Below are 288358 nucleotides of genomic sequence, written 5' to 3' on the forward strand. Positions count from 1 at the left end.
TTCATTTTATTTTTTATAAATTTATTTATTTTATTTACTTTTTTATTTTTGGCTGTGTTGGGTCTTCGTTGCTGCACAGTCTTTCTCTAGTTGCGGCGAGCGGGGGCTACTCCTCGCTGCGGTGCGCGGGCTCCTCACTGAGGTGGCTTCTCCCGTTGCGGAGCACAGGCTCTAGGCGCGTGGGCTTCAGCAGTTGTGGCCCGTGGGCTCTAGAGCGCAGGCTCAGTAGTTGTGGCACACGGGCTTAGTTGCTTCGTGGCATGTGGGATCTTCCCCGACCAGGGCTCGAACCCATGTCCCCTGCATTGGCAGGCGGATTCCTAACCACTGCACCACCAGGGAAGCCCCAGGATCGTCTTTACAACAGAGTCTGATGATGCTCAGTTGGCTCCACTCCACACCAGAACAGACCCCTCCCCCACTCATTCCTCCACTATCAGGTCAGTATGTGTGTGTGGGAAAAGAGATCTGAGTCCTTTTCAAACTGATCTGAGATGAAGGGGGGAGGGGAAGGGAAGAGGAGAGAAAGAAGGACACCAAATGAAACTCTTTGATCGGAAAAAAATGTCCCCCCAGTGCGCACACACACACACACACACACACACACACACACACACGCATTTGGTTTCTCTCTGTCCAGTCTGTGTCCACAAGCCTTCCTTTCTGAGGCCTTGGAGACAAAGATAAGAGCATTCCTGAGGGTTTCTACTCTTATACATAATAAAAATTGTAAAATCCAATTGAACCCTCACAGCTCCTTCTTAGCCTATAACATTTTGGATGGATCAGGTACTTGGAAAAATGACAGAATTGTAAGAAATGTTTTACCTTTCAGAAAAGCTCTCTGTCGGGGGGAATTGATGGGGTGAGGGGTGGAGAGATGAAGCCAGGGCAGAGCTGCTGAATAGCTGCAGGCCAGACTGCCCCAGAAACCCAGACAAATATAAACAAATATCCAATGCCCCTTGCGATTTTCTTTCAAGTTTTCTCGGCTCTTCACAAATACCACTTCTCCTTTGATCAAAGTTTCTTCTGAAGACCTAGAGAGAAAGATGGAACAGGCTTCCTGCTGCTCTCGCCCCATTTTATCTCATTGAGACCCACTGCTGATTAGGAGAAGGCCACTTGGCCGGGGAGTCCACACTTCTCCGCTCCTGGAATGTGCTTGCTACAGTACTCTCCGCTGTCACGGGAAGAGGGATTGCCTCTCTGGAGTGTGAAGATAAACAGATTTCTCTGTCTGCAACGCTTGTTCCCAACACCACCTACCCACCCCGGCTCTGGAAGGACCCTTCTGGCCATCCCCCTGCTTTAAAAACAACCCCAAATATGACTGCTCTGCAGAGGTCACATGTTCTTGTCATCTCAGGATCGCTAGGGAGGAGGGGGGGTTAGCTCAACTCCGGCTTTTAAGAGGCGGCAATGCCAAGATAAACTCGTTTAAAAATAGGTGGGGGTTTCCCTGGTGGCGCAGTGGTTGAGAATCTGCCTGCCAATGCAGGGGACACGGGTTTGAGCCCTGGTCTGGGAAGATCCCACATGCCGCGGAGCAACTGGGCCCGTGAGCCACAACTACTGAGCCTGCGCGTCTGGAGCCTGTGCTCCGCAACAAGAGAGGCAGCGACAGTGAGAGGCCCGCGCACCGCAATGAAGAGTGGCTCCCGCTTGCCGCAACTAGAGAAAGCCCATGCACGGAAACGAAGACCCAACACAGCCAAAAATAAATAAATTTATAAAAAAAAATAGGTGAACAAATAGAGAAATGGGGAACTGAGGGTTATTAACACGCAGTGGTTCTCTGATTTTACAGTTGCCACCTGAGAACAGCTGATCGAATTTCTTTCCAGGGACTTGTATGGATATTGTCAGTATGTCTCCGGGAACTCCTGTTCCTGTCCTCTTTAAGCTGGCTGTGGGGACTTTCCTGGTGGTGCAGTGGTTAAGAATCCACCTTCCAATGCAGGGGACAGGGGTTCGATCCCTGCTTGGGGAACTAAGATCCCACGTGCTGCGGAGCAACTAAGCCTGCACACTGTGGAGCCCGCGCCTCTGGAGCCCAGGCACCACAACTAGAGAGAAGCCCACATGCCTCAATGAAAGATGCCGCATGCCGCAACTAAGACCCGACGCAGCCCAATAAACAACGAAATAAATATTGCGCTGGCTGTGCACACAGTTCTTCACAGCAGCCACCTCCTCCTCCACCAGAGGATGAATGTGTCTGAAGCCCCAGTGCATCTTGTTTATTTGCTGTCTGTAATTCAGTAGTGGGGGTGGGAGTGGAGAGCGATTACTTCTGGAAGGGATGCAAGTAGTCATGCAACTATACACTTACAATAGTCAGTACACAACCCAACGTGTGAGTATTCCCATCAGTGAGTAATTGGGGGGGGGTGGAGTAGGTAGGGAGCAGTTTGGTCAGCAGAAGCCATTGGATGGGCCTGCTCTCTAAACTCTTCTTCCTTTTCAGGGCAAAAGCAATAGGCCTTGTTGTCAGGACAGTGACAGTGACCTACTGGCATGATTTGCAAGCCTGGATTTAGCTTTTTAACGTGAAGGCCCCACATAAATCAAAGAAATAAACAGTGTCCCCTAATGGATTCACACATGCAACTCTCATGTCGGGTGTAGGAATGAAACTCAGAAAAGCACAGCCCCCGGGCCAGGTAGGAATGTTAAACCATGACCTCTCAGAATAGCCAATAGGGTCAATAATCCCCCAGCAGCAGGTAACAAAAGGCTGCTTGATGAGTTGCAGACAGGGCTCCCCGCCAGAGGCCCCTAATGGTCAGAAGTACGTTCCCTGGTGTCTTTGTGCTTTTGTCCCAGAAAAACCTTTCCAGGCCCTGTGGGTTCCCTTCTGGCGCCAGCTCTCCAGGCAGGTGAGGGAGGGAGGGAGGGAGGGAGGGAGGGAGAGAAGAAGGGCTTTCCTCTCCGGTTGCAGCAGGAAAGCGGCTGCAGGGAGGAAACAGGAGGAGCAGGGGAAGAAGGTGGGTCTGACTCTGTCCTTGGAGCTGGGTCTCTGGGCCATGGGCGAATGGCTGTCCCCGAGGAAGAGGGAGATTTAGTACCCTCAACTCAGCTCCCCAGGGCAGGAAGGATAGTGGGCTTTGGGGGGCCTGGGACCCCTTCTCCTTGGGCTCCTAAGAAAGGAGCAGCTTTCTGTCAGATCTCAGGCAGGAGAGGAGAGTGCCCACCCAGGAGCCAAAGTCGTAGGCGTGAAAGCTCAGTGCTGGCATCCACATGTGTGTCTCCTCTCCTTCCCACCAGGTTTTCCACATCCCGCATCCCACTGGTACCCATCCTTGAATTCACCTCCTTTCTGAGGCACCTATGTGAAGCTGCTCCCTCCCACTTGCCCTTTTCTACTTTAATCTCAACCCCTTGCTATGCTTAGTCGGATTTGTGATCTGTCTGTATACTTGTCTCCTCTAGGCCTGAGGGCCCCTGGGGTTGGGAGGATGTCTGTCTGGCTGGCCTGTGTGCTACGTATTCAGCCAGCGTGAGGGAAGGGAGAAATGAATGGATCACACCCAGGACATCTCTCCAAAGTGCCCCTGCCATTGTTCCAAAATGCTTCCCTCCTTTTCAGCTAACGTTCACAGAGGGTCTTCTAGGCATCTGGTGCCTTAGTGAAGGACACAGGGAATAAACGCTTACAAGTATAATGCTCACCAAGGGCTAGTCTCTCTGCTAAGCACTTTTGATTGACTTGTCTAGACCTCACAACTCTGTGAAACGAGCATCATTATTACAATCCCCATTTTCCAGAGAAGGAAACTGAGTTTATGTGACTTGCCTGAGATCACAGAGCTAGTAGGTGGCAGAGGCAGGACTAGGACCCTGGGAGTCCCTCTGCAGAGCCCACACCCCGGTTATACTGTCAATCACTCTCTAGCAGGCAGTGGGGGCTCCTCCATAAAGGGTGTGTTCAGAGGCCTGAGGGGCTCCAGTGCATGCACTACTAGACCAGCAAGGAAATTTTAGGTAAAAATATACCCATCTGCTTGGAAAGGCTGGTTCCCACCTCTGTTTAGCAGGGTGTCATAGTCAGAATGGCAAATAGCCTGAGTAGCCCCCTTCAGAAGTCCCCTCCCCTCAGACTTTACTATTGAGAGAAAGGCAAAGTTTATGACAATTCGCATTAAGATTTAAAAGGCGAATGGCTTAATATACCCTCTTAACTTCTAGAAAGGAGCTTGTTGACACAAAAGAGCCTCTGAAGAACTTCAGCAGGCTGTGGGATGAGAGACAGCTGCCCGGGGCTATACAGATAGGCATCTGCAGACTCCGGCTGCAGTTACAGGAGAACCAGAGGGCGGGGGTGGGTGACAGAGGGCTTTTCTCCCCAGGCCCTCAGACCATCCTGCAATTTGTCACAAAGGGGACCCAGTCTACAGATGCCCCCTTCCCAGTGGGGCTCCCTAACAGGGTCTGACCTTTTATACTTTCTGCAAAGTATTCACCTTTATTATTCAGTAGCATCCCCATGAACAACCCTATGATTGGATAAATATGAAAAAAGACAGGAGCATCTTCTCTCAGAAAATTGTGCTAACAAATGCATGGCTGTAGGAGCGATCAGGTATTACCCTTGGGGTGAGGGTGGGAGTAGACACTGCAGGCTGGGCAGCATGAGGAAGAACTCTGGGTGGATAGGTGGGCTAGTGTACGGAGGGTCTTAACAGTCAGGGAAGTTTAAATGCTCTGTTGAGCCTTCGAAAAACTTTGGAAGTTTTTGAACTAAGGAATGTATATTCAGTTATTCATTCAATTTAACAAAACTGTAGTCACAGGTATCAGCATGGTGAATAAGCCCATTCCTGCCCTGTGTGATCTCTTAGACTGGTCAAGGAGACAGGCATATAAGCAAATAGCTGCAATCCAGCTGGACCAGTGTGCTAGCAGAGGAATGTCTATTAGCTGCGCAAGCACAGGATGGAGGGCTCACTCTGGGGGAGGGGCTGGGCTGGATCCTCCAGGAAGTCTTCCTGGAGAAAGAGACATCTGATCTAGGCCTTAAGAGATGAAGAGGTGTCCATAGGTAGAGACTGAACTATAAGTGTAGAAGTAGCTGATGGTGGAGGGCCAGGAAAAGGCATTCAAGGCAGAAGGAAAAGCATTAGGTCTAGATGTGGGCAATAGCCCACTAACATTAAGGAAATCCAGTCTGTTGAGGTTATGATATGGGGTATTTTGGGGAGAGAGACTAGAGAAAGATGATGGTGAGAAAGAAAAAGAGGTTAGAAAGGCTATTGGGAGCCTGACGGTGAAGGGCCTTGCTGTCCACATCAGGGTTTGAAGCTAGTCAATGGAAACCAGTGCCCCTCAGGCTGGTAGAACACCTAACAGGTTGAAGGGGTCCTATGGTCTAAATGCTTAAGGAAGCCTTGGGTTAGACAAAGTTAAGTTTTTTTTAAAATCACTTCCTGAATTTTCAGTAAAATATATACCTGAAAATTTGTTGCGGTGCGCGGGCTTCTCATTGCAGTGGCTTCTCTTGCTGTGGAGCACGGGCTCTAGGCACGTGGGCTTCAGTAGTTGTGGCGTATGGGCTTAGTTGCTCTGCGGCATGTGGGATCTTCCCGGACCAGGGCTCGAACCCGTGTCCCCTGCAATGACAGACGGATTCTTAACCACTTCGCCACCAGGGAAGCCTCCAGAGTCTAACATATTCTGAGAGATTTTTTGTTTGTTTTTGTTTTTAGCGTGAAACATAGTGTTTTATCGTATAGGTTAAAAGCATTTGTAAGATTTGATAAATCTTTACTGAGTAGTTTATAAGGTGCTCCAGAGAAAGAGAACCAATAGGATTTGCATGTGTGTATGTGTATGTATGTACAGATAGGTAGGTAGGTAGGTAGGTAGACAGATAATGATAGATAGAGATTGACTGAGATTGAAGGAACTGGGCTGCTAAATCCGAAATTTGCAGAGCTGGTCAGCAGGCTAGAAATTCTGACAGGAGTTGATGTTGAAGTCTTGAGTCTGGAGGCAGAATTCTTTTCCTCTTCAGGGGTACTCAGTCTTTTTTCTTAAGGCCTTAAACTGATTCGATGAGGCCCACCCGTATTATGGAGGGTAATTTGCTTTACTCAGAGTCTACTGGTTTAAACATTAATTTCATCTTAAAAAAGAAAACTTCACAGCCATATCTAGACTGGTGTTTGAGCTAGCAACTGGACACTATAGCCTGGCCACGTTGATATCTAAAACTGACCAGCATAAGTACCCATTAGGCACTAAGCATTGCTCTGGACACTGGGGACACAGCAGTGAACTAAAGAGAGGAGGTCCCTGAGCCCCGTGAAGCTTGTGTTCTTGTAGAAGTCTGAATGTCATTTCCAGGGTGAGTTGGGGGTGGGAGGGGCAGGCAGAGGAGGAGCTGGGGAGGTTGGGGTCTGGGAAGCCAGAGAAGAGACACGTGATAGCATGAAGGTATGAGGTGATGATGTTAAGACTGGAGTGACAGCAGTGTGCCTGCAGTGGAAGGCGCTAATTGGAGGCGGAATGAATAGTAATTAGTATTTGGGGATGGACATCAACTCTTCATTATGCAGAGAAAACTCAGGTCTGGAGAGGTGATATGACAAGTTAAAGATCTTGTGACATATGGTGACATTCTTTTCTTTTTCTATAAATGTATTTATTTATTTATGGCTGCGTTGGGTCTTCGCTGCAGTGCATGGGCTTCTCATTGCTGTGGCTTCTCTCGATGTGAAACACGGGCTGTAGGCGCACGGGCTTCAGTAGTTGTGGCGCACGGGCTCTAGAGCTCAGTAGTTATGGCGCATGGGCTTAGTTGCTCTGCAGCATGAAGGATCTTCCCAGACCAGGGCTCCAACCCATGTCCCCTGCATTGGCACGTGGATTCTTAACCACTGCGTCACCAGGGAAGCCCTGTGGTGACATCCTCGATATGAAGCATATTCAACAGGTTTGCACTGACATCCTGGTGTACCCTGAATCACAGGTATGGACCAAATTTTAATCCGTGTGAATTCTTTTTTATATATGTAACTGAGGATGCCCTATTTGGCTATAATTGAACACAGCCTATTGTGAAAAATCAGATCAATATCTGGTCAAATGATGGAATGTAGAATAAAGTACCCTTAACTTGAAAATGGTGAGATTAAAGGTCAAGTTACCTAGTCATCGGAATGTGTGAGAACTTCGCCTCAGATAAGCCTAGAGTAGACCCCAAACAAATCAGATTATAAATGAGTATAACCATGCGGGTTTGTTTTTCTGATGACACAGCACCATCGCAGAAGCAGGGGGAGTAGAGACTCCAGGGAAGAGTGGAGACAGCCAGCAGCGAAACGCCACCCTCAACGGGCAGTGAGTGTTTCACGTCGGCCAAGAGCAGCCCAGAAAGGTCACCCTTGCTTCCTCCTGAGCGTACCTGTGGCTCTAACTTTATTACAATTAGCGTTTATTCTGATTACATTTTGGAAATATTTCTGTGGGGAGACAGCACCATGACATTTAGACTTTTAAAAAAATACTAGAGACTGGACTGAACTCCTCTTACGCCAGACCTGGCACCTACCAGATCAGAGACACCATGTGTTCCTGGGCCACCAGCCAGCCAGACACAGGTCTTGCTGACCCAGAGCTCTCACTCTTAACCATTTCTACCACAGTGGAAACACCTGGGCTTTAAAGACCCACAGCTCATAGACTGGAATTAATGCTAGGACATACCTATCTCATACTGTGGAAAATTGAATGGAGTCGTCAAAAGAGTTCGGCATAATTCCAACCTCTTCTAGAAACTACCCCTCATCACTGCAATTCAGAGATTCTCCTCCCAGCCCCCTTTTAGTCCTATAACACACAGCTAGCATGTAGTTGCTACTTAATATTATTTCAGTACATGTTTGTTCCTTACATGTTGTTCATTGCATTTTTTCCTGCATTTTAGAATTGCTATTTAACATTTCACATGTATAGCTTGTTGTTCCAATTAGATTGTAAGCTAGGTCTCTGCTCTCAGGGTTATTCTCTATCTTATCCTTCCCACTGTACCCAGGCCAGGGCCAGTTCATAACAGGGCTTTACTCAGTCTAACATGAGTGAAAGGTTTGTTATAAAACTCTCCATGAGCAGGGTCTCTGTAGTCTCTCAAGGTCTCCTTCTCTTCTTTCCACTATTAGTTCTTTCCATTGGCCCATTTGTATAACCCGATGCTAGAGTCTGAGCAAGATGGGAGGATGAGATAAAGTCCAGTTCCTGCCCTCAGAGGGTGTACCCAGAGCAGGTGACACAGGTGTGCTTATAATAAACCCTAACAAAATAGAAAGAGTTCCATTAGAGAAGCACAGATAAAGCTTAGTACCACATGTCAGAGGAGGGGGAGATTGCTTCCAGCTGTTGAGATCGGGGAAGATGGCTTCCGGGATGTTCACTGTCTTATGCCACTCACCCCCGTCAAAGAGAGGTGACCTCGGAAGACTTCAAAGGATACTGCTAACCAAGTAGATAACTAAGAAACTGGAGAGCCTAGCCTTGTCTGTGTTCTTTGGAGTACCTCTGCATTTGCTTTATGCTGCAAAGTGGAATCTGTTTTAAAGACTTAACATGAACTAGGGAGAGCTCAGAGAGAAGAGGATGAAGAGAGAAGCCCCAATTTAGGTAATCATGTCAGAGGTGATTTTGGAAAGAGAAGTTTTAGAAGAGTGGTGAGAGAAGCAGCTGGATTGCAAGGTTACAAGGTGGGAATGTAGAATGAAGAAATGGAGACATTCAGTCATTCATTTAGCAAATATCTGAGTGCCAGCTACATGCCAGGTACTACATTAGACAGTGGGATTCAGGAATATGCAAAACAGTCATGTCTCTACTTTTTGGAACTAGCAGCGTATGAGTCCTCTTTCAAGAAGATTGGGAAGATGTTATATGTCAATTGCACAAAGAGAAGTAGGAGGGTAGCACCACAGAGCAGTGGAGAAAAAGTTTGTTTGGCTTTGTTGTTGTGTTGGTATTAAGATGAAGGAGATCTGCATATGGTCTCAGGCTGAGGGGAGATAGAGATGGACTTTGGAAATGCCAGGGGAGGGGGATAGCTGAGACGGCAAAATCCCAGAGGAGGTACGTATAATATGCTGAACCTAGGCCAGCACTGTGTCAAGCACATCTTGTAAATGATCTCACTGGATCCTTAGGATAACCCTATAAGGCAGCTATTATTGGAGATGAGGAAACAGGTGCAAGGTCACATATCAAGTAGGTACAGAGATGCGAAGCCAGGTCCAACTGCAAAAGCCAGGCTCTCTAGAGAATTACACTGCTTTGAGGGAATGCGGCCAAGACGACTTTCAGTTGAGCCTAAAACTCACTTCAGCTGGTCTACACCACAATGTTTTATAGTCCTCTGGGCCAATGTTTTCTTGAACTTTTTGCAAAGTTTTGAACAGTACAGCCTGGGGGAGGGGATCGTCTTCCCCCACTTCAGGCTACTCTGAGTCCACCTGCAATAAGGTGCTGGTGCATGGGCTTCCCTGGTGGCGCAGTGGTTGAGAGTCCACCTGCCGATGCAGGGGACACGGGTTTGTGCCCCGGTCCGGGAAGATCCCACATGCCGCGAAGCGGCTGGGCCCGTGAGCCATGGCTGCTGAGCCTGCGCGTCCGGAGCCTGTGCTCCGCAACGGGACAGGCCACAACAGTGAGAGTAGGGCCAAAAAAAAAAAAAAAATAATAATAATAATAATGTGCTGGTGCAGATCCAACCCTGATACCAGGGCTGACTGCTCCCTCCTTGTCTCAGGCCCCACAATGAATCATCCTTGGAGCTACTGTTGCTTCCTTTGGCAAACCCCCGGCACCCATTTCCCCAGCCTACTCTAGGTTCCAGCAGTCACTCTCTCCCCACCCAGCCCAGTTCAGGCTCTAACTCAAAACAGTGCTTAGCATATAATATGCACTATAGAAATGATTGACAAATAGCATTTTGCATTTCTATAGCAATCAACTTACATGGAGTATCAAAACGGCACAGGGGTTGATCAGACAAACCTAGATTTCAACTCCCTTCTCAGTACCTAGAAGCAGTGTGACTCAGAACAAATTACTCTTTCTCTCTGAACCTGTTTCCTCATCTAGGAAATGGGATGGCAAAACCTTCTTCCTACACTGTAGTGAGGACTAAATGAGACAACTTATATAATGTGTTAAATGTCTCCCTCACAGTGTGTTTTCTTCTCACCTCAAACGCAATCTAATAGAGCACCACCCCTCACAAGAGCCTGTAGTGTTGGTCCCCTTATCCTTGTTCGACACCCTGGGAAAGTCTCAAAAAAGGAAATAGGACCTAAAGCATCATTCAGTTTGCCAGAAATCTGACTGGGTATTCTTTTCAAAATAGAAAAATCCCTACCTTTTATACACTGTCACATAAGGCATTTGCACACCAGAAGTGTGACTTTAAGCAAGAGAAAGAAACTGCCTTTTGCAAGGGCCCCCATGCTATTGATGACATTTTTAAAAGCTGCTGCAAAATCCTCTAATAGAGTTCATTTGTTGGTGGTGTCATGAGACGCTGATCTTAGAGTAGGAATCATTCATTAGACCAGGAGAAAGCCAAAACCTCAACAGGGAAGTTCTCTTTCCGTAAGCAACAACAGATGAAACCAGAATAATGTTCTCACCCACAAGCCACCTGCTCCACTCTGCAGATGGTACGGGGGGGGCAAGAGCAGAAGGGGATGTTCGGGGATGTAGCAACCCCTGTCTTCCCAGTCCAGTGAAAGACAAGCCCCCGCCAAAGTCTGCATGACACTGGACACTGCAGAACCATCGTTATGACATCCCCTGTCCCATTCCGCCTCTCAAAACCTGAAAGACTTTCAGTCTTTCAGGACATGGGTTTTTTAATGTAAATTTGAAAGACACACACAAAACACTTGGTTGGTTAACAGTGAAGAAAAATGATTTGCTTAACAAGATCTACACCCCCATCCCTGAGACTTGACAATGTGTGATGTGATTTCTCAAGCAACCTACAATAATCAGTTTAGCTCTAATAGAAGAGGATTAATGTCCAAAATATACAAACAGCTCATGCAACTCAATATCAAAAAAACAGACAACCCAATCAAAAACATGGGCAGAAGACCTAAATAGACATTTCTCCAAAGAAGATATACAGATTGCCAACAAACACGTGAAAGGATGCTCAACATCACTAATCATTAGAGAAATGCAAATCAAAACTACAATGAGGTATCACCTCACACCAGTCAGAATGGCCATCATCAAAAAGTCTGCAAACAATAAATGCTGGAGAGGGTGTGGAGAAAAGCGAATCCTCTTGCACTGTTGGTGGGAATGTAAATTGGTACAGCCACTATGGAGAACAGTACGGAGGTTCCTTAAAAAACTAAAAATAGAGTTACTATATGATCCAGCAGTCCCACTGCTGGTCATATATCTAGAGAAAACCATAATTTGAAAAGACACATGCACCCCAATGTTCATTGCAGCACTATTTACAATAGCCAAGACATGGAAGCAACCTAAATGTCCAACAGAAGAATAAAGAAGATGTGGTACATATATACAATGGAATATTACTCAGCCATAAAAAAGAATAAAATAATTCCACTTGCAGCAACATGGATGGACCTAGAGATTATCATACTAAGTGAAGTAAGTCAGAGACAGACAAATATCATGTATCACTTACATGTGCATGCTAAAAAAAAAATGACCCAATGCACTTATTTACAAAACAGAAACTGATTCATAGACTTTGAAAACAAACTTATGGTTACCAAAGGAGTAAGGGGGAGGGAGGGATAAATTAGGAGTATGGAATTAACATATACACACTACTATATATAAAATAGATAATCAACAAGGACCTACTGTATAGCACAGGGAACTCTATTCAATATTCTGTAATAACCTATATGGGAAAAGAATCTGAAAAAGAATGGATATACGTAAAACTGAATCACTTTGCTGTACACTTAAAACTAACACAACATTGTAAATCAACTACATTCCAATGTAAAATAAAAATTAAATTAAATTTAAAAAAAAGAACAGAGAGACACTTGTTCTGCCTACACCACTTCCTTCGCCATAAATGAGGAATCATCGTGTCTTTTTTGAATGACAAAAGAATCTTGCATAGGGTCTGAAAGTAATTTTTTCCTCTTTGAAATGGATGCATCCTAAATGTTCAGCTGAGGCTGGTGCCCCAGAGAAGAAAGTTTTGACAACTTAACATTCACAAGGTCAAAACCAGTCCACATGATAATTTGATTCCAGCCTGCCAACCAAGTACTTGTTTAGTGCTCACAACTGTATGGGAGATAGGGTGAGCTCAAAGCAAAGACCAGATATGTTTATATCTTCTACTTTCTAAAGCTTAAAATTATGTACTTCTTGAGAGAAAAGGCAGAATAATCTTTTTTTAAAATTTTTATTGGAGTATAGTTGCTTTACAATATTGTGTTAGTTTATACTGTACAGCAAAGTGAATCAGCTATACGTATACATATATCCCCTCTTTTTTGGATTTCCTTCCCATTTAGGTCACCACAGAGCATTAAGTAGAGTTCCCTGTGCTATACAGTATGTTCTCATTTGTTATCTATTTTATACATATTATCAATAGTGTATACATGTCAATCCCAATCTCCCAATTCATTCCACCCCCACCTTCCCCCTTTGGTAGCCATACATTTGTTCTCTACGTCTGTGTCTCTACTTCTGCTTTGTAAATGATTGTCTATACCAATTTTTTCAGATTCCACATATATGCATTAATATACAATATTTGTTTTTCACTGACTTACTGTACTCTGTATGACAGTTTCTAGGTCCAACCATGTCTCTACAAATGACCCAATTTCTTTCCTTTTTATGGCTGAGTAATATTCCATTGTATATATGTACCACATCTTCTTTATCCATTCCTCTGTTGATGGACATTTAGGTTGCTTCCATGTCCTGGCTATTGTAAACAGGGCTACAATGAAGAGGATAATCTATTTGAACATTAACTATTTATGGGGACTTCCCTGGTGGTCCAGTGGGTAAGACTCTGTGTTCCCGATGCCAGGGGCCCGGCTTTGATCCCTGGTCGGGGAACTAAATCCTGCATGCTTGCCACAACTGAGAGTCTGCATGCTGTAACTAAAAGATCCCACATGCTGCAATGGTGACGCAGCACAGCCAAAATAAATGAATAAATAAATATTTAACTATTTATGATAATTAATCTTTCTTTTTCTCTCCCCCTCCCCTTCCCCCCTTCTCTTTCCTTCTTTCCTCCCTCTTCTGTTTAACTCTTGAGAAAAGTCAAAGAGTGGAAGAGAGGGAATTTCCATCTTCAATTCACTTAACAAACCCAGGACGGACCTTGGGTAAACTTAAGACTTCGGCCCTATTGGCCTTCAGCTCTTTTCCTGACCTGCTTAGGCTCCACAATGCTGACCCTGCTCACAGGAACCCAAGGTGACTAGGAAACCACATTTTCTGGGCCTCTCCAGCCTAGCCACTGCCGGAGATCGAAGGCTGCAAAGTTGTATCTGCGATCGCCTACATGGCAGTGAGGCAATTGCCAGCATCAGTGGTCATCTGTGCCCCCGGAATAGCATGCAAATGGCTGACTGTGGGTGCAATGCCACAGCACATGCTCCCTGGGATCTGCAGTTTTGACTTTGAGCAAGGGGAAAGGCCACAGTGGGGAAGTTGGCCCTGCCACGTTTCTCTCTTTACCCCTTTTGTAAATACTGAGGACTGGCCATAGGAAGATGATTTTGATTTGCTGGAAGCAAGCGGAAGAGTGGGAGATCCAGTCACACCATCAGCACCGTGGTTTTAAAAGTGAGTGTAGAGGCGGCTGCTAAGCAAGCGCCTTTTCAGGCTCCTTTTTCAAAGCGGAGCGGAGATTACCAACCAAATGGTCAGACTCACCTATGGTGGAAACATGGGTGAGTGGCGCCCCCTCCTGGCAGAGACGCCCTCCAGGCCGAGGCTGGGAAAGCGCAGCAGACATTTTGTTTGGGCACACCAGAAAGTTCAACGCTGGAAGGAATGACAGGGCTTGTTCCGGCCCAACCTGAACTTGTTGTAGAGGAGAGGAAACCCAGGTCTGCAAAAGTGACCTCACAAAATCAGGGGCGGAGCTGAGGCACGAAATGAACCACATCTGTTGAATCCTTAACAAGGGCTAAGCGCTATGCAAAGCACAGGACAGCCCCATAAGAAGTCCGTGAAGACGCTCTCTTCTCTCCCATGTTCCAGGTAAGAAAAGTGAGGGCAAGAAAGACTCGGGATGGCGAATAAGTGACCCAGATCCCTGCTACCTTTCTGATACTTCCCAGCTGCCTTTCAGACACGTGGACATCACAGGCGACAGAGAGTAAGCCCGGGCTCCAGCGTATCTGGAAAAAATGCTGCTACTGAACTATGCATCTGGCCCTTTCACCGGCCCTGAGAGCCTGGATGGAAACAGGCCAGTTCCCTGGAGAGGGAGGGGGTGCTGGGAGCCCTGGAATCTCCAGGAAGCAAGTGGTTCCTGAGAAGTCACTCAGTAAGCAACATTCATCATATACCCTGTTCTGTCCGTTAGCTTTTTCATAAATGTCAGACCAGCTTCTTATTTGGAAAATATGGTTCCTCTGTGGAACACAGTAGACACTCAACAGATACTTGCTAAATGAATTGTTCCAAAAGGGAATTTGGAGACTATCTCCCCATGCAGTGCTGTAACTCTCCTTCTCTCCCCTCAACCAATATTCACTGTTCAACACCCCCGACACACACACATGCATGCACACACACACACCCCGCTCCAATTCCTTATTCAGCTTGAATGTCTCCAGGAAACTCACTATTTTAAGAGGTGGCCAATTTTCAGTAAGTGCTTATCATTAAAATTATTCCTGTTGTTCAGTCCTGTTTGTCATCTAACAGTTGCACTACTGGTCCTAATTCTGACCTCTTGGGCAACACAGGACCTATTCTCTCAAGTTTCCACTGTTCCTCCCTTTCAGGTTAAATAACCTTGGTTTCTTTCATGGTTTCTCAACAAGGCTTCCCTTCTCTGGTCACACTACATCCCTAGAACTCCACCCTGCTTCTGGGCAGATCAGCTGCTGAACAGCAAGGCTTATTTTTCTTGTGTAGGCCCAGGAACAGCCAGGCCCAGAACTCCTACCTCTGCACTCATGTGAGAAAAACCCACCTGTAAAGCCAGCTCTCTGTTGCTTGCAACCAAACGCTTTCCTAATTGATATAAGTACGTGCTTTGTACCTGGCTCTGTGCTGGCTACTGTACTATGCCATCTCCCATCATTGGGAAAATTCACTAACCGTTTCCACCTCAGTGTTCTCATCTGTAAAATGAGGGATCTGGACCCTATTATCTCTGTGGTCCTGTCCTATCAGATATCAGCTCCACTGGCCTCACCACCAATGGTCCTCAGCTCCTACACTGGACTCTAAAAAGAGTGATGGCATTTTTCTTCAGTGATTTACAGTCACAACTGTATTTAATTTGCATTTTAATATTTTCCTTCCTGGAAATATTTTTCATAATTGCTCTTTTGGAGGAGGGAGGGAGGGAGGGAGGGAGGGAGAGAAAATGGTTTTGCAGAATCTGTTCCTGATGAGTTGGAGAATCCTTAATACTCCAAATCCTCTCTCTCCTCCTCCCCCTTTGTCATCCATTCCTCAGGCCAGTGCAGGAACAAGCACCCCCAAACACCAGCCTCCATCACTTGGTGCAGAGAGCATTGGAAGGTGTGTGATGTGGGCTGTTGTCCACTGGCCACCAAGCCCCAGGGGGAAGGAACACACAGAGTGTTTGACGGCTGATGAGCCTAATACAGTGTTGGCTACTAACTACTGCCCGAACTTCTATAGGCCTCTGTGTGTCCATCTGTATGGGGGGGGTGGCGTGCGGTGGTAATGATACCTGTCTAGCCTGCCCTGTGTGGATGCTCTGAGGGGGTTAATGATGAGTTTTTTTTTTTAATGTTCCAACAGTGCACTTTAAAAAAAATTATTTATTTGGTTGTGCTGGGTCTTAGTTGCAGCTCACCAGCTCCTTAGTTGTGGCACATGGGCTCCTTAGTTGTGGCACATGGGCTCCTTAGTTGTGGCATGTGACCTCTTAGTAGCAGCATGCATGTGGTATCTAGTTCCCTGACCAGGGATTGAACCGGCCCCCTGCATTGGGAGCACAGAGTCTTAACCACTGCACCACCAGGGAAGTCCCTAATGACGATTTTTGAATACTGAAGAGGCTGCTTATGTCAGGATCACTTTTAAGATTATGACAGCTACTCTTTCCATATGATGATAATTTTTATGACTAGGATAATTATCATTATTTGTTATGATTCAGAGCTATGAGATGTGGCACGTTGTCTTTACCTAAATATGTCCATGTGTGTCGAACATACCTTTATTTGTACAATGACTACATTTATCAGACTGAAGAATCGAGGGTTTAGAGCGTCTAATTACTCTGGCACAAGAAGTATTTACTCTGTTCCTAAAGGACCTAATCCTGTTCCTAAAAGGGAAAAACACCCCTTTAAAGTAAGTGGCAGTTGCCTGGCTATGGCGATTAGAGACACCAGGATTTGTGACTTTTACTTCTAACTCTCTGAAAACCAAGGGCAGGGTTCACGCTGAAGCTCTAATTTGAGCCCAGCTCCAGGGCTTGTGCTGCCCCTCTGTTGTCAAGTTTCCCTGTGGGCAATGGAGACAGGAACTACTCTAGTGGCCACCACCGCATGGGAATAATCATCACAAGAGAGAAGACACAAAAATATTTTAATTGCCTTGTAACCTCTCGTTAGCTGTGAAACAAGGTGGCCTTTACAGCTGCCCCCCAGACAGACTAAACACGGGGCCAGAACTGTTTTGAATGGAAAGTCCAAGCATTTAAAAGGAGTGTTACTCCGTAATCACCGCTGCTATTTATAGAGCTTGCCCGGCTCCACGGGCTTACGGCCACACAGAGAACATGTCTCGGTGACTGCCCTTACCAGCTGACCTTGCTGGGATTGGGGGTGATGTCCTAGAGGGACCTGCAGTTGGAAGAAGCCTGGGCTCTGTGATGCTGCAGTCACTCACACAAGGTTCCCCAGGAAGTGGACCAGGGCTTGAACCCAGGTCGGAGACTTGTGCTGCACCAAACCTTGCAAGGAGGAAGGTGAGCAGACCAGTTGAGCCCTACCATCTTTCCCCTGTCTCATACACACAACTCTGGGAAGCTGGAATCTCTTCCCTTGGAAAACATTATTTTTAAAAATTTAAAAACTTCAAAATGAGAAGTTCTCTCCTAATGAAGTTGAGCAGCTCTAGAGTTGCCTGGATTTAGCATTTAGGGACTGCACAATGGACAGCTAGTTTCCTGCTCACTCACTTGCTGGTTGACAGGCCTCTCCCGTTCACACAATTTCTTAACCCCTCATTCTTAAACAGGAACAGAAATCCAAGGATCACCAGACAGTTGGTTCAAATTACAACATGAATGAAAGAGCCAAACAAATAGAAAAATTGGCTCCAGAGGAAACAAAGGTAATCCGGGGAACAGAAGAGAACTTGAAAAAAAAATCTGTAAAAAAATATCCTCAGAAGAATGTGAGAAGATACCATGCCTTTAAAGCAAGAACGGGATGCTATTTTAAAAGGAACAAATAAGAAAGAGGTCTTGGAAATTAAAATATGATTGCGGAAAGAGATATTCAGTAGAGATTTTGGAAATAAAGACAAGGAACTCTCCCAGAAAGTAAAATAAACACAACACACAAAGACACAAGGACAATAAGATGGAAAACGCCCCCCCCAACCGCAACAAAAAATCCCACAGAGACACTAAAAATGAGAGAAAAAGACAACCAATCAAGGAGATCCAAATGCTGTCTTAAGTTTCTGAAAGAGCAAACCAAGAACATGGAGAGGAAATTATGAAAGGAAGAATATAAGAGAAATGTCTAAACCTGAATGATGTTACAATGTAAATGAGTGACATTGTAATTAAAATAGTCCACTGAGTGCCTGGTACAATAAACTTAAAAAATAGATTCATACCTAGATATAGCATGAAAGTTCACAATACTGAGAATGAAGAAGATTCTAAGTGCTTCAAGGGAGAATAAAACAGAACATCAACAAAAGAACAAGAATCAGATGACAATATCAACAGTAGATGCAAGAAGACAGTAGAACAAAGATCTTAAAATTCTGAGGGAAAAAGATGATCAACTTTTATATACGCAACAAAGGGTGTATAAAACCATTTGAACCTTTTGAACACGAGGGTAAAGCCAAGGCGTTTGCAGACATGTAAGGACTCAAGAAATTTATTTCATGCAATCTCTTTCTTAGGAATTTACTTTAAGGTATGGGAGTAAACTGAGGTTAAAAATAAGAGCTAGGAAATACTGGAGCCAGTCTAGGAGAGGTGTCAAGGGATTTAAAGAGATTTCTTGAGCGTTTCCAACCTGAGCAGGAAGCCAGAAATCTCCAAAAAGAGGTCTCCAGGGGAAATGGGCACGTAATACTTAAGTTATGAAGAGCTTGGAAATAAGTGGGAATATGCTAAAGACAACTGATGGAACAAAAAAGAAAGCTACTGAGAAATTCCAGGAGAAACAGAAAGCTGCACAAAAAGAACTTCAATTATAATACATACACTGTGTGACTCAGCAATGAGCACTATTTACCTGGTCATAATAATATCATTGTTGCTTACTAATTTTCAGCTGTTGGACTTAACCAACAGGCAGCTCAAGGAAGACTAAACTATGGTTTTAAAACAGAATGTAACCATTAGGAATCTTCAAAATACAAAACTAAAAGTTAGATGAACTGGATTAGGAGAAAGAGAGGAAGCCAGCTGGAGGGAAAAGGAGGGGTGTTGATAGGAAGCCAAGAAGTGTTGTCTCTAGAAGATGGAAGAGAAAAAGGTATTGTTTTTATGTAAAGTTGTAAGTATGGCTGCCCTAGCCTGTCCGGCTGCTATAACAAAACACCACAGAATGAGTGGCTTATATACAGCAGAAATTTATTGCTCACCGTTCTGGAGGCTGGCAGTCTCAGATCAGGGTGCCATCCTGGTCTGGTGAGAGCCCTCTTCCAGGTTCAGAGTTCTCCCTGTATCCTCACTGGGCAGAAAGGGCTAGGGAGCTCTGTTTTCATAAGAGCAAATCCCATTCGTGAGGTCTCTACTCTCTTGACCTAATCACCTCCCAAAGGCCCCACCTACTAATACCATCGCCTTTGGTTAGGATTCCAACATGTGAATTTTGGGGGGACACACATTCAGACCACAGCAATGGGTCAACAGAGAAATTGAAAATTGGAATATAACAGTCCTGGGAGTTTATAACAGTAGGAGATAGAATAAATGAGCGGTATCACCTGTTATAGCAGGAAATAGGTAAAGTGTAAAACTGGTACATCAAGGAATAGAAGCAGAAACGTTGTTTATACGTATGATGGGAAATAACTAAAACTTTTGGGGTAGAACTGAGGATGAACATTTCAAACTACATTATTATCTTTATATTTAGAAATAATTTTAAACTTAAAAGTTGTAGAAAATAGTACAAATATTTCTCATGTACTTTTAATACAGCCTCCCTTAGATGTTACCATTTTACATAACCACGGCACATGATCAAAACCAGCAAGTTAACATTGATATGATACAATTAACTAAAATATAGACCCTATCTGAATTGCACCAGTTTTTCCACTTTTGTCCTTTTTCTGTCCTAGGATCGCATCCAGGACCCCATCATTCATTTATTAGTCATGCACCCTTGGTCTCTGCCAATCTGTGACAGTTCCTCAGTCTTGTCCGGTCTTTCATGACTTTGACTCTTTTAAAGAGTTATTTTGCAGAGTGTTTGGCTGGGGTTTGCCTGATGTTTTCTCATTCGTATTAGATTGAAGCTATGCATTTGGCAAGAAGATCATGAGTGACACTGTGCCCTTCTCACTGCCTCGAATTGGGGGTACCTGATATCAACATGACTTATCCCTGGTGATGTTAACCTTGATCACCTGGTTAAGGTGATGTCTGCAAGGCTTCTCCAAAGTTACTATTTTCCCCTTGGTAACTGCTCTCTCCAGGGAGGTACTTTAAGACTATGCCAACATCCCGTTTCTCTTTAAACTTCAGCATCCATTAGTGTGAGTCTTGCCTGCAACAAGTATTACTGTGATGTTTGCCTAACCATGATGTTTAATTTCTCAGTCTTCCCACATTAATTCACTGGAATTCTTTTGTGAGCAAGAGTTGTCCCCCTCCACCATTGTACTTTACTCAGTTATTTTTATCAGTATAGACTCATGGATATTTATTTTATTCTATGGGTTATAATGCAATACTATCATTTTCTTGCTCAATTTTTTCCACTCTCACTGTTGAGAGCTCCTTCAGGTTGGCTTCTGGGTTCTTCTGAGGTCCCTTTATCAGGTTTTGAGAACTTATTTTCTGTAACTACAAGATGTTCCAGGCTCATCTTGTATTTTCCCTGCCCCAACGCTGGATTCAACTTTTTCTTTAAGGAACCCTGGTTCCTTTTACTGGAGAAGGATGGATCCATCTATCTTTATGTATATATTATAAACCAAGATTCATTAGAATTCCTCCAAATTTAACTCACCACCATAGAGCCTCTTCTAGCCTTCTCCCTTTTTTGGTAACTTCCTTCTCACCTTGAGAAATGTGGCTTTCAATATCTATAATATATTTACTTATTTGTTCAGTTCTGGTATATACCTACAGTCGTTTCAGAATTGCTAACCCATACCACTGTGAGAAACAAGTATAGGAACTGGAGTACAAAATTTGTATATAGTTTGTCTTTAACCTTATATTATCCAACCAAAATATTGTTCTGCAAAGTTCTTTAGGTTATTTCTTTTCTCCCTCACTCCCCTCAATGTAGTTATGTTATTTTCACCTCAGTCAGGTTCATTTCTTACTGCCTGTATGCCACATTGGGTTCGCCCACATCCTGGTTGATTTTAAATGTTTATTTTGGGGTGGTATGTGAAACATGACTACGGTTCTGAGTCAGAGCTTCAAAGAAAGGTCTATTCAGAGAAGTGCACTCTCTTCACATCCCCATGACCCCAGTCCAGTTCTTCCCTTCTTTCATTTCCCACCTACACTCTGTAGGGAACTGTATTTCATGCAAAGTGCCATGAACTGAGTGGCTTAATACGATAGAAAGTTATCTTTTCAGTTCTGGAGGCTCCAAGTCCAAAATGGAGATGTTGGCAGGGCCGAGCTCCCTCTGAATACTTCTTGCTGCTTCTTGGCTTCGGGTGGTTTGCTGGCAGTCTTTGGTGCTCCTTAGCTCATAGATGCATCCCCCTTATCAATGCCTTCATCTTCACATGGTGTTTTCCCTTTGTCTCTCTCTTCACAGGGTCCTCATCTTATAAGGACACCAGTCATACTGGATTAGGGGCTCACCCTGCTCCAGCATGACCTCATCCTAACTAATTACAGCTGCAATGACCCTGTTTCCAAGTAAGATCACATTCTGAGGTGCTGGGGGTTAGGACTTCAACAGACCTCTTCAGGAGTGGAGGGTAATGGTGTGGGGGGGAACCACAATTCAACTCATAATAGTAATCTATCTCTTGGTTTCTGGTTTCTCCTCATATTTTGTATGAAAGAACAAATACATGTATATTTTCCCTATAACTCTTTTTTCTCACGTGTAGGATAACACACTAAGATGCTCTTTTGCATGTTATTTTTTTCACTTAACAATTTTATAGAGATCTTCATTATTTTATAGAGTGCTTAGTATTCCATTTTCTAGATGAGCCATAGCTTATTCAATCAATCTCCTTTGAATGAGCATTTAGATTTGTAATTACCAGCAATGCTGCAATGAGTAACCTTGTGCTTATATATTCTCACATTGTTGGAAGTGTATCTGCAGGATGTATTCCTAAAAGTGGTGTTGCTAGGTCAAACTGCTTTTGTAGTTTTGTTAGGTTATTTCCTAACTCTCTTTGCAGTTTGCATTTCCACCAGCAATGTGTGAGAATGCCTGTTTACCTGATGGATCATCATACTTTTTTTTTTTTAACATCTTTATTGGGGTATAATTGCTTTACAATGGTGTGTTAGTTTCTGCTTTATAACAAAGTGAATCAGTTATACATATACATATGTTCCCATATCTCTTCCCTCTTGCGTCTCCCTCCCTCCCACCCTCCCTATCCCACCCCTCCAGGCGATCATCGTACTTTTTAATTTCCGCCAATATGATGGATGAGAACTGTATCTCAGTGTTGCTTAATTTGTCCCTGAGTGAATTTGAACATTTTTTTCATATGTTTGAAGAATATCTCCCCCCATTTTTCTATTGGACTTTTGGTCATTTGTCCCTTTTACAAACATCCTTATTGAGATAGAATTCATACACCATAAAATTCACGCCTTGCAAGTGTACAATTCACTGGTTTTAGTATATTCACAGACTTCGGTAACCATCAACATGATCTAAGTTTAGAATATTTTTATCACCCCCAAAAGAAACCTGGTATCTACTCTTATTCTTCCCCACTCCCCAGCCCTAGGCATCCACTAACCAACTTTCTGTCCCTCTGGATTTGCCTACTGTAGACATTTCATATAAATGGAATCATATAATGGTCTTTTGTGACTGCCTTCTTTCACTTAGCATAATGTCTTCAAGGTTTATCCATGTTGTATTCCATTGTATGAATATACCACATTTTGTTTATCCATTCATTACATGGTGGCCATTTGGGCTTTCCACTTTTTGGCTTTTGAGAATAGTGCCATTTATTAAAATGTCCATCTTCGCCCTATGATTTGAGATGCCATCTTTAATGTCTAACTTTCCATATGTTTCTTGGTCTATTTCTGGGCATTCTATTTTACTGGTCAATGTGTCTCTTCATGTGGCCCTACTACACTTTTATTACACAGGATTTATAGTATATTTTAATATTTGGTAGGGCTAGTCATCTCTAGTAGTTGTTATTTTTCAAGTGTTTTCCTGGATATTTATGCATTTGTTTTTCCATGTGAACTTCATTATCAACTTGCCTAAACTGCAACTTGGCGGTATTGCATTAGCTTTTTCAATTATTTTAGGGAAAACGACATCTTTATAGTTGTGTCGTCCTATGCAAAAACAGGAAATGTCTTTCCGTTTAAGAATACTTTTGTATCTGTCACGAGTGTTAAATTATATTTTAAAGTCACTTTTCAATTAATTTAGGGGCTGTACTGAGGTTTTAGGAATGCGATAACATGCAAAATAGAGACATGTCACATTCTATGCAGAAAAAAAGACCAGTATCTTAAATGCTAATATGACTCTCAGAGTAAGTGACATAATAAAAGCCTGTAGCCTGATCGACTAACGCCCTTGATGAAATTTTATCAATGTCAGCTGTGGAGGGAAGCTCTGGGCAGCCAGGAAATGCCAGAAATACAGGGTTATTTTCTTTCTTGGATCTTCCTCTCAGGGCTCTGCAGGGAGCCAGATTTTTCCCACCTAAACCATAAAATTTCTTGGGAAAGATAAACAGCATCTCCCTCTTGAAGAGGGGGAGGGGAGCTGATATAACCAATAGTCCATGATCTGAGACAAAAACTTTCCAGAGTGGAGGAGAGAAAGAAAGTGTGTAAGGATTTATAAGCAGGACAGCAAAGCCCTCATAATAGAATAATCAGGCACTGGATTGACTGCAGAGAATTTACACATATCCATCCACCCTTTCTACCCTCACGCACAAACATACCCACAGAGGACAGAGAATGACAGAAGAATTGATCAAGACACAGAACAAAGGTCTGAGAGGGACAGAACAGAGACCCTGGCTCTGCCACTGTAGCCAGTGAATTGTTAGCAAATCCCCTCTGTGAGAGAAGTGTTGTGTTCTAAGCCCAAAGCACCTTGATACATTAGATGTCTAATCAGTGGTAATGTTTTACTATTTAGAAAATTTTGTCCATGGCTGACACTTGTTATTTTGAGAATGCTGTTCACTACAAGTCCCACTTTAAGAACCTGATAAGGTTCTCTGAAAAAAGGCAAAGCTCTCCCTGCCCATTAGGCCCTGACTCAGGGACAGACAGCCTGCATTTGGCTTCTCCACCCCCATCCTATCTGGAGGGAGGAGGGTGCCGGCTGGATGACTGACAAGCCCTACTCAGCCCACCTGATGCTCAGGCCTAGTGAGATTCAGGTGAGCTCATTAGTCCTGGATACAAGGGTCTGAAGTTGTGTGAAGCCTGGGTCAGGGGACCACCCAATGCAGGCGACCTCACTTCACAGATCCAGGTCTGCTCCTAATTTACTCTGTGACCAAAGCAAACCCTTGCTGTGTCTTATCTTTCTGATCTGTCAAGTGAGAACAATGACACGTGCCCTACCTACTTTACCTGCACTGAATAAAAGGAGACAATGAATGTGAAGATGCATTAAAGAGAATTAAAAGTGCTGTCTGAAAGGAAGGGACTCCCTAGAGTGCTTCAGTGAACTCTGTGTTCCAGTACTTTTCAGTGTCCTAATTAGGGAGTGAGGGAACAAACAGATAACTTTCAGACATGTTTGTCATGGATGAAAAAATATATCCATTCACTTAGTGGCCGAGTCACTATTCTAGCCACGGTTTTATGTATGTTAGATCATTTAAAAAGGGGTGAGTAATCTGTGTTCCACAGCTGAAAAGACTTCCAGGCTCCCATAACCTGGCAAACAGACTTCAGAATGAGGCCATCCCCTCATGGCTGGCAGGGGACGCCGAGAACACGGAGGAAGAGGTCGAGTCAAAGGGAAAAAGTTATTGTCACTCTGGAAAAGATTCTGTAGACCCCTGGAGAAGGAGTATCTGTTATATTTAACTAGGAACCAATATAATCAAAGAAAGCCCCACATTTAGGTCTGTCCCCTTTGGTGTGAGCATTGTTCTCTAAGTTCATGCCCATGAATAGTAAGCATCGTTTGAGTAACTCAATACTTGGAAGTTTTCTGCGGCGTAGAGATTCGTGAAATGCTTCTCCCACACAAAAGTCCCGAGCGCGATCTCAGGCAGAGGAAATAATTCAAGCAGTGGCCCTGCTGCGGCTGACGACGCGGCTGCCCACCCGGGGACCCCGCCCGGGCCGCTTCTCCCGGACTCAGATCGATTTCAGGTCAACAGCCCAGAAGGACACGGCCAGACTGTGAATATCGGCCTCTTCGGACCCCAGCCTCCCGTTTCCGGGCTTTTCCACCCCAAGCGAGGTGTCCCTTTTCCTAACCTCTATCCCCACTGAACAGACCTTACCTTAGTCACTTATACTTCTACTACAAACACATTTGGGTTCAGGAAACATTTGTCCTTTGTACTAGAATTCAATCTTTTAAGTATGGAAGTGAAAGGTCTTATGTGCTATTAAAAGAATTTCAGGGGCTTCCCTGGTGGTGCAGTGGTTGAGAGTCCGCCTGCCGATGCAGGGGACACGGGTTCGTGCCCCGGCCCGGGAAGATCCCCCATGCCGCGGAGCGACTAGGCCCGTGAGCCATGGCGGAGCGGCTAGGCCTGTGAGCCATGGCCGCTGAGCCTGCGCTCCCAACGGGAGAGGCCACAACAGTGAGAGGCCCGCGTACCGCAAACAAAACAAAACAAAACAAAACAAACACACATTTGGGCTTCCCTGGTGGTGCAGTGGTTGAGAGTCCGCCTGCCGATGCAGGGGACGCGGGTTCGTGCCCCGGTCCAGCAAGATCCCACATGCCGCGGAGCGACTAGGCCCGAGAGCCATGGCCGCTGGGCCTGCGCGTCCGGAGCCTGTGCTCCGCAACGGGAGAGGCCCCAGCAGTGAGAGGCCCGCGTACCGCAAAACAAACAAACAAACAAAATTTCAGCCATCAGCAAATAGCTGTGGGGAGGCTGGCGGAGGCACATCCAGTTGCCCTTGAATCTCACCCCTCCCGCAAGGGAGGCCAGTCCCGAGAGGGAACTGAGTGTACTCATTTGGGGTGCTTCGAAGTAACTTGCGTCATGGGGCACAAGGGAAGAGGGGAGGGCTTTCTTCCTCCCTCCAGGGCCGCTGTCTTACCTGCTCTCCGTCCTGGAGCCGCCATGGCCTCTGCAGGTCGCCGCTGTAACCACACGGCCGCTCACGGGTCCCTCCTCTCCTCCGGGCTCTCCTTCCTCTCCCCCGACACCTCCCCCACGTCTCGGAGCCCGTGCTCACTGCTGCTCCCTCCTCAGGGCTGCCTGGCCTGTTTCAGGTTCTCTCCCGCCCATGCTTCCCTCGGCGGGATCCCAGGTTGTTCCCATCAGCAATGATACCCGCAGGTGCGGGGGCTCCAGGGAAGAGGACTGGGCGGGGCCTCAGGTGGAAGCGGGCAAAGTGAAATGGGGCCTGGCTCGGGGACAATTGGGAGCCCAGGTCAGCCACAGCAAATCAGGCTCAGGTGCCTGCAACGTGCGCGGAGGTGGGAAGGTCAGCGCCAAGTGGAGAAAACTGTTGGCATTAAGTACAGGTCCTGGAATACCTAATAAAGAGCAAAGAAAAACCCAAAAGCTTGGTTTTGGCTGGAAACACACTACCAATTGTATTGTTTATAAACGTCCCCCAATCACCACTTGTTCTATTAAATACAAAATATAATAAAATTAACTTATCAGAAGTGATGTTTAATAATTTGGCGGCCCATGTAATACGATCGCCTCATGGGCTCACAGCTATTTGCTGGTAACCTCCAAATCTTCACCCACCTTTAGATCCACAGCTGCCTATCAGAAGCCTCCCCTCTGATGTCACCCTGTGGAAAGTTCACAGTCCTTTCTGTTCCGGCGGTGGCAACACCGGCACCCATCCAGGTGCCCCGATCTGGGTGTCGGGGTAGGTGTCAGCCCAGACTCCTGTCTTCGCCCCTATTGCTCCCCCCTGCCCAACAGCTGCACCTCGCTCCATATGACATCTCAACCCTGGCTTCAGACACTACCATTTCTCACCTTCGTCCTTGGAACACTCTCCACATTAGCACCTGCCCCCAGACCTGCTACCCTTAAATAGGCAGAACAAGCTTTCTAAAGTTCATACCAAAGCACGCACTTTTTGGCATGTAACTCTTGAATAGCTTCCCCACTGTTGATCAGATTCCTTAGCATCGAACATAAGTCCTTTCATGATCAAACCCCTACTTTTCCCCCAGCCCAACATAACCTCTGTTATTTCACCGGCTGGGAGTAACTCATAATTATCTCTGGTGGGTCTCTTGTTTTACTTCACTCTTTCTTTTTCACGGGCCACACGCACTGCTGAAAATGAGAGGGCTGGTTCCAGTTCAAAGCCTTTCGCAGGTCTGAGCGCTCAGCCAGAAGTCCTGCATCTGTAGTCTATTAGCTCTCCTGATCGCATTTTGTTATTCTCCTTGCAGCAGAAAAAACAAACAGCTGTGTCTCCCACAGCCTCTGCCTTCCTCCCGACGTCAAAGAGGCTCTCCCCCAGGTGACCCCCTGTGACCCCGCGGAGTTCCTTCCTCTGCGGTGGCCTTACCCTCCCAGTTGTCCAGTCTCATCGCCACCCTCCTGCTTCTGATAAATCACCCCATCCCCCATCCCCCTCGCCCTGTTCTGTGATGATCTTCCAAGGTCCTAGATCCAGCGCTTCACACTGGATGCTGGTTGCCAGCGATTCCCACACGTTTGCTTCTGCCCGCATTATATGACGTTCAACGTGGGACACCTTCAGCATCACTGTCTGGGGCAACCTCAGCTCTAAGGAGGAGGTTGCAGGTGTGATTTGGGGATTTGGCTTATCTCCCCATAATCTGCATTAGATCTCTCCCAAGCCATCCCTAGCAAACAGAATCCGTGTGGAGACAGTGTCTTCACAGTGCAAAGATAGCTCCCCTTGCAACCAGACTGCCAACCTTAAGCTCCTGAAAGTCAAATCTGGGATCACCACAGACCGGCTATCTGCAATGTTGCTTCGTTTTTGACATTGGGCTCTCTTGGAGAAATTTCTTCCAAGGCTCTGGAGTTGCCTGGAGGAAGCAAGCTAATTTTGCACCTTCCCAGGTTAGCCACTCAGAGCTGCTTCTTCATTCCCTTTTGGGGTGTCTAAGCATGACCCAGGCCCATTGATTCCAGTGCTGTCCAATATGTAGCGCCAGCCCCCTGTGGCTATTTGAAATGTGGCCGTTCTGAACTGAGAGGTGCTGGAAGCATAAAATACACACTGCATATTGAAGACTTAGTATCAGATAATGAAAAACATCATTAATAATTTTATATTAATTACATGTTGAAATGTTAATATTTTAGATATACTTCATTAGATACATTATTACTATTAAATTCATTTATCTCTTTTTACTCTTTAAAATGTGCCACTAGAAAGTTTAAAATTACATGTCACCTGCATTATATTTCTATTGGACAATGCTGGACTAGACCTTGGCTCAGTCTTAAATGTCTTAATATACCTTCCAAAGGCTTGCAGTATGTGCTATGTGTTCCTTCTTTCCCACCCCTAGCGATGCTTAAATGAGTAATTAGATGTTTTGACGATAACGCCCAAATTCCTATCCACATTGTCCCCAGATGGCAATGAGGGAAAGTATGTAAATTGACTCATAGGGGCAACCACAGATATTCAGAGTTCTGGTAGTAACTGAGTTAACAGAGCTTTCTTTTTTCCCTTCTCACACTTCTTTTGAAGATGCAGACAAGGATAAAACATTACTGAATTCCTTGTAGCTTAAAACCACACAACGTCAACATTTATCCACAAGCATTGCAACATTACAACACATAGCAATACTGAAAAAGCAAAGCAAAGCTAGCTGGCTACTCCTCCTTCATCATTGAGAATTTGGTCATCCCATTGGAGCTATTTCATTGTCTTCAAGTCTGGAAGTTTATCCCTCGGCTAATGCACAGTGACTGAGTATTAACCATGTCATTGATCTGGATCGTGTTTTCAAGTCTAGCATCCATGAAAATCCTGTTTGTTTAAACAGATTATCCTTAGCTCACTGTGCTCATTACCTCTTACTGACTGGAGAGAATATGCTTGAGTTTCTCATTTATAAAATATATGTTAAACAGAAACAACTCTTAGGAAGGTATGGGGTTTGCCTTTATAGTAATTATTTTTCATAAGAGAACTTCGGTCAGGATCTGAACAATGAATTGAGCATCCTCAACAGCCTACAGTTATGGCTTTAGTCTCTGGTTACCTTCCCAAGGCGAACCCTCTGCTCCAGAGTTGCGTGCTCGCTCAGGGCATCCAGAGGCCCTCCCCGCCCCTCCCCTTCTCTCTGGAGACTGAGAGCCAGCAAATGATCAGCAACTCTGGGCTGTGAATGGCTTTCTTTGCTTTCGGCTCTGTTTTGAGTTGCACTCACATCATTATCCTGAACATAACTTCATGGGAAGGAATACCAATCCTTCAAACAAAAGAGCAGCGATGATCTAGTTCTCTTTTATATAATAAGGAAGCTTCTAAGGATGAGTTGAATCTAATTTCAGGCCAATTCAACCTTGATGCCACTGAGAAAACCACAAACCTGAGTGGTGATTCGTGAATTCACAGCTGCTGAAGATGAATCCACCGGCTGATAGTACCATCAGGCTTTTCATTGGTAAAGAATGGAACCCTGAACCACGAACTATAAAATTAGATACATTTAAGTGTTTTTCAAGCCACATCTCCATAACCCTTTGCCACCCTTTACTTTTAGGTTGTGTGGGAGGTGGAATTTCTACAAATGGTCCAAAAGCTCAAGGCCCAAATGCCTGCAATCCGTGACCCCCACGACGGTGTTATGCCTACAGCACAGTCGACTTCAAAAGGGGAGATGATAGAGGTGGGACTAATCAAGTGAGCCCTGGAAAGTGAGAATTTTCTCCACCTGGTGGCAGAGAGGACGGCAAAAGGAGGCATCAGGGAGGTTCTAAGCATGAAAAGGATTGCACACACCATTGCTGGCTTGAAGATGTAACAGCCAAGTGATGGGAAATGTATGTGGCCTGTAGAAGGTTAGACTGGTCCCCAGATGACAGCCAGCAAGCAAATGGGGACCTCAGAACTCTAGCCACAAGGGACTGGATTCTGTCAACAACTGAAGAATCACTGAAGCAGCTAAGAGTTCGGTTGGTTGACACCTTGGTTTTGGCCTGTGAGGCCCTAAGTAGAGAAGCCAGCTGAGCCCATGTGGATTTCTTTTTTGTTAATTTTTAAATTAATTTTATTCAAGTATAGTTGATTTACAGTGTTCTGTTAATTACTGCTAAACAGCAAAGTGATTCAGTTATACATATATATACACTATTTCATATTCTTTTCCATTATGATTCATCATAGGATACTGAATATAGTTTATACAGTAGGACCTTGTCTTTTATCTATTCTATACATGACAGTTTGCATCTGCTAATCCCAAACTCCCAATCCCTCCCTCCCCCACCTACCCCTTGGCAACCACAAGTCTGTTCTCTATGTCTGTGAGTCTGTTTCTGTTTTGTAGATAAGCCCATTTGTGTCATATTTTAGATTCCATGTGGAGTTAATGACTGACTAAACTGTGAGATGATAAATGGGTGTTGATTTGAGCTGCTAGCTTTGTGGTCATGGGTTATGCAGCAACAGAAAACGAATACACCTTGGTAATTTGCTGATGGGATTCTACAGCTTTCTTTTTTTTTGTTGTGGTTCATAATCCACTGAGTTTATATGCTGTGTGGCCTCAGGTGTATTACTTGTCCTTTTTGAGCCTACAAAACCTGCCTCACTGAGTTTTTATGCAGATTAAATGGGACCCACATAAAGTGTTTACTGCAGACCCTGGTGCTCCGCAGGATCTCAGTCAAGCTCCTTCTCTGCATGTGTATTTTCACAGTTCCCATCATCCCCCTATACACAGAGCTTCCTGCGTATCACTGCACAGGGCCAGGGATGCTGTAGGTGCTCAATACATGTGCACTGGGTCTATACACAAACAATACTCACATTGTATTTATGTGTTGGAGAATGAACATATTAAAAATGTATACAAAGAAGTCCCTGTTTTCAAGCTGCCCAAGTTTGTAGGCGAGAATTATGTACACCAAACACAGCAATATACGATCCCATTCATGCTACTAGGTACCAACTGCCAGGCCACAGCACCCTTCCACTGCTCCAAGAGGAGGAGTGATTCTGCAAGTGGACATAAGCAGGTGCAGAGAAGTTTTCAGTGATTAAGGGCTGGAGGGAGGCATGGTTTGGGTGGAGGGCAGGGTGCCTGAGTGGGGTACGATAGAAGGTGGAACTCGTGCATTAAGCTGGGGACAGACTGCATTTCATGCCAACAGGTTTGGGCTTCTTCCTTCTGGCTCTGGGGAGCTTTCAGAGCGTTTTTGGCAGAGTAACCTGATCAGATTTGTATATGAGAAAGGAAACACTGGTGTGGGATGGAGGGACCGCATAGGATGGATTGCAGATGAAGAGACTGGCAGAACCGAACAGACCGCTAATTTAGCGATATTCTTTAACGCTCAAGAAAAATACACACAAATCTACTGAAGCCCACTATTCACAGTGAGGTCCTGAGATTCTAACACTTAGTATAATATCCTTTATAAAAAGGAGTGTGCCTGCCCTGATGGACAGCAAAGCAAGGACTTCCTGTACGGGGAGGCACGGTGCCGGCTAGCTACCGCCCGAGCTGGTGAGCTCTGGAAGGGTGGAAGCGGGGAAGGCAGGCGTCTGGACCCCATAGATTACAACTAGTCTGGATTTTGGCAGAAACAGGGCTGGAACAGCACCTTCCTAGGGCTGACTGGGGGTGAGGGTGTTGGATTCCCTTCTACCTGGGAAACTTCCAGGAGTTCAGAGGAAGGATGAAAAGATACTTACTTCTGAAGTAACACTTGGAATTCCTCTTCTCATAGAAACAATGTTATAAATAGGTTCCATGTCTGGTCTCTGGAATGAACAACAGCAAGTCTGAAATCCAGTCCATTTGTAACTTTATTATTATATTGCCTTCTGTATATTTTACTAACAACCAGATTTTGGGAACAGGACCTGTTTGTAAAATGGAGATTCTCTGTGGTTAAGAGTTTATAATCATGCTAGGTAACCTGCTATCAATTCAAGGTTGTCTTGAGAATTCCACGCGTTGCTGCAGAGAACTAGATCAGGAGCTATTGGCTAAGGATAATGGCTTGGAAACATTTCTATTTGAAAATGAATCACAGTTTCTGTTTTTACTAGAATAGAACTTTATTTGTGGCATCAAGATTTTAAAAAATGGTTTTATATTTTAAAGTATGCAATAAATTTTGATACATTAATCTTGATATCTTTTTCCCATATGAGAAGATTTTAAAAAACAATGTCAAGTGGCTTATAATCCAAACGAATTGTTTAACTTGATAATTCTCTGGAATAATTTCAGCATTATAAATAAAAAATGAAAAGAAGTAACCATTTAAATTAGGATGAAATGCATTTGTAGCACAATTTTATGCCTGTTAAAATTTGATTACAGAGAAAATAATAGGCTAAAATTATGTGCTTATAACTCTAAAAAAAACCCAACATCCTTGCTTTTCATAAATGACCCTATTTTACTTCCAGCCGTAGAATGCATTTGAGAAACTTTGCTATCTGGGATGAGGGGCTGTGTTGCTTGATACAGGTTCCTTTTGGACCATCAGTGCACGCCTGGGAGATGATGGTCTGTGGCTGGGGGCTGGTGGGAGTGTCTGGTTTCTTTAACACCCTGTTTTAGCTGAGTCACAGAATCATCCACGTGAATGAATCGGACGAAAGGCAAGCTTTGTATTTTCTCAAGCTCTGATATCTGCTGTATTTCACAGAAGCGATATTTAAACAATCATGTGGTAAAATCTTGTTTTAACAAAAATAGTTTTCACATTCAGTTCTACATAATGAGAACATTCCAAAATGCATTGGCCCATAGTAATATTCCTTTGCTCATGTGGAGAAAATGAATTCTGATGGTAAGATCCATGTACAGATAAACATGCATATGTATATCTGTATATATTCAATATCAGAGATGTTCCTACTTCCTTGTCTGTCAGCAGTCATTTTATTTTTAAATGAAGAGATTTTTCTTTGGGAGCGTAGTTCGTGTTCACACCTGATTTGACAAAATCTGATGGTCAGCGCAAAGCACCTTCTGATCGTGTGATACTTTACAAAGCATCTTTCTGGAATTTACAATAATCTTACATGACAATGAGAGTGTGCATCATTATTTTCCTTTGACAGGTGAAGCACCAGGAGCCCGGAGAGGTGAAGTATGCTGCTTCAGTTTAAGCATTTGGTAAGCGATAAAATTAGGGCTACACCTGGTGGTCTCCCCTGAATGCTAGTTAGCAAGGTGAAGATAAGACACAGGGTACATAGATCTGTGAATTACTCTCCCTAAGCTGAGCTGCTGATGTGCTGTTTGGAAAGTGGTTTTGCTTCTGTCACATGGGACATCCCTACCAGGTGCTGAACGGTACCCATTGTGTTAGACCCCAACAAACTTTAACCAAGAGCCAGATGCACTTTTTACAACTCTCAGAGTATGCATATATATATATATATATATATATGTATGTATTTAAGAAGATTAATAACATATATTTACAATTACCCCTAAATCACGAAGATACCATATTGAGAAACAGCTTTATCTTTTTGCAAGAGCATTTTCTATATAATCATTCCAATGTAGGTATAAAATATATAAATACAGTCTTGGCACACTTATCTTTGCAGGGGCACTGGAACACTTTCCCTTTTGCCTTCTTCTGCTCACCCCGACTGACTTTTGATTGTTTGAAAATTCCTTTACACATCTCTAAATTCCTTGAGGATGGGGACTCAGCTAGATTTCTTTGAAGCTGACGACTCTCACCCCAGGGCCTAGACAGAGCTATGCACATCGCAGGCATTCAGTAAACCTTCACTGAATACATGCACAGGATTTTTATGTACTTCAGTTTGGTTCAAGTCGGAGTCTATCTGTAGCATTTTGCCTAAAGAGTTTTGGATTTATAGCAAAACATTTTCATAGTAAACAGGTTTTTAAAAAAGCATAAGAAATGTGGTAATTTAATACAAATTATGCCTTATAACTATTCTTTGGTTATTTTTAACAAATTATTTGGTTTTTTGATTAAAGTGAAATACTAAAAATATAAAAATGCAACTGCAGAGATTAGCTTAATCTGTAAACATAAGAAACCCTGTAAACATATATTTACTACATAATTGTGCAACTGTAAAGAATGACTAGTAAAGGCAAGTATTATACATTTAACTTAGTTCTTCAAGGCTTATTTAGGAATACTGCTTTGTCAAGCTTTAGTTTGAAGAAGGAATTCTTTTAACTAAACTAACACAGTAAAGAGTGATGACTCTACCAATGAGCCATAAGGATATACAGGCAAGAGGGAGGCGTTAATACCTTAACCCTTCGCAAATTTGAATTTGCTTCACGTCTTATGAACCACCTTGCTTACTAAAACCGCATATTAACAAAAGCCAAATGCTTTTTAAAATGAAGAAGTAAGCAGCTTTTTGCAAGTGAATCAGTTGACTAAAAATATAGGTAACATACTTTCTAAGATTTTTCCAAAAATCTGGGCAGTAATGTGCAGTAGGCAGGTCTACAAAATAATAACTAGCTGCAGGCAGCACTGACTATATTGTAGTGTACTCAATATTAAAGTTTTTTCCCCCAATTTCCGTTTCCTTCTCAAAAAGCATCAAACTTTTCACACATGACACTTATCACAAATATTTCACAGTTATAATTTCAGTAGTTTAAGAAACTGCCTGGCAAATACTGTAAAAGAGGTAAATGTCAAGGACAACACTCACGATTTCAGGCACACAGGACTTTTATACTAGAGGGTGAACTCAAGATAGAACAAAACAACTGCGTAAAAGCAACACCTTATATAAGTGAATGAAATAATGGAAAAGTTGTCATACTATTTCTTCTAATTCTTTGACATGATTTTCTCCAATATCTGGGAAGCATCAATGGCCAAGGGTTAGTAGTTCCCTGGAAAATTTTAAGTCAAGATTTTGCTTATAAAAGAGCGGCAGTAAAACACCATAGGTGGTTACTTGTAATCTAATCGACGCCATCAAAACCCTGAGTGTTCTCAATGGCCATCTGAAGTTTATCCCATAATTCTTCAAAGGACTCATACGGTGGCAAGTCCAAGCGATTAAAGCTGAAAGAACAGAGAGGGGCTGGTTATTGCAGACACTGACAAAGCGAGTTCCCAGGGCAAACTGTTCATGGTGCAGCTATGCGCGCTATGTTTCAACCACACGAAAAGACCTTTTCTCCTCAGGGAGAAGGAATGTTTAGGATTGGACTCTAGGTGTGGACTCTCCCCAGGAATTCTTGGTGGTGACCTCTCACCTCCACCCTGATTTCCAAACGTCTGGGCTCCTGTCATTTGAACCTTCAAAATGGAATGTTCTAGTCCTTCTTGGGATGGATCATCATTCATGTGATGGAAGCAAGATATGGTCAACAGTTTACCTTTTTTTTTTGGCTGTACCGTGTGGCATCTGGGATCTTAGTTCCCTGACCAGGGATCGAACCCGTGCCCCCTGCAGTGGAAGCACCGAATCTTAACCACTGGACCGCCAGGGATGTCCCCGGGTCAAAAGTTTAGATGGGTCTCTCCAGTGTTCAGCTGCCTGGTCTTCAGGCCTGCCCAGTAAAGAAACAGCTGTTCCTGGGTTGGTGTGGCTGATTCCCGGCCCTCCTCCTCTCCTCTCGCCCGTCCCCCTCCATATCTGCCACCAACACAGCACAGAGGGAACTAGACCTTCCGTACCCAGACTGTAAGAGGACCTTCTGTCCCTGAGGACTTGTTCTCTAGGGTCAGAGAAACTGCTTACCACGTATGAGCTCTTGGCAGCTTCTCCGGGGTGCCCCACTGCTCAACTGTAAATGACTGTGGTCCGTTTGAGCCTACAAGGAAGAAGAGTGGCTTTGGTTTCAATTTGTCTTACAGGAATTTCTGGGCATTTCACAACTCGCTTTTGCTAATGTAGAACTTAAACACACAGAGAACATCTAGTTGCTTTAAACTCAGAAGAAATAATGTTGTCCTGGGCCTGATGACTTTACTGTCCCGCCATGAAATGAGGTCTCCTCTTCTATCAGTGCATTTGGGACCACAGTATCCCTCTGCCCTGGGGCAGGGGGTGGGGGTTGTGTGTCTGACGGGGCTTTTGCTGTTTCCTAGCCCTGCATTTCCATATACCACCTCTGTCATAGGTACACAGAAAATGTGTGTTTTTGAGTCCCACTGAAAACAGCTTTTTCTGATTATTTTTTCTCCATTGCTTTATTTTTTTTGCAGTGAGATTATATAATGAAAGATGCAAAAATAACCTGAAATTCCACCATTAAATCTGAGTAAACATCCTATCATGAATCTTTTTGTGCATGTGCATCTATATAGGATTTTATGTGCATGGGATCATGTTATACATGCTACATTTTCCTCTTATTATGGACATTCTTAGAAACTTTTTTTTCCCTTGGAGTTTTCGCTTAGCTCTTCCTTCTCCAATTCTCAAATTCCTCCAAGCTCCCAGGTCATCAATGCTGACAACATGATGAGACACCTTCCATACTTCTCTGATGTCTTAGACTCATATCCAAATATGTGTGTGTGAGGATAGTTGTCAGAAGCAGCACTAAAAATACCTAAATATTCCATATTACTCTTTTCTCAAAAAGCATTGCTTTTCACACATCACCCATCACAATTATCCATACAGTTAAAATTTCAGTACTTTTGTCATTGTGTTTTCCATAGCATGGAATCATATTTCCTTTCCTCTTGATTCTCTCACCTAAACAATCCATCTGGAAAACTTCCTGTAAGTCAACCAATATCACTGTAACATACTTTTGCGTGGAAGTTCGCACTTGGCTTCCCGAGGCACCCCTTTCCCCTTCGCGAGTAAAGCCTGGGTACAGAATGTCACCATCCTTTGCCTGACCTCACCAAACAAGCCTTCTGATGGGTCTCCCATCATCTAGCTTTCTCCTGGCTTCAGTCCATCTTCTCCAGGATGACCCAGGATCTTGGTGCTCTGGCCAGGTGTCAGGCCTGAGCCTCTGAGGTGGGAGAGCTGAGTTCAGGACATTGGTCCACAAGAGACCTCCCAGCCCCTTGTAATATCAGTTGGTGAGAGCTCTCCCAGAGATCTCTATCTCAACGCTAAGACCCAACTCCCCTGAACAAGCAGCAAGCTACAGTGCTGGACACCCCATGTCAAACGACTAGCAAGACAGGAACACAACCCCACCCATTACCAGAGAGGCTGCCTAAAATCATAATAAGTTCACAGGCACCCCAAAACACACCACTGGATGTGGTCCTGCCCACCAGAAAGACAAGATCCAGCCTCAACCATCAGAACAAGGCACCAGTCCCCTCCACCAGGAAGCCTACACAACCCACTGAACCAACATACCCACTGATGTCAGACACCAAAAACAACGGGAACTATGAACCTGCAGCCTGTGAACCCCAAACACAGTTAAGCAAAATGAGAAGACAGAGAAATACACAGCAGATGAAGGAGCAAGGTAAAAACCTAACAGACCAAACAAATGAAGAGGAAATAGGCATCTACCCAAAAAAGAATTCAGAGTAATGAAAGTAAATATGATCCAAAATCTTGGGAATAGAATAGAGAAAATATAAGAAACGTTTAACAAGGACCTAGAAGAACTAAAGAGCAAACAAACACTTATGAACAACACAATAAATGAAATGAAATGAAAAATTCTCTAGAAGGAATCAATAGCAGAATAACTGAGGTAGAAGAAAGGATAAGTGACCTGGAAGATAAAATAGTGGAAATAACTACCGCAGAGCAGAATAAAGAAAAAAGAATGAAAAGAATTGAGGACAGTCTCAGAGACCTCTGGGACAACATTAAACGCACCAACATTTGAAATACAGGGGTCACAGAAGAAGAAGAGAAAAAGAAAGGGACTGAGAAAGTATTTGAAGAGATTATAGTTGAGAACATTGCTAATATGGGAAAGGAAATAGTCAAGTCCAGGAAGCGCAGAGAGTCCAATACAAGATAAATCCAACGAGAAACATGCCAAGACACATATTAATCAAACTATTAAAACTTAAACACAAAGAAAACGTATTAAAAGCAGCAAGGGAAAAGCAACAAATAATATACAGGGGAATCCCCATAAGGTTAACAGCTGATCCTTCAGCAGAAACTCTGCAAGCCAGAAGGGTGTGGCAGGACATATTTAAAGTGATGAAAGGGAAAAGCCTACAACCAAGATTACTCTACCCAGCAAGGATCTCATTCAGATTCGATGGAGAAATTAAAACCTTTACAGACAAGCAAAAGCTAAGAGAATTCAGCACTACAACAAATGCTAAAGGAACTTCTCTAGGCAGGAAACACAAGAGAAGGAAAAGACTACAATAACAAACCCAAAACAATTAAGAAAATGGTAATAGGAACATACATATCAATAATTCCCTTAAATGTAAATGGATTAAATGCTCCAACCAAAAGACAAAGACTGGCTGAATGGATACAAAAACAAGACCCGTATACATGCTGCCTACAAAAGACCCACTTCAGACCTATGGACATGTACAGACTGACAGTGAGGGGATGGAAAAAAAGATATTCCATGCAAATGGAAATAAAAAGAAAGCTGAAGTAGCAATTCTCATATCAGACAGAATAGACTTTAAAATAAAGACTATTACAAGAGACAAAGAAGGACACTACATAATGATCAAGGGATCAATCCAAGAAGATAATATAACAATTGTAAATATTTATGCACCCAACATAGGAGCACTTCAATACATAGGGCAAATGCTAACAACCATAAAAGGGGAAATTGACAGTAACACAATAATAGTAGGGGACTTTAACACCCCACTTTCACCAATGGACAGAAGATCCAAAATGAAAATAAATAAGGAAACACAAGCTTCAAATGACACATTAAACAAGATGGACTTAATTGATATTTATAGGACATCCCACCCCAAAACAACAGAATACACTTTCTTCTCAAGCACTCATGGAATATTCTTCAGGATAGATCATATCTTGGGTCACAAATCAAGCCTTGGTAAATTTAAGAAAATTGAAATTGTATCAAGTATCTTTTCCGACCACAACACTATAGGACTAGATATCAATTACAGGAAAAAAATGGTAAAAAATACAAATACATGGAGACTAATCAATACTCTACTAAATAACCAAGAGATCACTGAAGAAATAAAAAAAATCTATAAACAAATGACAATGAAAACACGACAACCCAAAACCTATGGGATGCAGCAAAAGCAGTTCTAAGAGGGAAGTTTAGAGCAATAAAATCCTACCTCAAGAAACAAGAAAAATCTCAAATAAACAACCTAACCTTACACCTAAAGCAGTTAGAGAAAGAAGAACAAAAAAACGCCCAAAGTTAGAAGAAGGAAAGAAATCATAAAGACCAGATCAGAAATAAATGAAAAAGAAATGAAGGAAACAATAGCAAAGATCAATAAAACTAAAAGCTGGTTCTTTGAGAAGATAAACAAAATTGACACAGAATTAGAAATGAAAGAGGAGAAGTAACAACTGACACTGCAGAAATACAAAGGATCATGGGAGATTACAACAAGCAAGTATATGCCAATAAAATGCACAACCTGGAAGAAATTGGCAAATTTTTAGAAAAGCACAACCTTTTGAGACTGAACCAGGAAGAAATAGAAACAGACCAATCACAAGCAATGAAATTGAAACTGTGATTAAAAATTTTCCAACAAACAAAAGCCCAGGACCAGAGGGCTTCACAGGTGAATTCTATCAAACGTTTAGAGAAGAGCTAACACCCATCCTTCTCAAACTCTTACAAAAAATTGCAGAGGAAGGAACACTCCCAAACTCATTCTATGAGCCCACCGTCTCCCTGACACCAAAACCAGACAAAGATACTCAAAAAAAGAAAATTACAGACCAGTATCACTGATGAATATAGATGCAAAAATCCTCAACAAAATACTAGCAAACAGAATCCAACAACACATTAAAAGTTGATACACCATGATCAAGTGGGGTTTATCCCAGGGATGCAAGGACTTTTCCATATATGCAAATCAATCAGTGTGATACATCATAATAACAAATTGAAGGATAAAAACCATATGATCATCTCAATAGATGCAGAGAAAGCTTTTGAAAAATTCAACACCGATTTATGATAAAAACTCTCCAGAAAGTGGGCATAGAGGGAACCTACCTCAACATAATAAAGGCCATATATGACAAACCCACAGCAAACATCATTCTAAATGGTGAAAAACTGAAAGCATTTCCTCTAAGATCAGGAACAAGACAAGGATGTCCACTCTTGCCACTATTATTCGACATAGTTTTGGAAGTCCTAGCCACGGCAATAAGAGGAGAAAAAGAAATAAAAGGAATACAAATTGAAAAAGAAGAAGTGAAACTGTCACTGTTTGCAGATGACATGATACTATACATAGAGAATCCTAAAGATGCCACCAGAAAACTACTAGAGCTAATCAATGAATGTGGTAAAGTTGCAGGATACAAAATTAATGCACAGAAATCTCTTGCATTCCTATACACTAATGATGAAAAATCTGAAAGAGAAATCAAGGAAACACTCCCATTTACCATTGCAACAAAAAGAATAAAATACCTAGGAATAAACCTACCTAAGGAGACAAAAGACCTGTACGCAGAAAACTGTAAGACACTGATGAAAGAAATTAAAGATGATAAAAACAGATGGTGAGATATACCATGTTCTTGGATGGGAAGAGTCAACATTGTGAAAATGACTCTACTATCCAAAGCAATGTACAAATTCAGTGCAATCTCTATCAAACTACCAATGGCATTTTTCAGAGAACTAGAACAAAAAATTTCACAATCTGTATTGAAACACAAAAGACCCAGAATAGCCAAAGCAATCCTGAGAAAGAAAACAGAGCTGGAGGAATTAGGCTCCCTGACTTCAGACTATACTACAAAGCTACAGTAATCAAGACCGTATGGTACTGACACAAAACAGAAATATAGATGAATGGAACAGGATAGAAAGTCCAGAGATAAACCCACACACATATGGTCACCTTATTTTTCATAAAGGAGGCAAGAGTATACAACGGAGAAAAGACAGCCTCTTCAATAAGTGGTGCTGGGAAAACTGGACAGCTACATATAAAAGAATGAAATTAGAACACTCCCTAACATCATACACAATAATGAACTCAAAATGGATTAAAGACCTAAATTTAAGGCCAGACACTATAAAACTCTTAGAGGAAAACATAGGCAGAACACTCTATGACATAAATCACAGCAAGACCCTTTTTGACCCACCTCCTGGGGAAAAGGAAATAAAAACAAAAATAAACAAATGGGACCTAATGAAACTTAAAAGCTTTTGCACAGCAAAGGAAACAAGATGAAAAGACAACCCTCAGAATGGGAGAAAATATTTGCAAATGAAGCAACTGACAAAGAATTAATCTCCAAAATATACAAGCAGCTCATGTAGCTCAATATCAAAAAAACAAACAAGCCAATCCAAAACTGGGCAGAAGACCTAAATAGACATTTCTCCAGAGAAGATATACAGATTGCCAACAAACACATGAAAGGATGCTCAACATCACTAATCATTACAGAAATGCAAATCAAAACTACAATGAGGTATCACCTCACACTGGTCAGAATGGCCATCATCAGAAAGTCTACAAACAATAAATGCTGGAGAGGGTGTGGAAAAAAGGAAACCCCCTTGCACTGTTGGTGGGAATGTAAATTGATACAGCTACTATGGAGAACAGTATGGAAGTTCCTTAAAAAACTAAAAATAGAGCTACCATATGACCCAGCAATCCCAATACTGGGCATTTACCCTGAGAAAACCATAATTCAAAAAGAGTCATGGGCTTCCCTGGTGGCGCAGTGGTTGAGAGTCCGCCTGCCGATGCAGGGGACACGGCTTTGTGCCCCGGTCCGGGAAGATTCCCACATGCCGCGGAGCGGCTGGGACCGTGAGCCATGGCCGCTGAGACTGCACATCCGGAGCCTGGGCTCCGCAATGGGAGGAGCCACAGCAGTGAGGGGCCCGCGTACCGCAAAAACAAACAAACAAACAAAAACAAGAGTCATGTACCACAATGTTCAATGCAGCACTATTTACAATAGCCATGACACGGAAACAACCTAAGTGTCCATCGACAGATGAATGGATAAAGAAGATGTGGCACATATATACAATGGAATATTACTCAGCTATAAAAAGAAACGAAATTGATTTGTAGTGAGGTGGATGGACCTAGAGTCTATCATACAGAGTGAAGTAAGTCAGAAAGAGGAAAACAAATACTGTATGCTAACACATATACATGGAATCTAAAAAAAAAAAAAAAAAAGGTTCTGAAGAACCTAGAGGCAGGACAGGAATAAAACTGCAGACGTAGAGAATGGACTTGAGGACATGGGGAAGGGAAAGGGTAAGCTGGGACGAAGTGAGAGAGTGGCATGGACATATATACACTACCAAATGTAAAATAGATAGGTAGTGGGAAGCAGCCGCACAACACAGGGAGATCAGCTCAGTGCTCTGACCACCTAGAGAGGTGGGATAGGGAGGGTGGGAGGGAGACACAAAAGGGAGGGGATATGGGGATATATGTATACGTATAGCTGATTCACTTTGTGATACAGCAGAAATTAACACACCATTATAAAGGAATTATACTCCAATAAAGATGTTAAAAAAATGTAACATACTTTTTATTGGCTAGATAATACTGCACTGCAATATTAACATTCTGAAGCAACTTCTACTTCTTTTGTAAACCCTTAAGAATTTGAATTTATAGTCTAACACTAATAACTCTGGACCTGTGTGTGGGATATCTCCCCCAAATTCCAAAAAATTCATTATATCAGTTGACGGCTGTAGGCCTGGGCTGCATAAAAGAGGGCACTGGATCTAGAGATGGAAGGGGTGTTTGCCCTGCTTAACTGGATTTGTCTTTCCAATGAGCACACTGGTGAGCAGCAAAGCTCTTGTCTCAGCCTTCCTACTGGGAGTGGTTACTCTAGGTGGAGAAGTGGCAACTGCTTGACAGGTTCTGCAAACAGATATAAATGAAGCTTAACAAGGAAACCAGGTTGACCAAGGAGGGGACAGTAGGGCTCCAATCTTGGCTCTACTTTCTCTGAAAGATTTGTTCTTCTTGGTATCTTTAAAAGCAAGTAAATGTCATTCCAATAAACAGAATATTTAACTTCATTTAGTCCGTTCTTTCCCCCAAATGTACTCTACTACGATACTCTCTGTGTTTTGTTGTACGCTTATTAACACCCTGTGGAACTTTACACGCTGCCTGCCCTAAACCATCACACTACAGGCAATGCTTTTTCTGCAATGGAATGCAGGGTGGGAATCAAATTTAAAATTCAAGAACGGGAAGTAACTTGAGTCACTTCATGTTTGCAGTTTTCTCCTTTGCTATCTGATTAGAAGGTGTACATCTATTTTGACCTACTTCAGTGTATTGAATTATAATCATTTTAAAATCTTAATTTTTAAAATTAAGCTAAATATTTGTATAAATGATAGAAGCCTGAAGACTAGTCAGCCATGAAAAAGACAACTGCCATAAGCTCCATCTTTTAATGATCGATGGAAATCCTTACCATACAGTTCAGCAAATCCATTCATAGGCACACGGGATGTGCCAGTGACAAACTGAAGTAATCGTATTCTTTTTTCTGAGTCCATCATTAAAACAGCCTGCAAAAGATAAAAGCAGCACTTAGGAACATCACTGGGAAAAAACGGTAACAAAACTATCCTGAAAAATATGCTATCAGAAGTTAGTTAGAGCATTAATGATCACTTATGAAATTTGCATGTTTCTTTTAGTTCAAGTTGTGCTTATGGGTGGTTCACAAAGTTCTTGAAACTTCATTTCCAAGGCTACATGGTAACTCTTTAGAATGGGATTATAGCCTAATAAAGTGACAACATTTCCTCTCAGATGTGACTCACGGCTTTTAAAAAATTGTTATTTACTGGTATTATTGAGTAGCATACACATTTCTGTACAAGATGGAAAATCACATTCCAAGGAGCCATGCAGGAGTCCCAGAGAATACACTGCAGGTTAGTACAAGTTCCCTTGAAGAGTCCCAACTTTAGTAAGGAATCAAGTGCTTATCTCAGCTGTCACTGCCACTTACTACATGCTGCACATTTTACGTATCTAAAAATATGCATGGAGGTTGGAACCATATTCCAGAAGGTAAACGTATACAGTACAAAATCAAAGATAATTTTGGCAGGGCTATATATATTTTTTGTCGCATCCCTATGTGATCACTAGTATAGTTAAATATGACTGAATCTACTGAAAAGTAATTTATGAAAATAGAAGCTTTCCATTACCTTCCAAAACCACTGGATGACTTGATGATTTACACTGTAGCCATTTTTGTACTTTGTGTGTTCTCTCCAGTCATTCACATCGACATCTCCCAAGCCACACATCAGAAGCTACGTAATAAGAAATGTCAAACTGTAGACATGAAAAATAATGGCAACAAAAGTCCTGTTTTAAGATATGAACAGTATTTCTTACCTCTAGTTCGTTTTCATCAAAAATTTTGATGAGATCCTGTGGTATCAGTTCAAAAAATCCCTAGTAGAAAGAATATATTTAAAATCCTGGTCAGTGGGGTCAATGGACAATCCCATACTTTGTCTTCTTCCACTATACATTCATGGGCTCTTAACTGACATTTCAGTGTTGGCAAGAAAGGATACATGTCTGTTCTCTCACTGATTCCTCAAAGTGGCTATTTTAAAACTTCCCCACAATTTTTAAGCCTCCTCCTCCTCCATGTCACCCCTTCTTTACAGCAGACAATTTCTACTTGAGAGAGAAAATAGAGGCAATTCTGCAGGATGGAATTCCCTCAACCTTCTGCATCCCCACATACCAACCAGCACCAACATCCACGAGGGCCTCCTCCCCACTGCTGTGGAGAGAGGGACCACTTCCTCTCTGTGCTTCATCTGCTTCCTCAAGGATGTCATCACTAAACCTTTATGAGCTCACTCTTGATGCATCTAAATTTGTTCAAGCCTTATCTACCTTAAAAACAAAACAAGAAAGCAAGCCCCTCTTTCTGCTCTCCACACTCTGGACAGTGTTACTATGCATTTCCAAATCCCCTCGCTCACCCCCATCTATCCCTCAACCACTGCAATCTGACCTCTTCATCAATGCTTCCCTGAAGGTGTCCTGGAGAAACTCAAAGACAGCTCTGCAGCTACATCTACTACATGCTTTTTAGTTCCCTATCTTATTTGACTTCTCTGCACTACGATATTGTTGACACCACCTTTGTTCTTGAAACTCTGCTGTTGTTGATGGTTTTCCTCCTATGTCTGTCTGCCTTTGCTGATTTCCTTTGACGTCTCCGTTTCTCCTGTCCGTTCCTTAAATGTTGGTGTTCCCACATCCCCACGTGTGGCCATCCACTCTCACCGTTCTTACTGTTCTTTTGAATTTTCCATCTTGTCTAGTCCACACCTCCACTACACACATGCAGAGGATCCCCAGATCTCTATCCTTTAAATCACCCTAAGCTGTAGATCTCCCTTCCTGAGAGCCACTCACGTGCCCACACAGCTTTCTTCCCACTGCCCTTACCATTTCTCCCTGGGATTACTGCAGCACTTTCCAACTAGCCTCTGCGGCTCGTCTTGCCCTCTCTAGCTCATTACATACCACTTCCAGAATGATCTGACCAAAATGTATCAATACATTGAATCCTGGTGTTCTATTGTTAATAGCCTTTAATGCCACCTTCTTCCCTCACTGGACTTCAGAGAAAACTCTGAACAAACAGGGCCCCCATCATCTGGTTCTTCCCATCTCTCCAGGCTTAATTTCACCTCTTGCATCCTCTTATCCAGTACAGCAATGGCTTGTATTCTCTCTAACGTGTGCCCAGTCTGTCTTACTGTCACACTTCACAGGTGCTGCTCCCTCTGCTTAGAATTGCATTTCCCCTTCCTTTGTGGCTGGCCGATCCCTCGAGCCCTCCCCTCCCCTGCCTCCACCTCTCTCTGCTCTGGTTTCTACCTCTCTTCTCTGCTCACCTAGTACTGCAGGCTTCCCTCTGTCCATTTCCCCCTTTAGAGTCTCTGCTCCTTGACAGCAGGACCTATGTCTCTTTGCCTCTCGCATAGCACCAGACACAGTCAGTGCTCAATGTTGAATAAATGAAAAAGTATGTGATAAATATTTAACAGAAGACTTTTAGTTAGCTTAGGAAATGAATGCCCTGACAACAGCCTAAATGTCTATCAATTGGCAAGTTTAAATCACTTATGAATTTAGAGTATGAATAAAAGGCAGCCACAAAGAAAGGTCGCTATATATCTTGACAGGTAAAGACCTCCAATAAGTATTTGATAAGCGAAGAAAGTGAGTCACAAACCAACATGTATGATGTGACCCCATTTAGGAAAAGAAACAAATAGTATATTCCACCATCCCTCTAGCACTCTTGTTCCTTTGTTCACCCAAGGTTACTTAAGGTGAGGGAAGTGGGACTGGGAAAGCTGAGGGGGATCCACGTTAAGGAGGACTGTTTATTGCATGGATTTCTTGAATGATTGCATTTTAACTCAACATCTATTCATTTAATATTTTGTCAGTATGAAAATGAATTTAAAATGGTTTTAAAAAGTCATATACTACTTTTTCTCTGACATGATAAGGCCCAATATTTAAAACTTACGGACTGTACTTTGAAGTTATAGAAGAGGAAACAAAATGAGTACCTCTTTAAAAGCAGCCATTTGCTTCTGGATTCGGTTTACAAATCGCCATTGTATTACAAGACTAAAACAAACAAAACATTTCATCGTTTTCACAGGAAACAAGAAAAACTGTTAAGGTACATGTATTCTGGTTAGAAACAAAAAATAAAGACTAGCTAAGCCCAAGGCAAAAACATGAACATGAGTGAGTAATATGACATGGTTACAGAAAGAGAAAAAGAACATTGAGGCTCTGACTCTGGGGTAAGAGAAAAAAGGTACAAAGAGTCTTCCCAGAAAGAAGTATAAAATTATTTCCAATAATTTACTAAATAGAGTAAAATACTTACAACAAAATACTTACTAAATATATTCCTTTTTGTTCTTATTGGTGACGACTATTTCTGACCCGCCGATTTTCAACTCATGTTGATGGGTCTAAAATTAAGCATGATACCTTGATATGTTATTTTAGTGAAAAAAATTAAGTATAAATATGATAGTTATACCAGAAACCTGGTGTTTTAAATTAAATCCATTCAAAAGCTAAGAAAACTTGAAATATTAGTTTTACTAAAATAAATATGGAATGAGTCAAATGTTAAAGAAGCAGAAATTCTTTCTGAGAGACAGCTTTCGTTACTGGAAAATAAATTTAAAAATAGAGTGCAGAAATATGTTGAGTACATGCATTATTTAACATCTAAACTTAAGTTATGACATTTCACTTAAGTTATTAAACTTAAGTTCTAAAGTTCCACAATTTATGTACCATTTTAATTAATCAAAATTTACAAACCTGTCCAAAAAGTTCTTCATCTATGACAAACCTGAGGTCCAGTTCTGTTGGATCGTTTTCAAGAATCCATCTCAGTGAATTGTAATACTCACTATCCTAAATGGGAAAGAGTGCATATTTAAAATTTGTGTATAGAAAGAAGATACCTGAACCTGCAGAGAAAGTATGCTGAGGGTCTGAATAATTGGACAAAAGATGAAAAGGTCAGTTGGACATCTTTTACACACACACACAAGTGTTACAAAGAGATGAATGACCAGTAAGTATAAGTGCATATATCAACAGCTTGGTGCCTGCTTAAAAGTTTCGAAGTCTAACTCTGTTTGGAAGTAGTGGAGGTACAGATTTTATTATCCAGTTGAAGGGTCAGTTTTGACATGAATCCTAACAGCCGTGCATACTCAGGAGCACTCAACACCTGTTTCACGTGGCCTGTGAGACTGTGTTTGAAGTGTTTAAGCAGCTCTGAGGAGGCCGTTATTTATACCTGGCCCAAGCTGAAGAAAAATCTCAAATTAAATACAAAACTTCAGTTAACCAACGCCAGTAACTGTGCAATTTTATGATTTATGAAGAATTATACTGTTCACACAAATAATGTGTCACAAAAATGGGACTTGGTAACACAGACGAGGTCTCGGAATCCATGTGTTCACACACTGTGTGATGCTATTCAGCATAGGTTACGAAGTTATGGTCAAGGATTTAATCCTTGGGTTTCTGTTTCTTTTATTAATTTTTATATTTTATTTATTTTTTTATACAGCAGGTTCTTACTAGTTATCCATTTCATACCTATTAGTGTATATATGTCAATCCCAATCTCCCAATTCATCACACCACCACCCACCCCTCACTTTGCCCCCTTGGTGCCCATATGTTTGTTCTCTACACCTGTGTCTCAATTTCTGCCCTGCAAAAAATGGTTCATCTGTACCACTTTTTCTAGGTTCCATATATATGCGTTAATATACAATATTTGTTTTTCTCTTTCTGCCTTACTTCACTCTGTATGACAGTCTCGAGATCCATCCACATCTCGACAAATTACCCAATTTCGTTCCTTTTTATAGCTGAGTAATATTCCATTGTATATATGTACCACATCTTCTTTATCCATTCATCTGTAGATGGGCATTTAGGTTGCTTCCATGACCTGGCTATTGTAAATAGTGCTGCAATGAACATTGGGGTGCATGTGTCTTTTTTTTTTAAGGGACCCAGGTTGCCACTTCAGGTGGTCAAAATAAGTCATCAACTTCTTGATTCCTTGCATAAGCCTTCTTTGGTGAGCATTTTTTTTTAATCCACTAGGGAATATAAGTATAATACATTTTTTTTAAAATTTAATTTTATTTATTTTTTTATATAGCAGGTTCTTATTAGTTATCCATTTTATACACATCCGTGTATACATGTCAATCCCAATCTCCCAATTCATCCCACCAAGCCGCCCCACCCTCCCCCCCGCCCCGCCACTTTCTCCCCTTGGTGTCCATACGTTTGTTCTCTACATCTGTGTCTCAATTTCTGCCCTGCAAACCGGTTCATCTGTACCATTTTTCTAGGTTCCACATATATGCGTTAATATACGATATTTGTTTTTCTCTTTCTGACTTACTTCACTCTGTATGACAGTCTCTAGATTCATCCATGTCTCTACACATGACCCAATTTTGTTCCTTTTTATGGATGAGTAATATTCCATTGTATATATGTACCACATCTTCTTTATCCATTCATCTGTAGATGGGCATTTAGGTTGCTTCCATGTCCTGGCTATTGTAAATTGTACTGCAATGAACATTGGGGTGCATGTGTCTTTTTGAATTATGGTTTTCTCTGGGTATATGCCCAGCAGTGGGATTGCTGGGTGATATGGTAATTCTATTTTTAGTTTTTTAAGGAACCTCCATACTGTTCTCCATACTGGCGGTATCTATTTACATTCCCACCAACAGTGCAAGAGGGTTCCCTTTTCTCCACACCCTCTCCAGCATTTGTTGTTTGTATCTTTTCTGATGATGCCCATTCTAACTGGTGTGAGATGATACCTCATTGAAGTTTTGATTTGCATTTCTCTAATAATTAGAGAGGTTGAGCAGCTTTTCATGTGCTTCTTGGCCATCTATATGTCTTCTATGGAGAAATGTCTATTTAGGTCTTCTGCCCATTTTTCATTGGGTTGTTTGTTTTTTTAATATAGAGCTGCATGAGCTGTTTATATATTTTGGAGATTAATCCTTTGTCTGTTGATTCATTTGCAAATATTTTCTCCCATACTGAGGGTTGTCTTTTCATCTTGTTTGCAGTTTCCTTTGCTTTGCAAAAGCTTTTAAGTTTCATTAGGTCCCATTTGTTTATTTTTGGTTTTATTTACATTACTCTAGGAGGTGGATCACAAAAGATCTTGCTGTGATTTATGTCAAAGAGCGTTCTTATATGTTTTCCTCTAAGAGTTTAATAGTGTCCAGTCTTACGTTTAGGTCTCGAATCCATTTTGAGTTTATTTTTGTGTATGGTGTTAGGGAGTGTTCTAATTTCATTCTTTTACATGTAGTTGTCCAGTTTTCCCAGCACCACTTATTGAAGAGACTGTCTTTTCTCCATTATATATCTTTTCCTCCTTTGTCATAGATAGGTTGACCATAGTTGCTTGGGTTTATCTCTGGGCTTTCTATCCTGTTCCATTGATCTATATTTCTGTTTTTGTGCCAGTACCATACTGTCTTGATTATTGCAGCTCTGTAGTATAGTCTGAAGTCCGGGAGTCTGATTCCTCCAGCTCCGTTTCTTTCCCTCAACACTGCTTTGGCTATTCGGGGTCTTTTGTATCTCCATACAAATTTTAAGATTTTTTGTTCTAGTTCTGTGAAAAATGCCACTGGCAATTTGATAGGGATTGCATTGAATCTGTAGATTGCTTTGGGTAGTATAGTCATTTTCACAATATTAATTCTTCCAATCCAAAAACATGGTATATCTCTCCATCTGTTTGTATCATCTAATTTCTTTCAACAGTGTCTTATAGTTTTCTGCATACAGGTCTTTTGTCCCCTTAGGTAGGTTTATTCCTAGGTATTTTATTCTTTTTGTTGCAATGGTAAATGGGAGTGTTTCCTTAATTTCTCTTTCAGATTTTTCATCATTAGTGTATAGGAATGCAAGAGATTTCTGTGCATTAATCTTGTATCTTGCAATTTTCCCAAATTCATTGATTACCTCTAGTAGTTTTCTGGTGGCCTCTTTAGGATTCCCTATGTATAGTATCATGTCATCTGCAAACAGTGACAGTTTCACTTCTTCTTTTCCAATTTGTATTCCTTTTATTTCTTTTTCTCCTCTGATTGCCGTGGCTAGGACTTCCAAAACTATGTCGAATAATAGAGGCAAGAGTGGACATCCTTGTCTTGTTTCTGATCTTAGAGGAAATGCTTTCAGTTTTTCACCATTTAGAATGATGTTTGCTGTGGGTTTGTCATATATGGCCTTTATTATGTTGAGGTAGGTTCCCTCTATGCCCACTTTGTGGAGAGTTTTTATCATAAATCAGTGTTGAATTTTGTCAAAAGCTTTTTCCGTATCTATTGAGATGATCATATGGTTTTTATCCTTCAATTTGTTAAAATGGTGTATCACATTGATTGATTTGCATATACTGAAGAAGCCTTGCATCCCTGGGATAAATCCCACTTGATCATGGTGTATCAACTTTTAATGTGTTGTTGGATTCTGTTTGCTAGTATTTTGTTGAGGATTTTTGCATCTATATTCATCAGTGATACTGGTCTGTAATTTTCTTTTTTTGAGTATCTTTGGTTTTGGTATCAGGGTGATGGTGGCCTCATAGAATGGGTTTGGGAGTGTTCCTTCCTCTGCAATTTTTTGGAAGAGTTTGAGAAGGATGGGTGTTAGCTCTTCTCTAAATGTTTGATAGAATTCACCTGTGAAGCCGTCTGGGCCTGAACTTTTTTTGTTGGAAGATTTTAAATCACAGTTTCAATTTTATTACTTGTGATTGGTCTGTTCATATTTTCTATTTCTTCCTGGTTCAGTCTTGGAAGGTTATACCTTTCTAAGAATTTTTCCATTTCTTCCAGGTTGTCCATTTTATTGGCGTAGAGTTGTTTGTAGTAGTCTCTTAGGATGCTTTGTATTTCTGCAGTGTCTGTTGTAACTTCTCCTTTTTCATTTGTTATTTTACTGATTTGAGTCCTCTCCCTCTTTTTCTTGATGAGTCTGGGTAATGGTTTATGTATTTTGTTTATCTTCTCAAAGAACCAGCTTTTAGTTTTATTGATCTTTGCTATTGTTTTCTTTGTTTCTATTTCATTTATTTCTGCTCTGCTCTTTATGATTTGTTTCCTTCTGCAAATTTTGGGGTTTGTTTGTTCTTCTTTCTCTAGTTCCTTTAGGCGTAAGGTTAGATTGTTTATTTGAGATTTTTCTTGTTTCTTGAGGTAGGCTTGTATAGCTATAAACTTCCCTTTTAGAACTGCTTTTGATGCATCCCGTAGGTTTTGGATCGTCGTGTTTTCGTTGTCATTTGTCTCTAGGTATTTTTTGATCTCCTCTTTGATTTCTTCAGTGATCTCTTGGTTATTTAGTAATGCACTGCTTAGGCTCCATGTGTTTGTGTTTTTTACATTTTTTTCCCCTGTAATTGATTTGTAATCTGATAACGTTGTGGTCAGAAAAGATGCTTGATATGATTTCAATTTTTTTGAATTTAGTGAGGCTTGACTTGTGATCCAAGGTGTGATCTATCCTGGAGAATGTTCCATGCACACTTGAGAAGAAAGTGTAATCTGCTGTTTTTGGATGGTATGTCCTATAAATATCAATTAAATCTATCTCGTCTATTGTGTCATTTAAAGCTTGTGTTTCCTTATTAATTTTCTGTTTGGATGATCTGTCCATTGGTGTAAATGAGGTGTTAAAGTCCCCTACTATTATTGTGTTACTGTCAATTTCCTCTTTTATAGCTGTTAGCAGTTGCCTTATGTATTGAGGTGCTCCTGTCTTGGGTGCATATATATTTATAATTGTTATATCTTCTTCTTGGATTGATCCCTTGATCATTATGTAGTGTCCTTCCTTGTCTCTTGTAACATTCTTTGTTTTAAAGTCTACTTTATCTGATATGAGTATTGCTCCTCCAGCTTTCTTTTGATTTCCATTTGCATGGAATACTTTTTTCCATCCCCTCACTTTCAGTCTGAATGTGTCCCTAGGTCTGAAGTGGGTCTCTTGTAGAAGCATATATATGGGTCTTGTTTTTGTATCCATTCAGCGAGCCTATGTCTTTTGGCTGGAGCATTTAATCCATTCCCGTTTAAGGTAATTATCGATATGTATGTTCCTATTACCATTTTCTTAATTGTTACGGGTTTGTTTCTGTAGGTCCTTTTTTGTCTTGTGTTTCCCACTAAGAGAGGTTTCTTTAGCATTTGTTGTAGAACTGGTTTGGTGGTGTTGAATTCTCTTAGCTTTTGCTTGTCTGTAAAGCTTTTGATTTCTCCCTCGAATCTGACTGAGATCCTTGCTAGGGAGAGTAATCTTGGTTGTAGGTTCTTTCCTTTCATCACTTTAAGTGTATCATGCCACTCCCTTCTGGCTTGTAGAGTTTCTGCTGAGAAATCAGCTGTTAACCTTATGGGAGTTCCCTCGTATGTTATTTGTCATTTTTCCCTTGTTGCTTTCAATACTTTCTCTGTGTCTTTAATTTTTGCCAATTTGATTACTATGTGTCTCAGCGTGTTTCTCCTTGGGTTTATCCTGCCTGGGACTCTCTGTGCTTCCTGGACTTGGGTGGCTATTTCCTTTCCCATGTTAGGGAAGTTTTCGACTATAATCTCTTCAAATATTTTCTCAGGTCCTTTCTCTCTCTCTTCTCCTTCTGGGACCCCTGTAATGAGAATGTTGTTGTGTTTAATGTTGTCTCAGATGTCTCTTAGGCTGTCTTCATTTCTTTTCATTCTTTTTTCTTTATTCTGTTCTGCAGCACTGAATTCCAACATTCTGTCTTCCAGGTCACTTATCTGTTCTTCTCCCTCAGTTATTGTGCTATTGATTCCTTCTAGTGCTTTTTTCATTTCAGTTATTGTACGTTCATCTCTGTTTTGTTTGTTCTTTAATTTTTCTAGGTGTTTGTTAAACATTTCTTGCACCTTCTCATTCTTTGCCTCCATTCTTTTTCCGAGGTCCTGGATCATCTTCGCTATCATTATTCTGAATTCTTTTTCTGGAATGTTTCCTATCTCCACTTCATTTAGTTGTTTATCTGGGGTTTTATCTTGTTCCTCTATCTGGTACATAGCCGTCTGCCTTTCATCTTGTCTATCTTTCTGTGAATGTGGTTTTTGTCCACAGGCTGCAGGATTGTAGTTCTTCTTCCTTCTGCTGTCTGCCCTCTGGTGGATGAGGCTATCTAAGAGGCTTGTCCAAGTTTCCTGATGGGAGGGACTGGTGGTGGGTAGAGCTGACTGTTGCTCTGGTGGGCAGAGCTCAGCAGAACTTTAATCTTCTTGTCTGCTGATGGGTGGGGCTGGGTTCCCTCCCTGTTGGTTGTTTGGCCTGAGGCAACCCAGCACTGGAGACTACTGGGCTCTTTGGTGGGGCTAATGGTGGACTCTGGGAGGGCTCACGCCAAGGAGTACTTCCCAGAACTTCTGCTGCCAGTGTCCTTGTCCTCATGGTGAGACACAGCCACCCCCTGCCTCTGCAGGAGACCCTCCAACACTAGCAGGTAGGTCTGGTTCAGTCTCCTATGGGGTCACTGCTCCTTCCCCTGGGTCTCAATGCACAAACTACTTTGTGTGTGCCCTCCAAGAGTGAAGTCTTTGTTTACCCCAGTCCTGTCAAAGTCCTGCAATCAAATCCCACTAGCCTTCAAAGTGTGATCCTCCAGGAATTCCTCTTCTCTTTGCCGGACCCCCAGGGTGGGAAGCCTGACGTGGGGCTCAGAAACTTCACTGCAGTGGGTGGACTTCTGTGGTATAAGTGTTCTCCAGTTTGTGAGTCACCCACCCAGCAGTTATGGGATTTGATTTTATTGTGATTGCACCCCTCCTACCGTCTCATTGTGGTTTCTCCTTTGTCTTTGGATGTGGGGTATCTCTTTTGGTGAGTTCCAGTGTCTTCCTGTCGATGCTTGTTCAGCAGTTAGTTGTGATTCCGGTGCTCTCCTACAAGCCCACCTTTTTATCGGGTTTCTGTTTCTTTGTAGTAGCCTAATCTCAAGGCCTTGCTTTTGGACTGCCATTTTGAAAACATATGCCGTTCATCACAATTCAAATACTGATGCAAGAGATGCATAAAACTGATGTATAACATGTTGAAGTATTTAGAGAGACGTTTACTGATATATGCAACTTTCTTTGAAATGCATCAAAAAACCAGGATGGATTGATGGATGGGGGTGTGGACAAGTGAGTATAGATAAAAAGCCAATTGTGTAATCTGGGTGGTGGATACGCACATAGCCATTGTAAAATACTTTCAATTTCATTATGCGTTAGAAAATTTTCATAATAAAATGTTGGGGAAAAATGTTCATTTGTATTTTGGCACATCTATTGAGTTTTTTCATTATTAAAAGGTAAGCCTGTAAGATATTCATTTGCCTGTTCTATCATACTTTATAAGTGAAAAAGACATACCACCGATTCCATATCATGAAGTGTTATTGGCTTGTGCAGCATCATCTTGTAAAATGGGCGGATGAAAAAGCCTTGCAAAAAATCAAATATATTCAAAATGATTACCAAGTGAAAGAAATCAGATAATTACATTAAAAGAGAAGTTTTAGGCTTAATACTAACCATCCAACAGTTTGCCGTGATAAACTGCCATCCCAGCTACCCGGCCAATAAACTTGAAGTAAGAGAGGTGATCTTCATTACACAATCCAGAGTTGGGATTTATCTGTAGGGTATAATTATCCCTGTAAAGATAACCACATTTGAATGTTCCTTTCTATATTTCATACAAAAATTTTAATATGACTAAATAACTGTAAATCATCTCCCTCTTTTCAGAGTTGTTTACCTCTGTTAGAACCATATTACACCATTGGATTTAATGGTTTTAAAAATAGTCATTTGGATCAAAAGGTGGAAACAATCCAAAATGTTATTGAAAGATAAATGGATAAACAAAATGCGGTAGATACACATAACGGGGTATTATATAGCCTTCAAAAAGAAGGAAATTCTACCACATGCTGCTACATGGATACAACCTTGAAGACATTATGCTAATGAAGTCAGTTACAAAAAGACAAATACTGTATGCTTCTACTTATATGAGGTACTGAGAATAGTCAAATTCAGAGAGACAGAAAGTAGAACGGTTAATGCCAGGGAATGGGGGAGATAGTGTTTAAAGGGTATGGAGTTTCAGTTTGGGATGATGAAAAAGTACTGCAGATGGATGGTGGTGATGGTTACACAACAATGAATGTATTGTACTTAATGCCACTGAACTATGTACTTAAAATGATAAAAATGGTAAATTTTATGTTATGTATATTTCTCCACAATTTTAAAAAGTTATTTCTGAAACAACATTACTTACAGTCTCCATTTTCTGACACACTATGATGTACATTTTCCTTGCATCACATCGCTCTGTTACTTTCAAAACAGTTATTTTCTTTCTGTATACAGTCATTGTAAAGGTACTTACGTAGCAGAATACTCAAACAACCCATAATAAGGGTTAAACATTTCCTTCGAAATCAGAAAGAACCATTCTCTGGCGACTCCTCCATAATCTAGTCCCTTTTCGCCATCAAACTCAATCCACAGTCTAGCCTTGAGGAAGTCTGCTCTCTTGACCCCCATAATTCTCCTGTAAGAGTCCTCAAGGACAGTTGCACGGCGAAGTTTCATTTCAAATTTGTTTGGAATGTCATTCTGAAAACCCAGAGAAGAGAGACTAATGGTTTAAATCAATTCAACAAGACGACACATTTCTCTCATGAACGTTATAAAATTCATTGTATTCTACCCTGTGCCCAAGATCCTTTTTCAGGGAAAACAGGACTAGGTATATTGTCTGTACTTCCTCCACAGTATGAAAGCACTCATGCATTTTCTCTAGTCACTTAATTACATAGACTTCTGATTTTCACATCTGAAGAAGCAGCTACTGATGGTGGTAATAAGGCTCACGTGAAGGCACTTCATGAACAGTTCTTTCCGTCTTAAGATCCAATGAAGAAGACCATTCTGTGACCTGCAGTCAGTCTAGCCACTGCCTGCTACTTGTGTGCCTGTTGGCTCAGGGTTCTTCCCTGCCCTCCACTTTTCCTCCTTGGAGCCTGCCTGCTTCACTCATTAACAGGTGCTAACATTTACAGACTGTGCCCGTACTGTTCCCAGCATTTTAGTGGGTTAACTCACTTACTCCTCATAACAACACTATGAAGAAGCTACTATTATTGTCTTCATTTTATGGGTGAAGAAACTAAAGATACAAGTTAAGAAAGTCTTAGCTCCTGACTCTCTGTTCTTAGTGAATGAGCTCTGTTGCCTCACTCATCTTTTGTCCATACTTTGCTTATATGACAAATGTACGTAACTATGCTTTTAGGCAGACCTTGTAAATTACATAGAAATATATCTGAATATTTTATTCTTGAGTGCTTTGTGTGCAACATTCAAGTGGAAACCATGAAAAGGAAACATACTATAAATATTCTGTCACTTCAAAAAGAGGGTTAGCTCTAAGGGGGAAAAAAATCAATTTCACTCTCATATTTAAGAAAAGTGGAAAGTCCTATAGAAACATAATAATACAAGCAGTTTATATAAGCAATATAAGCATAACATAATCAGTTTCCTCTGCTGCTTATGCAATTTTAAAAAGTGGTAAGATTGGAGAAAAGGAATTTTAGAATTTTAGGCACTAGGCAAACAGTGCAGGTAACTCAGCAAGCATTTACTGAAGGCCCGCTCTGGGCTAGGTCCATGCTAGGTAGGTATCACAGCGGGGGCAGAGATGGGAGGAAAAGGGAATAAAAACATGGCATAAGATGTGGTCACGTTTTCAAGGAGTTTATAATTTGGTGTGTGTGTGAGAAACAAATGTAAATGTTACTAATTCTGAGATTTAAAAAGTAGGAAAATTGTTAAAAATAGAAATAGACGCAAAGTTCTTGTGGGCAAAGAGACTGAGCTATTAATTGCAAGTGAGACAATCAAGGAGGCTTCAAGAGGGGAAGGGAGAGGGCTTCCCTGGTGGCGCAGTGGTTGGGAGTCCGCCTGCTGATGCAGGGGACACGGGTTCGTGCCCCGGTCCGGGAAGATCCCACATGCTGTGGAGTCGCTGGGCCCGTGAGCCATGGCCGCTGAGCCTGTGCTCCGCAACAGGAGAGGCCCGGCGGTGAGAGGCCCGCGTACTGAAAAAAAAAAAAAAAAAGAGGGGAAGGGAGACAGGGACTGAGCAACAGCATGCAGGAGGGGTCTAAGCCATCTGACAGCTGGACGGTACAGAAGGAGGAGGGGAGGGAGAGGAGGGATTAGAATGCAAGACGGTTTAGAAGCAGTGTGAGGCCACAGTGTAGACAGCGCGAAGGCTGACCAGGAAGAGCTGCTGAGCAGGAAGCCACAGGATCGGACTGGTGGGTTCTCAGAGGCTGATGGCGTCGAGTGTAAAGGGTGTTTTTAAGGAGAGACAAGAAACGTGCTGGTCAGTGAAAGACCCCTGAAACAGACCGTGTGAGAGAAGACGAGTGGACCATGTGAGTGAGCAGTGGCAACGAAGAGAGGGCTGAAGGAGAAATTTCCACCTCTGAGCTGCGTGGTGGACCATGCATGGGTTCTAGAGTCAGGGGACACTGTGTTCAAGTCCCGGCTTCACCTCACACATCTTTTCAAAGGCTTAATTTCCTCACCTATAAAACAGGGACGATAATACTGACCCTCAGGGCGCTGTTTCAGGACTTATCAGGATAGCGCATTTCTTGCGCTGACGCGATACCAGGCATGCAGTGATCTCCGTAATGATCAGCCACCCTTATTCCTAACTAATGAGATGTGAAGGATTAGGCAGAAGAAAAGGTTAAAGACAGCTCAAAGCTCTGGAGCACTGATCTAGATATTTTCATCTCCATCTTGCTCTTTTGCTGTGATGTGTCCAGATAGGGATTTTAATTTTTAAATCCTGCTTGGGAAATTTTGTTAAACTGAGGATTCAGATTCTCAGCCTCTTTTCTCAGGCTCTCCAGTCTCTCTTTCTGGAACAGCTTCATGCTTCTTAAGCTTTCTTTCATAATTTTAATCTTTTTATGTATCTTTGTTGCATTCTGGGTAATTTCTTCTCTTAATCACCAATCTGATATGTCAGGTGGCTTAAGAGAATGGACTCTGGCGCTAGACCACTTGGTTTGTTTCTGGCTTTGCCACTAATAACCATGGAACTTGATCACATTGCCTAATTTCTCTGAACCTCAGTTTCCTCAGATTTAAAATGTGATAATAATAGTCCCTTCCTTATAGAGTTATTGTAGAGATTACACGTAGATAAGACACGTAACTTGTTAAGAAAAATGCCTGTTATGTAGTGAAAGCTCAATAAATATTACTGCTTTCATTATGGTTTTTGTGTTCTGTGACCTGCTGCCTCATCAACCATTAGATACTGTAACATGCTTATAAGTGTTCAGACTGGCAAATGGAGAAGCTAGTGCTTCTATTCCACCAATACACTGTCATTAAGAATGAAAATATTTACCAGACAAGTAACTCAAAATAGACTTAAAATCCCAAATAATTTTAAGAGGTAGAAAACAAATTTCGAGTGATTTTAACATAAAATTATTATTGAAAATGAGTTTAAAACATTGATGACATTTTAGGGCTTTATTCAGGCATAAAATATCTGCACTATAAAACTATCATATTTCATTTTTTTGTTAAATTTAGGATGAGAAAATCTGTGGAAGCAGACCCACCATCTTGAATCTGGAAAAGCAGGCTTCTGGCTTGGAAGGCAAGTAAGTGTAACCCAATATAGCCACCTAGTGGCAGTACTCCTAAACTGCAGGGCAAGGGGAAAAGCACGAGCAAATTAGAAAGGCATTAAAAAATGGTCATCACCTTCACAGATATAGAAAACAAATTAGTGGCTACCAGGGGGAGAGGGAAGGGGGGAGGGGCAATACAGACTTGCGGGGGGAAGGGTTATTATAGAGTTACATGAAATCGTGTGTGTGAAACCTTTGAAAACTAAAGCACTATGGAATTTAAAGAATCTTTCAATTTTTAAAAATTACTAAAAAAAAAAAAATAGTCATCACCAACAGAAATGAAATAGATGGGCAGATGAGTTTAGTTCCAAACATAATGAATTTGTGGTGATGGAAAAGAGAGTAGTGAACATTTCTGATAAGCAGAAGGAGACAAGCAATAAGAGGACTGCTCCAACCACAGCTGTACTGTCAAATTATGCAGAGATATATTATATTTGAAGCTGTAAATAACGAATGACTAACACTGGAAAACAATAGTCAAAGCAGAAAAGGAATCCAAAGAGTCCTCCTACACAATTAAGTCCAGGCCTGGGGATAATCTCCTGAGCTATCCTTGCTTAGTTTCTACAAAACCCAAACCCCACAAACCCATGAGGGAACCAGGTTAGAGCTCTTTAAAAGCACACTTCTAATACTATTTTTCTATATTACAAGGTATACTGAAAAATAAAGACATAAAATAACTGTGGTCTCTAATCATATATTACAGGTACTCAAAAAATACACATCCTTTCCCTAAAAGAAACTATTCAAAGTTGTTAATATATAGAATACATTCTCTGTTACTTTTTTAAATGCATTTCTCATGCTTTCAGTCTATATGACAATCATTCCTGAGAACTCGTTATAAGTATCACTAACCTGCTTCTTCAGCTTTCTTCGGAAGAACTCATACTTTCTTTTGTAATCCCTGGAGTAGGGCACTGCCTTGAGTTGAAAATGTTGGAAAAATAAAGAAGGTTTAAGTTGTTTCATTCTGGAACAATTTTACAAACTCCCCTCTGGGTATTTGATGAACATAAGTTAAAGGCATTAAAAGAGAATATTTGAAAAGTTTAATTCAAAGAAAAACCATATATATAATTTAAAAATTTTTAATTTCTCTGTTTAAGATAAAATTGTATTCAGCAATTCCTATGGCTGTAATTTTCATCATGCAATACTCTTGAAATGCAACAGGCCAGAAACAGGAAATGTCTTCCAAGTAGAGAAATATTAGAAATGAACATTTCCATTTCTAAAGAGGCTTTCAAAGTGATTTCTTCATTAAAGGAGTAATTTGAAAAATATACTTTTTGCTTAAACTCTGAGGAGTTGCCTTTTTTATCCATTACTTTAAAAGACTAAACATGGAATCAGAAGAGTAATCTACAAGAACTGTATCTTCAATTTTACTTATTTTTGTGAATTAGGAAACAGTTAAAATCTGAAAAACTGAAGTTGGAAAAAGAAGCTATATAAAAGAGGAAAATGATTTTCCTATCGTTAATCTGACTCAAGAGCAGTGTAAACATCATACATGGTAATAATTGTACTTAAATGTGAGTACGTCTTATATACCGGTATTTACAACGATTTCAACCAAAAAGTTCAAGTCATGACCCTGAGTTGATACGGTGCTCTCTGCTTCCTCACCAGATACGCTCTTGGCTCCTTTGATCTGCTGAGGATTGCCAGCCTTCTTCTTCTTCAGACAAGTACTAGCCTGAGCACGGCAGACCACTGCCTCAGTATTTGACTATCTGGCTCACTGGTTTCACAAGGCTGCCACGCAGAGTAAGGATAATGACTTTATATGCTCTTTTCAAATAACTGAGACCTGGTGTATGGGCGGTGGGGAGAGGGGAGATCTGCAAATGTGCTTTCCTCTCAACACCTTTAGTGCTATGTCCTTGATCAAACACCCTTGAAAAGACAGGTAAGTGGACAACCCCATCAGAGGATCCTGATACAAAGAGACTTACTGGTCCAGTTATGGCTACATTCTGCAACCGAGGATCTTCCCATTGCGTTCTTTTTATATCTGAAGAAAGAGAGAAAAAAAGATGGTCTCCATCCTCATGTACAAAATTCAATACTGCAAAAGATAATGTAATGAAAATAATCACATTGCACATACTGTGATTTATGTAGAAGATTCTTCCATCGGTGTGAGTTCTTTCTTCCCATCCTGGCTATAATGAAGAATATATTTCAGTTATGTTAGGAAACGGTTTTCGATGTATGGGCAGAGAAATAGATTTGGTTATATGGTTGATTTAAGTTGCATATTCCATTCTTAGTAGAAGACATCAACACTTCAACAATAATATTAATTATAGTTGTTAAAGAACTACTGAATTCCAAAATACAAATGTTTGAGATAGCCAAGTTAGATGGGTAGCAGTTCTAGAAACTTACAGGTAAAGGCCCCAGGTCATTGGAGGAATCAAGTGATGTCTTTCCTCTCACATGAGCTGGAATTTTCAGTCTTGGATCTTCCTTTTTTGGTAGAGGAAATAAAGAAAACAATACACACACACAAACTTTAAAATCATGAAAGTCAATCTGTTACTATGTTTTCTAATATCAATGGCTATCACTTTTATTTCTTTTGCTTACTCTATGAAATAATAGGTTCTCATCTAAAATCTATCATTCACAGGCTACAATATTCAGTTCTCAGATCTCAGAGGAGGATCAGTATTAACTCACTACCTCTTTCACAGAAACCATTCGGAGTATTTTGCCCACTCTTTATGGACTGTGTCACTACTTAGGGCTCTTCTCTAAATAAAAACTGGTGTAAGAGTGGGACATAAAACTGGAGCACATGTTATTTCTGAGGCCCTGAACATGCTTTTAGGCACCTAGCTGCTAAGGTGTTAATTTATTAATATTTATGAAAGATAGGAAGGTAAGCGCAAAAAGGTTATTAAAGGCAATTCAAATTGTTGAAAGAAAACAAAATTTAATTTATTGATGTATAATTTTAATATTATTTTCTTAAATCATTTATTGTATAATTTTGGTTTTATTTAGGTATATTGGTGTTTTAAACAAATTTATTAATCAAAATCTCTTCACCTGCAGCTGATTTTCAGTAATTTTTCAATTACTGGTGAACCAACTGCTCAACAACTTTAAGCCTCATCTTAACATAAAAATACCTATTCTACCTAGTCTCATAAGTTTTTTTGGGTACTATGAGATATGGATTCAAAAGTACTTTGGAACTATAAGCCTCATATAAAGGGAAAGGATTATGACTAAATATCTTCCTCAGTATTCATGGCTAGTGAGCTAAAAACTGCCAACATGGTAATTCCCTGGCAGTCCAGTGGTTAGGACTCCACACTTCCACTGCAGGGGGCGTGGGTTCGATCCCTGGCTGGGGAACTAAGATCCCACAAGCTGCACAGTGTGACCAAAAACACACACACACACAAAGACAAACAAACAAAAACCCCCAAAACTGCAAACAGGAAGTAAATGTATCTCCATGACAATCCCGCCAAATATTAAAAATAGGCATAAACATATTGAATAGAAATAATCCTATTAAGAATTCAACCTATCTCTAAATGAGGACTAGGAAATGTAGGGTATATTAATGTATAATTAAAGATTATCAAGAACTACACATGAGAGACTATTATTGTTGTTATAAATTTAAACTGGAGAGCACTGAAGTTACCCAGGTGGTGGTTTTGGTGTTGTGGTCAATGAAGAAAGGCCTCCCGTTTGGTGCATGCCTGACTTCCCAGCCTTTGGGAAGGAATCCTTGCTCCACTTCAGATGGCTGGGTCACCTGCTGTGCTGCGTCACTCGTGGGGGCCTGTGGGTGAGGGCCTGCAGAAGAACCCTGGCTTGATGGTAGCTGACTGGTCTCCACTGTGGCCTAGAACGTTAATTTAATCGTGTTGCAGTGTTTATAGAAAACACACAAATAGCTGTGGTTAAAAAGGTAACTTAACCTGCAAACAGCACACACAATTATAAATAGGCCTAAAGATTGGAGGCTCATTTTTCCAATACAGTGTTTTGTCAAAGTTTGTTTTTAAAATAATTTACAATTTCTCAGCTGATTCTTGAGCAGTAAGAATGCTGGTTAACCGTCAGTCTGTTAGCCCTAGTTGCAAGGGAAGCTGCAGTGCCAAGTGGAGAAGGTTGTCTTTGCTCACCCAGAAGACTCATATAGAGTGGGAATTTCCCATACACACAAAGTGTGTTCAAATGCCGGGAAGACAAAATGAATGACAAACATATACTACAGAAATGCATACCTGAAAGGTAATATATTCATGTGATGAAATATAAGGCAGTAGTTAAAAGAAATACACTGGATTTATATATAAAACAACATGATAGGGTTTTAAAACAATGGTGAGCAAAATAATATTTAGAATTATATAATACATCTTTGTAAAACTTGACACATGGACATAAATAACATTTTGCATTGGTTAGCTCTCTATTAAGTACATAAAATAGGCAGGAAGAATCCCCAACAAGCTCACGATGGTAGTTCCCTCTGGGTAGTGGGGTCAAGTGCTTGGCTAAAAGGAATTTAGTTTTATCTGTAAGACTTTATTTTAAAAAAGAAAATGTCTAGAAACATATATGGTGATTTGTTAATGGCTGTAAATTCAGGGTGTTAAGAAAATCGGTATTTACGATCTTATTCTCTGTACTTTTCAGTTTTAAAAAATTTCTCAATAAGAGACATGGTGATAAGAGAAAATATTTTCCTAAATGCTTGCAAGGAAATATCACAAAAGGCGCTCACTGTTGCCAAGGACAAAGTGTCATCATGACAAAGTTCTTTGATAGATACTAATCATCAAGATTATCTTTTAGCAAAATAATGATCTTAACCATTCAAATTACACAATTACCCAGTGGACCAGATCATTTACTTTGTCCTCCTATTCCCAATTGGACTTGTTTTACATAATAACAAGCAGTGATTCATGTATATTAGAGATCGGCCGGAAATGGCAGACACTTAGCACCAATATCAGAAAATAATTAGAAGCATCCAGCATGTACTACAAAGTGACGTAATAGCTTCCATAGCTTTCAAATTATGTAAGAAAACACATTAATGGATAGATTGCAGGGTACCTGTACAGTGGGCTTTATCCAGGTAGTAGTTCTACAATTATGATCCACGTAATATGATCTTCCTCTTTCATCTTGTTTTTCTTCCCAACCTGGTGGTAATCCAGATGAAGTAGGCAAGAGCTAAGTGAAGAATAACAGAAGAATTAAATATTAATAAGAAAGAATCCTTTTTAAAAGGACCACATCCCTTTTTCACTGCTAGCTCTCTTTATTTTTATTTTTTTTAAGATTTTTTTTTTTGATGTGGACCATTTTTAGAGTCTTTATTGAATTTGTTACAATATTGCTTCTGTTTCATGTTTTGGTATGTTGGCTGTGAGGCATGTGGGATCTTAGCTCCCCGACCAGAGATCGAGCCTGCACCCCTTGCATTGGAAGACATAGCCTTAACCACTGGACCGCCAGGGAAGTCCCCCTGCTAGCTCTCCTTAAAATGAATCATGTTTTAAATCATATTTTAAAGTGTACAGCATTTCACTTAAAAAAAAAACTCCAGGAGGACAGATAATAATGATGAGAACGATAACACTAAAAATCACGAGAGTAATAACAACCACACACTAAGTGCTTTAACACAGATCATGCCATTTAACCTCCACACAAACCTTAATGAGATAATTAAGATTACTGGCCCATTTTACTTAAGGATGAAACTGAAGCTTAGAAAATGGAAGCAATTTCCTACCAGATAACATTGCTAGTATGCAGCTGAGATTTGAACCCAGGTAGTCAAACTACAGATATGACCACCCATAAGTGCCAAGTCAAAAGTTACCCCTGCTTTCTTTCTGTGAGGGCTGGGGACATGCTGATTATTGTAGTGTATTACTAATGAACAAAAGAGGTCTAGTTTTCCAGGTTTACTTAAAATAGTCCAGGTCTGGCCTTCCTTTTGTCTTTTTTTTTTTTTTCATGAGCTTTAATTTTTTTGGCCGTGCGGCAGGTGGGAGTCTTAGCTCCCTAACCAGGGATCAAATCTGCGCCCCCTGCATTGGAAATGCGGAGTCTTAACCACTGGACCGCCAGGGAAGTACCCGTTTTGTCTTAGAGATGAGACTCTTCAAGGTTTCGCCTGGTTCCCTCATGTGTCCTACCTATACAAACTATCACACTAGTCTGTTCACTAGATATACTGTTCCTTAGATGTACGGGGGTTAGATGTACATTGCTGACAGTTACGATGAGCTGTGAGCCTACAAAATAATGGAATTCAAATTCGCCCAACTTTACAAAGGTCCTACAGCTGGTGAGTAGATACATGGGATGTAGTAGACACATCTACACGATGCCATACCATGAGCTACTGAGACATGTAACAACATGGATAAACCTCAGAAACATCACATGAAGTGAAAGAGGCCAGATACGTAAGACGGCATGCTGTATAGTGCCACTTATATGAAATTTCTAGAAAAGGCAAAACTAGCAACAAAAGCAGATGAGTGTTCACCTGGGGCTGAGAGTAGGTATTAGGATTAAGAAAACTTTTTGTGGCGATGGGAGCATCTCAAACTTGACTGTGGTGATATTTGCACAACTGCATAAATTTACTAAACTCATTTATTTGTGTACTTAAAAATGGGTGGATTTTAGGGCATGTAACTTATACCTTAAGAAAGCTGTAAACATGCAGCCAAACAAAAGAGACCTCTAATCAATGTACTGAGAAGAAAAAGGCACGGAAATCGCTTTTCCAGTACATAAAATGGAAATCATCTCTAGATTCTATGGCTCATCTGGTGTACTTAAAATAGTTTCTCGGATGAGTGCCTGTCAGTCAATCAGAAATTCACCAGTTTCAATGCATAGAGGAAATGATGAAGTGAGGCGGGAGAAATACCAGGGATCTCCTTAAGTGGCTCCAGGCGAGTGGAGGTGGACAGACACGGGGCAGTAAGTGAGAGGAAGGCTGGGGAGGGCAGTCTTGCCGTGGCATCCACCCTCTTGCTGATGGTCAGTGGTGACTGGACCAGCTGCACAGGTGGGTACCCCTTCCTTCCTCAGCACAGGGTCCATGTCTCTCTCTTGATGCAGGGCCACCTTTTTAGATAGAAGAGCCACTCCTAGGTCGAGGACTTCTGGGCCTGTGCATTCCTTTGCTGGAACTCCCGTGAAAGCAAAAACAATCCCCACTTTTCAAAATTAATATACAGACTGCCATTCAAAATCACAAATGGTTGGTGGGAAAACAGTGAGGCGGCCAGTCCAAGTGGGGAACTGGAACACTCACAGACCCAGAATGGGGAGAGAATTAGGACATGCAAACAGGCTATTTGGAAGAAAGAGCCCAGACAGAAGGGAAGGTGGCTGGGGCGGGGGTGGGGGGTGGGGTGTCTGTGGGTGGCTAAGAGGGAGGGGAGGCTGAAAGGGCCAGGAACCTGGGTGTTTACATTTGCTTTGAAAAACAAGCGGGGACCATCTGAGGAAGAGACAAACTCAAAGCAATGATGCTTGAGTCAGAAAGAGGATGGAGGCCATGACGTTGTTAGGTCTAAGCTCCAGTCCAGGTCATGGCGGGAGATGCTACTGAGGAGGCAGCGGACGGCTCCTCAGCGGGCTGATGAGGTTCATCCTGGCCGCCAAGCCTGCCGACACCAGGGCACACCTGCCTGAGGGACCGGCCCCTGATGCAGCTTCATGCACGGGGCGGAAACAGTCGCAAGATGCCACGGGCCAGGCACAGAGCAGAGGCCACTGGAGACCACAGTCTCGATCTGTACGCAACACCTCCAGCCCACACAGCGCTTCACCTGCCAAGCCCAGACGCTACCCACCAGCACATGGGGACTTGGCTTTCTCATGATGGGAGAGACAGGTCTCCAGGTTTTGTCTTTAAAGGGCCTACCTATCCCATTTCCCCTCCCTCAACCTCATCCCCCAGAGCCCAGATGCTGTGCTGGATCAAACGTTCATGTTCAGCATTCCAAAAAAAAAAGTTGCTGCGTCTTATATTTTTATTGAGGACTGAGGGGAGAGGCTAAAACTCACCACAGGAAGTGTAGGCTGTTCCTCAAAAGTATAGGCTTGTAAGCTGCCTCTTCTGCTGGAATGATTCTTATAAAAGAAAAAAAAAAGAACGATAATAACCTTAGGTCTCTGCTTTGTCTTTGAATGGCAGATAAGGTAGCAGGGTGGGTATGATGGGGCAGAAGAAAGAACACCCACCCCACCCACTCTCAGCCTCACTCAACACCACGCCACCCCCGCCGATGCCTTCCAACTTCCAGCTCACACTTGTCCCTCGAGTCCTAGACTGTCTCCTGGACACTTTCTCTTGAAGGTCTAACAGAGAATCCTTTATTGTGTCCAAAACTGGATTCAGCTTTTCCCTGTCCACACCCACTCAAACCTGTTCCTTCGCAGGTATTCCTCATCTCAGTGGGCAGCAAGGGAGGCCAGCAGCTGCCCTAGGCAGACATCGGTCAGCCCCCAATTTCTCCCCCTCCTGTCCCTTACAGCCGGGTCAGTTACCAGATCCTATGCATTCTATTTCTTTACTAGCTCTCAAATACATTTCCCTTACACTTTTTTTTAAACTTCAGGTTTTCATCCTTTATCACCTTGGCTATTACTATGGCAACATCCTAACAGATGTGCTTGCTGCAAGTCTTATTTGCTTAAATCTACTCTCCATACCCCGTGCTGCAGCCAGAGAGCGTTCTGCAGCGCAGATTTCCTCACATCATTCTCTCACTCCGGGCCCTTCGATGACTTAAATTCACTAGGATAAAATCTACAGCACAGAGCACAATGGTTAGTGAGCTTCCGGACCCGGCTCTTCCTGCTGGCTGCAGCCCTCCAATCTCACAACCCAGCCTCTGGACATTCCAGATTACTTGTTTCCTGGAACTCGCATAATTTTTCTTTCCCTGTGCTTTTATATGCACGCTGTTGTTGCCATCTGAAATATTTTAGTTCTGTTACTTAATGACATTAAAATTTATAATATATGTATATATTAAGTCAGAGGAGCCTCTGTAGGATTGTTTACAGTAACAAAGAACTGTAAACCATCTAAAGTCCATCAAAGGAGACTGGAGAAATAGCTTAAGGGTTACTTGCACAAGGGAATGATGTTTGATTATTTTGTTGTTGTTGGTTTTAAAAAGAGCACACCTATATTTACTGAAATGGTCCAATGTCTATGATACAGTATGTAAAAAAAGTAAGTTACCAGAAAGTGCACACAAGATGATCTCAGGTTAAAAAAATGATATACAAATATGTCTGTGCATGCATGTTTATGAATATGTAGAAAATGTTTAAAACTATATATGCCAAACCATTAATGGCAATTGAGGGAGCACAGGTTAGAGGTAAAATGGAAGATTCAATTTTTGCTTTATAGACTTCGGTACTGTTTCAATTTTTAACCATGACCATATAATACTTTAAAAATAATAAATTAATTTTTGTTGAATTAATATGCACATGGTATGAAATTCAAAAGGTACAAAAGATATATGCCCTGTTTACCCTGTTCCTCTCTTCAGAGCCGAGCAATGTTACCAAGTTTAGTTTAGTTTTCAAGAAATATATGATACACATATTTATTCTCTGTCATGTAAATAATTTTATAAATGGTAACGTACCAAAAACACTGTTTGGTACCTTGGTGTTTTCCACTGAACGATATCTCTTAGGGATTGTTCCATACAACATATACATTCAAAGATGCTTCATTCTTTTCAATGGCTGCAAGGTATTTCATTGTATGGATGCCACCTTTTACTTTTTTTTTTTTACCATCTTTATCGGAGTATAACTGCTCTACAATGGTGTGTTCGTTTCTGCTGTATAACAAAGTGAATCAGCTATACATATACACATATCCCCATATCTCCTCCCTCTTGAGTCTCCCTCCTACCCTCCCTATCCCACCCCTCTAGGTGGTCATAAAGCACCGAGCTGATCTCCCTGTTTTATAATTAAAAAAATAATAATAACAGGAAGAAAGGGACTAGGACCTTATGGGATTTATCACCAGCAAATCAATATAGCTTATCCTTGAAGTCTTTGACCTTTCCCACTCCTCTGACCAAAAAATAAAATGAAATGAATGGAAGATAGAATAGACGGATGGAAGAAAGGAGGGGAAGGGAGCAGGCAGGCAGACCTGCTCCTGAATATTCACACAGGCATTTACACAGAACTGTCTACATTGAAGCGTCTTAAGGGAGGTGCTAGAACAGAAGTCAGCAAACTTTTTCTGTTAAGGTCCAGAGAGGAAATATTTTTTATGGGCCAAGCGGTCTCTGCTACAACTACTCAACTATGACGATCTAGTGTGAAAGCAGCCACAGGCAATACTTAAAACAGACAGGTGGGCTGTAGGCTGAAGATACTTTAACGCATATAACCTGCATGCGGTCAGCCCTCCATATTTACTAAATGAATGAAAAGCAAGGAATTCCAACTGGAAATGACCACAGCATCCTCAGATGCCTCTTTGTCTTCCACTGAAAGGTCTCCCTTGATAAGGTTAGAGAGCTAGCCACAAGGACCTCATCAGGGCAGTGTATGTTGGAGTATTTGCTTCTGGACCCCACAGACAGCAATTTTTCAAGCAGTTGCTGGAGTGAGAAGGTCATCTATCTTCTTGTTTAGTCAAAGTACATCAGCTCTTATTCACATGTGTGTTGGTGACATGTGTGGTATAACTGAGAAGGAGAAAAGTAACCCTAAACACCCAGGACCCACCCTGGCACTCATCGGCATCATCAAGGCAAAATCAACACTACTCTGTAATCATGCCTAAACACAGCAACATGTGAACACTGTCCAAGCCACAAAATACCAATTATCTCTCTATCCTGGCAGATATAAGTGACTGCTGCTTTTTTGCTAAATATAGCTTTAGTCTCGTGACAGATAAGATTTGAGATACCCAATCACAGAATAATCTCTGTTTCCTGACAGCATCCAATGCAGAGCAAAGTCCTGCTTCCTTAAACCCTCCTCAAAATTGACTAACATTAGCCCAAATCCTTTAAGTCTTTCCTAACATACTGCTACTGAGACACTCGTGGTGTGTTTTCCCCTTGCTGAAATGAGTAATAAACCCAACTTGTTCAATTACAGGTGTGTTCCTGGCAGCCTTTGGCTGGAGGGCACTGATTTATGTAATGGACATTTAGACTCCAATGACCATTTGGATTTTCCATAACTCTGCCTCATACTATTAGTGGGGATATTTGAAAACGGCCGTGCTGTAAAGTACCAAAGTCCCTAACACATTATTATGTGTAACTTAAGACAATTTTTTTCTCATCACAAGAAAAAAAAAAAAACTTGTCAAGTGTTGGATAGTAACTAAAATTATTGTGGTTATAATTCTGCAACATATTTATAAAATCATTATGGTGTACATCTTAAACTAATACAATGTGTTATATCAACTGTATCTCAGTAAAACTGGAGGAAAAAAGATAACATTCAGTCTTTAGACACTGAATGGAATAATATATAATACAAAATCCTGAAGCTCCAACAAAATCTAAGACCATCTTACTGAGCTGGATACTGGCTGGCCAGTGGCTGAATTTCCATAAACAGTGAGTCTGGCATTCAATTCTTCTGCAAGATTAGTCTGGACATCCAAGTTATTTGATGGTGGAGATGAGGGGAAGGCCTGATGGCTGTACATGGTGGCTTCATCTTCTCTTATAACTTCCCAGTTCTAAAATGAACAGAATAAGCTTAAGCCACACATACCTTAATCTACTGCTGTAACATATGTCTATCAACAAGAATGAGAAAATGATTTCTACCTCGGAAGACTCTCGGCTGTAAACACTTTCTGTTTCCTCAGATATCTGCCGCCTGGTGGTGAATGCACGCTGGGCTTGCAGTTGAATGTTACCATTCTCAGCATCTGTTAGGTTGTCCCTGTATTAGAAATGTAAAAGCCATCACCCACGTCTGAAGAGAGTTAATAAGGTGATAGTCAAAAATTCTGTTTTCATTAAAAAAAAAAACCTGTATTAGATCAGAATTTATTGTTCTGGGCCAAAGGTTGCTTCAAAAGGCATAGATTAAGTCCTAGGCACCACGGTACCTGCAAGAGTACCTTATGGAGTTAAAGTTTTTGTGAAAATGTGTAATACCTAATATTTTCATTCATCCCTGTGCCTAGGATAATGTCTCCCATGTATGGGCACTCAAAAAGTATTTGTTGAATGAATGAATACCTGAGAGTTTCATAAATAATTTCATTATATTATGACTTCACCATGTTCTTACAAGAGTAAAATCTAAAGTAGCTCCAGAAAGTTCCTAAAACAGAAGCTTTAAGAGTTACATATACATCTTCATGAATCAGACAGTAACATTTTCCAGAACTGATCTTTAGCCAAGAGTAGATTTCCCATGTAGGAACGCAGAGGGCAGAAGGAAAGACAGTGTAAGGACACTATAATTAAAAACTTGATAGAGTACAGATTAAATGGTATCTATCTGCTTTTGATCATATACAGTAATGGACCGCTTCTGAAAAAGGACAGTAGTAAAGGCGTGTCTGAATCTAGGAAAGGTACGGTTCATCAGACTGAACACCCACTCCCCAGTCATTTCTGAGTTATACTGTTCTAGCTAGTTGTGTTTAATATAGCCAGACCATAAGATCTAGAATTTTATATAGATATTTAGTCACAAAATTATTGTTCATTTATTTAATGACAGATAAGCCCAGGATAGTCAGAAGACCAGTTCTTACTGCACTGTTGCTGGAGAAAACATAGTGGTCCTAAGGGAATGCCTCACACTTTTTTCCTCCTAAATAGTTGATTTTTGCTGGCTGAAAACAACATCAACCACAGTGAAAAAAAATGTGATTCTGCTCAAGTCAGGCTTGCCATAATACTGAGGTATACAACAGGAGGATGTTGCAGAAATTTATCGTGCTTTCAGTCTTGCAATCTGTTCGCCATTCTACAGAGATCAATGCGTCTGTGACACGAAGAACTTGGATCATTAATTTGCTTTGGAAGGATGTGAGAAGGGAAAATATCTATGAAAGTGCTTGGACTATATCAGAAACAAAATACCAAAGCCAAAAATTAGAACATTAAGGGACAAATAAGAAAAATTTTATGTCTGTGTCAAAAAGAAGAAAACTAAAGAAAGACTTCATAAGGTTATAAGGAAGGATAAGTGGAAGGATATTTGATAATAAACATGAATAATGGAAGAATTTATAAATGTTATTTACAAACATACAGTCTGATGATAATAAAAGAAAAATGTCACTGAGGAAACATAAATCAGAATACCTCAAAGGCCATTCTGTCCTTGATTTGGGTACATTGGAAAGTATGTATACATTGACCAGATTGGCAAATGGGTGTTTAACAAAAGACCTTATTATTGAGTCCTTTCAACTTTATAAATAATTTACACTTTAAAAATACCGTACTGTAGAAATGAACATCTCATTATATTTTAGTAACAAACTACAAAAGAATCTCCAAGATTTTCTAAACTAGTCTCAAGAGAAAAACGTTTCTTTTGTGGCTACAATTAAAAACAGAAATAACTGGCAACTTATTAAAATAAAGAAGCAATTAGAAGGGTGGTATTTGTGACCCAAATACTTTTTAATACTATCAAATCATTTTAAAAAAGAAGCATCCATGATAGCATTTTTAAAGCCCTGGGCCATAAAAATCCTAGCATTCTTGCAGTTTTTGGATCCCCACACTATTATGAATCCATTTGAGTCATGACTTCAAAATGAAAACTAGTGGTCCAAAAGTATTCAGATTACAAACATGAAAGTCATCACATACTGAAGGGTTGGTCTTTTCCACTGTGTTCTTCTAGATTCATGGTTTACATAGTAGGTCCTTCCAAGAATATCCTGCCTCTCTTCCCATCCTGGAGGTAGAGGGGAAGGTTCTTGTTGCTGCTGCAAATGGCAAGCAGCATCTGGTTGGTCCAAAACCACCCAGCCAGGCTGAAAAACAGAATGGTAACAATTAAGTGTGTGCTTAATTTTTTTAACCTTATAAATTATGCTAGAGGAAGTTTTAAAAGAGATTTAGCACACCCAGTTCCAGAAACTATGCAAAGACAGAATTAGCACATTGTCAACTTTTAAGACCATAATAGGAATATTTTACGATAATGAAGATTTTTTTTTTTTGCAAAATGATAACATTTAAATTTTGCTTGAAAAACGTTTTTTTTGGAAAAAATTTAAAACATGTCTAATAGGAGAAAAAGGACACAGAAAACTTTCAAATAAACAAACAGCACTGGAAGGCACTAAGAAATTGAAAAGCATAGTTTAACCTTACTCTATTCTCTAAATTATAAACAGGGATAATATCTTATTGGGCATTGTCTCTCCCACAGAGAAAGCACCTTGTTTATGGTGGAAATAAACAACTCTCTGAAACCTGAAAAGAAAAATCACTGGATGAAGGTCAAATATGTAGAGGCATGATAGGGAAGGGCAAATGATTTAGAAATAATTGAGTGATGGAAAAGACATGATGATTCTCTGGTCTGACTTTTCTCTTTCTCCTCCAGACCATGGAAAGGCATTTTGGTCAGGTCATAAAACAGTCAAAGAAAGAAAGTTTTGTTTTGTTTTATTTATATGCTAGGAAGGCACTGGAAATTTCCTCTGAGACTAGCAAGGGGCAAACATACAAAAACCCTTAGCTAGGGTAGTTATAGAGTAAGGAATTATTTGAAAAGGATAGCGAGGGTTAGTGACATGCTTTTATACAAGAAACCTCATAACACAAAAGGCAGTCAGTAAAAGGTTCTGCTAAACATCAATATGGTTAGGAAGCACAAATACACTAGTGATGAAAACTTAAAAATTCTCCTAAAGGGACACAAAAGAAGACCTGAATGAATGAAGAGACATAATGTGATCTTGGCTAGGAAGATTTAATCTCAGAAAGGTGTCAATTCTCCCCAAGTTAATTTATAAAGTTGCCAAGATTCCAATAGAACTACATTATGGATTTTTTTGAAAATAACAAGGCAAGGCAATTTTCAAGTTCAAATAGAAATAAAAACAAGCAAGAATAATCAGCACAGTTCCAAAAAAGGAGAGTGAAGATTAACTTTATCAGATAAAACATACCACAAACCACAATAATGAATAGAATTGGAAAACTCAGAAAGAATCAAATTTATAGGAATTTAGTATACGATAAAGACATTTCAAATTTCTGAGAAGATAGGCAAATTACTTAGAAAAAAAGAAAAAAAATATCTGGGTTTCTACCTCATACCTTATAACCAGAATGTTACAGATTAAGCAATATTTAAAATGTTAAAAAGTAAAACCAAAATGTATTAGAGCAAACCTGGGGATATTAAAAAAATATATTCTAAGAGTGGAGGAGCCATTGAGTATGACATCAAACCTGGAAGGCATAAAAGAGATTGAGTGATTTGATTACAACCCCCCAAATTTGTACATGGCAAAAACTACTAAATCGAAGTTAAAAAAAAAAAGGCAAGCTGGGGAACATATTTGGTACCATAGTGATAGGTAAAAAAATCATTTCCTTAATATATAGAGAGCCTTTTGTTCTAGACATTGGGGATCTAGCACTGGAGGACGGTTGTGTGCCAGTCAGTTGAAGGCTTAGAAGATGGAAGAGAATTCTTCTACGTTGGAAGGTGGGTTCTGAAGAGGAAGGGTCAAGGAGAAGAGCTGGGAAGAAAAGAAATGTTTTCTGGGAGAAAAGGATAGGGGTTTCTGCAGCAAGGTTGGTTTCTTCTGGCTAGCTCCAGTGGGAAGGTTAGAGACTGAGGCAGAAAGGAAGGTGAGGTGTAGGAGAGAGGAAGACAGACAGAATTATTCTGGGAAAAGGAATCTGGATGGGAAGTAAAACAGACTCCTTTTCTTTCTTAGCCTATTTTCTTCTTTATATCTTCTATGGGAACTGATATCTCGTTAATTTCTTTTCCTTCTTTTTATTGCCCAAACTCCATTCTCTCTCCCTTCCTCCTAACCCCTTACTTTTTCTCTCCATCAATGTTTACCTTCCTTCTCTCTCTCCTTTCCTTTCCTTTAAATGATCATGATATAGGATCTATATATCTAAAAATTTGTCTTGCACATATTAAATCACATTTTACTTCTCTGGTCTCAATTTCAAAAGTGTTAGAGTTGAACTTTTATATTTCACTCTCTTGAAAAAAAGACTAATTTAAAAAATATGGTCACTGATTATTTTTCTGCAGATTAATAAAATTTATTAATAAAAGGGTTCTCACTTCTGCTGTGAAGGATTATGAAAATATTCAGAGCTTGGAAAATGGTACCAAAAATATTTCTTTAAAATCTTCTTAAAGACTTCTCTTTTTTTTTTTTTTGCTGTACGCGGGCCTCTCACTGCTGTGGCCTCTCGCGTTGGAGCACAGTCTCCGGACGCGCAGGCTCAGCGGCCATGGCTCACGGGCCCAGCCGCTCCACGGCATGTGGGATCTTCTTGGACCGGGGCACGAACCCGTGTCCCCTGCATCGGCAGGCAGACTCTCAACCACTGTGCCACCAGGGAAGCCCAAAGATTTCTCTCTTAAAGGTCTACTTATTGAATTTATGTTACGCAAATAAACTTGTGAAGGGGGAAAAAAACTAAGTAAGGGCCTATTTTTAAAAAACCCGTTTCAGTTCCAAGAGGAAGTATAGTTACACGTTTGAACATTGTTTAGAAAGAATGAGTTTTCATTTTCTGTCGAGAATGCCTCCCTATTAAACATGTATCAGCTAATATTCTTCACAAAATAATTTTCTAAGTATCAATGTATGTTACTTTATTACTAACCTCAAAGCTAATATGCAACTGCCCACAATTTAACAGAGTCAAAGTCCAGAAAGAAAGCATTTAGAGGTACAACACACATTATATTATACGGTAATTGTGTAAAATACATACAACTAAACCTAAAGTTACAAGGGGTGCAAATATCACACAATTATCTATTATAGCCACACTTTATTGTACTAGGGCATACACTGCCTAAGAGTGAGCCTCTTCTGAAAATTACAATTGTTTTCTTTAAATGGTAGGATTTTATATATTCAGTCACAAACTAAATGTCAAAGACAAGACTTCTCTGGTCATTAGCTACACAGAAGATAAATAAGCACAGATTCATGTGTTTGAATTCCTAGGGCCTTTCATAAATAAACTCCTACATGCTTACATCTACTGAAATTATAAGGTGCATTCTGAGGGAATTCAAACTTTGAGACATGAGACCACAAAATGAAGTGAAGCAGCTCTACCCGCAGAAACTGAACTGTGAATAAGGTACCTGTGATACGTGCGTGTGGGCAAAACTTGGAGCAGGTTACCAAATAATGAAATGCTGTTAAAAATTTTTTAAGTTACTAAATAAAGAATTTTCTTTCTTTACAGCAGACATCCTTCATTTCAAACAGAATTCCATTATTCAGGTTTCCCTGTGCACCAAAATGCCAGGTACAGAAAATTCTACTCAATAAATTTCTAAATTAAAAAAAAAAAGACTGTTATATGACAAATCAGAGAAAAACTAAAATGAAAAACAAGGTAATCAAATAACGGAATTAGACTTAAGAGAGGATACCAAGTTCTCTGATTGCCAGAGTAAGGGCTAACTACAGTCTATGATTTAAAGAAAAATAGTTCTTTCTTTCTGTTATTATGAATTCCCCAACAAAGTAAAGTCTCATTAGTGCATATAAAAAATTCCCAGAAAGCTTTGCTGCAAAAGCACTACTTGTCCTCGAACTTTCTTTCTCAAGACGTTTGGGTGTGTGATGCAGAGCCCAGCACTGGGGAAGGGTCCCTCAGCCTTACAGTTCTGGAGACTTCAGCAGACCTTGATCAAAGAGGCATGACTGTTGAGGAAGCCACACATACAGAACCCTCCAAAGCAGACTGAGGCCAGCACACTGGGCGATTTCAGTCAATGTGGTAGAATAAGGTGCTATCTTTTGATGATAAGGTTCCTTCAGTGGGAACCTCAAGGGGCAAATGTTTTTGTTCCCTTTTCAGATCATGAATTTTTGTGCTGGAAGAAACCTCAGAGGTCGTCTGGTACAACCCTGTCACTCTGTAAAGGAAGAACCTGAGGTCCAGAGAAGGTCACACACTCACATGGTCACTCAACTCACAAGCAGCAGAGCTTGCAACTAAGACTCCAGGCTCCAAATCCCTGTCCAATTCTATTCCAAGTACATACTCTCTGCCTCTTCTTCACGCACCCCAAAGGCAGGTGGTTCTGCCCAAATCCTTGACTGGACTTCCTCTTATCCTGTCATCCGTGAAGATGGTTAAATTCTTCTGGCCCCCCATAAATGTGGCTTTTTATTAGATGACTTACATTCTCTCCCTCTCTCTCTCTTAGTCTCCTCCTTTTCTATGAGCCCTCCTGCCCACTCCCACCCCAAGCATGATAGGAAAAGTAACAGGAATTATATTTCATAGAAGAGTTCCTAATTAGTAGAGCCTCCTCAAATATTCCACATATTTAACTTACAAATACTAAATTGTGTTCTTACTTTAATGGAGGGGGAACACGACATCGTTTTAGAAAACTCTGAAAAACTAGAAACAGTTAATGACTTAGTTACAACAAATGCTTTCATTTATAAATATTACAACCTCTATTCCCTAACCCTTAAGAATGCCATCAGTAATGGCCACTCATTCTACAGAAATATCCTTAGCGGAAAGAAATGTTTAACAAATTCTTGGGTAAAATAAACAAATGTCCAGGGAAGTAATTTTTATTTCACACATTAACTTCATTTGAATAGTTATTTTTTCTTTGGAGTATAGTAAAATAAGAAATTAGATATTTTCTTTTTAGTTTAACCAAATATTTATAAAATCTCACCTCTAATTCCTCAGCCTGTTCTGTGTTATCTTCTTCTGAGCCACTGGTTTTAGGTAAGTAAGTCATTTTTAATCTCAGATAACCTTTAACTCTTGATTTGTGACTGTAGAAAAGAAAATAATAATTCACAAAATTTTAATACTAAGAAGAAAAGCACTCATTTAATAAGAGTTTACTGAACATCTACTAGCTACTAGAGGAGATTCAAAGACAAGTTCCAGTGCAGAAGATATTTAAGAAAAGGAATAGATGGTGGAGAAAAAGGAACATCCATAAATAAATAATTGTTATGAGATAAATAAGGAACTATGGAAGTTTAAGTGAAAGATCAGAGAGAATTTGAAAGAGAAGTTGGCATTTGAGTTGGGGCTAGAAGACTGGGGAGGATTTTGATCTATGGCAGTGAAGGGAAAGGCATATGAGTAGAGAAGAGAGCAAAAACAAGGAAATAGATGGGAAACCTGGGGTACAGTTAAGGAAATGGCAGTAGCTGAGGTTGGCTGAATTACAGGATACATAAAGGGAGTGGAAATGGTCCAGCTGATGAGATCCATGTGAAATAAGAGAACTTTTAGATTTTATTTTGCATAGAATTTTGGGACTAGGGAAAGTCATCCTCAGAGATGTGCTTTAGGGATAATAATCTAACCATGTTGTATAAGATGACAGAAAAGTGGAGAGCAAGGATGGATAACTGCCTGAAACCTAGTGTCTTTGACAGCTGTTTGAATCTGTCATACGTTAATTTACCTCACCTGTTTTCATATTGTATCTTGTCTCACCTCTTTGAATAATGAGTTGTCTAAGTTAAGGGCTGCTGCCCAGTGTAGTAACATTTAAGGATTTTAAAACCTGTCTTTCTTAAGCTTCTAACTGAAGACCTAACTCTGTCTATTGCCCCCACCAAATCTAGCATCCTGTTTACTTAAGAAATCCTTGCTTGTCCTAGCTTTCTGTATAGGTTTTTTGGGTATTTTTTAAAAATAGATTTCAGTTATGTAATATGACAAAAAAGTCCTAATCTTTTATCCTGTCTTCAAGAGATACTCCCCTACCCCACCTCACCGCCAATGTCTCCCTTAAGCTTTTTCCCAGGCCACTAACGTGACTCCTGTCTCCATAGTTAAGGGGGTGTGAACACTCTCACTTGTTATAAAAGATGGATACAGAAAACTTACTCAGATAATATTTTATAGGAGAGTTTCTCCACAATGATAGGTTTTATTACGTTTTTCCAACTAGATAATATGCCTGTGGGTTTGGGCTTAGTGATGCTCAAAAAAATCTAAGAATGTAGTTGGATAAAGCTCTTTCTGCACTTGCAGTAATACCCAGTGCAGACAGAAGATGTGTTTTGAAGATAAAGATACCGGAAAGCATTTGACAAATTGAAAAGCAGGTTACTAGAGCAACCAAATAAGAGAAGAAAGAAATATTTAGTTATTCTTGATAGACAGATGTCACAGTCAGTTCAAAATTAAAGGAAGAAAAGAGACTTATATTGCAAGACTTCTAGAGAAATTAAATATGTGGTTTCTCTTACAGATGGTAAATATGAACACAGTCAGAAAGCACTGTCCCCTTTATTTTAATAATTTATATTACAATGAATACTTAAAAATTTTGATTAAAAATATAAAATATTTTAATCAAAAATTTTACTAAGTTCCCATACTATATTTTTCAATTGCATTTTCTAGTTTTAAAAACAAAACATATAATGTTTTCACAGATTTCCTTCCTCTGCTTTACTCTGCCCTTTCTGACAGTAAAGCCACATACACATCTTCACTAGATTTTACTTGATTCTGTGGTTCAGAAGATCAAAAGGAGTTTTATTTACAGCTTAAACTTAAAAATCTTGACAAAAATAAAGTAATTCAGTTTAGGAAAATGGAATTATGAACAGGCTATTGGGTTGTAAATTATAGTCTTTGCTCATGTTATTTTCTCTAAACATTTGAGTTTTCTGAAATATCTTTTTTTAAATGAAAGTATGCTAAATGTAGTTATATATCCCTGAAAATGGTTTTGTGTGTATCAAGTTGGATTTTTTTTTTGGCTGTGCTATACACCTTGCAGGATCTTACTTCACGGACCAGGGACTGAACCAGGGCCATGGCAGTGAAAGTGCTGAGTCCCAACCACTGGACCACCAGGGAATTCCCTGGATGTTTTTTTTTACATGAATTGATGTTTGTGATTTTTTAAAGTGCAGTATGACAAAATTACATATACTGTAAGATATAAAATACATATAAACGAATGACAAACTTCATTCTCATAGTATGATAAATATAAGGGAGACAAGTCTTTCCCAAAGGGGTATGATCACTTTTTTGTATTTTCAGAATTTTTGCACTGTGCCTATATTACTTTTTAATCAGAAATAGCAAAAAAGCTTTTAAAAACTAATATTTATACGTAGCTTATTTACAAAGGTTGAAACTGAGTTTCCAAAGAGGCTACTGTAAGGTATAAAGAGATTAAAAAAAATTTCATGTTATTATTTTATATTTACTGACCTTCTTGGGTGAAGAACAAAATCCTTAAATGTATATGGTCTCTCCATTCTTGGATTTTCTGTCTAGAATAAAACAGTGGGTTTTTAAGATACATCTGTAACACCAAAAATACATACTTTTCAAGAATATCCATTAACTATGACCTAAGGCATAATCGAAGTTAGAGGTGAGAAAAAAGTAGCTTTAGCTTATTAAACAGTAACAGTTGGTAACTTGACAGCACTTTCACTTTCCTGCACTGTAGGAATTGCACCTGGCATCACAACTCAGTATAAAACTAGCTGAGCAGGTGTGTCGTGAAGACAAAGGGAGGGTAAAAGTGGAAAAACAGTAGAGAATGGTTAGTATGCTTGCGCCCCAAAGAAATATGGAATAGGTACAATGTCAGCAGGCTGGCGTGGTTAGACCATAGAGACAGTTCCAGGAGAACAAAAAAGTAAGCAGCTTGGAAAATAAGACTGGATTAAATTCATTATCAAAAGCTTGCAATGTCTAAAGACTACAGAGAGACAATAAACATCTGAAAAGACTGATAAAGAAGTATTACTTCTCTTTCTTATCAAGCTCAGCAGCCCTTTGTTTTTATTCTCCTTTACTTCTCTGCTGCACTTTGCATTGTTAACTACCCATTCAGTCTTGAAACTCTTAAATTCTCATGACATCATTTTACTTCGTTCTTTTCCGATTTCTCCTGGTCTGTCTTCTCTTTCTCCTTTGACAGACCCACACTGATGAACGTTCAATGTTTTAGCCTTCAATGCTCTCATCCCTCTCGTTTGGACAGCCCATTCTTCTCAGAGATTCTGCGGTTACCTTAACAATGATAGCTCTCAATCCTTCCAGACCCTTTTCCCTACACAACTTATTTTTATATCTCTGTCAGCTGCCCGCTTTAAGCTTTCATTTTTCTTGTTTACTACTGATATGCAATATGGCCAAAAATAAATTTATCATATCTCAAAAAAAAAAGGCTTTCCTCCTATGTTTTCTACTTGAGATACCACCCTTATCTCGCAAGTTCAACTTGTATTATCTTTACTTTTTGCTTAATTTTATTTTTTTCAACTGGAGCTCCATGCTAAAAACCAGATCCAGTAATGTTATGTTATGAAATGTTCCCTGCATCTGTCTGTTTTCTTCTGTTGCTATATGCTTGGTCCAGGTTCAGTTTCATGCCCATATTGTTGTAATTGATCTTAGTTTCTTTTTGTGAGACTAAGCTCTCCCCATTCTAGTTATTCAATAGAATATTTCCAAAGTGATCTTCCTCAAACAATGCTTTCATGATGTCAACCAACTTCAGTGGCTCTCTATTTCTTACTGGGGTTCATGTAAGGGATTTTTTTTTTTTCTTTTTTTTTTGCGGTACGCGGGCCTCTCACTGTTGTGGCCCCTCCCACTGCGGAGCACAGGCCCCGGACGCGCAGGCTCAGCGGCCATGGCTCACGGGTCCAGCCGCTCCACGGCATGTGGGATCTTCCCGGACCAGGGCACGAACTCGCGTCCCCTGCATCGGCAGGCGGACTCAACCACTGCGCCACCAGGGAAGCCCACGTAAGGGAATTTTGAAAATAAAATGGAAAACTGAGATGAGTTTTCAGAAAACAATATGCTCAAGAAATAATAGCTGTATACACTTCACAAATCAAATATTTACATTTACTATATTGTGTATCTGTAAGTATTTATTAAAATAAAAAGAATAAACATAAAAAGTAAAATCATGGACATCTATACTAACCGGTAATGGATAAAGAGGAACATCCACTTGACCTAGGAAATCATCTCTTGTCTACAAAAGAAAGAAGAAGAAATGACATTAGTAATATGCTTGATCTTTTTGGAAAACTTTGATGAGCTATTGTCATCATTCACAAAAATACATCGAATTTTTTTTTGTTTGTTTAACCCTATGAAGTATCAATGAAAAAAATCAATCGAAAATAAAAGGTAATATGCTACAACTTCTGGTAATGGCAGAATGGAGTATATTAGATTGATCCTTCTGAAGATAATAACTATACACTCTGAAAATATATCAAAACAACTATTTGAAAGCACCACAGAGTGACCAAAAGTAAGCAGAAACTGGAAGTCAATCCTTGAAAGAATGAACTGTACTAGGTAGGATTCCTGTTCATATGGCTTTTCACCTGGTAGTACTCCACAGTTCATATGGTGGAATGATTGGAACTCAAAGAGAAATCTGAAATCTTACTCATTTGAGGAGTCCAAAGACTTACTTTGAAGTCAACAGTCTAACTGGAAAGTGAGGGGGACAACCCCTGAAAGGAAGAAGACACAAGAGTCCCTTCAAATCTACGTACAAACTCTATCCAAATTCCTAGCTGATCCCTGAACTGCATGTGTGAAAGACAACAGCTGGAAGGCTGAAAGGACTCAGCGTAGATTTCACAGTTGATGTTCACCTAAGGGGAGCTAGCATTTAGAGTTCAGCTAAGTAAATAACCTGCTAGAACGAAAATCAACACTCTTTAGGGAAAGATAACAAAACTCATTGTATCCATCATGTGCCACACACACTGTCCAATATACATTAAAAATTACTAAACATGCAAAGAAATAGAAAAATGTGACCCAGTAGCAAGAGAAAAGGTAATTAATAGAAACTGACCACAAGATAAGCCAGATCTTGGAATTAGCAGACAGGAAAGTGAAAGTAGCTATTATAAAGATGTTCAAGGACATAAAATGGAAAATAAGGTCATAATAAATGAATGGATGGGGAATCTCAGCAGTGAAATGGAAACTATAAAAGGGAATTAAATGTATATTTTGAAATATATATAGAACTGAAAAATAGAATAACTGAATTAAAGATCAGTGGATCTGCTTAACGTATGATTGAAAATAACTAGAGAAAAGTTCTGTGAACCTGAAGATATATCAAAAGAATTTGTATAATATGAAAAATAAAGAGGACTTGTGGTAAAATATCAAGCAGTATAGTATCTGTGTAAGTGAAGTTCCAGAAAGATAGGAGGGGAAGGAAGAGAAAAAAGAAAGAGAGAGAGAAGAGAGAAAAATATTTAAAGAATAAAATCACCAGCTTCCCCAAATGTTAACATCTTACATAACCATAGCACAATGATCAAAACTAGGTGAAATATTTTTAGAGGAAATATTAACACTTTTATTTATTCATTCTTTCATTCTTAAGCTTTTTTAATTGTTAAAAAAAAAACCCTGTACACGTAACAGACAGTAAATATCTGTCATCCATAATCTTTATCAATTTAAAGTAAGCTTATGAAAACCTTGACCCTGCAATCACAGTTCCCGAAGAGCACCAGAGTTAACAGTTAAGTAACTTCTCTGAGATTTTTTTCCTGCATGCATCCACCCACATAATTAAATTTTTTTAAATTGAGGTATAATTGACATACAACATTACGTTAGTTTCAGATGTACAACATAATGATTCAATATTTGGATATATTGCAAAATAATCACCATAATAAAACTAGTTAACATTGGGTACCTTACATGGTTACAGAATTTTTGTTTCCTGTGATGAGAACTTTTAAGATTTACTCTCTCAGCAACTTTCAAGTATGTTATACAGTATTATTAGCTGTAGTCACCAGGCTGTAATTATGTCCTCATGACTTATTTATTTTAAAACTGTAAGTTTGTATCTTTTGACCCCCTTCACTCATTTACCCCACTCCTCATCCCCTGCCTCTCTGACAACCACCAATCTGTTCTGTATGAGCTTGGTTTTTGTTTGTTTTGTTTTTAGATTCCACATATAAGTGACAGCATACATTATTTGTCTTTCTTTGATTTATTTCACTTAGCATAATGCCCTCAAGGTCCATCCATGTTGTTGCAAATGGCAAGACTTCATTCTTGTTTTTATGGTTAATATTCCATTGTATGTGTGTGTATATATACATATACATCTATTGATGGACACGTAGGTTGTTTCCATAGCTTGGCTATTGTAAATAATGCTGCAATGAACATGAGAGTGCATGTATCTTTTCAAGTTGGTGTTTTTGTTTTCTTTTGATAAATGCCCCAAAGTGGAAATGCTGGATCATATGGTAGCTCTATTTTTAATTTTTTGAGGAACCTCCATACTGTTTTTCATAGTGGCTGCACCAACTTAGATTCCTACCAATAGTGCATAAGGGTTCCTTTTCTCTACATCCTTGCCAGCACTTGTTATTGACTTTTTGAAAATAGCCATTCTGACAGGTGTGATATGATAGCTCATTGTGCTTTTGATTTGCATTTTCCTTATTAGTCATAATGAACATCACTTCATGTGTCTGTTGGCCAACTGTATGTCTTCTTTGGAAAAATGTCTATTTATATCCTCTATCCATTTTTTAACTGGATTGTTTGGTTTTTTTTGCTATTGAGTTGTATAAAAAACCAGGAATAACATTAACTCATCTACGGACCTTACTCAAATTTCACCAACTGTCCTACTAATTTTGGTCCAGGGTTCATTTTAGGATCATACACTGCGTTTAATTGTCATGTCTCCTTAGTTTCTTTGAATCTGGAAAGTACCTCAGTCTCTTTGTCTTTCATAATATTGACATTTTAAAAGCATACTGGCTAATTATAGGATATCCCTCAGTTTGGGTTTGTGTATTATTTCTTCATGGCTGAATTTAGGTTATGCATTTTTTTGCAAGAATACTATAAAAGTGATGTTGGTGCGCTTCTCAATGCATCATATCAGCAGGCAATAAACCCTGAATCTTATACATTATGGACAGTTAAGGACCATTAAATATTTGAGTAAAGACTTTAACATGAGAAACAGAGACCTAATCCAAAAAAACAAACAGCAAGAAGGGAGTCAGATGAATAAGAATCAAGTCAGACTGCAGGAGAAATACTTGAGAAAAACTGTAATTAATATTCTCAGAGATAAGAGATAAACATCTATCAAACAGAATAGGAGGGTATAAAAAAAGCAATTGAAGAACAAGAAAGAACTCTTGGGAATTAAAAATATAACTGAAATTAAAAGTTTAAGATAGAATTAGAAAATAGAGTTAAAGAAATTTCTCAGAAAGTAGAACTAAAAGACAAAAGAAAAGACTGTAGGATTCCCAAAATAAAGAAATTACAGGATAAATTTTAAAAGTCAACATTTAAGCAGTAGGCATTCCAGAAAGAAAAACAAAAAGGGAAGGAATTATCAAAGAAGCATTTTAAGAAACTTCCCTAAACTCAAGAAAATGAATTTTGAGAGTGGAAGGCCTCACTGAGTTTTAGGTAAAATACCTGAAGAAAAGACCCACAGAAAGGCACAATACTGTGACATTTCGAAGCACCAGAGATAAAGAAATTCTAAGAGCTCTGAGAGATAGAAAACAGATCATACCCCAAACTGAAAGACAAGAGAATAATGATTTCAAAATTGTGAGAGAAAAATATATCCTACATAGAATTCTAGATCCAGCCAAAATATCTTTTTCAATAATGAAGGCAGAATAAAGACATTGGTGTTCTTCTAAGGTAATGGAGGATATATTTCACCAAAATGAGGGAGGACAACATGGTAAGGGAAGATGCAGGGGAGTCAAGACAGGAGAGAAGAAAAGAGAATTCCCTAGAATTATGGGGAAGGGAACTGTCAGAATGACAGTAGTGTAAGACCTACAAAACAACCAGTGCATACTGGAGCAGGAGGATGGAGAGTTATAAGAGGGATGTTTCCACAGGAATAGGAATAATCATAGCCAGCTCACAGGGTTTTGTGAGAATTAAATGAGATAATATACATAAAGTATGTTGCATAATACCTAGCAAGCAATAAGTTTTCAATAAATGTTAGCTGTTATATTTGAAATGCTAGATTTTATGATGAAACCCCTGCTCCCTTTTCCCATGGACCAGTCTTTGGACAGGTCAAACAGGTACATACAATAAAAGGAGCATGGCTGCAGACTGAAGCCTAGCAAATTAGCTTAGTTTAGGGCCATATTCCTATTCCAGAACATGAGTTGATGGTAATTTTTTGAAATGGACAAGTTAGCTTTAATTATATCCTCAAGGCTATGCTGTGGCATGTTTATTTCTGTTTTTACGGCAAGTAGATGTTATACTCCATAAATTTGATCTTTAAGAAGATAAATAACAAAGTAAAATACAACAAAATACAGTTAAATCTCAATCAAGATGACAGAGGGATAAATTATTTTGGTTAACTGAATTATCTAACTTAGGTTTAGACTTAACCAGATAAGGAAATAAAACACTTTTGAGGGGTTTAGTCTTACTGAATAGCCTTGCCCTCAGTAAGTGGAATTCAGTGAACATCTATCTGTTTGATGATTCATGATTTTTCAGTGCTTCAAAAACATGGCTGTGGTCCATTATCACTAGAGGAACACAAGTAGAGAACAGGGTTTCTTAACTTGGGCATTATTGGGTAATTTTTTTGTTGTGGGGCTGCCCATGCACTGAAGGATGTCCAGCAGCATCCTGGGCCTCTACCCATTAGATGCCAGCAGGACTCCTACACCAGTTGTAACAACGAAAAATATCTCCTGGCATTGCCAAATTTCCCCTGGGTGGCAACATTGAGAACCACTGCTAAAGAATGTAGAAAACAGAATGTGTCAACCAATGAGTAAAAGACACCCCACTTTGAAAATAACAGCTTTACTCAGATATAATTCACATACTATACAATTCACCCACTTAAAGTGTACAATCAATTTTGGAACATTTTCGACACCCCCAAAAGAAAATCCATATCTATCAGCAGTCACTCCTCATTTCCCCCCTCTTTCCTTAGCCCTAGGCAACCACCAATCTACTTTATATCTCTACTGCTTTACTTACTCTGGACATTTCACATAAATGAAGTCATATAATATGTGGTCCTTTATGACCAGCTTCCTTCACTTATAAGAAACATTTTCAAGGTTCATTCATGTTGTAGCAAGTATCAGTACTTTATTCCTTGTTTTTACTGCTGAATATTATGTTATATGGATATACCATATTATTTATCCATTTATCTGTTGATTGACATTTGGGTTGTTCCCATTTTTTTGACAATTATAAATAAGGCTGCTATAAACATTCGAGTACAAGTTTTTGTACTGACACATGTTCTCATCTCTCTTGGGTATATACTTAGGAGTGGAATTTCTGGGCAATATGGTAACTCTGTGTAATCTTTTAGGGGACTGCAGACTCTCCAAAGCGGCTGCACCATTTTATATTCCCACCAACACTGTAAGAGGGTTTTAGTTTCTCTATATCCTTGTCAACACTTATTATTACCTATCTTTTTTATATAGCCCTCCTAGTGGGTGTGAAGTGATATCTCATTATGCTTTTGTTGGCCTTTCCCTGAGGCAATGATACTGAGCATCTTTTCATGTGTTTATTGTGCTCCTTATTTCTTAAAACCTTTTAACTTACAAATCTTTCCTAGAGATTCAGTCTCTATTACAGAGGCAGTGCCTGGTCACTGTGGGGCAGAAAGAAAACATCTTATCCCATATTCCTTTTTCATTGATTGCACTGTGTGAACAAGAGCATAGAGCAAAAATTCCACATACTGAAACCTCCCTTGTCTCAAGTAATTCTGGTATATAAAAATGTATTTTAGAAAGTTCTTGTTACACACCTTCCTTCTTTAAAAGAAGTGATCTAAAATGAGATTCTTAACGACTACTTTAAATTAAACGATCCCAAAGAACTATATTTATCATATTAGAAGAATGAACAAATTTTCCAACCTAAAAATCTATATGCATGGTCTGAGGTGATGCAGAATACAAAACTGGGAACTACCCTGGAAAGTCTGGGACATATGGTTACTATAAATAGAGGACAATTAGAGGTTCTTTTTTCCATTTACAAAGAAAAAGTAATAGTTTAAAATTCATCCCTAATGAAGGCAAGTCAGTCTGTGATGTTCAATAATGTTTCCCTAGCCAACCGATTATTCCAAACTCAACATCAGGCCTTTCCTTGTAAGAATTAATTTCCTATATTTGAACTGCATACAGCTTCATAAAGCAAATTTGCATTTGGTAAAATATAAGTAATTGAAGAATGCCTGAAAATCTGAGAAAGAATTTAGAACAGAGGTGATTTTAAACACGACCATTTGGGCACAGTTTAGTCATTATATAGTACTTTTTCCAATATTCTAAAGATACGAATTTCTGTTTCTTAAACCAATTTTTAGAATATTAAAAGAGAAAAATCCAAATTGCTGTTTTTGCAAAACTTCAAGTAGAACTATACATGGCTCTAAGTTTAGCAGGACAAGCTGTTACTAACTTTGATAAGGCTGCATAGTGACTGAATGTTCTGCTTCAAAAGAACCCAATGTTGGACTTCCCTGGTGGCTCAGTGGTTAAGAATCTGCCTGCTAATGCAGGGGCACGGGTTCGAGCCCTGGTCCGGGAAGGTCCCACAAACTGCGGAGCATCTAAGCCCGTGCACCACAACTACTGAGCCTGCGCTCTAGAGCCCATGAGACACAACTCCTGAGCCTGCGCGGCACAACTACTGAAACCCGGGAGCCTAGAGCCCGTGCTCCTCAACAAGAGAAGCCACTGCAGTGAGAAGCCCGCGCACCGCAAGAAAGAGTAGCCCCCACTCGCGGCAAGTAAAGAAAGCCCACGGGCAGCAACGAAGACCCAGTGCAGCCAAAAATAAATAAATTTATAAAAAATAAATAAAATAAAAGAACCCAATGTTACAGAAAAATGAGAATTTTAAGAACAGGTATGTTAAAGTGTCATAGCTTTGAAGAATACCTGGCTTTAAAAAAAAGTTTCCACTAAATCTGAGTTACAGATAATTTCCCAGGGTAAATCTACTGTATAGAGCAAAATATTAAAGGAAGAATCACTTCCTCATAACCAGAGCCAAACAACAGAGCCGAAGTTTTCTGCTGTAATATCCAACTTTTCATTTCAATCACACATTCTAATCAGTAAGAATGAACTTTATGCCTGGACATTAAATATAGCATAGTTTCAGTTTTCAGACTTAGCTATCGGCACTTTTCTAATCAAGATGATTTTTCAAGGTAATTTAAAAACAACAGTAACACATACACAGGATACAAAATTAAAAAAGATTCCTAGGCGCCATCTATCTAACTGTATACTCTGTCCTCCCAAGAGACAACAGCTGTTATTTTTTTGTGTTTGGTGTGTCTGAAACCATTCAGAGTTTTCTTTGATACACTCTTATGCATCTTGCCTTTTTTCTTGTCAGTATCTCTAGGACCTTGTCCAATATCGGTCAACAAAGAGATGCTTTACCTATTTGATGGGGATATAGTATATGCCATTGTATGGAATGCTGAAATGTAATTAGTTCAGATATTTAGGTTGTTTCTAATCTTTTGCCCATTACAAGCAATGCCTCAATGAATAAAGTTGCATTTATCATTTTGCGTATATACCCGATAATTTTTATTTTGTATAATAATAAATACTACACTAAACTAATCTGAACTAATCTGAAATGGAAGCAGATCTCAACGACTGACTGTATGTTACAGAAGGAGATAGTGTCCTGAGTAAGCCGAAAACCATATGTAAGTTTTCAAAGATAAGATCAAGATAAAAGATTCAAGATCAAGAAGTTTGCATTGAAATGAATATCTTGCTCAATAACTACTGTCTTCACACAGCTGCTTTCAAATTTCCTATGTGCAAATGTCATGATTCTTCTGTAGAGATCACTAACAGTCTAAAAAAAATTAACTGGGGCAGGCAGTTAAAAAGAAACAATAAATTCATAGCTATAAAAAGTTCAAGCCATGATTGATTATATTATTTAAATTAAGTCAACAGAGCAAGAGATATTTCAGAGATCATAAAAGATAAGAGTTAAAATCTCTGAAGCTGAGACACTAAAAGTGAACTTATCTAAAAACCTCTTTGTATAAATAGGTAGAATTTAAACTCTCATTCTACTATTTATGTTAAGAGGATAAATGTTTTCTCGATTTAAACACATGAAAAGTAAATATTTTGACATAGAGGATATTAACACGTGAAGCTCTGAGAAAAATAAGCAGAACTTTTATGAATGGGCCCATTTATAGTATTTTTTTAAAAACAAGAAACCATATATTTCCTGCTTTCAAAATTTTATAAAAACGATTATTTTTAATGAACATCTTTCCTCTCAAAATCCATACTACATGGATTTATACCACATCCTAAATATTATAATTAAAAAGGATTATGAAAATGACTCTAACTTCAGCTTAACTATTTTCTAACACATGCAAATCTTACTGAGTAAAACTGCTTTTTCCTTAGCTTTTTACAGAGCTTCTACCTTCCTATTTACATACTGACTCACTCTATACTGTGACCTGCTTATTTTACACATTTTTCTGGAAGTTCAAGATTTATTGATTCAATCTTTTTTAGTATGTTGCGGGGAAAATGGTGTGAGCTAAAAAAACAGTATACTCTGATCTATGCTATAAAATCACTGTGCTATGGAGACTGGATGTCTTTGCTTAAAGCAAACACTCACCGCCCCAAACTCGTGATTTGCTCTGCTTGCCAGCCTGTCTGGTAGATTTAAGTATAACACACAAACTGTACTTGTTCTTCGACAATAGCTTCATACTGCTTGAAAATTTCCGTACATGAATTCTGCAGCCTTTAGCAACTCTCACATTTTTAAAGGGATTTTAACCTAATAGATGGGGGTAGGAAGGGAGTCAGGAGAAATCACTGTCTAAATCAGTTTCACTTTGAATTCTCCCCCTCTGAATTTCAGTTTCTTTGGAGGTCTCTATTTTATAATCATCACACACTTGCGAAAGCTGAAGATTGACCTTGACATGTTCCTCTATCTTTACATCCTGTAAAGTGTAGTTTGTAATTTATTGTGAGGATTTTCAAATAGAAAACATTTTAAAAATACGGTACAGAAGAGAAGGAATCTAAAGCAGGAGTAATGGGAATCAGGTTGTGTTATATCAAACATGCATAGGATTTTATTATTTTCAAAATTCAAATTTAATATATCCAACCGACTTTTATAAGGAATTTATATTGTACATCCCTAAACTAGAGGACTATAGAAAGAGAGAAGAAAGTTTTGCATTTATTACAATTTTCCTCCCCCTGCAAAAAAAAGTGAGGGGCTCATCAATTTTTCCCATTGTTTTGAATTTGCATTTCTAAACAAAGGAAAATAATAAGAGGACTAAATATATAAAGTTATAACTAGGAAATACCCACAGCTAGAAAACTGATGAAAGGGATAAAGATCTTTTCAGAGAGAAAATATATTCACTCTTGGTTAAAAATAGACACAGAGATTCACTCTTCTGAGCTCCAATAAATGATGATACTACTTTCTTCTTTCTAGGAATGTCTGCCAAACTACCAGGGAAAGAAAAAAGGGCAAACTTTTGAAAAGACGGAAGCTAATATTCTCTGGAGAACTGTACCTGTAGTCTAAGTGAGAAAGTAGCAGATGGCTGCCAGTGTTGAGAAAGATAGAGTGACTCTAATGCTAAGAAACCAGAGCTGTGTAAATCTCAGATACTTAATTTAAAAACAAGTTAAATGTGAGAAGGTGAACTAACATTATCACTTTAAAATGGATCAATGAAAGCTGTGGCAGTTGACGAAGCAGCTGAGCTGCTTCTGCTCCCAACCTGACCTAGAGTTTCGAAAGCTTCAGGTTGAGTTAGTCCATTCGAGTGGTTTTCAAAACTTCAGCGTGTGTCAGAATCACCTGGAGGGCTTTTTAAAGCCAGATCACTGCCCTTCCCCACCACCCCCAGGTGATACTCAGGCAGCTGATCCAATAGTCACACCTAGAGAACCACATCTCTATTCAGTTCAATTTCTGGAGAAAACCAAGACGAGTAAACAATGATTGATAACAGCTGAAGATGAATGAGCAGGGCATCTAAATTTATCTGTTTTTATCCTATTTCCAAACAGATTTGGTAATTTTAAGATAACACATGATGTAAATAGCACGTAAAGATAACACAGAACAGCAACCCTCTAAAAGAAGCAAAAGGAGTCAGGGGTCTATGTATTTGCATTTCTTTTCTGCTAATATGTACAAATAAAAACATCTTTTCTAATTATGAGAATCCTCTTTCAAAATCTTTGAAGGCTTGCTATTACATAAATATCATTTCCCAAGTGTGTTCTGAGGAATAATGGATCTGCTGGATACTAAAAGAGTTCAAAGGTGGTCACATAATTGGGAAGCATTTGGTTAAACAAACTTCAAAAGTTTATTTCCTGTAGGATTTTAGGAACTTTACTAGTATGCACTGTGACATCCCAAGAAATATAGCATGTGGCATTATACAAATTTATTAGTCAATGGGATGGGTTTTATATGAGGAATCTTACAAACTAGTGAGGAACACGCTGAAAAACATTGGTCCAGGGACTTCCCTGGCGGTCCAGTGGTTAAGACTCTGCACTTCCACTGCAGGGGGCAAGGGTTCAATCCCTGGTGGGGGAAGTTCCACATGCTGTGAGGTGAGCCCCCCCCCCCAAAAAAAGAAAAAAAAATCGGTCCAGAGGAAACAATATAAACTCCTTAGCATGGGATTCTAGGTCCTATACTTTTTTTTTTTAATGAAGATCATTTATTATAAAACCACTGACACTTTCCTTAAAAGGTTGAGCTTGCAATCACTTGAATGTGACAGAATTGAGAACAGTTGCCCCCACATTCATCCTCATCCGCATCTTTCATGTCACAGACAAAACTGGATGGACCCTTAGCCTCCTGACCTCCAGATTAGCACTCCCTCAAGTAACGCCATCCCCGTGCTGAGGTCAGCCACAAGCACTCATCTGGATTAGGAATTCCAGACCGGCCCCAGACTTAGATCCTCTATTTTGTCTTTCCAATCTACCTTGCAGCCTTATCTACTGATGTTAATACAAGACTCTCAATAGAGTTTCATGCCTGTACAGGCTGAACAAATCCAGTATTTTGCCCTCTCAAACTCCCTTCGACTTCCTGGAAAATTTCTCTCTCTGCTTGTGTAAATCCTATCTCCTGATGAGGCCCAGTTCAATGCCATTTAAAAAAATTTTTTTTTTAACTTTATATTGGAGTATAGTTGATTAACAATGTTGTGTTAGTTTCAGGTGTACAGCGGAGTGATTCAGTTGTACATATACACGTATCTATTCTTTTTCAAATTCTTTTCCCATTTGGGTTATTATAGAACACTCAGCAGAGTTCTGTGCTGTACAGTAGGTCCTTGTTGGTTATATATTTTAAATATAGCAGTGTGTACATGTCAATTCCAAAAATCTTCTTGATAAGACTAAATTGCTAATCTCCTCCTCTGTAATTCTACTCTGTATCTTTTAACATCTGTATTATAGCTCCCTTCTACTCCAACGAGACCACACATTTTGTGGTCAACAAATGTTAGTGATTGGCTTCTACAGCCAGGCTCTGTACTAAGCGCGGAGAATGTTCCTGATCTCATGGAGTGTACAGTCCTGCATCCTTGACAAACATGCACATATAATTAAAGCATGCGTAAAAATTGTAAAGGAAAAGTACAGAATTCTATGGATGTGTATATAGGAGAGGGATTAAGGAAAACTTTTATTCTTTGTTATATCCCAATCTGCATTGCCTTTATAGGTATTTAATACTTAGAGATAAATTCTAAATTATTAGATAGTTTTAAAAATGAAAATGGGCCAGACTTACTAGAAAATTATATCATCTTTATGTCAATTAATTCCTCCTTTGTAAAAAACTATTTAAAAACAAAAACAAAACTATTTAGACCCAAGGAAGTACTCTATGATGTGCAGAGAACTTACCAGGAAGAAAACAGTAATAGTTCTAGCATTATTAAACCAAATCAGCAATGCCACAGGAAATGTGACAATACCAAAGTAAGATAGTATCAGATTTCCCTTGCTTGTTTGGGAAATAGACTCAAGTTCTGCTTGCCCAGTTCAAGAGGGTCAGTATATTGAACAGTGTTGGAGAAATAATCAGAAGGGTTACATGACCTGTTCCACTTCCAGCAATCTGACTACCTTCTTCAACCTGGACTTGAACTTAACTACCAATGTGATAACTTGGTAATGTCTGGGCTCTAGTCTGGTTTATTGATTCCCTGCCCACGTTTCTCACTGCTTTGACTATGGCTTATGTTCCTGGATCATTTACTGACTTTTCTGCCCCAGGGACTGAACTGTGTTTTCTTCCAGTTGTGAGAGGTTGTCTTCCTTATGAAGAGGTGGTGCAACCTCTTCCCTACACTTGTCCCCAGCCTTCCCCATCTGTTACTGACCTTTTTTCCCCTCTAGTGACCAGAAGCCACTCTCCCATCCTTGGCATATGGAATCCACCACTTGGAATATGCAGAGCTGGTAAAGTTTGACAGACAGTATATTAGGCTTGAATCTCTATTACTCAAGTCCCACAGGAGTACAACCATGATCTCCAATGGCAAGTACCTTCAAATTAAAGAAATACATCCACGAGAGGTGAAATCCACGACTTACGTAGACTTAGATTCAGATAAAACTACCCCACTTAGTAGTTTAAATATAATCTAAGAATGTTTAAACAATGTTTAAAAGGAAGGTTAAAATAATTCCTAAGTTTTGCCATATGGTGCAGGGCCTACAATGCCTTGTACATGGTTAAGAAGTCATTATTTAGCTCATTGTTAGGTTAACTGCTCCAGCTTCCAATTTAATCATCCTTCAAGGTAACTGAATCTGAAATTTATAAGCCACTGAACTTCATGTTAAATCTTTTTCTTCAGTGTACTAAACACCAGCTAGTACTTAGTGAGTCTGGAGAACATTGCTGACAATTCAAAACTTATCAAAGTTTTCGGTCTACAGATTAGGTCTTTTTTTTTTAATAAGCTGCTTTATTGTCTTTTTAATTAATTAATTAGGCTGCTCTGGGTCTTATTTGAGGCACATGGGATCTTCGTTGCCACGTGTGGGATCTTTGCAGCATGCGAACTCTTAGTTGCAGCATGAGGGATCTAGTTCCCTGACCAGGGATCGAACCCCAGCCCTCTGCACTGGGAGCATGGAGTCTTAGCCACCTGACCACCAGGGAAGTCCCAGTCTACAGACTACTTCAATGAGGTGATCCTCCTGCAGACTCCCCTGATTCATGGGCAAACAGCCTTGAAGTTACAATCATTTCAACTCTCCTTAAGTTTAAACCATTATATACATATATATGTTATTTGACTGCCTTGCTAAGACTGGCCTACCAAAAGTTGGGATGATGTCTTCCATTCTTTTGTATTTCACAACAAATACATTTAAAAAGCAAAATCTGCTCGTTGGAGTTTCAATAGCATTTTCCCTAATCAACAACGAATAGTATTAAGCACAAACAATGCACAGTGACTGGCAAATACTTTCAAAGATTTATTGTCAGTAAAATGAGCACATTTGGACAAGACCTGAAGGGACTGGCCAAAGAATACATCTCAACAAAAACAAAATAATTAATTATCAAACGACTCCCAAAAAGGTTTTCCTCTTCTTTTTCTAGGGAGGTGGGGTGGTAAACCTTGGTACAAGACTACTTATAGAGTGATAGGATGAAATGCTTTCTCTAACAGTTTTCACTTTTTGAAATGAATAATCCTTTCTAAGTTTGTTTTAAATTCAGAAGTAGAAACGGATTATTCTTATAATTTGATTACTAATTATCTGATCAAGTGTAACTTTAGCTGATCTATAAATAGTTTTTAAAGTTTCTCCCAGAATTGAAAGCTCATATAATGTTTATTGAAGAATATAATGTATCAGTGAAAACGGGGAGGGGGTAAGGATGTGGGTTACTGTTGTTTAAGAAAATAAGAACTCAGTGGAGTTCTTTAAAACCAAATCTTTTGGGACTTCCCTGGTGACGCAGTGATTAAGAATCTGCCTGCCAATGCAGGAGACGTGGGTTCAAGCCCTAGTCTGGGAAGATCTCACATGCCATGGAGCAACTAAGCCTGCGCACCACAAATACTGAGCCTGCGCTCTAGAGCCCGTGAGCCACAACTACTGGGCCCGTGTGCTACAACTACTGAAGCCCATGCGCCTAGAGCCTGTGCTCTACAACAAGAGAAGCCACTGCAACAAGAGAAGCCACTGCAACAAGAAGCGCACACGCCGCAATGAAGAGTAGCCCCTGCTTGCTGCAACTAGAAAGCCCACATGCAGCAAGGAAGACCCAATGAAGCCAAATATAAATAAATAAATAAATAAATTTATAACAAACAAAACAACCAAATCTTTCTTGCTTAAACAGCAGGCAGGTACCAGTGCAGAAAAATAAGGCCACTGGGATGTGGTTCTGCTCCACCCACATCAGCTACCAAGCACTGTAGCTTTAGCGCCTTCCTCAATACACTGGAGCACTGTCAAAGTTATAGGGGTATCAATGGCTTGTTGCTCAAAATGCAATGTTCCAGAGGGACCCTGTCCAACAGAATTTTCTGCAATAAGAGAAATATTCTATATCTATGCTGTCTAATGCAGTAGTCATTGATTACATGTGGGTACTGAATACTTGAAATGTGTCTAGTGCAAATGAGGTTCAGAATTTTAAATCTGATTTCATTTAAATTAATTTAAATATCACAAGCTATATGTAGTTACTGTACTGAACAGTGAAGTTCTAGAAAAATTTTCAGTAAAACAGTACTTTCTGGTTTTATGACTGATTTTTCGTTCTTGCTCTGGGATTAATAAGTATGCCCAGAGTTGACTGATTCCCCCACCATACTGTATTTGGAATTAGGACTCTTTTTTTTTCTTTTAATTAGGTTGGTTCATCATAGCTAAGGAAAGGTTGAGTTAAGCTTTTTAAGTACGCTCCTGAGAAAGAAGTCACCCTAAGAAAAGAAGGACAAACTGCAGCCCAGTGGGATGCAGTAGTACCCCAAAGTGACAATCCCCGAAAATATAGTAGCAATGACGACAGGACTAGCAAGCATTTGTTTAAGACTGCGTGGGAGCCATCTCTTGGAAACTCCAGCCATATTGAAGAATACTTCATAGTTGCCTGGGATCTTTTCTGGGCAGAAGAGAATGGGTAAGTCATGAAACTTTGGTTATAAACATTATTTTGTCTCCACTGGTACCCTTTGTCTGATGAAGCTTGGGAAGATACAGGTTATATGTATTGAATAAAGAGATTTGACTGGCTTCAATCAGTATAACATATTTCAGCAGTTTTATCACCTGTCTGATAAAGTTTTAAAATGACAATCCTGGATGATATCCAAATTAATTTTAGAAAGTTAACAGTAATCCTAAGAGTCAAACACATACTATTTTAAGCAAAAGGGAAGAACAGCTATAAGATGGACACCAGATGGACAAAAATGAATTGCTTATATGAATCATTTAAAATTCAGTTTTAATGAATTTCCTAAAGAGAATAACAAGATAAATGTGAAATTACAAGAGCTGAGTTACTTAGCTTTTACCTTATCAATAACTGCCAACCAAATATTTCAATATAAAGATAAATGGGAATCCTGCAGCCTGTGGAACAAAAACCACATTCACAGAAAGATAGACAATATTAAAAGGCAGAGGACTATGTACCAGATGAAGGAACAAGATAAAACCCAGAAAAATAACTAAATGAAGTGGAGATAGGCAACCTACCAGAAAAAGAATTCAGAATAATGATAGTGAAGATGATCCAAGACCTCGGAAAAAGAATGGAGGCAAAGAACGAGAAGATGCAAGAAATGTTTAACGAAGATCTACAAGAATTAAAGAACAAACAAACAGAGACGACCAACACGATAACTGAAATGAAAAATACACTAGAAGGAATCAATAGCAGAATAACTGAGGCAGAAGAATGGATAAGGGACCTGGAAGACAGAATGGTGGAATTCACTGCTGCAAAACAGAATAAAGAAAAAAGAATGAAAAGAAATGAAGACAGCCTAAGAGATCTCTGGGACATCATTAAATGCAACAACACTCGCATTATAGGGGTCCCAGAAAAAGAGAGAGAGAAGGGACCAAGAAAATATTTGAAGGGATTACAGTTGAAAATTTCCCTAACACGGGAAAGGAAATAGCCAACCAAGTCCAGGAAGCACAGTGACTCCCATACAGGATAAACCCAATGAGAAACACGCCGAGACACATAGTAATCAAACTGGCAAAAATTAAAGACAAAGAAAAATTATTGACAACATCAAGGGAAAAATGACAAATAACATACAAGGGAACTCCCATAAGGTTAACAGCTGATTTCTCAGCAGAAACTCTACAAGCCAGAACGGAGTGGCATGATATACTTAAAGTGATGAAAGGGAAGAACCTACAACCAAGATTACTCTACTCAGCAAGGATCTCATTCATATTTGATGGAGAAATCAAAAGCTTTACAGACAAGCAAGAACTAAGAGAATTTAGCACCACAAAACCAGCTCTACAACAAATGCTAAAGGACCTTCTCTAAGTGGGAAACACAAGAGAAGAAAAAGAACTACAAAAACAAACCCAAAACAATTAAGAAAATGGTAATAGGACCATACATATCGATAATGACCTTAAACGTGAATGGATTAAATGCTCAAACCAAAAGACACGGGCTTGCTGAATGGATACAAAAACAAGACCCATATATATGCTGTCTACAAGAGACCCACTTCAGACCTAGGGACACATTCAGACTGAAAGTGAGGGGATGGAAAAAGATATTCCATGAAAATGGAAACCAAAAGAAAGCTGGAGTAGCAATACTCAATAAGATAAAATCGACTTTAAAATAAAGAATGTTACAAGAGACAAGGAAGGACACTACATAATGATCAAGGGATCAATCCAAGAAGAAGACAAAAAATTATAAATATATATGCATCCAACATAGGAGCACCTCAATACATAAGGCAACTGCTAACAGCTATAAAAGAGGAAATCGACAGTAACACAATAATAGTGGGGGACTTTAACACCTCACTTACACCAATGGACAGATCATCCAAAATGAAAATAAATAAGGAAACAGAAGCTTTAAATAACACAATAGACCAGATAGATTTCATTGATATTTATAGGACATTCCATCCAAAAACAGCAGATTACACTTTCTTCTCAAGTGTGCATGGAACATTCTCCAGGATAGATCACATTTTGGGTCACAAATAAAGCCTCAGTAAATTTAAGAAAATTGATATCATATCAAGCATCTTTTCTGACCACAACGCTAGGAGATTAGAAATCAATTACATGGGAGAAAACGTAAAAAACACAAACACATGGAGGCTAAACAATACGTTACTAAGTAACCAAGAGATCACTGAAGAAATTAAAGAGGAAATAAAAATATACCTAGAGACAAATGATAATGAAAACATGATGATTCAAAACCTATGGGATGCAGCAAAAGCAGTCTTAAGAGGGAAGTTTATAGCTATACAGGCCTGCCTCAAGAAAAAAAAATCTCAAATAAACACTCTAACCTTACACCTAAAGGAACTAGAGAAAGAAGAACAAACAAACCCCAAAATTTGCAGAAGGAAACAAATCATAAAGATCAGAGCAGAAATAAATGAAATAGAAACAAAGAAAACAATAACAAAGATCAATAAAACTAAAAGCTGGTTCTTTGAGAAGATAAACAAAATTGATAAAACATTAGCCAGACTCATCAAGAAAAAGAGACAGAGGACTCAAGTCAATAAAATTAGAAATGAAAAAGGAGAAGCTACAACAGACACCGCAGAAATACAAAGCATCCTAAGAGACTACTACAAACAACTCTATGCCAATAAAATGGACAACCTGGAAGAAATGAACAAATTCTTAGAAAGGTATAACCTTCCAAGACCGAAGCAGGAAGAAACAGAAAATATGAACAGACCAATCACAAGTAATGAAATTGGAATTTTGATTAAAAATCTTCCAACAAACAAAAGTCCAGGACCAGATGGCTTCACAGGTGAATTCTATCAAATATTTAGAGAAGAGCTAACACCCATCCTTCTCAAACTCTTCCAAAAAACTGCAGAGGAAGGAACACTCCCAAACTCATTCTATGAGGCCACCATCACCCTGATACCAAAATGAGACAAAGATACTACAAAAGAAGAAAATTACAGACCAATATCACTGATGAATTAGATCCAAAAATGCTAAACAAAATACTAGCAAACAGAATCCAAGAACACATTAAAAGGATCATACATTGTGATCAAGTGGGATTTATCCAAGGGATGCAAGGATTCTTCAATATACGCAAATCTATCAATGTGATACACCATATTAATAAACTGAGAGTAAAAACCACATGATCATCTCAATAGATGCAGAAAAAGCTTTCAACAAAATTCGAAACACATTCATGATAAAAACTCTCCAGAAAGTGGGCATAGGGGGAACCTACCTCAACGTAATAAAGGCCATATGTGACAACCTACAGCAAACATCATTCTCAATGGTGAAAAACTGAAAGCATTTCCTCTAAGATCAGGAACAAGACAAGTATGTCTACTCTTGCCACTATTATTCAACATAGTTTTGGAAGTCCTAGCCTCAGCATTCAGAGAAGAAAAAGAAATAAAAGGAATACAAATTGGAAAAGAAGAAGTGAAACTGTCGCTGTTTACAGATGACATGATACTATACATAGGGAATCCTAAAGATGCCTACAGAAAACTACTAGAGCTAATCAATGAATTTGGTAAAGTTGCAGGATACAAAATTAATGCACAGAAATCTCTTGCATTCCTAGACAATGATTAAAAATCTGAAAGAGAAATTAAGGAAACACTCCAATTTACCAGTGCAACAAAAAGAATAAAATATCTAGGAATAAACCTACCTAGGGAGACAGAAGACCTGTATGCAGAAAACTATAAAACACTGATGAAAGAAGTTAAAGATGATACCAACAGATGGAGAGATATACCATGTTCTTGGATTGGAAGAATCAATATTGTGAAAATGACTGTACTACCCAAAGCAATCTACAGATTCAATGCAATCCCTATCAAATTACCAATGGCATTTTTTACGGAACTAGAACAAAATATCTTAAAATTTGTATGGAGACACAAAAGACCCCGAATAGCCAAAGCAGTCTTGAGGGAATAAAACCGAGCTGGAGAAATCAGACTCCTGGACTTCAGACTATACTACAAAGCTACAGTCATCAAGACAATATGGTACTGGCACAAAAACAGAAACATAGATCAATGGAACAAGATAGAAAGCCCAGAGATAAATCCATGCACTTATGGTCAACTAATCTATGACAAAGGAGGCAATGATATACAACGTAGAAAAGACAGTCTCTTCAACAAGTGGTGCTGGGAAAACTGGACAGCTACATGTAAAAGAATGAAATTAGAACACTCCCTAACACCATATATAAAAATAAACTCAAAATGGATTAGAGACCTAAATGTACGACTGGACACTATAAAACTCTTAGAGGAAAACATAGGAAGAACACTCTTTGACATAAATCACAGCAAGATCTTTTTTGATCCACCTCCTAGAGTAATGGAAATAAAAACAAAAGTAAACAAATGGGACCTAATGAAACTTAAAAGCTTTTGCAAAGCAAAGAAAACTACAAACAAGATGAAAAGACAACCCTCAGAATTGAAGAAAATGTTTGCAAATGAATCAATGGACAAAGGATTAATCTCCAAAATATATAAACAGCTCATGCAGCTCAATATTGAAAAAAACAATCTAATCAAAAAATGGTCAGAAGACCTAAATAGACATTTCTCCAAAGAAGACACACAGATGGCCAAGAAGCACATGAACAGCTGCTCAACATCACTAATTATTAGGGAAATGCAAATCAAAACTACAATGAGGTATCACCTCACACCAGTTAGAATGGGCATCATCAGAAAATCTACAAACAACAAATGCTGGAGAGGGTGTGGAGAAAAGGGAACCCTCTTGCACTGTTGGTGGGAATGTAAATTGATACAGCCACTATGGAGAACAGTATGGAGGTTCCTCATAAAACTAAAAATAGTATTACCATATGGCCCAGCAATCCCACTGTTGGGCATATACTCAGAGTAAACCATAATTCAAAAAGACACATGCACCCCAATGTTCATTGCAGCACTATTTACAATAGCCAGAACATGAAAGCAACCTAAATGCCCATCAACAGACGAATGGATAAAGAAGATGTGGTACATAGATACAATGGAATATTACTCAGCCATAAAAAGGAACGAAATTGAGTCATTTGTTGAGATGTGGATGGATCTAGAGACTGTCATACAGTGTGAAGTAAGTCAGAAAGAGAAAAACAAATATCGTATATTAACGCATGTATGTCGAACCCAGAAAAATGGTACAGATGAACTGGTTTGCAGGGCAGAAGTTGAGACACAGATGTAGAGAACAAACAAACGTATGGACGCCAAGGGGGGAAAACCGCGGTCGGGTGAGGATGGTGCTGTGCTGAATTGGGTGACTGGAATTGACATGTATACACTGATGTGTATAAAATTGATGATCAATGAGAACCTGCAGTATAAACAAACAAACAAAGAAACTAAAAACAACTAATACTAAACTTTCTTTCGGTTATTTGTATGGAAATATGTTAATATAAATGTTTCAGACATCACATGGAATTTCTAAAAATCTTATATGATCTGGTATAATGTTATAAGTCATAATTCTAGTTATTACTTTAAAATGTATATCTCAGAAATAACTAAAAAAAAAAAAAAAAAAAAAAAAAAAGAGAATTCAGCACCACCAAAGCATCCTTACAACAAATGCTAAAGGAACTTCTCTAGGTAGGAAACACAAGAAGATGAAAAGACCTACAAAAACAAACCCAAAACAAATAAGAAAATGGTAATAGAAACATACATATCGATAATTACCTTAAATGTAAATGGATTAAATCCTGCAAGAAAAAGACACAGACTGGCTAAATGGATACAAAAACAAGACCTGTATATATACTGTCTATAAGAGACCCACTTCAGGCCTAGGGACACATACAGACTGAAAAAGAGGGGACAGAAAAAGATATTCCATGCAAATGGAAACCAAAAGAAAGCTGGAAGTAACAATTCTCATATCAGACAGAATAGACTTTAAAAAAAAGACTATTACAAGAGACAAAGGACACTACATTAAATTAAATACAAAGAAAAAATCAAAATACAAGAAAAAATTTAAAAATTAACAGTTGTAAATATTTATGCACCCAACATAGGAGCACCTCAATATTTAAGGCAAATACTAACAGCCATAAAAGGGGAAACTGACAGTAACACAATCATAGTAGGGAACTTTAACACCCCACTTTCACCAATGGACAGATGACCCGAAATAAAACTAAATAAGGAAACACAAGCTTTAAATGACACATTAAACAAGATGGACTTAACAGATAGGTATAGGACATTCTATCCAAAAACAACACAATACACTTTCTTCTCAAGTGCTCATGGAACATCTCCAGGATAGATCATATCTTGGGTCACAAATGAAGCCTTGGAAAATTTAAGAAAATTGAAATTGTATCAAGTAACTTTTCTGACCACAATGCTATGAGACTAGATATCAATTACAGGAAAAAAACTGTAAAAAATACAAACACATTGAGGGCTAAACAGTACACTACTAAATAACCAAGAGATCACTGAAGAAATCAATGAGGAAATCAAAAAATACTTAGAAACAAATGACAATGAAATCACAATGACCCAAAACCTATGGGATGCAGCAAAAGCAGTTCTAAGAGGGAAGTTTATAGCAATACAATACTTCCTCAAGAAACAAGAAAAATCTCAAATAAATAACCTAAACTTGGGCTTCCCTGGTGGCACAGTGGTTGAGAGTTCGCCGGCCAATGCAGGGGACACGGGTTCGTGCCCCGGTCCGGGAAGATCCCATGTGCCGTGGAGCGGCTGGGCTCTTGGGCCATGGCCGCTGAGCCTGCGCGTCCGGAGCCTGTGCTCAGCAACGGGAGAGGCCACAACAGTGAGAGGCCCGCATACCGCAAAAAAGAAAAAAAATAATAACCTAAACTTACATCTAAAGCAATTAGAGAAAGAACAAAAAAAAAAACCCCAAAGTTAGCAGAAGGAAAGAAATCATAAAGATCAGATCAGAAATAAGTGAAAAAGAAATAAAGGAAACGACAGCAAAGATCAATAAAACTAAAAGTTGGTTGTTTGAGATGATAAACAAAATTGATAAACCACTAGCCAGACTCATCAAGAAAAGAAGGGAGAACACTCAAATCAACAGAATTAGGAATGAAAAAGGAGAAGTAGCAACTGACACTGCAGAAATAGAAAGGATCAAAAGGGATTACTACAAGCAACTATATGCCAATAAAATGGACAACCTGGAAGAAATGGAAAAAATATTAGAAAAGCAAAACCTTCTGAGACTGAGCCAGGAAAAAACACAAAATATAAACAGACCAGTCACATGTACTGAAATTGAAACTGTGATTAAAAATCTTCCAACAAACAAAAGCCCAGGACCAGATGGCTTCACAGGTGAATTCTATCAAACACTTAGAGAAGAGCTAACATCCATCTTTCTCAAACTCTTCCAAAATATAGCAGAGGGAGGAACACTCCCAAGCTCTTTCTATGAGGCCACCATCACCCTGATCCCAAAACCAGAAAAAGATGTCACAAAAAAAGAAAACTACAGGCCAATATCACTGATGAACACAGATGCCAAAATTCTCAACAAAATACTAGCAAACAGAATCCAACAACACATTAAAAGGATCATACACCATGATCAAGTGGGATTTATCCCAGGGATGCCAGGATTCTTCAATATACACAAATCAATCAATGTGATACACCATATTAACAAACTGAAGGATAGAAACCATGATAATCTCAATAGATGCAGAAAAAGCTTTCAACAAAATTCAACAATGATTTATGATAAAAACTCCAGAAAGTAGGCATAGACAGAACTTACCTCAATATAATAAAGGCCATATATGACAAACCCACAGCCAACATCATTCTCAATGGTCAAAAACTGAAACCATATCCTCTAAAATCAGGAACAAGACAAGGTTGCCCACTCTCACCACTACTATTCAACATAGTTTTGGAACTTTTAGCCACAGCAATCAGAGAAGAAAAAGAAATAAAGGAATCCAAATCAGAAAAGAAGAAGTAAAGCTGTCACTGTTTGCAGGTGACATGATACTATACATAGAGAAGCCTAAAGATGCGACCACAAAACTACTACAGGTAATCAATGAATTTGGTAAAGTAGCAGGAAACAAAATTAATGCACAGAAATCTCTTGCATTCCTATACACTAATGATGAAAAATCTGAAAGAGAAATTAAGGAAACACTTCCATTTACCATTGCAACAGAAATAATAAAATAGCTAGGAACAAACCTACCTAAGGAGACAAAAGACCTGCATGCAGAAAACTGTAAGACAATGATGAAAGAAATGAAAGATGACATAAACAGATGGAGAGATATACCATGTTCTTGGATGGGAAGAGTCAATATTGTGAAAATGACTATACTACCCAAAGCAATCTACAGATTCAATGTAATCCCTATCAAACTACCAATGGCATTTTTCACAGAACTAGAACAAAAAAATTTCACAATCCGTATGGAAATATCAAAGACCCCGAATAGCCAAAGCAATCTTGAGAAAGATAAACAGAGCTGGAGGAATTAGGCTCCCTGACTTCAGACTATACTACAAAGCTACAGTAATCAAGACAGTATGGTACTGGCACAAAAACAGAAATATTGATCAATGGAACAGGACAGAAAGCCCAGAGATAAACCCACAGACATATGGTCACCTTATCTTTGATAAAGGAGGCAAGAATATACAATGGAGAAAAGACAGCATCTTTAATAAGTGGTGTTGGGTAAACTGGATAGCTACATGTAAAAGAATGAAATTAGAACACTTCCTAACACCATACACAAAATCAAACTCACAGTGGATTAAAGACCTAAATGTAAAGCCAGACACTATCAAACCCTTAGAGGAAAACATAGGCAGAACACTCTATGACATAAATCATAGCAAGATCCTTTTTGACTCACCTCCTAGAGAAATGGAAATAAAAACAAAAATAAACAAATGGGACCTAATGAAACTTAAAAGCTTTTTCACAGCAAAGGTAACCATAAACAAGATGAAAAGAGAGCCCTCAAAATGGGAGAAAATATTTGCAAACGAAGCAGCTGACAAAGGATTAATCTCCAAAATATACAAGCAGCTCATGCGGCTCAATATCAGAAAAACAAACAACCCAATCCAAAAATGGGCAGAAGACCTAAATAGACATTTCTCCAAAGAAGATATACAGATTGCCAACAAACACATGAAAGGATGCTCAACATCACTAATCATTAGAGAAATGCAAATCAAAACTATGAGATGTCACCTCACACCGTTCATAATGGCCATCATCAAAAAATCTACAAATAATAAATGCTGGAGACAGTGTGGAGAAAAGGGAACCCTCTTGCACTGTTGCTGGGAATGTAAATTGATTCAGCCACTATGGAGAAGAGTTTGGAGGTTCCTTAAAAAACTAAAACTAGAACAATCATATCACCCTGCAGTCCCACTACTGGGCATATACCCTGAGAAATCCATAATTCAAAAAGAGTCATGTACCAAAATGTTCATTGCAGCACTATTTACAATAGCCAGGACATGGAAGCAACCTAGGTGTCCATCGACAGATGAATGGATAAAGAAGATGTGGCACATATATACAATGGAACATTACTGGGCCATAAAAAGAAATGAAATTGAGTTATCTGTAGGAAGGTGGATGGACTTAGAGGCTGTCAGACCGAGTGAAGTAAGTCAGAAGGAGAAAAACAAATACCGTATGCTAACACATATATATGGAATCTAAAAAAAAAAAAAAGGTTCTGATGAATCAGGGGCAGGTCAGGAATAAAGATGCAGACATAGAGAATGGACTTCAGGACATGGGGAGGGGGAAGGGTAAGCTGGGACGAAGTGAGACAGTAGCACTGACATATATACAGTACCAAATGTAAAAGAGATAGCTAGTGGGAAGCAGCTACATAGCCCAGGGAGATCAGTTTGGTGCTTTGTGACCACCTCGAGGGGTGGGACAGGGAGGATGGGAGGGAGATGCAAGAGGGAGGGGATATGGGAATATATGTATATATATATATATATATATATATATATATATATATATATATATATACACACACATATATATGTGTATATATATATATATATAGCTGATTTTCTTTGTTATACAGCAGAAACTAACACAACATTATAAAGCAATTATACTCCTATAAAGATGTTTAAAAAAAAAGAATCTATCACCTTATAGCTAGAAGCTGGCTCTATCAATGACATAAGATGAGTAAGGCTATCTCTTATGAGTCAATATTTTCAATGAGGGATTAAAAAAAAATAGGGTCACCTTGTTTAGAACTACCAATTATTGCATAATAAGTGGCTTGTGGCCCACTTAGAGGACGTTCCAGATTCTAATGGTCTCCTCCTGTTAATTTTCTGTATAATTCTTATTTATTTCTGTCCTTATTTTGAATATCTTAGTCTTGATGTAGTTTTGTCCCCAAGAATATACATAATCGAAATTGAGTATAAGTGAAAAGAATTGTGCTTTACATTTTAATACGGCTTTGGAAAAACCATACTCAGTTGAAAAATGTATCATGATCTTTAATTTAGAGTCTTAGGAAGAAGTGCTTCCCTAGATTTCTAGTCTGTATTTAGTTGCAGAACACGGGATCTTAGTTGCCACATGTGGGATCTTTAGTTGCGGCATGTGGGATCTAGTTCCCTGACCCGGGATCGAACCCGGGCCCCCTGCATTGGGAGCGCTGAATCTTAGCCAGTGGACCACCAGGGAAGTCCCTGCATTACTTTTTAAAATGTTCTTTTCATGAATTTACTATTACTTAACTGTTAACCTGGATTCTTAGATTTATATATGATGCAGACTGTACATATATAAAACAATTATTATTAGGTTATGCACTGTGTCACTTTTTAGTGTACAGCACACCTTCATAAACTCTCACAACAATATTATAAGGCAGATAATAATAGCCACTTTTTACTGAGCACCAACTATTAGCCAAACAGATATCAAATTTCCAGTCCTCAAAATAACTTCACTAAGTTTCATACACTTCATGTTCCCTAAACATGAAATTAAGACACAGAGAAGCTTTAAGAGGAATTAATACAGCTAATTCACTATAAAGCACATTTTCACTCTACCAGGGAATGAGGAAGATAAGGTATCCCAGCTCACTGAAGACTTGTGGCGATTAAGGTGGAGGTAAGGTGTAGTTAGGTGATCAATTCTAAGTCCTAACTCTAACCTTACTTTTAGGTTCCAGAATACAGCCTCAATTACATCGATAACAAATGTATTATCAAAAAATGTCTGGTTAAAGACACAGAAAATCCTATGCTAAATAATTGGCAAGCTCAGCCCCAAAGTGAAATGAAGATCATAACATAGATGAAGAATTAGATAGACACATGTTAAAGGAGAAGAGTCCATCTTGAGTTATGTCAACACTAAAATGACCTAGATGACTTAGAAAGAGATCCAGTCAAAACAGTTTAGAACTATTGTTAATTTTGTTAAGTGTGATAATTGAATGGTACTTTGGTATATTTAAAAGGTCCTTCTCCATTACAGATACACTCTGAAGTATTTATGGGTAAAATTCCATGTTGTATGGGATTTACTTAAAAAAACTTACAGAAAAAAAGGAGGGGAGGATGTGGAAGCAACCTAAATGTCCATCAACAGAGGAATGAATAAAGAATACGTGGTACATATATACGATTACTGAACATTACTCAGCCATAAAAAAGAACGAAATAATGCCATTTACAGTGACATGGATGGACCCAGAGATTGTCATACTGAGTTAAGTAAGTCAGACAGAGAAAGACAAATATCATATGATATCACTTATATGTGGACTCTAAACAAATGGTACAAAGGAACCTATTTACAAAATAGAAATGGAGTCACAGATGTTAAAAACAAACTTGTGGTTACCGGGGGGAGGAATAAATTGGGAGATTGGGATTGACATATACACACTTACACACTACTATATATAAAATAGATAACTAATAAGAACTTGCTGAATAGCACAGGAAACTATTCAATATGCTGTAATGACCTACATGGGAAAAGAATCTAAAAAAGGGTGGATATATGGGTATGTCTAACTGACTAACTTTGCTGTACAGCAGAAACAAAAGTGTAAATCAACTATACTCCAAAAAAAAAAAAAATTAAAAAAAAAAAGGGATGGGAAAAGACAGATGACCTGATGGACAAAATGTTGGTAATTACTGAAATTGGGAATTCACTAGGGGCTCACACGGGGGGATCACTGCATTATTCTTTCTACTTTTGTGTGTGTTTGAAATTTTCCACAATAAAAAGTTTTAAAATATTAGGGAAGAAAAGACACAGCTTCCAACGATTTAGGTAGTTTATAATAGTTATTGAAGGAAAAGAACATAGTGAAACTCAAAGAGTTGCAGGAGGTAGAAACACACAGTATGTGATATTTGATCAATAAAATTAATCAGAAAGAAGAAAGTAGTTATAAGTGTTGGGTCACAAGTCAGAAGAATAGAAAAATAAAAGTTTCAGAGATAAACTGGTTCTCTAGAAATAGGCTTAAATAATCCCTGAACCTCACTTTCACTCAACAATGGCAAGCAAACAGGACTTGATCAGGACTTCTTTAGAGAGTAAAAGTTAGTCATCAGATTGCAGTCAGCCCAAGTGGAAACTTTCCTTTAGACAACTCTCTTTTTGTTCTGTATGATGCTATTTTTACTAAAATAACCTTCCCCAAGCAGCTTTATTTATCCTGTAGATTCCCCCTATTGTAGTGAAAAATGAATTCCTCTTGGTTAGAAATGTAGAAAAGGGCTTTAGAGTACATAACAGAGCTGAGTAAGTAAGTAAGTAACATAACATTTACTAGACTTACGATCCTGACTACATCATTTTAACTTTTCTGAGCTTGTTCTCTTATTTCTAATGTGGAGATAATCACTATCTCAGAGAGTTTTTTGAAATGTGGTATGTAACGTATGCTGACTGATTTAAACTTTTACAGATATCGGGTTAAGAGTTTAAAAAAGAATATATCAGGATTTTGTCCAAGTTAAAACAAGCAGTGATGAGGTTTCAGGTTCTAGTGTGACAGTAAGCACCCAATGTTCTTCTCCATTAGGGGGTCATTTTGGTCTCCTCTTCCTTCTCTCCTGTACCCAAACACAGTTTTAACAGGTCTATCCTCTTTCTCAGAGGACAGGCACACACATTTACATTTAAATACTGCCAAGAATGTAAAAGGTTGGGAGATGTGTTAAGGAAACTACAGATTCTTTTACAAAGGATGTTTAAATTTGGTCTTTCTACAAGCATCTTCACTTCTAGAATATACACAATGTATTTCAGACAACAGATATGAAAATCAGGCACCTTACTGACTATAATAATTAAATTATAATCAGTACCTTAAGAATTTGATAAGTAAATATCACTTTTAAGGCATGGTTTACCTTGAACTAACTCAGTTTCAGAACCTATGAAAGAAATCACCTCCATTTCTAGTTTATCACTAACCAGGGCTATAAAACATAACTGGGCAATCGTTGCAAGTTTCTTCTCTGGAGAAACAAACTGACCTTTGAGAAAAGACCTCCAGATACTGACAGTTAGAAGTCTCCCTACAATGAAGTGTACCATTTGAAAAGCCCCACAGAATTACAGAGCCTCCAGATAACTTCATAGTGACTCACTCTCAAACAGGAATAGACAGCCAAGGTTCACCAGCCACCTGGAGGACGATGTCTAATAACAAAGAGGAACAAACAACAACAACAGCAAAACGGCCCACAGGAACCAGAGACAATGTAGGACCCATAACAAAACTTAAAAGAAAAAGCCTTAAGTAAAATATTCTCAGAGAGATAAGCGATTACACTTATAAAACAAGAATAAGAATAGGGAATCATCAAAAAACAAGATAGAACTTGAGAAATTAAAATAACCACAATTTTAAAATTAAAGAGAAGAAAAAACTGAGGGAAATCTTCCAGAAAGTAGAATTAGGAGGCAAAGAAACAGAAAACAGGAGAGAAAAGTAAATTATAAGATCAATCTGGGAGGTGCAAACTTTGGCTAACAGGAATTCTGGGAAGAGAGAACACAGACAAAAAGGCAGAAAGGAAATCTTCAAAGAAAAAAACACCTGATTTTTAAAACGGGCACATGTGTCATCTTGATAAAAATTTAAATTAGTTAAAAATTATAGAGACGATCACATAGCTCAGAGTTTAGGCGTTCACCTGCCTGAAGTAGGTATACGGACATTATTATATATTATTTTCTCTGTTCTCTCTGTTCTCTGGTTCTTTTTTTAAATGGATAATGCTGTCTTCTCATCTAAATTAGAAACTCTTCAAAGCCAGGAATAATATTTGCCACTCGCAGCAGGCACATATTCTATTTCTGATAAATACTTGTTAAACTCATTTGCTTTGAAGATGACTTGAGTTTGCGTTAAGCTCTGTGACTCCTTAAGAGGGTTCAGTCTTTCAGTCTTGGTACAAAAGGTAAAGGTCATTCTTAGCTAAAACAGTTACTTGAAATTCCGGGAACAACACTGAGAAGCCAGCTCTTACATCAAGTCTGAAATGAAGTCATTTTATTAAACAATGATAAACTTAAAGCCAGTCAAATGGCCTTTGTTTAAATACCCTTAAAACTTTTGGCCCATTCAATCTTCTTCTCAGAAAACTTGATCTGAGCCTCTACCCAGACACGTACTTCTACGGTACTAGTTAGTGGAATATGTAGGCTATGAATCAGACTCCACTGTGGAAACTAATCCTTGAGTCACAGTCATAATATTCCATTGGCATCCACCCCAGGGACAAGGTATTCATTAAAGGGTGCCACTCTTTCAAGCAGAGGATGAAGCATCAAGAAGCTTCCACTAAAGGAGGCAAGAATATACAGTGGAGAAAAGACAGCCTCTTCAATAAGTGGTGCTGGGAAAACTGGACAGCTACATGTAAAAGTATGAGATTAGAACACTCCCTAACACCTAAACACAAAAATAAACGCAAAATGGATTAAAGACCTAAATGTAAGGCCATACACTATCAAACTCTTAGAGGAAAATATAGGCAGAACACTCCATGACATAAATCACAGCAAGATACTTTTTGACCCACCTCCTAGAGAAATGGAAATAAAAACAAAAATAAACAAATGGGACCTAGTGAAACTTAAAAGCTTTTGCACAGCAAAGGAAACCATAAACAACACCAAAAGACAACCCTCAGAATGGGAGAAAATATTTGCAAATGAAGCAACTGACAAAGGATTAATCTCCAAAATTTACAAGCAGCTCATGCAGCTCAATAACAAAAAAACAAATAACCCAATCCAAAAATGGGCAGAAGACCTAAATAGACACTTCTCCAAAGAAGATATACAGATTGCCAACAAACACATGAAAGAATGCTCAACATCACTAATCATTAGAGAAATGCAAATCAAAACTACAGTGAGATATCATCTCACACCGGTCAGAATGGCCATCATCAAAAAATCTAGAAACAATAAATGCTGGAGAGAGTGTGGAGAAAAGGGAACTCTCTTGCACTGTTGGTGGGAATGTAAATTGATACAGCCACTATGGAGAACAGTATGGAGGTTCCTTAGAAAACTAAAAATAGAACTACCATGTGACCCAGCAATCCCACTACTGGGCATATACCCTGAGCAAACCATAATTCAAAAAGAGTCATGTACCAATACGTTCACTGCAGCCCTATTTACAATAGCCAGGACATGGAAGCAACCTAAGTGTCCAACAACAGATGAATGGATAAAGAAGATGTGGCACATATATACAATGGAATATTACTCAGCCATAAAAAGAAACGAAATTGATTTATTTGTAGTGAGGTGGATGGACCTAGAGTCTGTCATACAGAGTGAAGTAAGTCAGAAAGAGAAAAATAAATACCGTATGCTAACACATATATATGGAATCTAAGAAAAAAAAAAAAAGGTCATGAAGAACCTAGGGGTAAGATGGGAATAAAGACACAGGCCTACTAGAGAATGGACTTGAGGATATGGGGAGGGGGAAGGGTAAGCTGTGACAAAGTGAGAGAGTGGCATGGACATACATACACTACCAAACGTAAAATAGATAGCTAGTGGGAAGCAGCCGCATAGCACAGGGAGATCAGCTCGGTGGTTTGTGACCACCTAGAGGGGTGGGATAGGGAGGGTGGGAGGGAGGAAGATGCAAGAGGGAAGAGATATGGGAACATATGTATATGTATAACTGATTCACTTTTTTTATAAAGCAGAAAGTAACACACCATTGTAAAGCAATTATACTCCAATAAAGATGTTAAAAAACTAAAAATAAAATAAAAGCTAGCCGGGATCTGGGAAAAAAAAAAAAAAAAGCAGCTTCCACTCATCATTACAGTCATCCCTCAAATATCCTAGTTTGGTTATCTGTGCAAGGCTGTGTGGTCACCCTCATCTAGATTCTAGTTGTCTCTACCCCATTCCAAAGGGTCCCCTTGGCTTCAGTCATTAATTTAATAAATACTTACTGAGTATCTATTTTGAGCTAAGCACTGTTCTAGGTACTGAGGATATAGCGGTGAGTAAGACAAAAAAGTCCCTGATTTAGGGAATTTCATTCTAGTAAATTAGAGCCCAAAAAAGATTACCCATTTGCCTAATCCCTTCTCTAGAATTCAATCAATTCTGGAAAATTTATCAATACATTTGCCTGCCTGCCTGCCTGCCTATCTATCTCCCTATCTTTAACTTTTTTCTTGCTATGCTTCCTTTTTCTCATTGCTTACCTGAAATGTTTAATGTGTTATTAGGGTCCCTGAAGTTAGGCTAAGCCACAAGCAGCCATGAAGACCACAAAAACCCAGCTACCGATAAAATGTCTTCAACTGCTCCAACGGAAGAACAGTTCCTAAGATTTTCATATAGTGATTTATGCTTGAGAATGGATATATACTTTTAAGTAGCATTACAAAGTTACACATAAAGGATTTTTAAACTTTCTCCCTATAGATCTATCAAGAGGATAGCTCATAAGTAAGCATTAATTATAGACGGTGTTTCATTTCATTACATAAGCCAATGTAAGATTCAAACATTCTCAATAGTACCCTAAACTGGCACTGCTAGAGGAAAGTATATTGGAAAGATTGAAAGTGTTCACAAAGAGGAAGATAGAAGCTATTGCTTGAGTAAGCCAGAATAGTTAAGAAAAATACATTTCCATTGCATATTTTTCAAATCTCATGCTGAGAGGGGAAAAAGTTAATGTAGGCAACAATTTCAAAAACAACACAAACCAGAATTACAGCCATAATGAATTCAAGAGATTTCTTTAAGCAGAACTGCATGCCTTATAGACCAATATTTTTAACTTCTTAAATGAAACTAAAATGTAATCCTAGAAGATTTAATGGTCACAATTCTGCAAGAGTCATACTAAAGTTCTTTTGTGAGACAGGCAGACAATCTTGCTCTTGAATGTTTGTTGGTCCAAACAATCTCTTCTGCATCACACGGTCTCAATCAATAACTAGTCTAAATGTCCAAGAGGATTTAAAACTCCTTGCAAATTATTTTAGCCCTGGCCACAGCATACCTATGGTTCTTCTTTATGTAAAAGTGGAAGAGGGACTCACTGGATACTTCAACTATGAACTGTATTACTGTTCTCATTTAAAAAAATTGTCTTAAGCCTTGCTTCTCAAAGTGCGTTTGAGGAATTAGCAGCATTGGTATGACCTGGGAGCACGGCAGAAATACGGAACCCTGAGGCCCCACTCCAGACCTACTGAACCAAAATCTGCCTTTTAACAAGATCTCTAGGAGATGTACACACACATGAAAATTTGAAAATCAGTAGTCCAAATGACAACTTAATAAGCCATTGTCCAGTTGCAATCCTTAAAGCATTAGAAGGCAGCTTACCAACAAATATTTGAAAGAGCAAAAAAAAGGAAGTAGTCCTAGGAACTTCCCTGGCGGCGCAGTGGTTAAGAATTCGCTTGCCAATGCAGGGGACATGGGTTCAATCCCTGGTCCAGGAAGATCCCACATGTCATGGAGCAACTAAGCCCGTGCACCACAACTACTGAAGCTTGCGCACCTAGAGCCCGCAAGCCACAACTACTGGGCCTGTGCACCACAACTACTGAAGCCCACGTGCCCTAGAGCCCGTGTGCTGCAACTACTGAAGCCCGTGTGCTCTAGGGCCCATGTGCTGCAACTACTGAGCCCGTGTGCTGCAACTACTGAAGCCCACGCACCTAGAGCCCATGCTCCGCAACAAGAGAAGCCACCGCAATGAGAGGCCCGTGCACCGCAACGAAGAGTAGCCCCAGCTCGCCATAACTAGAGAAAGCCCGCACGCAGCAACAAAGACCCAACACAGCCAAAATAAATAAATAAAAAGAGCTATTTCATTAAAAAAAGGAAGTAGTCCTAGATAATATTATTTTAGCTATAACATAAAATGTTATACTCAGCTTTTGTAAGAGGGATGAAAGATAAAAATTAAGAATGTTTTAATGTAAACATTAAGAATGTTTCCGTACTTGATGAACATAAAGACATTGTCCATTGTACCACCAATATCCTTGATGTAAACTTCTTGCTTGGTAATATTTCGTCTATTAAGGTACATCACAAAATGTTTCACAGTGTTATGGTTTTTATCTTAGATGTAATACATCTAAGTCAAGAGAAGGCATGATCACCACAGCCCTCTGCCAAGATATCCTAGAACCCTGACTAGAAACATCATGGGATCTCTTCGTCAAGGTCTTCTTTGTTATGACCCATCCCTGAATTGGCCTACCAGGTATATAAACATGCTAGCTGCTTGCCCTTCCAAGTTCTCAGATCTGCTCTAGTTATATTGAAAAAGTTTTGTGAAATCTCAGCGAAGGTAAAATTGCTTTCCGACAACTGCTGCTATGTTGAGAGTCTCCCCCCAGATATCTCACTAAACCAGGGCACATCGGCTCACCTCTTGTTTACAGGCTATCTCTAAATGTTGGTCTTCACCTGACCATAGTCTTCCAGTCTCCCACTTGGCCAACAAAGAATACCGAACCACACACTTGAGCAAGACTTCAGGTATTTTGTGTATTTGTTGGCAAGATCATCGGATGCCCTTCTCAGCACTCATTCACTCCTGCTAACCACCCTCCTGACCTCAACACGTTGGCTGGCCACACCCAGGGACTCTGCCAAGCCCCTTCTGCCCATACAGCCTCCGGTCCTAGCTTCTCCTAGTTCATCCTGTTCCCTGTCACCCACAACATAAAGGGAGAGTGGATCTAGAAGGGCCAGGCCTCACCACAGGTAGCACACGGTGGGCTCCCTATGCTGGAAGAAGCCGGTGACAGCAAGACAGAGGTGCCTCTTCTCCAAGCCGTTTCTAGGAAGAGGCCTTAAACCCTGACCTGTTTTCTACCTGGAAGCTCTATTTTTGGTTTGTCTTATTTTGGGTGGTAGGGAGGGGGAGAAGAACGTTAGGATAATGCTGCTCACCAAGAGTTGTGACTACGCAGAGGTGGTTTCACGCTTTCACTCCTAATTGTTTGTTCCCTTCATTTCATATTGTTCAGTCTCCATTTCAGTTTTCACTGCCGATGCTCACTTATTCTTTACTTCTAAGGTGAAAGAACAGAGAGCTACAGACCTTTTCTCCTCCTAGAGAACAGGCTGCACTATCCTTGTGGACAGTTTGTCTTACGCAATTATAACCACATAATACCATGTATTCTATATAACAGCCATTAAATATATACCTTGCCTACACTAACTCATGACTATTTTTATGACATTGAGCAAACAAGCTATGCCTGCTGTTTTTGCTTCCTCACCTGTTTCATTCTTTCTTCAGCCAGGCTTTTACACTATGCTCCTGAGCCTACTTTTACTAAAGTCATCAAGGACCTCTTACACTCAATGGACACCTAAATTCCATGGCACTGTATGCTGCTCACCTTGAACTTTCCCTTCCCTTGGCTTTCAGGCCTCCAAGCTCTCCTGGCCTCTCTGCTCCTCCGGTGGCTCTTTCTTGGACTCCTTTTTATCTCCTCTTCCACTGTTTCTCCAAAGTTGGTAGTCCCCAGAATTCTGATTTATCACTCCTCCCATCTCACTTCCATGCTTGTTTCAGTTCATCCTTACCTAAGTCTTTGACTAGACTCATGACTCCCAAGCTACATTTCCAGCTCTCACTTCTCTCCTGAGTCCTGAGCCTGTATCTCCAACTACCTTACTTGACAGCAGTACTACCAGGGCAGCTTCTCGGTACAGAAACTTAATGACGCATGGTTTTTTTCTTTGCGCTCCCAATCTGGCCCCTTCTCCTGAATTCCCTATCTTAGTTCATGATGTCACTATTCACCTGGCCATCCAAGTTAAGAAAACTTGAATTCACTTATAATCCATGGTGTCATAAGAAAGTATCATCTAAAAACATAAAAGTGAGCATGTCACACTCTCAAATAACGACTTCCATTGCCTAACTATTATCTGTTAGCAGGAGACACACTGCTTTCTTTCAGCATGAGGTGCTCCATGCAATGGGACTCCCACCCACTGCCAGCATATCATCTCCTCCCACATCCCTGGACTCCCTGTGCTAGAGTCACACTGCACCTTTCTCACTTTCTCATATACAGCTCTATTTTAGTACATCACACTTTAGACTGGAATTTTTTTTATCTACCAGTGTGTCTCTAACTAGGATGGGAGTTCCCCCAAGTAGAAACTGTGCTTCAGTATCTTTTATTCCCAGAACTTGAGTCAGTGACTGGCAAACAGTAGGCACTCAAACATGTGCCAGATGTATGAATTAAAGATACGTCTACAGAGAAATACAAAGTATTTCTGAAGCAAACAATTCACCTCCCGGAACCACCCTGAAATTAATATTTTAGTTCTTCAGTTCTAAGAAATGTACATATACATGCACACACCTCTCACCAGGTTTCTAAAACTGGTCATTAACATTGTTGCATTACAGTTTTAGGGTTAATACTTATAAACTATATTGATTTTTATAGGAAAGATTAAGTGTTCAAAATAAATTTAACCAAATATCTCTAAATATTCTGCTAAAGTTAATAAAATAAGGACTAAGAAAATAATGGAACACTAAAAATAGTAAATATTTAAAACAGTTGTTTTGGGAAGAACAGCTAAATATATTATTGAAATCTAAATTCTTGAGATTAGTTTTAAAGGCTTTGAAAGAATTGAAACATAGTTTTTTGAAGTTCTTCTACACTAGGCTTAAGCAATTTACCTACCTAGGATTAAATAACAGAAAATAAACAAAAACGTTGATAATAAAAAGAAAAATGTAAAGTCAAAATTTCTGATAAAAGCATGCATATACATGAAGTATGGAAGACATATACAAGCTTAGGCAAATGCTAAGGTATTTTAAATAATAGGGCAATGAAATTTCTGAGCATCCTAACAATACATGAAATTTAAAAAAAACAATAGATAGGGAAAAATAAAATAATAATAGAGTAAACTAACTATTGCACAGATTTTAGAAATCTGAATGGTAATTTCTGTAACTGTATAAAAACCATCTTAGCTCCTTAACCTATCTCTTGATCGAGCTGACAATACACACAATGTTAAAATATCAAATATCTACTTTCAGATCAAAAGTCATTATAAAGCCTTTACAAAAGTAATATTGTCTCTCAAAAAATATATATAATAAATATATGCCAGTTATTGTTATGCTCTTTGATGGCAATAAGTGAAATCAACATTATTATGTGGAATATAAAGTCTCATCTTCATCCCCAGTTGTAAACAACACACGGAACCCCAGTCGCAGATACAGGTAAAAGTTCTCACTAAATTTAAAAAATTAGCCAGTAATGAGCTGTTGATTATAGAGAGCTAGAAACTGGATACTATCCTCCCAGAGACTGGTAGCTAAACACAGAAGAAAAGAATCTGTAGACCTCTCAGTGCTTTAGAAACCAGGGTCCCTGACCAAAGCAGTGATTTAATTTCATGGCTGCTGGGTACAGATAGCTGACATTACTAAATGCTACTCTAATATCAACTTGTTAAATGTGAATCCAGACTCAGCATATCAGAATACTAACCCAGACTAACTGGAGTCATGGGAAATATTTTGGGAGCTGTTTATTTATAAATGAGTTACAATATACCACTATAATTAGATTAATATATAATTATTGATAAACACAGGATTATTTCTAAAATCCCATTATTGTTGTCACTGCTATGTTTAGAAAAAACAACATTACTATTTTTCCTCTTAAAACAAGCCCTTGATTTACCAGTAAACAATTAGATCAATTTAGATCCAGTATGTGTTAAATGTAATGGTCCTATATTGTTTACAATTCTTGTATAAACAGCTGTTTAATAAACATTAAAAGGAGGAACAATTTAAAGCTCTCCAGCAAATGACACACTTCCGAACTATTTTATAATCCAATAATCTATCAAAAAAAATAGAATCTGCAGAAAGCTAGGCATTTGGCTGTCACAAGAAAATATTTAAGTTAGCTTACCTAATTTTAAATAAAGCCAATAAAAGTGTATCTTTTAGCCACGCAAAAGGCAGTCACACTTTTTAAAAAAACATTAAAAATACCATTTTTTCAAAAGCATCAACAACAACAAACTATAATATTACCACAAAATCAACTATTTAAAGGATATTTCTAGAAATATTTCTAGGTTAATTTTTCCTTTCAGGTTAATTATTTCATTAAATGTAAAATAAATTTACAAGGTACATGTCGTACAATTAGCAAACTATTAATGTATTTCTTCATAGTATCACTTAATTGCTTTTTTTTAGAAGACAAGACAACTGAATGGATTATAATCTCCTAACAGCTGGTGTTTTAAAAGTTTTGTAAATGGAATTAATAATTCTAAAACATACATCAGAATTTGAAATGTGATCTTTATTCATCCTCAGTAAAGTAGCTGCTTATATTAACATCTGGGCATTGGATAACAAGAATTATATTTATCAGACTTCAAAAGAGAGAAAACAAACTAGCAATTACTTAATATTTTATTTGCCCAGAAGTGTTAAAAGAATCTTTAATATTGATTTTGTTATACAAACACAGATAAACAGATAAGTTTTTTTCCCCCAAACTATTATGTACTGTCATCTAAAATTGGTTTAGTCAGAAACATTTTTTTCATTTGCAGAAATCTGGCAAGATCTTCCAAATACAGAAATTAAAAAAATCTATTTAAGTTCAAAACACTTAAAATACTTTGGAAAGGCCAAATTACATTAAAAAACTGTTTTGGTTAAGATTCACTAGAGTTAAATTACTAATATAATAAAGCAAAATTACCAAAATAACAAATTAATTGGGTAATTAGAGAATTATGGAAAATACCTAGCAATTGAAACCAAATTTAAAAATACAAAATTTAGAATTCAATATTGTTGAGTGAGTTACATTTTAGAAGGCACACTTAACTGGTAGCTAAAGAAAAATAGCGTGGAAACAAAATTCCTGTGGTTAAGGGTATATACAAATGCAGATAACATTTATTTTTCCTCTGCTTTAAACATTCAGCATAACAGTTTTTATCGATGATCAAATAAATATATGTATTTTAAAGAAACATTTTCTCTATGTTCACTTATAAGAAGATTTTCACATTTTTATGTAGACTTTTTACTGTTTAATACTTTGAGTGGCTTTCTATATTTTACTTTTTTTCACAATGCTTAAGGAGGGGAGAATACAAAATGAGCATTTTTGAAAGTAGGAATAAAATACGGAGTTAGACATTAAAATACCATGCCACTTGAGGGAAAACATATGAAGGCAAAATGTTATCAAATAAATTATTATTTTAGCTTGTTTTTATGTGACAGAAATGTTTTATGGCTTAAATCACTTTGGAAAGTTTTTTTAAATACATATTTTCTACATTGATAAAATAACAAATAGAGTGAAAAACTACTGGGCATTTTTTCAGATTTACAAATATGAAGTTCATGACTACACAGTGCTTGCTAGCTAAGGACCAAGAAAATATATAAAGCTGCCAAGTTATAATAAATTTTAACCAAATATTTCATAGAGCCATTCTAGTATAAAACAACATTTACCAAGACCAAAGGAGACTTACCTTACAAGAATGCTGTAAAGAATTAGATAGTTCATTTGTGAAATCTCTGTTGCTGTCTCTTGTTAAATTATCAACTTTACCTTCATTCCTAGATGCAAACTTTATGAGTAATTGAGATGGTCCCCCCTTAGAACAACTGTGCTTAAGGCTGGATAAACAGGAAACATTTGGAAAAGTTCCTCCCAATGAAATACTTCTTTGTAAAAGAGCATGGTTTTTGTTTATCTGTAAGTGTGGTCTTTCCAACTGTCCATTGATATTTATTTGATAATCTACATTTTGGGAAGATGGTAAACATGCAGATGTCCTGTGCATAAGCTTAATATACTCTGAATCAGAATTAAGCTTAATTTCTGACATCTCTGGTCTACAATCACCATTTGCTGTTTCACAATCTAATGCAGTTGCTTTTTGTTGGGTGAAATGCACTGAAACGCAAGAATATCCTTCAGATGACTTTTCACAGACAGTCTGATTTGGACTATTATTTGCAATAACAATTTTCTTTTGTAATGAGCTGTGAAGAGGTCGTATGTCTCTTACTTCTCTGGGAGTACAGATTGTTTTAGATAACCGAAGTCCATTGACAGCTGTTGAAAGAAATCCCTTAGCACTACTGCCATCTTCATTGTGGGCAATTTCACTAGGAGAAATAATAAACTGGTGTGAGGTCTGATAGGATCCTTTGCTTGGAGGAGTACCTGTACTTGTTAGAGAAGTTGGTGGGGTATCTGAAGGACTCCTAGGAAAAATGACTAAGGATGAACAACGTTTTAGTGGAATTTTCAAGTTCCTGCTCACAGGCAATTTCATAATCTCTAGTCCACGATCCAGGTCATGCTGGACAAAGGGAACTGTACTTCTACTTCTCGAAAAAATTTCACATGGAGTAGTATTCCTGTTTGGCAAACTTCTATTGGAGATGCTGTCAGAAGATGAATTTCCACCAAAAAAGGTATCATCAGTTGGTGGAAAAGTATAACCACTGCTATCACTGATGATACTGTTGGTGTATGAACCTCCACTGGTGATACTTGTGCATGACCCATAATCACTACCGTTGCTGCTATAAGACCCATTCTCACTGGCTGAGAAGTGACTAAGGCTACCACTGCAAATGGCAGGACTGCTCAAGAGGTTACCATCATCCACAGCATTCAGTTCATTATCAACCACAGCACTGCCATCCTTCAAGACACAAGTAAATGAAGCATCATCGCCATCAGCTAAGACATTGCCAGACTGAAGACATCCACTGTACCTTGTTGGCTGTAGTGAAATCTGCAGACAGCTGCTCTTTTTATTAACATTTTCAGGTGAAGGAACAGATGATCCTTCCCGAGACTTAACGTTTTCCTTTATTAACGGAGGTAGTGTAGTCTGTCTGGGAGTCAGCTTCATTTGAACCACGTTAGACGTTGAAGTCCGTGTTGGTCTCGTGAAGCACATGTGAACACTGCTATCCGAATCATCTCCAGAGGTTTCTGACACAGGATAAGTATTGCTTCTTCTGGCTGCAAAGTGCAATCGTAAGCTTTGTGCCATTTGTTCTCATTTCCAAACATGTTAAGGGCTGAAAGTCATAACAAAGATCTCTGTCGGTAGACAGGCTAGAAGCAGCTGCACTGCATCGAAAGAAAAAATCATTTGTGGTGCCTAAAAGAGCTCAGAAGTCGTAGTCTTTATCCTAAGTAAAACCTTAGAGACCAGATATCACAGAAAGAAAAAGACGGCCCATTCCCGAGACTGACGTTTACAAAATGTCTTGAATCGTCTGTAGTCAAAATGCCTTCACTTACAAAGCACTTGATTTCCAGCGACCTTTAAGCTGAGCTCAGCTGCAGCACACTGCCTCAAACACTGCCAACCTTGTTTCAATTATACCTTCTCCAATTTGCATGAATGAGTAACACAAGAACAACAATCTTCTAGCATTTCAAGTTGAAACAGTATTTTTTCACTCCAGCTCTACTAAATGAACATTTAACTATGTGAATCACGGTGCCTATGCTTTCTCCAGCAGAGTTTGACCACTAATATTTTTACCCATAGGGATAGTATTACAGGAAGTTGGTAGGAATGAAACTCCATGTAATTGAGTATCAAATCAAGGATTGAATTTCCAAACAGTGAATTTAGTAAACATAGAAATCTAGTCAATTTAGTCAATTTAGTAAACATAGAAAGGAATATAGACTGTTAATATTTTTAAAATGAGTAAATTCAAACATGTATAAATTTGGAAATACCAAAACTTTGAGGTGAATTAAAACTTTAGCATTAAATCAAATAGATAAATATTTTAGCTTCCAAAACACTACGTACTTATAAATAGTGAAAGCTGAAGGATCGAAATACAAAATTAGCCTAGCAATACTACTGCAAAACTTGAGCATATGTCTGAGGAAAAAAAAGTTTGAGAGAAGCTGTCACCAAGCATTTTCTCCTGTAATTTTAAGGCTTTTCCAGCCAAGCAGTACAGTCTTTAAATGATGCCATTTATATTCCGACTATTAAAACTCTGCCAAGAAATAGCCTAAGCAAACATTCCATTAAAAATATATGCAGATTAGACAGAAAAACTATCCCCCGATATAGTTTGAGCACACAAGATATTTTATTCCACTGTCTCTGCAATTCATTCACTTTAGAGAGTGTTGTGGTAGGTAAAGAAGTCTAAAAAGGGTTTAACACATCAAATAAACATATCTCAATGCCAATTCTGTTCTGAAAAACTCTAAGGGCTCTTTGCTGTCCCCTACTGGTGCACTGAAACAATTCATTTAGTTGTTCAATATCTGTGAAGAAGTATAAACCATGCTGCATATTTCTTGATATAAACAAAGTACATACTTGTTTACATTTTTGAGTACTAGGACTGCCCTAGAGGTGGAATTACTTACCCACTGCTGATAAAGCTCCTGCAGGAGAGAACAGGAGACTGTTTGTCCTTTTAGATGTTGTGATTTTGTATATGTATTTTTCTGCTGTGTATTTATTTAACTTTTACTTTATTTTCAGTTTACTAGGTAACAGAAGTTTAATATTTTAATTTCTCCCCTAAATGTCATAGACCAAGGTTGGTATTCTATTTGAAAGAAACAAATTTATTTTTAAATAATACTCTAGGGTATATTTAAACCCCTTACCTGAAATTTACAGCTGGAACTCCAGTAATAAATATATACTGGCTCATTCATAGGAAAGTAAAAAGTAAAATAGTTCAGTTGTTTACACCACATGGTACTACACCCAAGTTGTATTTTTCTAAGTGTTTTTTTCTAAGTAAAAGCAAATATGTAAAACATCTACTTGCAGTTTGTTTAAAAAAGAAAACTTAAGATAGATCTGTTCTCAATCACAATTTTCTAAACAGTGTTTTTAATCAATTAAGAGGACAAAATAGAAATATGGAATTTACTAAGTTCTATTTCTGACTAGAATGAGATAGTACTGTTTTAGAATGGGTACAATTATAAACTTAGTAATAAAATTATTATGCTATTTTGGTTTTGTATAATCTACACTATGATTTTATAGACTTTAGTACATATTCCCTTATAATCTTGTTTCTTTAAGAAGCAAGAGTCCTAATCTTTTCACTATACCTTCAAATAACTTTAGCAGCTTTCCTTCTTTAATTAAGTTAGGAATCTAATGACTCAAAAAATGGATCACTTCTAATAAGCTGATCAATGAGATTAAACTGCTCATGTCTGTGGCCTAAAACTTCCAGTTAATAAGCAAATATCCTTTGGTTGTTTTTTTTTAATTTTTAATTTTATTTATTTTTTTATACAGCAGGTTCTTATTAGTCATCAATTTTATACACATCAGTGTATACATGTCAATCCCAATCGCCCAATTCATCACACCCACACCCCCCCCCACCGCTTTCCCCCCTTGATATCCATACGTTTGTCCTCTACATCTGTGTCTCAATTTCTGCCCTGCAAACCAGTTCATCTGTACCCTTTTTATAGGTTCCACATATATGCGTTAATATACGATATTTGTTTTTCTCTTTCTGCCTTACTTCACTCTGTATGACAGTCTCGAGATCCATCCACGTCTCTACAAAAGACCCAGTTTTGTTCCCTTTTAAGGCTGAGTCATATTCCATTGTATATATGTACCATATCTTCTTTATCCATTCATCTGTATATGGGCATTTAGGTTGCTTCCATGACCTGGCTATTGTAAATAGTGCTGCAATGAACATTGGGGTGCATGTGTCTTTTTGAATTGTGGTTTTCTCTGGGTATATGCCCAGTAAAGGGATTGCTGGATCATATGGTAATTCTATTTTTAATTTTTTAAGGAACCTCCATACTGTTCTCCATAGTGACTGTATCAGTTTAATTCCCACCAACAGTGCAAGAGGGTTCCCTTTTCTCCACACCCCCTCCAGCATTTGTTGTTTGTAAATTTTCTGATGATGCCCATTCTAACTGGTGTGAGGTGATACCTCATTGAAGTTTTGATTTGCATTTCTCTAATGACTAGTGATGTTGAGCAGCTGTTCATGTGCTTCTTGGCCATCTGTATGTCTTCTTTGGAGAAATGTCTATTTATGTCTTCTGCCCATCTTGGGATTGGGTTGCTTGTTTTTTTAATATTGAGTTGCATGAGCTGTTTATATATTTTGGAGATTAATCCTCTGTCCGTTGATTCATTTGCAAATATTTTCTCCCATTCTAAGGGTTGTCTTTTTGTCTTGTTTATGGTTTCCTTTGCTGTGCAAAAGCTTTGAGGTTTCATTAGGTCCCATTTGTTAATTTTTCTTTTTCTTTCCATTACTCTAGGAGGTGGATCAAAAAAGATCTTGCTGTGATTTATGTCAGAGAGTGTTCTGCCTGTTTTCCTCTAAGAGTTTTATGGTGTCCAGTCTTACATTTAGGTCTCTAATCCATTTTGAGTTTAATTTTATGTATGGTGTTAGGGAGTGTTCTAATTTCATTCTTTTACATGTAGCTGTCCAGTTTTCCCAGCACCACTTGTTGAAGAGACTGTCTTTTCTCCATTGTATATCCTTGCCTCCTCTGTCATAGACTAGTTGAACATAGGTGCGTGGGTTTACCTCTGGGCTTTCTATCTTGTTTCATTGATCTATTTCCGGTTTTGTGCCAGTACCATATTGTCTTGATTACTGTAACTCTGTAGTATAGTCTGAAGTCAGGGAGTCTCATTCCTCCAGCTTGGTTTTTTTCCCTCAAGACTGCTTTGGTTATTCGGGGTCTTTTGTGTCTCCATACAAATTTTAAGATTTTTTGTTCTAGTTCAATAAGAAATGTCATTGGTAATTTGATAGGGATTGCATTGAATCTGTAGATTGCTTTGGGTAGTAGAGTCATTTTCACAATATTGATTCTTCCAATCCAAGAACATGGTATATCTCTCCATTTGTTGGTATCATCTTTAATTTCTTTCATCAGAGTCTTATAGTTTTCTGCATACAGGTATTTTGTCTCCCTAGGAAGGTTCATTCCTAGGTATTTCATTCTTTTTGTTGCAATGGTAAATAGGAGTGTTTCCTTAATTTCTCTTTCAGATTTTTCATCATTAGTGTATAGGAATGCAAGAGATTTCTGTGCATTTATTTTGTATCCTGCTACTTTACCAAATTCATTGATTAGCTCTAGTAGTTTTCTGGTGACATCTTTAGGATTCTCTATGTATAGTATCGTGTCATCTGCAAACAGTGACAGTTTTACTTCTTCTTTCCCAATTTGTTTCCTTTTATTTCTTTTTCTTCTCTGATTGCTGTGGTTAGGACTTTCAAAACTATGTTGAATAATAGCAGAGAGAGTGGACATCCTTGTCTTGTTCCTGATCTTAGAGGAAATGCTTTCAGGTTTTCACCATTGAGAATGATGTTTGCTGTGGGTTTGTTGTATATGGCCTTTATTATGTTGAGGTAGATTCCCTCTATGCCCACTTTCTGGAGAGTTTTTACCATAAATCGGTGTTGAATTTTGTCAAAAGTTTTTTCTGCATCTATTGAGATGATCATATGGTTTTAATTCTTCAATTTGTTAATATGGTATATCACATTGATTGATTTGTGTATATTGAAGAATCCTTGCATCCCTGGGATAAATTCCACTTGATCATGGTATATGATCCTTTTAATGTGTTCTTGGATTCTGTTTGCTAGTATTTTGTTGAGCATTTTTGTATCTATATTCATCAGTGATATTGGTCTGTAATTTTCTTTTTTTGTAGTATCTTTGTCTCGTTTTGGTATCAGGGTGTTGGTGACCTCATAGAATGAGTTTGGGAGTGTTCCTTCCTCCACAATATTTTGGAAGAGTTTGAGAAGGATGGGTGTTAGCTCTTCTCTAAATGTTTGATAGAATTTACCTGTGAAGCCATCTGGTCCTGGACTTTTGTTTGTTGGAAGATTTTTAGTCATGGTTTCAATTTTGTAACTTGTGATTGATCTGTTCATATTTTCTATTTCTTCTTGGTTCAGTCTTGGACGGTTATACCTTTTTGAGAATTTGTCCATTTCTTCCAGGTTGTCCATTTTATTGGCATAGAATTGCTGGTAATAGTCTCTTAGGATGTTTTGTATTTCTGCAGTGTCTGTTGTAACTTCTTTTTCACTTCTAATTTTATTGATTTGAGTCCTCTCCCTCTTTTTTTGATGAGTCTTGCTAATGGTTTATCAATTTTGTTTATCTTCTCAAAGAACCAGCTTTTAGTTTTATTGATCTTTGCTATTGTTTTCTTTGTTTCTATTTCATTTTTTTGTGCTCTAATCTTTATGATTTCTTTCCTTCTGCTAACTTTGGGTTTTGTTTGTTCTTCTTTCTCTAGTTCCTTTAGGTGTAAGGTTAGATTGTTTATTTGAGATTTTTCTTGTTCCTTGAGGTAGGCTTGTACAGCTATAAACTTCCCTTTTAGAACTGCTTTTGCTGCATCCCATAGGTTTTGGATTGTTGTGTTTTCATTGTCATTTGTCTCTAGGTATTTTTTGATTTCCTCTTTGATTTCTTCAGTGATCTCTTGGTTACTTAGTAAAGTAGTGTTTAGGCCCCATGTGTTTGTGTTTTTTACTTTTTTTCACCTGCAATTCATTTCTAATCTCCTAGTGTTGTGGTCAGAAAAGATGCTTGATATGATATCAATTTTCTTAAATTTTTGAGGCTTTATTTGTGACCCAAAATGTGATCTACCCTGGAGAATGTTCCATGCGCACTTGAGAAGAAAGTGTAATCTGCTGTTTTTGGATGGAATGTCCTATAAATATCAATGAAATCTATCTGGTCTATTGTGTCATTTAAAGCTTCTGTTTCCTTATTTATTTTCATTTTGGATGATCTGTCCATTGGTGTAAGGGAGGTGTTAAAGTCCCCCACTATTATTGTGTTACTGTTGATTTCCTCTTTTACAGCTGTTAGCAGTTGCCTTATGTATTGAGGTGCTCCTGTGTTGGGTGCATATATATTTATAATTGTTATATCTTCTTCTTGGATTGATCTCTTGATCATTATGTACTGTCCTTCCTTGTTTCTTGTAACATTCTTTATTTTCAAGTCTATCTTATCTGAGATGAGTATTGCTCCTCCAGCTTTCTTTTGATTTCCATTTGCATGGAATATCTTTTTCCATCCCGTCACTCTCAATCTGTATGTGTCCCTAGGTCTGAAGTGGGTCTCTTGTAGACAGCATATAGACGGGTCTTGTTTTTGTATCCATTCAGTAAGCCTATGTCTTTTGGTTGGAGCATTTAATCCATTCATGTTTAAGGTAATTATCAATAGGTATGTTCCTATGACTATTTTCTTAATTGTTTTGGGTTTGTTTTTGTAGGTTCTTTTCTTCTCTTGTGTTTCCCACTTTGAGAAGTTCCTTTAGCATTTGTTGTAGAGCTGGTTTTGTGGTGCTGAATTCTCTTAGCTTTTGCTTGTCTGTAAAGCTTTTGATTTCTCCATCGAATCTGAATGAGATCCTTGCTGGGTAGAGTAATCTTGGTTGTAGGTTCTTCCCTTTCATCACTTTAAGTATATCATGCCACTCCGTTCTGGCTTGTAGAGTTTCTGCTGAGAAATCAGCTGTTAACCCTATGGGAGTTCCCTTGTATGTTATTTGTCATTTTTCCCTTGCTGCTTTCAGTAATTTTTCTTTGTCTTTAATTTTTGCCAATTTGATTACTATGTGTCTCGGTGTGTTTCTCCTTGGGTTTATGCTGTATGGGACTCGCTGTGCTTCCTGGACTTAGGTGGCTATTTCCTTTCCCATGTTAGGGAAGTTTTCGACTATAATCTCTGCAAATATTTTCTCTGGTTCTTTCTCTCTCTCTTCTCCTTCTGGGACCCCTATAATGCGAATCTTGTTGCATTTAATGTTGTCCCAGAGGTCTCTTAGGCTGTCTTCATTTCTTTTCATTCTTTTTTCTTTATTCTGTTTTGCAGCAGTGAATTCCACCATTCTGACTTCCAGGTCACTTATCCGTTCTTCTGCCTCAGTTATTCTGCTATTGATTCCTTCTAGTGTATTTTTCATTTCAGTTATTGTATTGTTCATCTCTGTTTGTTTTTTCTTTAATTCTTCTAGGTCTTTGTTAAACATTTCTTGCATTTTCTCAATCTTCACCTCCATTCTCTTTCCGAGGTCCTGGATCATCTTCACTATCATTATTCTGAATTCTTTTTCTGGACGGTTGCCTATCTCCACTTCATTTAGTTGTTTTTCTGGGGTTTTATCTTGTTTCTTCTTCTGGTATATAGCCCTCTGCCGTTTCATCTTGTCTATCTTTCTGTGAATGTGGTTTTTGTTCCACAGGCTTCAGGATTGTAGTTCTTCTTGCTTCTGTGTCTTTCCTCTCCTCCTTTGGTTTTAAATATAAAATGAACCAGATAAATGTTTTCTCTTTGGTAAGCTTCACTATAAGCATCAGTTTCATGTCCCCTAACTAGATTGTAAGCTTCCAGAGTGTGAGGACCGCAACTAAACATTTCTTCTGATCCTCTTGAGCTAATGCTGGGCACAATGCAAGCACTAAATAACACCAGGGAGGAGGTTTGATGGATCCAGCTACTATTTCTAAAGAAATATCAAAAAGTACTCCAGCTGGACAGGAAGGAAGGTTGCTTGAAACATTTGCAAAGAGGGTTTCAGCCAAGGAAAAGTAAGAAACTCAATTGCACTTCCTAGCACTCTAGTCTGAGTTTAAATTCTCAGAAATCTGAACAGTTTGCATTACTGGCTCTGGTCTGGGACTGCAGAGGATCTGCACCAGTATTAGAGCAGTTATGTGTACAACCTGGAGAACCTGGGGTAGAATGTAGCCCTTCAGCCAAACAGATGCCAAGAGAGTAGCATCAACCCTAACTTCAAGGGGAGAAGAGCTGGAGAGTAGTGGCAGACCTCACCTGGAAGGAGTCTATGTAAATCCTATAGAATTTCACATTTTAGAATGAAACATATAATATCCTAAGATTAGACTGAAGCTCAGGGCCTCACATTCTGAGATATTTGGTTATTGATTATCTTCACAGAAAATAATGTGATTACCTACATGCTATGGACAGGCTCTGGATAATACTAATTGTTGACTAGAACTTTGAAGGCTAATATCCACTGTGATGGTTAATTGCATGTGTTGACTTGGCTAAGATATTTTGCCCAGCTGATGGGTCAAACACTGAACTAGATGTTGCTACGAAGCTATTTTTTATATGTGATTAGTATTTAAATCTGTAGATTTTGAGTAAAGCAGAATGCCCTCCATAAAGTGGTGGCTCTCATTCAATCAGTTAAAGGCCTTAAGAGCAAAGACAGGTTTCTGGAAGCAGCAATGCTGCCTCAAGACTATAACACAGAAACCTGCCTTAGTTTCCAGCTTGCTGCCCAACACTGCAGATTTCAGATGCATTAACTCTTACCTGAATCTGCAACCTGCCAGCACCACCTCACAGATTTCAGACTTGCCAGACTCCACTATCATGTAAAGCAATTCCTTAAAGTAAATCAATCCCTCCCACCTCATTATCTCTCACTGTCTCATTCTGTGTGTGTGTGTGTGTGTGTGTGTGTGTGTGTGTGTGTGTCCTATGGGTTCTGTTTCTCTGGAAAACCCTGACTAATACAACCACTGAACTTGAGAAGCACAGCATCTCTGCCTGGAATATGGAATATAGGCGTCTCCTAAAGCTTCAGAGGCTGTATGCGTGCAGAGATAGCTCTTAGGTAGTGACACAGAAGCACTAACTTTTGCACTGGTGGGTAGAATTCATTTAAAGGCACATCACTCTCAAATGTCCCATCACCATCAACATCACCACAACCATAACCAAACTATGACTGTTTTAATCCCCAGCTTCTTAAAACTGGCTGAAAAAATATCACTTATATTGCAAATATTTTCCAGATGACTAGAAATTCTTTTTCCTTAAAAGTGCACCTGTGCTCTTCGCTGTACATTTCCAAAGAGAATCTGCTAGGAAAAGGATGCACTTCTAATTTAGTTGTGAATGCTACAGGAGAATGATAAAATGACATTTACAGTGCATAGGCCAATTTACTGCCACACAATCAAGCCTGTTATTCCTTCAATGGCTATAGTATCTATGACGTCTCAGGTGATCTGTACACTTCAATTACCTGCTAGGACTAACAACAAATCAGAGCATTAGAATGATGAGCACCACCCTGTTCTAATTATTTCTTGTTCCCTTTTGCTAGTAAAGTGAGCTTTTTAAGAAAAACTACATTTCTAATGCATAGCAGAGTATCTAACACAGCAGATGTCTGAAATGGCATACTGTAGTTAACACACAAAATGTGATATCAGAGAGCCACAAACGCATGATTCCATGAACGTTAAATAACACTCTGTATTAATGATGAAAAATTTTCTGAGTGCTTTGATAACTACTATCTCATTTTATTTTCATAATATATTTATCAGATAGGTAAGGCAAATACTGTTATTCCAATTTTTAAACATGAGAAAATATTTTCAGAAGGATTAAATAATCTGTCTAGGGTTACAAGCTAATGTACCAAATCACAAGCCAGACTATAAGGACTTCTGACTCCTTGGTATGGGGATCTATAATATCCTGTTACATGCATTATTATTTTTTTTTTTTAGAAATATTCCATTGTTAATATCAGAAGCAATGCTTTTTTTCTTTCGACCTATCGTGACACCCTGTATAGTACTCTACACGTGGCAAATGGTCAAGGAGTGTTAATGCACCAATCAGAGCATGACAGATACCAGTTTTGGCAATGAAGAGTCGTACCATAATAAGATTATCAGCAAAAAAGACCAGATAACTATAAGCAGGGTGGAAAGCATAAACATGTCCTCCTTGTGGACAATATGCAAATAACTCAAATAAAATAGTTCACCAGTTATGTACCCAAGAATCAGGAAGAAATTCATATCAGTGTCACTAACAACAGGAAAAATAACACATGACCCAGCAATTCAACCCCAAAATATGAACCTTAGAGATACACTCATACACGTATATCAGGAAACATAGCAAGAATGTTTATCAATTGGTTATAGCAAAAACCTGGAAACCACACTAATATCTATTAAGGAGGATAAATACATAAATTATGGCATTACAGCATTTGCAGATGAAGGGAAAACTATGCATCTGTAAAATGTCTTATTACAGATCGACCTTACAAATATAACATTAAGCAAAGAGCATGTCACAGAGGAAAGTATTCAGAGTGCTACTACTCTAATAAAATCAAAAATATGAAAAAGGAAACTACTATGCTTTTAGGGATACATACATACATGATAAAAATTTTTAAATAAGAAAGATAAACACAATATTCAGGACAGTGGCTACTACTTGCAGGGGAAGAAAAGGAGATGCTATTGGGGAGGAGTATGAGGGGTTTTGAAGATTTTGGTAATATTCTAGTTCTTAAGTTGAGTAAGAAGTGTACAGATATTCATCTTATTATTTAAAATAAAGATTTATATTAAACATATTTTTTGTATGTCTATTTCATGATTTAAAAAATACCAATACTAAATTTCACCTGGTCCTATCTAGAAGGAAAACAGATCTGTAGAAACAGAGGGAAAAAAACAGAAGACATACCCTATTCTATTAAAAGAAAAAAAAAGGCAAAAATACAAACAGAAAACAAAAAGCTCTGTGACTAACCAAATCTGATAAGCAAATCATCAACATCTGTCATTCAGCCTTACAAAATTACATTGCCAGTTAGTGCTGAAGTCTCCCTTGGCTGCAAAAAAGTACCTTTGCCTGTTATGATACTAACTAATGATTTCAGCTGCAATATCTTCAGTTACTAGTATAGTTATCACTTCTTGACAGAAAAAAACAAAGTGTTGTATAGTCCAACACTAAAAATAGATTCTTTAAGAAATCCAGTTTCCATGTTAGCTACAAAATGAATAAAACTGTTTAATTTCTTTTTTGGTGCTTCTGTTTGGTAACTGATAAGCTTTGAATATATAACACTGTTCTTACACCTTCATATTCAAATCTTACCAGTGTAAAATGTAAACGTAAGATGCTAAAAAGAAGGTTTGAAATAAAGTTCCAAAGAGACAAATTAGGAAAAGGATAGGATTTCAAGACAGTCTTTAGGAAATCAGGAATCAGAACTATCCTTTTATAAAAATAAAATCAGGTTATATTTGCTTTTTGTCCCTCTAAGGACTGGCAATCCTTCAGAGGACTTTACTTCATCGGTGTAGAGAGGATAGCTTTCCTTTGTAGAATAGTGGGGATAAGGGAGAGGATGGGATGTCATAACTGGATACAGGTAACCCCAAGAAATCCACTGGAGTGAGGAGGGGAAGGCTCCTGAGCCTGGGACTACCGACCAGGGTACAAGGATGAGTGTGAGGGAAGGCCAGACAAAGAGGCTGACTATCCTGCATCTCCTGCCATGTCAGGCCTTGAGGAAGACCGTGAATCTGCTGAGAACTGACAATCCCACGAGGTGCCTGGGAGAATAGAAGGGTAGAGAGTAGCACCAGGAAAGAGGGAAAAAAAAATTCTATCTGTCCACCATTTTGCCCAGAGTCTCCATAACCATCCCAAAAGCATCCCTCACCTCACAGATCCCCAGCCCACTTTTCCTTGCTGCTCTACTGAAATATACCCTTGCTTCACATTTTACACTCGTACAATAGAACTCACCAATCGATTTTCATCAAACACTTCAAAAAGAAGCCGGTGCTGCTGGGGGTGAACCTAAGTAAGAAAAAAACAACCTTTCTTTAAAAACAAGTGAACATCGGAACTATATTCAATATCTTGTAATAACCTATAATGGAAAAGAATCTGAAAAATTATGTGTGTGTGTGTGTGTGTGTGTGTGTGTGTACTTTGCTGTATACCAAAAACTAACACAACATTGTAAATCAACTATACTTTTAATTAAAAAAAAGTGAACATCAACCCACAAACACTGAGAAATAAATGTCTGAAAATGTTACCATTTCCTAATTCCTGTTACTTAAAATATATTTTAAATTATACAAGATACTTAATATATACAAAGCTCAGACCAGTCACCCATTTTCTAGTAATTTTTCCATAATGACAAAGTGGATTTGGTTGCTTATTTTTCCATTTTTTCTAAAATAGAATAAAAGAAAGTAAGATAAAATTTCTTTTTTTTTTTTGGCCACACAGTTTATGGGATTTTAGTTCCCCGACCAGGGATAGAACCCACACCCTCCACAGTGAGAGCCTGGAGTCCTAACCACTAGACCTCCAAGAAATTCCTGAAAGTGAGATAAAATTTCAAAAAATTACATATTTACAAGCACTTAAAAATACAGATTAGATTTTAACTTATTATCAATTTTATGTACTCACTTTTTATTTATCAGGTTAGAAATACCCAAAGTGGATGCTGATTTTATGGAGACTAGTGTTCTGAATCCTTTTAGTACTGACTTGATAAAACCAATCTTGTTTATACTATGTAAAGTACATAAGCAATCAAAAAGTATACACTGAGTTTTCACTTACTGTTTATATCTTATAGCACGAGTAAAATTAACATGCAGTAATTTATTTTTCAAAGCTAATGCTTTTATCTTTGCTGAAATGTTTCAATATCAAGGTAATATCTACTAAATATCAAACACAAAGAAAATCTTTAATAATTTGTTATACCAGAGGTTAAGATGATGTATGAAACATTCTCACATTTAAGTTGATATTTTCTCTATGATAAATATATTACATTAAACACTGAGATATTTTAAAACTTTGGTTTACATGTCAAAAGTATCGACAGCCTTCGGAAAAAAGTCCTATATGTGTGACAAAGATATAGAGATACCTAACCCAATGTCCACTCTCCCTTATGTTCTTCTGAGAACATAATCCTAATTTTACCTGCAACAAGTGCCCAGGGTCACCACACTGCACAACTCTTGGGGATAGGGGCATTAATTTTTTTTAATTGAAGTATAACATAAATTCAGTAAAGTATAAAGTTTACTAACCTTAAATATACAGCTTGATGACTTTTCATACATGTTTACTGTGTCACCATCACCGAGATCAAAATATGGAACACTCCATTCTATTTTATGTATTGTTTTCTATATGAACAGCGCCCTCTGGACTTGTTCAACACTGAGACTCTCAATAAGACTCTCTAAAAAAAGTTCCCTTGGGCTTCCCTGGTGGCGCAGTGGTTGAGAGTCCGCCTGCCGATGCAGGGGACATGGGTTAGTGCCCCGGTCCGGGAGGATCCCACATGCCGCTGAGTGGCTGGGCCTGTGAGCCATGGCCACTGAGCCTGCGCGTCCGGAGCCTGTGCTCCGCAACGGGAGAGGCCACAACAGTGAGAGGCCCGCGCACCGCAAAAAAAAAAAAAAGAAAGTAAGTTCCCTTGCACCCGGGGGCGACCAAAAAGGCCAACCTACCAGTGGTCACTGGGTGGGACTTCTGGAAGAGCTCTTTATTTCTTTCTTTATTTAAAGACTGAGTATGCTTTTCTTTTTTAAAAAAATGTTTGTTTGTTTATTTATTATTGCCTGCTTTATGGCTTTATTGCAGCACACAGGCTTTCTCTAGTTGCAGCGAGCAGGGGCTACTCTTTGTTGCGGTGCACGGGCTTCTCATTGCGGTGACTTCTCTTGTTGCAGAGCATGGGCTCTAGGTGCGTGGGCTTCAGTAGTTGTGGCACATGGTCTCAGTAGTTGTGGCTCGCGGGCTCTAGAGCACAGGCTCAGACATTGTGGTGCACAGGCTTCGCTGTTGTGCGGCATGTGGGATCTTCCCGGATCACGGCTCAAACCCGTGTCCCCTGCACTGGCAGGCAGATTCTTAACCACTGCGCCACCAGGGAAGTTCCTGGGAGAGCTCTTTAAATGGGGCTGACTCAGCTGGGAGAGATGTCGCTTTTGCCCTTTGTACTTCTTTTTCCTGTGTGGAACTTGGTTAGGACAGCTGGCACCCCTACAGTCATATTGTAACCATGGGGCAGAAGCCCCAATTAAGGGCTATATATGCCACGGGGATAGAAGAAACAGTGTTAAGACAATAATCTCTTCTAGGAGGATACAGAGGAAATTTTGGGGAGGAGATGACGCTTGAGCTAAGACTTGAAAGATGGGAAGAATTTGAATAAGAAAATATAGATAATATTCACAGCAAGGAGATAGCAGGAGGAAAGGCATGGGGGCAGAATGAGCATGCTGTAAGGAGATCAACTGATAAGAACATTTTTGTGTTAGAAAGTGGTAAGAAAAATTTGGTTAGTCAGTGTAGAGCCAGACTGAGGGCACTGATATCCAGAAAAGGAATTAAGACTTGATTGGTATGGAAGAAAATTAAGCTTTTAAATGAAAAACTGATACGATGTAGATCATATGTAAATATTATTTTGTCAGTGATACATAAAATAAATTGGACTAGAGAGAGACCCTGGAGTCCACAGAGACTGTGGCTCTAGTAACTCAGGTATGAAGTGATGAGAGCTTTGCCTGTGATGGTCCCAGTGAGACTAGGGAGGGAGACAAGAACATGAAAAATATTTTGAGGGAAAAAATAAAAAGTCTCAATGTCTAACAAAATACCTGGCAGACAATGTAGATGTTCAATGAATATTGCTAAGAAAATAGATATATGTGACTTGAATAGGCCTCTGCCATCCTGGTTCAGACTATAATTAATAGCTTCCTAACAGGATGCTCTAACTCAACTATCTTACCTTTTAAATCTATCTTTTCTATTACAACTGGAGTGACCTACCTAAAAGACAGCTTAGGCCGTCTTTACTGCCCTTCTCAAAAGCTGTTCCCAGTGGCCTAAAGAATAATATTCAAATGCCTGAGCATGGAATGATGCTTCCTGATCTGAGTCCAATTTGCCTCTCCAGCCTTGTGTCCTGTAACTGTCGCCTGCCAACACAAATACACATACACCCTATGCTCTAATCACACTAGAAACAGTCTAATCACTGCTTACTGCGCTTTCTAATCTGTACTTCTGTACATGCTAAGGTCTCTCCACGTGCAACACCTTCTCAGCTCGACACGTCCAAAATCTACCCCTTGTTCAAGCCTCAGCTCAAACGTCAACTCCGCCCTGAAGTCTTACCTCCCGTCACTCCCCCTCCTCCGTTTCCAGTTATTAAAAAAACTGACTACATTCTTCCATTTATGAAGTTAATAATATGTAATAGCTCTCTACTGAATTATAAAAACACCATAAAAGACTTGGTTACTTTTTTGAGGGGGGTTATATCAAAGGCACATCCTAAGTGCAAGAATACAATTTAAAACATGTGGTGAGAATTCTAATTCAAAATGGCAGCCTGAACACAAATATTAACCCTCTCCCTCCTGAGATCCTGTTTTCATAATAGCAAAGGAGTTTGTAAAAGGTATTAAAGCATCACAGCAAAGATCATATGCACATACAAGGGCCACCAGCAGGCAAGCAATTTCCATACCTCCCTAGTAGGGAGATGAAGTGGGGATGAAAGCAGGCTTCTGAAGAAACTGAAAACTATTAAAAGAACAGAATGTTGAAGCAAAGAGGTCAATGGCCCAAATGAGAGAATATTCCTATAGCACCTAAACCTCTAGTAAAAACATGCACACACAGACACACACACATTATTAAAGAGTTTCTCTTTGTGTCTGATTTCAGGTAGAGGTTCAACAATAATGCAACCATCAGCTGTTTTTTTTTTTTTAAACATCTTTATTGGAGTATAATTGCTTTACAATGGTGTGTTAGTTTCTGCTTTATAACAAAGTGAGTCAGCTATACGTACACATGTATCCCTATATCCCCTCCCTCTGCGTCTCCCTCCCACCCTCCCTATCCCACCCCTCTAGGTGGTCACAAAGCACCGAGCTGATCTCCCTGTCCTATGTGGCTGCTTCCCACTAGCTATCTATTTAACATTTGGTAGTGTATATATGTCCATGCCACTCTCTCACTTCGTCCCAGCTTACCCTCCCCCTCCCCATGTCCTCAAGTCCATTCTCTACATCTGCATCTTTATTCCTGTCCTGCCCCTAGGTTCTTCAGAACCATTTTTTTCTTTTTTTAGATTCCATATATATGTGTTAGCATACAGTATTTGTTTTTCTCTTTCTGACTTCACTCTGTTTGACAGACTCTAGGTCCATCCACCTCACTACAAATAACTCAATTTCATTTTATGGCTGAGTAATATTCCATTGTATATATGTGCCACATCTTCTTTATCCATTCATCTGTTGATGGACACTTAGGTTGCTTCCATGTCCTGGCTATTGTAAATAGTGCTGCAGTGAACATAGTGGTACATGATTCTTTTTGAATTATGGTTTTCTCAGGGTATCTGCCCAGTAGTGAGATTACTGGGTCATATGGTAGTTCTATTTTTAGTTTTTTAAGGAACCTCCATACTCTTCTCCCTAGTGGCTGTATCAATTTACATTCCTACCAACAGTGCAAGAGGGTTCCCTTTTCTCCACACCCTCTCCAGCATGTATTGTTTGTACATTTTTTGATGATGGCCATTCTGAATGGTGTGAGGTGATACCTCATTGTAGTTTTGATTTGCATTTCTCTAATGATTAGTGATGTTGGGCATCCTTTCATGTATTTGTTGGCAATCTGTATATCTTCTTTGGAGAAATGTCTATTTAGGTCTTCTGCCCATTTTTGGATTGGGTTATTTGTTTTCTTGATATTGAGCTGCATGAGATGCTTGTATATTTTGGAGGTTAATCCTTTGTCAGTTGCTTCGTTTGCAAATACTTTCTCCCATTCTGAGGGTTGTTTTTTCATCTTGTTTATGGCTACCTTTGCTGTGCAAAAGCTTTTAAGTTTCATTAGGTCCCATCTGTTTATTTTTGTTTTTATTTCCATTTCTCTAGGAGGTGGGTCAAAAAGGATCTTGCTGTGATTTATGTACAGAGTGTTCTGCCTATGTTTTCCTCTAAGAGTTTTATCCTGTCTGGCATTGCATTTAGGTCTTTAATCCATTTTGAGTTTACTTTTGTATACAGTGTTAGGGAGTATTCTAATTTCATTCTTTTACACATAGCTGTCCAGTTTTCCCAGCACCACTTATTGAAAAGACTGTCTTTTCTCCACTGTATATTCTTGCCTTCTTTATCAAAGATAAGATGACCATATGTCTGTGGGTTTATCTTTGGGCTTTCTGTCCTGTTCCATTGATCGATATTTCTGTTTTTGTGCCAATACCATACTATCTTGATTACTGTAGCTTTGTAGTATAGTCTGAAGTCAGGGAGCTTGATTCCTCCAGCTCTGTTTTTCTGTCTCAAGACTGCTTTAGCTATTTGGGGTCTTCTGTGTTTCCATACAGATTGTGAATTTTTTTGTTCCAGTTCTGTGAAAAATGCCATTGGTAGCTTCATAGGGATTGCACTGAATCTGTACACTGCTTTGGGTAGTAGAGCCATTTTCCCAATGTTGATTTTTCCAATACAAGAACATGGTATATCTCTCCATCTGTTTGTATCACCTTTAATTTATTTCATCTGTGTCTTATAGTTTTCTGCATACAGGTCTTTTGTCTCCTTAGGTAGGTTTATTCCTAGCTATTTTATTCTTTTTGTTGCAATGGTAAATGGGAGTGTTTCCTTAATTTCTCTTCCATATTTTTCATTGTTAGTGTACAGGAATGCAAGAAATTTCTGTGCATTAATTTTGTATCCTGCTACTTTACCAAATTCATTGATTAGCTCTAGTAGTTTTCTGGTGGCATCTTTAGGATTCTCTATGTATAGTATCATGTCATCTGCAAACAGTGACAGTTTTACTTCTTTTCCGATTTGGATTCCATTTATTTTGTTTTTTCTTCTCTGATTGCTGTGGCTAAAACTTCCAGAACTATGTTGAGTAATAGTGGTGAGAGTGGGCATCCTTGTCTTCTTCCTGATCTTAATGGAAATGGATTCAGTTTTTCACCATTGAGAATGATGTTGGCTGTGGGTTTGTCAAATATGGCCTTTATTATGTTGAGGTAAGTTCCCTCTATGTCTACTTTCTGCTGGGTTTTTTTTTTTTATCATAAATGGTGTTGAATTTTGTTGAAAGCTTTTTCTGCATCTATTGAGATGATAATACGGTTTTTATCCTTCAGCTTGTTAATATGATGTATCACATTGATTGATTTGCATACATTGAAGAATCCTTGCATTCCTGGGGTAAACCCCACTTGATCATGGTGTATGATCCTTTAATGTGCTGTTGAATTCTGTTTGCTAGTATTTTGTTGAGGATTTTTGCATCTATGTTCATCAGTGATATTGGCCTGTAGTTTTTTTGTGACATCTTTGTCTGGTTTTGGTATCAGGGTCATGGTGGTCTTGTAGAACGAGTTTGGGAGTGTTCCTCCCTCTGCTATACTTTGGAAGAGTTTGAGTAGGATGGGTGTTAGCTCTTCTCTAAATGTTTGACAGAATTCGCCTGGGAAGCCATCTGGTCCTGGGCTTTTGTTTGTTGGAAGATTTTAAATCACAGTTTCAATTTCAGTGCTTGTGATTGGTCTGTGTATATTTTCTATTTCTTCCTGGTTCAGTCTCAGAAGGTTGTGCTTTTCTAAGAATTTGTCCATATCTTCCAGGTTGTTCATTTTATTGGCATACAGTTGCTTGTAGTAATCTCTCATGATCCTTTGTATTTCTGCAGTGTCAGTTGTTACTTCTTCCTTTTCATTTCTAATTCTATTGATTTGAGTCTTTTCCCTTTTTTTCTTGATGAGTCTAGCTAATGGTTTATCAATTTCGTTTATCTTCTCAAAGAACCAACTTTTAGTTTTATAGATCTTTGCTATCATTTCCTTCATTTCTTTTTCATTTATTTCTGATCTGATTTTTATGATTTCTTTTCTTCTGCTAACTTTGGGGTATTTTGGTTCTTCTTTGTCTAATTGCTTTAGGTGTAAGTTTAGATTGTTTATTTGAGATTTTTCTTGTTTCTTGAGGTTGCACTGTATTGCTATAATCTTCCCTCTTAAAACTGCCTTTGCTGCACCCCATAGGTTTTGGGTCATTGTGTTTTCACTGTCATTTGTTTCTAAGTATTTTTTGATTTCCTCTTTGATTTCTTCAGTGATCTCTTGGTTATTTAGTAGTGTATTGTTTAGCCCCCAATGTGTTTGTGTATTTTACAGTTTTTTTTCCTGTAATTGATATCTAGTCTTATAGCGTTGTGGTTGGAAAAGAAACTTGATCCAATTTCAAATTTCTCAAATTTACCAAGGCTTGATTTGTGACCCAAGATATGATCTATCATGGAGAATGTTCCATAAGCACTTGAGAAGAAAGTGTATTCTGTTGTTTTTGGATGGAATGTCCTACAAATATCAATTAAGTCCATCTTGTTTAATGTATCATTTAAAGCTTGTGTTTCCTTATTTATTTTCATTTTGGATCATCTGTACATTGGTGAAAGTGGGGTGTTAAAGTCCCATACTATGATTATGTTACTGTCAATTTCCCCTTTTATGGTTGTTAGCATTTGCCTTATGTATTGAGGTGCTCCTTTGTTGGGTGCATAAATATTTACAATTGTTGTATCTTCTTCTTGGATTGATCCCTTGATCACTATGTAATGTTCTTCTTTGTCTCTTGTAATAGTCTTTATTTTAAAGTCTATTTCAAAGCCTATTTTGTCTGATATGAGAATTGCTACTCCAGCCTTCTTTTGATTTCCATTTGCATGGAATATCTTTTTCCATCCCCTCACTTTCAGTCTCACTTTTCAGTCCCTAAATCTGAAGTGGGTCTCTTGTAGACAGCATATATATGGGTCTTGTTTTTGTATCCATTCAGCCAGTCTATGTTTTTTGGTTGGAGCATTTAATCCATTTACATTTAAGGTAATTATTGATATGTATGTTGTTATTACTGTTTTCTTAATTGTTTTGGGTTTGTTTTTGTAGGTCTTTTCCTTCTCTTGTGTTTATTGCCTAGAGAAGTTCCTTTAGCATTTGCTGTAAAGCTAATTTGGTGGTGCTGAATTCTCTTAGCTTTTGCTTGTCTGTAAAGGTTTTAATTTCTCTGTCAAATCTAAATGAGACCCTTGCTGGGTAGAGTAATCTTGGTTGTAGGTTTTTCCCTTTCATCACTTTAAATATGTCCTGCCAGTCCCTTCTGGCTTGCAGAGTTTCTGCTGAAATATCAGCTGTTAACCTTATGGGGATTCCCTTGTTTGTTATTTGTTGCTTTTCCCTTGCTGCTTTTAATGATTTTTCTTTGTATTTAATTTTTAATAGTTTGAATAATATGTGTCTTGGCATGTTTCTCCTTGGATTTATCCTGTATGGGACTCTCTTTGCTTCGTGTACTTGATTGACTATTTCCTTTTCCATAGTTGGGAAGTTTTCAACTATAATCTCTTCAAATATTTTCTCAGTTCCTTTCTTTTTCTCTTCTTCTTCTGGGACCCCATACTTCAAATGTTGGTGCGTTTAATGTTGTCCCAGAGGTCTCTGAGACTGTCCTCAATTCTTTTCATTCTTTTTTCTTTATTCTACTCTGCTGCCATTATTACCACTATTTTATCTTCCAGGTCACTTATCCATTATTTTGCCTCAGTTATTCTGCTATTGATTCCTTCTAGAGAATTCTTAATTTCATTTATTGTGTTGGTCATCATTGTTTGTTTGCTCTTTAGTTCTTCTAGGTCCCTGTTAAAAGTTTCTTGTATTTTCTCCATTCTATTTCCAAGATTTTGGATCATCTTTACTATTATTACTCTGAATTCTTTTTCAGGTAAACTGCCTACGTCCTCTTCATTTGTTTGGTCTGGTGGGTTTTTACCTTGCTCCTTCATCTGCTGTGTATTTCTCTGTCTTCTCATTTTGCTTAACTTACTGTGTTTGGGGTCTCCTTTTCACAGGATGCAGCTTTATAGTTCCCATTGCTTTTCATGTCTGCCCCCAGTGGGTAAGTTTGGTTCAGTGTGTTGTGCAGGCTTCCTGGTGGAGGGACTAGTGCCTGTGTTCTGGTGAATGAGGCTGGATCTTGTCTTTCTGGTGGGTAGGACCACATCCAGTGGTGTGTTTTGGGGTGTCTGTGAACTTATTATGATTTTAGGCAGCCTCTCTGCTAATGTGTGGGGTTGTGTTCCTGTCTTGCTCGTTGTTTGGCATGGGGCGTCCAGCACTGGAACTTGCTCATTGTTGAGTGGAGCTGGGTCTCAGCGTTGAGATGGAGATCTCTGGGAGAACTCTCGTTGATTGATATTATGTGGAGCCAGGAGGTCTCTGGTGGTCCAACGTCCTGAAGTTGGCTCTCCCACCTCAGTGGCTCAGGCCTGACACCCGGCCGGAGCAACAAGGTCCTGTCAGTTGCACAGCTCATCACAACTCCACAGCTGAGGGCAAGGGGTTTCTCACAGCTCCAGGTTGCAGTGCTCCAGGGAAGTGTTCAGCTTGGCTTGCCTCCCATAGACATCCAGAGCAGTCTGTACAAAGCCACAGAGCATCTCATGTCTCACTCTCTGATCCTCCTTGCTGTATCGATTTTGGAGCTGTTGCCCCCATTTTAATCATGAGGCTTTAGAGCTCTGTAGCCAATGCTATTAGAGCTCAGCCTGTCATCCCATGGATCCCTTCAGCATTTTTGTGCACACCTGCTCCCCAAGCACGTGCTCTCTCAACAGCAGCAACTGCATCTTCTTCAACCATCAGTTTTAATATATAAAATATAAATAACTAAAAATGTAACATGTAATTGTTGAATGTTTAGGCTTTTCATATATAGAAGCAATAGATGATTACCAGAGATCACAGATGTAGAAACAGAAAAACTGTCCCCAAAGAAAAGAGATACTTAAGAAACACCTTTAAAAACTGTAAGGTATATCCTTAGAAAAATTTGGGAAAGTCTTGCATCCATAAAGCTAAAATAGGGCACTATAAAAAGAGGCAAGGAGTGATGTTGCAACTAAAAATAACTGTTGAATTCAAATATAAGCAATTTTAGGTAAATTTGCAGAAATATCCCAAAATGTAGAGCAAAAAGCTAAGCTGAAGGAAAATATGAGAGAAAATAAAAAAGAGGATTTTCTGAACAGATTCAGTGAAAGAATTAAGCCCTAATGTCCTAAAACAGAGGTTACAGCTTATGGACCAAAGCCAGCTAGGCACTTGCTTGCTTTTTTTTTTTTTTTTTAACAGCCCATAAGATAATAATTTTTTTTTACATTTTAAAATGGTTACCTTTTAAACGGCTATATAAGTACCTACACAGTAGCCTCAATTTTTGTCTCCTGCCTGTGTGACACCTAAAATATTTACTGTCTGGCCCTTTATGAAAAAGTTTACTGACTCCTGTCCTAAGACATTTAATGTATGTTATCTATTGATTTATCTCATATATCTAGGATGGTACTCAGTAAGACCATCCCTGGAATATGTGAGGAAACTATCACTCAAATCATTTTCTGTGTTCTGTGGTTCACATGAGGAATTCTGACTGAGAAAGATAAGAATCAGTCTAGGTAACCCTGCACCCAACTAGCTGGAATCACCAAACAATAATACAAACAGAGGGAAGGAAATTATTAAAGAAATTATTCACACAAAAATTTTCAGAGCTGAAGGGAAACAGTAGTCTTTAAATTGAAATGCTTATCAAAGGCCCAATACAATGACACTGTACACACAAGGTATAATACTGTGAAATTTTAAAACACCAGGGTAAAGATAAATCATCACATTTTTCACAGCGAGAGAAGGATCACCTCCAAAGGAACAAGAAGCAGCCTTTTCAATACCAATACCATACTCAAAGTTGATAAAGCACTGTCTTCAAGTTTCTGAGGAAAAATGAGTTTCAACCTAGACTCCTATGAGGGGCCAAACTACTGGCCAAACACATAAGTTGCCGATCTACTACTCATCTATCATAGCTAGAAGCCAGTTTGGGACAGGGATGTGTGAGCTATTCAGCAGGATGGGAATAAGGACCAGCATGACAAACAGAAACAGTTAAACAGGGGTTCTTTCTGGGAAGCAGGAATAGGAGGGGAGAGGTTGGGGCACCAGAGTCTATTGCTTTTCATTATAAGCCCCTTTATACTATCTCATTTTAAAGCTATGTGTGAATTCTTTGATGAGATGATTGTTTTTTAATTTATTAAAAATAGGAGTAAAGCTATGGTCATAAAAATAGAGTTTACAGGGTCATATTTATAGGAAAGGTGTAAGAAGAAACAAAAATAAAAATACTGAGATAGGTTTTTTGAAAAATGTCTAAGTCTATAAATGCATAAAAGAATAGAGGAAAAAAACACTTTCCAGAGGAGTAACCAAATTCTCAAAGAAGGACAAAGGTATTGACAAATATCAATTTATTCTCTGGTATTCATAAAGAACCTGAAGTAATGCTCCTGGAAATTATGCTGGTGGTTGCAGGAAAAAAAAACAACGCAGTCATACTTTTTAAAAAGCTTTATAAAGATATAATATATATACCATGTACCTGACCCACTGAAAATGCACCATTCAATGGTTTTTAGTATATTCACAGAGTATGCAACCACCCTCGCAATTCTGGAACATTTTCATCACCTCAAAAAGAAGCCCCATGCCCTTGAGCAGTCACTCCTGATTTCCCAACTTCCTCAGCCTCAGACAACCTCTAATATTTTCTGTCTCTATAGATTTGCCTATTACAGACATTTAACATGAGGTGAATCTTACAATACGTGGTCTTTTGTAACTGGCTTCTTTTACTTTGCATAATGTGTCCGAGGTTCACCCATGTTGTAGCATGTATCAGTACTTCATTCCTTTCTATAACTGAATAATATCCCACTGTATGTATATACCCCAGTTTGTTTATCCATTCATTTGTTGATGGACCTATGGGTTGTTTCTACTTTTTTTTTTTTTTTTGCGGTACATAGGCCTCTCACTGTTGTGGCCTCTCCCGTCACGGAGCACAGGCTCCGGACGCGCAGGCTCAGCGGCCATCGCTCACGGGCCCAGCCACTCCGCGGCATGTGGAATCTTCCCGGACCGGGGCACGAACCCGTGTCTCCTGCATTGGCAGGCGTACTCTCAACCACTGCACCACCAGGGAAGCCCTGTTTCTACTTTTTGACTATAATTAATAATGATGCTATGAGTATTCATGTACAGGTTTTTGTGCGGACATATGTGGTAAGTAGATTTTAAAATAAAAACTGTGTAAAAAGTAAAATGAACTAGATAAGTATTTTTACAAGCTTTAAGCGTTATATAAATAGAAACTATCTTTGCATTTTTATCTACATATTTTATGTTCTTCTAATTTGTTTCTCTATACAGTTATTGCTAATCAACAAATATAAAAATGAATTATAGATACACAGCCATGGGGAAAAAACCCAAACAGTAAAAAAAAAAAAAGATATTCAGTATAGTGAATTATAAATCTCTCACCCTTTCCCCACCCTCAGAGAAAATACTGTGAACAGTTTCTTGGACCTTCTAGAAGTATTTTTTGCAAATACCAGCATGTGAGAAAGCTGTTCTGTTTTTACACAAAAAGGTGCATCATATATACAATGTTTTGCACCTTTGTTCCTTCATTTAATATATTTTGAAACTTAACATCCTATCAATACATATACCTCTGTCTCTTTTTGAACAGCTGATGAGGATTTCATTATATGGCTACACCATACCTTACTTAGTGCTTTATTAATGGGGCACCCCAGCCTTCTTCCTAGCTAACAGAATTCTGATTTTATTCAAATAATGGATGATAATGTGTGTCAGGGATACAGGCAGCTACTCCCTACCCCGACCCCACCCCCCGCCAGGAGCTGACTTCTGATTCCTCTAAACCTCCCGGTAATTCCACTCTCTTTACTAATGACAGGGTTAGAAATACACACACAACATAATTCCAGTCCAAGAGACATGAATCAAAGTCTCCTAGGGAAACTTTTGGAAAAGGGTTCTTCACTTTTTAAAAGAGACATGTGAGAAAACATTCTCCCTTTTCTACCTCTGGACATCATCATGGGAGGCTATGTCATTAGGAACTGCTGGAAGCTTCCTGTGACCAAGGACAGAAAGGCAAGAGAATCCCAGAGAGGCTAGGATTACTTGAAGCTGAAAGCATCCTAAATGATACACTTCAGAAGGGCCTTCCCTAAATACCCTACATTGAGAGAATCCCCTCAAGTCTCTAATATCCCCTGATACTCACTCCATAGCACCCAGTGTTTTCCCTTGACAAGTCTCAGCACATTGGTAATTCTTCTGAGAAACTAGTTTATAGGGGTCCACAGCAGACAGTAAGCTTCGCTGAGGGTAGGGACTGTGGCCTCACATTAATAAGCATTAGCAAAGTGACTGGGAAAAAATATCACACCAATTTTTTGTGTGTGTGCGGAGGTGGAGGAGTATAAATACATGGATAAAAATACATAGGAAAAAATACCAGACTATCACACAATCAGTGGTGGCATTATGGAGATTAAATTATGGCCGATTTTTATTTCTCTTTCTAAAAATATCTGTGGTGTGCAAGTTATGTTGCTTCTGTAACATAATACTAATATATTCATGAACATATACACATTTTGTAAATATAATATGATGAGTATGAATACTAAAGATATAAACTGAGCACCATGGGTGTACAGGGGATGAAGTGGGGCTGTCTTTTTCCAGATGCTCATACACTATGCTGATGCACAGATTATACAATGTGTACATTGCTCCTAATGTGTCAAACATTTTTCCCTCCTGATAACTTGCCTCCCTTGGTCTCATATGAGCAACTATAAGTGTAGATTTTACTATAATTTTCTATTGAGCATTAACTTCAATTTGGAGTCTCCTCTATTTGTTAATCTACCAGTAACAGTTCTCCACAAAAGACTTTCTTTGAACTTCACGTTTTCTCAAAGATATAAAGGCTCCCTTCAACCTCTGGCCACAATTTCCATTTGGCTGAATGCCCAATAATCAACATTTTACTGTACTCTGTTATCTCAATAGACATTTTTATGTGAATACATTCAATGGAAAATATTTTGTGCTATGTATAATGATATAAATGACAAGAAGAAAATAGAGGACTGCACATAATTATGTCCTTTGTACAGCAAGTATTAAATCGCCATGTGTTTTCTATATCTAGCTGTGATGAATTAGCATTGATCCACAAAAATTTATCTAGTTACCCTTGGAATAAATTTGCAAATTTCTGATTAAAATAAATGCACGGCCTATGATCCCAGAATAGAGGAATACTGGCTAGAACATTTGGCAACAGTGAAATTATAGTAAAAGAAACAATGAGTAAAAGGCAGTAAAGTACCGAGCCAGGTTTATCATCTACAAATGGCCTTCTTTCTTATTTTTGTAGTAACATCTCTAACTCAAGAGTAGTACTGACTTTCAAGTATCCATTCTAAGAAAAAATCAAGATGGTAAAAAATAATGGGAAGATTTTTAATTAAAATTTTTAAAAATTTAATTACAATTTTAATTCCTCTAATGGATAACCATATTATCTACTTCTACCCACACTTTGATATTCCTTTCATCCCTGATATTGTTCATTTGAGTTTTCTTTCTCCATTTTTTCCTCCTTTTTTAAATTAATTAATTACTGTATTTACTTTTGGGTGCATCGGGTCTCCGCCGCTGCGCGCGGGCCTCCCCCCCTCCCCAGCTGCAGCGAGCAGGGGCCACTCCTTCGTTGCAGTGTGCAGGCTCCTCACTGTGGCAGCCTCTCCCGCTGCAAAGCACGGGCTCTAGGCATGCAGGCTTCAGCAGTTGTGGCACGGGGGCTCAGTATCTGTGGCTTATGGACTCTAGAGTGCAGTCTCAGTAGTTGTGGCACACGGGCTTAGTTGCTCCGCGGCATGTGGGATCTTCCCGGACCAGGGCTCGAACCCATGTCCCCTATATTGACTGCAGGATTCTTAACCACTGCGCCACCAGGGAAGCCCTGAGTTTTCTTTCTCTCTTTTTAGGGCTTGCTATGGTATAGCAATTTTATTAATTTTTTCAAAGAACCAACTTTAGTTTCATTTACTTTCTCTACTTTTTATCCATTTTCTATTTTATTGACTTCCATTCTTATTTCCTTCCCTTTACTTTTTTTTTTTTTTTTTTTTTTTTGGTGTTACGCGGGCCTCTCACTGCTGTGGCCTCTCTCGTTGCAGAGTGCAGGCTCCGGACGCGCAGGCTCAGCGGCCATGGCTCACAGGCCCAGCCGCCCTGCGGCATGTGGGATCCTCCCGGACCGGGGCAAGAACCCGCGTCCCCTGCATCGGCAGGCGGACTCTCAACCACTGCGCCACCAGGGAAGCCCTCCCTCTACTTTTCATTTTTTGGTTAAGGCAGAAACTTAGATCATCGATTTTAAATCCTTTTTCTTTTGTATATAAGCATATAAAGATGTAAATTTCCAAGCACTGAATTAGCTCATCCTATATTGATATGTTATGCTTTAATTATCCATCAGTTAAAATGATTTCTAAATTTCCTATGATTTTCTTTTTGATCGTGCCTTATTTAAAATACGTTTAATTTCCAAATATTTATGGATTTTTGAGATATATTGACATATCCAGATATACATGTATAATATATATCCCAGATATACATTCCAGAATTCTATTTAAAGGTTGTTGTAATCAGAGAATATATTCTATAGAATCTCAAGCCTTTTAAACACATTCAGAATTGTTTTATGGCCCAATATATGGTCATCTTGGAGAATGTTCCATGGGCATATAAAAAGAACGTATATTCTTCAGGTACAGGCATACTTTGTTTTATTGTGTTTCACAGATACTGCGTTTTTTACAAATTGAAGGTTTGTGGAAAACCTGTGTCAAGTGAGTTTACTGGTGCCATTTTTCCAACAGCACTTGCTCACTTTGTGTCGCTATGTCACTAACAATTCTCGCAATATTTCAAAATTTCTCATTATTATTATATTATGATACCATTGTCATGGTATCTGTGATCAGTGATCTCTGATGTTACTATTGCAAAAAGATTATGACTCCCTGAAGGCTCAGATGATGGTTAGCATTTTTTAGCAATAAAAAGTTATTTTTAAATTAAGGTACGTATAGTGTTTTTAGACATAATACTATTACACACTTAACAGACTACAGTATAGTGTAGACATAACTTTTATATGCACTGGGAAACCAAAAAAATTGTGTGACTCACTTTATTGTGGTGGTCTGGAACTGACTCCACAATACCTCTGAGGTATGCTGTATCAGATGTAGTGTTTTATACATGCCAAACAGGTTAAGTTGATTGATAGTGTTCTTCAAATCTTTTATGTACTTACTGGATTTTTGTTTTTTGGTCTAGTTGTTTTATCAATTATTGAGAGAGGTGTGACAAAATCTTTATTCTGGATTTATTTCTCTAGTTAGTTCTGTCAATTTTTTCTTCAAAATTTTGAAGTTCTTCTATCAGGTGTATTCATAGGACTGTATGTCTTCTTGATGAATAAATGCTTTTATGATCATGAAATCTCTCTGGTAATACTCTTCATCCTGAAGTCTACTTCGTTTAATAATAATACAGCCATAACAGGGTATTGTTTTGTTTGGCTTAGTGATGGTATACCTTTTCCTGTACTTTTACTTTTAACCTGTTTGTGTCTCTATACTCAAAATGTGTCTCCTGTAAACAGCATATAGTTGAATATTACTTTTTTGTAAGTATTGAGATGGTTTGCTTTATGGCTTGTTATCATCTATTTCTTTTCTATTTTTTTATTCTTCTTTTCTTCCCTTTCACCTTTTTAAAAAAATTATTAATCAAGTGTTTCTTGGTATGCCATTTTATTTCCTTTAATGGACCTTCACCTATAATATTTCATTTTAATTTCTTAGTGACAGCTTTAAGGATTACAATACACATCCTTAAATGTCACAATAATAAGAGAGCTGAGCCACTTTAATCACTTTCGGATCTCTTTCAAGAGAACCTGCATAGCTGATTGGCAGCCACAGCTAACCATGTACCTTTGAATCTACCCATTGGGTTCTCTTTGCTTTCTCTCAAAGACTGGGCACTCTTGCCCAACACAGGACTTCTCTAACAGACAACCTTTGCTGGGAAACTCTCCATCAGTCTGGGCGAGACTTTCTCAGAACTGTGCTGCAGTGTGAGACTCTTCCTACCCAGTCCTTTCGCCCCTCTCCTTGAGCAGGTGTTAAGCCTGCATCATGAGGAGAAGGCTCTTCCCATCTGTGTGTCTTCCCTGTCTGACCTTCACAGGTGCTTCCCCAATAAACCTCCTGCATATCTAATTCCATCTTGATGTCTGTTTCTTAGAGAGCCCAAACCAACACAGATGGTATGAGTAGTGGGGTGTTAGGACCAGCCCACACTCACTTGGCTGGCAAGGATCTCCCCATCCTTAGCAGAATGTGGGACATATATAGTCACTGGCAGAAGATGGTGGTCCAATTCCTAAAGACTTCTCCAGGGGTGTCCTAGGCAAATGTCCTGGTGGAGGGAGACACCCTTGCCAGTTTGATGTATAACGCACTTGAAAGGGAAGGGAAGAACAATACCTACAAGGACAATGAAGTTGTCTAGTTTTTACTACTGATGACTTACAGAGAGACAATGAGAAAATAAGGGCAGTTAACAAAAGCAAAAGGTTAAATCTGAGAGACAGAGGGTCTCTTTGGTAATGTATAAAGAGGCCTGCACCTCCTGAAGTGGAAAAGAGGACAAAACTGAGAAGCAGTGTCGGAGTTGACAGAGCTTGCAGAGCTCAGAGACATTTAAATGCTCAGTCACTGTGGGTCTATTATGTTAATGTCAGGGCCCTGGCTGGGAAAACCTGGGATCCTGATGTGCAGGACAGGAGGATCTGGGTGGACGCCCCTGAGGATTTTGGTTCCGCAGGTCCCTGAACCCTCAGAGCTTGCAGAGTAGGGTATCTCATCCCTCTGTAATAAGAGCTGGCACTTCCCACGTGCAGGATGACATTGCAGAAGCTGGTCCCCACACTCTCTCCTCAGGAGTTGCCCCCACTTCTCCCCTGGTTATCAAGATAATAATCAGTGTTAAATCCCGCCTGGGTCTGATACAGAATGAAAGCGATTACATTTGGAAGAAGCTTCAAGAATTAAACAGCATGTCCTGGCACGACCCAGAGGAATATCTCTGGGACTACGATTGATCAAAGGGGCAGAAACATAAGACAGCATAAGCAAGAATTCATTGACATGGAGGCATCTTCTCAGGACAAGGGATTGAACATCCTGTCAAGGACCCCATGAGATGAGGCAAGGTTCCTGCTAGAGTGGCTCCTAGAAGTTGCCCTGGCATATGGTAGGGGAAGGAATAAAAAGGCCAAGGGAAGTTGGAATGCTAGAATTAAAAGAAAAAAAATATATATATATATATTTATAAAATATGAGGCCAAAATACCTACCAGATGCTTGTATTCCATGAGAGGGGAGGGAACCACAGTCATCAGGTGTGTGCTGGTAAGAGGGGCAGCAGCTTCACCCAGAAGTGCAGTAGTGGCTCTCGTCTGCATGCCAGGACTGATGGTGGGAGAGGTGGTCAAAGAGCTGGGCTCCTTAATAGCCATGCATGGGGACGAGCCTCCCCTTCTCCAGTAAGAGGCCAGCCAGTGACATTTCACTGCTAGAACCAAGGGGGCTACAATTATTGTAATGACCAGCCACGTAAGAGGGGCACTGAAGCTGACTTGACGTGTAGGGTATAGAGCATGGGGCCCCTAAGGGGCAAAAGAGGCAGGTGATCAACAAAAGTGCTGCTTAACATCTACAATTATAAGAAGGAAGAACGGAGAAGCAGTGGCTAAGGACAATTGTCCCGATTAAAAAAGAAAAGTCACAATCCCTCATCCAGTTCCCCAACCTGAGCCAATTTTCAGATGCACAGTACACTGACTGAAGAAGTAACCTAGTCCATAGGAGGAAGGACTCTGCATCACTGTAGGAAATGTATATTGTAATGATTCCTCTCTTCCTCCCCCAAAAGGACTATGGCCACTTATTTGGGTGAGTGTATACTGGGGAGAAAGAATAATCAGACATATTGAGGACTGCTGGAAACAGAAACCCAAAGCATCATTAGGTCTTCCATATTAAAGCAAGGACTTACAGAGAACAGAAAACAAATGGAGTCCTGTCTAACGTTCAGCTTATACCGAGTTCACTAGTTCTGTGGATCCACCCAGTAGTCATTTCCCTAGTTTTCAAGTGTACAATAGGGATTGATATAATGGAAGTTGGATCTCCTCACTACCACCACCACATTGAATCCGTGGCTTGTGGGATAGGAGCTATCATAGTGAGAAGGCCAAGTGGAAGCCTTTGAAACTGTCCTCCCTCTGGTGAAGATAGTAAATCTAAAACAATACTGACTAGATACGACAACAAAAGCACAAGGAACAAAAGAAAAGAGAAACTGAACATCATCAAAACTTAAAACTTTTGTGCTTCAAAGGATACCATCAATAAATTCAAAAGACAACCCACAGAATGAGAGAAAATTTTTGCAAATCATGTGTCTGACAAGGGACTTGTATCTAGAAATATAAAGAACTATGACAACTCAATAACAAAAAGACAAATAACCCAATTATAAAATGGGCAAAGGATCTGACTAGACATTTCTCTAAAGAAAATATACAACTGGAAAATAAGCTCATGAAAAGATGCACAACATCATTAGCCATCAGGGAAATGCAGATCAAAACCACAATAAGATACCATTTCACACCCACTAGGAGGGCTGTGATAAAAAGTCAGATAATAACAAGTGTTGTCAAGGATGTGGAGAAGTGAGAACTCTCATACTCTGTTGGTGGGAATATCAAACGGTAAAGCCACTTTGGAAAACATTTTGGCAGTTTCTCATTCGATGCAGCAATCCCACTCCTAGGTATATATACTCCCCAAATGAAAATATATGTCCACACAAAAACTTGCATCCAAATGTTCATAGCACCATTATTCATAATAGTTAAAAAGTGGAAACAACTCAGATGTCCAACTGATGCATGAATATAGCGTGGTTAACCATATAATGGAATATTATTTGGCAATAAAAAGAAATTAAGTACTGATACATGCTACAACATGGTTGAACCTTGAAAACATTACACTTAGTGAAAGAAGCCAGATACAAAGGGCCACATATTATATGATATCATTCATACGAAATGTCCAAAATAGGCAAATCTCTTTAAGAGGCTGAAAGTAGATTTGGAGGTTGCCTGGGAAGAGGGGCAGATCCTGGGGGAAAATGAGAAGTGACAGATGGTGGGTCTGGGGTTTATTTTGGGGGTGATGAAAATGTTCTAAAATTGATTTTGGTGATGGTTGAACAACTCTGTGAATATACTAAAAACCACTGAATTGTACACTTTGAGTGGGTGAATTGTATGTTATGTTAATTATATCTTAATAAAGCTGTTTAAAAAACAACAAAAATACTGCAACATAGTGGGAATGTCATAGATTTGTACCACCATTAAAGACCTAAAGGATATAAGAGTGGTTCCTATAATATGCTCATTTAATTCTCCAGTCTGGTCCCTACAGAAACCAGATAATAGCCTCAATCACCTGCTGGTTCCTGGATACAAGGAGTCCAAGTGCCCTGGCAGCAGGTATAGACTGTGGTTCAATGGAACCCTTGATATGTCCCCTAGAAAGAGAGTGCTCCCTCTGGGGACTTGGACCTCTAACTCAGCAGAGCCCACAGTTCTAGGGACAGGAAGCACACAGTCCTCCAGTGGGTCTTTGGAAATGATGGTGAGTGGGGACCCTCCTACTTCTATTCCTTTGTTCCTGGACCGTGTATTCTTTCCATTGTGAACACAGCCTCATATTAGGTCTTTGGTTTAAATGATTAAACTGGCACCCCATCTTTATGGAGTATTGCCTCCATATTGGTGCTTCAGTTGTGCCTTCAGTAGGCCATTCCAGTGCTCTGTGAGGCTGCCTGCTTCTGGATGGCGTGGTAAACACTGTGACCAATGGATCCCATGGTCATGGGCCCATTCCTGCACCTCCTTCTCTGTGAACTGGGTCCCCTGGAAGGATGAAATGTTGCATGGATTCCATCCCTATGAACACAAATTCTGTAAGCCCCCAGATAATTGTGCTGCCTGAGGTTCTGCAGACAGGAAAGGCAAATCCACATCCACAGGTAATTTGAGGAAAAATTACTGGCCCTTTCAGAATGGAAGGCACCCAATTTAATAAACTTACCACAGAATGGCTATGATCATGAGGGCTAATGGTCTGCAGTTTTAATTTTCTTATAAAGTCTTTGGTCTGGTTTTGGTATCAGAGTAATGCTGGCCTCATGAATAAATTGGGAAATGTTCCTTCCTCTTCTAGTTTCAGTAAGACATTGCATAGAATTGGAATTATTTATTCATCAAATGCGTGGTAGAATTCAACCAGTGGAACTACCTGGGCTCAAAGTCTTCTTTGTTGGATGGTTTTTAACTTCAAATGCAATCTCTTTAAGAGATAAACTTTTCAGGTAATTTATTTCCTATTAAAGTTTTGATGGATATGTCTTTAAAGGAATTGATCCATTTTATCTAAGTTATTGAATTTATGGGCACAGAATTGTTCATAATATCCCTTATTTTCCATTTAATGTCTGTTGGTTCTGTAATGATGCTACTTTCTAGTTTCTTCAGGTGGAACCTTAGATTAATGGTTCAAGACCTTTCTTCTTTTCTAATATAATTTAATGCTATATATTTTTCTCTAAGCATCGCTTTAGCTGCATCCTACAAATTTTGATTTTTTTTTTTTTTTTTTTACTGAAGTACAGTTGATTTACAATGTTGTGTTAGTTTCTGGTGTACAGCAAGGTGATTCAGATATATATATATATATTTTTTCTTTTTCATATTCTTTTACATTATGGTTTATTACAGGATACTAAACATAGTTCCCTGTGCTATATAGTAGGACCTTGTTCTTTATCTGTTTTATATATAGTAGTTTGTATCTGCTAATCCCAAACTCCTAATTTATCCCTTCTCCACCCTCTTTCCCCTTTGGTAACCATAAGCTTGTTTTGTATGTCTTTGAATCTGTTTCTATTTCGTAAATAAGTTTGTGTCATATTTTAGATTCCACATATAAATGATACCATATGGTATTTGTCTTTCTCTTTCTGACTTACTTCACTTAGTATGATAATCTCTAGGTCCATCCATGTTGCTGCAAATGGCATTATTTCATTCTCTTTTATGGCTGAGTAGTAGTCCATTGTGTATATGTATATAACATCTTCTTTATCCATTTGATGCTGTATTTTTATTTCATTCTATTAAAATATCTTCTAATCCCTCTTGACAATTCTTATTTGACTCATGGATTACTTAGAAGTGTGTTGTTTAACTTCCAAATATTTGGGGATTTTTCAGATATTTTTGTGTTACTAATTTGTACTTTAATTCCATTATAATCAGAGACCATACTTTGCATGATTTAAATTCTTTTAATATTGTTGAGGTTTGGGTTTTGGCCCAGCATACTCAGTAAATATTCCATGTGCAATTTTAAAGACCATGTGTTTTGCTGCTGTTGGGTGGAAAGTCTATAAATGTCAATTAAATAAAAGTGATTTGATCATGTTGTTCAGGACTTCTGTATCTTTACTGAATTTTTTGTCTACTTATCCTACCAATTACTGAGAGAAGAGCATTTAGTTTTCCAAGTATAATTCTCGTATTTTTCCTCAGCTTAGAATACCTTTATCACACTGTCATTCCTGAAGGATATTTTTGTTAGATATAGAATTTGGAGTTGACTATTCTTTTTTCTTTGCTACCTTAATTACCCTGTTTCATCACAGTTTCTGATGAGAAATCCATAGTTATATGAATCATTGTTCCCATATACATGTCATTGTCAGTTTGAGGGCCCTCCTGAAACCTGAAATAAGTGCTGACTGGAGTTTGCTCTTATGGGATAGTGAGGCGGGGTGAGGAGGAAGGCAGGAATGTGACTGGAGGGTGTATAAGAAGAAATGTATCCACTTGTTGGTAGGCCTTCATCATCTCTTGCCTGGATCAGTGTATTTAACAAAAGACTGGGGACCTCCCTCGTGGCGCAGTGGTTAAGAATATGCCTGCCAATGCAGGGGACGTGGGTTCGATCCCTGGTCCGGGAAGGTGCTACGTGCTGTGGAGCAATTAAGCCCATGCACCACAACTACTGAGCCTGCATGCCATAACTACTGAAGCCCACGTGCCTAGAGCCCGTGCTTCACAACAAGAGAAGCCACCACAATGAGAAGCCTGTGCACTGCAACGAAGAGTAGCCCCCGCTCACCGCAACCAGAGAAAGCCTGTGTGCAGCAACAAACACCCAACACAGCCAAAAATAAATAAATAAATAAACAAATGACTGGAGAGACACAAATATTGCATCATCTTTAAAATCAAACTCTGCAAAATTCGAATAAGACTGTTCTCTAAATCAGAATTAAATTAGAATAAGATAATTCCAGGTTTACAATTATCCTTTACCTCTTCATTACCTTACATATGTTTTTCATAATAAGATAAATGGTTCCAGGGCCATGTCAAAATGGGGATACCTAGATTTAAGTCTTTTAAATTTTTACAAATTCTTACAAGATACATTTAAGAATACTGTAAGTGAGAACTTATCATTCTAACCTACTGAGAAAAATCTTTGTTGTTATAATGAAATAGAATGCATACTTACTCTGAATAATATTTCTTCATTCCATTTTGGATTCAAAGTCTAAAAGACAATAAACATATTATAACTAACTGTTTAATATTTTGTCATATAAAAATAAAACAAAGTATATTTTTGAAAAATTTGAATACTGCTAAGTCTAACCTTTTTAATGGTTTTCGTTTGCACACTTGTAAAAACTCCATTCACTGGGTCATATAACGTCACTCTCACATAAGGATCACTGTTAAAATTTTAAAAAAAAAAGTTAATTGTTGCTTATTCCCAAACTCAGGTTACTCGAACTGTAAAACTCACAGAATTTTCCTTGTTAACAATTTCTACAATTACTTCCTACACTTAAAAGTAAGGGTTCCTTAGGCAGGGGTAAGTAATTACAGCAATCTTTGCATTTTGTTAAAAAGCTGAAATACCATGTTAGTGAAATAGACAAAGAATTAGAAAGAAAACCTTTTAATCACAATTTAATGATTTCCAACCTCTTAAGATTTTTGAAGTTTTGTTTTATCTTTATTACATGTCTTCCTCTTTTGGGTTAAGAAGGTTGATTCACTGATTCTCAAGAATAGCTTTGCAAGACCTCAGGTTGCTCCAAGTTATCTCACGGGTATAAACTCTTTTTACAAAATAAAGGCAAAGTGCTTCAGTTCAAAATAATTATATGACATGTAACCCCTTGTACAAAGAGACATGGAGAAGGAAAACCTTGTGATATTTAGGTTTGCAAAGCAAAAGACTTTAGACATTTTACTTGTCCATGGTCAAATTTCTCCCATGTCTCTTGGGGATCCCAAGTACCCACCATTCTCCACCACAAACTCCCTCCTCCCATTTCCTTATACAACCTTACCTTTTACTTTAATTGACAAAAATCAAAGTCATTGTAATACTCCCAACATCCTGGTATTTATCAGAGCCCATCTTACCCCTAACCTCAGTGATGCTGGTATTTCACCCAATCGCCCTTGTCCAGTTTCCTCCCATTTCCTCTGGAACCTTACATCATCTATTTTGACTTCTCCCTTTTATATCTCCAGCTTTTCTTTGACCTAGGTTTTTCCAGTCATAGAAATGTTATTAAACCCGCCCAACTCTTGACTCTCCTTCCTGCCTCCAGCAAAGCAAACTAGATTTCTTTTCTTTCTGTCTCAAACTTTCCAAGAGAATAATCTGTAATAATAATAATTAACATTTATATAGCAATTACTCTGTGCCAGGCACTGTTCTAAACAGTTTATATATATAAATTTTGGAATCCTTATAACGACCTATGAGGTAGGTATGATTATTATCTCTCTTTTACACAGAGAGGTAAGTCAACTCATCCCAGATCACACAGCTAGGAAGCGGAAAAGCAAGAACTGAAACTCAAGCACCTGGTTCCAGAGGCCCTGCGCTTAACCGTGATGGCATACGACCTCTCTTTCTTCATTTCCTCAACTCCCAGTGCTCTTCACAGCCCTATAATCTGGTTTCCACCTCTTTCCTTCAGATCCATTCCTTGAAAAGTCACCAATCTTGCTAAAACAATAGACACTTTCTAGGCACTTATTTTACTGGTCCTCTGTAGGTTTGATAATACTGACCATTTACTCCTTGAAGCTCATCTCATTTAGCTTTCATGACACAAGTCCCTTCTGGTTCTCCCTTTTGTTCTCTCTACATATTTCCTTCACAATCTCATCCATGGTTTTAACAACTAACTACATCCTGTCAAATATAAATATAAAACATAAATATAAATATATATTCCTGATCTCGCCACCCAGCTAGACACTTCCACCTGGACAGTCCACAGACAATGTCTGTTCAAGAGTTTTGCCTATTTTTAATTGGCCATTTTATCATATTATTATTGAGTTGTAAGAGGTCTTTATATACTGTGAATTACAGGCCTTTGTCAGATATATGTTTTGAAAACATTTTCTCCCAATCTGTGGCTTGCCTCTTCCCTTCCTTAACTGTGTCTTTCAAACAACAAAAGTTTTTAATTCTGATGAAGTCTGTTTCAACATTTTTCTTTCTAAATTTTAGGTTCATATTTTTTGAGTTCCATTCAAGAAATCTTTGTGTAACTCAGTAGAGCAAATATTTTCTCCTATGTCTTCTTCTAGAAGTTTATTAATTTTAGCTCTTATTAATTTTCTATATTATGTGTGATAAGGAAAGAGCTTCATTTTGTTCCATATAGATAACCAGTTGTTCTAGTATCATGTACTTAAAAGACTATCCTTTCTGTTGAATTACCTTAATGCTTAAAGCAACTGACCATATACATGTCTATGTGTATGTGTGTGGGTGTGTGTGTGTACTTCTACACTCTTTATTCTAGTCCACTGAACAATATATCTGTTCTCATGCCAATGCTACTTTGTCTTGATTACCTATAGCTGTATAAAAGTCTTGAAATTATGTAGCAAAAGTTCTCCACCTATGTTCTTCTTTTTCAAAATTGTTTTGGCTATTCTATGTCCTTTGACTTTCCATAACAATACTGGAATCAGCTTATCCATTTCTCAAAAAAAAAAAACATGGCTGGGATTTTGATTGGGATTGAGCCAAATCTATTCAATTTGGAGAGAAATACAACTCTAACAATAATGAATCTGCCAATCCATGAATATGAAAATATTTATCCATCGATTTAGATCTTCAGTTTTGCTCAGGAATGTTTTATAGTTTTCAGTGTACAGTGCTTGCAAATCTTTTGTTAAATTTACTTCTAAGTTTTAAATTTTTATATTATTGTAAACAGAGATTTTAAAAATTCATTTTCCAATTGTTAATTGATTGATAGGATATAACAATATGACTAATTTTGGTACACTGGCTTTGTATCTTGTGGCCTTATATTTTAGTTCTAGCAGCTTCTTTGAGATTCCTTAGGGTTTTCTATGTACATGATCAGACGGTCTACAAGTAAAAAGTTTCTTCCTTTTCAGTCTGCATTATTTTTATTTCTTTTCCTAGTCATATTACTTGGCTAGGACATCCAGTACAGTGTTGAACTGAATGTGAGCTTCTTATTCCTGAGTTTAAGTTTAAGCATTCAGACTTCCTGAGTTTAAGTTTAAGCATTCAGACTGTCATCACTGGGCATGATATTAGCTATTGTCTTTCTCACGGAAAACCTTAATCATGTCTACAACTCCCATCTATCCCTAGTTTGCTAAGACTTTGTATCATGATTGGGTACTGAATTTTGTCAGATGCTTTTGTTGTTTTTATTGAAATGATCATGTTTTTCTTTTATTCTATTAATATCGTATATTACATTGATTAATTTTCATATGTTAAACTAATTCTGCATTTTATTATTAGTTTGTTGAGAGTTTTTATCACAAAAGGGTGTTGAACGTTGACAAATGTACTTTCTACACCTATTGAATGATCATGCATTTTTTTCCTTCTGTGCTATATTACTGTGATGATTTACAGTGGTTGACTTTTTTCAAATGTTGAACAAACCTTATATTCATAGGAAAAATCCCACCTGATCATATATTGCTATATATGGTTCAATATAGGGCTACTGAAGTTTTCTATTTCTTCTGTGATCAGTTTTGGTAATTTCTATCTTTCAAAGATTTTGTCTACTTCATTTAAGTTGTGCATGATTCTTTATTGGCATGAAGTTGTGCACAGTGTTCCCTTTCTGTCTTTTTCATTTCCATAGGGTCTATAGCAATGCCTCTGCTTTTGTTCCATTATGGCAATTTGTGCCTTCTCTCTTTTTTGCTCTTGATTGGTCTAGCTTGAAGTTTAAAATTTTTATTGATCCCTTCAAGGAATGAGCCTTTCATTTCAATGATTTTTTCCTATCATTGTCCATTTTCTATTTCACTAATTTCTGCCCTTATCATTATTTTCTTCCTTCTACTTACTTTGGAATTAATTTGCCCTTCTTTTTTCTGATTTCTTAATCTCAGAACTCAAGCCATTCATTTAGATCTTACTCCTTTACTAAGTTTAGATCTTACTCCTTTTCTAAGTTAAATATTTTAAAACTATAAATTTTCCTCTAATACTTTAGCTGCATCTCACAAATTTTGATGTTGCTATATTTTAATTTCATTCAGTTCAAAATGTTTTCTAATTTATCTTTTGATTCCTTCTTTGACTTATAAACAAAACAAAGTGTACTGTTTTATTTCCAAATATTTGGGATGTTATTGGTTTTTAACTTAATTCCACTGTTATCAGAGAACATCTCCATATGATTTAAATCTTTTCTAAATTCTTGAGATTCGTCCTGTGGTCTTACACATCGCCTATATTGGTGAATGTACCATATGCCCTTGAAAATAATGTAAATTTTGCACTTGTTTGATTTACTGTTTTATTGCCCAGCATAATATGGCAGACAGACTCTAGGGTGGCTTCTTTTATCCCCACCTCCTAATGTTCATGCCTTTTGTGGTCCCCTCCTCGTAAATGCGGGAAGGATTGTGTAGTCTAATGAATAATTATATCAAAAGTGACAAAATGTATGTGGTTACATTACAAAAGATCGTAACCCATCTTGCTAGGAGACTTTCTCTCCTATGATAGCTTTGAAGAAGCAAGCTGCTATCCTGTGAGCTGTCATATGAAGGCCATGTGACAAGAAACTTAGGATGGCCTCTGGCTGACAGCCAGCAAAAAACTGAAGCCCTCAGTCTGGCAGTCTGAAAGAATTGAATGCTGCCAACAACCACATGAGCTAGGAAGTGTATGCTTCCCCAAAGAAGCCTCAGATGAAACCACAGCCCTGGCCAATGCCTGATTGCAGATTTTCAAGACCTTGAAGCAGACGACCCAGTTAAACCATGCACAGACTCTGTGACCCGCAGAAACTATGAAATCATAAATAATGTGTTCTTCTAAGCTGCTAAATTTGAGGTAATTATAGTTGTGCAGCAATCGATAAATAATGTGAATATACCATGTGCACTTGAAAAGAATGTGTATTTGGCAGTTGTTAGGAAGTGTTCTTTGCATCCAAGTTCATAATATTGTTCAACTTACTGTTCTTGTTTTTTTTTTTTAATCTTGTTTTATTAACTGCTGAGAGAGAGCTAATGTTTCCAACTATGATTGTGGAATTTTTTCTCTCTCCCTCTAATTCTGTCAACTTTTGCTTCGTATATTTTCAAGTTCTCTTGGCAGGAACATACAACTTTATGATTGTTTTATCTTCTTGATGAATTTATTCTTATATTGTTGTGAAATATCTGGAAATAATTTTTGTGTTGAAATCTCTTTTATCAGATATTAAAATATCCACTTCAGTCTTCACATGCTTGTTTGTATGGCTATGCATCCCTTCTCTTTCAACTTACCTGTGTCTTTATATTTTAAGTGCATCATTTATAGACAGCATTTAGTTGGGTCTTCTTTTTCAATACATTCTAATAACTTCTACCTCATATTCACCTTAGTCCATTAATGTTTAATGTAATTATTGTTATGATTAGATTTAGGTGTATCAAATTATTACTAGTTTTCTATTCTTCCCTCTCCCCTTTCTCTCTCTCTCTCTTTTTTGATCATTTGTTCTTTTCCTGGCCTTTTGTTTAACTATTTTATTTTTTCAAGAATTTCATTTTAAAATTTCTATTGCTTTTTAATCTATAATTCTTTACATTATTTTATTTATTCTTTTATTTTTATTTTTTTTGCAGTACACGGGCCTCTCACTGCTGTGGCCTCTCCCGTTGCGGAGCACAGGCTCTGGATGCGCAGGCTCAGCGGCCATGGCTCACGGGCCCAGCCGCTCTGTGGCATGTGGGATCTTCCCGGACTGGGGCACGAACCCGTGTCCCCTGCATCAGCAGGCAGACTCTCAACCACTGCGCCACCAGGGAAGCCCTACATTATTTTTTAGTGATTTATCTAGGTATTACAATATACATGCTTACTTTTTATTCCACTTACACTTAATATAGTAAACTCTACTAAAAAGGTTCATAATGCATACCATCCCTGTCCTTTATGCCATAGTTGTTATATGTATTCCAATACATATAACACAATACAATACAAAACAGTAAGTTGTGATATAAACAGGCATATGTTTTTTCTAAAAAATTATGATGAAAAGAGCAAAAAGTCTTTCACATGTTTCTAGATATTTACCATTCCTGATGCTCTTCATTCCTTTCTGAGGATCTGAATTTCCATCTTGTATCTACCTCTTTAGCTGGGAGAATTTTCTTTAGCTTTTATTATAGTACTGGTCTGCCAATGACAAAGTCTCATAGTTTTCTTTTATCTGAAAATGTTATTTTGTCATCATCCTGAAGAATATTTTCACTGAATATAGTACAGAACTCTAGATTGACAGCTATTCTATTGTTCCATTTTCTTCTGGCCTCCATAGTTTCTGGTGAGAAGTCAGTACTCAACTGAATTATAGGTCCCTTGTATGTAATTTGTCATTTTCTGAGTTTCTTCTGTCAGAAGTTTTCTTTATACTTTGTTTTCAACAGCTTGACTATTATGTGCCTCAGTATGTTCTTCTCAGTGTTTATCCTGCTTGGTGTTTTTTTGGTACTATAAACTCGTGTCATTCATCAAATTTGGAAAAAATTTGGCCATTATTTCTTCAAACAACATTTTGCCTCATTCTCTCTCCTCTATTTCTAGGACTCCAGGTAAATGTATGTTAGACTGTTCAATATTATCTAACAAGTCCCTGAGGCTCTGTTCACTTAAAAAAATTTTTAAATCTTTGTTTCTCTCTCATCTCTGGCTGGGAAATCATTTCTATTGATCTGTCTTTAAGTTCAATTAATTTTTCCTTGTCATCTCCATTCTGCTATTAATTTCATCCAAGAATTTTAATTTCAAATATTATATTTTTCAGTTCTAGAATTTTCATTTTTTATGGGTTCTATTTCATTCCTGAGATTTCCAATCTTTTAACTTATTGTGAGCATATTTTCTTTTCTCTACTGAGAATGTGTTTCGTTTTCCTGGCTTTTTATAAATTACATAGCTTTGGATTAGATCTTAGACATTATAAATGTTAAATTGTGGAGACTGTGGATACTGTACTTTCTCTTTGATGAGAATTTGTTTGTTTTTATCATGTAATTAATTATCTTACTTGGACAAGAACCACAAGCTCTGTTTCTTGGGCAGCAACCCTGATCTCTGTTCAGATCTTTTGTCCTCCAATGAGTTGTTTTGAATCTGCTATCATGTGTGTGATTCAGGGTCAGCCAAAATGTCAGTGGACATAGTTTGGGAATTTCCTCTCCAGTTCTTTCCCTTCCAGAATCCCCACCATTGTCATGTTTTCTTCAGAGTAAGTCTTCTGATTTCCCAGGCTATGAGTATTATAATTTTTCCATGTTCTGATTCCATGTGGCCTCAGACTAATTCATAAAATTGGAGACTCACTCAGTACAACTCCACACCTCCAAACATGGACTCTCCACTAGACTCTCTACCTGCTCTGTTCGCTCTCCACTGCCTTTAACTTGCTGGTTTTTATAATATGTTCAGAGTTTATGGTTGTTATCTGCAAAAGGATTCGTCTGTTAGAATTTTACTGATTCTCAGAAACAGAACTCAATAATGTATCTTATAACTACCACTCTCAGTTATACCTTTGCCTAAGTTCACAAACCCTGCAATTCAGATGTCAAGGAATTTAGTAAACCACCAACTAGAAACATTATTCTACCTCATAAAACAGCTTACTAATAATATTACTCAATTTTTCATCTAACCAAAGTTTGGAAAAAAACTAATTAATAAATACAAATTTTTAAAACTTATTACTTCTTACATAACTTACATATAACTTCTTACACTTACCTAGCTCCCAAGATATCCTTTTTGGCAAGGCCTATTCCAGCTATAACTTTTACCCTCACAATTCGGGAAGTTTCCTAAAATACAAAAATTTATATTTTATTTTCATATATTTATAACTTACTCAAGACACATTATCTTTATATATGTGTGTGTGTATGTGTATATATATATATATATCTCAAATAAGGTAACAGGATATTAAAATTAACTGGAAGAATCTTTTTCAGGAATTAATTTGATTAAAAGCTATATAAAGGAAAATAAAAACTATATTGTTATTTGTAATGACTTGATTATCTACAAAGAAAAGCCAAAAAAGCTAGAGCCAAATTGTTATAATGACTAAGAATTTATCATTGCTTCCAAGAAAATCTAAAGCCAAATTATTGGAACTGATATAGATTTATCATTGTTGCTAGGTACAGGATAACACAAAATTTAGAGTTCATAATCATTTGTAATAATTACTTAGGTAATTATTTTAAAAATCCCTTTCAGTAAACTATATATTAAATAAAACTATAATGTATTGATATTTTAATGTAGGAAACATTAAATTTCTTGGGTATCATAATAGTATCATGAGGTTTTATATAAGAATGTCTTACTTTTTTTTTTCTTTTTTTTGCGGTATGCGGGCCTCTCACTGTTGTGGCCTCTCCTGTTGCAGAGCACAGGCTCCAGACGCGCAGGCTCAGCGGCCATGGCTCACGGGCCCAGCCACTCTGTGGCATGTGGGATCTTCCCAGACTGGGGCACGAACCCATGTCCCCTGCATCGGCAGGCGGACTCTCAACCACTGTGCCACCAAGGAAGCCCCAGAATGTCTTACTTTTAAGAGATACATATTTAAGTATTTAGGGACAAAGTAAGATAAAGTCTGCAACTTACTCTTAAATGGCTCAGCAAACAAAAAGTTGAACATGAGCGTATGTGTGTGTGTATGGAAATAAAAGGAATAAGCAAAATGTTACCAATTTATGGATCTAGCTGATGAGTAATCAAGTGTTCATTATACTATTCTTTTTATTGTCTCATAGATTTGAAATTTTTCAAATAAAAAGGTGAGTAAAAAAATACTATAAAACAGAATACACATTTAAAAAATTCACAAGTAAGCAAAACTGTTAGATACATTGAAATAAAATTAATAAAAGTCAAAAACCTTTATGGATAAAATTTGTAAATTATTGAAGAAAATAAGAAAAATATAAATAAATGAAGAAATTCACTGTGTTCATGGAAGTAAATATTTAATATTATTATCTGTTTTCTCCAAAGTAAATTATAAATTCAATACAATTTCAACTCCCCTCCTTGAATTATTTCATAGATCTTAACAAATGATTCTAAAATTCATATGGAAAAGTGAAAATGAGTAAAGAGGTAAACTATAGCATTTGATCACTATCTTATACTATATCTAAAAACAAATTGCAGATACATCAAATTCTAAAAGTGAAAAAGAAAACTTTAAAAATTTCATAAGATACTTTAGAATATTTCTGACATTGGAGTAGGAAAGGATTAAAACAATACAAACTCTAATGGAAAAAATTGTTAGATTTGACACTAAAATTATGTTTATATATTTCATATGGAAAAAGATGCCATGAACAAAATGAAAAGACAAGGGGACACACGGGGTGGAAATATCTAAAATATACACACCATGGACAAATTATGATTATCCAGATTATATAAAGAACTCCTAAAAGCCACTAAGTGAAGTTTAAACAACATAATACAAGAAATCATAGAGAATGGCCAATAAACACATAAAAAGATCCTCAGTTTCACCAGTAATAAAAGAGACCTCTAGTGTAAGTGCTGCCAAAGCAAGCACAAGAGAGAACTCTAATACACTGTTGGTGGGGGTATAAACTGAAGAATAACTTTGAAGAGATATTTGGCAATATCTACTAAAAGTTCCAAATCAATAACCCAGGAATTGCACTTTTAGATATAACCCCTAGATAAACTCTCACTCATGTACACAAGGCCATAAGTACAACAGTATTCACAGTAGCATTTATAAGATCAACAAATGTGAAATAAATGTTGCCCAACAGAGAGCAATCTAACTGATTTTATTCTAAAATTATTCCATCAGCCAGATGAATGGGAAGAAAATGTGGTACACACACACACACACACACACACACACACACACACACACACACAATGGAATACTATTCAGCCATAAAAAAGAACGAAAATTTGCCATTTGCAGCGACATGGGTGGACTTGCAGGGCATTATACTAAGTGAAATGAGTCACACAGAGAAAGAAAAATACTGTTTGATATCACTTATATGTGGAATCTTAAAAAATACAACAAACTACTGAATAAAACAAAAAAGAAGCAGACAGATATAGAGAACAAACTAGTGGTTACCAGTGGGGAGAGGCAGGGAGGGGCAATATAAGAGTGTGGGGCACAAACCATTGGGTGTAAGATAGGCTCAAGGATGTATTGTACATCATGGGGAATATAGCCAATATTCTGTAATAACTAAATGGAAAGTAACCTTTTAAAACTGCATAAAAATTTTAAAAAATAATAAAATTATTCCATCAGCAAGTAGTAGGTCATACTCCTTTCTGAGGATAGATCTGGGTGGGGGAAAATATACATATCATAGGGTATTTATTTCAATCTTCTTCCATTTCTAAATACTTAGACCCACCCTTATTCCTGGAGGTTTCATTGAATAAATATGATAACAGAAATATTCTATCAGCTTCAAAACTCAGATGACAAATTCAGATAACACAAAAATCCTTGACTAGAGATGCTAGATATTTTATAACTTTCCTCCATCACCAAATATAATTAAATATACAGCTGATCTTGCAAGTAAGAAGAGAAATCCTCAAGTATCAGAAATAAAGATAGAATTGAAAATCAGAGAGGAAAACATAAACTGAAATTTCAGCTTTCTGTGGGAACTGATTTCCAAAAATTTGAAGAGATTTACAGAACTACCATTTTTTTCCTGTAAGGTCATTGAATAATTAGGCCAATTAAAATATTCTATTGGCCCTACAGCTGAATTCTCCCATACCAGTTGACTGGAAAGTGGCTATACTTTATAGTAGGACTGATTCTGAAAATCAGCAATCTTTTCTCTGATGACTTAATAAGTAAAAATTTTTTCAAGTGGTAAAGTATAATCAAAGGTGCCCTCAGTGAATAATCTTACCTTTTCTAAGTGCAGACAAGTGTTTATAATTTGTACATGACCTTAATTGAGGAAAGAAATTATCATACCTCTCTAAAAAAGTTAATCCATATTTGTGGAGCTCCTGACTTAAAATCATCCGTGTTAGCCTCTACTGAAACTATCCCCCAGAAGTCTCCGGAAGAAAAATGTAGCAAGCATTAACTAAAAACAATTCCAGGGGATGATAACTTGCAGTCACAGATACATTCAACTTTTACACTTTATCCTTGGATTTCCCACCACAAAGATGAGAACTACTTACTTTAGATGCTGTGGTTAAATGATGTAACGCTACCGTGATTTAAGATTCTTTCATAAAATTAAATAAGAAATGCCGCTTACTTGCATTCATTTAACTTCATTTTAGAAATTTATGATAGAAAATTGTCCAAACAGCTCTCTTCAATCACATCCATAAGCAGAGATCACATCTCACAACATCTTTGAAAATGAAGGAGAAGAACATGTATGTTGCAACTAGAGACCAAACTCTTAAGTAATTTTAGAATCATGATATTAAAAGTATTATTAACAGAATTCTGGATAGTACCCAAATGAGTAAAAAAGAAACAAAAATGAAACATCTTTTCCTTAATCAAAAAAGAGACATTATCCTCAAGCAGATCAGGGCTCTTCACTAAAGCTGGAATCCTCCCCTTGCACTCACAAGACAGCTTTACTGACTTTTGAAAGCAAAATAGAAAGGTTGTAAATTGCAGGCAAAGATGTGTCATTTTCAGCCAAAAACAAAAACCAAGGAAGTTCATTAGCAGGAAACATTCACTGAAAGAAATTCTAGAGGATGTACTTCAGGCAGAAAAAAAGTTATCACAGATGGAAAGTCAGAGGGGCAGGAAGAAATGAAGAAATAACAAGCAAAAAAAATGTTAACTGCATGAGGAAAAAAATTATTAAAAAAATAGCAATGTTAATGATGATAATGATGATGACGATGATGTGTGTATGCTCACACAGGCATTTAGTGAGTTTCCATTCCACTTGGGATCCAATACAAAATCCTTAATAAACGGCCTTCAGGCCCTGCCTGACTGGGTTCTGCTCTCCTCTCCTCTACAGATTCACCTCCTGATACCATCCCTCTCTCTCCAACACTCTAGCCTTCTTTATGTTCCACTCCATTTCATCTTATACACATGCAGTTCTATTTACCTAGAAGGCTTTTTTCCTCTACTGCCTGGCTAACTCCTATCCATCCTTAGTCTACTTCCTCAGCTTTTCCTCATACTCTCTCCCCTCCTCCATATAAGATTAATTCTTTTCTTTCCTGTTATATATTTTTATCTTCCACTCCTTTTCCTTCAAAACATTTATAAAACATTGATGTGTGATTATATATTTAATGGCCCTCTCTCCCTCTACGCTGTAAATTCAGTAAAGTCTGCTGTCCATCGTTATAGCCTCATAGCCTGACTCAAACACCTTACATATAGTAAGAGTTCAACAAATATTTGTCAAGCAAATACAGAATTCAAGTACTTCATAGGTCCACCTAAAAGCTACAAGAACAAAAAAAAAAAAAAAGACAGAAGATCTGGAAGAACAGAGGAACAATTACAAGTTAATTTTGCACATGTTCCATTCATCATCTTGCTGAGAAAGAATCTCTTCTGTTACATTCTTTTATTTGAGCAACTATGTGCAGTAGGACAGAGGAAAGACCATGTCTTTGTTACAAAAGAGTTCTGGGTTTCGATCCCAGATCTGCTACCTACTGAGATAAGTCCTTGAGCAAGTCGCAATCTCAGATTTCCTGTCTGTAAAATGGGGAGAGCATTACCTAGTTTTGCAGGACTGTTATGACAATTACAGCCAAAGCATTGAGAACACAGAACCTGGAGCCCAGCATAGAGCAAGCATTCAATTAAAGGCAGCTATGATTATATTTCAATTGACTCTTTTACTCTGAAAGAGGAGATCTTCATTAAGGAATCCATATGCACTAACATGATTGTTTGTTCACATTACTCTCTTCATTGCCCCAACATGGCTCACACGACAGAAGCCAGACATTTGGGTCAGGCCAGGAGGTTATGTTGAGCTACAGACATATTTATTCCATAAAAGTCTTATCAAACCCTTTTACCATTTGTCTGTGCTGTCTTCCTCCTGTCATTTATCTGCAGACCTCTTAGCCTTACATTCATTTATCCTCTTAAAACTTCAACAGGATTGAGATGGGAACCAGACTAAATAGAAGCTTCAAGAAGGAAGAGGTCAGTAACATCGATTCAGTAGAACAGTGGGTTTAGCAATTCGAATCAGCAATCTTACATGTCTCCAGGTGCTGTAGAATATTCTTAACAACAGACATAGCTAGGAGACAGGCAAATCAGCTGAATTAAATATCCTGCTCTACATTAAAAGGCTCATAAACCATGATCAAGTGGGGTTTACCCCAGGAAGGAAAGGATTCTTCAGTATACAGAAATCAAACAATGTGATATACCATATTAACAAACTGAAGGATAAAAAACATATGATCATCTCAATAGATGAAGAAAAAGCTTTCAACAAAATTCAACACCATTTTTGATAAAAAAAACTCTCCAGAAAGTAGGCATAGAGTGAATTTATCTCAATATAATAAAGGTCATATATGACAAATCCACAGCCAACATCATTCTCAAAGGTGAAAAGCTGAAACCATTTCCACTAAGATCAGGAACAAGACAAGGATGCCCACTCTCACCACTATTATTCAACACAGTTCTGGAAGTTTCAGCCCCAGCAATCAGAGATGAAAAAGAAATAAAAGGAATCCAAATCGGAAAAGAAGTAAAACTGTCACTGTTTGCAGATGACATGATACTATACATAGAGAATCCTAAAGATGCCACCAGAAAACTACTAGAGCTAATCAATGAATTTGGTAAAGTAGCAGGATACAAAATTAATGCACAGAAATCTCTTGCGTTCCTATACACTAATGATGAAAAATCTGAAAGAGAAATTAAGGAAACACTCCTATTTACCATTGCAACAAAAAGAATAAAATAGCTAGGAATAAACCTACCTAAGGAGACAAAAGACCTGTATGCAGAAAACTATGAGACACTGATGAAAGAAATTAAAGATGACACAAACAGATGGAGAGATATACCATGTTCTTGGATTGGAAGAATCAACATTGGGAAAATGACTATACTACCCAAAGCAATGTACAGATTCAGTGCAATCCCTATCAAACTGCCAATGGCATTTTTCACAGAACTGGAACAAAAAATTTCACAATTTGTATGGAAACACAAAAGACCCAGAATAACCAAAGCAATTTTGAGAAAGAAATATGGAGCTGGAGGAATCAGGCTCCCTGACTTCAGACTATACTACAAAGCTACAGTAATCAAGACAGTATGGTACTGACACAAAAACAGAAATATAGATCAATGGAACAGGATAGAAAGCCCAGAGATAAACCCACACACATATGGTCACCTTATCTTTGATAAAGGAGGGAAGAATATACAATGGAGAAAAGACAGCCTCTTCAATAAGTGGTGCTAGGAAACCTGTACAGCTACATGTAAAAGAATGAAATTAGAACACTCCCTAACACCGTATACAAAAATAAACTCAAAAAAGGTCTTCCCTGGTGGTGCAGTGGTTGAGAGTCCGCCTGCCAATGCAGGGGACACGGGTTCGTGCCCCGGTCCAGGAAGATCCCACATGCCGCGGAGCGGCTGGGCCCGTGAGCCATGGCCGCTGAGCCTGCGCGTCCGGAGCCTGTGCTCCGCAATGGGAGAGGCCACAACAGTAAGAGGCCAGCGTACCGCAAAAAACAAACAAACAAACAAACTCAAAATGGATTAAAGACCTAAATGTAAGGCTAGATACTATAAAACTCTTACAGGAAAACATAGGCAGAACACTCCATGACATAAACCACAGCAAGATCCTTTTTGACCCACCTCCTAGAGAAATGGAAATAAAAACAAAAGTAAACAAATAGGACCTAATGAAACTTAAAAGCTTTTGCACAGCCAAGGAAAACATAAACAAGATGAAAAGAAAATCCTCAGCATGGGAGAAAAATTTGCAAATGAAACAACTGACAAAGGATTAATCTCCAAAATATACAAGCAGCTCATGCAGCTCAATATCAAAAAAAACAACCCAATCAAAAAAATCAGCCATAAAAAGAAACGAAATTGAGTTATTTCTAGTGAGGTGGATGGACCTAGAGTCTATCATACAGAGTGAAGTCAGAAAGAGAAAAACAAATACCGTATGCTAACATATATATATGGAATTAAAAAAAAAAAAAAGGTTCTGGGCTTCCCTGGTGGCGCAGTGGTTGAGAGTCCACCTGCCGATGCAGGGGACGTGGGTTCGTGCCCCGGTCCAGGAAGATCCCACATGCCGAGGAGCGGCTGGGCCCGTGAGCCATGGTCGCTGAGCCTGCGCGTCCGGACCGCAACGGTAGAGGCCACAACAGTGAGAGGCCCGTGTACAGCAAAAAAAATAAATAAAACAACAAAAAAAAAGGTTCTGAAGAATCTAGGGTCAGGACAGGAATAAAGATGCAGATGTAGAGAACGGACTTGAGGACACAGGGACGGGGAAGGGTAAGCTGGGATGAAGTGACAGAGTGGCATGGACATATATACACTACCAAATGTAAAATAGATAGCTAGTGGGAAGCAGCCGCATAGCACAGGGAGATCAGTTCATGCTTTGTGACCACCTAGAGGGGTGGGATAGGGAGGGTGGGAGGGAGGCTCTAGAGGGAGGGGATATGGCGATATATGTATACGTATAGCTGATTCACTGTTATAAAGCAGATACTAACGCAATTATACTCCAATAAAGATGTGAAAAAAAAAATCCTGCTCTGAAAGATGTGAAAAACTTATGCCAGATGACCTGTAAGTGACAGGGCCAGAATTACAACCTAGTCAAATTCCATTTTTTATACCCCTGCTCACCCTAAGCAATGTATTTAAAAGGTGCCTCTGAGATTCTATTCCTATATGACATATGAATTGCTAATAGTTAGCTGTTAAAAAAGACTGTAGTCCTTTTTCCTCTTCTCTTCCTGGTGCAGAGGAGGCCATGGCAGGCCTGAGGCAGAGTTTGGGGGAAGCAGGGAGTTTCATGGAGATGCACAGTCAGCATGCCCACCTGCATGGGGCACTGAGGCAAAGAGGGAGGTGTCATACAGAGAGGCTTCAGGAGCATGCCCACTGGCATGGGACTCAGAGGAGAGGAGGAGAGTGTTGCATAGACATACACAGCAGTACTCCCACTGGCACCCAAGGATGCAGGGAGCTGAAAGTGGGGTGCAGAAGTGCAGACAGAGGAGATACCTGCATGACTGGGAAACTAGTTACACCGAAAACATAAGTAAATGGACTGAGCACATAAGTAAATGTATTGAGAATAATGAAACTCAGCATTTTCATTTTTAGAGGAGGTACTTATGACTAGAAAGAACCCTGAAGTACAATATTAGATTTGAATTGGAGATACTTATATGAATTAATTATTTTTAGATATATGAATAGAGATTGATACAGAAATAGCTATAGATTTATGTGTTGACTTATATATGTATATATGTGTGGCACACACATACATTTCAGCTCTCTCTGCTGAGATGGCTGAAGAGCAATGGCATCCAGTAGCACTGAGCACAGTGAGCACACAGATCTTGGCTTCTAAAAACCATTTCCTACTAAAAGTAATCAATGTTTCTAGGAGAAATGGCTGCTCTCAGACAGTGCCGGGCCAGGCGAAATACAAGAGGATCTTGGAACATCTGCTGCCAAAAAAGTAACAAAGAGCTCAAAAGAATGATGCGGACTTGTCACAAGAACATAGGAACCTCCCTGCAAGGGCTTCCACTGGCCAAACTGAAATAATATGAGCCATAAAAAATTTAAGGATAGAAATTAATTACAACCCATTGAATAGGGTGGGATTCTACAAGTCCATGCTGATACAAATAAATAAATAAATGGATAAACAAATGGCCAAGAAAGGGAAGGCTCTTAACACAGAATGCCAATTAATAAAAATGGAAATAGGGCTTCCCTGGTGGCGCAGTGGTTGAGGGTCCGCCTGCCAATGCAGGGGACGCGGGTTCGTGCCCCGGTCTGGGAAGATGCCACATGCCGCGGAGCGGCTGGGCCCGTGAGCCATGGCCGCTGAGCCTGCGCATCCGGAGCCGGAGCCTGTGCTCCGCAGCGGCGGAGGCCACAGCGGTGAGAGGTCCGCGTACCGCAAAAAAAAAAAAAAAAAAAAAAAAAAAAACCCACAAAAAAAATGGAAATAAAAAATAGTAGCATTTGTTTCAGGGGGAAGTCATCATCGACGGGTAGTAAAACTAGTGGATGGAGATCTGACGAATGAGGGATAGGATACTAGCATAATCTTTGAATATGTCCCCACAAAATACCAATCAATTATAAAGGGAAAAACGGTGAAAATACCAAGAAGAAACCTGGCAGACACTAAAATTACCAAGTGATCAAGGTTATCACCCACAGTCATGAGACAAGCCAAAATCATGTACCCCTGATATGATACACTGAGAAGAACACAGTATCATCTCTGTGATTCCTGCCCCAAAAGTGTGGCCTTGACATGATCATGAGGAAACAGTAAACAGATCCAGGTTGAGAAACATCAATAGGTTATACAGCCTGTACTCCTTACAACTGTTAAGGATAAGAAAGACTGAGGAACTGATACAAAGTACATGCAACATACACTCCTAGATGGGATCTTGGACCGTGAAGGAAGAAGAGAAATTATTAGAACACTGGTCAAAGATTGAATGGGATCTATGGATTGGATGGTAGTGTTGTAACACTTGACTTCCTGGCTTAGAGGGCTGGATGGCTGTTATGCAGGAAAGCATTCTTGTTTTAGGAAAATACACACTAGAGTATTTAGTGGTGATGGGGAATCATGTCTGCAGATTGCCCTCAAATGGTTCCAAAAACACTAATGAAAATGGCAAAAAAAAAAAAAAAAAAAGGGTTATGTAACAACTGTGGTGAAATATCAACAGTTGGAGAATCTGCTTTAGGAGGATTTGGAGTTCTTCGTACTGTACTTCCAACTTTTCTGTTGGCTTTAAATAACTAAAAAGCAAACAATTAAAAATAAACTATATTATATCTACTTCTTTGTTCCCATGGAAACCCACAAAAAATACTTTAGAATGATGCCGGAATTAAAAAGTTGCAAAAAAGCCATAATGGCAAAAACAACACATGAAAGATTGGGTTAGATACTAACACAGCTGCTGCTCACACTGTGCTTCTCCTTCTTTGTGTGCAGTGAATATAGGCTGGGAACTTTGTTCTCAGGCTCAGTACAATGCCAGGATAGGCAGGGTCTGCTTCTGCTCAGTGTTAGTGGGTCTAGAAGTGTCAGAATATACACTTCTTTGTTACCCTGTTTCTTACGCATTGTCGTAGCTGTCAGCATGAGAGGCATCCATTCTTCTGTATGTGCAAACTCTACCCCCAAACTGGTGATGGAGACTCAACCCTTTCCTCTTTATTTCCTTCCTTCTCTTCCTTGTTTCAGTCAGGTTTCAGTTGTCGGAAACAGAAATTACTCTAGATATTTTAAGAAGAAAGATGCTCATACAGGGAATTAGGTGCTTCCAAAATTGTTAGAAGAGCTGCAGAGGCAGGCTGTAGGCTGTGTCTTCAGAGGACCCGAAAACACCTCGGAACTGGCCTACCCAGGAAGCTGCTACATGTACCCGAGTCAGAAAGGTAGGTAATCAGGAGCCACCGCCAGATCTGTTGACTTTAAGAACATACCAAATCTAGACCGCTATTTCTGTAACTTCCTGTCAATACCCACAAACCAAGTTACAGATACTGAAACACTTTTGTAGAAAAACTCAATGTCTACATGACTACACTTGTCAGCAGAAAAAACCAAGGAAACAAGAAGTTATGCCCCACTCCATTTTCACCTTCCCAATCTCAAGTAGGTGCACCTCATTGGGAAACCTATTTCACAACCTCTTTCCAGAATGCTAAGTGCAAGAGAGTCTGGGAAACATGGTGTTTAGCTTTCCAGCCTCTGCATAACAGGGAAATCCACTGAAATGAAGGGGGAAGGGATGCTGAATGGCAGGCCCCATATCTACCACACTCCTCACCACAGTTGGGCGGGAGTTATCCTCTACTGTTAATCCCAAGAGACTGTCAGAGCAAACTTGGTATAAATTATAGTATACTACTTGCTTAGTTTGTTACTCTTTAATGGCAAAATTCTATGCATGGAGCCAGGACCATCTCTTACTCAAAGACACATATGTGGAAGAAGAGCTAAAACCCACCCCAAAGTGAGAGCGAGATATAATGACCTAAATTTTGGCATTCTTCAGCACCAATATGCTCATACAGTGTGACTCAGCGGCTCTTCATATACTGGTTAAATTACACTTCTCTCACTATCTTCTATCCCATTCCTATTCATTTTTCTTTGTTTCAGTTTCAAATTTAAAATAAGAATCATCTCTTTTTGCTGTCATATCAAACCTATCTTATAATCACTAGTCTGTGAGTTTTAGAAAATGACATAGCTGCAGTGTTTTTCTTCCCAAAAAAGGAAGGGGGGGGGTTGCTTTTCTAAGCCCACTTTTACTTTTGTGATAGACCAGAAAATAAAAGGCAAGTGATAGTGATGAGATGGCAACCTCCACCAGAAAACAAGTGATTTTTGTCTTTCCCACTAGACTTTGAGCTTCTCACAAAACAGGCAGATGCTCTTTTTTCTGTGTACCTAGTGCCTAGCATACTGCATGATACACAACAGACAGCTAAAAAACGTCTGTCGAATGAATAACCCAAATTACAATGGAAGAAGTAGAAGATGACACTTCATCATCATGTCTCTCATCTGCCTATCTCACTCTCTTCCTCTAAGTGGAAAAAGTGAACAGGGGAGTGGGAGGGAAATCTGAGTCATGAGGCTGACAACCAGGACCCCCCCCTGTGAACAGAGTGAAACTGCCCAGAAGTACAAATCCTTCATCCAGTTCAGGAAAACCTCAGTTCAGAGGGCCCTTAGTCCCGGATGCTTACTGACCACCCAGCAACTGGCATGATTCAATTTATCTCAGCTGGGCAGAAGAGTGATATGAGAAGCAGACAACTGAAAACAAATCTGTACAGAGAAAAGAGAGAGAGAAGATGCAAGATGCTATGATCAGTTGGTTCTGCTGGAAAAAGGTGATATGAGAAATCTGGAATAGCAGAGCCTACCTCTGAGTAGTAACAACAGGGAAAGAAAGTCCAAGGCCAGCCTGATTGGGTTGGAGGCTAGTTTGAGATTATCTGCATTGAACAACTTATTGTAGCAAGCAGGGAGATCGGACTGATAAGAAGAAAGCTATCATAGCAGGTTCAACACTGCATTATTTTCCTCTGATCTCTTCTACAGAACAATAATGGAACATTAGCTAGAATATTATCTTCAGCCATATACTGACTGTCCTTCCTGAGGGACTGCTGAGCTGCCACCATTTGTCCACCATCACTTTGTTTCTCTTCTGGTAGCAATAACTAAGAAATTAACTGCATCACATAATCATTCTCAAAACGCTCGGAGATAACTTGCTTGCATCAGCAAGTTGCCCACTGTTTATATACCAAGAACTTCCAAGAGAAATGTAAAAGACACTTTATAAAAGATGTTTTTTGAAGATACCAAGTTACTAAGAGAAGGCACTATTCCAACACTCTTAGAAAATCTAAGCAATCAATCTAAATTAGGCTGAAGGATTTACAGTTAACTGGGTCTAATCCTGATAGCAGGTACATATGACAGTTTAGTCAATGAACAAGAATGCTTAAAATCTTTTCCCAAACTTAACTTGTCACTGTTAGACTAGATAGCCTTTCATTTCCCACCCATTCCCATTTTTGAGACAATCACCAATAACACAGGGAAGGCACATCTCACTTAAAATGTAACTGCTCTTTACAAGTAGCCTTATTTTTAATAAGCGTTAAGGCATAACCAGCCTAAGTTATTTAGCTGAAAAAGAGACAATTCTCAAATCACAGAATTTTGAGTCAACAGCTGTGGGAAGTTCTTTTAAATATTTATACTTTTTGGCTTAATTTTTAAAATACCAGTGAAGACCAGTGAAACACAGCGTGAACTTTCCACACTTGACACTTGCTGCTAAATAGAAGGGGGAAAAAACCCTATCTGCCTGCTTTCCCATCCCCGTCTCCCGTAAAGGGGTTTTAAAGGATTTCAAATGAAAAAGAAATAACCCAAACAGCTAATGACAATTCTCTTGTAAGTCTTCAGGTCAAAGTCCATAAAGTTAAGCCCAACGGGCCTCTCTGCCAGAGCAGGCTAATCAACAGCCGGGATGCTAAGCTCCAGGGAAATTCGCCCCGCCCGACCCCCGCCCGGAGCTCACGCACACTCGGCCGGGGGTGGCAGGAAGGGGCAGGCGGGGTGCTGCGCGTGCCCCCGCGCACTCACGCCGCTGGCTGCCTAGCCCCCCTCCTCATCACTTCCTGAAGGAAAATGACAAGGAAGGCGGCAGTTCCAGGGAAGAGCGGGGTGTAGAGTCCACAGGCTCGCGAAGAAAATGCGGCTCCCTAAAGCACCCCACCCCACCCGCCTGCGCGCGCCAGGCAGCCCCGGGAGTCCCCACGGCGCCCGGCGCGCTCCCGGAGCTCGCGCAGAGGGAGGAGGGCGCTGACAGCAGTCCCTCTGGCCGCCGTCGCCTCCTCCCGTTCGGCTGATGGGCAGCGCGATGGGAAGCTCGCCCCGCAGCCCCGCGACCCTCGCACCTCGTCCTCCGGGACTCCGAACACCTCCATCGCGCAAGTTGCCATTTCCGAATGGCTCCAGCAAACCGGACGCACTCGCCCCTTCCCAGAGAGTGGGAACTGTAGTGAGGAGGAGAGGGAGGAGAGGGAGGAGGCGGAGGAGGAGAGGGAGGAGGCGGGAGGAATTGGAGGAAGAGGGGGCGGTGTTCCCCTGGGCGCACAGCGACGCCAGCGGCCGGCCGGCGGCATGGCACGAGGAAACAGGGCGGGGAAGGCCGGCCGCGCCTCTGCAGCGGCGCGCGTCGTGGGGCTCTGGGCGCGGGGACCGCGCGCGGTGGGAAAACGTGCGTGCTGGGGCTCGGGTGGGAGGAGCCCGCGCGCGGCGCGGGCGCGCCTTCAGTCCCCACGCCAGGACGATAGTGGCTGACGCGGCCGCCTCTGGGAGCCAGGCAGCTCCAGGGCTTTGCGCCGAGCCGGCAGTGGCGCCCGGAGGACGTCCGCCCTTCCCCGGGGAAACAAAGCTGCGGCTTTCGTCGGCAACGAGTCTCACTGAGATCCGCCCCAGAACTCGGCCTCTGACTAGCCACCTGGGATCAGGAGAGCTTAATATTATTCTCTCTACAAACTAAAAATCAGACCGCTTTTTTGTCAGTTAAGGCTGCCGATTCCAATAGAAGCTGGACCTTGAGACGCCCAGGCAAAGCCCAGCCTGAGCATGGTAGCAAATGGGGAGGCCTGTAGGGATCGCATCAGTCTTGGACTCAGGATCTGAAATTCTCTCCTTGTGATTTGTAAACACCGTACCAATCAATGTTTCCTGTCATATGGTCTGTCCATCTTTAAAGCCTCCCAATAACGTTCAGCCTCCAGGCTTAACGCTCTAAATCTGCTTAGCTAAGTAAGCCTTGATCTGCAGCACCACTGGAAGGTAGCGAAGAAGGGGGAAAATAAACTAGGACCTCCTGTGCTATGGAATAATCATGCTTATTTTATAGTCATGTCTGATGGGGTTTATAGTTCCACAGTCACAGGAAGACTCTTACCAAACAAACCACCCAAAAACAGAATGGGGAAAATGATAAGCACTCATTGTCTAAGCCAGAATTAGTATCTTGTCCTTTTCCTACAGTTGCAGAAATTTGCAAAACTCTAGAATCTCAAAATCTAATTTAAATTTTCCTTAAGGAATACAGAATAAACAATTTAAAATACCAGTATTACTGGTTTGTTATATAAGATTCTGTTGTACTTTATGTTTGGCAGGATCCATTTGTGTTATGTATGAAAATTCGATTAATAATACATCATCCAAATTTTATCATCTGTATTAGGCAGAAAGAAGTGGCAATTAAGTAAACATGAATGTAGAATTCCAGAAAGGTCAGGAATTGTTGGCTTAACTAAATTTAAAAAGCTATCATAGTATAAATGTCTTTGTTTTATAAACTGTCACATACTTGTGTTTTTTAGTAGGTTAGGAGTAAAATCTGAAAATATTTAGTATGCTCTTTTATTTTGGAAATAATACTTTTCCCTCATCTCTTTCTGATACACATTTTAATATTTGAAGTAGGACAGTCATGTCATTTCAGGACATGGTTTCAAACAGATATAGAAATAGCTTCCATCCTCCTACTAAAATTTAATGAATGATGAGAAGGATACACACAACCTAAAACTGGTAATAAAATCAACCAGAAATCCCAGTGGTTTATAAAGTAAAGCATCAGCTCATATAGCCAATAGGCAATAGTGAAGATAATTCCAAATACCACTGATTTGACTCATGATTACTTATTCTGTCTGAATCCAAAATCATAATAAGAATTAAGCAGGCAGTTAACTGACATATGATGAACTACAGTAATTATTATTTCCCAGCCAAAAGCTAGAAGAGGCCCTGTGCATCTGGTACCTGGAATTATAAGGAAGTTCAAATAGAGAAGGTGGTATTAGCTGGTGGTCCAATAATCACCACTACCATCAAGAAAGCTGTGTAGAATGAGAAACCCCTCTTCAACTGGACATGTCGCTCAATTGCATGGTATACTCATGCAGGCTTTTTGCCCACCTAGGCTGCCTTCAACTAAGTTCATGTTGATTTGACTTGAATAACTATGTATGTGTACAACCATGTAAGAGGCGTGTTTGAAGAATGTGATATTGTGCATAATAATTTGTTCCCAGCCTCACACCTCTGCTAGAGATTGCCCCCAAGTGAAAGGCTAGGCAATTCTAGCAACCTCCAGTGGCATCACCATGCTATTTCTTGTTCGTGAACCTGTTCTCCCTTCAAATCTCTTTTTACATGAGCCTTCAAACTGATAAAGGAGCAGTAAACAAATGAGAAACCAGTAAACCTCGTCAAGACCTCCTAATCGTCTATGTACCTAAACCTCTTTATCTCTGCCTAAACTATTAATTGTAATGCAGAAGTGGAAGTTGTTTTCATTTTATGAGTCTTTGAGATAAAAAATTCTGGTGTTAAATAACTGATCTATCAAGGGTAACAATATGAAAGATACTTTAATGTTGGTTATTAATTCTGTAAGGAATACCAAAAAAAAAAAGTCCTTTTTGAAAGTTACCCTTTAATTCTCTCTTCCATAATATCTGCTGGCGGCCTGTCTTCTGATACTAGATGTTTGAGTTCTTTAAGTTTCACTTTTTCTTCCTCTTCTTCCACTCTAAACTCCCTGTACCTCATCCATTGCCATTGCCATTGCCATGGTTTCGGCTACAGTCTTTGCAGAGTCTATCTCAGACCCAGAGCTCAGTAGTGCAGGGAATGTTACTTTTAATATTACTATATAATGTTACTATGAATGTTACTATTTAATTCTGTAACAGAACTTAGTCCCCACCTCAAGTTTCCTGTCTGCCCAGTAGTAAAAAACCTAATCTTAATCAACTCAGTGTTCCTCCTCAACCCTCCTTCCTCTAAGGTTGATTCTAAGTTCTAGTAGGCTGCTGTGGTGCAACATCATCTTGGGGACGGAGGGCACGGCACGGTCTTCATCGTTCCACGCTGGCATTCGTAGATGCATCCTTGATCCCACTGGTCTCTAGTTGCGGTCTCCAGTTAGAATGACATTTGGCTGTTAGTAACCCAAACTAGTAGGATTTAAAAAATAGATATTATATTGTTCTCTTCTATAAAAGTCCAGAGGTAGGCAGGCCAGGGTAAATATGGCTACTTTGCTCCACAAAAGACATCAGAAATCCAGGAACTTTACGGCTGGCTGCTTTGCCATTTGTGAGTGTGGACCTTATCTTCATAGTCCAGAGAGAGGCTAAAGCTCCAACCATTACGTCTATGTTGTAGGCAACAAGAGAGAGGAAGGAATAAAGAAAGGAGTTGAGGTCTCATGCTCGATTTTTAAGAAAGGCTAACGGAGCCTTCTACTTAAACTCTTAAAACAGACATGAGGGCTTCCGTGGTAGCGCAGTGGTTGAGAGTCGGCCTGCTTATGCAGGGGACACGGGTTCGTGCCCCGGTCTGGGAAGATCCCACACGCCGCGGAGCGGCTGGGCCCGTGAGCCATGGCCGCTGAGCCTGCGCGTCCGGAGCCTGTGCTCCACAACGGAAGAGGCCACAACAGTGAGAGGCCCACGTACCGCAAAAAAACAACAACAACAACAAAAAAACAAATCAGAGTCACATGGCTGTATCTAAATACAGGATAGGAAGAGACTTTTTTTCTGGGAAGGCTTGTTGAGTTTCTGTTTCTGGAGAGGAATGGATATAGGAAGGGAATTAGCAGTCTCTGCCCTAGCATCTTCACCCTGCAGCATCCCTGGAGAAATCAGCACTCTCATCTGTTTCTGGTATACAGGCCATTTTAGCTCAAAGATGAAAACCCCTTCAGGTCCTCCGACCTCTTTTATCTGCTCCTGGCCCTTCCTGGTTCCTGTGGTTGTTTTCACAGGCTGGGAACAACCCTTGTGGCTGCAGAGACATGGGGCCTATCTCCAGCCTACCCTTTGCCTTACTTCTACGATACTGCTGCTGTTCCACTCTGGAATGAGGTAGGGGTCGTGGGCACTTCTGTAAAGCTTTCCGTGTAAGACTGTACCCAAGACACAGGTCACCTCCACTCTTGGATTCCAGGAATCTAACCTTTAAGGGAAAATCCAAGTGTGGGAAGGGAGTTCTCAGAGCCTCTTCTCAGAGATAGTCACCGTGTCTAGTACTGTCCAACAAAACTTGCTTCAGTGAAGGAAATCTTTTCATATCTACATTGCCAATATGGTAGCCACTAGCTTACATGGCTATTCAGCACTTGAAATGTGGCTAGTGCAACTTTTTAATTATTTAAATTTAAATAGTCACTTGTGGTTAGTGACCTCTATATTAGACAACACAGGAACTGTGTCTAACATGTCCAAAATTATAGAAACATTTTAAACTAAATTCTGAGTACATACAAAAGATTATAAAAACAGGTAAGGTATAAAGAATAACAGTGAATTGGACACTAATATACTTATCACCCACTGTAAGAAAAAGAACATTACCAACAACTGTTTTCACCTCTTTCATGCTTTCCTATCCCATTTCCTTTTCTCCACTCACCAAAAGATAACTACTATTCTGAATTCTATGTTTACCACTTTCTTGTTTTTTTAATTATTTAATCAGATGTATGTATTACTCAATAATGCATTGTTCATGTTTGCTTCTTTGTATGAATGCAATCATAAAGTGACTTGGATTCTTTTACTCACCATTCTATTTGTGAGATTGATTCACACTGATTTGTTTATGGTAGTTAATTTATTTTTACTGTTGTGTAATATTCCATTGGATGACTCTATCACAATTAATCATTCTTCTGTTGTTGGACATTGGGGTGCTTCCAGGTTTTGTTTTGAATTTGTAAAGACCTTTTATTATATGATTTAGCTGTTTCAAATGTTTACAGCACAATGTTTAGATAAATTACAGTGGCAGCTCTGAAATTTAATAATGGTTCAGAGTTTGTATCACTTGAGATAAATGAAGCACCAGTGATATTACTAATCTTTTCCCAAAGGTGCATTACATTCAAATACAAAAATGTCAGTTTGTGATTATGGTGTTAAACATCTGATCCCATGATACTTTTTTTTATTTTAATGAAGTAAATTCTAAAAGTTTTTCCCCACTGAAACCCAAATACAGCACAGTGCTTCTTGCTTTGACTTTCTCTTCCATGCCATGTTAAGGAGTTTGAACTTTACACTTCAGCAATGAGAGTCAATGCTTCCCATTTTTTTTTCTTTTTTGGGGGGTTATTTTCTATGGTTGTTTTGTTTAACTATTACAAATAATGCTACTATAAACAGTCTTGTTTATAAGGTCTTCTTGTGGAACATCTTGTTATGCCAGAAAGTAACGAACGTTATGATGGGGACATGTCAAAAGGACACAGGAGCCCACTTGAAGAGGTTCCCACTGGCCAAATACAGACTAACTTGAACGCCGAAATAAAGTGATAGCAACAGATTATAATCCAGTGAATAAATCCAGTACTATGAGATTATAATCTAATGAATAAATCCAGTACTATGAGTCCACACCGATGTAAATTCTAATAGGTGGGTAAATTCAAAGTTTGGCAAGTGAGATTTTTACAGAGTTTGATGTTGTGTACATAAGGGAAAAAGCTGAAAGACACCACTGTAATTAAACGATCAAAGTGAACATCAGTAATGGAACAAATCGAAATGTTACAGCCTGATAGGATGCAATGAAAAGAACACAGTATGACTTCAATGCTATTCCTGCCCAGCCTGAATCTAATCATCAGTAAACATCTCACAAATCCAACTTAAGGGACATAATATAAAATAACTGGCTTGTAATCTTCAGAAATGTCAAGGACATGGATGTCAGAGAAATTTGAGGAACTATTCCAGAATGACAGAGATTAAAGAGATCGTATTAATCAGGGTTCTCCAAAGAAAGAGAACCAATAGGATATGTGTGTGTATGTGTACATATATAAACTTATTGTAAGGAATTGGCTCACATGGTAATGGAAGTTGGCATATCCAAAATCTGAATTTGGGCCAGCAGCCTAGAGACCCAGGAGAGCCAATGGTGCATATGAAGTCCAAAAACTGTTTTCTGGAGAATTTCCTCTTGCTCAGGGGAGGTGAGTGTTTCTGTTCAATTCAGGCCCTCAGCTGATTGAATGAGGCCCACCAATATTATGGAGAGCAATCTGTTTCACCCAAAGTTTACCAATTTAAATGTTAATCTCATCCAAAAACACCCTCTAAGTTAATACATAAAATTAACCATCACAGAGACATGACAAATAAGGCAACTCATGATTCTGAACCCCATTGCTATAAAAGACAGTATTTGGACATTTGCTGAAACATGACTATATCTGAGGATATATTAAACGGTTGTAATGTATGAATGTTAACTGCCAGATTATGATGATTATACTGTGGTTATGTAGATGAGAATGATCCTGTTCATAAGAAGTACACACTAAGGTATTAGAAGGTGATGGGGCAGCAAGTTGGCAAAGTACTCTCAAATGGTACAAGAACAAATGTCTTTATACTTTCTGGACTTCCCTGGTGGTGTAGTGGTTAAGACTCCATGCTCCCAATGCAGGGGGCCCAGGTTCGATCCCTGGTCAGGGGACTAGATCCCGCGTGCCATGACTAAGAGGACACATGCTGCAACTAAAGATCCCACATGCCACAACAAAGATCCCGCGTGCTGCAACTAAGACCTGGTACAGCCAAAAATGATAAATAAATAAATAGATTGCTTCAGATTATTTTTTAAAAAGAAATGACATTGTTCTGGTTAAAAATAAATATCTCCAATAAAAGGAACCCAGGTACCTTGGAGAAAAGGCTGATTCTAGGACTGGGGCAGGGAATATACAAGATGAACCTGGAGCATCTTTTAGTGCCAGAAAGTAAAGAAGTGCTCAAAAAAAATCAAACCCTCAATTACCACAGCTTTGAGCAACAAAATAAATAAATATTGGATTATAACCCAAAGTATAAAATAAATATACATGTCTGTAATGATATAAATAAATCATTTAGTAAATAAATGGGGGAGTAGAGACAAATCTTTGTGTGAAATTCAAAATAGTTTAGGTAGATACTTCACCCTCCACCCCAAGGAAGGGAAGCATGACCTACCGCTGCTACAGTGTGGGATAAGCATAGTAATTTTATCCCAAAGGTTACAGTATGGAAAGGGGGGAAAAAGAGGAACTTTATTTATTTTATTTTTATATTTATTTTATTTATTTATTTTTGGCTGTGTTGGGTCTTTGCTGCTGCGCGCGGGGCTTTCTTCAGTTGCGATGAGTGGAGGTTACTCTTTGTTGTGGCGCACAGGCTTCTCATTACGGTGGCTTCTCTTGTTGCGGAGCACGGGCTCTAGGCATGTGGGCTTCAGTAGTTGTGGCACGCGGCCTCAGGTGTTGTGGCTCACAGGCTCTAGAGCGCAGGCCCAGTAGTTGTGGCGCACGGGCTTAGCTGCTCTGCAGCATGTGGGATCTTCCTGCACCAGGGCTCAAACCCGTGTCCCCTGCATTGGCAGGCGGATTCTTAACCACTGTGCCACCAAGGAAGCCCGAAGAGGAACTTTATAGTGGAGAAACCTGACAAGCACTGCCTCAGCCAGGTGTTCAAGGTCAACATCAATAGTGATAAGTGATGATAATATGTACCCTTGATATGATGGGATGGAAGTAGCACCTTACCTCTGTGAGGCCAAAAACTATAACCCCAGTCTAATCATGAGAGAAACCTCAGACAAATCCTAATAGACAATCTACAAAATACCTGATGAGTACTCCTCAAAACTGTCAAGGTCCATCAAAAACAAGGAGAGTCACAGCTGTGAGGAACCTAAAGAGACATGATGACTAAATGTAATAGTGTAATGTGGTATCCGGAATAGGATCCTGGAACAGAAAAAGGACATTAGGTAAAAACTACAGAAGTCTAAATAAAGTATGAATTTTAGTTCATAATTATTGTAAAGGGAAGATCCCGTTTCTTCCTTTCTATGGAAGGAAAAATCCAGTTCTTCCCCATTGTGTTTCTCCCCTGTGTATCTCCTTTACCTTTACAGAGAACATGTCACTTCTGACACTTCTGGTCACTAAGTGTGTAGAGGTTTTTTTCCCCATACCAACAAGCAATTCCTGAACACCAACTGGGTGTCCTACAATTCAGCTTCATTCTGATACAATACAATTCAGCTTCATTCTGGTACAATCTAGCCAGAGATACCATCAGATTCCACAGGTTAAGGTTCAGTCCTAAAAGGCTACCCTCCTCCCCAGTCACAAGCCCAGGTTATCTCCTGTACTTCTGACGGACAGGCTGAGATTCTAATGACCCCCTCCTTGGGTTTGATTAATTTGTTAGAGCAGCTCACAGAACTCAGGGAAACATTACGTTAACCAGTTTATTAAAGGATATGATAAAGGATACAGATGAACAGCCAGATGAAGAGAGCTCTGGAAGGGTCCCAAGCACAAGAGCTCCTGTCCCCATGGAGCTGGGGTGCCTCACCCTCACAGTGTGGATGTCTTCACCAACCTAGAAGCTCCTCAAACCCCATGCTTTTGGGATTTTATGGAGGCTTCATCACACAGCATTATCTATCACTGACTCCATTTTCAGCCATTCTCCCTTCTCCCAGCCCTCATCCAGGAACCCATGCAGAGTTGTCTCATTAGAACAAAAGACAGTCCTATCACCCACGAAATTACCACCCAGAGAATTACAAGGCTTTCAGAAGTTCTGTGTCAGGAACAGAGATCAAAGATCAATAGTAGGGCTTCCCTGGTGGCGCAGTGGTTGAGGGTCCGCCTGCCGATGCAGGGGACACAGGTTCGTGTCCCGGTCCGGTAAGAGCCCACATGCCGCAGAGCGGCTAGGCCCGTGAGCCATGGCCGCTGAGCCTGCACGTCCGGAGCCTGTGCTCCGCGACGGGAGAGGCCACAACAGTGAGAGGCCCGCGTACCGCAAAAACAAAACAAAACAAAACAAAAGATCAATAGTAGAACAACAGATGTCCCTAGTGCTCTTATCACTTAGGAAATGCCAAGGGTTTTAGGAGCTCTGTGCTGGGAACTGGGGGCAGACATATATTTTCTATTATCTCATAATAATGCATTATAAAGGTTTTTTTTATTAATTACAACAAAGTACCATACTAACATAAGATGGCAATAACAGGAGAAACTGAGGGTGGGGTGGATAGGCACTCTCTGTTCTATCTTCACAATTTTTCTGTAAATCTGAACTGTTCTAAAAAGTAAAGTTTAAAAATAAATAAATCTTAGTGTCTTTCAAAAAGTTTTACAATTTTCTCCACTGTGGTCTTGCATATATTTTGCTACATTTATCCCAACATACTTTGCATTTTTCCTTGCTACTGTAAATTTAATGTCTTTTTTTATTACACACCCTAATAGTTTTTTGCTGGTGTACAAAAATACAACAGTTTTGTACATTTACCTTAGTATTCAACAAACTTCCTCAACTTCATTATGTCTAAAATAATTATTTTCACTTTCACACGGACATTCATTAACATCTTTGACTGACAATTTTGCTTGTTCCTTTCCATTCCTCTCAACTTGTGTTTCTTTTTTTTATCTTAGTGTCCTGTCTAACAAATAGACATGGTGATAACAGGCATAATTGTCTTATTCCTGGTTTTAAAGAGAATGATATTTGCTGTAGGGTTTTGGATTTTGTTTTCATTTGGGGTTTGTCTTTTTCTTTCTAGCCTTTATTTGGTTAAGAAGCTCACTCCTATTCCTAGTTCACTAAGATCATTGGTCATAAATGGACACTGAATTTTACTTAACAATGTCTTCTGTATCTTTTGAGATGGTCTTTTTTCTTTTAATCTTCTAGTGTGGTAAATTTTGATTAAGTTACAGTAATTAGTTATGGTAAATTTTAGGTGTAAAGATGTAGTCATTCCAGATTTCCCCAGTCTTTTCAGGCTTTAACTCAATCAAATGATTATTTTTCTTTTCTCCCCATTCTCTCACGAGTAGAATCTAAGTACGAGGAGCTTACATGTGGTCATGGCCGTGGAGGAGGGTGACTGGTTTTTTCCTGTCATCCCTCCGTATTGTAATTCTAGCTGTTGTCAGGTCACCTATCATTCTCTGGCCGTTGTCCCATCTCTACGGGCTCTCCTGGTTCACTGGCCCTCTCTCAACCATTTTCCACCCTCTTTTAGGATTGTGGAAACTTCTGCATGCTATCCCCTACTACTTTGGAGACTGAAATCTTGGCAGCTGGACTCCAGCACACTGTCAGATCACACACTATCATCATTTCTACTATAGCTATTATTTGCTGCTAGGTATGCTAGCCAAGGAGAACTACCTGGGGCTTACCATCTCATAGGGATCCTGATAGGAAGTGGGCACACACTTCCTCTCAGATCTCCACCATTATTTGGGAATTATATCACTGTCTCCTACTGATAGCCCAGCAGTGAGGATGTAGGCTGGGAGAAGGGTCCTTTCTCAGAGACACTCAACTATATCTTGTTTTCACCTCCAACTCTCTCTTAAGGGTAGGAAAACTGGCTCTTTTATCATCATTCATTCTATCAAAATCTGATGCTAATGGCATCAACTTTGGCTCTTGGCGCTCAAAATCCAGGCTTTTGAAACTCAAAAAACCTTTTTATCTCAACCTATTTTTTCTACTAGGAGATTCAAAGCTCTGTTTTGAAACTTATAAACTGAACATGGACTCATCTTTCTCTTTTCTTTTCTGTAGTAACAGCCCTCCCCTGAAGGCAGTAAATATGGAAAGCACTGCTCACTGCTGCCTGGGTTGGAGAAGAGAGAGGCAGGCGGGATATTCCAGGAATAATGAGTAATTATCAACAATAACATTTCACAATAATACTGTGCACAGCTTCCACACTCTGCCTGAATATCTTTAAAAACCCTTAAATTTCATAGATCCAAGGATGAACTCACCATTGTCCTATATTCTCTGTGTCTGGAAATGGCATTACTATCTACCCAGGAGAAACTTCTGAGTATCCTCAAATTCTTACCCCCTACCCCTTTTCCCACCATCAATTTGTTATATAATAGAAATTCTTCTCCCTCCCATCTCATTATAATATTTTGTCTTATTGGTATCCATGGCTAATGTCGGTGTACCAACCACTCTCTGCTTATTGGCTCAGACAGATAGGTAACTCTTCGTCCTTCCTAAGCCACCTGTGTCTTCTGAGACAAAGATTTGTAGGCAGGTAGTTTATTTTGGGTCATGCTCCCGAGCAGTGGTGTGCTCAGACTCAGCTCCTACTGGCTCCCAAGGACCAACTGGACCAACTATGCATATCTCTATCCAACTGCAGAAATGGGCAAATGGTACAAACCAGGGTGATTTTTTTTTTTCCTAGAGAGCAAGGAAAAAACATTGACCAGCATACTACTCATCCCAGGGAACATGAGTGAGGGCAGGAGAAGAGTAAAACAGGGAAGGGGGTAAAACCAATGTAACGGTTTTTGAATTACTGAGTTTGATCACTATTATTGAGTTGATGTGGGGCTCAGTCTCACTAAAGTCCCCTGAACAGCCATGCAGAATACACCTCAGAATTTTCTTTTTTCTTGGCCGTGCCACACGACCTATGGGATCTTAGTTCCCTGACCAGGGATTGAACCTGGGCCCCCTGCAGTAGAAGCGGGGAGTCCTAACCACTGGACCGCCAGGGAATTCCCATACCTCAGAATTATCTTCCCAAGAAAGGAGTATTTATCCACGGGTTTCCATTCCCCACTGGACAGGGGTTGTCTTGAGGGGTGTTACCTCTCCTACTTTTCCAGATTTGCTTCCGTGTAGCATGGCTGAGAAGGCTCCAGCCGGCATCTTAAACAGGAGTGACAGTGAAGCCTGGGTGCAGAAGGGGAGAGCCTGCTAAGCAACCAAAGGAAGTCACTGCCCGAAGACGTCTCCACACAGCTGGTTGCTGCAGCAGGACTGAAGTAAAGGCTAGATGAGAGGATATGAGGAAATATGAAGCAGAGTGCAAAAGAAATCCAACACAAGGATTAGTTGCAGCGCCCACTGCAGCAACTGGGCTCAGAGTAGTAATTAATATTCATCATCTCTCTCCTAAAATACCCAGTCTAGATTGCCCCCGCCCTTGGCTGGCACTTCAGCAAGTCTGTGTTGTTGCCTGGTGGTGACTCAGATTTTTATCTCCAAGGGCTGTGAACCGTCAGTTGTATTAACCTTATCAGGCCATCGTTGTTGCAATAGACTATTTACAGTTATCATTGGACATGCCAGTATTAGGATATGCCGCAGTGAATCCCTGAGTTACACACATGCTCTTTCTTGTATAGCCCAAAACTAGCTCTTCATGAGAATCAGAGTTGACCCCTCCCCCCCCACATATGATAACTCCCTCATTTGTCTATGGGCCTACTATTACGAAAAGCTCAAAATGACCAAATGATAGTCACAGTTTCAGGCATAGTGGAACCGTTACTGTCTCCTAAAGGAAGCATCCCCACACACCATTTCAAGAACTAGGACTTCGAATCCCATAGAGCCTAAATTGCAGGAGCAGGGAACACAAATTCCACAAATGAGTCACTGAGATGATTGTGAGAGAGTCTAGCCCATTTCCACCTTTTGGGTCACAGATCTGAGGGTCTAGTTCTTAGAGAACAACACCAAAAGTCTGCTACCTTACTGCCCGTTGTAGTAATGTTCACAGGCCTCTGTGCTTCCAGAACCCTACTCTTACAAATATAGTTTCATGATAATATCTATTATTGCCATCCCTGCCCTACAGAGGTTAGCCAATGAACCCAAAGCCATTAGGAGCCCCCTCGCCAGTGCATTCCTTATTGCCTTAGCAAGGTGCCCTCTGTTGTCCTCTTAGGGAATACAGTTGGATGGTGAGTCCTCTGATGAGTTTATTGATTATAAACCAATTCTAATATTCCTCCCTCCCCGAGCGTTCTGATTTTTACCTCAGTGATCCTGCGAAGGCTGTTTGGACCCCTCTTCTTCATTTGCTGTATGCCACAGTCACGCTCAAGTCTCAAGGAACAATCCCAGCAGCATATTAAGACTAGATCCAGGTATTCTTCTCAGGACTCTAAATTCTGAGTAAGAGGAGAATAAGCCCATTTTAATAAATTCCCCTCACCCAGCCTTTATAGTCTGCCCTTTGTAGTCAACACCTTCAAGATCTATTCTTGCTTATGCTGTCTTGGTTTCTTTCAGCTACGGTAATGTGTATAGTATTTCCTCCCAGAGCAGGCATTATATTCCTTTATTTTAAGGCTGTGCTGTGACCTGACGCAAAAATGCATCCATTATGTTTCTGGAGGAACTGATGGGCCAGGATCTTTTTTTTTTTTTTTAACATCTTTATTGGGGTATAATTGCTTTACAATGGTGTGTTAGTTTCTGCTTTATAACAAAGTGAATCAGTTATACATATACATATGTTCCCATATGTCTTCCCTCTTGCATCTCCCTCCCTCCCACCCTCCCTATCCCACCGCTCCAGGCTGTCACAAAGCACGGAGCCGATATCCCTGTGCCATGCGGCTGCTTCCCACTAGCTATCTACCTTACTACGTTTGTTAGTGTGTATATGTCCATGACTCTCTCTCGCCCTGTCACAGCTTACCCTTCCCCCTCCCCATATCCTCAAGTCCGTTCTCCAGTAGGTCTGCGTCTTTATTCCTGTCTTACCCCTAGGTTCTTCATGACATTTTTTTTTCTTAAATTCCATATATATGTGTTAGCATACGGTATTTGTCTTTTTCTTTCTGACTTACTTCACTCTGTATGACAGACTCTAGGTCTATCCACCTCATTACAAATAGCTCAATTTCGTTTCTTTTTATGGCTGAGTAATATTCCATTGTAATGGGCCAGGATCTTGAAGAGGACAAGCATCGTCTTGAGAGGCACCTGCCTGGTGTAACATCTTTGCAGGGCCTCTAGGTGCAGGAGGCTGCTCGCCGCTAGCAAGGGCAAGGGAAGTGCTTCTGCCAGTCCAGAGAGTTCAGGGAAATCTGGGTGTATTAGTTTCCTAGGGAATGCCATAGCAAATTGCCACAAACTGACTGAGTTAAACAACATAAAATTCTTCTCTCACAGTTTTGAAGACCAGAAGTCCAAAATCTAGGTGTTGGCAGGGTAGCACTCCCACTGGAGGTTCCAGAGGAGAATCAGGTCCTTGCCTCTTCCAGTTTCTGGCAGCTGTCAGCATTCCTTGTTTCGTAGCTGCATCCCTCTGCTCTGTCTTTACGTTGCCTCCTCTGTGTATCTGTGTTATGTCCCTCTGCCTCTCTCTCATAAGAACACTTGTGATGGCACTTAGGGCTCACCTGGATAATCCAGAGTAATCTCCTTATCTCAAGATCCTTAACTTACATCTCCAAAGACCCCTTTTCCAAATAAGGTAAAGTAATTACAAGTTCCAAGGATTGAGACTTGCTATGTTCAGGTGGCCATTATTCAGTTTAGCATAATGAGGTTTCAAGTTTCTCAGGCTCTTCCAACCAAATGTCCGCTTCTAAGGTTTACAGAACTGAGTCCAGTATTTTCTCCATCAGAGCCCTGACTTTGGCATGACCAACCTGTTGAGTCTGTGTATTCAGTTTCCCGTGTAGTGTTGCCACCCTTGCCATTAAAGCTTGGACTTGTTTTCATCACAACCTGCCTTAGAGCTACAGGAGAAACAGATCTCTTTACATGGAAGATTTCTGACTTTCACCATTCTATAACATTGCCCACGCTGTCTTTCTTCTTGCAGTGCCCTTCTGCCTCACTTTTCTTTTACTGGAAAGCAGTTACACATTTCTTTTTTGTTGTTGTTGTTGTACGCGGGCCTGTCACTGTTGTGGCCTCTCCCGTTGCGGAGCACAGGCTCCGGACGCGCAGGCTCAGCGGCCATGGCTCACGGGCCCAGCCGCTCTGCGGCATGTGGGATCTTCCCGGACAGGGGCATGAACCCGTGTCCCCTACATCGGCAGGCGGACTCTCAACCACTGTGCCACCAGGGAAGCCCTGTTTGTTTCTTTAAAATAATTAATTAATTAATTATTTTTTGGCTGCGTTGGGTCTTTGTTGCTGTGCGCGGGCTTTCTCTAGTTGCAGTGAGCAGGGGCTACTCTTCCTTACAGTGCACGGGCTTCTCTTTGTGGTGGCTTCTCTTGTTGGAGAGCACGGGCTCTAGAGAGCAGGCTCAGTAGTTGTGGCACACGGGCTTAGTTGCTCCGTAGCATGTGGGATCTTCCTGGACCAGGGATAGGGGCTTAGTTGCTCCGTAGCATGTGGGATCTTCCTGGACCAGGGATAGAACCCATGTTCCCTGTATTAGCAGGCGGATTCTTAACCCCTGCGCTACAAGGGAAGTCCCAGTTTCTCACTTTTTAAGATCCAGCTCACATGTCACAATTCCCCCCAGGCAAACTTAGTTGCACTGTTTTCAGTGTAATCACAGACCTCGATTCTTACCTTTTTCTTTAGAAAAAAACTTTTGTCAGCTTTCATTCTTTTAAAAACGTATTCATACCTCTTTTACAGGACCTAATGCATTGTCTTATAAATTGCTTTACAGTGCTCCCTGAATTAATGTGGGAATTCCTTGAATATAGGAATCATGTGTATTATCTTACCACTGGACATATAGTAGCCAGGCAACAGTTACGTGTTAAATGAATGAAAGATATTTCCCAGCAGTAGAGGAAAGGGCATATGTAACACTCATATTTTTACCTCATAAAATTTTTACACTTATGGATTTTATGTTGTTTTCTTATTGCATCTGACTCAGCTCTACAAATAAATAAGTCATGTCTAAACCATCAATACTCTAGCTCAAAACGTGTGAGCAAATGCTATTGCTTGTTTTCACTCCCAAATATAAAATAAACTTACAAAGAACATTCAGTTTTAGGTATTAATGATTTTTGAGTGATAAAATTGAAAAGTGGAGGTTAGGAAAAAATATTAATAATTACTACAAAAATATGGTCTTTCTATAATGACTTGTTGAGCTTTTACTTAAAATGAGTAGCATTTAGGACTATAGACGATATTTGCATGAATTATCAAAAAGATAGAAAAGTAACGATTTGAACTGCAAAATGTTTTATATTGTTCTCTGGAGGAATAAAAGACATTGTATCAGTGGATTCTTTTACCTTAACTATTCTTAAGTCTGAGTTAGAGAATCTATCCATTAAAGTGAATTTGAGTTAAACATTTAAGAAATTGCTTCTACTTTATCATAACATATAGAGTAAAAGTATTATAAATGAGGATTGCTACACTGTAATTTGAAATGACTCAAATCTGTGGCTAAAAATAACATTACCTCCATATAAACCCAAGAAGACAAGTTGGAAAGCAATTAGAAGCTCAATATTTTATTTAAAAATTGAAAATTCTCCTGTAGGTAATGTGGTGTGTGTACGAGTGTGTGTAATTTTGTCCTCTTTCCTTACATGCCACATTTCTAATGCAAAGAAATCATTTCTAAGTTACACGTGGCCTCAAATATCTAAACCATTGAGAAAACTCTCTTTGAGTTTTCTTACCAAATATAGGTTGACATTCCAGTTCTGTTAAGAGATGGTGAGAGATAAAATGAATGGCTTGAGGGGTTTGCAAGAAACCACTTATAAATTAAGCTGCAGGTCTTATCTACCTGCACAAACTTGTTTAGCTTTCAACTGAAGAGACTCAAGAGAAGATAAATAAGTTACAAGCAATTTATTAAGTAAATCTGTTGCATCTGAACTCTTCCTCCTTCTCTTGACTCATTTATGAGGCCAAAAATAAACTCACTTCTTCTAAGGAGATCATTTTGAGGTTAAAACACTATACTACCGGTCTAGTGTACAGTGAAAGTACAAAAAGCAACTTGGGGGTTTCCCTGGTGGCGCAGTGGTTGAGAGTCCGCCTGCCGATGCAGGGGATGCGGGTTCGTGCCCCGGTCCGGGAGGATCCCACATGCCGCGGAGCAGCTGAGCCCGTGAGCCATGGCCGCTGAGCCTGCGCGTCTGGAGCCTGTGCTCCGCAACGGGAGAGGCCACAACAGCGAGAGGCCTGTGTACCGAAAAAAAAAAAAAAAAAAAAGCAACTTGGCATCTCTTATTAGAGATACACATAGAATCACAGAATTTTAGAACAATAGGGCATGTCCCTCATTGTATGTGCTAGCTGATGTTTAAGGACAAAAAAAGTGTTTATTGCAAAATAAATAGAAAAATACTGACTTCAAAAATAATGTTCTTTTGCCACATTGAGCTTTTTGGATCGGTTGTATGTATAGAAATATTTTCCTATGATGTGAAAAATTCATAGGAAACAATGTGAAATCTAAACAACAAGATTAACGTCAATAGGGAAAGAGGTTAAATACATTGTGGTATATTGACACTATATTCCCCAAAGTATAAATGTATAAATTAGATGGGTATGCAACACCATAGATTAAAAGACATAGTAGGAAAAAAAAAAAAAAACAAGCTGAGGAAAAATGTATACTATTTACTATCTAAGTAGAACTGTATGCATCAAACTTATAACAGTGGTAACTTCTGGCACAGGGGGAGGGTATTGGGATTTGGGGATTTGGTCAAAAGGAACTTTAGCCTTATTGAAAATGTATTCAATATTACGTTTTTTTAAGAATAATTTTAAATCTCTTTTTGTATTATAATTAGTTAAAACATGATTACATGAGAGAATGAATGGAAAATATCATTAATTATACAGTGCTACATTAATATAAGGTTTAATACAAATATAAATTTATATTTAATATAAAAATATTAGATAGGATTTGGTGTAAGGAGGAAAAGATAAGGCACGTAACCAAAATTACTCCTGATTCTTATTCAATGATAATATTGAAAAAAAAAATTTTCCAGAGGACTTTTTAGAATAGTTCAAAATTTCTATTCAAATGAGAAACCAAATTCTGGCTCATGATGGCTCCAGGACACTGTCACTGTAAGTAAGAAATGAGTATTTAAATGAAAACTAATGTTATAACATTTGCTTTTGGCTGCCCAATGGATCTCCCTTTGGAAAACTTCCATTACTCCCACTTTATATAATTCTGAAAGAATGTCCATCATAAGCCAGCACACCCCTTACCACAGGGATGAGAATGTGGTCCAAGCTAGGCCACTCTAACTCTCTTCTGGGAGTTTAAGTTTTAAGTGTGGAATCTAATAAAGGACTCAATTAGAAAAAAGACAGACAACCCAATAAAATACTTAAACAAGCACTTCACAAAGGAGGGTATCTAATTATTCAATGAGCATATGAAAAGAAGGTGTTCAACATCTAAAGTCATCAAGGAAATGTACACAATGAGATAACACTACTTACTCTCCAGAAAGGATAAAAAGTTTTAAATGACACTACCAAGTGTTGATAAGAATGTGGAGCAAGTGGAACTCTTATCATCTGCAGGTGGGAATATAAACGGGCACAGCCTCTTTGGAAAACTATTTGGCTATATCTACTACATCTGAATGTACGCTTACTTTACCACCCAGCGGTTACACCCTTAGAGAGTGAAAACATATGTGAACCAAAAGACATGTGGAAGAACATTCATTTGTAGCTTTGTTTACAATATTACCAAATTGGAAACGACCCACATGTCCATCAAGAATACAGTATTTGTAGAGTGAAATACTATATAGCAATCAGAACAAGCAATTGGTATATGCAACAATAAGGATATATTTCCCAGGCATTACCTTGAGCAAAAGAAGTCAGACATTAAAGCATACTGTATGATTCCGTTTAAATAAAGTTCAAAAATAGGCAAAACACATTTATGTGACAGAGAAGTCAGAACAGTGGATACCTTTGAGGGGTAATGACTGGGAGAGGGCATAAGGGAGATTTCTAGGGCAATGATAATGGCCTATATCTTGGTATACATACTAGTTATGAGACAGGAAGGAAGGGGGCAGAGCACAGCCATTAAAAGAATGACACAGCCGTTGAGAAAATCAGGATATGACAAAAACTGGTTAGAACGAACTAGGCCCAAGATGTTGGAAGATTTGATTCCCAATAGCCCTTGAATCTCATTATACGCTCACTGAAATACATTAGCTAAATGACACACCCATCAATGGTGCCCTGACAGTTCTGAGGCCCACCATAAAAGGCCAAAAAGTGGGCCATGGCCCAGTTCCTGGAAATCCCCACCCCTTCCCCAAAATAGTTTGAATATTCCTCCCACTTGTTGGCATATGAGATTACCTAGCCCATAAGAACTAACCACCCCATACCCCGGGGGCTGCTCTCACTTTCTGAGCCGGTCCACATTCTGCCTATGGAATGTGTATCCCTCCCAATAAACCTGCTTTCACCGTGAAACCTCTTACTATGGCTCGCTCTTGAATTCTTTCCTGCGCGAAGCCAAGGACCCTCACTTGGTGGCCCGTCCCAGGGGCTCACTCGCATCCTGGGATGTGATATTTCCTTCTCCCATATCAGTTACATGAGTGTGTTCACTTGGTAACAATTTATTGAGCTATACACTTAAGATCTGTGTACTTAATATATGTTATACTTTAATTTAAAAGGTTTACAAAATAAAATTTCTAGCAGAGACACACAGAGATGGAAGGCAGGTGGAACCAAGTTATCCCAAAGCTGGGACCTCTATAAGACTGACCGTGAGTTCCCACCTCTGAGGTCCCCAGAGCTCCAGAGCTATTCTAGTTTCTCTCTTGCCCAGGAACTGGTTGTTAAATTATTGTTTTGATTCTCTGGATCCTTACAATAAATTCCTTTCCATTTTTTCCCTAACATAGTAAGAGTTGGTTTCTTACTGAGACCCAACTTGAGTTGCCAGGAAAAATGTTGGTATTATTCTTGAGGTAAATAGTTACTTTATTTTTTAAAAAAGACAAATGCCTTATAGGTAAAGTGGAAAAAAATTTTCTTATAAATGATAGAAGCCTAGTTGAGTACATTGGAATGCTTGGCTATGAGCAAGAACGTTATATAAGTGACGTCTGTACTGGAAGGGAATGCCATATAACTTAACAGCAATAAAATCCAGATCTAACATCAGAATTAAAAGAATAATAGCCACATGGGTAAGATCAGTTAGACCTGGTGTCTCCTGCCAATTATTACTCTTGAGCACACTGACCTAAACATGATTAACTGATCCTTAATATTCCCTAGTGCAACCAAGAAGGCTGGAAAGTTTAAAATGGCTAACTTACAAGGACAATTCTCTTCTAAAGAGGGTGGATCCTGTTATAAGAAAGCCCCTTCTGTTTTGTTGAATACCTTGATAGATCTGGATACACAAAACAAGGCTAGAGCTAAATTCGAGACTGAAGATTTGAATTGTTCTGCATTTTAGAGACAGAAGAAATTGGAGTTCCTGGTATACTCATTGAGGGTAGAGGAGTTCAGGAAAGAAAGGAAGAGGATAACATGAACTTGGGGAGAAATGGGTAGAAAAGAAACATACCTTGGGCTACACACCCCTACACACCCAAAAAATTATTTGCGTTTTAACAATGCAAGCCCCATATCTATCTCCCCAAAATATTCAATCAAGGTTACTCAACACATAAATGTTTCTTGTGTGTGTGTATTTCAAACACAAGAGTTATGCTTCAGATAAAAGTTAGTATAATATTTAGCAGACAGAATACTGCTCAACATATACTAGAGAATGAGATGACCCATAAAGAGAACCATTGCCAACAGTGGGCATATGAACATGAGTACATCTAGAATTCAAAGAAATCTAGAGGAATGCTTTGTATTTCCACAGAACTTGGAATAGTGGGATCAAGATACTCTCTGCATAGTCTCATGGGAAGGAAACTCCAACTAACACATGGCTTACACAAGACTTCACTAAAGCTAAGAAGTAACAAAAGGGAAATAAACTCATCATGTAAGACCAAACTAGATTGCCTGGTTATGATTTGCTTACCAGCTCTCAGTCCTCTGTCCAGTTGAGGGGACTTATTGTTTAGGGGATTATACCTGGACATCTATCGGTCAGTTAAGAGGCTTGCTACTCTAAATAACAGAAAAACAAATCCAAGACTAAACAATGATGCTGGCTCACATAACCAGAAGTCTAGACAGTACAGGCTTCAGGTACAATGTGATCAAGGCTCTGGTCCTATTTTTCTTGCAGTTCTGTCAGCTCCATTCTCCTTCACGTGTAGGTTTTGTTCTCAGGCTGATATCCCTCAAGGTCACAAAATGGCTGCCAGCAGGAAATGGGCAATATTCAATACGGAAGAGTGAGATTGACTTTCCATCACTACCGCTCAAATAAAAGGAAGTACTTTCCTAAAAGCTTTAAGTAACTCATATTTAATTAGCCAGCATCGGGGCTCATTCCCATTTGTAAACCATTTGCTGGCCAGGGGCAGGATTACCATGAGTAGCTTACCTTAACCAGTCCTCCCTTGGTGAGCCAAGGACGGAGTTAGCTTTCCCTGAGTCAGAAAGGCTATATCTGATAAGGACCAGTACCCAACCAAAACTGGAGATTAATGAGAAAGGAGGCTTGGCAACTGGGTTATGGGTAATCATCTAGAATATCCACTATATGTATTTTCTACCTCCCTCAGACTCTTGCACTATTTTCCCCCTTGCTCTTTGTAATCCATCCTCACTGGCCTTCTTTCAGATCTTCAACATGCTTTGTTCCTTTTCCCTCTAAGGTCTTTGCTCAAGCTATTCCTTTAGCCTGGAATGCTCTTCTTCCACTTCCTTTCCTAGTGAAATACTCATCGGTGTGCTTTCCACTGAAAAGTCACCCCTTTAGTAGAGCCTTCCCTCAGCCCCATACTAGCTCACGTGCTGCTTCTTCCCACTCTAACTTAAGCAAAAAGAGAAGACAGTTGATTCTCATTATTCCTGGTAGGTATGTTCCATAAAGTTGCCACAAATACCGAATTAGTGAATACTGAACCACTGTTGCTAGGGGATACAGGCTTAGGCTCCAGGGAACCTGGTCACAACACTGTCAGTAACCAACCAATACATAACATTGTTTTATGGGTGTTTCTGTTTAAAGACACCTGATTTAATATATAGTTGACTCATTAACATAGAACTCACAGCCAATAGTACTATAACTCACACCTGAACTAAGCTGATGTAACACACGTGTTTTCTCTGTAAGGCACCTCACGCCTTCCTGCGCTCAGGGACATTAGAGAACACTTCAGCACTCCCCTCGCGGGACATTTTAAGCAGCAAGGTTACCAATAATAAGTGCAAAAATTAGATAAATGCGAAAAGGACATGTTTACAGTCTGAGAGCTGAAATAAGAAGGCAGAGTGTGGCCTTGTTTGACCTCAGCTGGGAACGTGCATATCAGGCAATTCAAAATTTTCACCATTCTGCACGCGTGCATGTCTACAAATGATGGAATGACCACAAAAGTCCAAAGGTATTGATGTTGGGGTTACGCATAAATTTTAGCCAGTAGGCAAATTTGCAAATACAGAATCTATGACTAATGAGGATCAACTGTATATTGCTTCATATACCTGGGGAGTCCTAGAAGGTGAATCTGATGCCAGGTGTGACTGGATCTCAGAGTTCCAGGGCTCTTTCTGCCTCCATCTTCTGCCTTTTCTCGGCTTCCTTCTTGAGAACCTCTCTCCACCCGTTAGCACAACAGCTGCTGGTAGCCCCAAGTCTATGTAACTCTTAGTTTACCCACAAACCCAGAGGAAAAAGAAACCCTTTGTCTCTCAAGCTCTCTGTACGGATCTATGGGAAGACTTGTCCTTCTTGCACACTGCTCTACCCTCTCTGGCAGGAGGGAGCATGTCAGCCCCACACGACCCACGTAGATAAGGCTCCTCACTGGGAAGGGGGCCCTGGGATCAGAAGAAAGAGAACAAGCACAGTGGAAAAAATTTAAAATGTCAATTATAGTTCACATACTTTTAGAATTCTTTAAAATGAAAAATGAACTTTTTCTTTTTGGCCATGCTGCATGGCTTATGGGATCTTAGTTCCCTGAATAGGGGTTGAATCCAGGCCCATGGCAGTGAAAGCATGGAGTCCTCACCACCGCCAGGGAATTCCCTGAACATATTTTTTTTTAAATAATAACTATTTTAATATATTTATAATTAAAGAAGATGTGGTATATACACACAATGGAATATTACTCTGCCATAAAAAAAGAATGAATGAACGCCATTTTCAGCAACCAGGATGGACCGAGAGATTATCATATGAAGTGAAGTAAGTCAGACAAAGACAAATATCATATGATATCACTTGTATGTGGAATCTAAAAAAATGATATAAATGAACTTATTTACAAAACAGAAATAGACTCACAGACATAGAAAACAAACTTCTGGTTACCAAAGGGGACAGCAGGGGGTGGGGAGGTAAATTAGGAGTTTGGGACTAACAGATACACATATATATATATGTGTATATATACATATATATACATATATTTTATACACATGTATAAAATAGGTAAACAACAAGGACCTACTGTATAGCACAGGGAACTACTCAATACCTTGTAATAATCTATAATGGAAAGGAATCTGAAAAAGGAATCTGAAAAAAACTGAGTCACTTTGCCATACACCTGAAACTAATGCATTGTAAATTAACTATACTTCAATTAAAAATGTTTTTAAAGTATAATAAAAAATCATAGTAGATATATTTCCTTGGCACACCACTGGACCAGTGTGCACATGCTTCACATGAGACAGCACTGTTCTAAACACTCCCATTACTAACCCCTGATGTAGGTCTTACTATCATTCCATTTAACATACGAGGAAACTGAGGCACATCAAGATAATTTTTGAAAAGGAGCAGTGATGGTGGACATCAGTCTTCTTCCTGACTTTAGAAAATATTATTTCTAATATTTCACCATGAAATGTGGTGTTTGAGGAACTTTTTTTTTTCTGTACATTTTTTATAGCTATGTTTTATAAAGGTAAACAAGTTTCCTGTTCTGAGTTTTCCTAATGAGGATTTTTTTAATGTACCTAACTTACCATTGTAAAATGTAATAATTGGACTAAAATATTTTTTTAAATACCCTTGAGATGTTTCCTCACCATTTGCTTATTTCCTATCAACCAAATCATAGACTGTTCAGATTGCTGTTGACCCCAGAACATTAATTGGATTCAATTTGCAGAAAAGAAAATTTTTTCCTGCATTTGTAAGAGAATCATATTGTTTTTCTCTTTTGATCTACTTAGTAGATCATTTATAAGTTTCCCTTGCATTTCTAAGACAAATTCTACTTGATCTAGAGTAACTTGTATAGTCATTCCTAACCACTCTCTTTCATAACCCATATCCAGTCTATTAAATCTATTAGTAGACTCAACTGGCCCCTTCTTCAAATTATACCCTGAATTTGACCACTTCTTACTACCTCTGCCATCCAAAATAAAGACATCATTATCTGTTGCCGAGATTGAATCATCGATCCACTCCTGGTCCCTTTGCCTCCACACTTGCCTCTTTATAGGTGATTCTCAAATTGCAGTTGTAATGATCCTTTAAAAATGTAAGACTTCCCATTTCCTCAGAGTGAACACTATAATCCTTTTAATGGCCCACATCTCCTGTTGCTCTCCCCTGTTCTTGTTCACTCTGAATCACCCCACTGGCCTTCTTGCTCTTCTTGAGTACACCAGGTACACTGCTACCTCAGGGCCTTTGCATTTGCTGATTCAACTGCCTCTGCCTGGGTAATTCTTTCCACAAATGAGTACAAATATATATATTGGTCTACATGTATACTAATAGATGGCTACATATATACATGTCTACACATAGATTACACATATAGGTCTACCTATATATTATACACCTGTCTACATATATCCATCAACTCTTAGGTCCATGCCCAAATGTCACCTTCTGAGTGAGATGTTTCGGATAACACTATGGACAGCTGCAATCATGCTCCTGTATTACTTTACCCCCTCCCCACAGCAGCTTTATATTTCTCCACATTTTTCTCCATCTGATATACTGCATACTTGCTTATTTATTGTGTTTCTCCTCCATTAGAATGTCAGCTTCATGACAGTAGAGGTGTTTGCCTGTTTTGTTCCCTGTTACACCTGCAGTGCATGAGTCACTCAGTAAATATTAAAAAGATGAGTGGACCATTATTTTATTCATCGTTTGCCTCAAGATCTGCTTCTGTCTCCCCTCATTGTTGGATTCAGTTTAGTAACATTTTATTTAGGATTTGAGGAGCTATGTTTCTTAATGTGACTGGCTTACAATTTATTGGATTGATTGTACTTTCTTTGTTCCTCTTTCTCCCTTCAACTTTTTAGGAAGTTATATCTCCTATTTTCATTCTTTCAGTAGTTACCCTCAAAATGTTAACATGTAGTATAGACTTAGAAGAGGAAATTAACAGTATCTCTACTCTCCCCCAGTATGATACAGAGACTCTGATCAGACCACATGTTCTGGTTGCTAGTAATTTAGGCTACACTTTGTAGACTGTCGATGTAATTCATGTCCATAGTATGTCCGAAAAAAATTATGAAGCAGACACAATCCTTGGGGTCTCCTCTCCTTTCTGCATTTTTGCACAATTTCTCCACCTGGGCAGAGGAGTTTTATCTGAACCTGTACTTTCTGGTTTTAATGCCGTTATACTCTTTCCTATTAATACCTATTGTCTATCAATACCTACAGTCATGAAAGAATCTTATTAACTAGGTCGCAATAACCAATGAGATTTACAGTGTTATGTCACCTTAAAGTAATTACATTTCAGCATAAAATAAATGAAAATATCAATACATCACTAGTGGGGAAATTTAAATAGAATAGTTAAATTAAACCTGGTCAAGGGCTCCCTTGTTATTCCTTAAAAAATGTAATATGTATTGCTAACTTCTTTTACTCATGGTCTTTGTCCCATCAATAAGAATTAACAAAAGCTGATTTGATTGTCTCAAATTATTTTTCCTCCATCACTACTTCTTACCCCTCACTGACGTCATCAGTAATATTCTCTCTAACCTCTGCCAGCATTCAAAATATTCTTTATTACATCCGCATCTGTACTAAAATATGAAACCAATATATCTTGTCTTCTTAGTTTATTAATGTTGATACGAATTACGTTCAACCTGTAAATATTTTTTAAAATACTAAACAGCTTAGCAGCATCAGAATCTTGATTTTTGTGGAATACAACTGAATATCTAATGTCATGATTTTTTTTTTTTTCCCCCACACCGTGTGGCATCTTAGTTCCCTGACCAGGGGACCAGAGATCAAACCCATGCCCCCTGCAGTGGGAGCACAGGGTCTTAACCACTGGACTGCCAGGGAAGTCCTTAATGTCATGATTTTTAAAGCATTACTTACTTAAATATTTTATTTTATTTTATGTTATTTTTTAAATATGCCCTGCTCTTGTAACACAATGCCAGAAAGAATGCCCCATTTACTTTTATCAGTGCCTATTTCCCCATATCACCTTCAAAACAGAGTTTTAGTATTATATTTGGTTTTGCTACATTATTAAGTATAAAGAAATAAAGTACAATCACTTTGGAAGACAGTTGGCTGTTAATAAATTATTTTAATTTGCATTATTTACTTACTAAAAATGTGAATATTTTCTTGGTTTACTCTTTATGTTTCTCTTTGTAACAAGCTGTTAGTTACTATCCTTAAAAATGAGTTACTACCTGAAGAATGTTTTGACTAGAATCTGGCATATAGTAAGTTCTGAATAAAGGTTACCTGTTCTCATTATTATTATTGTTAAAATATTATCTTTGTTTTTGTTACTATGATCATCCCTGGACCTAATGAGGCTAGATTTAGCCCATGGATTTATACCAAATTCCTTCTTTCTCTATTTATTTTTAATAGGCTTTATATTTTAGAACAGTTTTAGGTTCACAGCAAAATTGAACAGAAGGTAGAGATTCTCATATATTCCCTGCCCTGAGGCATGCATTATCAACACTCCCCACGAGAGTGATGCATTTGTTACAACTGACAAATGTACACTGATGCATCATTATCAGGCCAAGTTCATAGTTAATATTAGGGTTCACTCTTGGTGTTGTACATTCAGTGAGTTTGGACAAATGTATAGTGATGTATAGCTACCATTATAGTATCACACAGAGTAGTTTTACTGCCCTAAAAATCCTCTATGCCTTGCCTATTCATCCCTCCCTCCCCTTAGCAACCACTGATCTTTTTACTGTTCCCGTAGTTCTGTCTTTTCCAGGATTCCAAAACTTGGACTCACACAGTGTGTAGTCTTTTCACTTTGGTTTTATTCACTTAGTAACACTCATTTAAGTTTCCTCCATGACTTTTCTTGACTTGATAACTCATTTCTTTTCAGCACCAAATAATATTCCACTGTCTCTATGTACCTTAGTTTATTTATCCATTTACTGAAGGACATCTTGGTTGCTTCCAAGTTTTGCTAATTGTGAATGAAGCTGCCATAAACATCCTTATGCAGGTTTTTCATTTTCAACTCATTTGGGTAGAGATCAAGGAGCACAACTGCTGGATCTAATGGTAAGAGTATGTTTAGTTTTGTAAGAAATAGCCAACTGTCTCGCAAAGTGATTGTACTATAGTACTTTGCATTCCCACCAACAATAAATGAGAGTTCCTATTGCTACTCATCCTCTTTGGCATTAGCTGTGTCCGTGTTCTGGATTTTGGCCATTCTAACATGTGTAGAATGTATATGCATATGTAGTGGTCTCTCATTTTAATTTACCTTTCCCTGATGATATAAGATATGGAGTATCTTTTCATATGCTTATATGCTATCTGTATATCTTCTTTGGTGAGGTGTCTGTTAAGGTCTTTGGTCCATTTTTTAGTTGCGTTATTTGTTTTTACGTTGTTGAGTTTTAAGAGTTCTTTAATGTTTGGATAACAGTTTTTTATCAGGCATGTCTTTTGTAAATGTTTTCTTAGTTAGGGAAATCCCCCCCGCCTCATCAATGTTTCAGATGCCATCTCTTCTCACCTTCTCTAGAATACTGTTTTAGCAAATCTCACCTTTCTCACCTGCATTATTCGACTTCCCTCTCTACTGGATTTTTCCCTAGCAGCATACAAAATGCCTTTTATATCTCCTATTTTTAAAAAAACACAACAGGGACTTCCCTTGCTGGCACAGTAGTTAAGAATCTCCCTGCCAGTGCAGGGGACATGGGTTCAAGCCCTGGTCTGGGAAGATCCCACATGTCGTGGAGCAACTAAGCCCATGTGCCGCAACTACTGAGCCCGCATGCCACAGCTACTGAAGCCTGCGTGCCTAGAGCCCATGCTCTGCAACAAGAGAAGCCATGGCAATGAGAAGCCTGCGCGCCACAGTGAAGAGTAGCCCCCACTCACTGCAACTAGAGAAAGCCGGTACACAGCAATGAAGACCCAAAGCAGCCAAAAATAAATAAATAAATAAAATTAATAATAATAATAATAAAAAAATAAAAAAACATGACAAGAAAACACTCTTGATCACAATTTCGAATCCTGAATTCTCACTTTCCCTTTACAGTAAACTAAAAAGGAATTGTCTAAACTTGTCTCATCTCATCTTTCTTCCAATCTCTTTTTAAAGTTATGAATTTATTTCACATGGTATATACACTATGGAACAAAAATTAAAATAATCAAAATTCCATTAAAAATTTCAAAATATGTAGGAAATAGTGAAATAAGATTGACAAAATATTAATAATTGTTGAAGCTGCATAATGAGTCCCTGTAGGTTTATTATACTAGTCTTTATACATATATATTTGAAATTTTGCCATAATAAAATGTTAAAGAAGTTTGTGTTGAAGTCTTTCTCCTGCTCTTTCCCTATCCACCTCATCTGCCCTGTCCTCTACAGGTAATCACTTTTATTAGTTTCTTATGTATCCTTTCAGAGCAGATACAAGTAAAAATGAACATATATTCTCTACCTTCTTTTCTTACACACAAGGTCGTACACCTCATACACACTTCTGTGATTTGCTTTTATCGTGTTAACAGTAGGTGTTGTACGCTACCTTGTGTGTGAGGCACAAGTCTGTAGAGCAAAACTTTTCTTTGCTTTTCATATTGAGTTACCTTTCAGTCCAGGGTCTCCCTCAGATGGACATCTAGGACTTTCCTTCTTCTCCCTTGGGGCTCCTTCTCCTGCACACAGGGTCCTGATATTTTTCTCCTTGCTGGCACTGTCCTTGAGGGCTGGAGTCAGATCCTTGAGGGCTGGAGTCGGATCTCTGAAGTCCTGCGTGTTCCCCGGCGCAGCAGTGTCTGCTCAAGGCCTTCGCATCTTGGGAGGCGGTTTCACTCCTTCAGGTCCTGGGGAGTGAAGCATCTATGACAGTGGTCCCCAACCTTTTTGGCAGCAGGGACCTGTTTCGTGGAAGACAGTTTTTCCATGGACGGGGCTTTGAGGGGGGGGAGTATGGTTCAGGCGGTAATGTAGCTATGGGGAGGGATGGGGAGCCGCAGGCAGAGGAAGCTTCGCCTGCTCGTCCACTGCTCACCTCTTGCTGTGCGGCCCGGTTCCTAACAGGCCGTGGACAGATACTGGTCCACAGCCCCGGGGGTTGGGGACCCCTGATCTATGAGACAAAGCTTTCCTTTGCAGATGGTGACTACTTCTTGTGGCCAATTTTTAGTGCAAAGTCTTACCAAGGATTTCTTTCCATTTGGGTGTGTGAGTGTGAAATGGGAATGGGGATATAAAGAAGTAAAAAAGGAAGAAAGTCAAATCCAGCCACTCATGTAAAACTTTTAATTGTTTGGTTCTATTTTTACATTATCTGTATCATTAACCTTTATTTCTGTTCATAAAAATTTTTTAAATACGTATTTGTTTTCTATTTAAAAAGATACTGCTTTTCCACTAAAAATAGTTCCTGGAATTCTTACTATTTATTTTTCTGTAAACAGTTTCCTACTTTCTATAGAGGTTTCCATCGATATTTTAATTGTACTGCATTAAATCTATGACTAAATTAGGAAAGATATTGTGTTCCTCAATATATTAATTATTTACACCCCAGAATGTAACATATTGCTTGTTCTATTCAAACCTACCTTTATTGTAATGCTTTTTTATTAGACCTAGTTGGGACTTTGCTAGGCTAATTTTATAAATGTCTTAGCACCTTAGCATGGCTAACATACACTGGATTGTTCAAAAACAACTTTGATAACAAATTAAGGGAAAAAAATCAGAATAATATACTGATGGAAAGTTATAAAACGTCAAAAAAGTCTGAATAATGAGGCTAATTAGCTTTACTGAATCCAAAATTCCCATGTCCTAAGGTAACACCATTCTGTCAAGACAGTGATTGGCACATGGCAATCCTTCCCTCAGTCAGGCGCCAGCGCCCTGCACAACTAGTTCCATTTGGGCAGACACCAACTCATTTCTAAGCTAAACTGTTTTGTAGTTCAAACCTCCCTACGTTAGGGTTGCCAGATAAAACACAGGACAGTTAAATTTGCAATTCAGATAAACAAGTAATACTTTATTCTAGTATAAGTATTCCTTTTTTTTAACATCTTTATTAGAGTATAATTGCTTTACAATGGTGTGTTAGTTTCTGCTTTATATCAAAGTGAATCAGTTATACATATAAATATATCCCTATATCTCTTCCCTCTTGCATCTCCCTCCATCCCACCCTCCCTATCCCACCCCTCTAGGTGGTCACAAAGCCCTGAGCTGATCTCCCTCTGCTATGCAGCTGTTTCCCACTAGCTATTTATTTTACATTTGGTAGTGTACATATGTCCATGCCACTCTCTCACTTTGTCCCAAATTACCCTTCCCCCTCCCATATCCTCAAGTCCTTTCTCTAGCAGGTCTGCACCTTCATTCCCATCTTGCCCCTAGGTTCTTCTGACCACTTTTTTTTTCTAGATTCCATATATATGTGTTAGCATACGGTATTTGTTTTTCTCATTCTGACTTACTTCACTCTGTATGACAGTGTCTAGGCCCATCCACCTCACTACAAATAACTCAGTTTCATTCCTTTTTACAGCTGAGTAATATTCCATTGTGTATATGTGCCACATCTTCTTTACCCATTCATCTGTTGATGGACACTTAGGCTGCTTCCATGTCCTGGCTATTGTAAATAGAGCTGCTATGAATATTTTGGTATATGACTCTTTTTGAATTATGGTTTTCTCAGGGTATATGCCCAGTAGTGGGATTGCTGGGTCATATGGTAGTTCTATTTATAGTTTTTTAAGGAACCTCCATACTGTTCTCCATAGTGGCTGTATCAATTTACATTCCCACCAACAGTGCAAGAGGGTTCCCTTTTCTCCACACCCTCTCCAGCATGTATTGTTTGTAGATTTTTTTGATGATGGCCATTCTGACTGGTGTGAGATGATATCTCATTGTAGTTTTGATTTGCATTTCTCTAATGATTAGTGATGTTGAGCATCCTTTCATATGTTTGTTGGCGATCTGTATATCTTCTTTGGAGAAATGTCTATTTAGGTCTTCTGCCCATTTTTGGATCGGGTTGTTTGTTTTTTTGATATTGAGCTGCATGAGTTGCTTGTATGTTTTGGAGATTAATCCTTTGTCAGCTGCTTCATTTGCAAATATTCGCTCCCGTTTTGAAGGTTGTCTTTTCGTCTTGTTTATGGTTTCCTTTGCTGAGAAAAAGCTTTTAAGTTTCATTAGGTCCCATTTGTTTATTTTTGTTTTTATTTCCATTTCTCTAGGAGGTGGGTCAAAAAGGATCTTGCTGTGATGTATGTCATAGAGTGTTCTGCCTATGTTTTCCTCTAAGAGTTTGATATTGTCTGGCCTTACATTTAGGTCTTTAATCCATTTTAAGTTTATTGTTGCGTATAGTGTTAGGGAGTGTTCTAATTTCATTCTTTTACATGTAGCTGTCCAGTTTTCCCAGCATCACTTATTGAAGAGGCTGTCTTTTCTCCACTGTATATTCTTGCCTCCTTTATCAAAGATAAGGTGATCATATGTCTGTGGGATTATCTGTGGACTTTCTGTCCTGTTCCACTGATCTATATTTCTGTTTTTGTGCCAGTACCATATTGTCCTGATTACTGTAGCTTTGTAGTATAGTCTGAAGTCAGGGAGCCTGATTCCTCCAGCTCCGTTTTTCTTCCTCAGGATTGCTTTGGCTATTCGGGGTCTTTTGTGTTTCCATTCAAATTGTGAAATTTTTTGTTCTACTTCTGTGAAAACTGCCAGTGGTAGTTTGATAGGGATTGCATTGAATCTGTAGATTGCTTTGGGTAGTAGAGTCATTTTCACAATGTTGATTCTTCCACTTCAAGAACATGGTATATCTCTCCATGTATTTGTATCATTTTTAATTTCTTTTATCAGTGTCTTATAGTTTTCTGCATACAGGACTTTTGTCTCCTTAGGTAGGTTTATTCCTATGTATATTATTCTTTTTCTTGCAACGGTAAATTAGAGTGTTTTCTTAATTTCACTTTCAGATTTTTCATCATTAGTGTATAGGAATGCAAGAGATTTCTGTGCATTAATCTTTTATCCTGCTACTTTACCAAATTCATTGATTAGCTCTAGTAGTTTTCTGGTAGCATCTTTAGGATTCTCTATGTATAGGATCATGTCATCTGCAAACAGTGACAACTTTACTTCTTCTTTTCTGATTTGGATTCCTTTTATTTCTTTTTCTTCTCTGATTGCTGTGGCTAAAACTTCCAAAACTATGTTCAATAATAGTGGTGAGAGTGGGCAACCTTGTCTTGTTCCTGATCTTGGTGGAAATGGTTTCAGTTTTTCACCATTGAGGATGATGTTGGCTGTGGGTTTGTTATAGATGGCCTTTATTATGTAGAGGAAAGTTCCCTCTATGCCTACTTTCTGCAGGGTTTTTATCATAAATGGGTGTTGAATTTTGTCGAAAGCTTTTTCTGCATCTATTGAGATGATCATATGGTTTTTCTCCTTCAGTTTGTTAATATGGTGTATCACGTTGATTTGTGTAAATTGAAGAATCCTTGCATTCCTGGGATAAACCCCACTTGATCATGGTGTATGATCCTTTTAATGTGCTGTTGGATTCTGTCTGCTAGTATTTTGTTGAGGATTTTTGCATCTATGTTCATTAGTGATATTGCCCTGTAGTTTTCTTTCTTTGTGACATCTTTGTCTGGTTTTGGTATCAGAGTGATGGTGGCCTCGTAGAATGAGTTTGGGAGTGTTCCTCCCTCTGCTATATTTTGGAAGAGTTTGAGAAGGATAGGTGTTAGCTCTTTTCTAAATGTTTGATAGAATTCGCCTGGGAAGCCATCTGGTCCTGGGCTTTTGTTTGTTGGAAGATTTTTAATCACAGTTTCAATTTCAGTGCTTGTGATTGGTGTGTTCATATTTTCTATTTCTTCCTGGTTCAGTCTCGGAAGGTTGTGCATTTCTAAGAATTTTTCCATTTCTTCCAGGTTGTCCGTTTTATTGGCATACAGTTGCTTGTAGTAATCTCTCATGATCCTTTGTATGTCTGCAGTGTCAGTTGTTACTTCTCCTTTTTCATTTCTAATTCTATTGATTTGAGTCTTCTCCCTTTTTTTCTTGATAAGTTTGGCTAATGGTTTATCAATTTTGTTTATCTTCTCAAAGAACCAACTTTTAGTTTTATTGATCTTTGCTATCGTTTTCTTCATTTCTTTTTCATTTATGTCTGATCTGATCTTTATGATTTCTTTCCTTCTGCTAACATTGGGGTTTTTTTGTTCTTCTTTCTTTAATTGCTTTAGGTGAAAGGTTAGGTTGTTTATTTCAGATGTTCCTTGTTTCTTAAGGTAGGATTGTATTGCTACAAACTTCCCTCTTAGAACTGCTTTTGCTGCATCCCATAGGTTTTGGGTCGTTGTGTTTTTGATAATTTTATTAATATGTGTCTTGGCGTGTTTCTCCTTGGATTTATCCTGTATGGGACTTGCTGTGCTTCCTGGACTTGATTAACTATTTCCTTTCCCATATTAGGGAAGTTTTCAACTATAATCTCTTCAAATATTTTCTCAGTCCCTTTCTTCTTCTCTTCTTCTTCTGGGACCCCTATAATTCAAATGTTGGTGCATTTAATGTTGTCTCAGAGATTCTCTGAGACTGTCCTCAATTCTTTTCATTCTTTTTTCTTTATTCTGCTCTGCAGTAGTTATTTCCACTATTTTATCTTCCAGGTCACTTATCCGTTCTTCTGCCTCAGTTATTCTGCTGTTGATTCCTTATAGAGAATTTTTAACTTAATTTATTGTGTTGTTCATCTCTGTTTGTTTCCTCTTTAGTTCTTCTAGGTCGTTGTTAAAAGTTTCTTGTATTTTCTCCATTCTATTTCCAAGATTTGGGATCATCTTTACTATCATTATTCTGAATTGTTTTTCAGGTAGACTGCCTATTTCCTCTTCATTTGTTAGGTCTGGTGGATGTTTGCCTCACTACTTCATCTGCTGTTTCTCTGTCTTCTCATTTTGCTTAACTTACTGTGTTTGGGGTCTTCTTTTCACAGGATGCAGGTTCATAGTTTCCATTGTTTTTGGTGTCTGTCCCCAGTGGCTAAGGTGGGTTCAGTGGGCTGTGTAGGCTTCCTGGTGGAGGGACTAGTGCCTGTGTTCTGGTGGATGAGGCTGGATCTTGTCTTTCTGGTGGGCAGGTCCATGTCTGGTGGTGTGTTTTGGGGTGTCTGTGGCCTTGTTATGGTTTTAAGCAGCCTCTGTGCTAATGGGTGGGGTTGTGTTACTGTCTTGCTAGTTGTCTGGCATAGGGTGTCCTGCACTGTAGCTTGATGGTTGTTGAGTGGAGCTGGGTTTTGGTGTTGAGATGGAGATCTCTGGGAGATTTTCGCTGTTTGATATTACGTGGAGCTGGGAGGTCTCTTGTGGCCCAGCGTCCTGAACTTGGCTCTCCCACCTCAGTGGCACAGCCCTGATGCCTGGCTGGAGAACCAAGAACCTGTCCTCCACATGGCTCAGAATTAAAGGGAGAAAAAAAAAGAAAGTAAGTAAGAAAGAAGAAGATAAAATAAAATAAAATAAAGTTATTAAAATAAAAAATAATTATTAAGAAAAAAATTTTTTAAGTAAAAAACAAAACAAACAAACAAAAAAAAACGGACAGACACAACCCTAGGACAAATGGTAAAAGCAAAGCTATACAGACAAAAATCACACACAGAAGCATACACATACACACTCACAAAAAGAGGAAAAGGGGGAAAAATCATAAATCTTGCTCCCAAAGTCCACCTCCTCAATTTGGGATGATTCGTTGTCTATTCAGGTATTCCACAGATGCAGGGTACATCAAGTTGATGGTGGAGCTTTAATCTGCTGCTCCTGAGGCTGCTGAGAGAAATTTCCCTTTCTCTTCTTTGTTTGCACAGCTCCTGGGGTTCAGCTTTGGATTTGGCCCCGCCTCTGCGAGTAGGTCGCCTGAGGGCATCTGTTCTTCACTCAGACAGGACGGGGTTAAAGGAGCAGCTGATTCGGGGACTCTGGCTCACTCACGCCGGGGGCAGGGAGGGGTACGGATGTGGGGCAAGCCTGCGGCGGCAGAGGCCAGCGTGACGTTGCACTAGCCTGAGGCGCGCCGTGTGCTCTCCCGGGGAAGTTGTCCCTGGATCCCGGGACCCTGGCAGTGGCGGGCTGCACAGGTTCCTCGGAAGGGGGTGTGGAGAGTAACCTGTGCTCGCACACAGGCTTCTTGGTGGCGGCAGCAGCAGCCTTAGCGTGTCATGCCCATCTCTGGGGTCCGCGCTGATAGCTGTGGCTCGCAGCTGTCTTTGGAGCTCCTTTAAGCGGCGCTCTTAATCCCCTCTCCTCGCGCACCAGGAAACAGAGACAAGAGAAAGTCTCTTGTCTCTTAGGCAGCTACAGACTTTTTTCCCGGACTCCCTCCTGGCTAGCCGTGGTGCACTAACCCACTTCAGGCTGTGTTCATGCCGGCAACCCCAGCCCTCTCCCTGCACTCCGACCAAAGCCCGAGCCTCAGCTCCCAGCCCCGCCTGCCCCGGCGGGGGAGCAGACAAGCGTCTCGGGCTGGTGAGTGCCCGTCGGTCCAGCTTTGCCCCCCGCACTCCTGTTGCTGTGCTCTCCTCCGCGGCTCCGAAGCTTTCCCCCTCCGCCACCCGCATTCTCCGTCCGCAAAGGGGCTTCCTAGTGTGTGGAAACTTTTCCTCCTTCACAGCTCCCTCCCACTGCTGCAGGTCCCGTCCCTATTCTTTTGTCTCTGTTTTTTCTTGTTTTCTTTAGCCCTACCCAGGTATGTGGGGAGTTTCTTGCCTTTTGGGAGGTCTGAGGTCTTCTGCCAGCGTTCAGTAGGTGTTCTTTAGGAGTTGTTCCACGTGTAGATGTATTTCTGATGTATTTGTGGAGAGGAAGGTGATCTCCGCGTCTTACCCTTCCGCCATCTTGAAGCTCCTCAGTATTCCTAAGTATTCCACGTTCATTGTTTATCTGAAATACAAATTTTAACTGGAGATCTATTTCTATGTCTATACCTATACTTATCTATCTATAAATATGTGTATGTGTGTGTGTATGTGTGTGTGTGTATTTCTAATATTTTCCTAAATCTGGCAATCTTACGCCCTACCCAAGATATTATTACCAACTAGTTTTATTTTCTGGTCTGAGTGATAAACCTAGTTCACAATTAATGTGCTGGCTAATGGAGATTAAGTTTTTGAAACCAATCAAGTAATAAAAGTACATCTTTTAAAGCATTCAATGGTTTGCAGTCCACACTTTCCAGGATATAAAAGAGCAGGCCGGAAGGCTCAAGCCTCCATGTTCAAATCAATGATACACTTCTATTGAACTGATTGCTCCAATTCAGCTATCCTAAGAACCCTGATCTTGGGGCTTCCCTGGTGGCGCAGTGGTTGGGGGTCTGCCTGCCGATGCAGGGGACACGGGTTCGTGCCCTGGTCCGGGAAGATCCCACCTGCCGCGGAGCAGCTGGGCCCGTGAGCCATGGCCGCTGAGTCTGCGTGTCCGGGGCCTGTGCTCCACAACGGGAGAAGCCTGATCCTTAGTATACCGGCCTAAGAATTCCTTCCTTCCCTAGCTTCTCCTGGTTCTCTCAGAATCTTCCATACCAGAGCCTTCCTGCTTCATCTGAGCTCTCCATTACTGGCTCAAGCTCACTCATGGAAGTGTGCTTTCTGTGTGCCCACCCCGCACATCCTCTGGCTCCTGGATGCAGGCTGCTGCCTGTCCGTGACTTTCTGCCATTCCTCCCCCTGCACAGCCCTCTGGCACTCCTTCCAGCCACAGTCCCATTCTTCTATCACCCCAAGTGATCTTTAAGAACTCCACTCCCCACTGCAGATTGACTGGGAGAAGGGTGTGAGAAGCCCCTGATGGTGGGCACTCACAGCTGGCCTTGGTGTTCTCCGGTCAAACATAATTTCACAGAACAAACATCAGACAAGGCCCCTGAGACCAGGATGGATCAAGACAGAAACAAGTCCACTCTGTAATCATGTCTGAACACAGACAAAAACACTGTCCAGACCACAAAAATGACCACCCAAATATGCCCTAGCCTGGCCAGCAGAAGTGACTGCTGCTTCTTTACCAATTACGGCTTTAGCTTTACTCTAGTCCTCCCTCCTTCTAGATAAGGTTCATTAAGATCCCCAGTCACAGAATTGCCCCTGCTTCCCGACAGCCTCCAGTCCAAAGCAAGCTCTTGCCTCCTTAAGCTTGCCTTAAAATGAACTAACTAGAGCCCAGATCCTATAGTAAGTCTTTTCAAACCCCCATGGTTACTGAGACACATGCCATGGGATGCTGTCTCCCCCTTTCTAGGAGCAATAAACCCAAATGCTAAACTGCAGGGGTGTTCCGGGTGCTCTTTGACTGGAGGACATTGACAACTCCCAGCAACATCAATAGTCTTCAAGGTCACTCCCAGGATGGAGCAAAAGTGGCAGGCATTTTGTCAAGCCCCAAGCTGCACTGTGTTCCCTAGAGGTACTCTTATCTCTGGATCCTGCCTAGCCAGTCGAAGCTTACAGCAGGGCTCTAGGGGAGGGTTACAGGGTCTGCCCACCTGTCAGAGGTCAACTTTCCAGCCCTCTCACTCAGAACCACCTGGCTATTGGGGGTTAGCCCCACTTGGCTACTGGGGGGTAACCCCACTCTGCTGGTTTCACTGTGATTGGGTAGGACCAATACATCTAGAAGAAGTAAGCCCTATGGGCCGTTACCATCTAACTGAAGAACTATGGTTTATAGCTCTGTCCTCACACCCTAGAACAACAATCTTTTCCTTGCAGAAGTACCCACTTCTCTGTCAGTGATCAAAGAGCAAGAAGAATGTTAGGCTTAGCATATACTCAACTCAAAGTTGGTACAGGAGTACCTATACTATTATTAAAGTTCAAGAGAAAAGAATCCCTGTCTAGCATATGAAGCTGAAACAAGCAGCTTTAAATACCCACCAAAGTCTAGAAATTTCGCAACACAGATATTATAAAGAATCTTTTAAAAAAAAGTCAGGTTATCTGCCAGGCTTCCTTGGGAAGCAACTCTGACCATCCAAGGATCTAGGAGGTGAACCCCCCTCTCTGGCCTCAAATATACAACCACCAAAAATTATCCTTCCAAACATAGCAGTGTTGGTTGAATTCCACTTTGTAGAGTTACTGTGGGCTGCTGTTTTGTACCTCCCCCATAGGAGAATGTGAGTCCTGTCTCTGTTAGGGTATGTGCTTTCTTGACTTATCCTTAGGACACCAACATTTGTCTGTCTGTCTGCATTCAGCTTCCAGCACATTTGTTGCTGGCAGCAGGGTCAGCAGCAGGGTCTACTTGCCCTGATCTAGAGAAGTCAGTCTCCCATCTGACGGCCCCTGGGACCCAGTGCCCTTGCCACTGTACCCACCAATTCCCTTCTTGGCAGGACTTACCAATAGTCACCTATAGAGTGGTACTAACCTTTTCCTCTGTTCTCTTCCCTCAACTTTGTTGTCATGCTCATTCCTACTCAGTTTAGACTTTCTTCCCATTTGCTGCTTCTCTTCCTTAACTCACTAGTGTTTAATCTAAGTCCTCTAGTTTTAGTAGCATTCAGGTCACTGCTTTTTGGACAGGGAACAAATCATACCATAGGATTACTCAAAATTAAGCTAGAAGATCTCTAAGGTCCCTTTCAACTCTACAATTACATGATCTTTGGAACACTGTTCTCTCTAACTTCTACCTGCTAAATAAATAATTCAACTAGAACTTTCACTTTAGTGGGTACTTTATTAACTCTGTTTAGAGTTAATTTTGGAGACAGAAGACCAGCTCATAAACAAGTTTCTCAACCTTAGAAATAGAGAAATTTAAATTAAGCAACAAAACAGTATTGTTTTCAATCAGTCGAACTGACAAAGATTAAAAATAACAGTAATTCCCAGGATAGGCAAAATTAATGGGATAGTACTTTGGTACATCTTTCTGGAAAAGAACCTGGTAACATATACTAACATTTTAAATATACCATAGTCTACATTTAGGAATTTAAGAGTTCTTTATATATATATATATATATATATATATATATATATTTTTTTTTTTTTGCGGTACGCGGGCCTCTCACTGCTGTGGCCTCTCCCGTTGTGGAGCTCAGGCTCCGGACGCGCAGGCTCAGCGGCCATGGCTCACGGGCCCAGCCGCTCCGCGGCATGTGGGATCCTCCCGGACCGGGGCACAAACCCGCGTCCCCTGCATCAGCAGGCAGACTCTCAACCACTGTGCCACCAGGGAAGCCCTAGAGTTCTTTATATATGTTTGACTGCCATTTTGCTGATAGTGAAGTCGTGCATATTTTCATGTATGTGTTGGCCATTTGTGTCTCTCTTTTTGGAAAAGTGTCTTTAAATACTTTGCCATTTAAAAATGGAATTGTTTGGTTTTTTGCTATTGAGTTGTATGAGTTCCTTACATATTTTGGATATTAACTCCTTTTCAGATAGATGGTTTGCAAATATTTTCTCTCATTCCATAGGTTGCCTTTTAATGCTGATTATTTCTTTTGTTGTGCAGAAGCTTTTTAGTTTGATGTACTTCCACTTTATTTTTGCTTTCATTGCTTGTGCTTCTGGTGTCATGTCCAAAAGTCTTTCCCAAAGCCAATGTCAAGGAGATTTTCCCCCTATGTTTTCTTCTATGAGTTTTATAGTTTTGGGTCTTACATAAATGTTTAATTCATTTTGAGTTACTTTTTTAAAAATAGTATAAGATAGGGGTCCAGTTTCATTCTTCTTCACGTGGTTAAACAGTTTTCCCAACACTACTTATGGAGAAGACTCTCCTTTCCCCATTAAGTCTTCTTGGCTCCCTTGTCAAATATTAGTGACAATGCAGAGGAAAAATGAAAAACTGGTCCTGGGATAGTTTCTGAATGTGAGGAGGAAATTCGACCCTAAACCCAACTTTCCATAGCTGACAACAGCAAGTAAGTATTTAGAGAAAATATAGTCACCTAAGGTCAAGTCAAAAAGAGGGGCTAACTAATTATGAACTGTCCTTGTGAATTGATGTTCTAGAGAAAGAGATAATAAAGTGGAATATATAAATGTATAAAGGATATATCACCTTCTATTTTAGAAATCACATATTCAGGCAAGCATTTCTAAGTGCATACTAAAAAGTGTTTGCACACTTGAGGCTGGAGAGTTAAACTTTGTTATAGCTCACATTCTAGAACTTATATATGAACTGGTAGTAGAATTTACTGAAAATCATGATTCATAGTTTTACCACACAGTAGAGTTCATTAGAAAATTACAACTAAAAAAACAATAGAAAGGATCAATGAAACTAAAAGCTGGTTCTTTGAAAAGATAAACACAATGGATAAACCTTTAGCTACACTCATCAAGAAAAAAAGGCAGAAGGCCCAAATCAATAAAATCAGAAATGAAAAAGAAGTTACAACCAACACCACAGAAGTAAAAAGGATCATAAGAGACTACTATGAACAACTATATACCAATAAAATGGACAACCTGGAAGAAATGGACAAATTCTTAGAAAAGTATAATTTTCCAAGACTGAACCAGGAAGAAACAGAAAATATGAACAGGTCAATCACCAGTAATGAAATTGAATCAGTAATTTTAAAATTCCCAACAAACAAAAGTCCAGGATCAGATGGCTTCACAGGTGAGTTCTATCAAACATTTAAAGAGTTAACAACATCTATCCTTCTTAAACTATTCCAAAAAAATTGCAGAGGAAGGAACACTTCCAAACCCATTCTATGAAGCCACCATCATCCTGATACCAAAACCAGACAAAGATATCACAAAAAAAGAAAATTACAGGCCAATATCACTGATAAATATAGATGCAAAAATCCTCAAGAAGGTATTAGCAAACCAAATCCAACAATACATTAAAAGGATCATGGGATCATACACTATGATCAAGTAGGATTTATCCCAGGGATACAAGGATTTTTCAATATCCACAAATCAATCAATGTGACACACCACATTAATAAATAGAAGAATAAAAACCATATGATCATCTCAATAGATGCAGAAAAAGCTTTTGATAAAGTTCAACATCAATTTATGATAAAAACTCTCCAGCAAGTGGGCATAGAGGGAACCTACCTCAACATAATGAAGGCCATATATGACAAACCCACAGCGAACATCCTACTCAACAGTGAAAAAGCTGAAAGCATTTCCTCTAAGATATTAGTTAGAAGACAAGCATATCCACTCTCGCCACTTTTATTCAACATGGTTTTCGAAGTCCTAGCCATGGCAATCAGAGAACAAAAAGAAATGAAAGAAATCAAAATTGGAAAGTAAGAAGTAAAACTGTCACTGTTTTCAGATGACGTGATACTATACCTAGAAAATCCTAAAGATGTCACTAGAAAACCATTAGAGCTCATCAATGAATTTGGTAAAGTTGCAGGATACAAAATTAATATACAGAAATCTGTTGTATTTCTATACACTAACCACAAATTATCAGAAAGAGAAATTAAGGAAACATTCCCATTTACCTTTGCATCATAAATAATAAAATAACTAGGATCAAACCTACCTAAGGAAGAAAAAGAAATGTACTTGGAAAACTATAAGACACTGATGAAAGAAACTGAAGGTGACACAAATAGATGGAAAGATATACCGTGTTATTGGATTGGAAGAATTAATATGGTTAAAATGACCATACTACCCAAAGCAATTTACAGATTCAATGCAATCACTATAAAAATACCAATGGCATTTTCACAGAACTAGAATAAATAATTTTAAAATTTGTATGGAAATACAAAAGACCCTGAATAGCCAAAACTATCTTGAGAAAGAAGAACAGAGCTGGAGGAATCATGCTCCCTGACTTCAGACTATACATTAATCAAAACAGTATGGGAGGGCTTCCCTGGTGGCACAGCGGTTGAGAGTCCGCCTGCCGATGCAGGGGACACGGGTTCGTGCCCCGGTCCGGGAAGATCCCACATGCCGTGGAACGGCTGGGCCCGTGAGCCATGGCCGCTGAGCCTGAGCGTCCGGAGCCTGTGCTCCGCGACGGGAGAGGCCACAACACTGAGAGGCCCGCATACCGCAAAAAGAAAGAAAGAAAAAAAACAGTATGGGACTGGCACAAAAACAGACACATAGATCAATGGAACAGGATAGAGAGATCAGAAATAAATTCCCACACTTATGATCAATTAATCTATGACAAAGAGGCAAGAATATACAATGGAGAAAAGATAGTCTCTTCAGTAGCTGGTGCTGAGAAAACTGGACAGCAACATGTAAAAGAATAAAATCAGAACATTCTCTAACACCATACACAAAAATAAACTCAAAATGGAATAAACACCTAAAAGACCAGATACTATAAAACTCCTACAGGAAAACATAGGCAGAACACACTTTGACATAAATCATAGCAATATTTTTTTGAATCCATCTCCTAAAGCAAAGGAAACAAATGCAGAAATAAACAAATAGGACCTAATTAAACTTAAAAGCTTTTGCGCAGCAAAAGAAACCATTGACAAAAGGAAAAGACAACCTACTGAATAGGTGAAGATATTTGCAAATAATATGACTGATAAGGGGCTAATATCCAACATATATAAACAGCTCATATAACTCAACATCAAAAAAAAAACCCAATTAAAAAATGGGCATAAGAACCAAAGAGATGTTTTTCCAAAGAGGAAATGAAGATGGCCAACAAGCACATGAAAAGATGCTCAATATCGCTAATTATCAGGGAAATTCAAATCAAAACCACAATGAGATATCACCTCACACCTGTCAGAATGGCTACCATCAAAAAGAACACAAATAACAAATGTTGGTGAGGATGTGGAGAAAAGGGAACCTTCCTACACTGTTGGTGGGAATGTAAATTGGTGCAACCACTGTGGAAAACACCATAGAGGTTTCTCAAAAAACTAAAAATAGAACTACCATATGACCCAGCAATTCCACCCCAGGTATATATTTGGAAAAAAACAAAAAACTAATTCGAAAAGATACATGAACCCTAACGTTCACAGCAGCATTATTTACAATTGCCAAGGTATGGAAGTAACCTAAGTGTCCATCAACAGATGAATGGATAAAGAAGATGTGGTATATATATATATATATATATATATACACAACAGAATACTATTCAGCCATAAAAAAGAATGAAGTAATGCCATTTGCAACAACAGATGGACTTGGAGGGCATTATGCTAAAAGAAGTAAGTCAGACAGAGAAAGTTAAATACTGTATGATATCACTTATATGTGGAAGCTAAAAAATAGAACAAACTAGTGAATAAAACAAAAAAGCAGCAGATTCTCAGATATAGAGAACAAACTAGTGGTTACCAGTGGGGAGAGGGAAGGGAGGAAGGGCAATACAGGGGTAGGGGGAAAAAAAAAGGGTTATTATGGGGTTATATGAAATCATGTGTGTGAAAACTTTGAAAATCATAAAGCGCTAAAGAATTGAAAGATTCCTTCATTCAATAAAAAAATTACAACTCAATGAAACTGTATATATATATGTATATTTAAATATCATTGATTTCAAGTCTATAATTCTTTCCTTCCTTCCTTTTTTTGTCAGGGGTTTGAGGGAAAACATCTAATCAACGAGTTTGCACAGGGCTAGATTGTCAAAGACCTGATTTCTTCATATTATATAACCATACTACTTGTGCATTTAAAAAACAATTTAAACTCATAGATAAATTCATTATTTTTTTTGTTACTTCCTTCTATCATATACAATCTTCCAGAATGATAAGGAGACTGAGGCTCTATTCACAATTAAGTTCAACTGTCAGGAATGAATAAACATCTTCCTTATCCACAGGAAGGGTGTGAACCAGTGAACAACCACGCAAGTTAGGCTGTTGGTTTTCTCCATTCAGATGCTACGGTGCATCCTAGCTCAGAAGAGGAAAACAGCATGGCTTTGTACCAGATTATTGGATGGAGAATGGGATAAATTCTCTGACTTCTCTGAAATCAGTCTTCCAGAAAGAGTTGTTTTGCTTGATGTTTTGTTTCCACGACATTTAGACACCAACTCTCAATTGTAATATTCTAAACACGAAAGTCATAAATTATAAGGGATTTTTGAAGCACTCTTCATAACCATCTGTGTTGTTCTTTCCCTTTACTAGCATGGGTAATTTGGAGTTAATTGTAGAGTTAATACGTAGGAAATAAATACCACATGATTTTCAGGTTAAAGGTGAGAAAAAAGGAGAAAGGGCATTTCCTGTACCTTGATGAAACACTATTCCATCTGCAGAAGTAGCTGTAGCTCACATATGTGACTCATATTAGAACAGCAACCTAATATAAAAAGTGCATCACGTCCTGGCAAACAGTGTAAGATGACAGGCTGCTTATCTTATTGGCCTGATGCAATCCTGGAATTTCCTGAATTGAAATACAATTTAGAACCAGAGGCAGGGACCCTGGGCTCTTTGGCCTTTAGCTAATTCTGCCCCTCCTCCTCCTTTTAAATGCATTTTTCTGTTTCTGTCCTTTCTTATGTGTGAGGTGATCATTGCTAAGAATTAGAGGAGTGCCAGACACTCCTCTAAATGTTTAATTCTTTTAACTTTAATCATCCCATTTTACACACAAGGCAACCGAGATGCAAAAATCCTATGTAATTTCTTTAGGTCACACAGGCAAAAATGTAAGACTCTTCCCTTTGAGACTCATCTATGAGGGTCTTTGCCTTCAGAGCTCAGGTTGCGCCTAAGTCTTCCAGGAAGCCCCACTCTCGGAAAGACCATGCCCCCTGTGAGCTGTGACAAAGAGGACATTGGCACCTCGGTAAACTCAGAGGTCTGGTCATCCATTTTTAACCTTGAAACTGAAGCTTTCCTTTAACTATATTAGAATCTTATTTTTCTACAATTGTTTCAGATTGCTGTTAGTATTTTGTCTTTAGTGTTTTACTAGAAAAGGGTCACCACCTAAGATCTCCACCTACATTTTTAGGATTTAAATAATGGGAATTACAGACTTCCCTGGTGACCCCGTGGTTAAGAATCTGCTTGCCAATGCAGGGGATACGGGTTCGAGCCCTGGTCCGGGAAGATCCCACATGCCGCAGAGCAACTAAGCCCGTGTGCCACAACTACTGAACCTGCGCTCTAGAGCCCACGAGTCACAACTACTGAAGCCCGTGCACCTAGAGCCCGTGCTCCGCAACAAGAGAAGTCACCGCAATGAGAAGCCCGCACACTGCAAGGAAGACCCAAGGCAGCCAAAAATAAAATATAAATAAACACATTTTTAAATAATGGGATTTACTTATCTATTTGGGGTTTTAAGATTATTTTTAGATAAAATCAAATGATGAAGTCAAAATCTTTTATAGCTCATTATTTTGTTCTGGATTTAATAACAATATTTATATAAATAAGAGATTAGAAGAGAAAAACAGGCAAGGAATATGTTGGTTTGATGATTACCCTCGGGTGTCACACAATTCAAAATCCATACATCCTCCACTTCTTGTCATTGTATAGGAATGGAGGAAACTATAAATTTGTTATAATCCTGGAGGCCATCTCAGTGATGGCTTTCATTCAGCCTTGGATATCTTCCACCTGGCAGCCACACCAATCCAAAGTACCTGTGCCCTCTGGTACTTTGCTAGGAAGGCAAGGAGCACAGAGTGAGTATAGATCGATTGCCCAAACTTACTACCTGGATCCCAGGTGTCCAGGACAGGTGTCTCTAATACCTCCGAGCCAGGGATGGAATTAGATATTCAGAGTTCATCTCAGCCTGAAGCTCTTTCACTACTTCAGTTTACTCTTGAGACAGAGTTCAACTCTTCCTCTCATGTGTTCCTGGAGTTACTAGAATGTTTCAAAGGTTTAAGTCAAGGTTCGTGGACCTCACCAATAGCACAGGGTCACTGTTCTGTTAGGGCGTCTGGCAAGTGCTACTTCAAGGTGCCTTTCTTACCTATAAAGACTGACTTCTATTTAAAAAAGGACATGTCATACCTAACTAATGGAGGATAAACAGCACTTTTCTATTAGAATATAAATTCTAATTAAATGACAAGTATGATTTATAACCACATATAGACAAAAAAACGAACACAACTGATGCTTTGATTATTGCTTTTTTTTTTTAAAATTTTTTGGCTGCGTTGGGTCTTCATTGCTGCGCATGGGCTTTTCTCTAGTTGTGGCAAGCAGGGGCTACTCTTCACTGCAGCACGTGGGCTTCTCACTGCAGTGGCTTCTCTTGTTGCGGAGCACGGGCTCTAGGTGCGCGGGCTTCAGTAGTTGTGGCTCACGGGCTCTAGAGCGCAGGCTCAGTAGTTGTGGCACACTGGTTTAGCTGCTCCGTGGCATGTGGGATCTTCCTGGACAGGGCTCGAACCCGTGTCCCCTGCATTGGCAGGGAGATTTTTAACCACTGCACCGCCAGGGAAGTCCTGATTATGGCTTATTTGAAGACTAATTCCTATCTCTCCCCACCCTTCCCCACCCTGTGACATATTAAATATAATCAGTACATTTACAATTTTAAGATGGAGGAGTACCTATAGAGGGGATACTGATGGGAAGAAGTTGATTTACCCCCTCAGAACCCTGGAAATGCTCAGGGATTAGAAGTGCCAAGTACCTCAGAAGTCAGAGAGTGAGGCATGTGAGTGCGTGTGTGAGGACCGAAAGCAGGGGATTGTTTGAAAGTCTGTATAATCAACAGTCAGGTTGCTAGGTTGCCATTCACACTCTAAGTAGTAGGGCCCTCCCCCTTCCCAACACTTTCAGCAGAAGGGACGCTTTGGAGAAATTAGACCAGAGGCTCCGGGCTTGAGGATGCCAGGAATAGAGGAGAATGAGGATGAAATGACACATTTAAAACAAGTAAGTGATATTCTGCATACTGAAAAGTAAAACCATTCTCCTTCCCCACTGAATTTCAGACTAACAGTAACCAGTCTTATAAACACAGGCAGGAGATGGCAAGATGGACAGTCTCAGGAAAAAATGTCTATAGAGAATGACCTTTGGGGTTACATGATGAAAAAGGCAGCTGGCCACCTGTTTGCTCTAAAATAAAGACCACCAACTAACAAGACTGTTCACTCATACTACTTGAATTATGTATGTGAAAAAATATATATATACATATGTAAAAAAATTATATATATACCTAAGTGGTTACATTTAAGGCAGAGAACAATAAGATGAAAAGGGCAGGAGATTGCTGTGTTTTGGTACATGCCTTTAGCAGTTATATGATATTTTAAAACTATGGACTAATATTACTTTGGTGAAAGTGATATAATATACAGTTAATAGTAAATTGTATTATTTCTTATCAATGAATACGTTAAGAAGTGCACACCTTAATGGAATACCACTCACATACTTGTGTTTGGACTGCTAATGGCACAGAGCTTTGTGGAGAAAATTTCACAGCATCTATCAAATTAAAAAATCTACTTACTACTCAACATAGAAATTCTTCTCTAGGAATAAATCTACAGAAATACTCTGCCAAATACACAGCTATATATGTAAATGAATTTCAATGTGGCATTACTTGTTACAGAAAAAGAAATATCTGTAGTAGAGAATTGGCCAAATAAATTAATAATTTAAGGTAAAAATATAAAGAGTGTACACCTTAATTTAATTAAACATGTTATAGGTAGAATACCCCTGTTGCTTTCCAGAAGGAACTAGATTGTTCTCTTTAAGAATACTTCCCATACAGGAACCCTCCTACACTGTTGGTGGGAATGTAAACTGGTGCAGCCACTATGGAAATTCCTTTAAAAAGTAAAAACGGAGCTACCATATGATCCAGCAATCCCACTCCTGGGCATAGATATATACACCCCAATGTACAAAGCAGCACTATTTGCAATAGCCAAGACATAGAAGCAACCTAAATGTCCATCAACAGAGGAATGGATAAAGAAGATGTGAGATATATATATATATTCAGCCATAAAAAAGAATGGCATATTACCATTTGCAGCAACATGGATGGACTTAGAGATTATCATACTGAGTGAAATAAGTCAGACAAAGACAAATATTATATGATATCACTTTTATGTGGAATTAAAAAATGATACAAATGAACTTATTTACAAAACAGAAACTGTCTCACAAACTTCAAAAACAAACTTACAGTTTGTCTTTTTGTTTTTTTGGGGGTATAGTTGTTTTACAATGTTGTGTCAGCTTCTACTGTACAGTGAAGTGGAGTTCCCTGTGCTATACAGCAGGTTCTTATTAGTTATCTATTTTATACATATTAGTGTATAGATGTCAATCCCAGTCTCCCAATTAATTGCCCCCTGCCAACCTGCTTTCCCCCTTTGGTGTCCATACATTTGTTCTCTACATCTGTGTCTCTATTTCTGCCTTGCAAACTGGTACATCTTTACCATTTTTCTAGATTCCACATATATGCGTTAATATACGACATTTGAAAACAAACTTACGGTTACCAAAGGGGAAGAGGGGGATAGATTAGGAGTATGGGATTAACAGATACACACCACTATATATAAAATAAACAACAAGGGTTTACTATATAGCACAGGGAACTATACTCAATGTCTTGTAATAAATTATAATGGAAAGTATCTGAAGAAAATACATGTATGTATAACTGAATCACTTTGCTGTACACCTGAAGCTAACACAATATTGTAAACCAACTATACTTCAATTTATTTGTTATTAATATTTTATTTTATTTTTTGGCTGCACCGTGCAACATGAGGGATCTTTTTTCCCTGACCAGCGATTGAACCCATGCCCCCTGCGTTGGAAGCGTGGAATCTTAACCACTGGACTACCAGGGAAGTCCTTATACTTCAATTTAAAAAAAAGAATACTTCTCATGCAGGAGCTAAATCTTTAATGAAAGACAAAGAGATTTCCCCAGTAAGGTAATTCCATGAAGATATTAGAACCTGGAGAAGGGAAGTAGAAAACTGTCTTTCAGTAGATGCATTACTCTTTCTTTCTAAATTAGCCTGGATATCTTTGCAGTAAATGGCTATTACCTTCCTAGAAATTCAAATGCTTCATTATTTAAGAATGTTGTTGAGCTATAGTTTGAGGCAATAGTTTCAAAGCTTTGGAATACGGAGCAAAAAAATATTGGCAAGTCTTTGATAAATACATCATTTTCTCATTAATTGTACAGGGTGAAAAGACATTTTAAGAACACATTATCTCTTCATCAATATTAGGTCGTGCCCCAGGCAGAAATCAAGACCAGCCACAGATTCTAAAGGGAGAAAGTCTACAGGGTCAGGAGACATAGGTCAGGGCTTAATTATCTGGTTATTTAGTACAGAGGGTTATATGGATTATTTAAAGACCCCTTTGAAGAAAAACTGACAATTTTTATAGAATCTTCTTCTCAAGGAGTAACTAAATATTATGACCAAAGTGGAGATCTGAAAAAACAGGCTACTAAATAAAGTCTTAAATTTATTCTATTACCTCATAAATTTACCGAAACAAGTTTTAATTCAATGATTAATGAACTCATGTCTTTCCCTATAAAAATGATCTCCCCGTTTACGTAGAGATTCTCTCTACTGAGTATTAGACTATAAAGAGATGTTAAATATATCAGAAGAAATAACCAAATGTCATAAGGAAATCTCTAAGTCCAGAATTCTCAGCGGCCACGGCTCACGGGCCCAGCCGCTCCGCGGCATGTGGGATCCTCCCGGACCGGGGCATGAACCCTTGTCCCCTGCATCGGCAGGCGGACTCTCAACCACTGCGCCACCAGGGAAGCCCTAAGTCCAGAATATTTAAAAAATATTTATGTATTTATTTATTTGGCTGAGTCAGGTCTTAGTTGCGGCATGAGGCATCTTTTGTTGCGTCATGTGGCTCTTCATTGGGGCATGTGGGCTTCTCTCTAGTTGCAGCATGCAGGCTCAGTAGTTGTGGTGCACGGGCTTAGTTGCCCTGTGGCATGTGGGATCTTAGTTCTCCAGCTAGGGATCGAACCCGTGTCCCCTGTATTGGAAGGCAGATTCTTAACCACTGGACCATCAGGGAAGCCCCTCTAAGTCCAGAAATTTTGATAAGCCTTTAAACCTTGACTCCGTTTAACATCCATCTTTCCATAGTGCCTTGCAAGACACATGTCAATAAAGAAGGGGTTCATCACATATTTTTAAAGCCATGATGGCATTCTTGAAGAAATACAAAGGGTCAAAACAAAACCATACAATCAGCAATAATTCCAAAGTATAACAATGTCTCAGCATGTCTCTAAATTTGTACTGAGATAGAATTTAGAGATATTAACCTTGGACCTTTTCTTCTCCTAAAATTATTCTGTATATATTATTCACTGGTTGGATAATGACATTCACTGTTTGATGAAAGCAGATGCTGCCTACAGAGAAATAATTCAAATAATTTAATTGAAGGACTGAATGAATTTTTAAATTCACACCTGGCAAAAGAGTCTGAAAGCACAGCATTTTGGACTCGTGTGAGCCAAGCCTCTGACAGAGAAATGGTTTTGTTTTGAATTCACAGAGGGGTTGGTTCCAAATTTTGAGCTTGATTAGAGGACCAGAGTTTAGGCTTTATAAAAAGTAACCATAAAGTAAGGAGCAATACACTCTGACTCCTGGGCATTTCCCCACCTCCAGGGCAGGACAATTACAGAAGCTCTTCCAGGACTGGAAGAGAGAAATCAGAGAAAGAGGGAGAGGAGAGCAAAAAAGCTAAAGTGACTGAATGGGGCTACTAGAACCCAGCCCCTTGGGGAGCAGTCAGACCTGCAGTGGGGGGTAGATTGGTGGAGCTTGGTTCAGTAATCAAAGCAGGAGCCTGTGCCCCACTTTTCACAAGGGACCCTTGGAGGACACCCTTGCAGAGTGCCCCACCCCACTATGGGTGGCCTCAGTAGAGTAGAAATGGTACCATAATGTGTTTGAGTCTCTGGTTCCCCATGACCTGGACCAGATCCCTGAGTTCCTTGGGCCCAGTTGATAGGCCAGGAGCGCTAAGCAGAGGTAGACACAGGATAGCTGGCAGAAGAAAGCAAAGAACGTGGGATGCTATATTTAAAGTTTCTTTCTTGGACTCCGAATGATTCAAAGAACTGAGCCTCTTTTCAGAGAGAGAAAGACATGAAGCACCAAACAAAATCTTAAAGCAACTCAGGCCCTCATGTCAGGCTTAGGGGATATCTGGAAAGACTAGGCTTTGGAGAAAGAGACAAGATTTTTAAAGCTAGGCTTGAAAGAGAACCCAACGCTACTGACAGAGAAACTGTGCAGACCTAGGAGGTGCTGGGGAGGCAGAGAAGAGACAAGGGCAGGGCCATACTGATTCGGGCAGAACCTTGGCTCAGGAGATGCCCACAGCCCTTTCTCTGCCACAAGCCAAGGAAGACACAGTCGCCAGCAAGGAGAAGAGGGACTTGGGTGGAGGGATTGGCCCGCACTGTCTGTTGCTCTTAAGAAAAGATAGCCGCTTACCTTGTTGTTGTGGAGTGAGGACCACCATGTATAACCCTGTGGGGGGAGTCAGACATACAGCTGAGGATAAAAACGATGCCCCCGGGGCAATGCACATCCTGCACTCCTGTACTTGGGACCTTGTCCAAAGCCTGTCTGAAGCTTATCCCCCATTGAGGGAGGCTCTGCATACATCATTGCTGAAGCTTCCTATGAGGTGCGGTCAGTGGGGGAATGAAGGAAAGCCACTGATGAAGGAATGTGAGGATTTTACTCAAGACCAAGGCCACCCAGGTAAACCTAGAGGGCTTTTGAAGAGAGATGAAACAGATTCTATACAGAAACCTCCTGGAAGTGGGGACATCTAGATGAAAGTAAATGTCTTTGTGAGGACCATGGTTAATTCGCTAGAAGAAATGAATTTGGAATTTTGAAAGCTACTTGGAAATTTTATATCAAGATTTGTTTTCTTTCCAAAAATGATACTTGTTGCCCAGTGATTCTCCATTCATTAGAATGGCATTCACTGCTTTGGGGAAAGGCTAGAATAAAGAAGGCCATCGAAGGGCTGCAAAGTAGTGCATGCATGCGTGTGTGTGTGTGTGTGTGTGTGTGTGTGTGTGTGCGTGCGTGTGTGTGTGTGTGTGCGCGCGCGCATGCGCGTGTGTGTGTGTGTGTAGTGTGTGTGTTTAAACTCCGAGCAGAAAAAATTACCTGAAACCCTTCATATGCAATAGGTTTGAAGTTTATGGTCATAATGATTCAGAAGCAAAGAAATGTAAGCTCCTTTATTTGTCATTAAAAATTGAAAGAGCCCCTCATTTCTACAAATGGTGGGAAAACATTTCATCCTGTTCCTTTAAGGTAACTCAAACAGCTCCAGTTTAAAATCTCATCTGTTTTGGAAAAACAACTGAAGGGTGACAGAATATGCCACCCCCAAACATGCCACTTAGGCATAAGGATTGTTTTGAGCTAAAGGCAAATGAGAAGAATCAGATATAAGGAAAGTCATGGGGATATAATGCACTGCAGTGTGACTACAGTTAAGAATACTGTATTGCATATTTGAAAGCAGCTAGAAGAATGGGTCTTGAAAGTTCTGAGCACAAGAATTCTAAATATAACTGTGCATGGTGATGGATGTTAAGCGGATTTATTGTGATGATCATTTCGCTATATAAATACCGAATCATTGCACTGTACACGTGAAACTAATATGTCAATTATACCTCAACAGAATTTTTTAAAATGCTACTTGTTTATGAAATAATTTCCTTTTAAAAAAAGAAAGAAAAAAGAAAATCCACCTGCCTTCCCCCTATTTGCCTAAGAGTAGGACATAAATTTACAAAGGTGTCCCTCCCCTCTCTACGAGGAAGGACAAAAGTGAATCACTGGAGACTTTAGACCCTGTCAGCCTGGAGATGACACCAGAGGAGTTTACATGCAAAGTTTACAACCTAGCCTTTGTCTCTCATTTGTTTCCCATATACTTGCCATCCCATAATTTGCTGCCCATTGGGGACTCTAGGTCCTTTTTCTTGTCACTTCTCTAAAATTTATTGTTCCTTTGCTAAGATATTATATAAACTAAAGTTCTAACCAAACCTATGAGTTACTCATCTCTGGGTTCTCCCATGTGTTACATGTGTGATACACATGTTAATAAACTTCTGCTTGTTTTCTCTTGTTAATGTGTCTTCTGTTATAGGGGCCCAGCTGAGAATTTAGAAGGGTAGAAGGAAACTTATTCTTTTTCTCCCTACATAACCAATTCAAATTCAGTTAATTCAAAGTCAAAGGCCATGATTAGGCTTTTCTGAGTCTCCCAACCCTTTGCCCCAGGCCTGTGCTCTGAGTACAGGTGGCAGGTGGCCTGGGTCCAGCACTGTGCTGCGCAGAGGAGTGTCTGGCTCACCTGCTGATCTGCCGACCTCTGCCGCTTGTTGGCCTAAGACGACACCTTGCTCAGCTAAGGTGTCTTATTCTCTGCTGTGTGCACCACTAGCCATCACCTGCTTGGAAGCCTATGGCTCTTGCCTTGGCCTCCCTGCGCGAGGGGTCTGCTCTCCTCAGCTGGAATCCAGTCCTGCCCCAGTAACGCCCTCTCAGCTGTTGTGCAGCCTGCATGGAGGCACGTGGCCTCTGGATCTTGTCCAGGACACACATAACCCCAGAAAACCCATGGAAAACCACAATCACAGGCCGTTTCTCTGCCTAAACACTCCACCCCGCCATTGCTACTCTACTGTTGGTGTCAGGTATTCTTTAAGGTGGCGTTCTTCCAAATTTCCAAACAGAAAATAGTGCAGGGGCTTCCCTTGTGGCACAGTGGTTGAGAATCTGCCTGCCAATGCAGGGGACATGGGTTCGAGCCCTGGTCTGGGAGGATCCCACATGCCGCGGCGCAACTAGGCCCGTGAGCCACAGCTACTGAGCCTGCGTGTCTGGAGCCTGTGCTCCGCAACAGGAGAGGCCGCGACAGTGAGAGGCCTGCGCACCGCGATGAAGAGTGGCCCCCGCTTGCCGCAACTAGAGAAAGCCCACGCACATGAAACAAAGACCCAACACAGCCAAAAATAAATAAATAAATTAAAAAAAAATAAAAATAAAGGAAAAAAAAACAGAAAAGAAAAGAAAATAGTGCATGAGCACCCCTTGCTCTAGGAATTTCAAGCTGAGGCTCCTTTTCCCTGCCTGTCCCCATTCATGGAGCTTGAGAATCCTGTGTTCCTCAGTATTTCCTCCAAGCTCCTTCTCCCAAGCCAGGAAGGGTTTTTATTGCCTTTTTGTGTGACAGGAAATTGCCATGACCTCATGTTCTATACCCTATGGTTTATGTTATAGACTCTAAACTTAGCCCTCCAGGCTTTGGGTCTAGAGATTTAAAGAGAACGTTTAGGAAGATGAAAACAAAACAGAGCAAAACCCTGTTCTATCTCCAGTGGCTGGCCTTTGTAATTGGTGTGTGGACACTGAACCTGCTTGCCCTCTAGCGCTCTCTGGTCCTGCCCCTGTCCATCTCTCCGGGGGCTCCGGATGCCTGCAGGTCCCCATGGTACTGACTCTGGCTGGGCTCAGCCACTGGATGACACTAGCAGGAGATGGGGCCGGGATGGGAAGGGAGAATTCTAAATATTTCTCTCTGCCTTTGCGGTACCTCTGGCAGGAGCTGCCTTACTCCACTGTGGATCCAGTTTCCTGTAGCGACAGTCTCCTCCCTTTGCCCCTCCAGTCTTGCTGATGTGGCTCATCTCTGGGTGACTTCACCATCCAGTCTCTGGCTTCTCACCTACTCCATCTCCTGTAAACCCAGTTACCTAAGTCAATTTTCCTATACTGTAAGTTCTTAAAGCGATTTCTGTTTTCCTATTTAGACCCTGACTGTACACCTGGCTTCAAGACTCTTGCTTCTGAAATGGGCTTCAAGATTAAACAATGACTTTGCATTCCTGCTAAAAAATATCCTAATCCTTCTTAAGGCAATGAAGACTAAATTGGGGGGGAAGGCATAGCCAAAGAAGTACAGAAGTAAAAAACACATTAATATATTTCAAAATATCTCACCACCAGAGCACCCATAGTTATTGAATTCGTTGTATTGTTACTTGAATAGACATTTTTTTGCTGCCCTTATATACTCATGGGGCAAAGTTCTCTGGTGTTCCATTAATCATGTGATCTTTCTGGATTCTACACTTTGTCTCTTCCCTCTTCCTTGTAGAAGATTATATCCGATTCAATAGCAAGTCACACAACCCACTTAGTTTAATGAATTGATGGCATATATGCTCAGTTGCAACAAAATCAATTTTACACACTGACCAAAATGTGGATGCAGGAAAGAGTTTGAGAACATCAGTGTGTAATGACTGGTGACGACCAGTCCAACAAAGATACTAAAATCTGCAGATCCAAATGGGCAGACATAGAGATCACACAAATCAAATGTCTATGGGCCAGACAGGTAATATAAATTGGAAAGCAGGTCCTGTGGATTACAGAAGGGAGCAGGGCACATGGAAACTAGAGAGGAGGTGTGTTACTGAATGGGGGGGGGGGTGGTCTGTACACAGCTCCAGTTGACTATGCCGAATGGGAACGGGGATGCCTTGTTATGAAATTTTACAATATTTGAAGAGAAGCCAGAAATCTAGATTGCATGTGAAAGCCTCATGATTTGTAAAGTAATATCAAGTAACTCAAAAAAAAATTTTTTTTTTTGCAGTACGCGGGCCTCTCACTGCTGTGGCCTCTCCCGTTTTGGAGCACAGGCTCCGGACGCGCAGGCTCAGCAGCCATGGCTCACGGGCCCAGCTGCTCCGCGGCATGTGGGATCTTCCCGGACCGGGGCACGAACCCGTGTTCCCTGCATCGGCAGGCAGACTCTCAACCACTGCGCCACCAGGGAAGCCCTCAAAAAAAAATTTTTTTAATGTTGTGCAAATTTAACAAAACATATATATATATACATATATATATATATATATATTTTAAAAATATTTATTTATTTGGCTGTGCCAGGTCTTAGTTGCAGCACACAGGATCTTCACTGTAAAGTGCGGGATCTTCATTGTGGCATGCTGGATCTTTAGCTGTGGCATGTGGGATCTATTTCCCTGACCAGGGATCAAACCTGGGCCCGCTGCATTGGGAGCACAGAGTCTTAGCCGCTGGACCACCAGGGAAGTGCCCTTACAGAACATATTTTGAGCTAGATAGGACCCCGAGTCACCAGTTTGCAATCTCTGCCCTAATTGGACATTATTCTTTGGAGCAATATACACTGTGTGTTCAAATAATCTTCCTCAACTCAGTAACATTTGTGGATATTTTAGTTACCTCCATAATGTGGTCTATTCTTTTGAATATTCTCATCATATGAAATATACATTCTTTAGTGGTAAGCCAAATTTTCGAAAATAGTCAAAATAATAATAACATGAGTACCCTTAATAAAAAGAAAAACTGGGAAAAATGAATTTGGGTTTATTTTTTATCTCTCACTTTCACTACCCCCAACACATTTGTCAGATATTCTAGTAGGTAGGAGGGCTGTAGGTGTGGGGGAAAGGGAGTCCTGACTCCGCCCAAAGGAAGGAATGTGGAAGAACAGAGCCTGGTTTATAGACTGGTGTCTCAAAGAACCGGGGGTGAGGGTGGGGCTGGGGGGCACCTCCATCACTGATTGAATTAATTATAATCTCTTCAACTCGGCATTTAAAACAATATAGCCCTACACTACATCTCAAGTCTTAGCTCTTGGTGTTCCAAGAACACATTATCATGCTTTCCCACCTCTGTGTTTGTTTATCCAACACTCTCCACCTCAGTCAGTTGAAATGCTACTTGAACTTCAAAATTCAAATGCTACCTCATCCAAAAATCTTCTGCTAATGTTTTGGAGTTATTCTCTCTTTTGAGTTTCCATAGAACTTCTCATTTGTATTTTGACATTTATATTCTGCTTTGAAATACAGATTCTTGAGTTCTTGTCTTGTCCCCACCAGACTACTATGATGTTTAAGAACATCAACTGCATCTTATTTTTGATAATCTGGAGTGCCTAACATTAAGCTTTGCACAAATTATGCACTGGAGATTTCTGTCTTGTGTTGATAAGAAGATGAGTAAGTTGGTAAGAAGATGGATACATCTAGTGGTAGAACTGAAAAATTGCATGCAACTTTTGCTTTATCTAAAACAGTTATCATAACCTCCTCTCCAACAACAAAAAAAGATTGCCTCATCGATACTACAGATTGCTTCAACTTTAATCTCTATTGAGGAATGCACTGTGTTACTTCTTAGGCAGACACTGAGCTCTCTTATAGCATTTTTTAAAAATAAATTTATATATTTTATTTATTTATTTTGGCTGCTTTGGTTCTTTGCTGCTGTGCGTGGTTTTCTCTAGTTGCAGTGAGCGGGGGCAACTCTTCGTTGCGGTGCACGGGCTTCTCACTGCAGTGGCTTCTCTTGTTACGGAGCACAGGCTCTATCTAGGCGGGCTTCAGTAGTTGTGCCACTCAGGCTCAGTAGCTGTGGCTCGCAGGCTGTAGAGCACAGGCTCAGTAGTTGTGGCGCACCGGCTTAGTTGCCCCGCAGCATGTGGGATCATCCCGAACCAGGGCTCGAACCTGTGTCCCCTGCATTGGCAGGTGGATTCTTTTTTTTTTTTTTTAACATCTTTATTGGAGTGTAATTGCTTTACACTGGTGTGTTAGTTTCTGCTTTATAACAAAGTGAATCAGCTATACATATACATATATCCCCATATCTCCTCCCTCTTGCGTCTCCCTCCCACCCTCCTTATCCCACCCCTCTAGGTGGTCACAGAGCACCGAGCTGATCTCCCTGTGCTATGCAGCTGCTTCCCACTAACTATCTATTTTACACTTGGTAGTGTACATATGTCCATACCACTCTCTCACTTTGTCCCAGCTTACCCTTCCCCCTCCCCGTGTCCTCAAGTCCATTCTCTACTTATGCGTCTTTATTCCTGTCCTACCCCTAGGTTCTTCAGAACCATTTTTTTAAAATTCCATATATATGTGTTAGCATACGGTATTTGTTTTTCTGACTTACTTCACTCTGTATGACAGACTCTAGGTCCATCCAACTCACTACAAATAACTCAATTTCGTTTCTTTTTATGGCTGAGTAATATTCCATTGTATATATGTGCCACATCTTCTTTATCCATTCATCTGTTGATGGACACTTAGGTTGCTTCCACGTCCTGGCTATTGCAAATAGTGCTGCAATGAATATTGTGGTATATGACTTTTTGAATTATGGTTTTCTCAGAGTATATGCCCAGTAGTGGGATTGCTGGGTCATACGGTAGTTCTATTTGTAGTTTTTTAAGGAAACTCCATACTGCTCTCCATAATGGCTGTATCAATTTACATTCCCACCAACAGTGCAAGAGGGTTCCCTTTTCTCCACATCCTCTCCAGCATTTATTGTTTGTAGATTTTTTGATGATGGCCATTCTGACTGGTGTGAGGTGATACCTCATTGTAGTTTTGATTTGCATTTCTCTAATGATTAGTGATGTTAAGCATCCTTTCTTGTGTTTGTTGGCAGTCTGTATATCTTCTTTGGAGGAATGTCTATTTAGGTCTTCTGCCCATTTTTGGATTGGGTTGTTTGTGTTTTTGACATTGAGCTGGCAGGCAGATTCTTAACCACTGCGCCACCAGGGAAGCCCTCTCACAGCATTTTTGATCAAAACACTGTGTGCAAGATATTTCTCTAGATTATAAAAGATGCTACAAACAATCATAAAGATTCCTGTAAATGGGTAAGTTTCCTTTATCAGGCTTAGATAAGTGCCACCATTGTTTTATGACCCATGACATAAATATCTTGGACTAAATGCAGATATTCTCTAATTCTTCTAGTTTAGCAAACCCATATTTGTGGAATTTGTGAACGAAAGGATGCTCTATAAGAGCTGGTTCTCAGTACGTTTCTAACTATTAATCACTCAAGGACAAGTCCAGAAAAGTTAAGCTTAACATTTTGAAATGTAGGTTTTTACAGAAGTTTTTAGAGCACGATTTCTGATAGATAGGGACCTACCCAATGATCTAAAGGTCTTACCTGACAGAATTTCCAGCTGATTGCTGCTTTCACATTCCACTTTCTCCTTACTCTCTTTTCCCCAGGCTTAAAAGGATTTCAGGGGCAGAAAAGCGCTCACCAGCGATGGGGTCCATGCAGGATGATCTCAAGACCTGAGGAAATGTTTGGTAATTCATAAAACAGTTCGGAGACCCTATTTTAGTATTTGGTATCTTTTAAAATTGGCTTTCTAAAAAATAAAGAAAAAAAGAAAGTTAAGGTGGTTTTGACAATAGGGCTAAAGTAAAAATGATGATATAATGCTTTCTTAGATTAATTTTAAAATGTCATATATGTTATTTTGTGTACAGTCATTCTAGTTCTGTTCCTAAGCACAAATATCTGGCATTTCACTAAAATTTTTGTAACATGATGGTAAATTGAAAAACTTGGCCACAATACTTTGCAGCTCTTCTCATCAATAAGATGAGAAAAGAAACTACTTGGTTCTCTCCCATCTCTTGAATGAATCCGGGCTGACTGTTTGACTTGCTTTGAAGGTGGTGGAAGTGACACTGTATAAGTCCGTAGAGACTCACCTTCAGGGAGCCTTGCAGCTCCTGGTTTTTCCTTCTGGGAACGCTGCCCTAAGACCACCATGTAAGGAAACTGGTCTAGCCTACTTAAGATGAGAGGACATATGGAGAAGAACCAATGGCCAGCCCTGTGAGTGAGGCTGTCTTGGACCTTCCAGCCCAGCTAACCCTCCAGCTGAAGGCAGCCCTATGAGTGAGCCCAGGCAAAACGTCCACCTTTTGAAGGGTGAACCCCAAAGAACTTGAGCTATCATTAGTCCATCACTATATTTCTGTTGCATTCATCTATTGCTTTGTAACTAGCTATCCCAAAACTTAGTGGTTTAAAACAACCCCTGTGCATTTACTCACAGTTGTGCAATTTGGGTTCGCTGGACTTAGCAGGACAGCTCTTTGCCTGCGGCTGGGAATTCAAGACAGGTTTTCCCACAAGTCTGGTGTCTCACTGTGACAGCTGGAACATCAAGGGCTTGGCCAATGTGACACTGTGATAAAATAAGACATCTATATTTGGTCTTCGTCCCAGTTCCTGTCACAGAGCTCTTAAAATTTTTGTGATTTCCTGAGTGATGTGGTGAGAGAAGGGTCTTTGTTAATCATAATAAACTCCTTTCAACCATGCTTGAGTTTATGTTAATAAGATGAATGGTGGCCAAAAGCCCCAGGATACAGGCTGGTCACCAGAGGAACCAACCAAGTGACTAGAGGATTAGAACTTTCAGTCCCACTCCCAGCCTCCATGGAGAGGAGAGAAGCTGGAGACTGAGTTAATGATCAATGGCCAGTGATTTAATCAATCATACCTACAAAATGGGACCTTCCTAAAATGACTAAACTATAGATTGTTCAGAGAGCTTCTAGTTTGGTGAACATGTCTATGTGCCGGGAGGATGCATACCCCAAATTCACGGGACAGAAGCTCCTGTGCTCAGGATTCTTCCAGACCCCACCCCATGTACCTCTTCCTTTGGCTGTTCCTCTGTACCCTTTACAGTATCCTTTATAATGAGCCAATAATAGTAAGCAGAGTGTTTCCCTGAGTTCTGAGCCATTATAGCAAATTATCAAACCTGAGCGGAGGGTCGTGGGAACTCCTGATTCGTAGCCAGAAGTTGGACAGAAGTTGGACAGAAGTTGGACAGAAGTGTGGGTAACCTGGGGACCCACTATTTGCATAGTGGGACTGATCCCTTAACCTGTGTGCTAATTCTAGATTAATAATGTCAGAATTGAATTAAATTGTGGGACACCACTTCGTGTGCACAGAGAATTGGAGAATTGCTTGGTGTGGAAAATCTACACACTTGGAGTCAGAAGTGCTACGAGCAGAGAAACAGTTTTCTTTTAGCCAGGCACCTTTCAGCTCTCCATCTGGGTGGCTGAACCTCTTTCCATGTGGCTTGGGGCTCCAAGAGGGCAAACGTGGAAGCTGCACAGTCTTTTAAGACCTGGCACAGTATCACTTCTGCTGCTTCTATTTGTCAAAACAGGTCACGAAGCCAGCCCAGACTCAAGGGGAGGAGAAATAGACTTCTGGTCTCTATGCAAGGACACAAAAGATTTTGTGGCCATCTTTTTACTTTTTATTTTTTTATTTATTTTATTTAATTTATTTTTGGCTGCATTGGGTCTTCGCTGCTGTGCACGGGCTTTCTTTAGACGGGTCGAGCGGGGTCTACTCTTCATTGCGGTGCATGGGCTTCTCATTGTGGTGGCTTCTCTTGTTGCGGAGTACAGGCTCTAGGTGCGCGGGCTTCAGTAGTTGTGGCGCGTTGGCTCAGTAGTTGTGGCTTGCGGGCTCTAGAGCGCAGGCTCAGTAGTTGTGGCTCACGGGCTTAGTTGCTCTGCAGCATATGGGATCTTCCCGGACCAGGGCTCGAACCCGTGTCCCCTGCGTTGGCAGGCAGATTCTTAACCACTGCACCACCAGGGAAGCCCTTTGTGGCCATCTTTATCACCTATCACAATCCATCCTCTGGCCATAAATTACTGGCATTTCTCCCTTATGCAAAACACATTCATCTCTTCCAGTACCTCCCAAAGTCTCACCCAGTATGGCAGCTGCTCGGTGCCCAGAATTTCATCATTTGGATCAGGTCTGGATGTGGATGAGGTTGCTTGGGTGTGGCTTTTCTCAGTCTGGAAACCTGTGAACTAAAAATTCAAGTTATCTGCCACCATCACCAACCCCCCTCCCCCAACCCCACATGCAGTTTTGAGAGAGGGATAAGATAGCAGCAGATGCTCCCGTTCTCAGGGGGAGGACATTAAAGGCACGTAGCAGGCACGGGTCCTTAGCAGTTCTAAAAGCCAGCTGTACACATGTTGCCAGTTTCCCTAGGTCTGGAGGGAGGGACTATTGCTTGATTGGGGCCTGCTTCTGCTCCCTCCTCCACCACACCCCACCAAATTACCATCACATCACCTTGTTCTTTTTTTTTTTCTTGCCATTTGAAATGATCTTGTTTATGAATTTTCTAATATGTTCACTTTTTCCTCAATCCATTGTTCTTAGCTGTTGGCTCTGTCCTCTGAGACCTTTTTCATTTTCCATGAGAAATGGTTCATCTCTGAGGCTGATTTCTCAGTCTGCTTCTTGCTCATGGAAAGGTGGGAGCCCAGAGGCCTCTTTTCATTTTCAACTGTCTTTGTTCCTTTAAGTGTGTACAGTTCCTTTTAAAATGCTGTGGATGTTCTGTATGGTAAATTATAATCTACTCCATTAGACAAGAGTCACACACCGATCCACACATCTCTTGCGAACGGGCCCTCTGCATTTTGGGCTCTGAGGTCTTAAAATAGGTCTTACAGCCACACCCTCAACTTGATCTTGACTAAGATCACGTTTTGCTGGCAGCATGCTGAGGCCATTTATTATTTTTTCTGCTTGAAAACTGAAATTCTCGTTCATCCTTCCTTCCCATATTTTATGACAGGCAGCTAAAAGAAGCAGATTAGCCCCTTTGGCATTCTACTTGGAAGTTTCCTTTGGACAGATCCACAAGTTCATTAAGTACATTTTCTATCTTACATGTTACCGCAGTCATCAGCTTTACCAGTTGTTCCCCAGCTTTACAACACAGATGACCATCTTTCCAGCGTTCCATTTGCTCACTGCCTTTGCCACCCTTCCAGCCTTCCTCCATGGCTCAATCTCAAAATCACCTGCTTTAGGTTTCTGTTACAGCAGCACCCCACTTCCAGGTGCTACTTTCTGTTTCAGTTTTCTATTGCCATGTAATTAACCACCCCCCAAAATAATGACTGAAAACAGTGATTTATTGTTTCTCATGATTTTGTGGGTTGACTGCAGTAACGTGACCACGTTCTTTTAGGAGCTCGGTGGCGCTGCACTGTCCAAGGTGAACTCTCATCCTCCAGAGGGTGTCTCCATGTGGCCCCTCATCACTCACTAGTCTAGCTCAAGTCGCTTTTCAGCATGGTGGCTAGCTTCCAGAGACAGCGTTCCAAGAGGACAAGCTCTAGTGTGCAAGTGCTAATCCAGTCTCCTTCTACCATGCTTGCTAATGTCCCACTGGCCAAAGCAAAGCACACGATCAAGTAAACTTGCTTATGGGTTTTCTAATTTGTTTACTATTTTCCTCTCCCTACCAAAATATAATATCAGGGGTTCTTGTCTACTTTGTTCATAGCTGTATTCCCAGAATTCCAAGTAGCTCCAGTACATACTAAGTACTTAATAAACTTTTTCTTTTTGTTTTCTGGCTGTGTGGCATGCAGGATACCAAGGACATGAATATTGGAAGGGATGATTTGTTGGGGGTCACTGTCTACCACACTCTCCAGCTGTATGTCTGACCAGTTTCTCCCTTGTTTATTATGCTGAATTTACACTGTGTTCCTTGCTGTTCCCTGACACAGAAATCTCTTCCTTGCCTCAGTCTTTTTGATTTTCTCTGCCTGGTTCACTCTATACCCAGTCTTCAAATTGCTGTTCTTTTATATTCTTCAGGTATCAGCTGAAATGTCACACCTCCCCTCCTTCCACCAGGCCGAGTTACTATCACATTACCTTGTTCCTTTCTTTCTTGACATTTGAAATAAACTTGTTTATGAATTTTCTAATTTGTTTACTATTTTCCTCTCCCTACCAAAATATAATATCAGGGGTTCTTGTCTACTTTGTTCATAGCTGTATTCCCAGAATTCCAAGTAGGTCCAGTACATACTAAGTACTTAATAACCTTTTTCTTTTTTTCTTTTTTTTTCTGGCTCTGTGGCATGCAGGATCTTAGTTCCCTGACCTGGGATTGAACCCATGCCCCCTGCAGTGGAACCATGGAGCCTAACCACTGGACCGCAAGGGAATTCCCAATAAATGTTTCTGACGTGTGATGAATGAACAAATGGATGGACAAATGGATGAACTAACTAAATCAGTGTAAAAAATTTTGTAAGTAAATATGTTTATTTTTGTAGAAACTGTATCAAAGTTTTAAACAACTACTGACTACTAAAAATCAGGAGTGATCCAGAAAAAGCCTTTTTGAGAACTGGACTGAACAATGGTTATAGCTTTCTGAAATATTTAAAATAAATGATATACTTGAGATTTGTTTCAAGATAATCTGGAGAACATGGGGAAAATGGATTGGAGTACAGAGAAAATGAGACTGACTGTGAATTGATACTTATTTAAGTTGGGTTAAGGGTACATGAAGGTTCATTATACTGTTCTCTTAACTTACATATTTGTTTGAAATTTCCATAATAAAAAGTTTTAAAATTACATGTAGATTATTAAGGGACTGAAGAGCATTGGAAAGACTGTGAGAAATATTCATAAGTATGAACTAATTTATTAATATTCCTACTTCTCCTACATCTTTTAGAAAGAGATATGATGGGAGGCATTTTAAAGATCATCTAGAAATGTCATTGGCTAGATAATCTGAAGGTTATTTAGATGTTGCATTTAACCTGTAATAGACCTTCTTTTAAAATATTCCTGGAACTTTGCATGTGGAACAGATTTCGGTAAAGCAAGTCATTTCCCCATTGATTTCCATTCAATTTTGAAGACATGCTCTCATACCTCCTGATTTCCCAGTCTGCTAATTATAGCCCAAGGTAGGAGATGGGAAGTACAGAGCTCATGTAAGCATTGGCATTTTGCCTTGATCTGGGGCTCAATCAGGTATCTGATGCAAGAAATTTTTATGTTCTCTGCCTGGATCAAGAAGAAGCCAGGGAGAGCAGGAGCTTGCCTCCACAGATGCCATCCTCAAACTGACAACTGCTTTGCCTGGCTTTGTTATCAGTCTGGGGAGTTGCTAGTCTGTTGGCAGAATTCAATTAATAAGGACTTTTAATTATTATATATCTTCCTTACAAGTCATAATTTGGGGAAATATAGAAGAAATACAGTTTTGTCCCTGGTATCAAAGAGCCTGAAGATTTCAAGGGCTTAGGAACAAGTCCAGCCTTAAGCATTATATAATATTTTCCATCCAGAACTAGAAGAAGAGTAATGTGTTTGGGGGATGTCATATCCTGGGCATTCATTTAAGGGATCAGGGCCATGGGGCCAAAATCATTCAGCACAAAGCTTATTCATGAGTGAGCAATGGAATCGATGATGTGGTTCTTGGGGCAGAAGACCAGGCGACTGGTTTGCAGGCAGAGGAGTGAGCTCTCCCACTCCTAGAGATCCCCAGATTTATTATAACTAGGCAAATCCATTCAGGAAGACCATTCTGCTGGGCATCTCTGCCTCTGGAATAGAGATAAGGCAACAAGTATGAATTTGTTTTAATGGAAGTCTCTTTGCTGGGGGATTTGTCCTCACTCAGAATTCACACACCCCCCCCTACATTTAATGCTGTCTGATTATAAAAATGGTTGGAAGAAGGCCAAAACACAGAAAGAGGTGTGTGGAGGGAAGAGACCTGGGGTAAGAGAAGCATAACAGTTTAGGGTGCTCTCAGCTGCAAGTAACAGTGAACCGCAAGTGTGGGTTAACTTCAGGCAGCTTCTCGTTCTCAGGGAGGCCCTGAATTTATACTGGAGGCCAGGGGCCAGGTGGCCTGAGTATTGGTCTTGAGTCATCACTTTTCTCACCTTTCCAAACCCAGTTTTCCCATTTGAACAAGGAGGGTGTGGTCTAACTTCTCTGAGATATCAGGATCTAAAGATCCAGGAATATTTGGTGTGTAGTTCCTGTAGGTGGGTAGTAGATCATGGACAAGTGGGAGGAACTAGTTCCTCATTTTGTGATTATGTTCAAAGGCCCACATTGACCTTGGATTTTGGAATAAGTTAAATGAAGGTACCTGCCACGGTGCTCAATGAATGTGTCTCCTGCTTCCTTCCCATAGGTGAAGCCCACCTTCCATATGTAGGACCACATCACCTGGACAAGAGAGAGAAGCAGTTCTGATTTGCAAATGCAAACACAAGCCTATGTCAAGACTTCCTTTCAAAAAGGGCTTATTAAATTAAAAAAATATACATTTGCATAGCATAATTTCACATAGACAACAGTAGACTCCAATCACAAAAATAAAAATATAAAAATGTTATATTCTTATTGGAATTCAGTTAGATTTGAGGATGTTACCATTTACAGACTCATGATAAAACAGTAGTTTAATCAAAGATCTGTTTAATGCAAATATTTGGAGTCCTACCAGAAAGACCATAAGGCTATTGTCAAATCAGTTAAATGTCTGTTACAAGCAGTAAGGGTGACCATCTGCTGTGGTTGGCAAAAAATTAACATATTTCAAAATACAAACACTTCTCAGTCTACCCCTACAGACCTCAAAGCAGTCATCTTCGCTATAGACAGTTTGGATCTAATATCTAGTACTTCAACTAAAACGATATCCAATGTCTTTAAACAGGCAAGAGATATTGGATAATAAATGTTCCATTTATTTGCTATTATGAAAGATGACAAGTTCTTAGCTTATTAATACTTCGTGCCTTGTTGAGAAACTCAATCTGAAAATCCCTGGTGTTAATTCAATTAGGCAAACAAGGATTGTGCCCTTGCTATAGACAGTTCATTGGGCTCCATTGTTTGAGGTATACAATGAAAGGAGACTTCAGGGAGCCTCCAATTTAGTGGGGGCTATGGATACGCACGTTTGCCCATACAAGGCAGAATACTATCACAGAGGCTGAATCCAGTGCCACAGGAGTCTTCTTACTTTATAGGCTTGTAAGGCAAAGGTTACCCCTAAGATGGCAGTTGCGGTGGATTTTGAAGGAAAGTATGACCTCAGTTAAAGAAAAAAAAAGTACAGAGGACAGCCTGAGCAAGACTAACAGGCATAGGAATGCACTCTACTCAGGACATAGCACGTGGTCCTGTTTGGCTACATGCGTTTTGTAAGATGAAGCTCAAAAAGTTGTGTGGGAACAATGGTGGGCATCTATTATGATTTTTGCCTGGCTTTGATTCTCCTTCTTCTAGAAACAGCACCATGGTTTTCCCTTGGGAATCTATGCCTGCCCTCTTTTTCAGCTCATGTGACTTGAAGGAGTTGATTGTGCAATGCCATGAATACCATCTAAAAGGCTTCGATTTTGAGTTCCATATTTCAAATCTCTTATTTAATAGAAGGGAGAATCATGAAAACCTTTGTAAATGAAAGAATGTTCAAACATGTACAGAAGTAAAACAAAACAAAACAGTGAATCTCTATAAGCCCCATACCCAGACTAAACAATTATAGGCATACTTCATTGTATTGTGCTTTGGTTTATTGCACTTTGCAGATAATGTGTTTTTTACAAATTGGAGGTTTGTAGCAAGCCTGAGTTGAGCAAGTCTATCAGCGCCATTTTCCCAACAGCATTATTTCTAAATTAAGGTATGTACATTGTTTTTTCTGTTTGTTTGTTTGTTTTTGTTTTGTTTTTTGCGGTACGTGGGCCTCTCACTGTTGTGGCCTTTCCTGTTGCGGAGCACAGGCTCCGGACACGCAGGCTCAGCCGCCATGGCTCATGGGCCCAGCCGTTCCACAGCATGTGGGATCTTCCTGGACGGGGGCACAAACCCGTGTCCCCTGCATCGGCAGGTGGACTCTCAACCACTGCGCCACCAGGGAAGCCCCTGTACATTGTTTTTTTTTTAGAAATAATGCTATTGCACACTTAATAGACTACAGTATAGTGTAAACATAACTTTGACATACACTGGCAGACCAAAAAATTCATGTGACTCGCTTTATTGCAATATTCACTTGATTGCAGTGGTCTGAAACCAAACCTGCAATATTTCTGAGGTATGCCTGTGTCAAGATTTTATCATTCTTCCTCTATCCTCCGCTCTGTCTTTTGCCAAAGTATTTCAGAGCAAATCCTGGACATCCTGTGTTTTCAATTCTATGTATTTTAGCATGCGTCTCTAAAAAGTATGGACATTTTCTTACAAACAAAATGTCATCGTCACACCTAATGATTCTTTGGGATTGACTAATCCCCAGTCCATATTAAAATTCCCACTGCTACATTTAAAATAGATAACCAACAAGGACCTACTGTATAGCACAGGGAACTCTGCTCAATATTCTGTAATAACCTAAATGGGAAAAGAATTTGAAAGAGAATGGATACATGTATATGTATAACTGAATCACTCTGCTGTACACCTGAAACTAACACAACATTATTAATCAACTATACTTCAAAATAAAATAAAAATTGAAAAACAAAATAAAGTAAAATCTCCCTATCTAAAAAATGTCTTTGGTTAGCTGGCTTGTTTAAATCATGTTCTAAACAAGGTCCACACATGGAATGTGGTTTTTATAGCTCTTCAGTTTATTTTAATCCACAGCAGCCCTACTCACCCCACCTTTTTCCTTTATTTACTATGAACTTTAATATAACGTTTTAAAAAGTGTCTTTTAATCTACAGGTTCTCCTTCCATTGCTTTTTCTTTTTTTTCCTTGTAAGTTATTTGTTAAAGAAACTCAACTGTTTGGCCTGTAGTTTCCCAGACTCTGGATTCTACTGATTATATCTCCATGATGCAGTGTTTCATGATCTGTGTACTTCCTGTAAATTGGTAATTGGGTACAGAGACTTGATTAGATTTCAGTTTAATTTTTGGAGGCAAGGCTACTTAATTGTGAACTGTACTCTTCTATATTGGGGCACATGATGTCTTTTTAATTCTCTCTTTGTGATATTAGTAGCTGTCAATGCCCATTGTCTAGATCCATTCAATTCATTAGGGATTGCAAAATGACGATATTCCAATTTTATCACTCCCTTACTTATTAGCTAAAACATTTCTATATAGAGTAGCTCCCCCTCATCTATTATTTGATTATCCAGTAGTATAGCTCACATAGGAAAGGCAGGATAAATATTTGATTCTTTCCCTTTACCCAGTTTTAAAAATAATAAGTTGGTTGCCTATCACCCTCAAAAGGTGACCAATTAATTTTTTAGGATCATTAAAACTCATGGATTAAAACATTTTAAGTGTGTCAATCCCCTGAAGTTATTACCCCTATGGAGTTTAATTGTTCCAACTCTGGCCAGTGGCAGCTTCTTCAAGGTGGGTCTTATGTCCTTTTGACATGACCTCAGTAGTATTTGATAGTTTCCTTGCTATCGTATGGCAAGATATTCCACGAGTTCACACTGATACTTCCAATGCAAAGTCAGGACTGTAATGTTTTTACTTAACATCTTCTGTTTTACATCAGTATCACCTTTCTTCTGAGAATCCAGGTTCTCAGAGACCAGAGAATGATAGAATTAGAAGATCACACAATTACAGTGTGCATGGTCTTGCATTATACCCCACTACCGTCTCAGCAAAATCACCCATTCTACCATCACCAGTACTACTGAAACAGTTTAAAAATTGTTTGCATATACTCTCTCCATTTTCTTTAGTTTGATTTTATATACATTTTCAGAGCATATAGCCAATACATAGTATGCTCTTTCTTCTCTAACCCTCATGTGGTCTTTGTTTTACAAGTAAATAGGTATTTAATGCTCACCACCGGTCCTTAGGTTGACATCTCTCTAGTCGTTTGGACATTTGAAGTCTGTTCTCTAGTAGATTCTTTACGAAATGTGCAAGGAAACAATATTAAATGCCTGTGCTCCCCCAATGTTTCTAAAAGAGGATGGCATCAAGCATAGATTTTTATTTTATTTTTTTGGCTAACCTGATAGGTAAGGAGGGCCAACTTGGCATAGTTTTAATTTGTATTTCTCTTAGTATGAATCAGGTTGAGAATTTTTTTTTGATGTTTAAGGATCATTTCTTCTTTCTGTGAGCTGTCTGTTCACATCTTTTGTCCACTTTTCTATGGGGTTGTTGGTGTTCCTTCTTTCCCCGTTTTTAGGAGTTCTTTCCATATTGGAGCCATTACTCCTTTGTATGTGGTATGTGTTAGAAATATCTCTTCCTACTTTGTCATTTGTTGTTTGACTTTACTTATAGGGATTTAGGAATATGACTCTATGTTTAATACCTAGTAGGGTCAACCCCTCAGACATTGCTTTTTTTTTTAAAGATTTTGTTTTGGCAGGGGGCTATAATTAATTATATTCTAAGAATACATTCAACTTGTCTAGAAAAAAAGATTGACATTTTTGTTGGGATCATGTTAAATTCATCAATTATCTTAGTGATGCTGTGTCTTCCCATCTAAGAACACGGTTTTCTCATTCCATTTGCTCTAGTCTACCTTGTGTCTTTCAGTAAAAGTGTTTTAAAAATTTTCCTTATATAACTTTTGCACGTTTCCCATTAGGTTCATGGCTGGATATTTTATCTTTTTTCTTGCTAGCATAAGAAGGATCTTCTCTTGCATTATATCTTCTAGCTGGTTATTGTTTACATATATGAAGAACACTGATTTCTGAATATCAAAGGCTTTTGAGTTAAGGATTTCAAAGGTGACCTAGTACAGAGATGATTAGAAAAGTGAGAGATAATTAAGTTATCGATATTTCAAGTGAGAAATGAATCCATGTACCAGGGCAGGATCAGGAGGGAAAAGAAGAACAAGGAGATAGGGACATCAAAGGTATAGAACTTGGAAACTAATTTGATGTTGAGGAGAGGATGAAGGAAAGGGCACATGAGCTTTCAACTGAGTGACTGCAATGATGGTAGTGTTGTTAACAAATAATAGGAAGAGGAGAGGGTTGGGGAAAAGAGAGTGAATTTCAATTCTGGGTGCTTAGATTTTAAGACTGGAAGTCAGGGAGAGGCTGGAAGCCATCTGGAGGAGCTGTAGGAGTGTTCGAAATGACTAGGGAGAGAAAGCAGAATGAGAAAAGACAATGATAGGACGTTGAAGGATTTCTATATCTAAATAATAGGCAGAGGAAGCCGATCTATGAAAGAGATGGGCAATGAGGGGTCTGAGGTAGGAAGTGAACCAGAAAATAAAGCCATAGAAACCAAAGGAACAGTGTCGCAGGATTTACTAATTATGAAATCACCAGTAATTTTGAGACAGCCATTTCAGAACTGTTGTGAGGGTGTGGTAAAATTATGAAAGACTAAGTAGAGAGATTCTATTGACTAGGGGTGAATTTGCGTAGGAAATTTAAACTCTGTGTCCTTCAAACATGTGAAATCTAAATACATGGTATCATGATTTAAATAATCTATGAAGGTGTCACTTAAACAAACATGCTCAGGTGACAATAACTTGGTTTAAATTAAATTTTGTTAACGGTGATTTCTTATGGACACACAACCTAATTCATAGTTCAGCCCTTTGTCTGAATATAATTCTTACTTTACCTCCTGACAGATGTGATATGTGTGTGTGTTCAAGTAAAAGAGTGCATTTTAGTGCTAAAAAGGACAAGAATTTTTCCCACTCCTAGGTGAATGTCTGTTCTTTTATGTAGGCATTTATAACAATCATAATAGTTTATATTTAGGGTTTACAAAGTATTGTCATTTCTCACTGAACTTCACAAAAGATTCTGGGATGTAACCAGAACAGAGGTCATTATTCTTCATAAAGTGCAAAGAGGGGCAAAGAATGACAGAACCAGGTCTGGATCTCCGATGTTCATGACTCCTACCTTGTAGGCGTATGAGTCAGTTATGTGTAGGAAATGTTTATTCTAGGTATTCTAAGCAAAAAAATACTTAATGCAGGGAATTTGGTACTTCTACGTAACATGGAAGAACAAGCTTTAGACTGTGCCTCCAGAAATGACAACCAGAACAACACGGTAGAGTTGATCATTTGGGGGCCAAGTTCATACCTGAGACCACTCCACGGATCAGGAAGCCAGACCAGGAAGTTGCTGATACTGCTGCTGTTACCATCACTGCCGCCACTCGACTGTATCTTGACATTCACGGAACTGCTGACTTGGCACTGGGACGTGGACCCTAGATACCAAAGAATCTCAAGAATGGACTCTGGAACACTGCTGCTGCTATGAGCTTGCTTTCAAGAAAATCACCAAAAATGGGTAGGAGGATAGCTTCTGTTTCATTTTCATCCTCCAAATCTTGCAAGAATGCATCGAATAGACAGCATGCAATTCATATCCAGAACCCAAGCTGTGAGGAAGTCTAGAAAATGTAGTTTTGGGCTTCCCAGGGTCTGCATAAGAGGAAGAGGCTGGAACAGAAATTGAGCAAGCTGTTCCACGGTACTTGCCACAGTAAAACTTTTGTCTTCATTCAAGATGTTGGCAAAAATAACGACCAGGCCAGAACCACGTGGCACACCACTAGGAAATGCTCTCCAGATGGTTATCATTACTAGTACTCATATAACTTGGTAGGGTGATGGTTATAATTGGCAGAGCTGAGATTTAAACCTAGGTCTGACACCAATGACCGGAAAGCCGTATTTCCTTTTGATTCAATCAATTTTCTTTTGTTGTTTAAGTAGCTTAGAATCCACCTGAATTTATTCTTTATATTGGGCAGTCATGAAACACTATTCAAATCTGTGCTAAAATCAGGGTATTCTTTCCAAGAGTCTCTCCTGATTTACCAATTTCAACGAAAAGGAGATGCAAGTTTGTCATTCTGCAGGGGAACCCATGATGGCTTAGTGATCCCCAAGCTCACCTAACATTCCCCACTCCTGCTTAAAACCTTCTAGTGGCTACCTTGGTTAGAATTTGCATTTGCGTTGAGTAACAGAAAACTCAGAATGACTTCAACCAGAAAGAAACTTCTGCCTCACATAAAACACACCTAGAGGCAACAGTCAGGACTAGTAGGGCAGCTTCCCTCACAGTCATCAGGGCTTCGGGCTTTCTCTCTTGTTACTCCATCATCCTCTGTGGCCTTACCGCAAAGTCCAAGGGAGCTACTGGAGTTCTAGTCATCGTATCTACATTCTAGCCAGCTGAGAGGAAGGAGTGCAGGAACACTTCGAAGAAACACACAAACCTTTTGATTCTTTTTGGCTGAGTACTTGGTAAGCGGCTCCACTTAGCTACAAGGGAAGCTGGTAAATGTCTTTTGTGCAGATGGCTAGGAGAATGTGTTAGTGGCAAACAGCAGTCTCTGCTACAGTGACATCACTGCATCCTGCAATCCTGTTCATTGTGCATCTTCCTCATCATACTGTAAAATTTAAAAATGGCAGATGTCTTCTCCTACTCCTGGCACAGACACTGACATATTTTAGGCACTTTATCATTTGTTCAACAAAACATTTTTTGCCTAGTTTTTATTTCCTGATGAAATTTAAGAAGTGGTTTTAAAATAGATATGATTAGGTATACCTGTAAGACGTGCTTGAAAATCTGTGCGTAAAACAAAATTTTCTATTTAAATCTTACTTCTCCCTTGATTTCCAATACATTAGGGCATGTATTTCCAAGGGGGGAGAGAAGGGGAAAGGAACGCAAATAATTTAGAGGAAAGTTACAAAATACAGGCAAAATCCAAAAGCAACAAAAATGCAAAGGAAGTATAAGAAATATAAGGATCAGAGGTTAAACAGAAACAAAATTCCCACGAAAATCAAATTTAATTTTAAATTTTAAGCCAGAATGAAAATTTCAAAGAAGCCACCAAATCAAACTACTACTGTAGGTAATCTGAACAAGTATCTTCAAGTACAGCATAATAGTTGAGAACTTGGCTTTGGAACCAAGTTAACTGCAGCTCTTCCTATTATTAGCTGTTACTCCTACCAGTTAATATCTGAGCTAAAATTTTCTCACTTGAAAAATGATATTCTTTCATAATTGTTACAATGAGAAAATCAGAATATATGTGAAGTATTTAATACAAGGTTTAGTGCAAGGAAATATTCTATATATGGTAGTAATACCATTCTCATGATACATTTCACTTATAAAACTATTTTCCCTTCTCTCTAAAATTAAGTAGTTCTTAGAAATAAAACCTATCTTGAAAGTTGTTGCCTTTTTGCTTTTCCCCTTCTAAACTTATAGCTCCAGGACTAGTCATATACATATTTTTTAAAAATTCCAGATCATGTGCTATTGATAAATGATCCCATTCACAAATTTGTAATTCTAATTATTTAAAAATTCATTGATAGCAATGTATATCAAAATAAATCTCTACAGACTCAACAGAATCAAAATCTCGGTCTTCTATGACAGTAATAGGTACTGAGGCAATTTACACTTATGATATTCCATAATATCTGATTTTCAACTCAAGAGAGGGAGACAAGACACAAGTTAACAGTTTACACTAGTTTACAGGCTACTTCTAAATGTAGCCCTTACTAACGACCTCTTTTGCCCAGTTCATGGATCCTCAGAGTGTGAACTCTCACCTTTTTTCTTCTAGATAGCATGCCATATATACTTCTAATTTGCACTTATCAAAGAACATGCAATCAGTTCTTCACAAGACTATGAGCCCCTCTCAAAGGTGGGCACAATATCTTAAGTCCCTGGTATCTTCTCTAGGTTATGGAACTCATTTTCTGTGGATGATCCCATGCTCCTGGAAATGGGCCCCTCCCCTAGCTATAAAAGATGAATCAAGAATCTAAACTAGTTAGTTTTATGGTGGGCCTTGACCTTCTTTTTTCTAACAAGATTAAGTAGGGGGTGGAGTGGGAGGGAGTAATGGGAGAGTATGGGAAAGATATTTTTCTCTCTGATAAAAGGCTGAGAGCTGCCCTTACCACCTTGTTTGGGATGTATGAAGATACCATTTTTGGAGCTGTGGTAGTCATCTTGTGACCATGAGGCAATAGACACAGAACAGCAACGCTGAAGCTGATGGAACACAGAAAAAAACACTGAGTCACTGAATGAACCTGAGCACCTCCTATCACCAAAATTCTTATTAAGCTAAAAATAAATGTCCTTATGGCTGAAGTCAGTGTTAGGTTTTCTCTTACTTGCAGCCAAAAGCACCTCAGATACTACATAACACTTTTTCCTCCAGAATTTCTTATTGGTTCATTATATCCATTGGTTCCTGTTCTGCTTGCCTGTTCTTCATCAAAATGCCTATAATGCTTTTGGACATAGCTGTGCTTTAAAATTTTCTGTTATTTTTCTATTCAAAGTTCCCCAAATACCCATATCTAGGTACTACACAGACTAACATTCGAAAGCAAACAGTATATGTCAGTGAACGAAAGGAAAGACCTTTTTTTTTTTTTTTTTGGACAACATAAAGCTCTATGCCATGTATCATTCATTGGTAATAAACTCTAAGTGAGTAGCAGAGTTCTGATGAACAAAATAAGATCTGTGTAGCCCTCTGGATTAATAGCAGAGAATAGATTAGCAGCACTGTTCCTCCTGATGCTGATTTTTTCCCATTTTCTCAACTTTCATGAGATCAAAGGAAGAAATGCTTCAAGTCTGTTTACAAAATGGCATGCTGTCTACATAAAACGGATCCCATAAATCACCTTAAGATCCAGTCAGTTTAATATAAAATGTTTTTAATTGTTTTTGAAAACATTTAAAAAACAATTTTTGAGCACTTTCAATAAAAAAAGAGAACTGAAATGCTACTGCAATATTCAACTACTGTAGTTTCAGCAGGTACAACAGACAACAAAACACTGGGGAAATCTTGAATTTTTGCACTAAATGAAAACATGAAACAGGGCTTGTTTTTGTCATTTATGGTGTAGTAAAACACATTATAGTACAAGACTGTTATATGAACCTCTGATGCACTGCACAAAAAAACACTTTCCTTCTTTTCAGTTCAAAAGTCAGTGCTTATTGCAATTATATGCAAAATTATTTACTTCATGAAGTCTTATCATGATAAACAGTATGCAAAATGTTTAAAACATCAAAACAATGAAAATAATCTGAGAAAAGAACATATTCAACAATAACTAAGCAGAATTAGTAAACATAAAAAAGCAAATAACTTGTGAATAACTATGCTTGTCTGGTTAACAATGAACCAGTTTCAGTACAGCCAAGAAAAAAAAAAAAAAGTGGTTACAGGAATACCTAGTACTGTACAAGATAAGTCAATAACACTCATGCACATTTTGTGATCATGTATTAACATGGTGAAGCAAACTAAACTTAACTTTTCCTGCTGTAATATTCTCATGTAAGAGAATAAGAAATAGAAATATCTCATTGAGATTAATGCACATTGCTACATAAGACAATTTTATCTGTCACTTTGATGACATTTTGTCTTTTCATAATGAAACACATTTAAAAAGTTTAATCTGTGGACTGTATTGGTTGCATTTATCCTAAGAGATGTGCCTACCACAGGTTCAACAAATTTAGTGCAATATATGAACCCCAGAAAGTTTGCTGGACGAATTCAACCAAATTTAAAGTGTTTGCTGCAATACTGTACAGGGGGTTAAAAATCCTCCAGTCTTTATATTTTTATCAAAAAAGATTTCCATTATTTTTGTATTAGTAGGAAGTTAATAATGTAAACAAGGGATTAGAATGGCCTCAAAATCTCCTTTTCAGAGTATCTCATGTAGAAAGGCTCCCATCATTTGTTAAAAGAAATCACACAGTTTCCTTTGGGTATTGCATACTTTGGTGTGCAGTAGTGCTGTGTTTCAATGTACAGTGAAGAAATAACTAGCATCAAGAAAGAAAATCTAACAGATCATTAAATCCAGATAACAGCAAACACACACAAATGCCAATAACTAGGACATATCAATATATAAACCTCTGAGCCAAACCTAGCACCATTTATTTATCAAAATGTTAATACCCTACTTTGCAAATTTATTGAACAATGAAATCTTATTAAATTAAACCCTTCATCACATTTGTTAAATATTCATGGATTGTAGTCTTCTGATTGGCTTACTAATTAAGGTAAAGGAAAGCTTAGCTAGGCTCAAGGTAGCATAGAAATGGTTTAATGTTAGCTTTAAAAACTTAACAGCAATTTTTAAGTCTATTTGAAACTGATCTTGAAGCTCACTTAAATGGAGCTGTCAACTAATGAGAAGATTTGTGTCAGCATGAAACTCATAAATAATTATTCACAAAACAAAATGGGAGCCACAGAGAGAAACATTTTAAAACAAATCCTGAGTGCTTCTTTTGCAATTGTGGTTATCACAATAAATAAAAATTAAGCATGTTATAAAATGCTCCTCTTCTTCAAGTACTATTGATATCCCCTTTGTTTTATCAGAGATACAAAGATTTGTGACTTCAGACCTCAGGTGGTGAAATGTTTTCTGTTTAGTTTTTTATGTTCTCTCCTGCTTATTTGTCTTTCAAAGGGATTCCCATGATCAAATTGCATTTCTATATTCAGGAGCAGTGAAGGAGTCAGTCACTAAATCGAGGACTTATAATTAAAACCCTTCAAAATAAATCTTAAATAGAATTTTAATATGTGCATGCAGACATACTGTGATGAAACTAAGAAAATGCTTTTAGTTTCCTTCTAAATTCCCCTATCTCAACTACCAAATAATAAAACATAAAATATTCTTCTAACATGCTTTTATTTATTCTATTAAATTACAATGTTTGGAATTACGTACTTGTTTTGTTTGTGTGTGTGTGCACGTGCGGGCATGTCTCTGTGTAAGCTCCATGTTAAAATCAACATTTTAAAAGACTAATGCAAGGTCACAAATATAAATGGCTACTAGTTTTTTCCTTTTAAATATTTTAGCGCAGCTTTTGCTTTCCTTACATTAATATTTAATTTTCCATTATCTTCTCCTATTTAAGCCCTTCGTTGCAGGTGCAAATGGTACTGAAGTCCCAGAAAGTCCTACAGAGATTTTTTTTTCATTCTACAGTAGCTCTATGCTTCAAGCCTAAATATTTATAATAACCTGAATATTATCCCTGTTCAAGGAAGACCTTCTTGTCTACAGTTCACCTTAACTATGATTTCATATCTAAATGATAATGCCAACAACAAAAAATATCCTATACCTAAAATCAATGGTTTCCTCTAAAATCTGTGCAGATCAACCAATGAATTAAAATAAACTTATACAAAATAAAGATCTAGACTGCTCTCGTAAAAGCTGGTTATTCTTTTGCTTACTAGCAAACAATGTGATTAAATGGGGAACATTATAAAATTGAAAACCTAATATTTGTTTTTCTACAGCCTACTCTCTTCAGAAACTTGTTAAGAGCTGAGGCGAGTCTAACCATTTCCTACTGAAGAAGAAACCGCTTCTGCAGCAAACTCTTAAAATGTCACAATTAATAGTAAGTGTTTCTGCTGCGGGAGGCACTTCCATTAAGACAAATACAATACATATGTCTTTCGATACAGTGTGCTACATATTATAAAATACAATTTAACCCAACATTTCAACAGTAGGGTGGTCCTTGCTTTCTATCCATTCAAAACCTGATGAAGTCATAGAGCTCATGGATTCACTGCAAATTTGTTGAAATAATGGGTCATTCTTTAATTCTTCCAGTGTAGCTTCATCATCTTGTCCCTGCTGACGACCTGGATCAAACAGTAGATTTGGATCTAAAGCGTTCAAATCATTGATGCTGCCTGAGAGCTCAGAAGACAACCTGATGTCGCTAGAAAAATCAGATGCAGGATTAGTGAGATCAGATGCTACCTGACCTACCAGCTGCTGGTTGGTTTGCAAGCTGTCTCCACTCAACAGGTCTTTAACAGTGCTACTGAAATCTAATTGTTGCTCTCCAATTTCTGATTGTGCTTGATTATCGCCAGGAGAAAAACTGATCTGATCGGTGCTATTACTTTTGGTGAGGTAAGATGGTGCTTGGAATTCATAAATAGAAGTGCTGGAATCGATCATATTCTGCGGATTGGCACTAGGAAAGACAGTGGAAGTTTCCAAAATCTGAGTGAGATTCATCCGGGCTGTATAATTGGAGGGCAGGTTGTTCATGCCCAAACCTCTCACTGCATCATCATTGTCAGAATCAAGTTTACTCAACAAAACATTGGTTATTTTTTTACTGTTTGTTTGCTTCTGAAGAGCATTTGGGAAGGCTGTTTGCATCATGACTGTCAATGGAACCGACTGACTTCTTTGAGCTATGTTGTTGGCACATGCATCCGTGTGAACGTTTGTGAAAATATGAACTTCAGGGGTTACTGGACTTCCAAAGGGGGTCACATTAGATCGGGGGATATTAGATACCGGGTAGAGGGTGCTTCCACTAAGATTACGTTGGCGATGAACAGCAGGGCTCACGCTTCGGCACCGGAAGTTGCTGCTGGCCGAAGAGTTAGTTCCTTTATTATCAAGAGGGGCAGGGACCGCAAAGCCCTCCTGTTTGTTGGTGTTACTTACAGTGGCACCTTGATGCTGCACAGGAGAGACAGGAGTCAGACGACCAAAATGAGTGTCATGATGTCTGGATTGAGACTGGTAGGACTGTCCAGGCACAGCAAAAGCATGAGGTTTCCTGAAACGGTCTTCCACTAGTTCCTGATAGCTTGGGAGAATGCCATGGCCAGAAACGGATGAATTACCAACCCCACTATACCCATTATTCATCCATTCAAGCTTGGTTTTGTCGGGGTGTGTGGCCATGGGTCTCTGCATCGGTTTCACAGGACTACTTGAGACAATGCTGGCGTCATGATATGCCATACTGGAGCTTATTGGGGTAAATGCAAATGGATTCCTGCATTCCACGGGGCTGGGAGGGACACTGCTGCTGCAGTTAGAATGGGGAGTACCGATGGGTGTATGTCGGCTACTTCCTAAAGCACTATCCACGGGCGTGGTCTGGGCCAACCTGGAGCAAGGGCTCTCCCGTGACAGGCTCTGAGACCCAGCAACCACTTCAGATGTAGGGGTGGGGGTGGGGGTGGGGGTCGGGGTTGGGGTGGGGGTCGGGGTGGGGGTGGGGATCGGGGTGCCATTGCTACGGATGGGGTGATAGAAGTGGGTGCTGGGGGCGTGAGATGACGCTGGAGCGCCTGGAGTCACAGACTGACTCTGAAGGGTCATTCCCAAACAGTTACCGTAAGCATGGGAATTGTTCATTGACATCTGCTGCTCCATGAGTACCAGCTCCTCTACAATACTGTCCTGTGTAAGCTCCTCATCGAAAGGAAAGTAGCTTTCATTTGCTTGGGAAACAGAAGGCTCGAACTCCTTCAGTTCGGACTGTAGAGGTAACTGATCTGAAGACTGTGCTTGCATTTGACTCAAAGAAGATTCTTGTATCTGGCTGTGTAGTTGCTGGGAATACGTGTCCTGTGGCATTCCTTCTAATTCCCAAACAGACTTCTCTAAGTCATTGATATCAGAGTGCTCAGGAACTGTCATGACACTGATATCTTGCTGTTGTTCACAGCCGGCAGATAGAAACTCAGAATCCTTAGTGACCTGTTGCCATTCATTTGGATTAAAGCTGCCATGCGATTTTGAATCACTGTCCAAGAGAAAGACACTGCCTTCAAGCTTTACTTTTATATCTGGAGATGATGATGGTGTGGTTTGCTGTTCTGAAGCTAAATCACTGGTAACAAGAGCAGAGGAATTCACTTGCTGAGGATGACTTGCCACTACGTGTGAGTTAACATTTGTTGATACCTTGCTAGGAATCTGAGAACCTGCTGCTGAACTTTCCGTTTTCCCTGAATGTGGAACCTTTTGGTCCTTCTTAACACTGCCTGGTTTCTGACCTTCTGAGATAACTGCAGAAAGCTGTTCCACAATTGGTTTCTTTACAGGAGGCACCTGGGACTCTTGCAATGCAGAAGACAGCCGCTTTCTTGGACTTTTAGTGCATAATTTAGGGTCTTTATTTATTGAGTCACCATTAGATGGTGAGCTGGTGCTGGTGAAAGTTAAGTTCTGAGTGGCAACTGAGAGAGTGATAGTGCTTTGATTATTGCCTGTTGAAGTGCCTGGCAGAATTTCATTACAGCGATTTTTACATTTGGTCCTCTGGTCACAGACCTTAGTTGCTTTTATTTCATTAACACCTTCATTTGAAGGTTTTTGCACTACTCCCTCTGTATTACTTTTCTGCCCTGAGAGGGCACTAGGTGTTGTTTTGGGCACGTCAGCCCCATCAGAGTTCTCTTGGCACTGTACAGGATGCTCATCTGATGACATCTCAGGTTCCATTTTGACTTCCACAGCAGATGGTCCCCCGGTGCTGCTGGTCCTGGATCCAGGAGACTGAAGTGAAACAACAGAACCATTCTTGATCTGTGGAATGGTCCTTGATTCTTCCGTTGTCGCTGCAGCACTGTTTACTGAGGCAGAATGTTTCAGAGGGGCACTACTGTTGCTGGGTGTGAGGGATATTGCTGTCATTTTCACCACATTTAGAGAACTCACGTGTGACGTGGGTACAACAGCGGTTTTGATGGGACTACTAGTAAAGAGGACAGTAGTTGGAGAGCGGATGGTGAGGGCACTGGTGTTGGCTGGTTTGGGTAAGATCTGAGGGTAGCGGTGCCGGGCAGAGCGATCCCCCCCAGGACTGGCTGGGACGTGCTGAGGAGTCTTTGGTGCCTGCTTCACAGACTGCATGTGCTGGGTGACCACCTGTACATTGAGGGGAAGAACTTTGCCGTCAGAAGAACTCATTGGACTTGGTGAAGTTACCAGTTGCCTGGTCCGTTGGACCTGTTAAAAAGGTGGAAAACAAAAATATCAGATGTAACAAGTCTAGAATATAAATAGCAATTCATATATTCATTAGTATTAAGGCATTTAATACATGTAATGCTAAAAAGAAAAAAAAAGACAGTTCGTATGTTAGACAAGTTTTTAGACCAGATTCGATAGGATCAGACAAGTAAATACTATAATAAATGCAACATAGTGTAATACAGTTACCAAATACAATGATATGTAAGAAGAGAATTATTACGACTTCAATGAAAAACTTCACATTTGTGATGAATACTTGCTAAAACAATGAATTTGAAGGAGGTTATAGGGAGCAGAAATAAAATCTTGAAGAAACATGCAACTATAAAGGTATCTAACTGGAGTCTGTGGCAAGATGACTCACTCACAGGGGAGACTGTCTTATAAATGGATCTACCTTGGGCATTACTAATAAATCACTGCGGATAAGGTCTCAGATAAAACTACTGCCTTCCCCAGTTTGCTCTACAATGAATAGTGCAAGAGTATGGTTCCCAGGTATTCCATGTTTCAATAACATGATGATGACGATGATAAGGATAATGATAAGAACAGGAAAAACCACAAGATACTATATTTCCCTAATAACATCATAAATAACAACATAAAATACCATCTTGCTTTACCATGATGCACTCTCATTTTATTTTTATTTTTTTATTTTTAAACATTAAAAAAACATTTATTTATTTATTTTTGGCTGCTTTGGCTCTTTGTTGCTGCGTGTGGGCTTTTCTCTAGTTGCGGCGAGTGGGGGCTACTCTTCGTTTTGGTGCACGGGCTTCTCATTGTGCATGGGCTTCTCATTGCGGTGGCTTCTCTTGTTGTTCGGCATGGGCTCTAGGAGCACGGGCTTCAGTAGTTGTGGCATGTGGGCTCAACAGTTGTGGCTCACGGGCTCTAGAGCGCAGGCTCAGTAGTTGTGGTGCACGGGCCTAGTTGCTCTGTGGCATGTGGGATCTTCCCGGACCAGGGCTTGAACCCGTGTCCCCTGCACTGGCAGGCGGATTCTTAACCGTGGCGCCACTAGGGAAGCCCATGCACTCTCATTTTAAAAGCCTCTTCATCATAAACTCAGTTGTGTGAGACAGACAGGTAGACCATAACCTCTATTTGTTGATAAGGAAAGAGACTCAGAGTAGCTTAGAGACTTGACCGAGGTCCCACCATTGAGACAAGTCTATGTTAATGTACTACCAACACATATTACAATTTTGCTCCATCTGAATGTTAAAAAGGAAACAAATATAAACCAAAAAAAGTTTGCAATTTTGTCACCTTTGCTTGGCTAGAGATGAAACAACTCTGAAAATGACTCATCTCTTACATAAAGCTCTGACTGGTTATGTGCAAACTTGTATGTCTTGTAATTGCACTTCCGTTCCTTTTATAGCTCACGCTGTAATCAACAACGTATATCCTGAATAAAAGAACCGACTGAAGTGAAATCTGTGTGTGGTCACAAAATCAGTTTATAACTGAATCTACACCTATACTTGCCTCCTTCTTCTGTGCCACTTTTAACTAAACAACTGACTTCCCACAATCCCAGTAAGGCCAAATGCTATTTAATGATATTACCGGAATGGGACTAGGGACAGCTGCCACAACGATACCAATAGGCTGAGGAGAGAGGATTGCAGGATTTCCATTAGAAAGACTAGTCACTCCATTGGTTGTAGCGCCTTCTGATTTTTTTGCTGAGGATTCTCCTGGCAAAGGGGATTGTAGTTTCTGTTCTTGTTGTTTCTTTTGGATTTTCCGTTGCAATTGCTGTTTAGCGTCAATAGGAGATGGCAGAGTCTTCACTTGAGGCTGAAAGGAATTACTTTCAGCTGTAGGTATAAAAGCAGAAGGCTGGGTAATTCCTTTAATTCCTGAAAATAAACAGAAAGTAAAGCTAAAATACTCCTCTTTATAGAAAGCGGTTACAACTCAATTTCTAAGACTATGTAGCCATTTACTGGACAAAGCAACCAAACCCAGCAAATTTTAACTCACAGTTTCTTTATGAAGCATAAATATTACACTTCCAGTTTATAAACATTTGTCAATATGGTTTTAACTGACACCTTAAAATACGGTTCAACTTGGGTGACAGCTGTAGTTATATCTGCAATAATAGATGAAGATTTTGAAAAGAGTAGTAGCTATGTCACTAATGTGCAAAAGCTAAGATAAATGCCAAGAGAGCATGTTTTACATATTATCAGTAGATGTCAGAAAAATCTTCCTTCCCCCTTCTCTAATTAAGAAATTCATGCATTTTCATGATTTTAATACTCAGTCCACAAGGGGTACTCAATAAATATTTGCTGAAACCATCCATATCTTAGAAAAAAATTGTACGGGGAAAACAAGTCTTTAATTCTACATGAATTTCACGAAAACAGGTAATACAATTTTAACCGCTTTAATTAATTAATTATTCCAGTATGACCTAGGAGAAATTAAGCAGAGCTTCTTAATAAGACTAAGGTTAAGATATTCTAAAAAAGGGTCACTGAGAAAGCTTTTTAAAGTAGTAGTAAGATCAACACTGAGGAAAAGGGATGATAAAATAAGCAAGGGATAAATTTTAAGAAAACTTGATTATGTAATACAACTAATTTTTCAAAAGCTCATTTCACATTTAGAGAGTGGCATTAAGATCATTAGATAGTGAGCAGGGGTCAGTAGAAACAGTGGAGAGAGGCAAAGGGAGGACACCCCTGTCCTGCTGGCACATCCTGACCTTCCCTTCCCCAGCCGTTTCTGCTTTTCATCTTGTCAACAGCAACAGCTTCGTGAGTGGGAGGCGGGAAGGAGAGAAAGGGACTGTAAACTCTAACCCACACACTCACTGCTCAACAATCCCACATGTTCTGACCGCCCTTTTATCACCTAAGTACTATTCTTTCTCCTCAAATCCAACTCGAATTGCGCTGCTCCCATCCAGTCCGCAGCCTCGGCTCTGGCTGCTCAGCACCTGAACCCGAAAGCCTGTGCCAACCGCTCAAGCTCGCTGTCTCATGCCTCCTGCTAGGGTTTCTGGACAGGCATGAGTTCCAAGCAGCTGCTTACAAAGGACGTCTGTAATACAACCTGTTCTTAATATGGAGACGATATTTACAAAAAACCAAGTGCACCTTCAAAGGAAGAAGATTCATCACTACCAAAGATATTTTTAAAAGTGGCAATGGGGCTTCCCTGGTGGTGCAGTGGTTAGGAATCTCCCTGCCAATGCAGGGGACACGGGTTCGAGCCCTGGTCCGGGAAGATCTCACATGCTGCGGAGCAGCTAAGCCATGTGCCACAACTACTGAGCCTGAGCTCTAGAGCCTGTGAGTGGCAACTGCTGAGCCCAGGTGCCACAACTACTGAAGCCCGTGCACCTAGAGCCCACGCTCCACAACAAGAGAAGCCACTGCAATGAGGAGCCTGTGCACCACAACGAAGAGAAAGACGCTTGCTGCAACTAGAGAAAGCCTGCATGCAGCAGCGAAGACCCACTGCAGCCAAAAATAAATTTAAAAAAAAAAGTGGCAATGGCTGAGAACGAAATTTCAGAAGATTGTTAAAAAAACAGTCAGCCTCCCGAGCTACTTTCAAAAAGTGAAAATGCCTACTTATATATGTGATTTTTAGTATTTTGGTTTAAAAAATATACCTTTCTTCACACTTAGCCTTAAAAATCCATTCATTCAACATTTCTTTCAGTGAGACTATGTGAATAATGTGGGAAATAAGAAGATAGAGATGTCTCTGTTTCTTTACCCCATGATACCTCCTAAGTCCTCAACTTGTGGAAGTACTCTTCTGGGTGTCAGTAGGGGTAGCAGAAAGAGAACACAGAAAGCTGAAGGGCCCATATCTTTTAGAACCTCATTTTGCCAGAAGCTAGGAAGACAGTCTGGTGTAAAGGAGTAACCTGGGTTTTGGAGAAGGACAAACCAGGATTCAAATTCTGGCTAATTCCACTACTTATTTGACTATGGACAAATTACTTAACCTCCCTGAATCTGTTTCCCGATCTGTAAAATGGGAATAAATATCCCCTACCTTACAGGACCGCTGGGAGAATAAATGAGGTAACAGATGTGAGCTATCTAGCTAGATAAGGCTGCCTAAGCACTCTTCTGCCCCTGTGTAACTACATAACTATACAGATTAGAGCCATCCATTTTATATCGAGACAGGAAAAACTATGAGGAGGCTCTTGTAAAAAGCTATTTTGCTGATATTTATGGTCCTCAATTGACAATAAAATGAGAGAACAGAACAATCTCTCTCACACACATACTGCAAATGCTTAAAGCTTCTGATAAATTTAAACAGAGAAAAAGGATTCCTTATTAAAATAATGAAGTTAAGATAGAAAAGTAAAGTCATTTAAGAGTATAATTATAATTCTGGCTGTGATAAATCTACTGTTTCATATTAATAAATTTTTTATAGAAGTTATAATTTCCTAGAGTAATAAAAAAATGTATTCACTCTTTTTTTAGGTTTATAAAGTATGACTGAAATAAGACATTTTAAAAATTTCATTAAAATAGATACTTTACACAGCTATTAATTTAGGAGGGAGTTATTATTCCAACGATACTGTCAGTCCTAATACTGTTAATTCTTAAGTTGCTATCTGAATAAAAATACTCATCTGAATGCATATTAAAAAAATCACTCTTGCTATTTCATAGTAATGCTTCACATGGTTTATTTTTTGTGAGACTAAGGTACCTTTCACATTGTCCAAAGATCATTTCACTTATAAGTATTAGTTTTGGGGATAGGAGTCTTAGCAAGTAATTAAAAAACTTAATCTTACTTTATATTTGTAATATTTAATTTATCAATTTAGAAATACATATATACTTAAAAGTACACATACACATCTTCTTTAAACTTTAAAACAGCAATGGAAAAATTAATGAAATACCAACTAGGAAATCATAAAAGTTTCATACTTAAGCAGAGCAACACACAAAGCTATAACTTAAAGTTTATCATGAAAGAACTATTATTATTTTTGTTAGCTCAACAAGCCCATCTGAATTTAGTATTAAGGGAAGTAAGAGTGGACGCATACAAATACTAAAAAGACAAAGGAGGTTTTTAGCTAAGCTCTTCTTTTTACTACCAACTCTAAAGACAGTTAACACCCTGTCAGTTTTAGCTTGTTAATAATTTTGTACCTGGTGGTGCTGTGGCCATTACAGTTAGAGCTGCCATCGACTTGGTGCCTATATAGTGGCTTTTTACAAGGAAGCGGGCTAATTCCAAGACCGTGTCAAATGGCTGGCTTAACACTTTCTGGGCCCATTCACACACAAGACGGCAAGCAGAAGTGATAACTTCCTCATCAATATTTTGAAGCTGCCCAGAAGGTTCAGCTCCTTCCAACTAAACAAAGGAAAAAGGAAAAAACTTTTAAAAGAAAGTTCAGAGAAATTAAATTGAAGCACACTTAAGATACATGTTCTTAATCAGAAGACACAATATAAAACTATTGAGTCAAAGTAGTACTAAGTGAGTGGTACTGGCAGGCATAAAAGTACTGCAAATATGAGGTCTATGCCTATACCCACTGGTGCACAGCCACCAGCAGTGTTGTGAATATAACATTTAAACATATATTGTTAAACATATATGGAGACTAACAGATCTTTTGAATTTTTTAAAAAGCCTTTTCTAACATCAAGAAAACAAGCTATGCCATAAGCCGTATTTCCTCTTCTGAAAACATTCGTTCTACACGTTATTCTATAACTTAAATTTTCCTCTTGACAATATATACCATAGATATATCTACCAATCAGGAACTTTAGATCCATCTTTTTTCTCCTTAATTTCACGAACCATGGTGATATAAGTCATATATGCTAACAGTTACCAGCCACTGTTGAATTTTTTGGCTCATTTATTTAGTAAAAGACAGTTCCTGGTCCCTGGTTTTATCCAAATGAGACCATGCAGAATCGTTTCAATGTTGATAATAAGGTACAATTCTACTTATCAAAAAGAAAAGGCAGAAATTCTTACCCCATCCCCAGTTTTGTGAAAATCAAGATTGGGTAGTGTTGGCATATGAACAAAAGCTTTTTTTCTTAGTCCACTGTAGCAATACGTAATAAATGGTTAAGGTCTGAAGTACTCGAAATTAAATGAACTGTTTATATAGTTAGCACTTGAAAAGTAACCATATATGAAATGAGAATAAAATCAGCCTGAGATACCATCGACTTTCTGAATTCTTCTGTAAAAGAAAACTTAATTATTAGAAGCTCAGGACACCTTTACTCTTTTGAAACTGAAACAGTCCTTGTAGAATGTTACTGGCTCAAATGGAACAAAATGATTTTCATCTGTTATAAATTTTATGAATAAATGTTCCTAATAAGCGGTGCCAGCCACCAGTAACAAACAGGTCAGAAGGAAAGGAATATCCAGATGGAAACCTGGCAGAGAGAAGGGAAACTTTAGCCCAGGGCACTGGGACAAAAACAACTCTTATGAGTGTCACAAGAGCTTTAACCTTTTCACTTCTCTTTTTCCACTGAAACGTACAGGATTATCACCTGTAACATGCCAAAGACACATGAAGACATTTTTGTTTGTACTCAGGAAACAAGACTCGGTCGTGCAACAACTGGTTACAGAACACCTGGAGCCGTTTTAGAAAAGCAGCCTCTCCCCTTCCCCTCTTCATCTCCCCCACAGCAGAATTTTTATGTTTTGGAAAAGGCCAAAAGCTAAGCAGAGAGAAATGATGCATTTCTAATATGATACAGAGACCCTCCATGTTACAATCTTCTTCCAAGGGTAGGAAGAACTTTAGTAAACTCTTAATTTTAATTTCCTTACTTCTGTTTGCTCCTAAGTATTTCTCTATCATGAGAGGGGCCTTTTCTATGCCCTGGCTTTAATTTTAATACAGCCTTTAAAGGGTTGGATGAAAATACAAAGAGAACACTAATCCTACAGCACAAGTTCCACAAAAAAAATTGTTTGAATGTTGTATATATTGCCAAAGAGATCCCTATGTTTCTAAATTAGAGGAAGGAAAGATGATAAACTAACATCTTTCTCCACTTTCACTGACATAATTTACAACTGCTGTACTGTGGCGTGCCTTAGTAATTCTATTGTTAAGGAAAAGAAGATCAGACCATTAAGAACACATTATAGTGACAGAGTGAGGTGAAATCTATCACAATCCTAATAACCACTATTTGTTATTTCTCTTGCAGTGTGATAAACAGCTGGGAAAATACAATTTACAATTATTCTAAGTACTTTTGAGTCATTTATATTTGTTGATTTAAATTTATTTCTAAATATAGTTGCTAGTTGAACTACAGCAGCAGATGTTCTGTAATAAGGGAGAACTTAAAGAGATTACTAAAAACCATTCTGGTAAAGGATATTTAGATTTGCCTCTCGTGCCCAGACGACGTGCCTTCATGTTTGGAAAGACATTTTTCATGATCTTTCCAAAGTCAGCAGCACTTAATGGATGGTAACCAAGATTGTCACAATAGCTCCTGCAAAAGAAGGAGGGATCAATTCAGAGAGAGCAACAGAACTCAGAATCATATTAGCACAGCGTTATTTCAGTCCAATTTGACCTCTATGACAAAGTGAAAAAACACATCTTCAAGTCATTCACCACAAATTTCATTGATACATGCTCATCCTTCTTTAAAGACTAACTCAGGCTTACTTAGCTTGTTTCATCCTCAGGGTACACAGTACTACTGCTTTTAATAGCAAAAACTTGCAGTAAGACATTGGCAGTACAAAGTTTTCCAGATACAATCCAAACGCGCATTCTGAAATGAGAATATCCAGGCTCGACCAGTAGGGCTATACGTTTCCACATATATATCAAGCTCACATACTGGAATAATTTCCAATGTAAACATTACGTGTGTCAGACATTAGAGACAAAACTACTACATGGTTTGGAATAGAAACACGATGTATTAGAACTAAAAGGGACCTTAGGGATCATCTATACCAACACTCTTATTTTACCAATAAGGGAAAAAAATGAAGGCACAGTGTTCTCACCCCCCCCTCCCCCATTATTGCGAGGAGAAAGTACCTTGTAAGGCAGTAACTTCAAGTGGGACCAGGGAAACAAGCCAAGTCTCACCTACTACTAGATCAGGTGTTCTGTTTTTCTATACAGCTGCCAGTCATGGGTAAAAGGCCAATTCCTTCTCTAGCAGTTCAGCAGCAGGAAAATGCCATGTCCTGTTCTGGCTACCAAGGCCAACAGTTATGAGGAGAACCGCTACCAAAGAGCAAGTCAGAGGAATTCCAAAATAACTCAATCAAATCTCCCCAGCTCATCCCCCATTTCAGCATCAACTAGAGCAGCTTCTTGATGAAGGAGTCATGCAGTAGAGAGTCAAGGAGAGAGGTTTAGGATGAAGAAGGAAAACCCCTGGAATGGGCAGCATATAACAGTAACTGGGACTTGAGTTCTTGTAGATGGCTGAATACCCTGGCAACATTCTTGAAGTGACCTGAATTCCAGAAGTCAAATTGGTAGACTCAGGAGAAGGTTGGGACCCCTGGGAGACTTAATAGAGAGAACAGGGTAGGTCTGAAGACTGGTGTTTTTCTTGATTGTGCCCTCCCTATCCCAGCACCAAATACCACACACTTCTGCTGGGGGTGGGGCTGAGGGGAAGGAGAAGAGTTGCCTGGCAAGTGCATTCTCAACAATGCTGCACAGTAGGGAGAAGGGAAAGGAGCTAATATGTATCGAAAACTCCCTCTATAAGAAATATCAGATACATCATATGTAAGTTGGGACTAATACTCCAAGTGTCTGGGGGCCAAGGTTTAAAGCACAAAGTGAAGGAGTGACTATTTTGGGGGGCTGACAATTTAAATGAATTGCATCAAATCATAACCATCTCAGTAGCAAGTTAAATTGGTCATCTTTATGGTTTAAACCAGCGCAGAAAGAAAATGTGAATGATCTCTTTTACACCTTAGGGACTTGATACTTGTTTCCTCTACCTGGAATATTTTCTTACCCCTCAAGCCCCTGCTTGTTATGATTTTGAAAGGGTCTCTACTGACTACCCTATCTAAAGCAGTGCTCTCCTGCCATACCCTCACCATATTCCTTTTGTGTGTACTTTCTTTTCAACGCCTGACTTAAAATTATGTAAAAGCCAATTTATTTGTTATGTATCCTCCATTAGACTGTAAGTTCAACCAGGGCAGTGACCATATCTATCTGGTTCATCACTGTATTCTTAGCACTCGGAACAAGACTGAAGAGTCATATTATGCCCACGTGTCACATTAAACCTTAATATGACATACAACTTAAAATGACTTTAAATATGACTTAATAAGTATGTCACATTTAAAATGACAAGAAACCTTAAGGAAACACATAAAACAAACAAAGCAAAGAAGAAAACAGTGCCCACTGGCTCCTATGACAGCACTGGCAGAGGGGCCTAAAAAAACTGAAACCAAATAAAGAGAATCAAAGCAATGAGTCTAATGAGAGATATAATATCCATTCTCTTCTCCTTTTGTGATTTAGGTTTTGATATTTTTTCCATTATATTAGTATACCGAAGTTCTTTATTTTGGCAGAAGGGGTAGGTGAAAGGTTGACAAAATTAAGTATCAGGATGACAAATGCAAAATTTGCTTGTCAAACTGAACTAATCCTGAGTGTGATTTCAGAATGTGACCATCTAGTTTCATCTGGTTTTTGATTCTTATTTATTCCACTAAAAGCAGGGAATTCACTATTTGGAAGAATAACAATGAACTTACCTTTAAAATACTCTTTAGTGGATAAATATATAAAGTATCGGTTGGCCAAAAGGTTCGTTTGGTTTTTTCTGTAAGATGGCTCTAGTAGCACTTATTGTCTTTAACTTCATTCAAAACAATTTTGTTAGATTGTATGTGACAGCTGTCATATCAGCGTGCACTTAAAAAAAGACATCAAAACTGGTGAATTTTTGTGTAGCCATTCTAATATTGAAGATGGAAGAAAAAAAGCAACATTATTTCAAGAAAGGTAAAAACGCAACCGAAATGCAAAAAAAGATTTGTGCAGCACATGGAGAAGGTGCTGTGACTGACTGAAGGTGTCAAAAGTGGTTTGCGAAGTTCTGTGCTGGAGATTTCTCGTTGGACAATGTTCCACGGTTGGGTAGACAATTGAAGTTGATAGTGATCAAATAGAGATACTAATTGAGATCAATCAACGTCATCCCATGTGGGAGATAGCAGACATACTCAAAATATCCAAATCAAGCGCTGAAAATCATTTGCACCAGCTTGGTTATGTTCATCGCTTTCATGTTTGGGTTCCACATAAGTTAAGCGAAAAAAACCTTCTTGACCGTATTTCCACATGTGATTCTCTACTAAAACATAACGAAAACGCTCTGTTTTTAAAACAAACTGTGACGGGCGATGAAAAGTGGATACCGTACAATAATGTGAAACAGAACAGATCATGGGGCAAGCGAAATGAACCACCACCAACCACACCAAAGGCCGGTCTTCACCCAAAGAAGGTGATGTTGTGTATATGGTGGTATTGGAAGGGAGTCCTCTATTATGAACTCCTTCTGGAAAATCAAAGATTAAGTCAAACAAGTTCCCAATTAGACCAACTGAAAGCAGCACTCCACGAAAAGCATCCAGAACTAGTCAACAGAAAACACAGAATCTTCCATCAGGACAATGCAAGACCACATGTTTCTCTGATGACCAGGCAAAAACTATTACAGCTTGGCTGGGAAGTTCTGATTCATCCACCATATTCAACAGACATTGCACCTTCAGATTTCCATTTATTTTGGTCTTTACAAAATCCTCTTAATGGAAAAAATTTCAATTCCCTGGAAGACTGTAAAAGGCACCTGGAACAGTTCTTTGCTCAAAAAGATAAAGTTTTGGGAAGATGGAATTATGAAGTTGCCTGAAAAATGGCAGAAGGTGAATACGTTGTTCCATAAAGTTCTTGGTGAAAATGAAAAATGTCTTTTATTTTTACTTAAAACCGAAGGCACTTTTTGGCCAACCCAATACTTTGGAGACATATAATAAACAACTCAAATTATACCTCCTGAATCATATAGTAGGCAATGTTAAGAATAAAACTGCTTATGGTTCAAGACTCTATACGTTGACACCTTACATGTCAAAGAGAAAATAAAGAGCGCCTCTATTTGAAAGTAACAATGACAATACCCAGACAGGTCATCAATTTCTTTAATTTTGTGAAATTAATGAACTGGAAATGAGTTCAGAAGGTTGTATAGTTCAACTTCCTGCCAGGTGTGGAAATGGCTATCCTCCTGAATGATGGGTTACCTCTGAACACTTCTCCTGATAGGAAGGGCTCTATATTGTGACCTGGCCTATCCAATTTTCAGTGGTTCTAATTTTCAAAGAAAAATAACTTATTACAGCCTCTTCCCCACTGAGAAGTTCTAGACATTCAGTGACACTGTTTAATATAATTAAGTATTTACAGGCTATCTATTCATAATTTTGAAACCAGGGCTATATAAGATGCCATAGGTCATTCCAGGCCATGTGGAGATCTTGGATAGTTTACACCTTGTTTTCCTGCTTCATAACTAAACTGCAGGTTGATCAAGCAAGATATGGTGTCAGTTAACACCTAACTCAGCGTCAGATTATATTTATGCAAGACTCAAAAAAGGGGAAGGTACAGAGAATGTTCTGTTCACAGGATAACTAACACTCTAATGCCATTCTTAAAATGAGATTTTTCCTTTGGTCTTGCTCTTTTTTTAAAAGTATGCTTTACAGACTTTGAAATTAAGCTTAATATTTAATATGGCCATGAACATGTCACTCAAAATCCTCAGTAGCAAGTCAGTCTTCAATGTTTATTCATACCATTTACAAATAAACTATTAAGTTAAAGGTAAACACTGCTTAAAGGTACAAAAATACAAATAAAAATCATAAAAGACTTGTGGCAAAATATAGTCATAGGATACATAACAATACCTGGACAGTTTTGGACTGCTTTGTATGTGTTACATCAATTAATCCCCCCAACCACCTTGAGGCAGGTTGTTTTTTTGTTTTTTTTTGTTTTTTTTCCTGTGAAGCTGTTTTTATAGTTCTTTTGAGACATTAAATTTCAAAACCCATTATAAATAAGCCCCTATTTTCTTACAGATGTTAAAAAAAATGGCCTCAACATTATTTATATGAAAACATTCACACATACTTTAGTATACATAAAGTATATGTTACCTATACTGCCTAAATGCCAGTTAATGAGGATGGTGACAGTAGCTCCTAGAATGCAATTAAGCTGTCTCCTTGCAATGACACATTATTACCTATAAAAAGACTGATGCAAAAGATAATCCTTACATTATGATGTAGAAAATAAAGAAAACAGCATGTGTATGAAATGTTATAAAGTCCAACTGCTTTTATTTATAAGAACATGCTTTCAATTTGTGCACCAAAAATTCTAATTTGCCTATGGACTCCTACAATTCAAGGCATATACTTCTGACTTAATGTATGATTTCAAGATTTTTTATTTTTAACCTCTTGACCAAGTTCACTCATCTCTCCCACCCTCTACCATCATCCTTTGACAACAAACAATATATTATCTATATCTGTTAGCTTTTTTTTTAAAGGGATTTTTAGTTTCGACATGTAAGAGAGATCACATTGTATTCGTCTTTCTCTGTCTGACTTATTTCACTTAGCATAATGCCCTTGAGGTCCATCCATGTTGCTGCAAATGGAAAGATTTCATTCTTTTTTACAGCTGAATAATATTCCACTGTATATACACACAATTTCTTTATCCATTCATTCATCATTGGACACTTAGGTTGTTTCCATGTCTTGGCTATTGTAAACAGTGCTGCAGTGAACGTGAAGGTGCTTATCTTTTTGAGTTAGTGTTTCATTTGTCAGATATATACCCAGAAGTGGAACTCTGGATCATATGATAGTTGTATTTTTAATTTTTTGAGGAACCTCCATACTGTTTTTCATAGTGGCTGCACCAATTTATATTCCTACCAACAGTGCACAAGGGTTCAATTTTCTCCACATCCTCACCAACACTTGTTATTTGAGTTCTTTTTGATAACAGCCATTCTGACAGGTGTGAGGTGATATCTCATTGTGGTTTTTTCATTTCCCTGATGATTTGTGATGTTGAGCATCTTTTCACGTACCTGTTGTCCATCTTTATGTCTTCTTTGGAAAATGTCTATTGAGATGTTCTACCCCATTTTAAAATCGAATTACTTTTTTTTTTCCGTTATTGAGTTGTATGAGTTTTTTATACACTTTGAATATTAACCCCTTAACAGATATATGACTTGCAAATATTTTCTCCCATTCAGTAGGTTACCTTTTTATTTGGTTGATGGTTTTCTTTGCTGTGTGAAAGTTGTTTGGTTTGATATAGTTCCACTTTTTATCTTTGCTTTTAAAAAATTTTATTTTTGGTGTCAGATTAAAGAAATCATCGCCAAGACCTATGTCAAGGAGCTTGCTACCTATGTTTTCTTCTAGGAGTTTTATGATTTCAGATCTTATGTTCAAGTCTTTAATCCATTTTGAGTTGATTTTCCTGTACAGTATAAGATAGTGTTCCAGTTTCACTCTTTTGCATGTGGCTCTCCAGTTTTCTCAACTCCATTTATTGGAGAGACTGTCCTTACCCCACTAATTTTGGCTCCTCTGTTGTAAATTAATTGATCACATATGTGTGGGTTTATTTCTGGGCTCTCTATTCTGCTCCATTCAACTATGTGTTTGTCTTTATGCCAATACCATACTGCTTTAATTACTATAGATATGAAATAGAGCTTGAAATCAGGGAGTGTGATGCTTACACGTTTGTTCGTCTTTCTCAAGATTGCTTTGGCCGCTTGAGGTCTTTTGTGGTTTCATAAAAATTTTAGAATTCTTTGTTCTATTTCTGTGAAAAATGCTATTGGAATTTTGATAGGGATTGTATTGAATCTGTAGACTGCTTTGGGTAGTATGGACATTTTAACACTATTAATTCTCCCAATCCATGAGCACAAAATATCTCTCCACTTATTTGTGCCTTCTTCAACTACTCTCCTTGATGTCTTGTAGTTTTCAGTATGCAGGTCTTGAACATCTTTGGTTAAATGTAATCCTAGGTATTTTATCCTTTTTAATGCAGTTGGAAATGGGATTGTTTTCTTAATTTTGCTTTCTGATAGTTTGTTATTAGTGTGTAGAAATGCAAAAGATTTTCGTGTATTGATTTTGTATCCTGCAACATTACTCAATTTGTTTATTCGTTCTAGAAGTTTTTTTGTTGGAGTCTTTAGGGTTTTCTATATATAACGTCACATCACCTGCAAATGGTGACAGTTTTACTCCCTCCTTTCCAATATAGATGCCTTTTATTTCTTGTTCTTGCCTAATTGCTCTGGCTAAGACTCCCAATACTATGCTGAATAAAAGTGGCAAAAGTGGGCATCCCTGTCTTGTTCCTAATCTTACAGGAAAAGCTTTCAATTTTTGAGTATGATGTTGACTGTGGGCTTGTTGTACAATATATGGCTTCTGTTATGTTGGGGTACATTCCCTTCATAGCCACTTTGTTGAGTTTTTATCATAAATGAATGTTGATTTTTGTCAAATGCTTTTCCTGTAGCTATGGAAACGATCATATGATTTTTATCCTTCATTTTGTTAATGTGTTGAATCACATCGACTGATTTGTGAATGCTGAGCCAGCCTTGCATCTCTAGAATAAATCCCACTTGATCATGGTGTATGATCCTTTCAATGTATTGTTGAATTGTTTGCTAGTATTTTTTACACCTGTATTCATCAGGAATACTGGCCTGTAATTTTCTTTATTTGTGGCATCCTTGTCCGGTTTGGGGATCAGGGTAATGCTGGCCTCACAAAATGAGTTTGGAAGAGTTTCCACCCCTTCTATTTTTTGGAAGAGTTTGAGAAGGACAGGTAGTAATTCTTCTTTGAATGTTTGGTGGAATTCACCAGTGAACCTGCCTGGTCCTGGACTTTTGTTTGTTGGCAGGTTTTTGATTAGTGATTCCGTCTCCTTACTAGTAATCAGTTGGTTCAGATTTTCTATTTCTTCATGATTCAGTCTTGGTAGGTTGTATGTTTCTAGGAGTTTATCCATTTCTTCTAGGTTGTTCAATATGTTGGCATATAACTGTTCAAAGTAGTCTTGTATGATCCTTTGTATTCTGTGCTGTCAGTTGTACCATCTTCTCTTCACTTCTGTTGTTATTTATTTGAGTCCTCTCTTTTTTTCTTGGTGAGTCTAGCTTACGGTTTTTCAGTATTGTTTATCTTTTCAGAGAACCAGCTCTTATTTTCATTGATATTTTCTATTGTCTCTTTCATTTATTTCTGCTCTAACCTTTGTTATTTCTTTCCTTCTAGTAACTTTAGGCTTTATTCTTCTTTATCTAGTGAGGTGAAAAGTAAGGTTGTTTATTTGAGACTCTTCTTGTTTCTTAAGGTAGGCATTTATTGCCATTAACTTTCCTCTTAGAACTGCTTTTACTGTATTCCATAAACTTTGTTATATTCCCATTTTCATTAGTCTCAAAGTATTTTTTATTTCTCTTTCAATTTCTTCTTTGACTCATTGGTTGTTCAAGTAGCATGTTGTTTAAGTTCCACATATTTGTGAACTTTACACTTTTCTTCATGTAATTGATTTCTAGATTCATACCGCTGTGGTTGGAAGAGATGCTTGACATGATGTCAATTCTCTTACATTTATTAAGACTTTGTCTTGTGGCTTAACATATGATCTATCCTGGAGAATGTTCCATCTGTACTTGAAAAGAACGTATTCTCTTGTTTTTGGATGGAATGTCTTTTATATATCTGTTAAGTATATCTGGTCTACTGTGCCTTTTTTTTTTTTTCAGTATGCAGGCCTCTCACTGTTGTGGCCTCCCGTTGTGGAGCACAGGCTCCGGACGCGCAGGCTCAGAGGCCATGGCTCACGGGCCCAGCTGCTCCGTGGCATGTGGGATCTTCCTGGACTGGGGCACAAACCCGTGTCCCCTGCATCGGCAGGCGGACCCTCAACCACTGCGCCACCAGGGAAGCCCTTACTGTGTCTTTTAAGGATGATGTTTCCTTATTGATTTTCTGTCTGGATGATCTATCTACTGAGGTAAAGGGGGCATTAGAGTCCGCTACTATTGTTGTACTGGTGTCTGTTTCTCACTTCAAGTTTGTTAATATATGCTTTACACATTTAGGTCCCCCTAAGTTGGATACAAAAATATTTTATAAATGTTTTATCTTCTTGTTGGGTTGGCCCAATATAATATAATGTCTTCTTTGTCTCTTATTATATAGCCTTTGTCTGAAAGTCAATTTTGATAAAAGTATAGCTACCCCAGCTTATTTTGGTTTCTGTTTTCATGGAATATTTTCTATCCCTTCCCTTTCAAGTCTCTGTGTGTCCTTATAGCTAAAGCAAGTCTCCTGTAGGTAGCATATAAATGGGTTTTGTTTTTTATCTTTTCAGCCACTCTGTCTTTTGATTGAAGGAGTTAGTAAATTTACATTTAAAGTAATTATTGACAGGTATGTACTTATTGCCATCTTATTTGTTTTCTGGAAGTTTTTGTGGTTCCTCTCTTGCTCTTGCTCTCTTTCTTTGTAGTCTGATGACCTTCTTTAATGATATGCTTGTACTGCTTTCTCTCTATCTTTTGTGAATTTACTATAGGTTTTTGCTTTATGGTTACCATAAGGCTTACATATAAAAACTTTTAACAGTCTACTTCAGGTGGTTAACACCTTAAATTTGATTACATTCTGAAGTTCAGCGTTTTTACTCTGCCCTCCAATGTTTTATGTCACATTTTATATCTTTTAATCTTCTGTATCCATTAGTTATTATAATCATAGTTTTACTACTTGTTTTTTTATCTTCATACTAGCTTTATAACTAACCCATTACATTTACTATATATTTACTTTCTCAGTGACACTTATTCTTTCATATGTTTTCTTGTTACTAGTTAGTACCCTTTCTTTAGAGCTTATAGAAGTCCCTTTAACATTTCTTGTAAGGCTGGTTCATGGGTGATAAACTCCTTTAGCTTTTGCTTGGTTTAAAATCTCTTTATCTCTCCTTCCATTCTGAATGATAACTTTGCTGGATAGAGTATTCTTGATCACAGATGGAGATTTTTTTCCTTTTAGCATTTTGAATATATTGTGCCAATCCCAAAGGCTTGTGAAGTTTCTGCTGACCAATCTGCAGGTAATCTTATGAGGGTCTGCTTGTACATAACTAGTTGTTTTTTCTTGCTGCTTTTAAGATTCTCTCCATGTCTTTAACTTCTGACATTTTAATTATAATGTGTCTTATCTCCATTTTATTAAGAATTTTTGCTGAGGTTTTACCTTGTTCTTTCATTTGGAACACATATATATATATATATATTTTTAAAATTTATTTATTTATTTATTTTTGGCTGCATTGGGTCTTCGTTGCTGTGCGTGGGCTTTCTCTAGTTGCGGCAAGCGGGGGCTACTCTTTGTTGTGGTGCACGGGTTTCTCATTGTGGTGGCTTCTCTTGTGGAGCATGGGCTCTAGGCGCACGGGTTTCAGTAGTTGTGGCTCTCAGGCTCAGTAGTTGTGACTTGCAGGCTCTAGAGCGCAGGCTCAATAGTTGTGGCGCGCGGGCTTAGGTGCTAAGCAGCATATGGGATCTTCATGGACCAGGGCTCGAACCCATGTCCCCTGCACTGGCAGGCAGATTCTTAACCACTGTGCCACCAGGGAAGTCCCTGGAACATATTCCTTTGTTTCTTCATTTTGCTTAACTCTGTGTTGGTTTCTATGCAGTAGATGAAACTACCACCCCTCCCAGTCTTGAAGGATGTAGGAGATGAAACTTGTTGTTCAACTCTGTCCTAGGTCTTGGTTGTCCCTTAAACTTTTGTGCTTGTCCAAGCAGCTTATTATATCTTTAATAGCTCCCAGTAGTTAGGTATGTACCAAGACCTATCAAGGTCCCAGAAGGGAGGATCTCAGCACCTAAAATCAGGCTGACTGGAAGTTGGACCCTCAGGCAGCAGCTTTTAAAAGTATGCAAGTATATATAGTCCAGTATGACTATAGCATAAACCCTGCTTGCCACCAGAGCCAAGCAATCTGGAGGTGTCACTTGGGAAGTTGCAAAAATCAGAGCTCCTGACAAGTGTATGAGATACTGGTGAGCTGGAGCAAGGCAGAGGGAAAGAGGCAAGACTACATCTGTTCCTTGAGAGTAGCTCTGTAGGCCACTAGACATATGCCAAACCTGAAGCCTACCCCTTAGGCCAAAGCTCGAGGAAAGCAGAGGCTTCCTTCACGGAAAAACTGGGGATGGGAGGGGGTGTCCCAGTCTGCCGTCTGTGCAGTGCCTTGGAGGTGGTACCTGGCCAAGAATTGTCTTTCCAACTGCCACATTACTTTGGAATGACCCAGGAATGCAAGCCCCCCCGGCTACCAGAGCCAGTTGATTTAGGGGCATCCCCTGGGCAATGGCTACAAAAACCAGGCTGCCAGATGAATGGAAAGCTCCCCCTGGGGGCACACTGGCATTCAGGAGTGTGGCAGAGGGAGAGCACGAAGATAGCACCAGCCCTCTGAGGTCTCCGAAAAGGATTACAATCAGCTGCTAGATACACGGTTAAGTAGAAGCCTGCCCCTCAGGCTGCAGCCGTGACAGCTGGGTAACAGGTCTCTACAGAAAAACTGAACTCTTGGGTCTGTGACTGCTGCTGTGCCTAGAGGTGGTAGCTGTTGAAGAACTCTTTCTCTGTTGGTTACAGTCCTGTGGGACCCTTTACTGTAAGCCCCACTGGCACCGGTGCCATGCTATGCAGAGGTATCCTCTGGCAGCAGCCACAAAAATCAGGGTGCCAGACAAGGGTGTAAGATCTCCTTTCTGGGTGACTGTTTGTTACAGTTCCATTGGACCGGGAACACAAGCTCCCCTGGCCTCCAAAGCAAGGCAATTAAGACGTGTCTCCTGGGCGGAAACTGCAAAAATCAGGGCACCAGATACATGTAGTAGCTCCCTTCTGGGAGATACTGATATTCTGGAGCACAGCAAAGAGAGACTGCAAAGATAGCACCTGCAAGTCTCTGTCCCTGGACAGTGTTCCAGCTGTCTCCTAGATGTGTCTTCAATCGGATGCCTACCCCTCAGGCTGATGCTTTAATATAAGTAGGTGATCCTCCTTCCCTTATGTCTGGGCAAGACAGGCTGACTCTGAGCTGGCCCCTGGGGCAGGTAAGTCCGAGTGTGTAGGCCCTCCAATAGCCATGTCTCAGAACCTTATAGTCTTGTGGTTCTCGGGCTGTGAGCCCCACTGGTTTTCAAAATTATATGTTTTTTTGAGGGTTCATCTCTCAGGTGCAGGTCTTAAAACTTCGGGTGTGCAATGTGGAGTGTGAACCCTTTGCTCCTAATGAGAAGCTCCGGGTTTTGAGTTCCCTCTTGATTGGAGGTTGCTGTGTCACTGGTGGGGTTTATGGCAAGACTGTGTCTGAGCCTCCCCTACCTGCTTCATGTGGCTTTCTTCTTGTTTGTCTGATGTGTAGTCGTCACTCGGCCAGCCTTTCGGTTTTTTTAAAGAGGAAATTTTCCATATGTAGCTGGAGACTCAATGTGTCCATGGGAGGAGATGAGTTCAAGAGCTTCCTGCATCAAGATCTTGAACTGTTCTCCCCAAGTATTTTTTATTATACACATTTTATAAATGAGACACTTGCATAGAGAGGTGAATCTGGAAAGAATTTGCTCATCTAGCCTAATCCACTCATTTTATACGTGAGAAGATTTTGTTACTAATCAGTGAGTGTAAGCAAACTGAATGGCTTGGAAAGCAACCAAAATTATATCACTGAAAGTTTTTCTAATACTTCTAAAGAGAAGAACTTATTAATTTCTATTAGGAGTCTTTTTCTTACCAAGACCTATAGTATTATTAACATTCATGTATTACAGATGACAATAAAAGATGGAATTTAGAAAGGTCCCAAAGACATGATAGAATTATATTCCCTTACAAGTATTAAGCAAATAATACATTCGCTAGGTAATACATAAATGAGGTAAAAGTAATACGGTCAAACGTCTAATTAGCCTGAGCCTTTGAAAGTATAACAGTTGTTGAAATCCTCCAATAATTTTAAGGTACAGTTAGATAGAGTTTCTGGAGAGAAAACTCTTTGAAGGGGCCTGACCTTGATCATAAAGAGATTTGATTTTTCTATTGTTCCAGGTTCTGGACAGAACAATAATACACAGCTGAGTCTGAGGCATGGCTAAAGTCCACCAGAGTCTGGCATTTGACAGGAACACTCAGAGAACACTGCAGAAGTACACAGTGTAAAGTACATGAAGGTTTGGTGTCCCAGGGAATAGCACAGCTGGAAAAGCACTGCATAAGTCTGTTGGTTAGTTATGGTGTCTTCTAGTCTAGGCCCTGGAGAGAAATTAAGAGCTGTTAATAGTACTATTAAGCCGAGCTTAGACTAAGATCAAACATCACCTTTGAAATTCACGTGGTAAATCTTATTTTTGTGGTAACTACATAATAAACAATATACTTAAAAGATTACTTTGAAGTCAACATAATTAATTTAAAGAAGAATTAGAGCATCTCCCCACAACTAGGACACCTGCTGGCTGCTGGTGGGGAACACTGATGCCCAAGGAGATAGGAGGAACCCTCAAGTGAACCAGTAGGACATGGGGGGACTGAGGGGGGAGGGCAGTGGAGGCCAGACAGGATCGGCACCCTTGAGACCAGGGAGATCAAGAGAGGCAGGCAGGAGGGACTCTGCAGGAAGAGCGGGAGAGAAGCGGAGGGTGACCGCCTGGCCCACTTGGGCCGGGGAGCCTGTTGAGCTCCCAAGCCGGTACCCGACTCCAAAGCCCCATCCAGGTGCCATGGGTCCTGGAGGCATAGGAGGGAGCCTGGGGAAATCAGGAGAGGCAGGCAGGAGGGGCCCTCCAGGAGGAACGGGAGAGAAGTGGAGGGCGACTGCCCCACCTACTCGGGCCTGGGAGCCTGCTGAGCTCCCAGGCCAGTCCCCTGTCCTCTGAGGCCCCCCTGTCCCCGCTGCCACGTTGGTTCTCGGGGCATAGGAGAGATCAGGAAAGACAGGCGGGAGAGGCCCTCCCAGACCGGAGGAGCAGGAGAGGAGAGGAGGGCGTTTACCCCGCCCACTCGAGCCCAGGAAGCCTGCTGGGATCCCAGGTGAGGTCCTCTGCCCTCTGAGACCAGGGGTGGGGGCATGTCTGGGCCCCTTCTGTTCCTTGAGCTTAACTAAGCTCCAACCCCCACAGACCCCAGGGCCTTTTCCAGCCCTGTGGGTCCTAAGCATAGGCCCTGCCCACAACCCAAACCTCACCCTTGTTTCAGCCCCCCCCTCCACAACCAAGGCCTCCCCCCAACAACTTTTTTTCTTTTCCCCCATCCCCTTTCTTACTATTGTGGTACTGATGTACCTTCTGGTTGTTTATTCATCTATATTTTTATTTTTAAGTTCTTTCTAACATAGCTGTTACTTTCCTAGTCTAATTTTATTTTTTACTTTGTAATTGCTTTTTTGTTTTGTTTTGTTTTGTTTGCCATCCCACGCAGCTTGCGGGATCTTGGTTCACGAGCCAGAGGTCGGGCCGAAGCTCCTGCGGTGGGAGCTCCAAGTCCGAACTACTGGACTAACAGAGAACCTCAGACCCCAGGGAATATTCATCAGAATGAGGTCTCACAAAGTTCCTCATCTCAGCACCAAGACCCAGCTCTACCCAACAGCTGACAACCCCCAGGGTTGGAAGCCTCAGGCCAAACAACCAGTAAAACAGGAACACAATCCCATCCATCAAAAAAACAAAGAAAAAAGAAAAAGAGACGGCAAAACAATATGTCACAGTTGAAGGAGCAAGGTAAAAACCTACAAGACCAAATGAATGAAGAGGAAATAGGCACTCTACCTGAAAAAGAATTCAGAGTAATGACAGTAAAGATGATCCAGAATCTCAGGAAGAGAACGGAGGTACAAACTGAGAAAATACAAGAAATGTTTAACAAAGATCTAGAAGAACTAAAGACCAAGCAAACAGAGATGAACAACACAATACTGAAATGAAAAACACACTAAAGGCATCAATAACAGAATAACTGAGGCAGAAGAACGAATATGGGAGCAGGAAGACAAAATGGTGGAAATAATTGCCAAGGAGAAGATTAAAGAAAAAAGAATGAAAAGAATGGAAGACAATCTCAGAGACCTCTGGGACAACACTAAACGCAACAACATTTGAATTATAGGATTCCCAGAAAAAGAAGAGAAAAAGAAAGGGTGTGAGAAAATATTTGAAGAGATTATAGCTAAAAACTTCCCTAACATGGGAAAGGAAATAGTCACCCAAGTCCAGGAAGTACAGAGAGTCCCATACAGGATAAACCCTAGGCAAAACACACCAAGATACATATTAATCAAACTAACAAAGATTAAATTCAAAGAAAAGATATTAAAACCAGCAAGGGAAAAACAAAAAGTAACACACAAAGGAATCCCCATGAGGTTATCAGCTGATTTTTCAGCGGAAACTCTGCAGGCCAGAAGGGAGTGGCAGGATATACTTAAAGTGATGAAAGAGAAAAACCTACAACCAAGATTACTCTACCCATCAAGGATCTCATTCAGATTCGATGGAGAAGTCAAAAGCTTTTCAGACAAGCAAAAGCTAAGAGAAATGAGCACCACCAAACCAGCTTTAAAACAAATGCTAAAGAAACTTCTCTAGGCAGGAAACACAAGAGAAGAAAGAGACCCACAAAAACAAACAAAGGAGCACACATATCTATAACAACCTTGAATGTAAATGGATTAAATGCCCCAACCAAAAGAGACAGACTGGCTGAATGGATACAAAAAAAAGACCCATATATATGTTGTCTACAAGAGACCCACTTCAGACCTAGGGACACATACAGACTCAAAATGAGGGGATGGAAAAAGATATTCCATGCAAATGGAAATCAAAAGAAAGCTGGAGTAGCAATATTCATATCAGATAAAATAGACTTTTAAAATAAAGATAGTTATAAGAGACAAGGAAGGACACTACGTAATGATCAAGGGATCAATCCAAGAAGATATAACAACTATAAATATATATGCACCCAACATAGGAGCACCTCAATACATAAGGCAACTGCTAACAGCTATAAAAGAGGAAATTGACAGTAACACAGTAATAGTGGGGGACTTTAACTCCTCACTTACACCAATGGACAACCATCCAAACAGAAAATTAATAAGGAAACAGGAGCTTTAAATGACACAATAGACCAGATAGATTTAATTGATATTTATAGGACAGTCCATCCAAAAACAGTAGATTACACGTTCTTCTCAAGTGCACATGGAACATTCTCCAGGATAGATCACATCTTGGGTGACAAATCAAGCCTCGGAAAATGAAAGAAAATTGAAATCATATCAAGCATCTTTTCTGACCATAACGCTATGAGATTGGAAATCAATTACAGGAAAAAAATTGTAAAATACACAAACACATGGAGGCTAAACAGTGTGCTACTAAATAACCAAGAGATCACTGAAGAAATCAAAGAAGAAATAAAAAAATACATAAAAACAAATGACAATAAAAACAGGACAACACAAAACCTATGGGACGCAGCAAAAGCAGTTCTAATAGGGAAGCTTATAGCAATTCAATCTCACCTCAAGAAACAAGAAAAATCTCAAATAAACAATCTAAGCCTACACTTAAAACAACCAGAGAAAGAAGAACAAAGAAAACCCAAAATCAGTAGAAGGAAAGAAATCATATAGAGTAGAAATAAATTCAATAGAAACGGAGAAAACAATAGCAAAGTTCAATAAAACTAAAAGCTGGTTCTTTGAGAAGATAAAATTGATAAACCCTTAGCCAAAGTCATCAAGAAAAAAAGGGAGAGGATGCAAATCAATAAAATTAGAAATGAAAAAGGAGAAATCACCACTGACACTGCAGAAATACAAAGGATTATAAGACACTACTACAAACAACTATATGCCAATAAAATGGACAACCATGAAGAAAGGGAAAAATTCTTGGAAAGGTACAATCTTCCAGATTGAACCAGGAAGAATTAGAAAATATAAACAGACATATCACAAGTAATGAAATTGAAAACGTAATTAAAAATCTTCCAACAAACAAAAGTCCAGGACCTGATGGCTTCACAGGTGAATTCTATCAAACATTTAGAGAAGAGCTAACACCAATCCTTCTCAAACTCTTCCAAAAAATTGCAGTGGGAGAAACACTCCCAAATTCATTCTACAAAGCCATCACCCTGATACCAAAACCAGAAAAAGATATCACAAAAAAAGA

At 39.2% G+C, this 288358-nt stretch overlaps 2 protein-coding genes and 2 long non-coding RNA genes across 6 annotated transcripts in view; all 4 read right to left on the minus strand.

Moving 5' to 3' along the window:
* Positions 1 to 32238: 32238 nt before the first annotated feature.
* On the minus strand, positions 32239 to 181738 carry NEDD4 (NEDD4 E3 ubiquitin protein ligase). Of its 3 annotated transcripts, XM_027123088.1 has the most exons (29): positions 181614 to 181738; positions 167579 to 167652; positions 159917 to 159995; positions 159776 to 159814; positions 135728 to 135781; positions 82988 to 83038; positions 81247 to 81308; positions 78722 to 78824; positions 73651 to 73817; positions 71635 to 71752; positions 71376 to 71543; positions 67853 to 67918; positions 64865 to 64984; positions 63435 to 63638; positions 62159 to 62239; positions 61878 to 61932; positions 61723 to 61781; positions 60620 to 60685; positions 56410 to 56639; positions 55545 to 55666; positions 55383 to 55453; positions 47722 to 47817; positions 47287 to 47360; positions 46944 to 47004; positions 44728 to 44787; positions 44535 to 44642; positions 43784 to 43880; positions 35924 to 35996; positions 32239 to 35241 (listed from the first exon to the last, which is right to left on the minus strand). In XM_027123088.1, exons 1-29 carry the CDS (start codon positions 181656 to 181658, stop codon positions 35139 to 35141), a joined length of 2706 nt encoding a protein of 901 aa, XP_026978889.1. In that variant the 5' UTR covers positions 181659 to 181738; the 3' UTR covers positions 32239 to 35138. The 3 variants fall into 3 exon arrangements, with proteins under 3 accessions (XP_026978889.1, XP_026978890.1, XP_026978891.1); XM_027123089.1 differs by lacking the exon at positions 135728 to 135781; XM_027123090.1 differs by lacking the exons at positions 135728 to 135781; positions 159776 to 159814; positions 159917 to 159995; positions 167579 to 167652; positions 181614 to 181738 and adding an exon at positions 122568 to 124127.
* Positions 181739 to 190569: 8831 nt separating this feature from the next.
* LOC113629039 (uncharacterized) lies at positions 190570 to 211398 on the minus strand. The gene is made up of 3 exons (XR_003436340.1): positions 210775 to 211398; positions 194609 to 194743; positions 190570 to 193517 (listed from the first exon to the last, which is right to left on the minus strand). It is a non-coding gene; the product is annotated as an uncharacterized LOC113629039 (long non-coding RNA).
* A 6520-nt stretch (positions 211399 to 217918) lies between these two features.
* Positions 217919 to 243506, minus strand: LOC113629041 (uncharacterized). The gene is made up of 3 exons (XR_003436341.1): positions 242205 to 243506; positions 241297 to 241430; positions 217919 to 218142 (listed from the first exon to the last, which is right to left on the minus strand). It is a non-coding gene; the product is annotated as an uncharacterized LOC113629041 (long non-coding RNA).
* Positions 243507 to 257717: 14211 nt separating this feature from the next.
* The window catches only part of RFX7 (regulatory factor X7), a 150673-nt gene continuing 120032 nt past the window's right edge, over positions 257718 to 288358 (minus strand). The window contains exons 6-10 of the mRNA XM_027123092.1: positions 271304 to 271420; positions 269919 to 270003; positions 269072 to 269279; positions 265476 to 265771; positions 257718 to 263867 (exon numbers count right to left, since the gene is read on the minus strand). Of these exons, the coding sequence (XP_026978893.1) occupies positions 260583 to 263867; positions 265476 to 265771; positions 269072 to 269279; positions 269919 to 270003; positions 271304 to 271420 (3991 nt within the window). The 3' untranslated portion in view covers positions 257718 to 260582. The remainder of the gene's footprint in view (positions 263868 to 265475; positions 265772 to 269071; positions 269280 to 269918; positions 270004 to 271303; positions 271421 to 288358) is intronic.

The sequence above is a fragment of the Aethalodelphis obliquidens genome, unplaced genomic scaffold, assembly GCF_003676395.1.
Source record: "Aethalodelphis obliquidens isolate GAN/ISIS:26980383/991018 unplaced genomic scaffold, ASM367639v1 scaffold26, whole genome shotgun sequence".
Taxonomy (NCBI): Eukaryota; Metazoa; Chordata; class Mammalia; order Artiodactyla; family Delphinidae; genus Aethalodelphis; species Aethalodelphis obliquidens.

Bases quoted from the DNA above. Each gene is read 5' to 3' on its own strand.
- NEDD4 (XM_027123090.1), bottom strand. From the start codon at position 124,112: ATGGCACAAAGCTTACGATTGCACTTTGCAGCCAGAAGAAGCAATACT. The intron at 71,544-71,634 runs GTAGAAATCATT...TGTTCATTTTAG, and splicing joins ACAGCCGAGAGTCTTCCGAG to AACTGGGAAGTTATAAGAGA. The intron at 55,454-55,544 runs GTTAGTATTAAG...ATTTTTTGCAAG, and splicing joins TCACGGCAAACTGTTGGATG to GCTTTTTCATCCGCCCATTT.